This window comes from Microtus oregoni, unplaced genomic scaffold, assembly GCF_018167655.1.
Source record: "Microtus oregoni isolate MIOR12 unplaced genomic scaffold, Mior012 000038F_ref0000394, whole genome shotgun sequence".
In the NCBI taxonomy this organism is placed as follows: Eukaryota; Metazoa; Chordata; class Mammalia; order Rodentia; family Cricetidae; genus Microtus; species Microtus oregoni.
The window spans coordinates 12,243,502-12,531,859 of record NW_024543097.1 but is presented as its reverse complement, the minus strand read 5'-3'; the positions used below and the strand labels follow the sequence as shown (position 1 = coordinate 12,531,859).

The 288,358-nt window shown below is 42.3% G+C and overlaps 2 protein-coding genes across 3 annotated transcripts; both read left to right on the top strand.

The window, feature by feature from the left end:
- Positions 1–55,303: 55,303 nt before the first annotated feature.
- Man2a1 (mannosidase alpha class 2A member 1) lies at positions 55,304–225,436 on the top strand. 2 transcript variants are annotated; one of them, XM_041631797.1, is made up of 22 exons: positions 55,304–56,395; positions 81,074–81,319; positions 83,448–83,592; positions 95,034–95,205; positions 110,643–110,770; positions 118,473–118,646; positions 124,916–125,102; positions 129,240–129,417; positions 134,880–135,073; positions 138,864–139,046; positions 145,414–145,528; positions 146,808–146,878; positions 177,654–177,819; positions 180,375–180,593; positions 181,667–181,789; positions 184,454–184,568; positions 201,220–201,353; positions 204,357–204,498; positions 205,519–205,652; positions 210,460–210,663; positions 221,054–221,164; positions 222,692–225,436. In XM_041631797.1, exons 1-22 carry the CDS (start codon positions 56,261–56,263, stop codon positions 222,842–222,844), a joined length of 3,429 nt encoding a protein of 1,142 aa, XP_041487731.1. In that variant the 5' UTR covers positions 55,304–56,260; the 3' UTR covers positions 222,845–225,436. The 2 variants fall into 2 exon arrangements, with proteins under 2 accessions (XP_041487731.1, XP_041487730.1); XM_041631796.1 differs by having other exon boundaries at positions 81,068–81,319.
- Positions 114,737–115,115, top strand: LOC121433418 (60S ribosomal protein L36a-like). The gene has a single exon (XM_041631798.1). It carries the CDS (start codon positions 114,795–114,797, stop codon positions 115,113–115,115), a length of 321 nt encoding a protein of 106 aa, XP_041487732.1. The 5' UTR covers positions 114,737–114,794.
- Positions 225,437–288,358: the final 62,922 nt, after the last annotated feature.

Below are 288,358 nucleotides of genomic sequence, written 5' to 3'. Positions count from 1 at the left end.
TCCACTCCAGTGAGCTCAGTCTCTTCCCCTTCACACTCCTCTCTCCGTCCAGCCATATCGTCCCTGTCTCCACCTCCCTAGTGCTGGGATTATAGGTATGTGACTCCCAAACACTGGGGTTGAAGGTGTGAACAACTACCTCCTGGCTCTGTTTCTGCATCAATCGTGTGTTGCCCAGGGTAGCCTTGAACTCACAAGAGATCCACCTCTGTCTTCTGAGTCCTGGGATTAAAGGCGTGTGCCACCACTCCCTGGCTGCTAGTGGCTTAACTTTACATTCTGATCTTCAGGCAACCTTTATTTATTAAAATACAAAAAAATATCACTACACTTAAGTCCAGACTCTTTCCATTTAATAGTCAAGAAAGATTACACTGATTTGGTTAGACCAATAAGATAGTATTTGATGAACTATTGTCCTTCTTGGTTCTATATAAAGCAATCAGAATATTTCTCTAATTATACACAACTGTAGGATCAGGCAAGGGGAGAACATACCCAAGGCTGTACTTGTACCCAGGGTTCTAGTACATTCAGACATTTTGTGCCTCAGTAGAATAGGACTTACGCATCCTCCAGAGGAGACCAACCAAGAAGAGACTTACTTTGGCACAGAGACGATGTGGCCCTGTCAGGTTGCGTTAAGTTCTCATCACCACAATGAAACACCTGTCTGTGGTTTTCCACTGGAAAGGAGTGTGGTGGTTTCAAAGAAAATGGCCCCTATAGGGAGCAACACTATTAGGAGGTGTGGCTTCGTTGGAGTAGGTGTGACCTTGTTAGAGGAAGTACGTCACTGTCGTGGTGGGCCTTGAGGTATTGTATACTCGAGCTATGCTCAGTGTGACACAGTTGCATCTGCTGCCTATGGCTCGAGATGTGGAACTCTCCACTCCTTCTCCAGCACCGTGTCTGCCTGTACGCTGCGGTGTTTCCCTCCCAGAGGACAATGGACTAAACCTCTGAAACTGTAAGTCAGCCCCAATTCAATGCTTTCCTTCACAAGAGCTGCCATGGTCATGGTAGATGGTCATTTCTCTTCACAAAATAGAAACTCTGACTAAGAGAAGGTGCAACGGTGCTATCTTGCTCACACTTTTGAGTCTTAAATATAAAATGAGTCATGGGGAGGATGGTAGGCGACAAAGGTCAAAGCACACATCAGAGGGAGTGGTTACATCATGAGCCAGGAAGGCTAGACGGAAGAAAAGGGCTCTCCAAACCCCTTCAAGGTCACCCCCTTAATTACCTATGAACAGTCTTTAACTCTATAGTACCCCTAAATACTGCAACCCTGGACACCAAGACCCTACATGCAGACATTTGGGTACATCTACCAGACTACAGTGTTAGGAAAGCCCGGCTTCTCTTTCCCATGCTCTGCCATATCAAAGCGGGATGCCTTTATCTCGGTCCTCACTACTACCTACAATCTGCCTCAGTGGTTCCTGCCTATTCTTACTCCTTCAACTGTCAAGAATGGAGCACTTGGTCCTATCATTGAAGGAAAGCAAACACTAGTTACAAATGAAGAATGTATCCTTCTTGTCATTTTGGAGCCATAGCAATCAACAGCAGGCAACGCCTTCCATAACAGGTTCAACACAATCCTGGCAGCACCAGAAGCTCCTCTCAGACATGAGGCATCTTGCCAAAAAGAGGCCAGAAACAGCTCAGAGAAAGTGGAAAGGATGAAGTGAACACAGAGTCTCTCAGGAACAACTGTGGTTCTCTTTCTGGAGCCAAAGAAGCATCAGGTTAGCATAAAACAGAACCTGTCTAAAATACATTCATAAGATGGAACAATGCCAATTCTAGTATCGCTACAATAGCATCTATGCAAAATATAGTATACATCTCCAAAGGCTATAAAGCAGACAAACTGAAGAAGATCATATGATTATTTAGAACACTTGATTTTTTTTTCATTTTTTTTCGAAGTGTCCTTAATGTATGGAAAAAGAAAAGTAGTCAAATTAGGTTCTAGAGGTAATGTATTTTTTTTTGTGGGTTTCCAATTCTTTTATGTCGGAGGTTTCCACTCTAATTTTAATTAGGAATTTATGTTCCTGGATATTGAAATTTGATGTCATTTGGAATCAAAGTTTTGTGTCAACAAGCCTATATCTATGGCTTCTGAAAGTAGATTCCCTAAACCCCAGTGTGCACTGCTATTTTGTCAAATTCTAGTGATAGAATAAGGAAAAAAAAAATGAAGTAGGCCCTGAGAGCATGATTTAGAAGTAGAACTAAGCATTGAAAGATGTTTACATAAAATAGACCTATTGATCAGAAATTTGTTTCAGAAACCATCATGGGTTGCTGGAAATTTGCTAAAAATTGTTTCATGGAGAATGTAGATTGTAGAATTCAACACAAACTAGAAGATGCTTGACAGCTAGAGCTTGTGTGGACCTGACCACGGTGGGATGCTGAGGCCTTGGGTCTCACAACAACATCAAAGATCCACCAGCATCATTTTAGCTTGTGATTGAACACACCGTCATCGATCATGTGGCTTCAATGGCGGCAAAGAAGCCACACACTCAGCAACTAGTGTTTGCTTCTAGAATTTTTTTCTTTGTTATATATTTATCAAATCGCTGAGACTTCACCGAGTTTTGTTTACACAGCTTGTATTAACAAATTCACGAACTATGTTGTCATCACCAAGTCATCTGGCCAATTTCTCATGAATTTGGAGCGTTTTCTGTTTATTAAACTGCCTTGAAAAACTCTCACTCTAGGGGACCTTCAGAAACTTTCATGGAGGACCAAAAACTTAAACCGCTTGCAACACTTTTTTTTTTTCTTCCTTAGGTAGGCAGAAATGTTTGTACTATCACTGAAAAATCAATCTGGTGCTTCATTTTACCGAAACTACAAAGGACTGTCTCATGCCGTGGTTAAAAAAAAAAAATTAAAATGAATAAAATGCTCAAAACGAGAAGCCTGAGTAATTTCCCACGTGCTGCTAAGAACTGCGGAGGATGCCAGGACCAGCCTTTAATCTCGGTGGGAAGCCGTAGCAGCTCTAAACTCCTGTTTGCTGTCAGATGCCTTTTGCATGGTTATTAGAAAAGACAGTCAAAAAATCCTTCCAATTTATCTTACCTTACTCTTCTGACCTGCTCCTTTTCTCATTAACACTTTCTAGTTGTTGATAGCTCAGAATGTGCAGATTTCCCCAGCCCCAGGTGGGATGAGGAACTGGGACACAAGAGGTTTGGTGTTTCCCTACTCTGCCTTCCGCACACTTGTCCGCCTTCTGTCTCAGCAAGCTTTTCACTTCCTGAACTTAGCTCCTGCTGCCTGTTCATTCAGACCAGGGCGGTCAACTCATCTAGAGTCATGCATCTTGGGAGTTTACCTTGAGTGATGAAATGGGCCTGAAGCTGGGAGGGAAGTCAGACTTACCGAAGTTGTCTGTCTCCTGAGTCGGGAAGCAAGGGCCGAGGGTCTTAGCAGGCTCTGAGTGATGCTATAGCCTTCCTCCTGTTCAATAAGAACCCGGAAGGCCCTGGACCAATCAATACAGGAGAATCTCAGCAACAGCTTTGAGTGGTGGTAGGAAGCCCTATGGACAGATATCTTAGCTGTACGCAATTAACCAGTTGAGCTGTAACACTAAGTGACTGATTGGGTAAACTGTGTTTGGTTGATGAACTCTCTGGCTTGCCTCCATTTTTCTAGAAACGAGCTCTGATATTCGTGGGGATGGGAGTGTTTATGTGTTCTCTCTGGTGGTGGGAGATGCCTGGTTGTTGGATTATTTTTGTTTCTTTGTTCAGACGCTCTTGAGTATAAGTAACTTGGGGTGTTTTTCTTTTAGCACTGCCTCTAGGTCTTTTTCTGGAGGGCTTGGATTCTGACCTCCCACTTTGGTTGTTCTGGACTAAAACTGAAATCACTACGGTTTCCCAACTTTGACGCCACTCCTTTTGAAACAGTTCCCAAGGCCCTCGAGAATTTCGAAAGATCATTTCTTGCTGTGAACTATGTATGAGTAGGGTCGGTAAGTAGCGGATGGCTTCAAAGGCATCCAAGGCGTAGTGTTTGGCAACTAGTCAGGAATTTTATGAGATCATTGGCATGGCCTGGGTGACTTGCAATTAGCCCCAAGACTATAGCCAAAAAAAAAAAAAAAAAAAAAATGACAAAGGCCACACAAACCAGCTTTCCCTGTTCTCTGGAGTGCAGAGCCAGGACCAATTCAGGTGGCTCTCCACCACACTTCCATCTCAGTATGTGCAGTTGTGTGTCTGTGTTACTCCTTCTTGTGTCCCCCTTGCTTGGCACATGTTTGGGATTTGTTTGTTGAACAATTGAATGACTGAATGAATTTGAGACAGGATTCGCTGTTTATTCTGATCTTTGCTGAAATGTCTGAGGCAGATTTGGTACTTTACTATGCTTGTTGATGAGTTCCTGAGAGAGTGCCTCCTCGTTCACTCACCCCATCATGGGTTTACTCCTGGCAGCGTCGCTGGCCTTAGCCCTGCTCTCGGCTCCTCTCCTTCCATCTACCGTTATGGATCTCCTCTGTGTTGCAGTAGGTGGGAAGAAAGCAATGTGAAGTTTCTAGAACCCCGGCTTCTAGTTCAGTCACGTGGTTTCTGTGATATCTCAGAAACACACAGCTTCTAGTAGCCTCGTCGTCTTCATGAATGAGAGTTCTCGCTGCTGTAGCCATCTCGGTGGGATCCAAGGATCTGATGCACGCGCCGGAGCCTTGAGACCTGAAAAGTGCCTCAATTCTCCTTCAAGACAGAAGTCAGCACGAAATCCAGCTCGATGGCCCGAAGCAGGATGTTGACTTTTCCCAGGCTTCAATTTCTTCATTCATTGACAGGAAATAACAATACCTACCACTCAGGGCTTTTGGGAGCTCAGAGGAATTGTGTGAATACAGTTCGCAACACCTCTTCCCTTTCTCAGTTTCCTGACTCAGATGTTTGAGATGTGTCCTTGTCATTCTCGGTCCACCTTTAAGGTGCCGATAGTCCCAGGAGAAAAGCATTCTGATCCTATTGTGTCACAGAAAAGGCTCTGGGGGTCAGAGGTCAGATCATCTGTCCTCACACGCTGGCTTGTCACTTGCTAACCTTGATCTTAAGCAGGTCCCCGTCTCTAGGCCGCAGTTAACTTTTCTCTGTAACTGCGCCTATCTGAAAAAGGCTAGGAATTAGGTTGTGAGGAGCCTTGTGCGGATTGTTTGCCAGAGTTGCTGCGCTTGGCTGGTTTTCTTGGGGTCTTAATTACCTCTGTTCCTCCAGAACCTTTCTGTAGCATTAGATTGGAGAGTGGGATTCAAGAGCATGGGCAAAAACTACCACAGAGAGGTGAAGGCAGAGGCCTTTCCCGCGTGCACAGCCAGGCTTAGGCCCACCCCTCTATAGAACACCTGTTGCTGACAGAATGTTGCAACCTCTTGGGCTTCCCAGGAACATCAACAGAGAGGAGCTGCCTCTGCCTTTGGCCCTGTCTGTAATCATGGCCTTCTTCCTCATCCCTTTGAAGCTGATGCCTGAAGGTAAGAGAGAGGCTGAGGAAGCAAATAAAGCAACCAACAGGCTGTTTGATATGTCTCGTCAGGACTGAGCAAGCCCGGTTGGATGCCAGCCACTTGCTTTCCCTGTTCTCCATCTGGACAGGCCCAGAAGAATTGCAGAGTGCAGGTCTCCCCCTGCTCTGCTCGCTAAATGGGTTCTGAGGCCTTGAAGTAGCAACTCTGCTTCTCTTTGCCTCTGACCTCACACTGCCTCGGGGCTGGTCTTGCATTTACCCCTACTAGGTGGTGGCCTCGTTCTCCAGTGAACTTCTCCGGGCTTTTATCTATGAAATGGGTACGAAAGGGGCAGAGCAAGCTCAGGAGAGGCTTGTAGGATCTGAGATGACCCTTGGAATGAACTTTTTTAGGTCTTGGCGTGGAGGAAGATCAACTTTCATGAGCGAGTATCCGCACATAGACGCACCGAGAGGGAGACAGTGCCTGTGTGAAAATTTCCTGGGTATGTCTACGTTTCCAAACGCTGAATCTTCTTCTCAGGCAAGTAAATTTACATGCAGAATTTATTCCTTCGTTTTTAACACTCCTCTGAAATTAAGATGTTAAAATTACGTCAGCGTTTTTCTAGGCCTGATGTTGGTTAAGCTGAGATCATGTGTGGTTTTCCTGTGTGGTTGAGTTTGTTTGCTCATTATCATTAACCATTAAGAGTTGAAACTCTGAGCTTCCAAACCCCTGGTTCCAGAAATTAAGTTTTAGTGTGTCATCAGTTCTCCCAGGAAGAATACTAGAAATGAGCATCAACAATAAAGTTATATCTTGCATGTGTAATTGCTTACACAATGACCTGTCACTTCCCACACGGATACAATTTCCCATCTCTCTTGTCAGTGTGTCTGAAGCAGCTTGCACTGTGACCAGAAATAGACTGGGTCTTGGGTCCTTGGTTCGAGTTCCCTGTCATTCATGACCTTCTAGGTTTTTCCTGGTATTTTCTGGAGTTTTTGATCACAGGGGATCTTTGGTTTGGAAACATGCCCCAAGGCTAGGCTTTTGTCTTTGGACCTGTTGGTGCCAGCCGAGTTCGGTGTACACCCTCCCTCTTCCACGAGTAACCATGGGGACAGGAGCATCCATAAGAGCACAGGCTCCTCGGCACTAACCCTGCACCACATATAGGCAGGATGCTTCTTCAAGGGTGCAACTCGCGATGCGTCGTTCTTTCCTGAGTTTATGTGTGCTTCTGTAAATTTTGTGAATAGGTGTTTCAACCCACATAGCCTGGAAGACAAAAGTACCCTTGCCAAATCTCCTTTCCGAGAGCACACTGTCCAGAGTTCACTACTGTAAATGCAATTTAGGGACCGTTCCTGTTCTTTCGGGTCTCTCCGATCTCCCTCTCATGCCACAGGTGCTCAACTTACTGCATGAAGACCCAAGAATGAGTACCTCTGAATTTGTGGGCATCTTAGCTTTTAAAATATAAATAAATAAATTTCTACACACACTCAAAACTTGAAAATCTTAGGTCTATTAGCCTCTGTAGACAAGATTCTATTTTAAAAAGAGGGACTATGCCCTCAGGCAAATGATTTGGAATTTCTTTGCCTGTGAAGAAGCAGGGAAACTATGCTTCACCCTCCCTCCCTCCTTCTGTCTGTCCTTCCTTCCCTCCCTCCCTCCCTCCCTCCCTCACATTCTCCCTTCTTCACACCCTTCCTTCCTCTCTCCCCTCTCCTTCCCTCTCCCAGTGATCACTGATTCTAATAAGCCAGCCCAGATATCCAGGAAAATGGAAGGTCATGGAGATGCAAGGTCTGGGGACTTCTGCAGTATCTGAGAGTGGTGTGTCTGCCAGCTCTGGACCCCACCTCACCCTCTACCAGCTGTTCACTGGCAAACAGCTGCACCCATGCGATCCTCTGCACACAAGTGGCAAAGAGTCCATTCTCTTCTACCCAGACCTTCTAGATTCTAGAATTTAGAACTAAAAAAATCAAGAGTTTGAAATACGAGTGTACAGAAGGCATTTATGTGATGTGTCGGGGCTGCAGAATCTCTTCCCCCGTCACCCTTCTTTCCACGTCCAAACACACATTTGCTTTATCCTAAGACTTTTCGGGAAATAAATCACTGAGCTCTCTTGCTATTATTTCAATTGCAGTATAAGGAGCTCAAATCTCCTTCATTTTTGCCTTGTTTTTTCTGTTGTTCCTGGTTGGTCATAGAAACACTTTTCCGTGATTTAATTACAATTAAGAAGGAGATGCGAGTTTCTCACAGGCAGGAATGAACACGTCTACCACAGACCACAAAAAGCAGAACTGGCAGCTTCTCAGGCCAAGGCAGAAAGCAAGAGCATGGGTGCTAGGGAAGGTGAGGTCTATATCCCTACCCCCATCATGCCTCGTTTTCTGCCTGCATTCTATGACACTGAAAACTTGATTGCCCCCATCCCCAATCAGAAGTTCCCGTTTGTTCTGTTGGTTGCCGAATAAAGCACAGCCTCCGTGTCCCACCCAAGGTCCTCTTCCTTGGGGCCACAGTGGCCAGCTCTAGCCTCACTGTCAAAACCCATAATTCTCCTTGCTGTTCACCATGTGAGCTCTGCCTTTTCTATGTCTGGGCCTTGCCTGAGAACTCCTCAAATCTCTTCTGCCTTTCTAGTCTTGCCACGCCTCACCATTTCAGTGAGAGGTTGTATGTTTCCCCCTCGAAGTTTAATTATGAGTGAGCGTGGGCTTCAGACTCAAACAGAGCCACTTAAAATCCCGTGACCTTCAGCGTGTGCCTTCATTTGTTATCTAAGTATGAAAATGGACGAGAACAATGCTGCTGGGGGCTGCTGGCTGTAAGAGCCACACAAGCTCACACGTGGATGATGCACTTAGATGATCAATATGTATTTCCCTTCCCTCACCACTCAAACAGCACTGCTTTCTTTGTGGGCTTCTAGACCACATCTTCCCAACTCTATGAAAGCCTAGGGTCCTTGAGAGCAAGGGCTTTGCTTAAGCTTATTTGAATATTCCCCACTGCTAAGAGGGGTGACTGGCAAAAGCAGTATTTTGGATGGATGAATAAGTAATCTTCCCATCTTCTCCTGTCAGAGCAGACAATGGCATGGAGGGGAGACAGGGAGAGCAGAGTCACGCTGCACAGTAGAATGTCTTAGCGAGGCGCTGGCACTTCTAACACCATTCTGCTGAAAGACCCCTTCAGCAATGGACGCACTCATCCCCTAGCCTGTGTGTGCTTCCTGAGTACGAACGTGAGGATTTGCGCTTTGAGAAGGATCACTGGACTTACGTTTCCTACAGCAGCAAAGAGGGACTCAGGATCACATGGAAATGAATTCGTTGACATCAGAGGTCCTTGCACTCATAGCGTAAAGCACACAATAGGCTCTTGCGGTTCCCTTTTGTAAATCTTCCCTTTAATAAACTGCCCACCACCGTGTAATCCAGACGGTTGTTGGCACATCAGTGTAAAAGGATGCCTTAAATCCCATGGAAATGGGGGTGGGGGAAGCACACAAAAGCAGTGATTTGTGGACATCCAGGCAGAGATGGTGCCTCTTTCACAACAGGGGATGGAAAAATGCATAGAAGGGTTATTGCCTCATTATGAGGAGGACGGTTTGACAAAGAGATCCAGGCAGAGAATGTCTGTTTCTCAGGAGGAGCTATCGGTTGCTTCTCTTGGGGAGAAGGAAGAAAGAACTAGATGTCATGCTTTTGAATATTTACTGCCAAAGCTGTTTTTAAGAGGATTGTTTTCCTTATATGACCCAGGAGCAGCCCCGGCGCCACATCAAAAGGGAGGAATGAGCCAAGGCGGTGTTTAGGATTTCGTAACATCAGCAGGTAAATTGAGACTGTCCATGGATGACCTTGAAGGCACACCGTGAAGTATGATGGTCCTCATCCCCTAGAAGAACGTTTGTGGCATTTATGAAATAGTGACCAGATCTTGAAGTCATGTGTCTTTCCTCTTAGGGGAATTTGCAATATAAATTTTAGCACAGAGGTCCTTATTTAGGTCTTCAAGGGCTTAATGTGATACCACGATTTCATAGATAAACAATTGCCGATCATTTAATTTGGAAGGAAGATGGCCAAGCCTGGTGAGTTTGATCCCTATAACCCACGTAAAGGTGGAAGCAGACGCTGATTACACAGAGTTGTGTGACCACCTCACTGACTGTGCCATACACACCTCTCCTCCTCCCCTGTGTGCACACACACAATGAAAATAAGAATTTATAAAAATCTTAAAAATAAAAAAATGCATGACATAGAACTAAATTTAAAGTCTGATTTAATAAAAGCCTCACGGTTTCATAGAATAATGGGCATTTTCAGATAAACTTTCATTGTCATATATAATATGATAGAAACTATAAATCAACACCAAAACAGTTAGTGTGAATTCATAGTAGTATCATAATTATTTCTCCTGCTAATATGCTGTCAAGTGACAAGAACAACCTAAACTGAACATTCCTGCATTTTATTAGCACCCTTAGGATTTCTTAAATCCATATTATTTTTTGAGGTTTCATAAAGCAATTTCAGAAGAAAGACAATCATTTTCTGTAATAATATTCTATTATAAGCAATGGATAATCGATACCCATATGATTTCTTTCTAATGGATTAGATTCATAGCAATAAAGAAATTTGAAGGCAAAAATGTAATTAATTAATTCCAGTCCCTATTCTTATCAAGATGCAAACCATTTAGCAAGAACCAAGTGATAAGTGGTAATGTTCTTGTAATCCTTCTCATCAAATATGAATATTAATGTGGACCTATTTTTCCAGTTCCCTTCTTACCTAAGTCTGACTACGAAACATAAACGAAGACAAATATCTCATAATTATCTTCCATCTCCTGGGCAGAAAGTTCGTGCTGACACTACTTCTGAAGTGTGCACATTCTGTAGTGTGAGCTGCTTCTGAACCTTCGCATCATAGTGTGCGAGAGTAACCAGGGTAGCCGAAAGGTCGGTCGGCCACGTGAGCGGGAGTTCATGCTGTGATGTATGCTCTTCTGCAAATTTTCTTTCAATCACTTATCTGTCATTTTGTTCCCCTAATCAATAAAAGTGTAAAAAGCATTTTTTTTTCAAAAACGTGTTATCAGACGGATAGTCTCTACATTTTTCTCTGCTCTCCTCCCTGCCTCTCCCCTCCCCCCCTTCAACTCTCCCTCAAGGTCCCCATGATTCCAATTTACTCAGAAGATCTTGTCTTTTTCTACTTCCCATGTAGACTGGATCTACGTAAGTCTCTCTTAGTGTCCTCATTGTTGTCTAAGTTCTCTGGGATTGTGGTTTGTAGGCTGGTTTCTGTTTTTGTTTTTTGTTTTTTTGCTTTATGTTTAAGAACCACCTATGAGTGAGTACATGTGATAATTGTCTTTCTGTGTCTGGGTTACCTCACTCAAAATAATGTTTTCTAGCTCTATCCATTTGCCTGAAAAATTCAAGATGCCATTATTTTTTTCTGCTGTGTAGTACTCCATTGTGTAAATGTACCACGTTTTTCTTATCCATTCTTCAGCCGAGGGGCATTTAGGTTGTTTCCAGGTTCTGGCTATGACAAACAAAGCTGCTATGAACATAGTTGGGCTCATGTCCTTGTGGCACGATTGAGCATCCTTTGGATATATACCCAAAAGTGGTATTACTGGGTCTTGAGGAAGGTTGTTTCCTAATTTTCTGAGAAATCGCCACACTGACCTCCAAAGGGGCTGTACCAGCTTGCATTCCCACCAGCAATACAGGAGTGTTCCTCTTTCCCCACAACCTCTCCAGTGTAGTAATATGGGCGGCGGGGCTGCATCCCCAGCACCCCGGCAGCCTGGCTAGCTTATGCTCCGAAATAACAACACACAAACTGTATTCATTTAAACACTGCTTGGCCCTTTAGCTCTAGCCCTTACAGGCTAATTCTCACATCCCGATCAACCCATCTCTAATAATCTGTGAGCACCAGTCTTACCGGGAAAGGTTCAGCATATCTAACCTGGCGGCTTGCTTGCTTCATCGCGTGCGTTTGCCCGGGAGAGCGGAGCATGGCATCTCTCTGAGGCGTCTGCTCCCGAAAGGAGAGCTGTGGAGTCTCTGAGCTCACTTCCTCTTCCTCCCAGTATTCTGTTCTGTTTACTCCACCCACCTATGTTCTAAGCTATGAGCCCAAGCAGTTTGTTTATTACTTAGCCAATGAAATCAACAGATTGATATATGACACTCCCACATCACTCCAGCATAAGCTGTCATTAGTGTTTTTGATCTTGGCCATTCTTACAGGTGTAAGATGGAATCTCAGAGTTGTTTTAATTTGCATTTCAATAAAAATTTACAAAAAAGAAATAGGATCAGGTAAAAAAAGAAAGAAAGAGGCTGAAATGCGGAAGTCTGCTCTGGGTTTCTAAATTAGCTACCTATTTGTTGCTGTGATAAAATAACATAAGCAATTTTTTTTAACTTTTTTTTTAATTTATTTATTTATTAAGGATTTCTGCCTCGTCCCCACAACCGCTTCCCATTTCTCCCCCCCTCCCCCGATCAAGTCCCCCTTCCTCATCTGCTCGAAGAGCAATCAGGGTTCCCTGACCTGTGGGAAGCCCAAGGCCTGCCCACCTCTATCCAGGTCTAGTAAGGTGAGCATCCAAACTGCCTAGGCTCCCACAAAGCCAGTACGTGCAGTAGGATCAAAAACCCACTGCAATTGTTCTTGAATTCTCAGTATTCCTCATTGTCCGCTATGTTCAGCTAGTCCGGATTTATCCCATGCTTTTTCAGACCTAGGCCAGCTGGCCTTGGTGAGATCCCAATAAAACATCCCCATTGTCCTAGTGTGTGGGTGCACCCCTCGTGGTCTTGAGAACATAAGCAATTTTTACAAAAGCTTATGAGATTTAAAAAAGGAATGTAAGGGAAAGAGAGCCTATTTTGGGCCTATGTTTTAGAGGCATTGAGTTCATCATGGTACGGCAGGAGGAGCAGGAAGCTGAATGGTCACATCTTCAAACACATGCAAGAACCAGAAAGAATGAAAGAAAACAGGACAAGGCTATAAAGCCCCCAGTAAGAAGGAACCTCTGAAAGCTTCCAATAACCATCCCAAAAAGCACCACCAGTGGGAGATTAAGTGTATAAATTCATGAGTCTATGAGGGACATTTCTCATTCAAATCACCACAACCACATTACAAAAACCGCATAACATAAATACACACACACACACACACACACACACACACACATATATATATATCCTCCTAAGCAGTTCAAATGTTCTAGAAACACAGCCAGTCTGGAGAGTATTTGGCTACAGGAGTAGTAGAAGGCAAAGTGTTCTTTGAAATAGTTGACACTGGGCTCGACCTTGGCCCAGGTTTCTGTGGAGGCAAATTTCAGCATGGTTTCACGACACGAGTGAGTCAGTATGGATTTAGTTGTGGTGTTGGAAACTATGAGAATGGAAAACTTTTATGTAGCCCACAATAAAAATCAAGCAGAGGCAAAGTACAAAAAAAAAAAAAAAAACCAAACAACAACAAAAAAGACGAATAGTCTCTTCCGCACTAATCATCCTATAGCAACACCTTTGTCTAATACCTTTCCGCCCCCCAGGTACTCTCTAATTGCCCATACATGGTGAAGGAAGAGAGTATTGTCATGACAACTGAAGAGGAAGCCTTCCCACCACCGCCATGGAAGTTAATCAAGATAGAGACAGTGTAATGCTTACTGTGGGCGTTTCAGGGTTGGCCGAGATTATGAAAATGGGCCCTGGGCCTCCCACCTCATTCTACATCAAAGCATTTTTGGACACATCTGTCTGCTTACATTGGAGGATAGGTGTTTGCTTTTCATCTTTGTGTGGGTTGGGGTGCCTGCATTCTGCTATCCTGATGATGCATTGAAGGAAAGACTGCTGCTTGCAGCCATCAAACCCAGTTACTGTTCAGGGATGCCAGAGGTGGTGAGCATCCAGTGCAGGGAGCATGGTCGCCATCTTAAAAGATACCCACCCTGCTTCAAAAACATAAGGAATAAAGCTCCCAGAGCTGGATAGCAGGACCCAGGATTGCACTGTGGAAGAACATAACTCTAAAGCAAGGCAACCACAGAGATCCCATCAGTGACATTCTGGGTGGAGGGAATCTGGGTCGATTAACACGGGGAGAACTGAGTTGACCTTAGGGGTAGCTAAAAGAGTATTCATCTTGTAAAAATTGATTAGAATATATACACTTAACTTCCTGCATCTGTGTTTTGGTTTTTGTGGAGTATTCTTTAAGCTATTAAAGCTATCTAACTTTTATTTATGAGCATAATAAATGTGGACTCACAAGCTGGAGGTTTCTGGACCTTAAGCTATGCGGTTGTCTTTGTGCATCTCACGGCTGTTTAGAGAGGGTTCGATATCAAAGAGAAAGACGAAAATGGGGACGGGCAGGGACAAAGGCAGCGGAATAAGAACAAAGTAAAATGATGTGTGTGCGAAAGTGTCCCACTGAGCACAGTTTACATACCAAAGTATCATGAAGAAATATCGTAAACAAAAGGGGAACCCCACAATTATTTGAAGCTGAGATTTTAATAGCCTTTAATTAAAATTACCATTAAATTACTTTGTGTAACACTGTGGTATTTTTCCTGAGGAGGTAACACTCTGTGTTTATGAATGAGGTGAAAGAGAAGAGTGGCTGAGCTTCTTCAAGAGGAATCCCCTGGGGATGGGGTGGGCAAGCTTGGAGTTCTGGAACAAGACAGAACCCGCTTTGTTGATGGGTTCTCAGAACGTGATCTTTACACAGTACTCAGTCCTTTCACAGACATTTGAACATTTTCCTGACTCCCCCCCCCAAAAAAAAGCTGGAAAGTGAAGTAATTCTACCGTATTCAGTGGTAGCAAGCATTAAACTATCTGAGGAGACTACAGTCTATGTGGGGTTTGTGGCATTTCAGCTAATTTTATATCCCTGATATTTATCCTTTTTAAAAATATCTAAGAGGATTATCTTAGAAATTAGCATTGCCTTGGGGACTGGTTAAATTACAAATAAGTAACTAGAATAGCTGTAGCCGCAGGGCAGTGGTGGTGCACGTCTTTAATCCCAGCACTCGGGAGGCAGAGGCAGGCAGATCTCTGTGAGTTTGAGACCAGTCTGGTCTACAAGAGCTAGTTCCAGGACAGGCACCAAAGCTACAGAGAAATCCTGTCTCGGGGGGGAAAAAAAAGAATAGCTGTAGCCAAATATTCCTACAACTAAAACCAAAATATAATCAGTGTGGTAGCACACCTGCAATCCTAACAACTGGGAAACAAGACAGGGACAGGAAGATGTCCGTAAGTTTGAGACTAGAAAGGATAATATGGTGAGATCCGAAACCAGGAGCCTATGGAGATGGCTAGGCCAATAAGGCAGTTGCTGCATGGCGTGAGGACCAAATTCAGATAACTAGCCCATGTCAAAACGCTAGGCACAGCAGAGCTGACCTGTGATACCAGTGCTTGGGGGAGGCCAGGCAGATCCCAGGGGCTCAGTGACTACAGTCCAGCAAAATTGGTGAGCCCCAGGTTCAGTGAAAGACTCTGTGTTAAAAACAAACAAACAATCATAAGTAAATGTGGAGAGCAATCAATTGAGGATCGCTCCACAGGCAGCAGCTACGGCTACATAACATACACCTGCGCGCGCGCGCGCGCGCACACACACACACACACACACACACACACACACACACACACCCAGAGCTACACATAGACAGCCACATAGAAACACACACACACACCAAACCAAACATTTTCAAACAAGCTAAACCTAGCTGCTTAGTGGGCAGGGATGTTTGTGCTCCTTCAGTTTGAGTCTACTCTCTGACCCGAATGGAGGGAAGAGAGAAGATGAGCGAGGCAGGCTGTCTGCACACCAAACGGAATAGTAAACAGAAGTAAGCGCCTCGGTAACCCAGAGTGAAATGAGCACAAGAGGACACTGACTGTTGCTAAGGGCACCCGAGTCACGGGAGATGAAGTCGCTTGCTGACTCACACGGGCTGACGCTTGTTTAATACTAGTCACACATAAATGTGCTGTGACTTACCTTTGCGTAGTCTCCTCGCGGGCGCACGCGCGCGCGCGCGCGCGCGCACACACACACACACACACACACACACACATGTTGTTCATTCTTGAGCTAACAACTCCTTCCAGCGGACATCTTTTTCCAGACCAGCTTCTTGAGTTGCTCCCCTAATGATGGCCCTTCCTTCCCACCGAGAAGCGTCCTCTGAAGGAAAGGACTCTGTGCATGTAGAGCCCCTTCCCAAGTAGAAACCTTGTCAGAGGAGAACGCTTTTCTGAGAGAATCTTTGCAGGCATCTGAGACACATCCAAAGGTTCAAGAAAAGCCTCCCAAAGCTTACGTGTTTGTGAAAATTCCAAAGTTACAAAATGCAAGATTATGATTATTACAGAGAATATTCATTTTAGCCAGACTCACTGATTATTAATTTACCCTATCTGTTTTATTTCTTGTGATACGATTTACATCTGTTATTTGTGGGCACCTTTTCCAGAACAATTTATAAGTCAGATGTACATATCATGTTCTTTAACCCTTTAATGGCAGCAATTTTCAACCTGTGGGTCATGACCCCCAAAGACCATTGGAAAGCACAGATATTTACATTATAACTCATAACAGTAGTGAGATTGCAGATATGATGTAGCAATAAAAATAATTTTACAGTTGAGGGTCACTATAACATGAGGAACTATAGTGAAGCGTCGCAGCATTAGGAAGGTTGAGAACTGCTGCTTTAATGCATACTTCCAACTAGATATATTTTTACATAAATGCCTACACCATTTACCTAGTCTAGTCCCTTTATGATGTCACAATTATCTGTTAACAATATTTTATTTTGGATAAATTATGTTATGATAATTATGTATTCATATTTAATACTATTGAAAAGCCAAAAGCTAATAAGCCTCACTTCCTAGGAAGTCCCCTTATCAGATACACAGGAAGCCTAGCTAATACGGAAATGTTTCTCCACTCCACCCATGGAATGGATATGCCCTTGAGGGTTGCTCAAACTTCTCTCCTAACTTCTATTAAGATTACCTCCATTTAGAGAAGTTAGGGTAAACTTTCTTCCAGAAATTACAGTGACAAAGAGGACCTTACGAGTTGAGCCCTTCCCAGCAGTAACAGATAGAAGAGTCTGCTGTGCATCAAGTGGGCTCTGCCTTTCCTGCTCTGTAGGCATCTGAGCTAGCTGCTCCCTGACAGGTAGAGAGAGGTCCCAACAAGAGCACACAGGCACAGCTAGCCCTCACATACAACTGCAGTCACTGACCAGAGCAAGGATGTGCGATGTGACAAGAGGGTCCAAAATCTATGTGCCCGTGCTCAGTCACAAGACCTGTTCCTGTGGTTTATTCTGACAGCTCCCAGCCCTGTCTATTAATGTTAGTAAAGTGTGCTGACCTTCAACTTCTTGAGCTATTACTGGAGAGCTTCCAATAGACGGCTTTCCTTAACTGTTCTGGAAGTGTGGGTTGTGCCTTCCGGATACTGTATCTTGTCAGAAAAGACAAGGGTGTGGGTGGGTGTGGCCCTAGGATTCCGACAACCTCTCTACATGGCAAGGTACAGTTTTAAAACACAGATTGATACTTAAACTGAGAAGCTTCTGTAAAGCAAAGGACATAGTCAATAAGACACAAAGGCAACCTACTGATTGGGAGAAGATCTTCACCAACCCCACAACAGACAAAGGTCTGATCTCCAAAATATATAGAGAACTCAAGAAACTAGACTTTAAAATGCTAATTAACCCAATTAAAAAATGGGGCACTGAACTGAACAGAGAATTCTCAGCAGAGGAAGTTCAAATGGCCAAAAGACACTTAAAGTCGTGCTCAACTTCCTTAGCAATCAGGGAAATGCAAATCAAAACAACTTTGAGATATCATCTTACACCTGTCAGAATGGCTAAAGTAAAAAACACCAAGGATAACCTTTGCTGGAGAGGCTGTGGAGGAACGGGTACCCTCATCCATTGCTGGTGGGAATGCCATCTTGTGCAACCACTGTGGAAGTCAGTGTTTCGGTTTCTCAGGAAATTCGGGATCAACTTACCCCTGGACCCAGCAATACCACTCCTGGGAATATACCCAAGAGATGCTCTATCATATGACAAAAGCATTTGTTCAACTATGTTCATAGCAGTATTATTTGTAATAGCCAGAACCTGGAAACAACCTAGATGCCCTTCAATGGAAGAATGGATGAAGAAAGTATGGAATATATACACGCTAGAGTACTACGCTGCGGTAAAAAACAATGACTTCTCGAATTTTGCAGGCAAATGGATGGAAATAGAAAACACTATCCTGAGTGAGGTGTCCCAGACCCAAAAAGATGAACATGGGATGTACTCGCTCATAATTGGTTTCTAGCCATAAATTAGGGCCACGGAGTCTACAATAGGTGAACCTAAAGAAGCTAAGTAAGAAGGTGAACCCAAGGAAAAACATATAGTTATCCTCTTGGCTAAGGGAAGTAGACCCAATTGCCGGGGAGAAAATTAGGATTTTGGGGGTGGGGTGGGATGGGGGTAAGGGGAGATGGGGAGAGAAAAGGTAGAAGGGAAGGAGGGGGGACTTGGGGAATCAGGAGAATTGGGATAAAGGAAAGGTGGATAGGGGAGCACGGAACCACAATTCTTAGTTAAGGGAACCACTTTAGGGTGAGCAAGAGATTTGACCCTAGAGGGGCTCCCAAGTGCCCAACATGAGGTTCCCAGTTAGTTCCTTGGGTAGCTGAGGACTGGGAACCTGAAATGACCCTATCCGAGAGCAATACTGACGAATATCTTGCATATCATCATAGAACCTTCATCTGGTGATGGATGGAGACAGAGACAGAGACCCACACTGGAGCACTGGACTGAGCTCCCAAGGTCCCAATGAGGAGCAGAAGGAGGGAGAACATGAGCAAAGAAGTCGGGACCACGAGGCGTGCACCCACCCACTGAGACAGTGGAGCTGATCTACTGGGAGCTCACCAAGGCCAGCTGGACTGTGACTGAAAAAGCATGGGATAAAGCCAGACTCTCTGAACATGGCGAACAATGAGGGCTGATGAGACGCCAAGGACAATGGCACGGGGTTTTGATCCTACTTAATGTGCTGGCTTTGTGGAAGCCTAGCCAGTTTGGATGTTCACCTTCCTAGATATGGACGGAGGGGGGAGGACCTAGGACTTGCCACAGGGCAGGGAACCTGGACTGCTCTGTGGACGGGAGAGGGAGGGGGAGAGGAGTGGGGGGAGGGGTAGAAGGTGGGAGGAGGGGGAGAAGGGTGGGAGGAGGGGGAGGGAGATGGGAGGCTGGGAGGAGGTGGAAACTTGTTTTTTGTTTATGTTTTTTTTCTTCTTTTCTTAATAAAAAAATTATTAAAAAAAAAAAAAAACTGGACTCTCTGAACATGGCGAACTATGAGGGCTGATGAGACGCAAAGGACAATGGCACGGGGGTTTGATCCTACGTAATGTGATGGCTTTGTGGGAGCCCAGCCAGTTTGGATGTTCACCTTCCTAGATATGGACGGAGGTGGGAGGTCCTAGGTCTTACCACAGGGCAGAAAACCCTGACTGCTCTTTGGACTGGAGAGGGAGGGGGAAAGGAGTGGGGGGAGGGGGAGAAGGGTGGGAGGAGGGGGCGTAGGGGGGGAGGAGGGGGAGGGAAATGGGAGGCTGGGAGGAGGTGGAAACTTGTTTTTTTTTTTTCTCCTTTTCTCAATAAAAAAAAAAGAAAAAAAAAACACAGATTGACACACGGGAACCAGTGTCACGAGGAAATATGTTATAGGAAAACAATGCTCGCTTTCATCTGTTGCAAAGTGATAGAAGATAAAAGGACTAGCGGCCATCAGAGCCGTGGAAACCTCATTAATCCCTCCTAATGGCCTCTTTTCGTGCTTCTGAACAAGGATGTATGCAGGCTCCCAGCAGGTGGGTCCCCATGTCCCAACCATCTAAAACACTACAACAGTTTAAAAAGGAGAACCAAAAAGCTGTGGCCCATCCATTTCTCTTCGCTAGCTCCCCTCCCCAATCATAGATAGAAGCATTTGAACAATTCCAAATTAGAAACACTCCCACTAGAATATATGTGTTGAGATATGTTGAGGGCTGGGGATGTGGCTCCATAGGTAAACGGATTATTATAGAAACCTAAATGCTTGAGTTCAGCTCCCCAGAACCTATACAAAAGTCAGGTGCCGCGGTGCATATACCTGCAAACCTGGTGATGGGAAGTGGAGATGGGAGACTTCTGGAAACTTTTGGGCCAAGTAGCCTGGCTTTACAAAGCAGTGAACAAGAGAAACTCTGACTCAAAGAATCTAGAAGTCAAGGACTGACACTGAGATTGAACATCATCTGACCTTGTGCACATGCACACACACAGGTGCACATGCACACACACGCACGCACACACGCACACGTGCACACAGACACACACAAATACATACAAATAGGGTTATACATGCAGGCATTTAAGACAGACCTAGTTATTCTAAGCATTGGAGAAGGTGAAAGAAAACATCACTAATCAAAATTTCCAGCAATGTATTATGTGAATCTCAGAATGCTCTCACCCCAATAGGGCTCTTGAAATGTTTCCTGGGACAGGGTGGGGTGCCAATGACCCACCAACAGCACAATGGTATTTCCTTGTGCTGTTGCTGCCCAGCAAATGGTCTCAGCCTGGGAGAATGGCCTAAAAGGTGACACTAGACAAGGAACAAACAGGAACCAGAACATGGGGGTGTGTGAAAAGCTAGAGGCTCCCAGGAGGCAGCTAAGGACTAGATCTGCCAGACCACGAACAAGCAAGATTTCTGCTGGAGATGGCTTTGTCAAGAGCACACTGAGAAACAGGGTTCTCACCAAGGGACCCATGCCCTCTCTGAGAAGTGATCGCCTGTTTATGCCAGGGCTTATGTACAGGTATGTTGTATAAGTAAGGTGTCAAAGTCAAAACTTTTCCATTTAACATTGAATGGAAGATCTTGACTGTGAGGCAGATGGCCCGGGCTACACTCACTGACCAACAGTGGAGTGCATAAGACCTGGTTCATCTTGTCTCTTTCATCAACATCCCAATCTGTAAGAGTCCTACAGAGTCTTATGCCACCAGACATGTCACACACACACACACACACACACACACACACACACAGGTACACACATATACATGCACACACACACCCATACAAACACACACTCACATACACACACACACACTAATATAAACGTATCTCAAGAAAAATGATTTGGGGTGCAGGATTACCCTATGGGATGGGCACTAGTGAGATGGGCTCTCGTAGGCTGAGATGCATAAAGCTGACCACCACAGACCCGGTGTCCAGACTGCAATGATGAACAGTGTTCTACCAGACCTCCTGACTGTCTCAGGACAGTGAGGACACAGAAAGGCCGAGTGTGGGACATTCTTAAGCTAAAAGTATGCACTCAGGAGCGTACTTCATGACTTCCATGATGCAATTCTGGGAAGTAAAACAGGTAGCAACAAGGGCCAATATCCTTGTTTTGTTGTTGTTGTTGTTTGGATTTTTTTTTATTTTTTATTTTTTTGGTTTGGTTTGGTTTTCAAGACAGAGTTTCTCTGTAAAGCCCTGGCTGTCCTGGAACTAGCACTGTAGATCAGGCTGACCTCAAACTCATAAAGATCCACCTGCCTCCACCTCCTGAGTGCTGGGTTTAGAGGCTTTTGTCTGGCGAGGGCCAGTAGCTTAACTAGGAATAGATTTTTACCACAGCCATGGCAAGAAGTCTGTGCTGCTCATCTGAACCAGAGTTCTTCAGTTCTGTCAGACATCTTAGAGAGTCATTCAGCCCTGCGGGTGGTGGAACAGAGGACTCTTAGTATACATGAACCTCTGGGCTGGCCAACTGTAGGCACTGCCACTGTGTGGCCAAATCTGAGGAGTAGAGGGGAAGGGTTAATTTTTAGTGTGAGGGACAGGCCCTCTTCTTCCACCCCAGCCCGGGTAAGGCAAAGTGAGGTCAGGGTTGGATGTATTATGTCTATATATATTTAAATCATAGCTTGTTGTCTAGCCTAGAATCAAATACTGGATTTGGCTAACAACCTTAAACTATTTCCATTGGCTCTCTTCATCCTTTAGAATATTGATTTCCTCTTTATTTATTTGTGTGTGTGTGTGCGCGCCTACGCAAACTCAAGTGGAAGCCCAAGGTCACCTAAATGCATCTTTCTCAATTGTTCTCCATTTAACTTTTGATGCAGGCTCTCTCACTGATCTTGAGGCCCATTGAATCTGTTAGACAGGCTGTCCGGTAAGCGTCAGAGGTTCTCTTTCTCTTACACACCAGAGCTAGGGTTACAGGAACAGGCTGCTGGCAACTTTATTTAGTTTTCATATTGTAATTTAGCTACAAAGTTTCTCCCTCCAAAACCTCCTGTATTCTCCTCTCCTCTCTCCTACAAATCCATGACCTCCTTTTCATGAGTTGTTATTGCATGCACATATGCATTTGTATATACTTATGTATTCCCAAATATCACCTCTGAGTCTATATAATGTTACTTGCATGTATGTTTTCAGGGTCAACTGCTTGGTACTGGACAGATGCATACAATGTACCCTTCTCAATGTATGTGTCTGTAAGCAAATGACACTTATTTGCCTTTCACAGGTGATGTGCAATACAATATCTCTTTGCTCTGTGCCCCTTTTCTATCATTCACAGCCATACTCAGTTATTTTGGCCCTGAAGTTGCTCTAGATTTGGTCAATGTTAGCTCCTCCAAGTCCTTCTGAATTTTTTTTTTTAGCACATGTTGTTTCTGGCACATTGACACATGATATGCTCATCTTGCGTTTATTCTCTGCTAGTCTTATGATCAACTGTTTCTCTAGGAAGCCTTTGTTCCTATAGTCAAAAAGAATAAACACTAAAAAATGTAGGATAAGTGTGCTCATGGCTATTGTGGTGTCTTTGTTATCTTTTGATTGCTGTGATAACACACTATGAGTAAGGCAACTTATAAAACAGCATTTAATTTGGAGTGAATGGTTCCTGAAGGTAGTCCATGACCATGAGGGTTGGGAGCATGGCAACAGACAGACAGACATGGTGCCAGAGTAGTAGTTGAGAGCTTACATCTTGAGACAACCAGAAGAGAGAGAGAGAGAGAGAGAGAGAGAGAGAGAGAGAGAGAGAATGCTCTACTAGGAAGAATATATGGACTTTTGAAACCTCAAAGTTCACCCTTAGTGACATACCTCCTCCAACAAGACTAAGCCTCCATTCTGAACAGTTCCACCATCTAGGGACCACGTATTCAAACACATGAGCCCATGGGGTCATTCGCATTCAGCTCACCACATACCTTGCCTTCAGATGCTTTCAGTGGCCAATACTAGAAAACATGAGTATTCATGAATACATAAGCATGCACATTTACATGTATATATGTTTATTTATATATACTTAGATATACAAACATGGATTCACAATGGTGCCTCCTATTCTAAATCATCCCCATGGATTCTTGTCTTAGTTCTGTATTTGTGGGTTCCTTTATTGGTTCTGCATCTGTAGGTCCCTTCTTCCATGGTGACGTTCTTTGCTCTCAACAATACCAACACATATGTTCATTTGCTTAATTCTACAATGCTTCATATAGCCTCCACATTGCTTTACCCGTATCACTATAGCACAAGTAAAACTAATAAAGCTTAGGATAATTTTTTTTTCTTCAGTGATTGCCTGTTCTGCCCTGCAACTAAGATTCAGGACATATGGACAAATGAATCCTGTTTGTAAGTTCCTGGGATCAGTGTTCCCTCTGTCACTGCTGTCATGATCTATGTTTGGAACAGAACATGACTTATTTGCTGTAGTTTGTTTTCTGATCGTTCCCCCCTCCCTTTTCTCACCCAGGTTGACTTAGCTTTATTTTAAATTTGTAGAACATTAGCATGCCTCTGAACCTCCAAACTGTAAATCGGTACAAAGAGAGAAATGAAGTCCCTCCCTACACCCTTTCGTGCCTTGCTTCCTAATTCCATTGAGGTAACTGAGCTCAGTGTTTTCTATTTTATTCTCTAAATCTAGTCCACCAGAATAGCCAGGATAACACTACAGACTGTGTGGATGACGTGACAGATATTTATTTTCTCCCAGTTCTTGGGCCTGGGATTTCAGATCAATACACAGTAATCTGTTTCCCTTGGAGGCATCTTGACTTGCAGGTGGTCTTCCTATCACTGTCTCGTCACAGAGGTAATGTTTGTGCCTTGGTGACTCTTCTGTGCCCTAACCTCTCAAGGCGACTCCAGTCCAGTTAGACTGTCATAAAGGTCCAACGATCCTGTTTGTTATGTTTGAGCCCCATCTCCAAATATGGTCGCATTTTAGAACACTAGAAGTTGGTGCTTCGATATGTGGATTTTGTAGAGGATTTAATTTCTCTCTCTCTCTCTCTCTCTCTCTCTCTCTCGTGTGTGTGTTTGAGTGTATGAAGATAAGCACAGGTATGTGTCATTCTTATTCCCTTATTTCTTTCACAAATGAGACCATGGGATTTACACCTATTTGCACTTTTCTAGCTCTGATTTTTTCAGAGGTATTTAGTTAAACATGGTTTGGGGTTTTCACATATATTTTGTAACATCTGTTGCATATTTCTACGATCTGAGAATCTAACATTTACATTTACAATGAGTACATCAGTCTTAATCTCATCGAAAGTCTGTTTGCACTAGACAGTGAGGTGTCAGTGGAGTCTGGGCCAAGAGTCCTGAAAACACAATCTCTCAGTACAGCCTAGCGTAAACCTCAAGTCCTAACTGAGCAGCAAGCTGAAGTTGCGTCATTATTATTTCAGGAGTGACTTTAAGCAAGAGCTGTGTGGCCACTTTTTCTCACCAAACGATCTTGTTTAAAATGTAAATTGATATTTTTTTCTCCAAAGTTCTGAGTAATCTTTCTCTTCCTGGACAGAAAAAAGAGAAGCAAAGAAATATGGAAAACATGATTTAGCACTAATCCCCTAGACCTGCTTTCAAAAGCCACTTGAGATTGCATCCACACAATTACAAAGTGGCCAAAGAAGTAGTCAATACAGTAGAAGCCTGTGCACTAAAGACCTCGGACTTGAATCCTAAACTCACATCATTGAAACAGAGGCCGAGTCCTCTGCCCAGAAGGAGGAAACTAAGCAGGGAGTGTCTGTATGCTATTCAGAGTCTCCACAACCCACCTGTGTCCATCTGCCAGGCTTTATTTGTCTGCTAATAGCTTGTGTATTCATTCTCCATGGTGGACTCTACACCTTCCCATTGTTAGTACAAAAACTCCCCTTGAATATTAACTCAGGAGGAGAGGAAAGGCACACCTGGGATAGTAGACATCCGCTGGCCCTGTCCTGTAGCTGGCCCTGTGCTGTAACGGTAGAAAAGTGCCTCTTACCCTTGGCATGTGGGCTACACACACCTCTTCATCTGATTTATCACAAAATGTGCTTTGAGTTTTTCCTTTACCTTGTAAGGGCATGGCTGCCGCAGCTAGTCCACCAAACAGAAAGTCTACATTTAGATGCTGATATTTTAGGTGGGTCATGAAATGAAATTCGCCTCGGGAGTGAGCATATGTTAAAAGTGCGTGGCAGAGCAGCGTGTGTGTGAGTGTGGAGAGGAAACGGGGAGAGAGGCCCTTCTGTCTTTTTTGATGCATATTCATGTGGAACTCCCAAAGTTTCTTGGAGGAGAGTTTCATTTAGATATTTGATTCTTGATAGTCGCTGCAAATCGAGCGAAAAGGAACCATTGACTTCCCGGTTTAAACTGTCAGCGCGTGGCCGCTAATGGGCTTAATGTGTTGTTTGGCATTCTGTTTTCTGGTTGTATTATTTTGGAGTCGTGAGATATAATTTATTTTGATTGAAAACTATTTATCTCACTGTTTTTGGACTGAGGAATGATTTCCCACTATTAAACTTTCAATTTTTTTCCTTGATACATTTGATTTTTGCCATTAGCTGCAATTGCAACAGCTTTTATTAAGCATCTTTCCGTTTTAAACTGGTTTATATTACAGTGATGCATATTCACTTTTAAAAACTCAAAAGATATGAAAGTGTGTAAACAAGAATGCTCAAATATGCCTAACCACAGGGACACCCCTATGGCCTCCGCTGCTCAGAGCCTCTTGCAGAGGTAATATGTGCATTTTTCTACCTTGAAATGTATCAAACAATGTATATGGTGAAACTACATAAGTATATTTCTGCATATAGTGGCTATCTGAAATAGCCCTGCATAGCTGTGGTCTTATATTCATATGTATACATACATGAGTGTATGTATGCAATCCATATCCTATTTATGTACACGATTCTTGTAAACACTTGCTTATGCATATTATTTTAGCAGCTGATTTGTATTCCATTGCCCTGATCACAATTTTTAGTGTTCAGTTTAAGGACGTTTTAAGATATTTTGAGGATTTCTTTTTAATAAAAGTGACCGATACCAACTAAAATATCTCTCCTGTTAGTCAGTATATACACCCAACTAGAGGGAAGACACGGAGCTCACCATTGGTGGTCTGCTAAGTTCATACATTCCAAAAGGTTTCCATCAAATGCTCATAGGATATTGGTTCCAACACAGAGTTGGGCAAGAAATGGCTGTTCTGAGAACTAGAACTAGCCCCCAGTATCTAGCCTTTTGATCTGCAACATTCCAGCCTCCCCATTGTACTGGATTCTTAATCAACCAATCAGTCTCTGTAGACACATTATGGTGGCTTGAACAGGTATGGGCCTAGAGACTCATGTGTTTGAATGTTTGGCCCATAAGGAGTGACACTATTAGGGGATGTGGCCTTGTTGGAGGAAGTGTGTCACTGTGGAGGTGGGCTTTGAGGTCTTACATGCTCAAGCTAGGCCCAGTTTGACAGTCTCCTTCTCCTGCCTGCAGATCAAGATGTAGAACTATCTCCTTCTCCAGACCATGTCTTTCTGCATGCTGCCATGCTTCCCACCATGATGACAATGGACTAAACCTTTGAAACTGTAAGCCAGCCCCAATTAAATGTTTTCCTTTACAAAAGTTACTGTGGTCATGATGTCTTCCCAGCAATAGAACCCTGACTAAGGCATACATCTTCTTGTCAGGAACTTTGGTTTACACCACTACACATCCTTATTCTTGTAATTCTTATTTTCACCGTTTCTGTAAGATAAATAAACATATACACACTGATAGTTATTTTTGAATCCCCAGTTAAAATTAATAAAACCAGGTTTAATCTGAGCAAAGTAACCCCCTGGTGATTCTCAGGAGAAGAAAGTAGGAAATAGATTCATGTGACAAGTCTAGGGACCGTGTCTTAAATACCCTGTAGGCAAGTCTAGGGGACCATGTCTTACATACCCTGTAGGCAAGTCTAGGGACCATGTCTTAAATACCCTGTAGGTAAGTCTAGGGACCATGTCTTAAATACCCTGTAGGCAAGTCTAGGGACCATGTCTTAAATACCCTGTAGGTAAGTCTAGGGACCATGTCTTAAATACCCTGTAGGTAAGTCTAGGGACCATGTCTTAAATACCCTGTAGGTAAGTCTAGGGACCATATCTTAAATACCCTGTAGGCAAGTCCAGGGACCATGTCTTAAATACTCTGTAGGCAAGTCTAGGGACCATGTCTTAAATACCCTGTAGGCAAGTCTAGGGGACCATGTCTTAAATACCCTGTAGGCAAGTCTAGGGACCATGTCTTAAATACCCTGGAGGCAAGTCTAGGGACCATGTCTTAAATACCCTGTAGGTAAGTCTAGGGACCATGTCTTAAATACCCTGTAGGTAAGTCTAGGGACCATGTCTTAAATAAATACCCTGTAGGCAAGTCTAAGGGACCATGTCTTAAATACCCTGTAGGTAAGTCTAGGGACCATGTCTTAAATACCCTGTAGGTAAGTCTAGGGACCATGTCTTAAATACCCTGTAGGCAAGTCTAGGGACCATGTCTTAAATATCCTGTAGGCAAATCTAGGGGACCATGTCTTAAATACTCTGTAGGTAAGTCTAGGGACCATGTCTTAAATACCCTGTAGGCAAGTCTAAGGGACCATGTCTTAAATACCCTGTAGGTAAGTCTAGGGACCATGTCTTAAATACCCTGTAGGTAAGTCTAGGGACCATGTCTTAAATACCCTGTAGGCAAGTCTAGGGACCATGTCTTAAATACCCTGTAGGTAAGTCTAGGGACCATGTCTTAAATACTCTGTAGGCAAGTCTAGGGACCATGTCTTAAATATCCTGTAGGTAAGTCTAGGGACCATGTCTTAAATATCCTGTAGGTAAGTCTAGGGACCATATCTTAAATACCCTGTAGGCAAGTCCAGGGACCATGTCTTAAATACTCTGTAGGCAAGTCTAGGGACCATGTCTTAAATACCCTGTAGGCAAGTCTAGGGGACCATGTCTTAAATACCCTGTAGGCAAGTCTAGGGACCATGTCTTAAATACCCTGTAGGCAAGTCTAGGGACCATGTCTTAAATACTCTGTAGGTAAGTCTAGGGACCATGTCTTAAATACCCTGTAGGTAAGTCTAGGGACCATGTCTTAAATACCCTGTAGGCAAGTCTAAGGGACCATGTCTTAAATACCCTGTAGGTAAGTCTAGGGACCATGTCTTAAATACCCTGTAGGTAAGTCTAGGGACCATGTCTTAAATACCCTGTAGGCAAGTCTAGGGACCATGTCTTAAATACCCTGTAGGCAAGTCTAGGGCCATGTCTTAAATACCCTGTAGGTAAGATCTTGAGCATCTAAGGGGGAGTAGTTGCTGCTTGGTGTGCCTTCTGAGAGGGAGCAGGGTTTTGAGAGAGAGAAGGGGAAGGGGGCTGAGATGGATCTCCCACCTGAACACACACCTCTTGAGAAGGCAGTGTCTCTCCTCTATTTTGCTGTCAGCGCTAAAGTCAACATTACTTTCCTGTTTCCTAATTATTTCTCTAATTCAATATCAGCATGTAAAAATGTGCTCTGAAACCATATATGTATATGTTCATTCATATATGTGTGTGTATTTGTTTAAGAAAACAAGAACTCCTTGAAATTACCTGGCATGAGTGAGAAGGAAATACGGAACATGCAACAAACCCGCTTAGGAGTTTATTTGAGGGGGCATATACAGACCTGGGGAAGTCAGTGTGCAGAGAGAGAGAGAGAGAGAGAGAGAGAGAGAGAGAGAGAGAGAGAGAAAGGGCATGTCCTGCTTTTAAAAGCTGCCTAGCACATGCACAGAGCAGGTTGACATGACTACATCATATGCAGATGACAGGGCTCAAGCATGCATGCAAGAGCTTAGCTGAGTCAAACGTGAATGATATAATCCACGCTGCACTTGGGTCATGCGGGGCCCTTTAACATCCCTGGGGCCTTTAGGCACTTCTGCCCGAGGGCTTGTTTGCACATGCATGGCCCTGGAACCTGGAAGTGTCAGCCTTATTGTGGCTTAAATCATAACATTTCACCCTTTTGTTCATTATAAAAGTTTGGGGCTATTGTGAAAGGTGAGGTTTCTCTGATTTCTCTCTCAGCTGCTTTATCATTGTATTTAGGACAGCTACTGATTTTTTGAGTTGACCTTGTATCCTGCCGCATCACTGAAGGTATTTATCAGCTGTAGGAGTTCTCTGGTAGAGTTTTGGGGGTCACTTATATATACTATCATATCATCTGCAAATAACGAAGGTTTGACTTCTTCCTTTTCAATTTAAATCCCCTTGTTTTTCCTTTTGTTGTCTTATTGCCATTGCTAAAACTTCAAGAACTATGTTGAAGAGATATGGAGAGAGTGGACAGCCTTGTCTTGTTCCGGATTTTAGAGGGAGTGGGAACTTGGACTGGTATTTTTTTTAAAAAAAATCTAATAAAATATTTGGGGAGTTTGGGATCTTTAATGGGTGGAACTGGGGCGTTGTCAGGTTTCTCGTGACTGCTTCCCACTGATTTTGTGGGCGTCGGAGAGTTAAGATGCTTGACCACATTCTGAGGTAGCTGATTACTTTTGTGTTTTTTTCTGGGCTCAGTGGAACTGGCTGGCAGGCAGCTTGTACCTCTCAAGATGCTGGAAAGACAGAGAATTATGTCTGGAAAAAATTTTAGATCCTGGTGATTAAGGGAGGAGAGTCCCCAGATGGAGGTGGGTGGAGGAGGGAATTTCCCAGGGGTTCCTGAGACCAGGAATGGTAAAGGAGGAATTAAATGATACTTATTCCATGCGAGTCTGGTCCATTTAGATAGGTCCAATTGGCTCCCTAGAGCTCATGAAAAAAAAATGTTTGAAAAGAAATAAATTTTAGACATACTAAAAGCTTATGATTATGATGATATAGTGTTGGAATGGAAGACAGTGGGGAGGAATGAGGAAAAGAAGGGGGAATTATTAGAAAGGGGAATTATTAGACCCCTTAATGTTTTACCTGAAGCAATTCTTACGGCACCTGGTCTCAGTGATAAACCTGTTATGTTAAAGTCTGGATTGCGAGTTTTTAGAGTCTGGGGCTATGAATGTCACCAACCTCATTATTGTTTTTTACCACCTAGGCTCTTGGCAATCCTTGTACCTCCAGCTCTATGTTTAATGATGGTCCCTGTAATAACAACCTGTGGCTCCCTGTTACAGATGACAATTGTGGTCAGGTCAAAGGAGCCTGGGAATCCTCACTCGTCCATGGCCAGACCTAGAAGGTCAACTTGGGAATTTTCTGGGTCTGATGTCACCATGCTACAATGTACTCAAGAACAATCGACTGTCCTTCCCTATGGCATCTTAGACAAGACCTTGTGAGACCAAGATGAGGATTAGGGCATGCTCGGGCCCAGTGACCAGCTCTACCACATTTGAAACACGGGGGGGGGGGGGGTGGGGGGTGGGGGTTGGGGGGCGGGGAGGCAAGGAAGCAGCATGGACAGCACCGATGGGGCGGTCGGTCACCTCGGCCAATCGGAAGGCCGTGGCTAGCACATGACAATAATGATTCTAGGCTTTGTCATTCCTTGCATGGTACACCTTAAAAGCCAACTCTAAGACTTCCGCCTGTGGGTTCAAGGGGCCTTTCTCCAAACGTCTAAGTTTAGCCTTAATGTCAGGGTAGCGCTGAGAAAAAAGATGAGTCATGAGTGTTTTCTGGATTTCAGTTAGTATATTATAACAGGGCTTTAGTGAGCCATCCCAAAAATGCAGAAGGATTTTCCTTTGCATCTTGTATGACCTCTGAGAGCTTATTATAGTTTACTGGCTTGAAGGCAGCCTTATGGAGACCTGCTAGAAGGCAAGTCAAAAATCAGTTCCTAGCTAAAATTCCACTTGGGGTGTTGTGGTTCCGCTTGGGGACTGCCTCTGCCCCTGGGGGGGTGTGTTGCATGTGTTTGGTGACCCTCATCTGCATGTAGTCTGGCCTGCTCCCAAACTCGCCTGTGCTCTTCAGGAAGTAGATTATTAGATAGGATCATATAGATATCATGAAAGGTGAGACTACAAATTGGGACCTAGAATTTAGATAGTAAACGGCTTGGATTTAAGGAAACTCCTTCCATTTGCCTGTGTGCTGACAGTAGTTAGAAAGCTCCCATAGAAATTCAGGATCAAAAGTGCCATTAAGTGGCCACTTTAAATTGTTATCTAAATTGTAACGAGGCCACTTTTTGAACAAAGATGGACAAGTGTGGGAATCTGTACGTAGGCCAGGCATTAAGGCCTGGGATTTTAGGGCCTCTAAAAGGCATGGGGGGGGGGGTGTGTGCTGGATTGATTGTCTTGGATGGCTTGCTGCCCTAGCTGAAACCATGAAAACCAGCGAAAACAGCAACATCACAAGGCTTATAGGGGGACATCTTCCCTCTATAGGTGGGGTGTGAATTGGCAGTGGACACTGCAGGGCTTATAGAAGGCCGTCCTCTACCTATAGGCAGGGTGTTAAAACCTAAATGGCTCTGGTCGGGGTGACTTGGAAGCCAGAGAGGCCACAGCGGTGACCACTGACAAGTGGTCTAAAAGAAAAGAAAAGAAGGAGAAAGAAAAATCTGAGGGACCTGGGGCCCCCAGTTGTCCCCGGCTCATCCAAACATAATTTTAGCTAAGGGAAGGAATCCAGAGATGAATTTCAGCAAAGGGCTCAACCGAAGTTGTGGAGGCCATGGTTGGGGGCTGTCCCCGCATTTCTAGGAACATCAGAAGATTGCTGGGAGCTCAACAGTCAATTCCTTGGGTTTGGAGAAACAGTTCAGCTGACCAGAATGGGGGAAACTCACAGTCGAAACCAGTCGTGTGCGTAAAAGTTGCGCTCAGGCAGATGGAACACATGGTTGTTGTGGAAAAAATACCTGGTTATGGATTCCGACCCTGGAAGAGGGGCTTAGAGCGGGGGGAGCCTCCCGCTCTTACGGCACCAATGAAATTACCTGGCGTGACTGAGAAGGAAACACAGAACATGCAACAAACATGCTTAGAAGTTTATTAGAGGGGGTTTGTACAGGCCTGGGGAAGTCAGTGTGCAGAGAGGGGGAGGGGGCGTCCAGCTTTTAAAAGCTACCTAGCGCATGCGTACAGCGGGTTGACGTGACTATGTCATACGCAGATGACAGGGCTCACACATGTGCACAAGGGCTTAGCTGAGTCATACATAGACGATGTAATCTACACCGCATGTGGGTCATGCAGGGCCCTTTAATGTCCCCAGGGCCATTAGGCATTTCTGCCTGAGGGCTCATCTGCACAGGCATAGCCCTAGAACCTGGAAGTGTCAGCCTCATTGTGGCTGAAATCATAACACTCCTGATACTTAATTTAGATTGTAACTTCTTGAAAGGCTTTTCTTTTCTTTGTGTCTCTACTTCCTCTTAGTGAGCAGTCAGTAGTCAGTAATAGTTCAAGGGACTATTTGTTTTGCAAATGGATCTAAACTATCATGAAAGACAACTGTGGAGTTGTCCAGGCAGTATCAGCCAAGAACATGGGCACTCATAGCTGAGAGGTTGGGCGAGGGCATATCAGGCATGTTGCTAACGTTTTTGCCTTTTGGTGGGTGTGCTACTAACCGAGCAACTGGAAGTTCTGACATCTGTGTATGCTGACAGCCAAGTCCAGTGTTGTCCTTTTACTATTGGCTGATCAAGTGTACACTTCGTCTGAGCTTCAACATTATCCATTCAGTCAAACTGAACTAGAATGAGAACCCAAATGAACGTTAGGGATAATGACAAAAATAAACGCCAACATCACACACACACACACACACACACACACACCCATCCACGGCAAGTACTCCTTCCTCCTGTCCGACACAACACAATATTTATCACCTTGCCTGTGTGACTCCATTTTATCCTCCTGACAGGTGAGGAGAGCCAGACCCTGAAAGGTTAAAAATCTTCTTTAGAAATGCATAGGATGTTGGACCTGCCTGGAAGGCGCTTGCCTGTAACTGTAACAAAGCCAGAACGGAGCTGGCAGACACGGCTACTGCCCCATCAGGGATTAATGGGCTGACTGACTAGTATGCTTTGTTTAAGGGTGGTAGCCACAGCCTCCTTTGTTTACTCGAGACTCAGGCAAATCAGAATATAACTGAAGAACAGATAAAGTGGCTCAACAGGGGAACTATTTGTATAAAAGACCAAGGTACACAGGCTGGGGAAATAGAAAACGGAGGAAAACAGCCACAGAACCACAGCCAGGGAGTGGCGACCTGGGGCTTGATCTCAACCTAATCACTCAAGGTCAGGATCAAATGAAACTTTGATCAGGGTCCCCGTGTTCCCTGGGTCTGAGGCCACCGAAGTGGCAAGCCAGGACTGAAGGACAGGACCCCTTCACCCATCTCTAGGACTGTGGGCATCTTGCTTTTCCAATACAAGAGACAAAGGAGGTGGAATGTGAGGATGTAGGGCAAATGTCGCTGGAAGAGTTTTGGTCCCTGGAAGTGAGAGCCAGCAAGGAAACAAACCAAAATCTTTTAAGTCCCAGGGGGTTTTTACAAGAGACTCTCTTCATCTGGGGCTGGCTTGTTATTCACATCTACACTCCTTTCATTCCCAGCCTATAGGGCAAGGGTGAATCCTACCCAGATTCAAAGTATCTATGGGGCATTTTCTTGTTTTTGTTATTGAATACCCTCTTCTAGGAGGTCTGTGAACCCTTCTAGGGCAAGGATGGTATTATTTTCTGAACATCTGGTAGGGGTTTAGAAGGTTACTTGGAAGAGAGCAAGCAGTGGGTAATTCCTCTGTAATCTGATTTGACATTTGTTTGTTCCGTGTTAGTGATACCAAACCACCAGGTTGCGAGGTAGTCCAAGTGAAAACAAGATAAAACAACAGTAACCAGCGTGCCCCCCCCCCCCCCCCCCCCCCCCCCCCCCCCCGCTGGCTAGGAAACGACTGAAACATTTTCTCCCTCTCTCAGCCATTTCCCTGGGAAGCCAAGCCAAGCCTCCAGCCGATTAACAACGTTAATGCTCTCCCGTAGGCGGACAGGCAACTCTCAGGGTGGCTTCTCACCTCCCCGCTCTGCCTTAGATAGAGTGACTTTGCTCCCCTAATTTTTCAGAGGCGGGGGTGGGGATGGGGGTGGAGAGGTGGGGGCGGGGAAAGAGTGGAGGTGGGGGTGGGGAGCTGAGGCGGTCTTCAGGAATCTCCACGCTGTTCACACAGGTCCTATGGGAAAGTGGGAAGAGGGGAGCAAGGGCACCTAAGCTGCAGCGCGGGGAGATGGAGAACGCGGTGTTTAACCCCACAATTCTACAGCAGAGTTATTAAGGGCCTCCACCAGAAATGGAACTTGATACTTTGGGCTATTTAAGAACGTTCTTGCTGAAGCCAGGCAAGTTTTACTTTCAGAAATAGCTGCAGCCTCTATATCTAGTGGGAATGGGGGAGAAGCAAGGCACCAAAAACAGCCGTGGGAGGTTCTAGTTTTCGGCTCAGCTGTTTATATTTGACCGTGCACTTTCTTGACTAAGAGACCCCGAGGTCCTCTCAAAACTTACTGACTTAACCAGGCACATCGCCAGGGTTTTCCTGCAAAGGATGGGGTATTTGTAAGGTGGGAAAAATTAAATGGTGGGATACTTTGTGCCAGTTGATGCAGATGCTTATCTGTGACAAGAAGGTCTTAGGGATCGATACGTTTAGCTTTTCTTTCCCTCCTTTGGCAAGAACCTCATTTTCTGAGCCTCATTTCCTACCTGTAAATGAACAAGTTGAGGCGAGATGACGTCAAGAACCTTCTCCTCTAGACCACTAATGTTCTGTGTTATTGCTTGTGAGATAGGGTAGTGAAGAGAGGCGTCCGGCGGAAATCAAGGACACATGACGTGAGGTCCCAGCCTTGCCATTTACCAGATCGTTAATCCTCTCCGAGCCTTGGTTTCCTTAGTCTGCAAGAGCCATTTCAGTTCTAAATTGTACAGTTTTATGGCACTGCTTATTGAGTCTGAAAATATCACAAACATAAGGTCTTAGGAATTACCTTTAAGATGTTTTTTTTTTTTTGCACCACGCAGATTGTACGACAAAAACAACCCAATTTGATCACCAACCAACAGCACTTATTGAGCAAGCAAATGGTTTATCTGCCCCAACGTGCAGAGGTGACAAGATGTATATGTTTTGCAGACACCATTCATTAATGGTGGTTTTACTTGCCCTATAGTAATTGAATTTTAAATCACAATTAATATTTAGCACTAATTACCACCGGGCTCTCTTGTTTTCATGAGGTTAAACACTGTCAAGTTGATAAATTTTGTATTTTTAACACTCTAGCTTGCCTGCTTCCTAGGATGGTACCACTGGCTAACAGCCAAATAAGCACAGATTGGCGCTTCATACCCTTAGAAAACCACATGCCTGTCAAGCGCTTATGTAACCTACTTCCTGCCGTGGGTTCCACTTCAGGGTTTAACTAATGCTTTTCCTTCCCCTTCCAGGAAGCAACGTGTCATTCTTTAAAAATACCCCCTTGATTATGGTGGGACGGCTGTGTGAGCGCGAGAGTGGAGTGGGAAAAGGTATTTCTGGCCACAAGGGCATCTCTGAGCCTCCCAGGAGCTCTGCTTCGAAGTAGGGGGGCAGGTCCACCTGTGTCCTCTGCATCTCACCGGCTTTCCTAAGAGACAACCAGGCATGCTGCTGAGGATGGCTTCAACGCTGCTCTGGAGGTTGCTGACATGGAAGAAGGAGGAAAAGCAGTTGGTTGGTAACATGTCTTGAGCCCTCCCGTGTTGTCAGATACCGTTTAATTCATTCTCATGAGGTCCCTTGAGATAATGAACAGCACTAGGGGCATCGACAGTGCCCTTGGGGCTGTTTTGTTTTCCCCCCTGTTTCTCTTTTCATGAGTGATTTTGATTCCACTGATTCTCCCCATTGAGGGCAAGGAGGCCACCAGCATCTCCCTGGCCTCCGTCCTCCTAGCTTAATCAACCCAATGGTCCGAAGACTCTTCCTCTCATGTCCGGGTACCAATCTCAAGGAAGATTCAGATTGGGTGTCACATGCCCATGACTGACCTGCATCTTCTGCTCAGGGGTTCAGGTGTGAGGCACAGGGGTAGGCTGGTCGGGTGTGAAGTAGGGGAGGAGTTTGTTGAAGGAGCCAAAAGAAGATGGTGGCAATACTTCCTAGACAAGGACTACCGCAGATGTCACAGTGAGCTGCTCAGGAATAACGTGGGTTTGAGCTGCCAGTTTGGATGCTTTTCTCTGACAGAACAGAATAATCAACCCCAAAGAGATGGTGAAGGGTGGTTAGCTGAGTCTCGGTGGACTCAACCATTTATCATCATGCATTTATCGACCAGCTACCCTGATCCGCCTGTTCCTCCTCTGAAGATTCTTGCCATAGAGAAGTAGCACTTGGATACTACTTGGATACGTAGGCAGCCATCTAGATTTAAAGGCATATGGTCTGGCTTGGATGGCGTACAATTTGCAAGATGGCTTTGAAGCCAAACTTGCTGCTTATTTCATGCCCTGCATATTTAATCACTACTTGATATGAATGAAGCGTTTTTATCCAAAGATAGAAGCCACAGAAATCTTACCTATGTTTAGTCATGAAATCTCTTTCAACATATTAATAAGGCGATCTTCAAGGGGAATGTCACCTTTGTGAAGGAAGTCTGCTTGGAGTATTAGATGTTGCTGGGAGTCTAGGATGTTTTTGATCAACTTGACCACCATTGTAGAAGACAGCAAGCACAAATGATCCCACTTGAATAGTTTTCTGGAAAATTCTGGAGCCCCAAAGAAAATTCTCTCATGGTTAGTGAATACTGATAAATTCTTGACTTATTTCAGCTTCCCAAAGAGAGGGACGGAATTGCCCATGTCACTCTCTCTATATGAGGGTGACACTTGACTGGTGTACCACATTTCTCTGAAGCATTGGTTTCTTTTTATTTCTTTTGTTTGGCTTCTGTATCCAAGACTTCATTCATCTGAATTCTCCTTCTGGCTGGCCACATTAGGTAATGCTAGCCAGGGGCAAGGGGAGCAGTCACTGGAGAACTTTTATTTTCTCTCTAAAAAGAGCTTTTATACTTTGTTGTGTCGCATTAACACTATTGGGGCTTTTTAGAACCTGGCATTCAAGCAGACAGGCAGATCTAGCAAATTCCAGTTGTGTAACTCAACAGAGAGGGAAGGTTGAGGCTTGTACTGGGTTGAGTAACGTGAAGCTGGTATACCACCCAGCCCAGGCCTCCACCTGCCTTTCACATAGGGCAGCTGCTTGGTTGCTGTCAGATCAAGGATACTGTCCGCATATAGTATAGTCTCTGTATGGGAGTGTGTGGGACATGGGGAGTGAAAGTTACTAGCTACTTCTGGCTTCTGGTTCTCTGCTCAAATGACTCCTTGCCTTTTTCTTCTGAGTGCTTAGCATCTCAGATAAAATGCTAAAAACAGAAGAAGAAAGGAAAAGAAATTTTACCTCAAATCTTAAGAGACAGAAAGGGCCGAGGAAGCAATTTTAGTGTCCCTTTTTTATTTTCCTCAAGCTTAATGCACTCCCTGCTCCTCCAGAGTCTTTACGGAGTCTATTTCTTTGTCAAGAACATTTTCCCTTTTATATTTGTTTATATCTTCTTTATGTTTGTTTAGGTTTCTTCCTCCTCAGAAAGCTTTGCTTGGATCTGGCCCCAAAGTCAACTTGGATGTCCACCTTGTAGGCCTACAGAGTCCCTTTCTCCCTAAGACTGTCTTTGGCAGCCGCTGGGAGGTACAGGGTGACTGGAGATTATTGCTCCTTGTTGATTATTGCTGACCACACCAAGGTCAGAGCACATTCTCAGTAAAAGCCCTTCCTTGGAAGTACCCATCAGTTCTTATTCTGATGAGGCTTATTCTGCTTGTGGTATATAATGAGCAACTGGAATATGACTAGCCCAACTTGGGGGGGGGGTCATATTTTTGATGCCCAAAACACAGCTCTCATCTCTAAAGAAATAAAAGGTTGTTTATTCTGGAACCAAAACAGAGTGACCAGGTTTGGGTTTATCCAAATACGGTGTTGCAATGTGGTAGCAGTTTCGTGAAGTCTTCTGTGGTAACAAAACAAAGAAAGTTACAAGTGATGACATTTAAAAAAATGTGTTGTTGGAAATATCAGGTAGACAGTTACTGCTGAGGAGGGAGGTTCTGTTTTGGGCCTCAGATGCTGTCTGATAACATTCTTAACTTTTGGGTGGGTGGGAATTAGGGCTTTGTTTGTATATTCCAAAAGGATCCAGCAAATCATGTGAAGTATGTTAGGTCAAACACAGAGGTGGGCAAGAAATGTCGATTTTAGGGGCTAATGTAAGTCAAGGTTATCGGATCTGTACCTATATCTTTTTAACTCTAAAACCAATTACTTGAGTTTAAATCAGTTAATCGGCCTTGTGGGATCTTTAATGTTACGTGTGACCCTTTCCCATGGAAACTTCAGTGACGGTATTAATTTAATTTAGTTGTAATATTGACTCAGGGTTAGTAGCCATTATATGGCCCAGCACAGTCTGAGATTCATGGGAGGATGGAATCACCCACATAACGCAGACGTTTTGCAGTAACTCTCAGGGTTAGCTGAAGCTTGCACTGAGTACCCAAACAGCATCCTCAAGTGGTACTTGTTGTGTTCTGGAGAGTGGCGTGCGGTGCTGAGGAGCCACGTCTGCGCAGACCCATCCTACATTTGACCTCCACGAGTCACTCGATGCCTTTGTGCCTCGGTTTTCTCATTTACAAAACTGAGCATCGATTGGTTTGTACGCCAAACAGTCCTGTTAAATGAGAGTAGGCGTGCGGGCAATAAAGTGCTTACTATGTCCTCAAAAGTGTTAATCATCCCGATTCATCATCCCATTCTTTCCTGTCTCAGCACGGTGTCTGCGCACACACACAAGTGTTTATCTAAATAGTGACAAAGCCACTGGACTTGCTCTGTAAGTTTCAGTGAAGCGGGATGAGAGGCGCATGTGTGGTGCTATGGGAAGGCTGGAAGGCGCCAGCTAAAGTGTTAATCTGGACCATTACTAGGAAATGGCAGCTCACTTCAAAAATGAATCACCTTGGAACTTTATGTTTAAAGAGCAGCGGTACTTGCAGTAGGAGCAGAATTCCTGCTTGTGGGAAGCCTTTGCTACTATAGTTCTGTTTGTTCCCGATTCTGTTTTGTCCCTGTATTTCCGTTCTCCATTCCCAAGGGTGCTGTCTATGTAAGCTGGCGGTCTACCACCCTCTCTATAGGGGAACTATCTCAGGGTGCAGCTTCTCTGGTCCACGCGCTGAGGAGGCCTAAATGGCTGGAACAGCAGTCAAAAACTTCAACCCGAGTTCATTCATATTCATGCTCTGTGCAGTGTTTCTGCATTCTTTCCTGCCCCAAGCTGCACCAGGAAAGTGTGTGAGCGAGGGCAGGGGACTGGGAGACCGTTCCCAGAATCTGTGTCTGATTTGCAAGCCTGAGGAGCCGTCACGATAGGCAGCAATAAAAGTCAGTCATCAGCTCTGATATTTATAGCAAGACTGAGGAAAGAAAGAAGAGAAAGCCGTGAAATGTTATTAGGGAGTCAGAGCAGTGGAGAGAGCGCCTCACTATAACTCACACTGGACTACTTGACTTTGCACGTGCATGATGCATCAGTGGGGCTCACTTTGAGAAAGGGAGTTTAGAGCCTGTCCTCTCTCTGACCAATGCCATGTGGTGAGTTGATTTTTGGTATAAGACATTGAAATGTACTAAGTAGAGATGTACACGGATGATATCTAAAAAGCCCTTCCAAGTTTTCCTCTCTCTCTCTCTCTCTCTCTCTTTCTCTCTCTCTCTCTCTCTCTCTCTCCCTCTCTCTGTTAGAAATTGGAGAATTATACTGCATTTCACATAATCAGCCTGATCGCAGTACCGAACTGTTGTATATTTCACAAATCTGGTTGAACTTTAGAAAGCATTTTTACAAAACACCTTCCAGTCGGTGAGAAGACAGAAAGGAAAAGGACAGTTCTCTCACGATGTTGAAAAGACTGTCTGTTGGCTTGCAAATAAGAAAACAATGCAGTGTTGTGCAAACAGAAGGCATTCATTTACTAATACAAACAAATCAACAGTAACAACAGTGAGATGCAGATGCTTGGAAAACCCTTCAAAATACCGAAATGCCACAGAATGGAGGAGTTGTGTCTATTAACTGTCACAGGGTAGGTCCAGTGTTATCTGGACTTACTGGTTACTTTTGCAACCTGGTGCATTATTGTCCTGTTGAGATTAGATCACAGTGCTTGGAATTCTCAATGACTCACCACGACTACCCCCTATATTATATGGCATCCTAGGAGAAGGATAAACCTGGGGCAGAGGAATATATTTAAATCTACACTAGAGTAACTGTTCTACATATGTGCCCCCTTAAAATATATTTCGGGTCTTTTATAACTCTTAACATCAGAACAGTCCTGTGCATTAGAGTTAGGAATTCTTGGGAGCCTTGAGAGAGCATTTGCCTTTGTGAGGCCGCTGGGTATCCACTGCGGTGTGTTCATCAAACTAGTAGCAGCCTGAACAAGTGAGTGACTTAAGAAAAGCAACCCTCTGCCCCAAGTTCTCCCCATCCTACCCCTCTCACTTTTCTCTCCCCATCTCCCCTTACCCCCCTCCCACCCCACCCTTAAGATCCCGATTTTTTGCCTGGCAATCTTGTCTACTTCCCCTACCCAAGAGGATAGCTATATGTTTTTCTTTGGGTTCACCTTCTTATTTAGCTTCTTTAGGATATCAAATTATAGACTCACTGACCTTTATTTATGGCTAGAAACCAATTATGAGTGAGTATATCCCATGTTCATCTTTTTGGGTCTGGGTTACCTCACTCAGGATAGTATTTTCTATTTCCATCCATTTGCATGCAAAATTTGAGAAGTCATTGTTTTTTACCGCTGAGTAGTACTCTAATGTGTATATATTCCACACTTTCTTCATCCATTCTTCCATTGAAGGACATCTAGGTTGTTTCCAGGTTCTGGCTATTACAAATAATGCTGCTATGAACATAGTTGAACAAATACCCTTGTCATATGATAGGGCCTCTCTTAGGTATATTCCCAAGAGTGGTATTGCTGGGTCCAGGGGTAGGTTGATCCCGAATTTCCTGAGAAACCGAAACACTGCTATCCAAAGTGGTTGCACAAGTTTGCATTCCCACCAGCAATGGATGAGGGTACCCCTTCCTCCACAACCTCTCCAGCAGAGGCTATCATTGGTGTTTTTGATTTTAGCCAATCTGACAGGTGTAAGATGATTGGGATAAAGGAAGGTTGGATAGGGGAGCAGGGAAGCACATATCTTAATTAAGGGAGCCATCTTAGGGTTGGGAAGAGACTTGGACCTAGAGGGGCGTCCAGGTGCCCAAGGCGAGGTCCCCAGTTAGTTCCTGGGACAGCTGAAGATAGGCAACCTGAAATGATCCTATCCTATAGCCATACTGATGAATATTTTGCATATCACCATAGAACCTTCATCTGGCGATGGATGGAGATAGAGACAGAGACCCACACTGGAGCACTGGACTGAACTCCCAAAGTCCCAATGAGGAACAGAAGGAGGGAGAAGATGAGCAAGGAAGTCAGGACCAAGAGGGGTGCACCCACCCACGGAGACAGTGGGGCTGATCTATTGGGAGCTCACCAAGGCCAGCTGGACTGTGACTGAAAAAGCAAGAGATAAAACTGGACTCTCTGAATATGGCAGACAATGAGGGCTGCTGAGAAGCCAAGGACAATGGCACTGAGTTTTGGTCCTACTTCATGTTCTGGCTTTGTGGGAGCCTAGCCAGTTTGGATGTTCACCTTCCTAGACCAGGATGGAGGGGGGAGGACTTTGGACTTTCCACAGGGCAGGGAACCCTGACTGCTCTTCAGACTTGAGAGGGAGGGGGAGAGGAGTGGGGGGAGGGGGAGAGGAGTGGGGAGACGGGGAGAGGAGTGGGGGGAGGGTGGGAGGAGTGGGAGGCTGGGAGGAGGCGGAAATTTTTTTTTCTCAATAAAAAAAAAGAAAAGAAAAGAAAAGAAAAGCAACCCTCCCTGCAGTGAAAGAACTGGAGTCTCCGAGACTGGCGCTTGGCTCAGGTCACAGACTAGTCAGAGAGAAGACATCCTAGAATGGTCCTGACCGGCCTCAGCCGGTGCTGCTCTCCACAGCAAACCTCTGAAGAGTCTCTGGCACCCAGCACTTACCCGATGTCAACTAAACAGTATACTGTAGGAAATACCTGCTGGAAATTCACTGACTCAGTGAAATGAGAGCCATTGTACTTTTAAGATGATTTAAAATGAGCTAAAACCCAAAAGATATCTGGTTTTTAGAGAGGCCAGCCGACTACTAATAGATCCGTTACATATAACAAGAGGCAAGTCAGAGTTGGTTTGATTAGATTAAGGAACCCCTATGGCATTAGTGAGGCTATTTTGTAAGGGTATTTTCACAGAGGTTTAACTGACGTCTTGATCTCTTTCCGTCTCTTTCTCTCTCTGCACGTGTGTGTGTGTGTGTGTGTGTGTGTGTGTGTGTTAGCCACTGTCTTCTTGGGCTAGAGTCCAGGACTGAATAAACAGGGAAAATAGAATGCAAACTGAACACCACGTTCATTTTCTTCTGCTTCCTGCCTGTATATATTATGTGACCAGCTACTTCGAGTGGCTGCTGTGTGTGTTCTGCCTTCTCTGCCATGATGTACTATAACCCCTGCAAATGATGATCCCAGATGAGCCCTGCCTTCCTTAGCAAAGGTAGTTTGTCACAGTAATAGGAAGAGTCCTAAACACAAGGTACCGACTATTATGAACTAAGGCAAAAAATTCTACATTAGCTTATAATCACTCCAGCTTCTTAAACTGTGGGTTGCATAACCGGATGTGGGGGCTGTGGACGTTTCGACAATGGTAAAAGGTTTCTGAGCATGCCTCAGTGGAAAACTAGTTCAATATGACATGTGTAATCACATGGACCTGAGGTCTCATGGCAGCGTTCAACTGCGTTGCATGGCACCATTCCACTGCAGCCTTGGATCTGAACATACCACATGTACTTTCTGCAGGCGTGCCGCCACGCCTCATAGTGTTGCTCAGATTCAAGATTACTGTATGTCATGAATTTATAGTGCTTTTGCTGTATGCAAAACTATTTTGCTCCTATAGAAACATAATGAAAACCAAAGGATTGTAATATTTTTCTGCCACCATTTCCCAGCGTGTAGAAGACAAGTAGATTTTTGGATTGTGCTGTATGAGTGTTTGGTTGTAAGAACTGCTTTCAAATTTCACACTCCCATACAGAGACTATACTATATGCGGACAGTATCCTTGATCTGACAGCAACCAAGCAGCTGCCCTATGTGAAAGGCAAGTGGAGGCCTGGGCTGGGTGGTATACCAGCTTCACGTTACTCAACCCAGTACAAGCCTCAACCTTCCCTCTGAGTCCCTCACAAAAAATCATTAACAAACTTTGTCTTGGGATTAAGACAGAATTTCTATTACTTTCTAAAACGGCCCTAAATATACTTCTGTGATTTTGTGCTGTGTATCTATGAGAAGTAGCATTCTCAGAATTGAGGACTGTAAGATCAAAATCATGTTCAAATAATGTTGAAACATATTGAAAGTGCTCTATGTCCTGCAGCATTAAATATTCAGTCTAGATTACATTATTAAAAAATAAGCAATTTATCTATAAGTATAGAAATTTGCTTTTGTCTAGTAAGTGTAACAAAGAATTGGGATGAAATACATTTATTTATGATTCATATAGATGCTTGATTTATAGATCTACTATTTACACCTAGATATCTGGAGTTTTATAAAAATTTCTCCGATGAGTCACTGTGCAAAAAGCATACTTTACAATCAAAAGCTCGGTTTCTCTGCAGAAGGAGAGGGGTTGACAAAGTGAGCAAGAGCGAGCCTGTGCGGAGGCCTAAAGCATCCTTGACTGCAATGGAGAGAAGCCTGGCATGAGATGCAGTACTTTCCACTGATGTTCAAGCAGCAGCTAACCGCTCAGAATGAATCTTCGGGAGAAAACAGGGCAGGATTTTGATATTCAAATATATAGAGAACCACCACAAAGAGCATGGCTGTTGGGGGAAACAAGATCTTTTCTTTTGTACTGAGTTAAGATGCAGTTATTTTGGGCACTTTTATTTAAAAGATGGAAATTGGGCCTAATTTCCATTTATCTTGTTCTCAGTCTACCAAGCCGGCAAAGCAGAGGATGACTGATCTTAAAATGTCAATCTCTTACCTAAAGAGAGGAAGAAAAGATTTATTTAAAGAATAAAATGTCACAGGGGTTCTTAGGAGAAAAGCTCCTGGGTTTGAATTTTTCTCTTGACATCCAGATTTCCAGGTGAGTAGTTCTCCCTCTGTATCCATCTCACGTGCTCCCCAGATGACTGCTGAAGGCTTCCATGTTCCATGGTCCATTTTGTCAGTTTGTCTGTCAAGGCACAGCGTTTCAGTAGACCTCTCTGTGACAAAGGTAACAGACTCTGAAGACTTCTATAAAGACGATAAATTCAAGTCCTGGAGGTTCTCATCTTAGGGAGAATGGGTCCAGCATGCTGGGGTGTCAGAGGTTTAATGCTAGAAGATGTTAGGGGAAACTGAAACTCATGGTTTGGAGAATGTAAAGAATTAGCAGCTATAGGAATGATGGGCGATGTTTCAGAAGGACCCAGGAATTCTTGCCTTCTAGTTACAACTTTTGTACTGAAGGCTTAGTATGTATTTCATAATGTAATACATTTCAAGAGCCTGCAACAGGGTCTCCCCGGCACATGGTCAGCATTTGACAGTTATTTTGTTCAAATAATTCAATGTGAAAATTAGAAAACCTTTCCTGGTGGTTTAGCTATAAGCACAAATGTCCATTGTTTATGAAATGAATGTTTAGTTATTGTTTTAAAATCCTGTGAGTTAAACAAAGCAACACACAAATGAACTTAAAACACCTTGAGTTGTCATCTAAACTGACCTTCTGTTACGGCAAGACTGCTACTCAAACTTCCCCAGATAAATTAATTCTTTTTCTAAATACCTTTTCAGTGTAGAGTGGTCGCATACTAAAACCTAGAGCCTGGTACTCTGCTTCCCAAGGTGCCGTGGAGAATGATTCTCTGTCTTCAGGTTTCCATGTCTCCCTAATGACTAGCTGGACTGGGGATGCTACTGCCGTGGAGTGGGGAAGTGGGCCAGAAGTCATCAAGACAGTCTGGAAACTGCAACCCTAGTCTGGATCCTTATTCCTCCCAGGCTGCAAAAGGCCAAGAGATTTCCTGTCATTGTGGAAAAGCAGACTAGGCAAGAACTAGGCTACAGATCAAAATCCAGAAGCTGTTGGTCTTCTGAGGACGAGCAGGCTACTAGAAACAAGGGAGACTTCTCATTTGAACTCTGAAGATGGAAGGGACAGTGGTCATGGACAAGAACACAGCTGGAGTTGCCTCGTCTGAAACATCTGAGGATCGTGAGCCAAGACAAAGAAAACAAAGGAGAATCTCCTAGATAATTATCTAAAGAGTGAGTCCCAAGAAAACTGCCCATCTGAGTTTGCAAACTGGGCTAGGTTCCTTGACTTACTCTCCCGTTCTGCGAGTGGCTCAGACCAATACCATGGATGGCCTTGGCAACTAGGAGAATCACTGGAGACACATGTGATTTTGGACTATGGGAAATGGCTTCTATGGGTTACATAGTTACATGCTGAGGACTCAAACCAAGGAGGACAAAGGACACACTCTCAAAATAGGGAATGATTTAGAAGGCCTAAAGGTTCTCACACAGCACACATGCCTTAGCTTCAGCCACCATATGAATGGACCCCAACCAGAATCGCTTGATCTTAACAAACTCTTCAACGTGCAGAAATAATATTCAAGAAACTGAAAATGCATAGGCTTTTGGTTTTTCAACAACTGTGGGGGAAATATTTTCATTTAGTCAAAATTTTCTAAGAAAATAATTTTAGCTGTCTCACTTTATGAGTTTTCAATAAATTTCTTTTCTTGTTGACTTTTTTTTTTCCTAGACACACCGAGGAAAGCAAATTGTTCCAGAATGTTCTCTCTAAACACTATAAAAGTTAATTATTTTGCTTTGTGTATGTCTCTTGAATGCTACCTTTCCTCCCTGGTGTCCAGGACTCACTTTTTCTGCCTATCTCTTCCGTGGTGTCTGTATGGCTTGTGAGGAAAGACATTAGCTTTTATCTGCAGACTGCAGCCATCAGATTGCCGTGGAAATATGAATTAATTACTGTAGAACCTCCTCAATGCTGAGCATTGGGCACAGGAGAATTGAAACCAGGATCCAAGGCAATACACACAGGCAAAGAGGCTGGGGTGTGTACTTGAGCTATTGTGGTTTAGCAGGGCTGGAGAGTGGGGATGAGCTACTGGGACAGAGTGGCCTCCAGCCTGGGGAAGCTTCTCTTTAGGAAAGCCTGTGCCTGTCAGGTAAGCTAATGTGCCTGTAAATCTCTTCTGACAGAAAACACATCACATCACAGGAGTGGCAGCAAACCACACAGGCACACACTTCGTAGAAGACGGAAAGCTGGGCCTTTCTGCGTGAACAACATATACTAGAGTGAGAAGCTACAGGGCACTGGAAAGAAACAAAAGCCAGGAAGCACCGTGATGATGTTCTAAGAAAAAGGCATTTATCATTTACAGTCTGAAGAAATGCTTCTCCAGAAGCCGTGGCTTCTGTATGATCTGGCAGTTGCAGTTCAAGGTCACAGTATCAGAGGGCCAAAGGGATCTGATTCAAGAGTTAATATTTGTCGTGACTGGCTCTGCAATTGCATGAATATTAAATATGTAGAAATAATCGTAAGCACGCTATCTTGATGTCGCTACGCATCGCTTTAATTTTTAATGTAATCTTTTTATCCGCCTTCTCCTCAGCTGGCTGTAGCCTTCTGATTTGCATAGCTAGAATGATCTGGTGCCATCAATTTGGTAATGAAGTCACTCACTGAGCAGGAGAGGTTTCCAAAGCTGTAGGAAAGGAGAGAGCAGAAATGAACTTTTATATTCCAGCTAGGTGGAAAGTAAATTTTAGGCCATTTATTTTTCCTTTGTAATTTGATATGATTGCTTTATGAGAAATCTTAGAAACAGAGAAAAGGGGAAAGCACAAATATTTCCATCACCTTACCTCATCAGTATCCTATGTTCTGTCTCTTATTTTACACATGTATATTAGTAACAGATACAATCTTAGTTTGTATAATGTGTCTGTGTGTATAATTTTTCATCCTGTTTTTCTTAACCTTTCTGATTATAAAATAGTAATAAAAAATAGTGTTCCATAATTTATTCATAATTCTTTTCTGGCTAGTGAAGCAGAACAATGTTGTCATTAGACATAACACGCCACTTCTGCCATGAAGCAGCATGGATACAGAAAGACTAGAGGAAGGTGTGCCTCAGTTTCCCGTCTACTAAGAGAGCTAACAACACTTCCCCTCTCTGAATGTTCTTGGTAGAGTCAAGGAAAGAATCCATGGGAAGAACTTGGCCTGGCCCCAAAATTATCAAAGGCAAAAAGCCAGTTGTATTTGATTTCAAAAATTATGTGAAAACATTTTATAAAATGGGGTTTCCTGGGAACTTGTCCTCACTTTGAAACCCCCACATCCCCTTTCTCTCTGCCATTATTTTCTTGCTGAGTGCTATTGCTTTGTTTCATAATTTGCATACTAGAATACTTCCTTAAAGAGATAGCTGAGTTTTTGCCTGTTATTGAACTTGATATAAATTGGAACACACACACACACACACACACACACACACACACACACGTATGCACGCACGCTAGCACGCATGCATGCATGCTCACACACACACTTACCATCACCATTTGGTATCTAGACAGATCGCAATCTCAAGCTTGCTTCTGTTGTGATGAAAAAAGGCTTTGACAGGAAACCTGAGCTTGGCTTCCTATCCACTCTTTCTGAAACCTAGGGCAAAGTTTTCTCCCCTCGAGGTTGGATGTGCTGTCTTTGAAGCTTTAGGATACTCAGTTACTAAGCCTTTCCTTGTTGAGTGTGGCAGAGGAGAAATCAGAGCCAGAGAGAATCCAGAGAAAACAGCTTAGGGCGGCTGGAAGTAAGCCTGATCTTCACATCATGCCAACCACAGTGACAGCAAGCAGAGGGCTCTTGGAAATGACAGTGACCAGCCTGCGCCACAAATCGCTTTGTCTCTGATGTGTACATATTTAGATACACTGTTGGCCTTAATTATCATGTGAATAGAAGACATCTTCCTCCGAGTAAATCATAGTCATAAAGATTTGGATGCCAGGAGTTTGGAGTTTGAGTAACTTATCACACATTGTGTATTACAGGTCTTCCTGGGCAGAGATGGTGTTGGAATACTTACTCCATCCACTCTGTAGAAGCAGCTTTTCCTACTAATGCTGGCTATGACAAGTGCTGCAGGCTGGCTCCTTCCATGTGCCTCCCCTCCCTGCCCTATTGCTTGCACACTGCAGAGACTACTAGACTTCTTTGTACCTCGAGCTGTAGATCTGGATTGTGTTTGTCCATTGGCTATACCCACGATAGATTTAGAAAGAAGAGGGATGAGCATCATTCTGACCTGTCAGTGACTCCCCTTTTGCACTGGCTTTCCTAATTCATTACTCAGACCCCAAGGAACAGTAAGTAGAGGTGGAGGACAGCAGTCGTGTTTCGACACACCTACCCACAGAGCTCTGACCTTGTGCTAGAGCTATTAGCTGTGCTGACGGGCCAGCTCCGCATTGTTCTGGCCATCATTCTTTAGGCTTGTCTGAATCCTTCCTCGGCGGTGTGGACCCAGATTTTGTAAGTGTCCCCTTTTAAATAGCTTAAAGCACCTAGACATGTTTATAGCACTTCACACTGAATCAGGATAGCACAGTCCCAAGAGTAGCCATGCAAAATCTACCCAATCTACCCAAGATGATTGCATGCAATTTTATTTTATTTTATTTTATTGAGACAGGTTTTTCCTGTGTAGCATTGGCTAGCCTGGTCTACCCTGGAACTCACTCTTTAGACCAGGCTAACCTTGAACTCAGAGAGCCACCTGCCTCTGCCTCCCAAATGTTGGGGTAGTATCTTTGATTCTATAGCATGCTGGAGGAAACAGAAAAGTTTTGAAATCAGAAGAACCAAGTGTGCATTTAGTAGTTATGTACTTTAAACCATGTTAATCTTTCTGCATCTAAGTTTCATTATAGATGAAATAGGTACCAGCACACTAAAGTGGCAGTATTATAAAAGCTAATCAAGGAAACGTTAAACACCCAGCATAGACTTATTTGCTTTATTTCTTTATATCAAAATATTGGCTCCCTGTAATGATTAAGATTAGCAAATTTTCTTTTCAGGAATCCTCTTTAATGGGCTTTGAAGAAAGTACTTTGGGGGAAAATGTGCTAATTCATAAAGCTAAGAATATCTTTTTAAATTTTATTTTTATATTATGTGTGTGGGGGAGTTTTTCCTGCACGTATGTCTGTGTACCACGTGCATGCATGCCAAGTGCCCACATTGGTCAGAAGAGGATTCTGGATCCCCTAGAACTGAAGTTATAGACTGTTGCTAGCTGCCATGTGGGGGACCCCTGGAAGAGCAGCCAGTGACCTTAACCAACAAGCCATCTCTCTCCAATTCAAAGAACAATTTTGAATGTAGACTAGCAAACAGACCTTTATATAAGCCAAGGCAACTACCTCTTTCCTAGCACTAGTAAGTTCACTCTCATTGGTGCCTCAGGACCAGTCAATTAATTCAGAAGGTGCTTATTAAGTCTCACTATTGATAGACACTATTCTGCCCATTGAGGCAAACCATATCCCAGGAGCTTGTAACCAACTGGGAAAGAGAGATGCAAACCAACTCAGTCAGTAATGGGAAGAATTCTGAAGACAGGGTGGTCATCCTCCAGCTTCTTTATCCTTCTGCTGCCCCTTCAGTGGCTTGTTATACTTCCTAACTCACGCCTTCCCCACGTTTCTGCGATGGGGAGGAAGCACAGGCAGATAGAGAACATGGCATAGCATCAGCACCATCTTAGGTAGGTGGGTGGTTTTGAGACTCAGGAAGGAGCTGTGGTCAGTTACTGCTTTATAGATCCTGGAAGAAACTATGAGATAGAGACTTGTCCGAGTTGTATGTCTTAGCTGGTGCTGGTTCCCCATGTCCTTGGAGCCCTGCTGTGTCTAAGGTGAGGGGTTCAGGAGGAAGCCACATGTATAGCAGGTTTGTGTCAAAGTTGAGGAATAATGAATTAGGGCATTTCCTATTTCTGTGGTATGTGGTAAGCAAATTGGCTTTTTGGGAGGAGATACAATTTGGTTATCTGGTTGTTTTTGACAAAGGCAGCCCTGAGCAGTGGCCCTACTTGAAAAGTGGCCAGGGTTTGCATTCTCCGCATATCCAGGAAGAATAGCTAAGAATGCTTAGACCATTTGAAAGACAGACTGTCCCAACATCCAGGAGAGCCACCCCTTCTATGCCTTTTAGTGTTCTACAATCATAACTATAAAGTTTTTAAAAGTTCAGTGAGCATAAGAGAGAATGTCTCTATGAAGTATTACTTCCCTCAGTAGAATAGTTATTACCAATGCTAGGAGACAGCAACTCACATATTAAAATATTATTGTCCTCATTACTAAGACACAACTTGAACAGATGTGAAGCAGTATCTAAAAAACTTAACCTTTTGAGGTGGCGGACAACCTTGAGTACGGGTTGACACTCGAACCTTGTTTGAGACAGCGTCTCTTGTTCACCACTGTGCTCTACATACTGGACTAGCTGGCTAATGAGACCAGGGAGTCTCCTGTTTCCACCTCCCATCTTGCTAAAAGAGGTCTGGAATTACAGATGCAATCTACATTGTCCAGCTTTATTTGGGTCCTGGGGATTTAAATCTCTGGTCTTCATGTTTGCGCAGTAAGCGATTTACTGATGATCACGTCTCCAGCCTGAGTAGACATGTATTGTAGCAGGTATCATTTGCTGTCCTATGTTGCTGAAGCATTATTCCCAATGGCCAAGACACTACAGTGAAAGGTCTTAGTGGAGTAAATCACAATCGATATGATAAAAATTAATTTTCTAGAAAAAACAAGCTGCTTGTAGACTGTAAGTTATACACATACACACACACACACACACACACACACACACACACACCTAGTAGTGGTATTGCTGGGCTGTAGTGAAGTTCTGTTTTCAGATTGCAGGAAACTTTCATACTGTTTTCCATAACCTGTACCAATTTGTACAGTGCTATTTGAAATTATACCTCAAATTGTTTTTATTGTGATAACTGTTTCCCATCCCTCTGACAATTTACAAGGGCCCCCCCCATTATAGAATACCCTCAATAGCATTATTTTACTTGTTTCCAAAACCATTATAACAGGTGTAAAGTGATATGTGTTGTGATTTTAGTACGTAAGTATCTGATGATCAATGCTGAAAACTTTTTATATAGCTGTGAGCCATTGATATGTCTTCTATGCAAAAAATGTTCCACAATTGTTTTATTTTCCTATTGTATGATTTTTTTAAAAAAAATATAACCTGTGCCAGGTGGATGGCTGTTTTCTGTACAGTGTATGCACACTTAGTCTGTCACCATGAGATAGGGTGCCACAAATAACAGAAGTTCATTTTCTCACAGTCTCCAGGCCAGCAGCCCCAAACCAAAGTTTCAGCAGGACTGGGTTGTCTTTCATGGCTTAGAACCAGCCACCTTTTCACTGTGTTATCAGACGGTCATGGTGTGCATCATGTATGTCATAGTATGTTTCTTTCTTACAAGGAAGGACCTCAGTTGGATTGGATTAGGGCTCCAACCTTATGATTACATTTGAAATTTGGCAATAAGCAATCCCAAATGTAAATAAACAGCTTCTCCTCCTCCTGCAAAGCAGTGTGCCTTTTTTGTTTGTACATTGTAGATACAGCATAAGGTCTTTCCTATAAAGGCAATCAAATGACCCAGGCCTGTGAGTTGATTTAGGTCTGAAATGTGAAAGGTTGTGCCTCTCTACAGTTGCAACTCAAGTCAGAGTTTGGCTAACTGGTCTAGAGCTTCATGTTTTAAAAACAGAAAGAATTTTCTACTTAGGCTGCCTATGCGCTATGCTCTGCAGACATCTCTGGGCCCAGGTAGTCTGCCACTTATAAAGATGAAGGGGTCTACTCTGACTTTGTTGGCTGAGTGCTGCCCGGCTTCTGCTGTTCTGGGAATCCTGCCATCTTCATGTAAACCAGAGAGGCCAGCTAAACAGTGCCATTGCCTGTAGTCATACCTGGCCCAGAGGGGCAGAATCTTCAGAGATTTTTTTTAGTGTCTTTCTCAACACTTCAGTGAAGGGTGTACCTTCTGTGTCCCAGCATGAGGCACAGCTGGGAGATGGGTTTGTACGTTGCATATGATAAATCCAATGCAATATCTGTTTTTTTCTAAAGCATTGGCTTTCCTTTTCCACACCACGCCAGGAAGTTCTAGTATCGCAATCTCCTAAACTGCCCATTAGTCAAATCAATTTTAACTGCATGAGCTAAATGCCTTAAAAAATATTTATTTGTTTTTATTTTCTGCATTTTGGTGTTTCACTTGCATGTGATCCTGTGTGCCACATGTATGTAGTGCCCAAGGAGGACAAAAGAGAGCATCAGATCATCTGAACTGGAGTTAGATTGGGTTCTGAGTTGTCATACTAGTGCTGGGAACACAACCTGAGTCCTCTGTAAGAGCATCAAGTGCTATCTTTCTAGCCCAGAGCAGCAATAAACTCAGACTGCATCTAGTGTTACATTCTATCTTTTATGGCCCCCAAACCCTTAGAAACCATTTCTATATATGGTTTCCAGATTTTTGCCAACATATGTTAGATACAATTATAGTTATTTTGATGTGTGAACTATTGCTCTATTCTACTTCACAAGATTACATGCAAAAATGTGATTATTGTCTCAATTATAGTGGTGTAGAAGTTGACTAGTAGTTTTTTGAGAAAGATATAAATTCCAAGTCAAAGAATATGCTTCAGATGAGGACAACCACTTCTGGTGGATTTCATAGGAAAGTTGAGTATTTTAGAAAAATAGTGTACAATCCCCCGAACCTTAAATATGACAAGATTTTTTTTATCTTTTTTAACTGTTTTATTATATGGATATTTTGCCTATATGTATGTCTGTGTACTACATGTATGCCTGGTGTCCAAATAGAACAGAAGGTGCCAAATTCCCATATGGAACTGGTTAGAGAGTTAGAGATGGTTGTGAGCTGCCATGTGAGTGCAGAACCCAGGTCTTCTAGAAGAATGGCCAATGGTCCAACCACTAAGCCATCTCTCCAGTCCAAACTGACAAGGTTTTCAAGCAAAAAAATAACCTCAGTGTGCTAACCACTTAGTGGCAACTGCTTCCACCGGTGAGAGAAGTGTAGCATGTTCAGGTATGTGTTGGGGGAGGGGTGGGACATACAGCGCTGGACTGCTAGATTTATGTGTCTGACTTACTCCAAACTTTAGGATTTTATCGTTCACCAATTAATCCATCCACTTTTTAGAAGAGGAAAAACTTGTCACGTCTGTGAATTCAGAAGTTAACAATAAGTCAGCCGCTCCAAAACCAAAATAAAACATTTGATCATCAGTCATGTAATTCTCGTTGCTACAAGAGAGGGGTCCTCTTAGGATTGTTAATGGAATCTCTTTGATTCTAATACCATAGGAGAACTGATGGACCCGTGTTTGTCCTTTCTCTTTATAAGCATTCAGAAGTCCTCCAAAGCCTCCCCCTGTTGTAGCCACTAGGTCAAATGTAGCTATCACCGTGTCCCCCACGTATTTGCTCCATTGGCATTTCATCAGAATCAACCACAGGTGATTGCTTAATTAACTGAGACGCACTTCACGACCCAAATTACCATTCTATTTCCCTTTGGTCAGGCAATTTGACCTTTAAATCCTGTCTTCGCAGGTCAATCTCTTGGGACTACTTCCTGGACACTGAAGGCTTAAGAGAACGAATTCTTAACTCTAATAGAGAATTAAACAACGAGGGATTCACTATATTCACAGAAAGAATATAGGCAGCAGCTGCAGGGAGCAAACCTTATAGTTACCTCTTGAGCTGATAAAGCGCCCCCCCCCCAAGATGGCCCTGCCCATCCAACCAGAGGCTAAGATAGAGATCTCATGGCAACTGTAGTATGGGTGATAGAACAGAGGTCATTGTGATACTGCTTCCCCGCCCCGAACTCGCTTTGTGTTGTTGCTAGACCGTCAGGAAAGCTGTTCAGGCCTTCCGCCATTACAAAACCTGCCGGCCACCGAGGAGTTTGGGAATTGAAAAAGTCAGGTAGGCTAGGAGAAACTGCTTATCAGATATACCAGAACCAGGAAGCAAGTTCCTTGATTTCCTGCAATGTCTCTTCAGCACCCTCTACTGACAAAATGTCCCAGAAGGAGAAGCTAAACCCACTCCAAAGGCCCAGATTCATTTTCCCAGTGCAGGGAAAAGGGTGTATTTGGATCCCAGAGGCTATAATTCAACCGTCGGCACAAGCTCTTCTCTGCTCCCTCTCATTAGATTTTTGTCGACTGATGTCTACATCTGCCTGGATGAAGCTTCGTCAGCCTCTTTGGCTCCCAGGTTTCACCAGGGTGTCGCCAAAAGCCAAGGAGGAAGAGATGAGTCCAAAGAGGATTCTCAGATTTCTTGTCTACCTTTCCTGACAGCAGCCCTTCACCGACCTTTCCAAGGCTGGTCTGGGTGTTCCAGCAGAGAAGACCCGACCAGAGGATGGAATTTGGGCAAGGACCCACAGGCGCTTTGGAGCGCCGGCTACTGCTGGCCCCGGTTCCGGCCAAGCCGCCTCCCTAGTCACCGAAGCCTCTCGAGGTCTTCCTACTGTCAGGGCCCAGTGAGGCAGGCGCTGGGCGGGCCTGGCGGGCGGCGCGCTGTGATTGGGCGCCAGGGGGCCCGCCCCCTCATCCCGGCGCGTCGAGAGGGGGCGGGGCCAGCCGGCTGCCCAGCTCCAGGGCTACGGGCGCCTATTGACCCAGCGGCCGCCGCGCCGCCGCTACCGTCTCCTCAGGCTCGTGGCGGGCGGTCCCGGAGCGCCGAGTGGCGTTGGGGAAGCAGCTCTTCCTTTCGTGACCGCCGCCGCCATCTCCGCGTTTTCGGGGCGGGAAGGAGGGGGTGCTAAGGGCTGCAGCTGGAGCGGGCTCCTCTCCGGGGACGGTCCTCTCCTTGCTCTGCTTTGCCTCCTCCCGGCGCCGCCCGCCCCCTGCGCCCTCCGCGTGTAGCTCGGGCCCGGGAGGGGAGAAGGTAGGGGCGGCGGGGGGAGAGGCCGGGGAACGGACACACACCCCGAGGAAAGTCCTAGATCGCAGCGCCCAGGAACCCAGGGTGCACCCCGGCCGGGCCCCCGCAGTAGCCGAGGCAGGAAGGGGCTCCGGCGGGGACGCGGGGGCGGTGTGGTGGGGGCGGGCCTGGGTGTCCCGGCGCTAAGTTGTGGGGCACGGCGCCTCCTGGTCCAGTTCCTCCTTCGGCGCGCGCGCTCCTCACTGCCAGCGCTGCACGCTCGGCCCTGGAGCCGCGGAACCCGCGCGTTCTCTGGGCGCCGAGGACACGCCTGTCCTTGTCGAGAAAACTTTTCCTGCCGACTCAGTCGTGGCGGTGGTGGCAGGAAGTCGGGGCAGCGACCTCTCCTCTGCCGGCTCCGCGCGCCCTACCGGGTCTCTGTCCCCAGCAGGAGAGCAACTTTGTGGGGACCCTTTCCTGACTGCTCAGGAGTCCGCCTCGCAGGGACGACCAGCCCCGGGGAAGGCAGCGGAGGGCTTAGGCCGAGGGCGCGTGGTGGCTCCGGGAACGAGGTGCGGAGCGCGGCCGGGACTCGCGCTGTAGAGCGCGAAGGGTGTGCAGCCCGGAGCAGAGAGCCTTCGGCGATCGCCGGCTGGAGTCGCCAGTCCTCTGCCTCTTTCGTGTGAGGACCGTGTCCTGGCCCCGAGTCTATCGAGGAAAAAAATGAAGTTAAGTCGCCAGTTCACCGTGTTCGGCAGCGCGATCTTCTGCGTCGTAATTTTCTCACTCTACCTGATGCTGGACAGGGGTCACTTGGACTACCCTCGGGGCCCGCGCCAGGAGGGCTCCTTCCCGCAGGTAAGCACCTGGTGTAGGGCGCAGGGCCAGAGGGCTAGCTTGGGGGCTCTCACTTCTCGCCGACGCTCGGCTCCAGGGCAGGGTGAGGCCACACCCGACGGCTCGGCAAAGCCTGCTCCAGCTCAGGCTGTGCCGCGCTCGGACCCCCGAGTTCGCAAAGTGCTGGGTGTCGTTCAGTGGCAGCCTGGCGCTCGCCAGAAGTGGCCTTGTTCCGGCATTCGCACCCGGGCGTGTGGAAGTGGCCTCGGGCACCTGCTGGCGGAAAACCGGCGCCGCACGAGTGTGTCTGTGGGTCGCCCCCTCGGCTAGCTCAGGATTAAAGCTGCCAGAGGTTGCTCAGATGCCCCAGTGCACACCGGAAGCGTAGCGCACCTAGCCCACCTAAAAAAAACCAGATTTCTGATTTTTTGCCCCCGTCCCCCTTCACTGCCTCTTAAGACATAGAAAGTTTATTTCCTGTTGCAACCCTTTTGGAGGTGGATAGTAGCGTTGATTTTAGTCATTCTTCAGCTGTTAACATCGGATTGATTTGGAGCAGAGCCGGGAAGCGCGTGTTATACTCCTGCTGGAAGCTGTGCGGCGCTCAGTTCTGTGCGGGGTGATCAAACTGGCAAAGGGGGGAAAAAAAGACCCACCCAGTTCTTTCAGGAAAAGTTACTAAAAATAAGCAAATCGATGCAATGGGTTTTGTCTGGAAGGTTCCCACGCTGCGATTGCGAGTGGCTTTTATAGCTGCTCTTTGCAGGTGAAACACACACATTTCAGTGAAAGCAGATGAGGTGTGGAGGACTCTGAGAGAATTCAAATATTGACAAGCTAACAACCAGTCGACTAGAAAAATCTATGACCTATTCCAATGAGGCTGATGTTTAATTTTTTTTTTTCCTTTCACGGTTGAAATGATTGAAAACTATCCTTGCCGTTCCTTCTGCTGTGCTAGGGTTAATGGCCTGGTGGGAACTGGAATTAAAGTAATGCTCTATTTGAAGTATTATGAAATTGACAACGAGGACTTAGGGATTCTGTCATTAGTACAGAACACGAGAAATAATTTTTAGAAGAGTGGAATTGAAAACCTGGCTGCAGACAGATGTTTCCAAATGTTTACAGCTTCTGCTCTCCCTAGGTGGTAGTATGATAGAGAAAATATATTACAAGCCCTATTGGCTGCCTTTAAATCTTGAACGTGGAGTTTGCGCCAGGCTTGTTGACGAGGCTGAAGTAAATAGTTTGACAAGAGGAAAATCCATGTGGCCAGAGCCCAGGAGTTCTGAGCTGTGCTCCAAGTTCTCTGTAATTTCGGAGTTAAAGTTACTGTGATCCTCTTAACCCCATTTTCAGAATTGTCTCCTTTACAGGAAATATAAAACAGGTACCCTTTTACTTAGTGATGTCTTAATAACATCCTCTGGCTTTGGCTGGGTGATCACTTGAGCATGATTTATGCTAACATCTGCACGGGGGTTCTCTGACAACCTTGACATTTCCCTCTGTTTCTAAAGCAGTGAGTGACTCATTCAGTCACTGAGAAATCTTAAGCACTCCGTTCTCCCGTTTTCATATGAGCCCCTGCTCACTGAGAAGTGGAAGTTCTGCTTAGAGCCATGGAGGTGGGTTTCCAGAGAGGCGTCTGTAGTGGGTGTTTTCTGGACAGGGAGAGGGGGCTTGGGAGTGGTAGCCTGGTTCTCATCTGGACCTCACTCGAAAGGTTTAGTAGTGGTGGGCCTCGGAATCTCCCAGTGGACAGACTTTGTAAACCCTCCCTGGAAGCCTGAGAATCATGTGTTTGGCATTAACGGGAGTGTGTCACATGATGAACTTGATTTTCCCCAACTACCATTCAGTCAGTGGAGGGAACAGGGAGTGGAGGCAGGCGCTGAGACTTTACCTTGCCGAGGTCACACAGACAAAATCTGGGACTGGAACAGGCAGCTCTTAAGAGTGTCAGCTCAGAGCCCTAGAGCCATCTTCCTCCTGGGAGCCTCCTGGTGGGAGCCTCTAGCCTGCTTGTTGCCAGATTTGTGTCCTGCAGAAACAAACTTGGTGGTGTCAGTCTAGCTTATGACCTCCCGGCCCCTGAAAAGTAGCTTTTATTATGAAGGCATAATGAATGTGGTCTTTTTGCTGGCACGTTTGCCGCTTTGGGTTTATGCTTTCCCAGAATGTCTTCTAACTTCCTTCAGAGCCAAACATTATTACAACGAGAACCATTACGAAGCAGAGCACCCAACATGTGCGTTCTTTAATTTTTTTTTTTCTGTATCTAAACTATACATTAACTTTAATTGCACAACACTACCAGGCATAGCAAAAACTGCGTTGCAGTCTGATTCTTGAACAGGTTTTGGTGGTGAATTCTTGAGTTTAAGTAGCCCCCATTTTGCCAGTGTGTGTGTGTGCGTGTGTGTGTTTTGTGTCTTGTAACAACGCCACCAGAGGTTATATCGTCAATTCTAGTTTCTTTCACTTGATGTGGTAACTTCATTAAGGTGTGCCTCTCATCTGGTATGCAGACAGCATTTTAAGACCATCCCAGGTTGAGAGCAATCTGTGTTTGTAGTCCTTTGGACTTTTGTTCTTTCCCCTCTTGCAGTTTTGTTTCCTGCCACCTGATCAGTCCTGGGTATAGAGTACTCCACAGCACCTCAGCTCTGCCCCACTTCCGCTCCCAGCGCCCCCACCCTAGCACCCCCCACTCCTACACACCCCAACCCAGCTCCGCCCCCGCCCCTGCCTCTGGGGCAACTACCCAGAGGTCTTTCCCTGAGTGTTAAGAGTTTCTTTAAGTCTGTGGCTGCAGGTGGCTATATTCTTGGGGTTCTTTTTGTCTCAGCTAAACAATAAAAATAACTGAATAAAACAAAAACAAAAGAAACAAAAAGCAAAACCAAAGGCTAGTTACCCTTCCCCCCCCCCCAAAAAAAAACCCCTCCAATCTGAATGAGAGGTTGGTGGGACCTAAGGCTAGCTATGAGAGATTGAGAAATGTTACCTCTCCTTGAAAGGGCTGGCCTCCCCACCAGGCAGTTTCCCTAGTTGCTCCTGCGATCACCAGGAAAAAGCACCAGTCTCATGATTGCATCTAGAGAATTCAAACAAGGAGAATCAGGATCTGTAACAGCGACTGTCTTTAACTAGTTTATTATCAGACATGGGGACCAATGTTAGCTTCTGAAATCCCTGTGGAAGTTAGACAATGATGAAAAATGTGCAGGTGAAGTCCAGACTTGATCATTGGGCTCAGGTAACATTTGTCAAGGGAGAAAATGAAAACGTAAAAAGTATGTGATCTGGAAGCCCCTATGGGAGGGATTTGATGCCTTAAGCAAATCCTGGAAACTAGATGTATATATAGAAGCCCATTTAAATGTGTTCCACCACTAGCATCTTTTAGCATTTGGGAAACTGAGGCAGGAGTATGGATGCATGTCCTGGGCCAGCCTAAGCAGTAGACCTTACCAGCATCGAAGCGAACACCCTCGCACAACCAAAACCGCACTAGTAGTGTTTGAGTGCAGCAGAGAACATGTTAATAAAAATGGATCTGCAGCAGTAGGCATGAGGACCTTCGTGTCGTAGCTGCTGTTTCCTGGTTTCTATAAGTCGTGTAGTCTGAAGCGTGATGTATCTATGACAGTCCTCTCCCACCACCACCTGGGCACTGTATTTGCGACGATAGCTGTTGCTGCTGGGGTTTGTGTAGGGGGCACAGCGGGGGTTCTCTGGTTTCCTGAGCTGTTATAGTCGAGATCTAGGACTTTTGGGAAAGGGTGGAGATTTGATGGCAACCATGATTAGAAATTCAAGAACTTTAAGAATCTTAAGGTTCCCCTTCATCCTCTCCAGAGGTCAGTAGTCTTCTGGATCTTCTCTGAGGTGGGTCCCTTCCATCCCGTCCCGAGGTCAGTAGTCTTCTAGGAGTCCTCTGCCAAGCACAGAACTTAGGCATGGGCTTCTGAGGGAAAGCTGAACCAGATGCCCTGGCTGTATCTGATCTGAAGGCTTTATTTTAAAAACTGATTTGCATGTATATTGTTCCTGAATCAAGACCCGAGGAAGTACTTTGATAACAGGTGTCAAGATTCTGTTTATTGGAAAGGGATTGTTCTGTTAGTCGTTCATTAGCCTTAAGGGATTTCTGCAGTATGGAGGGAACATTGATGAAATTGACCCCTTTTGTGTGTTTTTTTTTTTTTTTTTTACCCTGAGCTTGCTATTGGCTTTTGTGATGTTAAAGTGTTTACCTAGAAGACCAAGGGGCCATTCTTGCTGGTCCCCTCTGGTCTCCAGCTTTCTCCATTCAGAGGTTTCGTTTCCCCTTGTTGTTTCCCTATTTCCATAGACAACCCCATAAGAAAATCAAAGGCTTATAGTCATCTGTTAGGTGAGCTGTGGTTTCTGACTTCTGAAGAGTGTGCTCTATTCTGGCTCCTGTTCCCGATGTGGCAGCAGCTGTTCATAGTGTTTCTCTAGACCTGTGGAGAGGGATGCTATGAGTTGGACAACAGAAGAAATAAACTACTTGATTTGAATACATTCTGTCTGTTGAGTAAGTCTAGAACGGGGTATTAGAGAGAGAGTGTGTGTTTAAGGTAATATCGTTCATCCTGTTATACAGATAGTAGACACCATCAGTCTTTCGGTGTTCAGTTTCTGGATCTAACAGTGTTTCCTAAGGAAAAGGCCAGTACTGAGGCACTTGAGTTTATAACTGCACACACTATCTTTCTGCACCTTTAGTCTGGGGGTTTTTAACCCTTTTGCTGTTGATACGTTTTGGGGTCTGGCAATTGCTGTTGGGGCTTGTCTCTGCGGTACTGCAAGCAGCCACTTGTCTCCTTTCTTGTCCCCCATTTGTACCAATCAACAAATGTCCCCAGACATCTGCTAGATATAAATAGCCACTGGTGGGGGAAAAACTGTCCCCTCTGAAAACCAGTTTGCCTGAGGTCTGGACAAAGGCCACTTTTTTTTTGTTTTTTATACACAGTATACTTTCTGGGCGTTTTGCATTTTAGGGAGGAGTGATTGAAAGGTCTAGTTCTAAGGCTCCGAAAGATAAATAGCATATTTAGATGCTCCTACTCTGTTCTTTCTTTCTGGGTGCTTAAAATTCAGTTACATATCTAAGATTATAAATTGCAATATATTACAGAAAACATAAGGATACGTTATGTTCATATACAAATTAAAGGGAAAAGGAGAAGGTTAACAGACAGAACTTTCCTTCTTCGTGTTTACCAGTTGGATGTATACATTCAAATAAAAACATTCTGTGCACGTCATAGCGATTAGGTGGTGTTCCAAGCTCATTGGAGGCTGGCAGCAGTCCAGGTTTATTCTCCTTGCCTTTTGGAATGGGAAAGCAAGCTCTATCGATCCGCGATAAGGTGGTATAAAATCATTCGCAAGCATTATTTGAGAGTCTGAAACTTTCTCAGCTCGGTTTTCTTGTTCAGTCCGATGATTCTGGTGCTTGCATTTTGTGTGCCCTCTTGGGATGGGGAAAAGCAGAGGAGGAAACTGGGAAATACAGTCTTTCCCACTGTGCATTTCAGTTTGTCTTCCAAATGGTATTTTTGAAGAAGGATTGGAGAGATGAGCAGGAAAACAAGGAAGGTCTTAGTGAATCCCTGTCTTCTTTTTCTGTTGTCCTCACACCCAAGGCAGCTGATGGTGAAACAGATTGACCTAGTGCCTCTTTTTGTAGGGCGGCAGCTAAGAATGGCTTTTCCATTTCTGAGTAGTTCTTTTCATTTCATGGCCTCTCCGTCGCTAGTTGTGTGTGAACCCTCTTAGCCGAGTGAAGTGGCTGGGCAGAAAACGTAAAACCTAAAATATTTACTGGACATTTCTCAGAAAGGACTTGGCAATCCTGGGTTTAAGCTGTTCTTCTCTGTTGTTGGAGGCAAACAGTATGCTGAAGCAGTAAAGTCACTGAAAGCAACATTCTTATAAACTGGCTATTAAATAAACACTGGTCAAAATTTGTGTCTTGAACCTTATGTCTGTCTACTTGCTACATAGATTTCCAGGTATCCTTGGGGACCATCCATGTTAATGCATAGACATGCATAATGCACTTAACTACTTCCTGTATATCACCTGAGATTTAAAATTAATTAATTGACTATTTACTTACTGATATACTAGTGTACTGGGACTTGAACCTGGGACCTTATACACGCGAGGCAAGTATTCTCCCACTGAACCATGTTCCCATCTCCCTTCTTTTTGTCTTTATACTTTTTTTATTTTGAGACAAGGTCTTAATGCATTGTGTAACTGTAGTAAGAGCTGCGGGCCTGCTTTTCGTCTTGCCCGGCTTCCACATGGCTAGTTTTATACCCGAAATAATAACACACAAATTGTATTCTTTTAAACACCACCTGGCCCATTATATCTAGCCTCTTCTTGGCTAATTCTCACATCTTGATCAACCCATTTCTAATAATCTGTGTAGCACCATGAGGTGGTGGCTTACCGGGGAAGATTCAGCATGTCTGACCTGGTGGTTGGATCCATGCCGTCTTGATCCATGCCGTCTGCCCAGAGAGGAGAGACATGGCTATTACCTCACTTCCCTCTTCCTCCCAGCATACTGTTCTGTCTACTCCACCCACCTAAGGGCTGGCCTATCAAATGGCCAAGGCAGTTTCTTTATTAACCAATGAAATCAACACAAAACAGAAGACCCTCCCACATCATGTAACCTGGCTTAGAATTCTCTATGTAGAGTTCAGGCTCTACAGGTAGGCCTTGAACGTGTGTTCTTCCTGTCTTGATCTTTAGAGTAGCTAGGATTACATGTACTACCAGACCCTAAAACTTGAACTTTTCTCACTTGACTGCTTGTTTTGGACCATGAACCAAACAAAATGAGTTTATACCTTCATGATGGGAACGCATGACTTTGTTGCGTCTTGCTGCTGTAAGTCCTGGATGGCCAGAGTACAGAGCCCAATCTGAACATTTAGGTTAGTCGGTAATGCTGAAGCAGACCCCAAGTGTGGATATCTGTCATAAACTATTTCATATACAGGACGGTACATGGCTCTCCGTGGTCCGGAGGATTGCCTAGGCTCTACACTGCTGGTCTGCTCACGAAAGAATAACTCGCCCTTCTGTGACATCACTCTTAAAGCTTTCATCTACCTTTGTTCTTAGTTGGATCTTTGGAGATCAGATCACCAGCTTTAAGTCAGAGCACACCTGATCTGAACCAAATGGGTGTGATGCTCTCATTAAGTCGTTTCTATGGTTGACATTTTAAAGTCTGTTTTCTTTTTCTTTATTCTCTTCCCTTTTCAATGTATGTATTGTGAATTTTCAGATGGCTTTGTTTTCGGGTCTAGGATTATCATCATCATTATTTGTTGTAAGGAGGTCACTTGCTTGTTTCCTGGCTGCCAAGACTCCTGAAATAACCACACAGAAACTGTATTAATTAAATCACTGCTTGGCCAATTACGTAAGCATGTTGCTAACTAGCTCTTACATCTAGAATTAACCCATCTCCATTATTTTATATTTTACCTTGAGGTTCATGGCCTACAGGCAAGGTTTGAGTGTGTCTGTCTCTGGCAGTGGCTCCATGACTTTTCCCTAACTCCGCCTTCTTTCTCCCAGCATTCAGTTTAGTTTTCCCCACCTAGTTCGGTTATGCCCTGCTCTGTTAGAGGCTCAAAGCAGATTCTTTATTCATTAACCAATAAAAGCAACACATAGACAAAGGACCTCCCACACCAATTATTTATTTATTTTTTGTTCTAAAAAGCAAACAGTTCCTGAACCAGATCTCATTCTGTGGTCTTTTTAGTGAACCACTTCATCTTGGATCAGAATTGGCAGCCTTGACAGTGATCTGTTTTAAATACTTTTGTGAAGGCATAGATACACATAGGAATAATAAGAGAAAAACCCTCAAAGTAGGGAGGTGTGCATCGCCACAGAGAGGTGTGCATTGACACAGGTGTGCATCGCCGCAGAGGTGTGCATCAACACAGAGAGGTGTGCATCGACACAGGTGTGCATCGCCACAGAGAGGTGTGCATTGACACAGGTGTGCTTTGCCACAGAGAGGTGTGCATTGACACAGGTGTGCATCGACAGAGAGGTGTTCATTGCCACAGAGAGGTGTGCATTGCCGTAGAGTGTACATTGACACAGAGAAGTGTGCATTGCCACAGAGAGGTGTGCATCGCCACAGAGAGGTGTGCATTGCCATAGAGAGGTATGCATCGACACAGAGGTGTGCATCAACACAGAGAAGTGTGCATTGACAACTGCAATCTTCCTTCTCTGTGGGCAGCTCAGTGGTTCCCAGTCCTCCTTTTGTGGGGGCCTCACTCCACTAGGTTTCTCTTTATAAATCTAACATACACTCGTGTACTATAACAAACAGCATTGTTTCATCTTCAGCTACTGTTTCATAAAAGATTAGGGATTCTTCTCTCCCTTTTATAAGAGTTAGTTTGCTACTTAATTCTTCTGTTTGATATCCATAATAACTTAGAAGGATAGAATTCTGCATGCTTTCCTAATCTATCACCATTAGGTATGAGCTCTCAACTCTCCACCTACTGGATAGTGTTTTTCAACCACCGTCTACTTGTTTCTTTTTCTTCTCACTCTTCATGTTCCTTGAGTCTTCTTATTACCCACAAGCTTTAACTCATTTGCATTTCATTTCAGGACTTTATGTCTTACATGCTCTTTATTGGCTACAAAGGTTGCTAGTTCCAGGACAGGCTCCAAAACCACAGAGAAACCCTGTCTCGAAAAACCAAAAAAAAAAAAAAAAAAAAAAAAAGAAAACCAGAAACAAAGGATGCAGAATTTCCAATAGAGAAATAAACCTAAGAGATTTATTGTATAATATGGTATTCATGGAAAATAACAATGTATTGTTGTCTTCAAAACTGCTAAGAGTGGATTCCAAGGGTTCTTATTACAGAAGTGTTAATTTTGAGAACTAACACACATATGTTAACTTGACTGAATGTTTCAAATGCACGGGCATTTTGAAACAACATGTTCTACCTGATAAGTGTGTATGATTTTTATTTATCAAAGTATGTAAAAATGTTTCACCATAATGAACATTGCAGATATTGGTAGCATAGTGTGTTTCACTCTGTCAGGTGATTTGGCCTCATAGGGAAAGTAGGGTGACACTGCATTCTTCAATATGTTCCATTTGGCATCTGGGCAAGCAGATTCTCATATCTTATATCCCAGCTGTTAAAAACCATGCTGTTTTCATCTCTTCACATCTGGGCTGTGGCTTTCTTGTAGCTTTTGTTTTCCATGTCTATTTCTAATTTATTTTCCTTTTATATTACTGACAGTGGAAATGGAAATAATTAAATTCTGTCTCTTGCATCTTTTTTTTTTTTTTTTTTTTTGATTTTCGAGACAGGGTTTCTCTGTAGCTTTTGGTTCCTGTCCTGGAACTAGCTCTTCTAGACCAGGCTGGCCTCGAACTCACAGAGATCCGCCTGCCTCTGCCTCCCAAGTGCTGGGATTAAAGGCGTGCGCCACCACTGCCCGGCTCTTGCATCTTGTTTTATTAAAAGTAGTTGGACTCTTAAGGTTTTATGGGATCAAAAGAAAGAAGTTTTGTCCTTTCAAGTTGTTGTTCACTGTTAATGTTGGCTCAGATTGCCACATTTCCTCCAGGGTAAGCACTGTTTTGTCTCCATTCCCATGACGATCCCACCCTTTAGGGTGGGTACTTGGGCTTCTGCATCCTTTGCAGCATTCTCTCTGAGGTCTTCTGTTATTATCTTTTGCTTGATTTAAATACACTTTGTTTATGTTAAATGCTTAAATAAAAGTTAAAATGGAGGTTTACATTCTTTTTTAAAACAATTTTTAAATTAAAATATAGCATTTTTCCCCCTTCAATCCTCCCCTGCCCCCAACTTGCTCTCAAATCCATGGCCCCTTTTTCTTTAATTATTATTGGTGTGTGTGTGTGTATTTGTAAATATATAAGTCACATCTGCTGGGTCTGTTTGGTGTAGTTTGTATGTATGTCTTACATCCACAGATACCTGTAGCCCTCACCATCCATCAAGGAAGCTTCTTTTTGCAGCAGATGGTGACCATTACAGAAAGCCACAGCTGGTCAGAACGCAGAGGACAACTGAGCATAGGGATGATACATTCACAGCACAGTAATGCCTAGACCTAAGGCTCAGGGGACATTCTAGAAGAAAGTGTGAGAGAGAAGAGGACCCGGATATATGTTAGAGAATGTGTCTTTTAGATATGACAAGGAAACTACACCCACGGAATCTCAACAGTATGACTGCTTTAGCAAGACTTCAACTAATGACACCACCAGTTGACAGTCTAATACGGATGGGGTAGACCTCTGGGTTCTTTTGTGCTAGAGGCATGGAATTCATGGACCTTGTGGTGACTTTCTCTGGAGGATAGGAACTGGTGACTGGAACACTCAAGGATGGAGGCCCAATACTGAATCATCCTTATAATCATTGTCTGTCTTAGGGGGAAAAATTGTACAATTTGCTGTTTCAGAGCAAAACGTTCTTTTTAGCAATCATCAGCATCCCAGATAAGTCACGCATAAAAAAATAGGTATAAAATCTGAGTGTAGATAGAGTCCTTAGGCTAGTTCATTTAGTGTCATCACCAATACATACCTGGACATGGCTGTGTCCTACACTGTGGTTCAGTGGCTTTTCTTATGCACCGCTACAAGCATAGGTTTATGATACAAGCATAGGTTTATGAGCTTAGTGGAATGATAGATATTACAGAAATTTTGATAGGTATACTAGATATGCTTCTCACCTAGAAAGTGCTTCTTCTTCTTCTTCTTTTTTTTTTTTTTTTGGTTTTTCGAGACAGGGTTTCTCTGTGGCTTTGGAGCCTGTCCTGGAACTAGCTTTGTAGACCAGACTGGTCTTGAACTCACAGAGATCCACCTGCCTCTGCCTCTGCCTCTGCCTCCCGAGTGCTGGGATTAAAGGCCTGCGCCACCATCACCTGGCTAGAAGTGCTTCTTAAGTTACTTTGGGAAATATAATTATTGTATGGGAAGCAGATAGCTAAGTGCCATTCACTTTTTCATTAGGCGATAATGTGATCAGGATGATATTGGGCAGATGTCAAATATCTAAGACATGCTAAACTTCGCCAGGGTGTGGAGATACACGGTGCACATTCTGGGGTCCAGGAGTGAAGACCAAAGCTGAGCTCTAGGTGTTTCGAGCCTTTCAACATCGTGACATGACGTAGACATGTGGACGTAGACATCTACAAATGTTGGTGTGCTTTACTTATCGTCTAGTTGTCCTGGGATTGGGAAGGTTGCTGGCAGTAGATTGGGCATGCCTGCAGATGCCCATGTCTTATCTCTCAAGGAGTAGACTTCAAAGGGAACTCGGAGACACAGCTATGTTCGGATGATGGCCTAGTTTGCTGGACTCAAGAAGAGGAAGAAGTTGAACATTTGCAATTGGACTTGGCAGGCAGTAGGGTCCTTGCTCGTGTGAAATACAACTCTTTGCTAGCCCCGCAGTCCTGAACTTGCGCGTTTGAGAAGAACTGAGGAGAATGCCTTGTCTAGATACCTCCTTCAGTGCTTTAAAAGGTAGTTTGGAGCATCATGGTGCACACCTTTGATTCCAGAGTCAAAGGCAGGCAGATTCTCTGAGGTCAAGGTCAGCCTGGCCTACACTGTGAGTTCCTGGACATCAGGGCTGCGTAGAGAGGCCCTGTCTCAAAAACAGAAACGTGGAACAAAACAAAACAAAAGAGTAGTTTGTAATACAATAGTGTATTGCCTGGAGTCAGGCTAGAGTTGGGAGTCAGGCGGTGGCAATCTTCTCAGAGTTAACTGTGTGTGCTAGGCAGCTGCTTGAGAGCATTATTAGAGAATTCATTTTGTAGAAAATTTTAGACCTGGAAGGGAGTGAAAAGAATATTCAATCTAGATTATTCTGGTAGCAGTGTGTAGGAAGACTCAGAAACAGGAAGGCAGCTGAGAATCTGCGTGAGGTAATGTAACAGACATAAGGCTATAAATCTTTGTTCCAGTATCGAATCAGCTACAGTCAAAAAGGAGAAAAGACGTGCAGACATTTTGTCAGGGGAACACCAAGACTTTGTAGCGGACGGGTGAACGGCAGTGGTGGGTGGTTTGAGTCACATGCTCTTCCTTGACTTTGCCCTTTGGGGGTATTGGAGACAAGTTACACTGTTTGCAAAGACAAGCTAGTTTGGGAAGCCAAGTTCAGTTTTATTTATGATGGAGTGCACATTAATGGAAATAGCCAAGTGGGCTGAGAGATCAAGGAAGGAGACGTCGACTGGGGAGTCATTAGAGTTGAGGAAGAATGACCTCACCCTGGGCCTGGGCCTGGTTAAGAGAGCCCCTAGCCAAGCACATTGCTTACAGCCAAGATCTGAACTTCTCACGTGAAGATTATCCTGCAGCAGATGTTAATAAAACAAAGAGGCTTGCGTTCGGTTCGTCAGAAACCAGCACATGGATGAACATACCTATGGAAAGATGACGCCAGGAGGAAGCGTTTCAGAGATGCTTCTCAACAGGAGACCCGCAAAGACTTGTCTCATCTTTATCACCCTTGATGGGACCAAGTTATTTTCCCTAGGTCGTAAGGCAGAACACGGACTGTTTTGTGTGTATGGTTGGGAGAGATGAGGATGAAGAGAGAGATTCATAAAGACTCAAAAGGCAGTGACTCCAGCTAGATAGCTCAGGGTTGGTCCGGAGGCCGGTCATCTTGCTAAAAACACCCTCCAAACAGACTGTGCCTGACAGAGCTGCTCTGGTTTGGCTGACCCACATGTGGGAGAATTACGAATTGCTTTTGGCCCAGGACCATCTCTTGAAAACTTGCAGGGACAAAGAGTTACAAGACTTGAAATGCAAAACATTTCTGGGAACTTTTAGGGTAAGAAAATCTAACTAGTAACTATTGAAAATAAAGTATGAGACTCAAGAAGTTCATATCCTTAACGTGTCTTTTACAGCTCATGGCGCTCTTAGAAATTTGTTACTATTGTATTCTTTTCAAAAAAGATTTATCTTATTTTTAATTAAATATATGTTTGTGCCCGTGTGTGTGTGTGTGTGTGTGTGTGTGTGTGTGTGTATGCATGTTTGAGTTCAGGTGCTTGCAGGATGGGGAAGAGAGCATCAGATGCCCTGGAGCTGGAGTGTTGTGGTTGAGAGTTAGTCATGGTGCTGGAAACTGAACTTGGCCCCTCTGTGTGAGCAGTACATGGTCTTAACTATGGAGCGACGCTCCTCCATGCTATTCGGGACTGTGTTCTGCCTGCTTTTGCTTTGCATGTGGCTGGTTCAGCTTGTTGTTTATACAATAAGAGAGATGCTGTGACACTTTAGAGTCTTTGATGCTCAGGAAGTTCGAAGTTTCTGTGACTGGAGATGGAGCTTGTCTACATGTCTGTTCTCTGTTAGTAACAGCTAGAAGGGACCTATTGGGGAAGGATTCCTATAAATAAGATTGTGGGGGAGACTGATAATCCACTTAATAACAGCCTCATTTTGTTTTTTTAATTGATTTTTACTGAGCTCTACATTTTTCTCTGCTCCCCTCCCTACGTCTCCCCTGCCCCCTTCAATCCTCCCACAAGGTTCCCATTCTCCCAATTTACTCAGGAGATCTTGTCTTTTTCTACTTCTCATGTAGTTTAGATCTATGTTAGTCTCTCTTGGTGTCCGTGTTGTTATCTTAGTTCTCTGGGATTGTGGTTTGTAGGCTGGTTTTCTTTGCTTTATGTTTTAAAACCACCTATGAGTGAGTACACGTGATAATTGTCTGTGTCTGGGTTACCTCACTCAAAATAATGTTTTCAAGCTCCATCCATTTTCCTGCAAAATTCAAGACGTCATTTTTTTCTACTGTGTAGTACTCCATTGTGTAAATGTACTACATTTTCCTTATTTATTCTTTGGTCGAGGGGCATTTAGATTGTTTCCAGGTTCTGGCTATGACAAACAATGCTGCTATACACATAGTTGAGCACATGTCCTTGTGGCATGATTGAGCATCCTTTGAATATATACCCAAAAGTGGTATTACTTGAACAACCCCATTTTCAAAGGCTTTCCCAAACCATTTCTGAATGAGAAGTGATCTCACGCATGTCAGTTGTATTTATTTTAATAGAACAACACTGTTTGGGTTGATTGGCTTTTACCATTACAGACATTTATTCTCTTTTTACATTGAAATTGTGCTTTCTCAAAATTGCTATGTTGACAGAACTCTTGCCAGCAGATTCTAAGATTCAGTATAGACCCTTCATCTTTGGAGAGTGAGTTGAGTATAAATACACATCATAATTACCTTGTGGATAAAGAAATAGGCAGATGGCATAGATAGAAGTCAGAGACTAGATTAGACCAGAATACTTAATGGGGTGTTATCCACCAACAGAACTGTGCTGTTTGGGCACTGTTGCCACCTAAAGCGTACCCTGTTGACCCTGTGAGAGAGCATGCTTCTTGGGTGAGGAGTAGATCCACTTTTCACAAATTATCTCAGTTAATAATCAGATGCTAAGTATAAGAATAAAAATGTATCTTGGCTGTCTCAGTGGCTAAAGATGCTTGCTCCCAAGCCCGAAAAGCTGTGTTTCTTTGCTGAGTCCTATATGATAGGAGCAGAGACCCAGCTCCTGCAGGCTGTCCTGTGCCTTTTACACTTGTGCTGTGACACGTGTGTGTCCTCCCAATAAATGACTACAATAAACAGTTTTTTAAAGAAAAGCTTTAAAAAAGAATGTAAAATATTAAAAGGAAGTTGAAGGACAATTAATAAAAGCTTAGGGTCAGAAATTGGGGTTCAACCTTAAGATCCAAAAAGCAACACAGCCAGCCACAGTTTTGACTTCAGTCTGAAATGTCAATTCTGCCTCCTGGAATCTCAGAAGGAGACTGTGCCTGAGAGCTGTCTTTCCCCATTTTATATTCCTCTCTAGGGCTGGGATTAAAGGCATGCACCACCCAGTTTCTATGGCAACTAGTGTGGCTACTGGGATTAAAGGTGTGTGTTACCATAACCTGGGCTGTAAGGCTGACCAATGGGGCTGTTTTGCTCTCAGATCTTCAGGCTGTCTTTATTTATTAAAATACAGTTGGAATGCTACTACAGTAAGTCGTGAGAGAAATGTCAGTAATTTTGTTCGTAAACGTTTTGGGGAGCAGAGAGGGGAGAGGGAGGGTGGGGAAGAGATTTGGAAGTGGCGACTTAAAGAACTCCATTAGACAATAGTTAATTTGCATGGTGCCACTTAATTGTAGTTATTCAGTGGATTTCTAAATGGTAAAGCTGCATTTTATTAAAATATTTTATAGTCCAGATATTTGTTCAACTTCCTTCAGTAATTGTTTGAAAAAGATGATCTGTCTTACAAAACTGTTATTTTATATAACTTGGTGCCTAAAATGTTGCCTCAGTGCAGGGGAGGTGGTTCCATGCAGCGTTCCTGGGCGTGTGCAGGTGAAGCCACTTGGTTTTCATCTGAACATCCTTCTGGTGACTGGCAGGGAGGAGGTGGGATGGAGATGGGGAACAGCGCTCTGGTCTGTGCCTGCAGGAAGTGCCAGCATCAGGAGCCCCAGCCTCTGTTTACTAGTAGAGTGGTCATAAGGTGGTGTCATTCCTGGTCAGGGTTCTGATCCTGCCTGGGGACTAGCAGCTGCCAGGTGTAGTCACAAGGTCCCAGAGTACCCAGCCAGGACATGCCAGGAACCTCTGTAGTCACGTGACACTTTTGTCTTCTACCTATATCTGAGTGGCTTCTGTCAGTCTTACTTGAGCACGTGGGAGATTTATGAGTCATGACTGAGTTTTGGGAAGACAGTATATAATTGAATATTCTTTCTGGTCATATGGTGATGTCACTTCTCAGCACGAACTAATGACCGCACGCAGCTCCTGGAAGAAATCCAGGTGTATTAAGCTCCAGATCTGGAATGAAACCCATTCCATTAGGAAACCCATATAGCAGTGGTCTGTGACTTGTTGACTGTGACCAGACAGGCCAGGTCTCTCTTTGGCCTCAGCACTCCGCGTCAGCAGGGGTCAAGCGGGCTTTTGAAGGGCTACTTGTCCTGTTAGTAAACCCTGTGAAGTGCCTGGGGTTGATTGACTTGCAGTGTTTTTTCGGGATAGGTGGGATAGGGCTGCATACTGACTAGATACTGCTCAGTAGCCTTGACACCGGTGCCTATATTTAGCTCGAATGCAGGGGTTCTTAATTGAGGATGTGTGAGAACTTCCCTGTAAGCCATTTCCCATGATAAAAAGCGGGCATGCGCGTGCTCTCCAGGCGATCTCACTTGTTCTTGGTGCTTGAAATCCTCGATTATATTGGCTGCTTAGGTATCCATCCTTGACTTCTCTTTTCAGCTCCAGACTTGCATGCACCCTGATACCACTGTACACCCGGTAGCTGCAGGACTACCCCTCTGTTTTCTCCTACTTCAGCACCCCGTTTTCCTTCAGTGACACTGTCATGGACCCAGTTGCCCCTGTCAAACACCAGGAGACCAATCTGCTTTTATTGTTCTTATTATTTGATTTCCTTCCTGCTACATTTGCTGTTCCGCTTGTCCTGGCCTAAGCCACGTGGCTTTTCTTGGGCAAGCTGAGAGCCCTTCTGAAATGTACTTGCCCCTTCAGAGGTTCAGAGTAACTTGAATATATTTTAAATTTTTCAACTTTAAAACAGTGTTCAAGATGACTACATTGATGTTTCTCTTCTTGGAAATTAATTAAAATATTTGTTTATTGATTGATTGATTTCTGGGACAGGGTTTCTCTGTAATTTTGGAGCTTGTTCTGGGGCTAGCTGTTGTAGAGCAGGCTGGCCTCGAACTCACAGAGATCTGCCTGCCTCTGCTTCCTGAGTGTGGGGATTAAGGGCATGTACCATCACCACCTGGCATAAATATTTATTATTTTTATGTGTATGTTGTATGTGCCTGTGTAAGTTTATATGCACCGTGTGTGCAGGAACCTGCAGAGGCCAGAGGAGCGCGATGGATTCCTGAAACTGGAGTTCTAGGCAGTTCTGAGGCAGCTTGTGGGAACTGGGAACTGGATCCAGGTCCTGTGTATGAAGAGTAAGCACTCTTTTTAACTGCTGATCTATCTCTCCAGTCCCCCTGGAAATTAGCTTTACTAATAAAGGCTGACTCGAGCAGAGGCAAATGTGGGCAGTCTGACCAAGCTGTGCTCTGGGGATGGATGCTGCAGTTCCCTCTTACCCTCCTTTCCCGCAAGGGGTCTGAGTCTCTCCAGTCCTGCTGGGACCGTAAGCAGAGCGGCTCCCACTGACCGCCAGTGTGGAACGCTTTCTCAGTGTTTACTCACGTAGCGCTGTTGTTACCTGGTGTAGTCGCGCGCTGCTCTAACTGTAACCAAACAAACATGGAGACTCTGGAGGTTAGAAGTGTGTGTGTGTGGGGGGGGGGGCTGGGTGGAAGCTCAGGCATTGCAGAATGGCATTGTATTCTCCATCTCTGGAGAAGACTGTTTCTTGTCTTCTCCAGCTTCTAGAAGTTGAACAGTCTGTTCCCAGACTGGGATCTTGCAGGAACATCATTCTACACTCTTCTGTTCTCTGTTTCTCTTTTGGGCCTTGTTCTTTTTCTTTCGAGGACCCTGTGCTCTTAGGAGCCGTCTCTGGATAATCTAGGATAATCTCACCGTCTTAAATTTTATCATCATCATTTCGCCACATACCTACCATATTCTAGCATCTGGAACTGGGGCATGGACATTTTCGAGCAAGCATTTTTCCTATTTACCTCAGTAAACACTATTTAAATTTGTTTGCATGTATCAACTAATCTTCAACAACTCTCTCGGTTTAGTTGTTATTCACTGCCCCTACTTTATAGCTGGGGAAAGTGAGGCACAGGGAGGTTATATAACTTGTTCCGGGTTTCATGACGCTGGAGTTCACATGTCACTTTTAGTCATCAGGATGCATACTGTTTTTGCAGGTGCCTAATGTACCCTTCAGTGTGATGTTTGAAAACCATACAGTGGTGATAGTCATGCCTTCTGGAGTGCTTGGTGGCTCCTCCTGTTTGAAATCTTGACAGAATCATTTCCAGCAGTGGGAATTAGTGCCTGTGTGTTCACGGCTTCCTGCCTCAAGGTCACACAGAAAGCAAATGCCAGAACTGGAACTCGTGAACTGTGACAAGCCTACTTCACTGTTTTTGCTTTACCTGATGAGGACATGTTTAGAAAAAGATTAACCATTATTTGGTGTTGCATAATGGTCACGGTCAAAGACAGACTCATGGAGACTGCAATACATCTCCTGGAGTGTCAGGATGTGGGTGTTGGGAGCTGAACTCTGGTCTCCTGGCCTAGTGGTAGGTGTTCTTTAGTGCTGAGCTATCTCTTCAACCCTTATCAGAAGGTCTTGTTGTAGTAAAGTGATATGCAGATTTCAACATCATTAGAAAAGAAAGAGGTAAAAAGGATGGGAGTTGATCAGGAGGTTCAGAGCATTATGTTTGGTGGTTATATATAACATGTGTAACATGCAGTCATCTCTCCTGAAATTAGCCTAGTTAGAAACTTAAGTGCAAAATCTTATCACCAAAACGGGACAAAGCATTCATTGTTTTGAGTTTCCCCTTAACCTTCTTTTGCGTTCTCCACAGTGTGTAGAAACCAGCTGCTAGAACTTGTAGTTGAACTGCGGAGACTCGGAATCTTTGCCCTTAGAAGGGTGCCACAATTACTACCTTGCTCATGAGGCCATGACTGTCAACCCGGTGCCAAGCCAAGTCAGGCTCACTTCCAACTGGACCTTAGAGAGCACTCCATTAATGTAGACCTTTCCATTCCTTTGAAAAATGTTTTATTATTTTCTAGTGTGTGTATGTACGTGTGTAGGTGTATAGGTTTGCATATACCCATAGAGGCCAGAGGTGCTTGGAGCTGGGATTACAGACAATTGTTAACTACTTGGTGTGGGTGTTGGGAATTGAACCCCAGGTCCTCTGGAAGAGCAGCACATATTCGTAATTGTTGATCCATCTCTCCTACTAACATTTCCACTTTTTCTTATTTTTTAATTTGTTTTTTGATACAATGAATATTAAATTTTTTTATAAAGGATTATAAATGTTTTTTATTTTTTGACGGGGGGAAGATTGATGGATTATTTGTTAAATCCTTTTTGTTCTAGACCATGATGGGCCACAGCCTTTGGTACTTTCCTTGGTTTTCTCTTGTAATGCATAATTGAGATGGTCCTGCGAGTCAGGTGTTGTGCCAGGCATCAAGCATGGGGAGCAGAACAGCTGCCCACTTAGTGGGGAAAGAGGGGTGCCATGCACGAGTACACTAAAATGCTGTAGAGAAAATGAAAGCGAAGTTGAGAAAGAATAATGTACAGAGGGCTATTTCAGATAGAACAGCCAGGAAGGCTGTGTAGCGGTGTATTTTAGGGAGAGTTGAAGCATTGTACAGAGGAAAAGTATGCCTGAAGGCACTGAAAATTGGTGAGAAGGAGCTGGCTTGGAGCTCAGTTACAGTTAGGGAAAAGCTTGGTTGGGGAAAAAAACACTGCATCCCTGTGTGTTTTGATGGTGATAAAGAATACAGGTATCTTAGTTTTGTTTTCCAGTGCAACAAGGAAGTACAGTGGATATTCCATCGGGCGCACTATCTGAGCAAGGCCTGGAAGAGTAAACACGCACATAGGGAGATGGAAGCTATGCAGAAAATTCTTGGTGTCTTGTGGGCAGAGTGTGAGGAGGTTAAAGGGGAAGGGGTTTGTTGTTTCAGCGACTGTTTGGAGATGGGAAGGAAAAGCATTTAAAGATAAGTTGGGTGTGTCAGCATTGTGAGGACAGAGAGAGAATCAGGACACCAGCATTTTGAAGGAACTTACTGAGGAGACCAGAGCTGCTTCCTGGCAGTGTGAGAAGGGCAGTGGCTTTGGGAGAAGGGTGTGTTCAGCACATAGGGTTGATGTTAAATAGAGCCATCAGGATGTGAATTTCAGAGTTATCATCAGAATATGTAAATTCTGGAGGCAGGAGTACAACGTGGCATTTAAGTCACAGAGTGGATGAGATCACAAGTGTAGAGAGGTAACAGGCTCCGGGAGCTAACCTGGAGGCTGACATTTGGAGGTCAGAGAGAGGAGCCAGCAAAGGACACCGATTAGTAAGCCACAGGAAAAAAGCCAAGGGCACACTGTACCGCAAATCGAATTAGTGGTGGCCGTTTCCAGGATGAAGGGTGCTCTGCTGTGTGTGTGCTCCTGGAGATGATGAGGTCCCAGCATGCTTTGCATCAGGCGAGAAGTATGTGCATCTGGGGAATTTATGTGGGCAGTTTAGTGAGGTGGACAGGAACTGAATACAGTGGGCCTGCAGTGAGCGAGCTGAGGATCATAAGGCAAAAGGAGTGTTGAGTACAGGCCTTGGTAATCCCCAGGTGTCCATGAAACATGGACTGTCTGCAGGTGACAGGGCCACAGAAACTCGTTTTCTGCCTCCCTCCAAGTTCACAGTCCCTGACCCTGGCTCCAGGAAGCCCTTGGTGCCAAACTCAGGCTTGGATTGAGAGCCTGGATTCTGTGACAGAGAGTCTGGAGATAAAAGACTTGAAGACTTTGGAGCTGTCTATAAGGCAAAGCAAGAATTTGCTCCTTCTGCATTTTTGCCCCAAGCAAGTCCTTGGTGACAGGTGTTGCTGGTCCACTTAGAGCAGATGTTTTCCCTGCAGTCCTCTGGCCCAGGCTTCTCTAGACATGCCTTCTAGGCACACAGGGCCAGCCCTGTGATGCTATTCAGGGCTACATTGCCTGGATTTCTCCCGTTAACAGAAGCAGCAAGGGGCCCAGTACTAATGATGATTGTGTTTTATCCCTTTTCAAGATCCTGCAGTCCAGTTAGGTAGCATCCTAGTCAGCCATCTCATGTAGTTAAGGGGCACATAGGGGTGGGGATGACTTTTAAAAATGGAGATAGTGGGACTGGGCGGATGGCTCATCAGTTACTAGCACTGGCTGCTTTTCCAGAAAACCCAGGTTCTTGTCCCAGCACCAACATGCTGACTCAACTGTCTGCACCTCCAATCCCTGGGAACCTGATACCCTCTTCCACCCTCCTTGGGCATTGCACACATGAGTTGCTGAGACATACATTCAGTCAAAAGATCCATACACATAAAAATAAATTAATATTCAAAAATTAAACTATATTATACCATAGTCATATGGGAGTGGCTGCCTCTTGTGGTTTGGTGTCAGAGGACAGCTGCACCACGGGGAATGGATTGCTTTCGAAGGGGAGTCTCATGCAACAGCACCAAGAGGAAGCCTCCGGGCAGCTGACACAGATGTACTTGGAAGTTAGGAGAGCCGTGGCCTCTGAATGTGAGGCCTTTGGTGTGGGAGAGGGAAAGACAGCCATCTTTCCAGGTGTAACTTAAGGAAGAAGGTGTCCGATCAGCTGTGCTTGAGTGACCACAGTAACTAGTCCCCAGCAGCTAGTGTCCTCCTGGGGGCAGATCATTAAGCAATGTGTTCAGATCCAGCTGCGGATGCAGCCGTTGATTTTGTTCATAGGATCGAGTGGGCACTGATCTCTGTCTACTGGTCTACCTTGTTGTAGGCTCTAAATTAGCTCTGCCCTACGTCTTTGATATGTGGGGTTTTGTTCCCCTTCAGCTTTTGTCTCTCCCCACTAGCAGAGAAAATCAGATCCGACCTTCTTCCCTGCCTGTGTCTGCAGTACAGCACCGAGGACGCCTCCCTATAGAACTGATTAGCAAATCAAAGGCAAACGTGCCTTTCTCACAAGTGATTTTCTTGCCCTACAGAAAACTGTCATTTTCAATATTCCTGTCAGTATTCTTCGACCTGCCAGCATAATTGAAACGTTATCTATCATTTCTGTTTCTTTAATGCACACTCTGTGTATATCCGTTTTAGGTCACGACATCCCCCCCCCCCCCTCCCGTCCCCAGCTATGTGTATGGAATTTGCTCATGAGGTATATATTAAGGACTTCGGCTGTTTGGAGGGAGACTTTATTCTAGTATGAAATATACTTTAAAAATGGTTTTCATTAGACCATTAATACTGCTATAGCCCCAGGCCATACTTCTCTATGTGTATTTAACTCGATATCAAATCCCGGGCACTGGCCATTAATTGTATCTTTAGAGTTACAGTGAAAGCGAAAGTCCTCTTTAATGCCTGTCTGCTCCCTCTTCCTGAAATGTCTCCCGTCATAATTTGTATTGGGTAATATGCAGGTTTGGGACCAAGGCCTCATAGCAAAAACTTTCCCTAGACTGCTTCTTTTATTTTCTCCCCTCCCATTGAGCAGGTTGAACTACAGGCAGCTTGGCTGTGTACGTGGGTCCAAAGCAAATCCCCCTCCCCACCAGATTGCTCTAGAAGAATGCATTCAAATATGGCACCCACACATAGTACCTCTAAAAGCTCTGCGAGTCCACTAAAGCCTCATTTTAGGAAGATGTTTGAGACAAAGCTGAAGTTCTGAGTCCGCTTGGGTTGGGAACTTGTTTGACTGTGGCCTCTGTGGTGAGCAGGCCCCATTGGAAGGCTGTTTGTTTCCAGTACTCAGCAGGATGAGTCATAGCGATTTCAGGAAGCGGTTCCAGTCTGCTGTGCTGTGATAATGCATGAAGGAATGTCTTCATTTGCTCCACACCATGTTTAGGAAGGTAGGGACAGAGATGCCGTGCGTTTGACTCTTAAACATTTTTATGTTGGGGGTTTGGACTTGGGGCTACAGCTGGAGGTAGCTTTTGAACGTTCGTGTATTTGGAACATCACATAGCTTTCCCACTTGGAGAACGAAAGTTTCAGCTGGTTGGATGTGATTCTGTCAGCTTCCAAGCTGTGTTCAAAGCCACAGTTTCGGATAACTGTGATTCTGCACCCTTCCTCCTCCCCATTCCCAGAGCTGGAGGGAGGGGCATACCACACCACACCCAGTGCGGCAGGTCTTCACCTCAGGAGTGCTGCGTGTTAGGACCAAATACCACGCCTTTGCAAGCCTCAGCTGTTTACAGGACCTCACTTCGTAGCTCTTGCAGGCCTAGAACGTTTGCTGGCCTAGAACTTGTGAGGCAGACCAAACTGGCCTTGAAGTTGCAGATATCCTCCTGCCTCTGCCTCCTCTCTCTACTGTTTTTTCCTACTGTATTTATTTATGTGCTTGTGTAAGTCAGAGAACAACTTCCAGGAGTTGAGTTTTCTCCTCCTGCTATTTGGGTCCTGGGGATCAAGGTCATTGTACCAAGCTTGGTGGCATACTCTGGGTATTCCTGCCTTTTTTGTAGCACTATTTTCACTGTTTTGATACTTTCCTGGAAATAACCATCCTTATATTTTTATTTTATTTTATTTTTTTGTTGTTGTTAGGGTAACGAGATGGCCCAGTGTTTGAGAACACTGGCTGCTCTTTCAGAGGACCTGTGTTCAATTCCTAGCACCCACAGGACAGGTCCCAAGTGTCTGTAACTTCAATTCTGGGAGAGCTGATGCTGTCTTCTGGCCTTCGAGGGCACGTGGCACACACAGGCAAAACACTCAGGCACATAATAAAAATGAAAATTAAGAAGGATTTTCTTTTTCAATTTTTAACAGCTAAAGTCTATTCCATGATTGTTTCTACCCCGTGATGATCTACTTTAGAACATTTCGGTATTTTTTTCCTTTTTCCCTTCTTTCCTTTTTGCCTTTCTGATAATGGAAGTTAATTGTTCACCATGGAGATAAATATTATTTTAAACCCTAAGGTGAGCTTCTGGGACCTGGTGCACAGGCTTTTATATATGTGTGCTGCTGTGCGTGTGAGTGTTTATGTCTGTGTGTGTGCGTGCATGTGTGTGTTGCTTACAGTGTCATCTTATATATTCAGAGACATCAGTATATACCTTAGGTGTTTTTGTCTTCCCACGGTGTGGCATTATGCCCAACCCTGGGCTTTCAGTTCAGAACCGTTGTGCGGAAACATGACAAATGCGTTTCTTTCCTATATTTGGAACTGAGTACACGGGGTGGAAACAAAGTCAGAGATGGTTCTCCCTGCCATTAGCTGCTCTGTTCTGTAAAACAAGGTTGAATGTGGGGATCAATTAACACCACCACCACCACACCCTGAATGTCACAGAAGCGAAACAAAAGCATCTCCAATGACTTGGTAGGGCACGCTTGTGTCTATGGCAGTTAAAAGTGGATGGACTGATTTTTCTTTGGATTGGCCAGTATTTGTTGAGGGCTAAAGTGGAATATTCTTGTTCAGTTTTTTTGTTTTTTTGACCCGGCAAATTAACTCCAATCTATTTTGATTAAATTTAAAATCTCAAGCGTGAATATAGCATGCGTCAGCGTTCATGATTCTGGAGACCTGAACAGGAAGCAGTCCCCAAATAGCTTGGTCATTCTCTTGTACTTTATAAATATGTTTGGATAAAGATGGTGGCTGCAGAGTGGCGGTTCAGTCCCAGCGGCCCTTCCATTGTGCGTCTTTGCTCACAGAAGTGGGAAGGACAAGTGAGTGCGTAGTTTGGTTAGAACCACAATCACGGTTCATATAGCTACCTCTTTCTTTTCTTTCAGGGCCAGCTTTCAATATTGCAAGAGAAGATAGACCATCTGGAGCGCTTGCTAGCTGAAAATAATGAAATCATCTCAAATATCAGAGACTCAGTCATCAACCTGAGCGAGTCTGTGGAGGACGGTCCGAAAGGTTCACCGGGCAATGGCAGCCAGGGCTTGGCACGCCTGCTTTCCTCACAGTCAGCCCTCCAGGTTGACCCCAAGGACTGTCTGTTTGCCTCACAGAGTGGAAGCCAGCATCCAGATGTGCAGGTAACGGAGAGTCGCTGGGTAGCCAGCGGCCCTTTTGCTTGTTTTCAGAGTCACTCCTGTGTCTGTTCTTACTCGGCAACTTTTTAAGCTCTGGGCTTCATAAGTTTCTCCTTTTGCCAAAATCTGTTTGTTCTCACCATCTTTTTGCTTTGTTAGTGGTATAATCCACTCCTCCTGCGCTTCTGTCGATTTTCTGCTGAACCCCGCCATTTCGCTTGCTTTACTGTCTTTTTACCTTCTGTAGAGGTTGAAAAATCCTTAAAGATTTAATTTGCCTACGTGATAATTTTGCCTGCTTTTGAAGGAAACAGTCACATTCCAGTGTCATTCTTCACCGTCTCTATACAGCAAGCATCAGAGTAGATATTTGGAGGAGGCTCCTCTGGTGGCGCAGGGAGTAATCTAGAGCTATACTTTCCACTATGGAGAGTGACCTCCACACATGGCTGCAAGCATTTACAATGTTGCCCTTTGATTTGACATGTACTCTGAAAGTTTGTAATGGAAACACAGAGTGTTCTGGCCTTCGTGTATAAAGTATCTTTATTTTTGTATTAATTATAGGTTGGCTTGATAATACCATGGGTAACTTAGATAAAATCTATAATTAAAATTTTATTGGTTTCATTTTATTAGACTATTTAAGATTGCCATGTTGGATTTGAACTCTTTCACTTGGACAACCCTGTTCTGGGGGGTAATGGAACTGAAAATCCAGAAGGGGTAGATCTTGATATAATCTTGAGGCCGTGGCTCACAGACCAAGCTGCCAGTGGGAGGCAGTGCGGCTGGCCAGGCCCTGTACCCGTACCCTCATGGTTAGCTAGTGCATGGGCAGATCCTGGTGGGGCCAGAGTCCTGGGCTTTCCAGGGTACCTGTTTCCTTGGGGCTTGGTTTCATTTTGATTTTTACTGAGTTCTTCTTCGTACCACCTTCGTCCACTGTGGTAGGGGGATGGCAAAATAGCAGGCTCTTTTGTTGTTGTTTGTTTGGTCTAAACGTGGGCTGCTTTTACTGGGGTTGCAGAGCCTCTGCACCTGTGTTGGAGGAGAGAGGACGTTTATGATAGGGCTGAAGAAGGGATTGCCAGTTCCTCCTGATGCTTCCCTCTGCCCAGCTGTGCTCCACAGATTTTTTGCCTTATCCTTGGAGTCTTAGTTTTATTTATTCAAGGCATGAGTCCCAAAATAAGAGATAGTTATTGTCTTAAACTACTTCGTGACATGTTACTTAATTTTCTGATATTCTTATTTTTTGTGATATTTTGTATTAATATGTAGTTTTTGTAGCCTGTTCAGTTTTATCAATTTCAGTGTTCTTGCTTGAGTTGTCACATTCAGTATCACAGAGAATATGAGGGATAAAGGTCAAGTTTTACGTTTTGGGTGGGACACTGTTTTTTTTTCCTTTATGTCCAAAATGAATTATGATCTACAAGGAAGTCTGCATTCAGAAGCTAGACAACATTTACTTGGATTTGAGATGAGGTCTCACTTTGTGGTGACCTTCCTGCCTCAGCGTTGTGATGGGACTGTAGGTATACACCGCTACACCTGGCTGTGGAAACACATTGGATTACTTAAAAGTTAAATCTCAGTTTAAAAAATTTCATTCCGTATGTATTTGAGAATAAAAAGGTAAATACAGCATTTGACATAGAAAAATACACTTTGAGTTCTCAGTCAGATGCAGACTTAGAAGGTAGCTGAGGCTGATTTGAAGCCGACGCCCCAAATGAGGTAAGAAGTTGTGTTGAGGATGTATTTGCAAATGTTGAAATATTTGGTCATAACCAAACTTCACGAGAAATCCTTTGTTGTGTTTTTGTTTTCCTGTTAAATCACACTGGCACTAAAAGCCAAAGGAGGAATTCTAATAAATGAATGAAATCATATTTATCGAAAGCAGATGGGGCGGGCTTTCTTATCAGGGTAGTTATGAATCACAATAGCCTTTCAAGCCTTTGAATGATTTTGCCTTAAACATTTCAATTGATTTTTATACAGTTTTATTTGATTATATGTTGATAAAAGAAACAGCAAAGAATATCTTTGAGCAAATATTGACCAGCCTTAAGTATAGCTTAACAATGGTTAAAGTTTAACTATTTTTCTTTCATATTTTTAGATGTTGGATGTTTATGATCTGATTCCTTTTGATAACCCAGATGGTGGCGTTTGGAAGCAAGGATTTGACATTCAATATGAAGCTGATGAGTGGGACAGTGAGCCCCTTCAAGTTTTTGTGGTGCCTCATTCCCATAATGACGCAGGTAAAGGCCGCATTCCCTAATAGCTCTGACAAGCTTGCCCAGCACCCGTGTCCCGTAATGAGGGTCCGGTCGAGCTCCTGTCTCTCTGACTCCACAGTGGTCTTCTTAGATCCCATCCTCATTATACCAATTGATGTGCCGTTACCAGGTACAACTTGTAGAGCAGGAAGCAGGAAACAATGATAGACACGACAAGGATTTGGGGGACATACATTTCAGGGTATTGTGGTTTATTTTATTTGCTTCTGGTGAAACATTGCATGGGAGGGCTGGAGGCCTAGTGATGAGTTGAGAGCACTTCGCCTTCTTGTACAGGACCCAGATTCAATTCCAGACCCCACATGGCGGTTCACAACCATCGTAATTCCAGTTCCAGGAGATGCCTCACGCTCTTCTGACGACGTCAGCTGGTCTGGGGTATGCACGTGGACGGGCAGGCAAAGCGTTCATACATATAAAGTAAAATAAACCTAACACGTTAAAAGATACTTCATGAGAGAATCACTTTCTCCGGTAAATTCCACTTCCAAAAGGCAGAGGTGCTCATTGGAAGATTTGAGTCTTTAGCCCAGAGAAGTAGAAGCAGTGGTTTGGGAGCTTTGGTGGAGGGGTCTAATTCCTAACCTGGGCCCGTAGACCAAGATGACTTTAGGCAGGTCACTTAATCCCTCGGTGGATAAGGTTTTTATCCAGAAGAATTAGAACGCTAGTATCTTTCCAGGATGAGATGTAAAGGAACCCTGCGTGACACCAAGATAGCTGGGATTGCTGTAATTACTGTTATTTCCCACGAAGGCTTTTATTTGTCGAGGCCGGTGATCCCCCTCTCCCAATGTAAGGGGAAATTGCTATAATTTCGGCAGCGCACGTGATTAGGTGTGCGTGCTTACTGGTGTGAACACACAGCACAGAGTGGGAGCCCAGTGAATTTAGTATAGTACTTCTTGAGGCTGGGTTTCTAAACACTGTTTTGAAAGACTTCACCGAGCTTGTGTTTCTTACCTTCCTCAAGAACCTCATCCTCTCTAGCTTGCCTCTTACTTTCAAGGATTTTTTTTTTTATCTGCATGCGTGACTCACCTCCTTCTATCCTTTCCTAGTTTACTGAACGCTCTCTTTCCGACGTGCTCTTCCCGTGACGTAAGTGCAACTCGCAGCTTCGGGCCTGAACGCGATTCATCGCTTTCCTCTTTTGGTTTCTCCGAAGTCTTTTTCCGCCATTTCCCCTTCCCTCCGTGCTCAGTTCCCACCAGCTCCCTTCCTTGTTGCTCTGTGACTTAAGCACACAACCATAATATTAAAAGTCGTGGTTTACCAGGCAGGCTGCTGAGTGTTTTGCAAATAGCTGTTGCCGAGGAGAAGAGGCTGGTGACACCGATCACGGGAAAGGTGCTATCATCTTGTCACGGTGACACAGCAGTGACAGTACTGGGATCCCTCATGTCGTGCTCACCTGCGTCTCTCACACGTGTCTCCTCTTGCCTGTTGCCGATTCTCGGTCTAATACGAGGCACGTCGTCACTTGCGAATAAGGAAGCTCTTCTCTGGGCTGTCTGTATCCCTTGACTGTAGGCTCACATCGTACACATACCCACACTTGCACGAGTTTAGAAATATACAAGGTTTGTACGGAGCCTACTCACTGCGTTTGAGCTCACCCAGGGCTAGGGCTTTGTCTCCCCTACTGCCTTTTGTGGACCAGCTAGACCAGCACCCGACACCTTGCACCTCTTCTCGGTTCTGCTCCCAAGGCATTGCAATAATAATCGACTCTCTAGGTTAGGGTCAAACACTTGGCCTGTTGTTTGTCTCATGTTTTGCATTAACTCCCATTTTTTTCTGTGTCTCCTTATTTCTATTTTTTTTTTTTTTAACACCCTTTGCACTCTTTAGAGTAACAGCAGTATTAAGCTCTTTGAGGGCAGGGATTTCTTAGATTCCCTGTTTGTTTGCATTATAGTTCCAGCTGTAGTATGCTGTTTTGTGTGAGGACATCCGTAATAACTGTTTCTGACTGCAATAAATGGATCTGTCTGTTGGTATCCTAGCAACCATAGTGGACTCTTTTGTCTTAGTAGAAGATGTTAATGACCCTTACCCTAAGGCCCTTTGCCACTTGAGTTAAAAATAGTGGTCAGAAACAGACCCATTAAACCTAATGCCTCATGAAGCAAAATGATAGAGAGATGAACCCACTGACTTTCTTTGTTATTTTCATGATTCCCTAACAAAATAAAGCATTGATCACCTAAATTATCCTGTGACAAATGAAAACATTCAGATCATGAAAAATCACTGTGTTAATAGGGAGAAAACAGGAAAATATGTGCATGTGTATTCTAAGTCAAACTACGACCGTAATGGGAAATCTTTGTAGAATACTCCCAAATGAATGTGCAATTAGGCAATTTACTTTCTAAATGAGATTTATAGAAAGTTGTTTGCATTTTCTGCAGCAACAATTTAAAACAAGCTTTGACTCAGTAGCTTGTTTCATCAGTGGGTTTATGTCTGTTGGGAATAGAAATATTTGAAATAGATTTTTAAACGAGTCCTGTCTTTGTCCTTTCACAAGGGATTTACGGTGTGTATATGTACATGCATACATAGATACACACATGTGTGCGATTGTTTCCTTTTGGAGATGAGTTCATACTAGTAGGTAAGACAAGATACATTTTAAAAAATAGTAACTTGATAAATTTTCTAATTAAGTTTTCCAGGCCACAAGGTATATGTCACCCAGCTTTCAAATGGCCTACACGAATTAAAACAGAACAGAAAAGGAGTTGTTAGGTAAATGCTGATAGCTCTGCACCGCTATGGATTTGAAAAGTTTTGACGCATAGACCATGAAATTAAATATGAGTTGATGGATACATGTTCATGTTATATTTAATAAACTGATTAGAACACAATTACAGCACCTTTGTATCTACAATCTTAATTCTTCACTTCCCACTAGTTAAACTGCCAAAATATTTAGTTAATTTTCCTTCAAAGAAATCCCAGTGTGTAGAGAAAAGATAAGGTAGACTGGATGGAAGCGTGCACAGCATCTTGTCAGGGAGGCAATTTGTAAAGTGCACAGCAGATTGTAATGCCCTTGTCGTGTGACTCTAAACAGTAGGGAGAGCTAGTTACTAAGTTATACCAGAAAGCAATTTTCTTTTGTGCATTTATAGCTCTTTAGAAAAAAAAATATTGATTTAATGCATGATGGGATTTTGCCCATTTTTAAAACTAGGAAAATGCATTTTTTGCTGTGTTTCGTATTACATAATAATTAGAAATAGATTTGTTTATACATCTGTGGCTAAAGTTCAAAAAGACTAAAAACATGAAATCACAGTCTGAATTTCAAAGATTTTTGGTTAAATATTACACTGTTGGAATTTGAAAGTGATTGGCCAGCTGTTGTTCGTGAATGTCTACGTATATCAAAGTGGAGAAGGAAGCCAGTGATGTGGGTAGTGGCCGGGCCTGTGGTGTCAGCATGGGGAGAAAGTCCAACTCTGTTTAGCCATGCAGGGTAAACTGTGTTCTTTGGTTTTTTGTTTTTGATTTTCGAGACAGGGTTTCTCTGTAGCTTTTTGGTTCCTGTCCTTGAACTAGCTCTTGTAGACCAGGCTGGCCTCGAATGCTGGGATTAAAGGCGTGCGCCACCACCGCCCGGCTTGTTCTTTGGTTTTGACAACCATTATTGAAAAGGTTAATTCCCTCAGCCCACATAGCATGAGGAAGAACTGAGGGACAGGTTTTTTTTTGTCCATCCTGTACCAGGGAAGGGGAGAGTCATATGCTAAGCCATGTTAAATGGTATAGTAAATTGTTGGAAGTCAGTCAGTAATAAATTCTCAGAGGCTTATGAATCGAAGCTCAGGATTGTCTCATTCTAAAATTCATGTTCTTCCCATTCACCACCCTGTTTTTTAGGACGTTTGTTTAATTTAAACAGCTTCTGCATCTTCTTTTTTAAATGGGGAGTAGCCAGTCTAACACATTTGCCTGAATGTCTGAGTTGTTAATGAAGTTAGCAAATAAAAATTCAGGACATTTATCCAAACTTGAATTTCTAGTAAACAATGGATAGGTTTTTTTTTTCTACAAGTGTGTGTATTCCAAATTTTAAATCAGTCACATTTATATTAAATGTTTACTTGCTATTTATTTAAAATTCAGATTTAACTTGGCATCTTGCTCCTTATCTGAATGATAGCATTTGAGAATTAAATAACAGCTTTGTGGAATTCTGTATATAAGAGGGATTCAAAATGTGAGTAATGAGATTCGTTTTTAGAGGAAGAAAGATCTGGTGATTTGGGCCATCGGTGGACTTCTTTCTTGAGGCATACACATGTCAATTGCTCTTGAGGGATGTGGGTGACACTGTACATCTGACTCTGATTTCAGCCTCCATCTATTTTCTCAGCTGGAATGTGTGAGAACTCACCAATGTCCTGGTAACAAAAGCTAGTACTAACCCTTAGGTCCATGTTCCAGAGGTTTCCCGTCATTCTGGGCATTTTACGAGTGTTAAAACTATTACTCCACTCAGAAGCACTAAGATAATTCTATAACATTACCCTCACTTCGCAGAAAAAAAAGTCAGGAGAGATAATAAGAGATCTGCCCGTCGCAGAGTGGTCTTAGCACATGTGACATTGGCTTCTGAACCATGACTTGAGAATGGGTCTTCAATATAAAACTGCCTTTCCTTGATACATTACTGAAGCCACAGGCAGAGCATCTATGAGGGAATTAAGTACTGTCATAGCTAGCTAGCATCATCTATGCTAGTAATAGCAAACACAAAAATGATCTTACTAACTTCATGCAAAAGTGGACACATCATTATGCTATTTCCTAGTCTTTTTTCCTTTTGATTTATTCCTGTTGGAATGGATGTCCGTGCTTTGAAATACAGGGCCTTTTTTATTGCTATGTTTTCCTCTATGATTAGGCGTGAGTTAGAAGCAGTGTTTTCCAGCTTTTAAAGTGATTTCCAGAAACTGTGGTACTTTGCATAACTTGTGTGACCCTAAGTCTGAATAACCCACGTGTGTACTGTAAGAATTGCCCATCAATGTCTTTAATATAACCCCCTCCCCCAAATTTTAAGCAGCTACTCTCTGTGTGGGGAGTTGCCAGTAGATGTTCACAGAGTCCCCTTAGCAGAGAAGAGGGATACGCTTAGCATAGATGGATAACTTCTTTGGAAGCCTGACCTCATAGTTTTTAGTATCAGATATCAAGGTATTCAGGTCTCTTAATGGGCACTTAGGCAAGTAGTATGGGTGAGGATCTCAGGAATTACACAGCTGCAAGAGGAGCCCACCCTCAGCATTCTAAGGGTAATGCAGATCGCTTCTGTGGTGTGGGGTGAAGTTTCCAACATAGGCCACTCAGATGCATTAAAAAACGCCATATCTCAAACAGTGTTACGGGAGTGAAGCTGATAGGCCTGGAAAACTATTAGATGATGCTGAGCCATGGGAACGAAAGGTCATCTTTTTTCGGAAACCTGAGTTCAAAGCGTCTAGAGTTTTAGAGGAATCAGCAGGTTTATAGGTTTGCAGAGTCTTTGGAGGAGCCTCAATCTCATTTTTGACACTCCGCACATCCTGGAAACTTTTCTTCAGCCACGAAGTTCTCTTAACCTTCACCTGGATGCCCTCTTGAGTCCTTTGCCCCATTTCTACTCCACTCTGTAACCATTTTAAGCAAAACTACAAGTACCTTGCTTCCCGTTCTTCTGTTTCTGTAGTGATATGAGCGGCGGGCTGCTTCCCACCACCCGGCTAGCTTTATACCCGAAATAATTACACGGAAACTGTTTTCTTTTAAACACTGCCTGGCCCATTAGTTCCAGCCTCTTATTGGCTAGCTCTTACATATTGATCTAACCCATTTCTAATAACCTGTGTAGCCCACGAGGTGGCTTACCAGGAAAGATCTTAACCTGCGTCTGTCTGGAGTGGGAGAATCATGGCAACTCACTGACTCAGCTTCTTTCTCCCAGCATTCTGTTCTGCCTACTCCACCCACCTAAGGGATCGCCTATCAAAATGGGCCAAGGCAGTTTCTTTATTAGTCAATGACCTTCCTCCATCATGTTTCAACTTTACATTTTAGTTTGTGCCTAACTAATGTTCTTAATGTAGACATGTGTGAGCAATGATAGAAAGCCTTAACTCAATGTTTAGAACATGTTTAGTACCTCACTACTGTTGTTACTAAATTGCTTTCCATGGTCTAGTCACGTGTCGGCAATGTACTGATGCCTATCTGGCTGCTCCCCAGCTCTCTTAGTGGCTTATTGTTTGTCCATATGCTCTTTCCTCTGTCTAACACTGCATATTCTAAGACTTCTATTGTCCTGCTAGGGCTCCACTCTCTCTCTATTCCCTCAGCGTGTTGTTCTGGTATTCTCTGTGGAATCTGTTTTCATTTAGCTTTGCCTTATGACTTACTTAGCCCCTATTAGTTCCCCAATACGTGTTTGGATGAGCAAACTGGAATGTTAATTAAAGCTCTTCCAGTTTATTAGGGTGACAGAGGAACCTAATTTATAATAGAAACATTGGAATTAAAATTAATCAGTGGCGTAATCAAATAATGGTAATAACAATTAAGATTATATGCTGTCCCTCAGGTATAAGGTTGTATGTTGCAGTTTGATATTGAAGGATTAGCAAGTGATGGGAGAAACTTGTTGATCTTTTGTTGATAGAGAATAACTTTATTACTGAGATAAAGAAGGTTTCTTTTAAGCCGTAAACTCCCTTTGTATTACTTTTAAATTTGATGATACTGTTAACAGTGCAGTGGAAGTAATTCAAAGTTTGAGTTGCTGGGTTTTTACACGATTACCAGTATGCCACTTATCTCACTATAATTATTCAACTCAAAATCAACAAATTCCCAAAAGTTAGTGCTTACTTAAGTTTTGAGTGGAATTAATGTTATTTTAAAAAGTGATTACAGCAGCTGTAAACCTCACAAATGCAGCAATGGTATTGAGAGAGGCTCCCTTTTTGGCGGAGTGTATGTTCCTTATAGAGGCTTCCCCCTACCCCCTTAAAGACAAGATTTGTAGCCCTGGCTGTTCTGGAACTTACTATGTAGACCAGGATGACCTGGAAGTTACAGTGATCATCCTGCCTCTACCTTCAAAGTGCTGGGATTAAAGGTGTGCACCACTACGCCTGGTCTACTAGCAACTCTTAGACTCTAACTAACGGAGCAGCTTGGAGCTACTGGGCAGTGATCGTGAGGGTAGCAGAACATATTAACGTTGACTCTAGTAAGTTGTTTGGTTTCATTCTAGTTGAATAGATGTTCATATGAAGTCCATGTGCTTTTGTCTCTGTGTTCCTGTGTCAAGCAACATACTCCCTGAACGCTTAGATTCATGAGAATCGCTTGGTTTGAATTTCTGGTTGTGGTATATATGCCCAACCCTGTTTTTAAATTTTTCAGGAACTAGGGCCAGAATACAGAAAGGCCGCATTCTTTGTTTCTAAATATTTAAAAGTTATAAATAAAAGAAATTGATTGTAGAGAGATGAAGAGATGAGGTGGGAATTGAGGAGGTGAGGTGGGCCTTCTGCTTACCTAAAGAAGCAGAAGTAACTCAGGGCTCAGAGAGATTGAATAGGCTTCCCAGGCCGCAGTTTCACACAGAAATGGCGTGGCTTATTTGGCCATGGCATATTCGGGAAGGGACAACCTGTGGGGTAGCCAAACTCTCTTTCCTCCCAGATGTGGGTGTGTCCCCATCCAATAGGAGCTGTGCTTGCAGATAGTATATTGTTATCTACACACTGCAGATTGTAGGCCTCTTGGGTGCTCTCAGGCTGGAGGTCCTACTGTAGGGCTGAGGGGAAGGTAGGGGCTTAGAAGGCTGTGAAAGTCACCCTGGGGTTGTTGGACTCTCACTTAGTGGGCAGGGCACACTATGAGTGGGCAAATTCTTTGCTCTGGGGTACTGTGGTAGAAAGAGGTATGGCCAGTGGGATAACGAGAAAATATTTCTGGAGCCCCGTTCCCTGGCCAGGTGCCTTTTACCCGGGTTTGGGGTGGGGGTTGGGTGTAGGATGGGGCGGGGTGGGAGGGTAGGACTGTGTGTGAAAGGAAGTGTCCTTTGAGAGGATTCTTCTCCAGGCTTCCAAACCATGATCCAGAGTTCAAAACACGAAACACGGCTTGCCAGTGACTAAGAGACGCTAGGCTGCTTCACTGCACATAAAATAGACAGCGGGGCTTTTAACGTTGCTAGTTTTTTTTTTTTTTAATTGTAAACTTAAAACAGTGGCATTGAATTGGGATTTATACCTTCTTTGTTTAACTAATTTTTCACTCATTTTAGTTTCTTTCTAGCTAGTAACTGTTAGTTCTTATATGGGCGACAACACTGTTGGAGTGAAAATGGATAAAAGGAAACGTATTCTTAACGTGGCTCTAGTCCTGGTTCAGTTTCTTGTGTATTAAACGCTAAGAGGAAGGCTGTGAATTGGGCGCTTACGTAAATGAACCTGAAACTCTGTGTCCTCAGATTATTAAATCTAGAGGTAGGAATATAATTCCACATCACAAAATATTCATCCCATGCAGCTTTGCATAAAATATTATCTTTCTGATTGGTCTCCAGTTAATATGCAATTGTAGTTTTTGCAGTAATTTAGAGGAAGAAAGACCCAATTCAGAGTAAAAGGGAATACTTGATTAGTCTATTGTATAAGAGCAATAAAAGCTAATTTACTGTTATATTGCTCAATATTGAAAGCTGCAAGAAACTCTCTCCGTTCTTTATTCATTAATTATGCTATATTGTAGCAGTATTAGTATCAATTATAGACAAGTTTTATGGAAGGCTTTTACGTTGACATCTCTGAGTTGTGTTTTGCCTCACGTAAGTATCTTTGACATATTTTCTACCTGATTGTTGAAGGGCGAATGAAGTGTTGAAGGCAGAGTGGTTGAATCAGTCACCGTAGTTTCTCTATGAAAATTCTTGTGATAAACTGTCTTTGGAATTCAGGTATCTCTGTTAGTAGCAAGTTCCAGCTGTTGGAAATGCGTAGTTGTACTATTGATGAGAAAATAGTAGGCCATCTTAGTTTGCCTTTTATGCTAGTTTATGGGGTTTGTTTTTGTTTTTAATTAATGTTGGAGGTTTTACGCTGTCCAGAGTGCCTCAGTTTTGTTCATACGCAAGTAATTGACCTTTGCTAAAATTCAGGCAAGAGGGACATGTGACATTTGAAAGGCGATAATTCTAAGTGAGCCCTTCAGGGAGTTTTAGTGCTCCTTGTTCTTTCTCCACATATATGATCATGACACAGAAGTCCATTTGCTTTGACATCTGTGAATTCAGGTTAATCTTGTGCTTTGTAGGTAGATAGAGAATGTTAAATCAAGCATTGTGATACGAGTTGATAAATCAGCATTGTGATCTTTAGTTTTTGCAAAGCAGTAGCTTTAGCTCTCAGGCTGTGTGTGCCTCCCAATCTCTATGACAGAGCACCACAGTTTCTATGACTGAGTGGCTTCCAAGAACCAGGCTAGAGACTGGAAGGTTTTTGACCTCTCCCCTTGGCTTTTGGCTTTAATGACCTTCTTCCTCATCTTCCTGGCCAGGTTTCTCTGTATCTGCCTGGGTCCTAATATTATTTCAGATTAAGAACCCTCTTCCTTACTTTATTTTCCATGAATTAACCATTTAAAGACCTTATCTCCAATACAGTCACATTCTGAGGCAGGAGGAGTTATGACTTCGTCTGTCAGAGAAATAAAACCTTTTTAAATTTTGCCTTTCCCTCATTTGTACAAATGGTCAAGGCCAGGCTGTTGATAGAAAAACAAAAAACTACCAAGTACTCTATTATTCTTCAGGTTCTGTGTTACATCTTCCAAGCTCAGTCTTGAGTACTCACATCTTCAAACTCAAGAGTGTTGGGATGGATACCCTCATTTAGGAGTAGACTGCTATTTCTTTGCTCCTCTCTGGGAATCCAGGTATAGGTCCTGGCCCTGTGCCAGGCTTGGTTAGTACCCTGGTAAAATATGGTGGGATTCCTTGCACACCACTCTTGAACAAGAGATGTTGGGGTTTTGCTGAAGGCAAAGGCATTTTAGGCTAACATGGGAAAGTTATTTCATCCAGAAAGCATTCTTTGATGACAAACCAGCTCAAATGTACCCTAGGTTGAGAAAGTCTTAGGAAGAAAACTTGACATTGTATTCCTGTTCGGCTCCTCGTGACACACCTGAATATCGCAGGTGCCCAACAACTGGGAGAGATTCTCACAGCTGCAGTACCCTTTTCAGACGGATCTGTTTCAGAAAACCCTGTTAAAACAAGCGGATCATATGCTCTTCCCCATCAAGGGCTTTCTCTTTTCTTTTTTCCCTAGCAAGCACAATATCGGCTGAGTGTTAAGTTAATCATAGACAAACAGAAGTACTGTTTGGACTCACTCCCCTTCATGTCTCTTGAATGTATGGATTTTGGTAGCAGCTAGACAGTAGTCCAGCTTAGAAGTAGCAGCTCTCCTCCCTTTAAGATTGTAGACATGGGAACATATCATCCTCCACAGGGTCCACTCTGTCTGTCACCAGTCTGTGTAATTGGTGGCCACGTGGATCGTAGCCTTGGGCATTTTAGTCATCCATCTGGTAGACCTGTGCTTGAACTGCGAGTCTTGTTAATGTTTCCTGTTATGTCAAGTCTAATGATTTGGGGGAATAGTTTCCAAGTTATTTGGGGAGTAGTAGGATAAATTAGGGAACCAAGTTCTCTTCTGGGGGGAAAACATTAACATGTTCACATTTGCCGTTTATTTAGTGACTTTGCGCTCCTAGACAATTGCATGATGGGAGCAAACGCCTGTGTTTGGGCAGAATGCTGTGTTCAGTATTCTTATCAGCTCTAATCACTGTATGCTTTGCTGGGAATGTCAGGGCCTCGTTTGAATTTGCCTTGCTTTGTTTTAGTTTTCACTTATTGGGTGGGTGGGGCTTTCTGAAGTATGATGAAAGGGTGCAATTCTAATCCCAAATTATGAGAATACTTGTTAGTACTATTTAGATTTTTAAATCTAGGATAAAAAAGTCCAAGCCTAGCACTAAGTAATTGAATTTATTCCTAAATAAAGTAGACTTTTTTTTAAAAAAGGCTTAGTTCATTATTTTCCTTTATGTCTGAATTTTTGTGAATGTCTGAATATTTCATCATTTCAATGGCAGTAGGTTTTTATTTCCCTGTCAACTAAAAGAGAATTTCATTAATTAAGCACACTTTTAAGTCCGCTTTTAAGGTGTGGGTTTTACTTGAACAAAAGAGCTAAGGGTATCCAATAGTAATTCGGTGGAACGGGACTAAGTTGCAATCAGCCATATCAACTGTACCTTTGTGGTGTATTTGTGTTTTGATTTAGGTTGGTTGAAGACTTTCAATGACTACTTTAGAGACAAGACTCAGTATATTTTTAATAACATGGTCCTAAAGCTGAAAGAAGACTCAAGCAGGAAGTTTATATGGGCTGAGACCTCTTACCTTTCAAAATGGTGGGATATTATAGATATTCCGAAGAAGGAAGCTGTTAAAAGGTTTGTCTCAATTTTTTTTAATTTAGTAATATTAAAGATCCATAACAAATGTAGAATATTTAGAAGGTGAACATTTAGCTTTTTTTTTTTTTTAGGTTCACTTTTAGCTTTGTAGCTGAACTTGAGTATGATCCCCATCTTGTTTGCATTGATTTTAGTCTATCCCTGAGAAAGGAATGCTCGGTCTTTCCACTGAAATCTGTATGTTCATCGCTGTCCTAGAAATGGGCTTGATAGGTCAAAGGAATTGTTATTGTAAGGACCTTTCAGAACGGCCATTGCCCAGTTTTCTAAATACAGATGTGCCAGTGTCTGCCTCTTTTCACTATTTAATTTTTGAAAACTATGGCTAACCTATCTGAATAATAATTTGCTTTTATGTTTTTGCCAATAATTTTCTCATATGAACAAAGGTAGTTGGTTCTGGGTTTTGTTTTGGGAGCTTGGCGTGTACTCTTTTTTACTAATTTGTAGGGATATATCTGTTTGAAGATTTTATTTCTAATTAGTTCATGATAGACAGATCAATTTTTTATGAAGTCAAATTGTTAATCTTTTTTCTTTTGCTGTTTTGTCTGCTGCCAGAGTTAGGTCTTCCTCAACCCACAGTTAAGGTAAATAGTTCATTTTTTATCCCCCATGTTAATCTATTTTTTTTAATCCTCAGTTCCAAAACCCTTACTTAATGATTTAAAAGTTGGTCTTTGGGGAGGCTCTCTGATCCAAGTGCATTTGTTCTGAAGAGTTAGGCATTGTCCGGGATTACTGCTCACTGTCCCTGTAGAGCTCTTGATAAAGTAGTCACTGCTCTGAGTATTGCCAGTCGTGACAGATACTCCTCTCTGCGGCTCTATGAAGTAGGCTCTTGCTGTACAGTCCAGGGCACTGGCTCACTGAGGGGTCACTGAGCTGTAGGTGACAGGACTGGTGGTCCTGCCCAGGCTGTCCACCTGCTGAGTCCTTTGTATACATGGCACTTCTTTGAGGGTGTTTTCTTTTAAAACTCTTTTTATTTATTTATTTATTATTATTATTGTTATTGTTGTTGTTATTATTATTATTATTTTATGTGCACTGGTGTTTTGCCTGCATGTATATCCGTTTTGCGACGGTGTTGGAGTTACAGACAGTTCTGTGAGCTGCCATGTAGGTGCTCGACATTGAATCTGGGTCCTCGGAAGAGCAGTCGGTGCTCTGAACCACTGAGCACATCTCTCCAGCTCACTTCTCTGAGTTGTAATGTGTCCATCTTTTTCTACTGATAGAAAGTGTCATCGTTAGTGTACTAAAATATTCACAGGCTTGGGCTTTCTGATCTGTTTGATGGATTCTGATGACTTTTGTCTAAAATTATTGGAATTTTATAGTGTTTTAAAAACTGGCAGTTTAAATCTTGTCTTTCTGTATTCAAAAGCCTTTTAATGAGTAACAGTTTAATTTTCCCAAAGGGGTTTAGAATTAATTTAAGTTTCTTCCTACCTCATCAGAAAGTATCTTTAGATTTTAATAGATTGACACGAACATTTGAGGATGATTTGAGGAAAATTGATGACTATCATATTCATTGGAGGGTATTTTTTTTTCTCACTGGTAACAGGCTCACATGGTTGGTTAGGAGAGGGACACAGGTTTCGAGGACAGGGGAATAAATAGACCGGAGAGCTACCGTGGTCATAGGAGAAGCCACTCTTCCTCCATAGGCGAGTGCTGCCATAGCAACCAGGGTCGACAGGATCCAGTTAACACAAGAGAATCTGCAATCTGCAATTCCAAAGTGTTATGTAATGTATCTTGACTTTCTAAGTGGAAATATTAGCAATGCTTTAGATTAACATCGTGTTCTAGCTCCTTCACATGTGGGACAGAGGGGAGAACAGACAGAGACATGCAAACATGGAGAGGAAAGGCGGGAGGAGAGAGAGAGCACCAAACAGCATACTGAATCCATAGATTAGATCTAGCTACCCTTTGGTACCTCTTAAAAATCTGGACTCTCAGAAAGTTACATAGAACTGGTGAAGGCTCTATGAATTCTTAACTCTTAAGAACTAAGATTTAAGAAGGTGTTTGTTTGTTTACATCTTGCTCACTGATACATATTTTCTAAAATATAAGAGAAATTTTATGGAAATTGCTTAAATTTGATGAGTTTATCCCATTTATAGTTATTTTTTTGTTTTCAGAATTGATTATCTGATTTTTAAAATTCATTTTAAAATTAGACTGGTGAAAACTTTTCATTCTTTTTCTTTTGCCAGTTTTGCCGGTTCCCATAACGCCCAGAATGAATTTGTAGTTTGCTGGGTATTACCCTCTTTCTTTTCTTCTTTTTCTCTTTCATGATTCTTTCTCCCTGCTTACACTAGTGCTAAGCGGACAGGCCATTTATCCCAATAGACAGTACACTTCTGCCTGCTTTCCCTTTAGCACTACTTTAACTAACTAATGTTGTCTCCCCCCGCCCCCATTTTCTCATTCTATTATTCCTAACTACTCAGCAGCTGTAGTTGTGGCTTTTTTTTTTTTCTGACTTGAATGCTAGAGAATACTTCACAACTTGAAGTGCTATTTTTCCAAGTTACATTTGTTTCTAGTCAGCTTGAATCTCTAGTGGTCTGAGAATGTGGACTCTATTAGCTTCATTCTTTTGTGCCACCTCAGTATATGACCAGCGTTGAGCCTTATATTGGTACCTGAAGAGGGGAGTGTGTTAAGCTGCATTTTGATGAGTATGTGTTTTATAATTATTGTTCTCACCTGGGTACAATCAGGTCTTCTGCTGGGCCACATAACCATTCCTAAATTATGCAAAATTGCACAATGCAAGGACAGGGGTTGTGGAAAAAATACGTAAGGGCGAGATGGCTGAATATTCAATAATTTCCTTAATGACCCACACGAAAGAACCCAGAAAGGGACGCCCAATAAAGGTACCAGTCCAGTTTGCCTATGTAGAGTCAATTGGGTAAGAGTTGCATACCTGTTATGAAAAAACATGTCAACTCATTTTGTATCAGATCTGGAGTGTGCTCGTGGATGTGGGTGTCCCGCCTGAGGAGGACAGAGCGATGTTATTGTGAAATTGTGGCAAGTGTGTTCTCTGAGATCCATTGTAATGTTGCACAGAGAGTGTGTGCATGACTTGCATCATGATGAGCCGAGGGAGCTGGTTGATACCCACGTGTGTAACCCTGCAGGCCTGGGTTCAGCTAGGCACAGTCATCGCCTTCATCTACTGCTTCACAGGGAATACATCGTACAAAGGCATTGCAAGTTTTTTCACTGATTGGATCAATCATCACTTTAGAACAAATTTCATTTTTTCCTCCATTGATTTGCTTGTTTTTTGGTTTTATGTGTTGTGTGCGCCCGTGGGCATGCAGAGGTCAGAGGACAAACCATGGGAATTACTTCTCTCCATCATGGTTCCTAGAGATGTAACTTAGACCACCAGTCTTGACAGTAAGCATTCTACACACTGAACTATCTCTCCAGCCTAGATTGTCATTTCGAAAGCAAGTATTCATAGCAGAACTGACAGGATTTATTTGGTACTGTTTTCTTGCTAGCTTCCCTTGTCTCCTTTTTTTCCTTTCTTCCTTTTGCTCACTCCATCCATCCATCCATCCATCCACCCACCTACCAGGCAGTCCTGAAAGTCAGGTATAGGGCAGCAATTGAAAAGCTCTGGGCGCTCCCTGGCTATATTGATTCTTCAAGAATCAATCGTCTGGTTCAGCATTGAAGAGCTGGTTTTTCCTTTGAATGACTAGTATGGCTGTCACTACCCCTTTGTTGTTACTTTTGACTGGAAGGGCAGCCAGTTTGGAATGGTAAGTGTGGAAAGACTGCCTGGGTTCAAATCCTGACAATCTTCGTTACTTTTGGGCACGTCACTTAATTTTTCTGTGTTGTGGTGTGTTTGTCAAATGCATTTAACATTGGGGTCAAGCCTGTTGGGTTTTTATGAGGATTGAATTACTATAAATATGATGATTAACATTTCTTTTATTATTTTTGAAGTGCTGAGAATTGAACCCAGGGCTTCTTACATACTGGACAAGTCCTTTGCTACAGACCTATATATATCCCTAGCCTGACAGAGACTTAAAAAATTCACAATAAATATTCATGGTTCTTATTTTTGAAACTTTTATTTTCTATTTGGGCTATTTTTCTTGGACACTTTATAGAATTTTTAGTTCTGAAGTCTTTGAATGTATTCATGTTTTAATAGGAAGTTAATTATAAATTTATTTTTCTGTTCTGTTTTTAAAAAGCTGGCTTATATAATGCTTCATTGAGGATTTTCTGTGCCCAGATGCTCTTTAGTATTTAAAACATGAAACTCTAAGTTCTCATCAAGTTACCTATCCAAGTGCATAGACCTTTTCATTGTTTTCCATTGGTAGCTCGATTTCTTCAACATGTGTGTGCTGCAGTCCTCAGTGTGTGTGTGCTGCAGTCCACAGCATGTGTGTGCTGCAGTCCACAGCATGTCCTGCAATCCTCAGCATGTGTGCTGCAGTTCTCAGCGTGTGTGTGCTGCAGTTCTCAGTGTGTGTGTGCTGCAGTCCTCAGCATGTGTGCTGCAGTCCTCAGTGTGTGTGTGCTGCAGTCCTCAGCGTGTGTGCTGCAGTCCTCAGCATGTGTGCTGCAGTCCTCAGTGTGTGTGTGCTGCAGTTCTCAGCATGTGTGCTGCAGTCCTCAGTGTGTGTGCTGCAGTCCTCAGCATGTGTGCTGCAGTCCTCAGCATGTGTGCTGCAGTCCTCAGCGTGTGTGCTGCAGTCCTCAGTGTGTGTGTGCTGCAGTCCTCAGCATGTGTGCTGCAGTCCTCAGTGTGTGTGTGCTGCAGTCCTCAGCGTGTGTGCTGCAGTCCTCAGTGTGTGTGTGCTGCAGTCCTCAGTGTGTGTGTGCTGCAGTCCTCAGCGTGTGTGCAGCAGTCCTCAGCATGTGTGCTGCAGTCCTCAGTGTGTGTGTGCTGCAGTCCTCAGCATGTGTGCTGCAATCTTCAGCATGTATTGCTGCAACCCTCAGTATGGGTGTGCTTCAGTCCTAAGCATGTATATTCTGCAGTCCTCAGCATGCATGTGTGCTGCAGTCCTCAGCATATGCTGCAGTCCTCAGCATGTGTGTGCTGCAGTCTTCAGCATGGGTGTGCTGCAGTCCTCAGCATGTGTGCTGCAGTCCTCAGCATGGATGTGCTGCAGTCCTCAGCATGTATGTGCTGCAGTCCTCAGCATGTGTGTGCTGCAGTCCTCAGCATGGGTGTGCTGCAGTCCTCAGCATGTGTGTGCTGCAGTCCTCAGCATGTGTGTGCTGCAGTCCTCAGCATGTGTGTGCTGCAGTCCACAGCATGTGTGCTGCAGTCCTCAGCATGGGTGTGCTGCAGTCCTCAGCATGGGTGTGCTGCAGTCCTCAGCATGGGTGTGCTGCAGTCCTTAGGTGAATACTGCTGTTGCCCCATTTGTCTCAGAACCTCACTGCTTGACTCCCTGAGTTTAGCTTATTTTCTATATTCGTCTCAGTGTTCATTTCCTGCATTTGTGTGCTCTTTCTCAAGGGTCTCCTCCCCACCCCCAGTTCTTTACTGAGTCTTTCTCTTCCTTACTTCGAATGCTTTGCCTTAACTTTAATTATGCATTTATGTTCATTCTTGAGTGTGAACAGGTTTATCCATAGCTTGAATTTGTTGGCAAAATTCAGTCTAAAGTGCTTAACAGCTCTTGCTTCTCTGTTCAAATGGTGCCAGTTTTTTGTTTTTGTTTTTTTCTGTATTTATCACATGACTTCAGCTGTTTGTTTTGGGAAATGGTCAGGTAAGATCTGGACTGTTACTATATTAGTTTTCAGGACTTTGACTCCTGAGGCAGATGAAGGTTGAGAAATGGAAGGGAGCAGACAAGCCAAGTCTGTACTGCCCTGTTTGGGTGTGGTCCTGTGGACCGTCCTGACCTCATCCTCCCCCAGCCCAGCCGTCATTGAACCTGGAAGTTTAGCTTTGCCCTTGATGGTTTGTGCCCAGGAATGTTCTCCCAAGACATTTTCTTCTGAGAAAGCTGGATGGCATCCGTCCATTGCAGTTTTTGAGTCAGGATTCTGGCAGTGGGTCAGAGGCCATGGCAGTTGGGGAGCTGGACAGGTGAGATGACCTGGGGAGGAAATGCTTCTCTGTGCCACTTTTGTCTTTTCCACTTTTGTCTTTTCTTCGGTGAAGCCGCTGAGTCCTGAGCCTGGCCTGACTTTCTGTATCTGTCATTTCTGTGTTTGGGTGTCACCTGGAGGCTCGGTGGGAGATGTAGGTAGGCTGTGTGCCCTCAGTGAGTCAGGCGGAATCTAGGTTCTTTAGGACTGTGCTTGCTGTCTGCTGTGTTTGGCAATGTGCACATGGGGTTCAGGTGCTGCACGCTGTGAAGCTGGGACCTCTAGGAATGTCGATTTCCTCAGCTGGTGGAGGGAAGGCTGAGGCCCTTGGGCTGAGGAGGAACTAGTCTCAGGGAGAGACTTTGTCCTGTACAGATCTGACAGCTTCCCACAAGGAAATCAGCAAACACTGTTCAGGGGGCCTTTGTTTTATTTTGGCTCTAACAGCAGGAAGGCTTTCTCTCTCTAGTTCTGGACATCCTCTAGAGAAATCCATTTTCCTTCACTAATTACCCTTTTTCTAATTGTTTTTGAAATACAGAGAAACCAAGGTGGTAGGTTTTTGGGTTGTACCTGGTAACAGCATGCAAGGGGAGAAAGGTCCTGACTGTTAGCTTTCTTGCAGTCTACAAAATAGGAGCTACAGTCCACAAAATAGGGGCTACACCAGAGCCTCCAAGAGTCCTCATTGACGCAGAGGACTCTGTCCAGTTTTCCGTACAGTCAGCAGTGGGCTCAGAGTCAAATCTGTGTTACTTCCGTACGCTATGAGAAATGCCGCCAACTTCGTGGCATTTGCACGGTCCCTTCTCGATTCTTCCCTGTGTGTTTTTGTCTGCTTGTTGTTCACTTAATTTAGACTGAACTATTGAAAAGTGTTACTATTTTTGATTTGTGCAAAACTGCCAGTTTCATATGATTCAACTCAGTGTTTAAGACAGTGTTTAAGATGGTAGTTGGGGGTAGGATTCAGATTAGAACCCAGCTCTCAGTCTCTTCATCTTGTGCAAGCTTCGGTGTATCTTGTAGAAGCTGCTTCTTTGGCCGTGGGAAGTAAAGGATTTGATGAGTGGTGATGCCATTTTGCTAGGCAGTGTGGTGTGTGTGTGTGTGTGTGTGTGTGTGTGTGTGTGTATTAATTACAGCTGTTTCAGAAAACTGAGTTTCGGTTTTCCTTAAGTTTGTTGAAATTCTCTTCTGGCTATGACTACTCACTTGTGTTCCATTATGCCATCTGACTATGGATCTAGAGCCCTGGTTCCCATCCTTCCTGATACAGTTCCTTGTGTTGTCGTGACCCCAACCGCGAGATTACTTTTATTGCTACCTCATAACTGTCATTTTGCTACTATTATGAATTATAATGTAAATACCTGTGTTATCTGATGGTCTTAGGACCCACAGATTGAGAAATGCTAACCTAGAGCAGTTGCATTTAATTTTCTTACTTGAACAGAGTGCCCATAGTGCTTGTTGTGTAAACATAGGCCACATCTGTGCCTTTTGTAGCAAACTTAACACATCTTTAGATTTTTGTTTTCATTATTTAAAATTCTTAACTAGTGCTAAGTAGGTGACTGATAAGATTTTTTTGATGCCTGCTAAAATGTTTAAACAGTGCCCCCCCCCCCCCATGAAGATAAATGTATAAAGCTGCTGCCCCACAGGCCTCTGGATGCTAACAGAGTCCCTTGAAGCCTTCCTTGTCCCCAGAAGAAAAGCAGCTGATGCGGGGGGGGGGGGGGGGGGGGGATTTAGCAGAAGCAGCAGAAGTGGTCCTGGGAACAACTCTTACCAATGATTTGTTGCCTTCTTTCCCCATAGCTTCATAAACCTTTAAAGATGAGAATCAAGTTAACTAAGGAGAGATCCATGCAAATAACATTGAGCTTTTTATTGCTTTTTATAATTCAGAATAATCTAATCCATTACGGTCACAGTGCCCCCTTGGAACATGTGTCTGGAGGACTTAGAAGAAACTTCCGTCCATTAAGTCATCAGCGTGTTTTCTGTCTGTGCTTGTTTTGTTTACTTTTCTGGCTTCACATTGGGATATTCTGGGCCATATGTGGTTATGTACTACATGCTGTCTGCACCCATTGAAAAGCAGGCCAGCTGGATGATGTTTGGTTCTCTTGAACTTCCTGCCTGGGCCCGGAGACAGTGGAATGGCCTTTGGGCTGCATCTGCTCCTGCTGTCACGGGCAGTGTTTAGTGCAGAAACTCACTGGGTGCCTGGAACCGGGAACATTGTGTGTTTACTCATGACCAGCCTCACCGTGGGTTTGTTTTGGTTGGTGTGAAATTGTATTTCATGTCTGCTGCCCACTGTTCAGTGTAGACGTTGTAATTTGCCATATTTGTAGGTTTATTGTTATTTTTTTCAAGGAGGCATATCTATCCATCTAATATTTTAGGCCTCCTGTTACATTTATCCAGCCTTGTACTTAAGCGAACATTTCATTGAGCGCAGAAATATTTGCCGCTACTTGCTTAAATACTAAGATTTTAGTGGATACACACTTTGGGTTTTCCCAGAAGAATGGGCCATTAATGCTCTTACACCGACTCATTTATTACACGTTTATAGAGGTCGGGTTTTATGGTGTCTAACCAAAGGCTGCTGTAAAATCTCCAGAGCAGTGTGAAGTCCGTGTGTCTTGTGAAGTCTAGAGTCAGCTGCAGATTTGAATTGTTCTTAGAGCATGTGGCCTTTCATCAGAGACCAGAGCACTGCTGACAGGAAGCAGCTGGTTTCCTGGGTTCTTCCTCTGCTCAGGTCCTCACCTGTTGAGGGGACACTGTACCTCACCTTTATCACTTCTCTTTATTCATGATGGCTGTGTTTGTTGTTGTTGTTGTTGTTTTTGTGTGCGTGTTTGTTTTTGTTTGTTTTGTTTTGAGACAGGTTCTCCCAGTGTAACCCCGGTCGTGTCGTCCACTGAGGTCAGGCTGGCCTTGAGCTCTTAGAGATCTGTCCACCTCTGCCTCCAGGGTCCTGTTGCCTAGCATCTTAAGTACTTCTGGGTCCAAAGCCCAGTAATGATCTGGTAGGAGAATCCCAGACCCGTTGAGTGTGCTGTGTGCCAGGCATGTTAAATACTCAGAGCTCTCTGACTTTCCTTGGTGGGGCTCTCTGTTACCCTCCCACTAGGAATGGAGAAAGGATCAGGGTGGCGCAGATGCCCTTGAACTCAGTGCTCTTGACCTCTGTGGCTCCTTGTTTTTCAACCTGCCTTCAGACTGTGACCAATTAGGTCCAAATCCTTGTCAGTTCTGCCTAGTCAGCAATCCTGCCACTTCCTGTGCCTTCTGTGTCACCAACAGTTTTCTTGCCATGTTCCCTCTGTGCTCTAAGGTGTTCAGTGACACACAAGTTCAAAAGTGCAACCATTGTGTTCTTGCTCAGCTTTCTGCCTTTGTCCCTGATTGCCTCCCATCTTAAATTCTGCCCCTAGGCATGCCTCAGTAATTTCCAGGCCAGCATGGCATCCCTAGCCACTGATGGCCTCATACACACATTGTTGTTTTATACATTGGGTAATTTCATATCTAATCTTTCCCATGACTCAGGTAAAATATTACCTCATCCCAGAAGCCTTCCCCTGTTTACTGTGCTATTCATCCAACAAATATTTACTGTGCTAAGATCCAAGGTAAGCCCTCAGGGAAGAGGCAAAGCGCAGTTAAACACACCCCTGTAAGAAACCGTTGTTTTCAGTGGAATTTGGAGGCTTGTAGTATTCAGGATGAAACCGGAGAGTGACTAAAACTGGCTAGCGAGAAGAGAGTGTCAGAGGACAGGGATGGAATTCCAGGTTCTGAGGAGAAGGCCAAAGATTAGCGAGAACATGGCATCTCAGACGCCTGCAAGTTGGTCAGCAGGGAGGATATTGCAGAGGCTGGCGGTTACGGTGTAAAAAGTGAATGGCAGCAAAGGTCAGGGACAGTGTGCAGCACCTGGGACACTCGGGTGGCTTGCTGGGAGGAGCTTAAAGAGGGTGACTTCTCAAGAGTTTTCCAAATGAACACGCATGATACGTGTGAGGTGCTGGTCTAGAAACTGACCTGAGAGGAATGAAATCATGCTCACAAAACGATTTGTGCTTACATTTCCACAGTAGACTGGAGATAGTTCAAATGTCCGTCAACAAGATAATGGATTAAAAAGATAGAACACTACTTGGCAATAAAAGATGAATTAATGAAATCTACATCTTTTTTGGATTTTTTGAGACAGGGTTTCCCTGTGTAGTCCTGACTGTCCTGGAACTCACTGTAGACCAGGCTGGCCTTGAACTCACAGAGATCCTCCTGCCTCTCAAGTGCTGGAATTAAATAAAGGTGTGTGCCACCATGCCCAGCCTTGAAATGCATATCTTGAAGAACTTTTAGAAAGTTTCTTATGAGAGAAACTTGCTGAATTAATCACGGCCAACTGTGACCCAGTTGTTAACTTCCAGCTCCTTGCTAAGACAGAGCCTATCTTTTGTCTTAGTGTTAATTCTTGCTGACTTTTCCGAGTGCCTCTGGATCCATCTGCAGTCTGCAGCTGGACGAATCCTGGCGTTAGGATGTGTGAATACCTGTGTCCACATGTCTGCGGCATCATAGAATGTTGCGCAACCTTCTGATCTGTGTAACCTGATAGGGGAGACGTGGCAGGCCACTTTCATTCGGCTTGTGTTTCCTTCTGGACGAGGTGACATTTCTTTTTCTTTTGTAGAGCTCAGTTATTTCTGTCATCTCTGACACTTGTGCTTTGTTTGCCTCGAGTGTTATTGGTACCCCTTTCTTACGTTTTTGTACTGGTAGGAACCCCCTAAGTGTTAAATGTTTAACAGATAGAATTCCCGTTTGCCTGGAGCTTGTGCTCTATTGGAGGAAAAAGGCAGTAAACATGCAGATGTATAATTCGTTTAGGTTGTAAATGTTATGGAAGACGGTTGCTGAGCTTATGAAAGGTGATAGCTTCGTTGAAGTTTGGGTAGGATGTGATGGCTAATAGTGAACTCATTCCTCAGAGCTAGATAGACCAGTGTTAGCAGGGAAGATGTTCTAGGCTGCTAAGACATGACAAGCTGGGGGAGGAACGAGTCGATATGAAATAATGAAGGAATAATGGAGATGACTCATGTCTTCTTATTCTCTTATACTCAGTCTCTGATGTCTGGCATTCGGGGCATTAGAAAGTCCAGGGATCGAGGGTTATCATATGGAGTTTAAAAGAGTCCTGCTTGTGCTCCCCAACTAGATAGTACACACCTAGGGAGTGTGCATCGGTTGATCTGATTGGCAAAAGTCTTCAGGCATCAGTTGATTCTTTAGGAGACACCATCTTTTTTTTTTTTTTAACTTTTCCATTTAACTAATTTTGTATTTAAGAATGAAACCCAGGATGTCATCTTACATTATTTCATATTTCCCCCAATGCATAATTACAAATTCATCTCATTTTCTCATGTGAAATTAATTTGTGATTCTTTGAAGCTTGCTAAGTGATGCATTGTTTGCTACTAAGTTGTCTGTAACCATTTCCCCATTAGGGAGAAAAGCTCTTTGAGTGTCTCCTTCTGTGTGTGACCAAATTGCAAATGTCTGTCTGATGAGTCTACATGGAGGAAGACATGACACTCACTAAAAATGATTTACCACTTCTCGAGCATTGCAGTGAATTCTCAAGTCTAAGAGCTGTGTCTTGGGCCAAATGAGCAGTGACAGACACAGTCGGCTTATTTTTGATCAGTAATTTCTCTCACCGTTTTCTATGAAATTCCCCAGCACTGAAGGAGAGACTTGGATCTGTGGTTAGTGTCTTTTACCAGGCAGCTAGCGGCCATTGTAAAAAGTGAAGCGTGAGCTTTAGGTGATTTTGGAAGTTAGGGGCTGGCTTCTGGGCTGTCGGATTTGCTAGGTGTGTCTTCTCTGCTTATGTTTGCATGTAGGTCTCATGTTTACACGTTAGGATTATGGCATGTGCATTGGAAAGTCTGACAGACAGCAGAGAGCCTTTTAGCAGAGACTAAGTATAGACTTTATGTGGCCTTGTCTTGATTGTTTTCCTCTGCTTATCCAGATAATGCTTTATTTGGTCCCGTTGAACACTGAGTACATTGTATTTAAGTAAATATTTCTGTAGCTATAGGTGTTTCCCATAGTTCTTTTGAATATTGAAGTCTAGAAAGTACAGTCACAGTCTGTCTTATGAACTTTCACGTGACTGCAAACAGTAGGGACTGTAAGTGTGAGGCTGCTGTAGACCCACCGTTTGGCTGTACTTCTCTTGTTCTTGTTGACATGGTGAATGTATGAGTGATTGCGTGGCAGGTTCTTTTGTCTGCTTCGGTAAGGATTTATGTCAAACCAAACCTTCCTGACTGTGAGAAGCTTGGTTTGATAATCTGGTTTTTCCTATTCTTGTGGATGGCTCCCAGGCTCCCAGAGTAGGAAGACAGATGCTGCCACAGACTAGGTGGGTTTGCTAACCTGATTGAGCCTGTCCCCTGTCATAGCACTTAGGTTGGGACTGCATATTTAAGATTCACACTGTTTTCTTCTACTTAGTGTTTTGTCTTGTCTGGATAAAAGATGCTAAGATAAACTGAAACTGCTCTTCCTCTGGCCCGCTCTTGTTCTGGTCTGCTTATCGTTTTTCTTAAAGGCCTGCATGGACACAGTGTTGAGAAGTCCCTGGGTTTCCATACCATGATCTTAGTTTTCTCATGTGATCTTTTTTCTAATCACTCTGATGCCCGTATTAATGCCTGTATTTGAACAACTCGCTTCTCGGTTTTACCGTCTGACCCACTTTGTGTCTGTTCTGTCATAGTTACAGTGATGTTAGCACTTTTTACAAACTATAAGGGCAGGTTTTGCTGCTTGACTCTTTTCTAGATGTTTTTCATAGATTTATTTATCTTTAACATTTCTTATCAATTCCATTTCTGCTCATTTTCCTACCTGACCTTCGACTCTCTGTTCGATTTTCTTTTTAAAGACTTCTTGTCCATTCTGATTTCCTTTCCTTTCTGTCTGGGAAACTGATTTTTATTTATCCAGGAGACTTTCCCTGATCTAACTGGCCATTGCCGTCAACCCCCTTTGGAAACACTGCTGTTGTGGCCTGGCCCAGACTGAATTACGTTCATACTGCAAAGCGACTTCTCTCCCCTTGGTCTGATGTTTATTAGCATCACTCTGTTAAACACCTGGACCAGGGAACTCTGAGTCACCTTTGCGGTGTTACCAGTACTCATTTCTTCTTGTCCCAATCAGAGCCTGAGTTCTCGCAGATACGTTCTTAGGAACCTTATTTCCTCCTCTTCCATATTTTCTACCACTGTCTGCATTATTGAAACGCCATTCTAACCGACTTTATCCTTATTGATTTATTTTCTATGCAAGTCTGACCTAATTTGAACTACTTGTTAATTACTGGTGTTAAACGGAAAGTCTCATGAGCTGTTGCTCCAAAGCAGGCTTCTCAGAGTTGGGCGTGTAACTGCCTGTCTGATCCCTGTTCTCTTGTTGCCTGTATTATGTGGGTGGGAGGGAGAGAGGGCAAACGGCAGATAGGAATAAACAGGTACTTTTGGTTTGTGATAAAAGCCGTGTTGTCATACAGTGAGGAGGCAGGGGGGAGTGCTGACTTGCTCAGGGCCCCCTGGACACTTCTGGGTAAGTTATATTTGGGTTGAGACACCTAGGTAGTTAGAACCGTCTAGGTTGGATGAAGAGGAGCAGTATCAAATTGCTTGCTAACGTTTTAGTTAGAAAGAGGCCATCCTTATAGTACCCATTGTGTATTGGAAAATTTCTACAGTACGTGTTTGTTAGGATAGTGAAACAATGAAATCGAATGCATGTCCATATTTGATGGGCAGGGACTAAACTCCACTCTTTGCTTACAAGTCTGGTTATCAACTCAGAGTACCTTCAGAGTAGCAGCCAAGGCTTCCCAAGGAAGGGATGTGTTACTAACAAGTGCAGCTGGAGAAATCACCCTACTGAATATATTGCATAATGCTTTCCTTGGTTGGCTGTTCTTGGAGACCATTCAAGCCTATAGCATAGGATAGGACTATTTTTTTTTCCCAAACAAAATAAAGCTGATATAAATTGAAAAGAAAAGGTTCCATCTTTGGAATAATTTTTCTCTTTCATTTCATTTTAGTTCTTATTAACTTGAAGTTTCTGTCTAGTTAAGCCCAGCAAATGATTTGTTATTAAGCAATTATATTGGAAAATTTCTACAGTTGTGTTTGTTAGGATAGTGAAACAATGAAATTGAATGCATGTCCATATTTGATGGGCAGGGACTAAACTCCACTCTTTGCTTACAAGTCTGGTTATCAACCTCGGGTTTTTAGTCCAGTGGTCAGATCCACACAGCCTCTGGAGTGTGGCAGACTTAGATACAAGGGTCAGTACAAAAGAACTAACTGAGTAAAAGCCCATTGTCCAGAAGATGGGAGGGAACAGCAAGCGCTCTTGGACTTAATTGTGTTCTTAAATGAAGTTTTTAGAAATTCTAGCTTTTTTTTGTTTTGTTTTTTCTTCACGTCTTGATGAATAATCATAAAAGCTTCCTGGCTCTGTGAACTTCCACACCTCTCAAATGGACAGGTGGTTGTATTGGAAATACAAAAGAAAAAGAAAGAGATGTTACTAACTAACAATTAGTAGCCATTCTCTTGTCTGGCATTATTGCAAAGGAATACTCAGCAAACAAATAACAGTAATGGTATAGCTTTCAACGGTCCCAAGGTATAGCTTTCAACGGTCCCAAAAAAGCCATATCGCCCACATTTTACTAAAACTGAAACACAGTACTTAATTATTGCATTTACTGAGTGGTGTGCTTATTAACTTGACAGAGCAGAGGTAAATAACACTTTCTGATACCGGCATATTGAAGTAGACACCGTCTTTGAAATGACAGTCCAGGAAATGCCAGGTTCATCACCTGAGTAGACCATGTTGCTCAATGACTGTGAGGTTCAAAAATAAACCCTGGAGCTCCCGACCCCAGAAGTCTTCTTCCTACTATACCTCCTTGGAAATCGTGTCCTGGGAAAATAAGGGTCACCCGAAATCCTTTACCATGGGTACTTCATCCCTGAGGGCTGGAGTTGAAACTCAGTGACTTGTTTCAAAAGAAATGCCCACTCCCCACCCACCCCCACTTAAGTGCAGGCCACTTGTAAAGGTTCATCTTAAATCTTGGTGTATTTCAGTTTCTTCTTGGAACTTTGTCACTGTTGTTACCTTAACCTCTATCTATTTTCTCCTAGCTTGCTACAGAACGGTCAGCTCGAGATTGTGACGGGTGGCTGGGTTATGCCTGATGAAGCCACGGCACATTATTTTGCCTTAATTGACCAACTAATTGAAGGGCATCAATGGCTGGAAAAAAATCTAGGTATGTATTCATGTGTCTCCCCTCCCCCCTTTCATTTCGGGCTGTTTGGGGAAGTTGCACTTAGGGAATCTGAACTAATAGTCCTCGTAATTGTTGAATAATTTATTCTTCGCTAATCATATTTATTAGGTTATTATCTCAATTTCATAGCCACGATAATTCCATTTAAGGTCATTAATCTTGTTTTATATCTTATTTTTCCATGTTTTATTTTGTTTAGAAGTTTATTATTTTAATTATATATTAGTTAAGACTTGATCATAGGAGGCAAAACCCTATTAGCTTAATCCCAAATGAGTATGGGGGAGAAGAAAAAGGTAAAGGCCTTTATAGTATTGTGAACAATTCTGGAGACAGGGGCATGATGTACACTGTTGAGAGTGTTTCCTTGAGCTCATCTTGCTTGTGCTTTGGTCTTTACCCTAGTTTCTCTAAGCAGTGTGTAAGAAAGAGGGCACTTGGTAGCAGAAACACTCCCCTACCACCCGGTTTAGCAAACAGTACCTTGAGGATAAGGCATTTTTCTGAATATTTTATCTCATTGAGTTGATGAGTCGGGTGCTTATCACTGAGGTACAGACAGGACTTGTTTCGATGGTGATGGTCTCCAGGGAGATGGAATTGTAGGTGGCAGTCAGTCCTTCTTGTGCCTGGACCTGTGGAGATGGTCCATCTGAGAAAAAGACTTCTCCCAAGAGAAATGAGGAGGAGGCTGTGGGGTTGACAGCATCTTCTACAGTTCACTAAAACCTGAAATGGATTGACATCTTCTCCTGCCTGTAACATGGCATGAAGCTCTTTTCAAATATTTCATATCTCACCATAACTTTTATAGCATTTATACGATAAGCACTTATGATTTTTATTGAATTTATCTCTAGGTAATTTATTATTTATTTTTTTCTCTGTTAGGGTTAAAAATTCCTCACTATTATAACTATTTCTTTCCTTTTTATTCTAACACAGTTAAATCTACTGCAAAGAGATCCTACAAAACTTCCACACATACCAGTTACTAACGGATTTTGTTTTCTCTTCCCCTACCATTGTTGTGGTGCCTTTTATCTTTGACGCTTTTACTCTGTCCTTTCTCTGTCCTAAGTCACAGCTGTGTGACAGTATTCGGACACTCAAGTTCTAACAAGTCAGTGAGCCTAGGTGATCGTGTGGGCACAGGGGAAGCTTTCAGACCTGTACACAATGGCCACTTTCCTTAAACACTGACATACGTCATAAGCCAAGAGAGCCACTGTTTATAAACCTCACATCTTAGTCAGGGTTTCTGTTGCTGTGAAGGGACACCATGACCACAGCAACTCCTGTAAAGGAAAACATTTACCTGGGCTGGCTTACATTTTCAGAGCTTGAGTCCATTATCATTATGGAAGAGAGCATGGTGGCATGCAGGCAGACATGGTGCTGGAGAAGGAGTGGAGTGTCTTGACTTGCAGGCAACAGGAAGTGAACTGAGACACTGGGTATGGCTTGAGCATATCTGAGACCTCAAAGCCCCACCTTTACAGTGACACACTTCCTTCAACAAGGCCACACCCACCCCAACAAAGCCACACCTCCTAATAGTAACATTCCCTTTGGGGGACATTTTCTTTTAAACCACCTCACCTCACTTGTAGGTTTTTCTTAATGTTCAACTTTTGTTGAAATATAACTTGAATGCTGTACAGTGTATATATCTTCAGCATAGAGGTTGGTGAGTTTTGACAGATACACATATATACTCATTTTATATATCACCTGAGAGTGCTCTCTGCTCCCCTCCCCTCTCTCCTTCCAGTCAAATGCTCCTGGGTTTCTGCTTTTGTAGATGCATTTTGCTTTTTGAAGAGTTCACATATAGATTCATAGAATACTCCTTTGCATCTAGTTTCTTTGTACAGTATAATTTTGTCTTATAACTTGATTGTGACAGATTTACATATAACAAAGTGTACTTGTTTAAAGTCTACAGTTTGGTGGTGTGTTATGCTCACATCTACACAACAAACCTCATATCCATCAGTGCCCACCTCTCTTGCTCTCTGTCCCAGGCTCCCATTCACATTTTTGAATATAAGTTTTGGAGATTGGTTCTAGAATTCCCCACAGATAATCAGAATGCGGGGTTTCTTTAGTGAAATGATGCAATATGTACATAAAACCATTATGCTTACTTCTTCCTTTATATTTTAAATTACTCTCTTTTATAATATTAAGAAAAATGTGCATGCTGTATAAATAGTGTTTTGGCCAAGAAAAATCTGCATATTCCGCCCAGGTTGAGTTTTCTCTTCAAGTATGTCTGATTTCCTTGTTCTTTGTCACTTGTGGTTTTGATGGCATAGTAAGAAGCCATTTTCTCAGCCAAGGCCATGTGTTAGTTTTTTTTTTTTTTCCTGATAATTTTTGGGGTTAGGTTTTATATCTGTGATTCAGTTAGCCTGTGCGTGTGAGATATGGGTAGAATTTCACACTTGTTCTTTTGTATGACAGTGTCCCTTTGTCCTAACACTCCTGTTGAAAAGATGCTTCTTCTCTTCTTGAATTGTCCTGTCATTCTTTCTGAGAATGTCTACCCTCATGTCAGTATCACACTATCTTGATTATATAGCTTTGTATTAAAATGTGATATTCAGGAGCATTATCATACCAACGTAAAAGAAAAAAAATTGTTTACTCATGTGTGTGTGCTCGCACACATGGACACACATGTGTCCATGAATGCTAGGTCACCTAATTAATATTTCCCGTACTACTAGCTGTGCTTGGGGATGTGGCTCATAGGTAGAATACTTAGCATGCACAGGGCACTGGGGTCAGTTCCTAGTATCACATAAACTGGACATGGTGGTGTGTCTGTAGTCCCAGCACTCAGGAGGTTGAGGTCTTTCTGGTCTACCTACTAGAGTCCGAGCCAGCCTGGGATTCGTGAACCCCTATAACTTGTAAACCCTAAAACCTGCTTGTAACTCCAGTTCCAGGGGATCTGTTGCTCTCCTCTGGCCTTCTTGGGCACTTCATGCAAATTTGTGTACATAACTGTACAGGGAGGCAAAAACACTTTTATACATAAGATAAAAATAAATAAATACAAGTTGTGATTTTGGTACGAATGTGTAGAATATGTTGGTCTAACAGGAAACACTTCCATGTTAGCCACACAAAATCCTGTTATGTGAACATGAGCTGTGTTTCCCATTCATGTAGATCCTGTTTTCCTCAGTAATGTTTTCATGGCTTTTATTTTCGTTTCTTTGTTGTATTTGCTTCTAGATATTTATTTTATTAGTTGCCACTGTAAGTGGGATTTATTTTTTTGATTCAGTTAGGAGTAGTTATTGTTGGTGTATATAACTCTGTGTGTTGATTTTTGTATAGCTTTCTTATATCTTGTCACTACCATAAAGCAGTGATTGGTTTTTATGTTTGGGACTTGCATATATTCTTAATTCACTCCTTTTCATCGCTGGGTAGCTTTTGGTTTTTAAAGTATATTTCTGTGAAATGTCTGTAGTGTGCTTCTAGATGCTCGCTGTATGACACAGGCTTTCACGAGCTCTTTTTAAAGCATATTTCCTTGTCATTGATAAATACTGGGAATAGAATTGCTGGGTATATTGTGCTTAACTTTATAGGTATGGCAAAGCTTTGCAGAGTGCTTTTACTATTGTACATTCAGCCAGCAATGAGTTTGTTCCATATTTTGCCAACATTTCTAATGCCAGTCTTTTCAAGTAATGATTTCAGTAGAGATAAAATGATTTTATTGTTTCAGCTTGCGTTTATTTCACAGCTAAGAATGTTGAGTACATTTTTGTGTTTATTGCCCATTGTTTTGCTTATTTTGAAGTTTTTAAGTCTCACCCCTTTCAATTGGGTTGTTACCTTTGTGTGTGTGTTCTTTGTTTAGAATCGGAGCCATTTCATATATATGCTGTATGAAGATTTTCTACTATTTTTATGATTTTTCATTTGTTGTTTAAGATTTTATTAATCCGCTTTCTGTGCCTATATCGCACCCGCCAACATGGTGAACGTTCCTAAGACCCGCCGTACATTCTGCAAGAAATGTGGCAAACACCAACCCCACAAAGTGACCCAGTACAAGAAGGGCAAAGATTCTTTGTATGCCCAGGGAAAGCGGCGTTATGACAGGAAACAGAGTGGCTATGGTGGGCAGACTAAGCCTATTTTCCACAAAAAGGCAAAAACTACAAAGAAGATTGTGCTGAGACTGGAATGTGTGGAGCCCAACTGCAGATCTAAGAGGATGCTGGCTATTAAGAGATGCAAGCATTTTGAACTGGGTGGTGATAAGAAGAGAAAGGGACAAGTGATCCAATTCTAAGCTGACCTTGTTATGAAGACAATAAAATCATGAGCTTTCACTCAAAAAAAAAAAAAGATTTTATTAATCCTTCTGTCTCTGAGTGTACCCCCCCATGTGTGTGTTGTGTGTAGGTGGATGCAGATATATGTGTACTACAGTACATGCATGGTAGTCTGAAGACAGCTTTTAGGAGTTTGCTCTCTCCTTCCACCATGAATTCTGGGTGTTGAACTCAGGTCATGAGGCTGGTACAGCAAGTGCTTTTACCCACTGAGCCATCTTGCCAGCCTCTGTTCTTTGATTTTCTTAGTTTCTCCTACCATTGCTGTGATAAAATACTTTCACAAGACAACTTATTGGAGAAAGAATTTATTTTAGCTCACAGCTCCGTGTCACAGTCCTTCACGAGGGGAAAGTTAAGGTGTCAGGAGATGAAGCAGTTGCTCCCTTGAATCCACCTTAAGAAGAGAGCAGCGAATGCCAACCAGTGCTCAACCCACTGTGTCCACACACATAGCCCGGACCCTAACTGCAACTGAGAGGTGTCTTTGCCCATCAGTTGACATGGTCAAGACAGTTCCTCACAGATATGCCCAAGGCCTATCACCTAGATGGTTTTAGAATCTGCCAAGTCTACAGTTAACTCAGCCATAACAGTAACAATCTTCTTTCTTTTAACTGTTTAATGCTATACTGCTAATATTTTAGATAAATTATCGTATAGTATCTGTCCTACCTTAAAAAAATGAAAATTATCTGTTTAGTACAGTTAGTATTTAGACCATATATCTGTTTGCTTTGTTCAAACATTCTGACATAGTCACATGTTAAAAGTGTCAATTGCCTTATTTCAGATTCTTATGAAATTGGTTAAAGATAGTAGATGTTGCCTATTATTTTATGTAGATATCTTTTAATAGTGTTGAGAAAATTCTTTTCAGTACTTTCTAATTTGCAGTATATACTGCATTTCTTTTAAATGACTATTAACGTTATGTGGTTTTTCTAATTTGTTGTGTGAGTGTGATCGCAGTTTGCTCAATTAAAAAGTCATTGACTTCCAGAACAAGTCCCTTCTGGCTTGGGTGCTGTGGAGTTCAATTTGTGTAGTGTTTTTTTTGTTTTGTTTTGTTTTATGATTTTTATATTTGTTTTCATAAGTGAGATGAGATTTCTTTCTTAATGTGCTACATTCATATGAATTATTTATTGGTTTATGATATTTAATGTCATAACTAATCAGCATTGCACCCTTTACATTCCAAAAATGTTATGGGCATTTGAAAAACTTACTGCAACAGTTTATTTTTACAGAACCTTCTGTTGGGGGCAGATTTTTAAAATAATGCTAAAAGTATTTCTGTAATTTTAGATATAATCTGCTTTCTATCTAAAATGTCATTTAAAATTGTTTTATGACAAGCCCAACATTTTCTTTATAACATAAAATAATAATTATATGTAGTAATTTCTGTATTAAACAATACTTTATGTAAGTAGTTGGTATTTTGAGTAGAAAAATAGGATGGTAGCATTTCAGCAAAAGGAAGAAGAAACATAATTTGTAACTGCTTGTGACATATACTATTATAGTAGTCTGAATTTCCTATTTATTCTTAATTATAAAAGTTTGTTTTTTTTTATATTATTCCTGAATGTTTCTCTTACCCTTAAAAAATTATTCGTTTAATGCCAAGGAAAACCCTGCTACACTTCTTTATTAAAGTTTTTCTTTCTAATTAATAGTTTGGAGGAGGGAACTAGAGAGAAGGCTCTGCAGTTAAGAGCAGTGACTGCTCTTCCAGAGGACGCTTTTGGTTCACAGAACTACGCTGGGTAGTTTATAACCACCTGTAATTCCAGCTTCAGGGGATTTAGTACCCACCTCTGGTCTCCACTCTGCCCACACATATGTCCACATTCTCTCCCCAGATATTTGAATTATTAATGTCTTAGTTAGGTTTACTGTTGCCGTGATGGAACACCGTGACCAAAAGCAACTTGGGGAGCAAAATGGTTTATTTGGCTTACACTTCAAACTCACAATTTGTCATGAAGGACGACGTCAGGACAGGAACTCAGATGAGGCAGGAGCTGACGCAGAGGCCATGGAGGATCGCTGCTCATTGGTTTGTTGTTTAGCCTGCTTTCTTATAGTAGTTCGGACCCCCAGCCCAGGGTCCCACTCACAATGGACTGGGACCTCCACCATTGATCACTAATTAAGGAAATGACATACAGGCTTGCCTGCAGCCCAACCTTGTGGAGGGATTTTCTCAGATGAGGTTCCCTCCTCACGTGACTATAACTTGTCTTGAGTCAACGTGAAACTGTCCAGCACAACTGATGAAATTAAATATAATAAATTTATAGGCCATACATCAAGAATACTATCCTACTCCTCCTCACCAACTTGTGTGTGTGTGTGTGTGTGTGTGTGTGTGTGTGTGTGTGTGTGTAATTTTGACTAAATTGAGTCTTGCATGTGTCTTTGCCTTTTCTCTCAGTCTCCTTTGTGGCTTCCTGCATTATTCTTTAGAATTATTCAACAAGGTTCCCTTTTCTCCTGTCTTAGGAGTTTCTTTGGGTTATAGCTATTTGACCGATAACTCTGCTACCCAAGCCAGGTTCAGCCGTAACTCATTGTTGAAACCCTCAGGCCTCTCATCACTGTAGATGTGTGGGAATGCTAAACAGGTGCTTGAATGAAAACAAAAAACAAAAACAAAAAAACTCATGCACAGCTCTATTAGTTTTGCCAACTTTTATACAGTGCATAGAAGACGCCTTTTTGAGGCTTGACTAACCGAGTGATCAGATTTTATAGTGCTAGATGAATGTTCTTGTCTCATTAACTCTAACCTGTGCCTTTATTTTTGTCACCCTTTTTGTCCTCTGTGAAGCAGAGGCACATTTTAGCTGATGGCTCTTGTAACTGCTCTGAGCCATGTTTGAAGCCTTCCGTTGACCTCATTCTAGGTAGAGAGAAAGGAAGGAAGAACATCAGGACGCATTGAGACTCAGCAGAGCGTGCAGGGCAGTTATTTCAATCAGGTCTGCCTTGTGTGTGGCATGATGATGTTGGACTGTTTAAAGGAGTTAATGGCAGGCTGTTGAGATTTGAAGGGTAACTTGAAGTGACAAATCATCTGGTCTCTGGGTTGTCTAATCCTCCATGACAGACTGAGTGTTGGTCTACCTCCAATGGTTGGCAGTCACTTAATCATAGCTGTGAGGTGGTGTGGTGAGTGTTTCCTTTCTCTTCAAGCCCAGGAGTCTGTGAAACTCTGATGAGTCTCAACATATTGTAACTTCTTTTTATTTCACTTACCTTCAAAACAAAACAAAACTAACGCTTCTTTTCTTTATCAACAGGAGTGAAACCTCGGTCAGGTTGGGCTATAGATCCTTTTGGACATTCACCTACAATGGCTTATCTTCTAAAACGTTCTGGATTTTCACACATGCTCGTCCAGAGAATCCATTATGCCGTGAAAAAACACTTCTCTTTGCAAAAAACTCTGGAATTCTTTTGGAGACAGAATTGGGGTATGTAGTGTTTTGGAGGCAGAATTGGGGCATATAGTTTTTGATGAAAGCCAATGATTCCATTTGACTGAGCTGTATGGTTCTGAACTTACACCAGTGTGGGTGTCTTAGTCATTTTTCTACTGCTATCAAGAGACACCAAGACCAAGCCTACTTGGAAAAGAAAATGCTTGTTGAGGCTCATAGTTCCAGGGGGTTAAAATCTATGATTATCATGACTCTGTGTGTCAGGGAACATGCCATCAGGCAGGCTGACATGGTCCTGGAACAGTAGCTGAGAATTTACATCTTGAGACATAACCACGAAACAGGGAGCCAATTGGAATAGCACTGGCTTTTAAAACCTCAAATTCACCACTTTGTCAACCTCTTACAACGCCACCATCACCACAACCCTTCCAACAAGGCCGCACCTCCTAATCCTTCCCAAGAAGTTCTACCAACTGGGACCAAGTGTTCAAACATAGGAGCCTATGTGGCAATTCTCATCCAAAGCACCACACCACAGTGGGTATTATTTATAGTGCAGGCCTTGTACATTGGACTGCTAAAAAGTAGTTTTTGCTATAGGACAATTATTTTCCATTGTAGTTGTGTCAAGATTCTTATAAACATCCATGTGAGTTCATGTTTGGAAAACTGTGGAGTTACTTCTATGACCAGCAGAAGTAAATAGATACAGCGTTTAGTATTCCGGCAGCTCATGCTTTTCCTTAGGTCCCATGGAGAAAGCACTGTTTTCTCAGGGTGTTGAGCATGCCTTAGAACTTGTGCAGTTGTGTGTCTCACACAGCTAGTGCTCCTTCCTTCTCTCTTGTCTCTGTGTCTTATAAGAAACTGCCTCGAACTGGCCTTGATCCTGTCCCACCAGGGAGACCTTAGTCTTCCTGTAAGCAGACAAATGGAGCAAATTTTATCCAACTTTATCTGGAGGAGACTGGGTTTAGGCTTCATGGAAGGTCTCTACCTTCACAGCACCCATTGAATAGGAACATCTTAATTTATGTTATTTATTACTTCTTTGTTTCTTATATATAATGTAATTGAAACATTTCTCCCTTTCCCTTCCTCCTTCCAGACTCTTCCATATATCCTTCTTGCTCTTTTTCAAGTTAATGTCCTCTTTTTGTTGTTATTGTATGCATATATTATACATATATTTTCTAAATGTAACCTGCACAGTCTGTTTAGTGTTACTCTTATGTATGTTTTCAGAGCTGACATTTAGTATTGAGTAACCAATTCGTATGCTCTTCCTTGGGAAGACTATTTGTCTCGCTCTCAGCATTCCTTAGTGGTGTGTAGCTCTTTGCTTAGGGTTTTGAGGCCCCTTGGCTTTTTCCCCATTCAGTTTTGCATGTCCACTGGTGTCCTCCTTGTTCATAACTCGTTTGGGCAGTTAGGGTGCTTAGAGTTTGTGGATGTAACTTATGAGTTGAAAGCACAATCTCATAGCAAACTTTCTGGTCTTCTGGCTCTTGCAATCTTTTTACCCCTTCTTCCACAATATTCCCTGAGGCTTAGGTGCAGGAGTGTTTTTAGCTGTATCCAAAGGGACTGTGCCCCACAATTCTGCGTTTTGATTGGTTGTGGTTTTCTGTACTAATCACTGTCTGTTGCAACTGAAGTTTCCTTAATGAAGAGTGAAGACTGAACTCACCTGGGAGTGTAAGGACAAGTGTTTAGATTGTTGTTAGAAGTTACGCTGGTTTAGTATAAAGTAGTGAGTATAGCTTCTCCAATTACTGTGGTTTCACAAGTACTGAGTAGTTAGCTAGTTTTCCAGTACCAGACATGGTCTTCCTCTTGCTGAATGTGACCTAAGTCCAGTTAGAGAGATGTTGGATGCCGCTAAGGGATGCATGCTGCTACTGAACCCTAAGGGTTGTTGTACCATGCTGGTCACTGATGTAATTCGTAGACATTATAGCTGGGTGGGACTGTTGTTTGCCTCCTTCCTTTGGAAGCTTGCATGCATTTCTGATACTATTGAAAGCTAGTCCTCAGGGAAGTGTCTTTCAGGTTAGTTCCAGTATAGGGAGCTCTGGCCTTCTTTTAGAAGGACATGGTCTTCTGTATCAGGGACTGATCTTCTGCCTTAGGGACAGCCAAGGGCAGTAGTATAGGCCTGTATGTTTTGGGGAGTCTCATGGACAGCCCTCGTCAACAAGGGCTTTTTCTGTCTCATATTGGGGTTTTAATTAGGTGGTTTTTGGCTCTTGGAAGGTTAGCACTATTAACCTCAATGAGATAAGTTCATTAAAATTATTTATGTATATTTATATACAAGGTTACATGTATTATAGGTTTTTTTTAAAAGGTAGCTAATAGTATGATGTAAATCCATCTGGCCTTGGACTTTTTTTTTTTTTAAGCTGGAAGGCTGTTTCAATTTGCTCATTTATTGGGGATTTGTTTATGTTGTTAACTTCTTGGTTTAAATTTGGTGGTTTCACTAGCCATAGAAAAAAATCATCCATTTCTTTTAGGTTTTCCAACTTAATAGAGTTCAGGTCTTTAAACTATTCCCATATACTATTCTGAATTTCTTTGTTGTCTATTGTAATGTCTATTGTAATTCCTTGTTCATTTCTGACTGTTAATTTGGGTCCTTTCTTTCTTTTGGTTAGTTGGGTCAAGGATTTGTCAACTTTGTTTATCTTCTCAGGGAACCAGCTCTTAGATTGATTCTTTTTTTTTTTTTTTTTAAATTTCTTTCTGTGTTGCAGGTTTCTCCTCTGATTTATTTTATTAATTCTTGCTATTGACTGGATTTGGATTTGATTTGTTCATATTTTTCACCTTTTTGAGTCCCATCATTATCATCAAGCTGTTTATTTGTGCTCCTCCTGATTTGTTTGCTTGTTTGTTTTAAGACAGGGTTTATCAGTGTAGTTTTGGAGCCTGTCCTGGAACTCACTCTGTAGACTAGGCTGGCCTCGAACTCACAGAAATCTGCCTGTGTCTGCCTCTGAGTATCAGGATTAAAGAAAGGTGTGCACTATTTTCCCACCGAGTTATTTTTAATATTTGCCTGAGGGCATGTGTGGTCAAGAAAGGGAAGTTGAGTTTCATGCAGACACTTGGAAAGGTCTGACTGGTTGTTTGTCCTGGCTGTTGTTGGAGCTTCCGCCCCAGTGACCATGGGTGACTCTGACTTCCACCTCTTAAGTGTTGTTGCTGAAAGGCTGTGAGAAGGTCACTGACGACCTTACTATTGGTTCCTGAGGAATCCGTGCCCCAGGTGATTTAGAAAAGAAGTTATTCCATATCTAAAAAATAACTGTTCCATATGTGTTTCTGTGTTTCAAAGGAACATAGTTAGGTATATTAGCTATGTATTGTCTGTCTGTCTGTCTACCTATCTTATCTACTTACCTATCTACCTAACTATCTCCCTTCTCTCTCTCTCTCTCTCTCTCTCTCTCTCTCGCTGTCTCTCTCTCCCTCCCTGTCTGTCTGTCTATCTATCTATCTTATCTATCACATATCTATCTACCTATCCACCTACCTATCAGTCAGTCTGTCTGTCTATCTATCATTCTGGCAAAACTTACTGTTCAGGGAAGCTTAGAACTTGCAGGGCTTTACATCATGCGTGGGGTGATGTCATACATCTTAACCTGAAAAACAAAAAAAAAAGTAATTTGAAGATGCTTTGCTTAAAAATTGGCATGTTTCAGGTTGTTTAGAATTACCAGTTGGCAAGAAATTATTGAATAGTTTTATGTATTTACAGAAGCTAGCAAAGAATATAGAAAATATCCTGTGTATAAGGAAATTATATTTTGATTTAGTACAGTTGGCAAGAAATTATTGAGTAGTTTTATATGTTTGCAACAGCTAGGACAGAATATAGAAAATATCCTGTGTATAAGGAAATTGTATTTTGATTTAATACAATATAGACACAACCAAACACAGGATTCTGAACTATGTAAAATAAGCTGCCTAATAGCTGGTGTTAGGAAAGGCACTATGTCCTTTTCTTGGTCAGAAGAAGAAAGTTGGAGGCTGTTACTACCACTTTTGGGACTCATGACGGGCCATATGCCTGCGTCAATATCAGTGACCATTGTCCTGTGTCACACTTGGGGGTATAGTGTATTGACTCTTGCAGGGTATATAGCACAGGAACATGGGTTTTTGAATAGTGTAAAGTTTTGCCAAAGAAGTAGTTAAAACTGGTTAGGTCTTCTCTAATAGGCTTGAGTATGTGGCTGCTTGAAAGATATTTTCAAATTAGGTGGAGTTTGTATGTGTGTTTTATTCTTTTTTTTTTTTATTGAGAAAAGGAAAAAAAAGTATCCGCCTCCTCCCAGCTTCCCATTTCCCTCCCCCTCTTCCCACCCTTCTCCCCCTCCCCCAAACTCCTCTCCCTCTCCCTCTCCAGTCCAAAGAGCAGTCAGGGTTCCCTGCCCTGTGGAAAGTCCAAGGTCCCCCCCCCTCTGTCCATGTCTAGGAAGGTGAACATCCAAACTGGCTAGGCTCCCACAAAGCCAGAACATGAAGTAGGGTCAAAACCCCGTGCCATTGTCCTTGGCTTCTCATCAGCCCTCATTGTTCGCCATGTTCAGAGAGTCCAGTTTTATCCCATGCCTTTTCAGTCACAGTCCAGCTGGCCTTGGTGAGCTCCCAATAGATCAGCCCCATTGTCTTGGTGGGTGGGTGCACCCCTCGTGGTCCTGACTTCCTTGCTCATGTTCTCCCTCCTTCTGCTCCTCATTGGGACCTTGGGAGCTCAGTCCAGTGCTCCAGTGTGGGTCTCTGTCTCTATCTCCATCCATCACCAGATGAAGGTTCTATGGTGATATGCAAGATATTCGTCAGTATTGCTATAGGATAGGGTCATTTCAGGTTCCCTATCCTCCGCTGCCCAAGGGACTAACTGGGGACATCACCATGGGCTCCTGGGAGCCACTCTAGGGTCAAGTCTCTTGCCAACTCTAAGGTGGATCCCTTAACTAAGAATTGTGGTTCCGTGCTCCCCTGTCCAACCTTCCTTTATCCCAATCCTCCTGTTTCCCCAAGTTCCCCCTCTCCTTCCCTTCTCACTTTTCTCTCCCCATCTCCCCTTACCCCCATCCCACCCCACCCCCAAGATCCCAATTTTTTCCCCGGCAATTTTGTCTACTTCCCATAGGCAAGAGGATAACTATATGTTTTTCCTTGGGTTCACCTTCTTATTTAGCTTCTTTAGGTTCACCAATTGTAGTCTCCGTGACCCTTATTTATGGCTAGAAGCCAATTATGAGTGAGTACATCCCATGTTCCTCTTTTTGGGTCTGGGATACCTCACTCAGGATAGTGTTTTCTATTTCCATCCATTTGCATGCAAAATTTGAGAAGTCATTGTTTTTTACCGCAGCGCAGTACTCTAGTGTGTATATATTCCATACTTTCTTCATAATGAAGCAATTGTTTTCATTGTTAAAAATATGTGTTGATTGCTTTGTCTTTATTAAAGAAGCAATACCCATTGTTGAAACTGGAAATGCATACATGCATAAAAGGAGGGGCTGTTAACGAGTAGAGTCATTCTCTCTAACCTCTAACCCACCTGGAGGTCTGCTTCTGACTGTTCAGGGCAGCACTAACATGGAGGGCTTAACCAAAACACAATCCTCTCTCAGTAGCTCCTACTTAGTTTCTATACTGTTTTGGCTTGCTTTGATTTTTGAATTGGAAATTCCCCTTTCCTGTCTACCCTTTGTGATGGAAAATGCCACTGACTCATTGCTGGGGACCAGCAGGAGACATTTCATGAACTTTCCAGTGTTCTACTTTCTCTCCTGCTGCAGGGAACTGGCCTCTGGCCAGGGCTTCCTTCTCCTCTGCCCACTCTTTCTTCTTTTTTCCTTTAGCTCTCACTATTCCTTGTCTCACCTAGCCTCTCTGGCTGATGGAGCTGTCACAGTGTGTCCCTAGGAACAGATGTAGCAGAAGCTGGCAGCCTGGGGTGGACAAGGTCGTGGTTTTGCATGAGCCAGCTGTAACTTTTACTTTTGCTCAGGTTGTAGCCTCCATGTCAGCAATCGCTGGTTCATCGGGGACTTTTCTATTTCAGTTCCAGCAGATAGAAGAGTTGACTGAGGGTGAGCCTCAGATCTTCCTTCAGCTGTGGCTGGGAAATGCTTCTGGGATAGAAAAGTGACTGCTGATCTAGGGCACAGCTTGCATTACCTAGATTTTGTATAAAGTAATGGCATTTGAATAGTTCTAGGGAGAAACAGTTTTGTGAACAGAAATATGTTGGCTTTTTATTTTAGATCTTGGATCCGTCACAGATATTTTGTGCCACATGATGCCCTTCTACAGCTATGACATCCCTCACACCTGTGGACCTGACCCTAAAATATGCTGCCAGTTTGATTTTAAACGGCTTCCTGGAGGCAGATATGGTTGTCCCTGGGGAGTCCCACCAGAAGCAATATCTCCTGGAAATGTGCAAAGCAGGTATAAAAATACATGGTTTGTGAGACACCAAGAACACTGTGGCTACTCTGAATTGTTGAAGGATTGAATAAATGGGTGTTGGCAGCCAGCATTATCCTCATTCAAACCAGATCTAAAGCAACTTCAAAATGCTAGCACCTCGACTATACCTTTAGGGGTTATAATTTAATGGCAAGTGAACAATGGTGGATCAATATACAATGGCTAGCCTATAATATGCTGTTATTACCATCTCCTTTATACTCATTATAAAAGCTTTCTACTGGGTTTGATTGATTTCATATACTTCTGTTGATAATAAGACTTTTGGTCCCCATTGTACAAATTGGTAAGAAAAGTAACTCACCTGCAAAAACACATTTATTGGAATGGAGCACATGAAGAGTATAATTATCTCTTACCTTAATAATGATTTCAATAATGGTGAGTATGCACAGCTCAGTTGAATACACGGCTTTGCATCTTTCTGATGTTTTTGACTTATAGAAGTCGTAAATTAGAATTATTTATGTTTAAATACATGTGAACAAAAGTCGCAAGGATGGTCTGATTCTTCAGCGAAAGTGTAGTGGTGAAGGGAATGTCTCAAGTTACTTAGAGTTTCTCACTTTGGCTCTTACAAAACTCAGTTCTTACACTTAAAGTGAGAGGGGTGTGATATATTATATACACCTACATATATATATATACACACACATATATATGTATATATATATATATATCAGAAATAGAGGTTTGAATTTGAGAGAGAGCAAGGGGGAGGTTATATGGGGATGGTTGAGTAACTTTAAATAAATTTATATCGTAGTGCATAAACACGCAGATCACTCAAACGCACACACATGCACACGCAGATCACTCACACGCAAACACGCACACGCAGATCACTCACGACGCACACACATGCACATGCAGATCACTCACACGCACACACACACAGATCACTCACACGCACACACATGCACATGCAGATCACTCACACGCACACACACGCAGATCACTCAAACGTACACACATGCACACACTGATCACTCACACACACATGCACACACTGATCACTCACACGCACACACACGCACATGCAGATCACTCACACATGCACACACAGATCACTCAAATGCACACACATGCACACACAGATCACTCACACGCACACACACACACAGATCACTCACACGCACACACACGCACACACTGATCACTCACACGCACACACACACACAGATCACTCACACGCACACACATGCACACACTGATCACTCACATGCACACACACAGATCACTCACACGCGCACACACACACAGATCACTCACACGCACACACATGCACACACTGATCACTCACATGCACACACACACAGATCACTCAAACGTACACACATGCACACGCAGATCAATGATTAAATAAACAGAAGTCAGGACTTTTAAGAGAGAGCAAGGGGGAGGTTACATGGGAAAGAGTGGAGGGAGGAAAAGAAAGGGGGAAATTACATGTTTATGTTTTGATTTCAAAAATTGAAACAATCTTTTTAAAATGTTTGTGAGGAGGAAAGTGATACTGGGCCATTTGACCTTGATGGTTTTTCATCAGGGACACACACCAGCGTGAGCCCCTCATTGTATCATCAGGGACACACGCCAGTGTGAGCCCCTCATTGTATCAGACCTCTGCCGGCCTTCTCGAGTGTGTGAGGCTGTGTTTCATCAGCTTCTCACTTTGCACTGGTTGTGACACTGACCGTGCCTAGGGTACCTCTAGGAGAGGTTGTCCAGGCATTTGAGAGCAAGCTTGGCTCTATTTATCAGCGGCTATAGTGAAGAGGAGAGTGGCCATGAGTGATGTTGCCTGTCTACTTAGCAAGCAGTTGTATGTACAGGTGTTCACAGCCTCTCAGGTTAGCCAGGTGTTTCAGTTGGTGAAGACCCCTTTAGTCTTTTGGTGCTACTGAAGGTGCCTGTTGGAGGAAGTGTGTTATTAGAGACAAAACACATTTTGTGTAATTGTATTGCTATGCAACCTTTCAGAGATTGTTCCTCAGAAATATATCGCCTACCGAGTGCAGTGATTCTCAAGTTGCTTCAGGCTCCTCAGGGATGTGAGAGAATGATCTGCACTATACTTGTGTAGAGTTTTAAAAACTTTTGAAATGTGAGCTGCTGGTTGTTTAATATCTGTATACCATCTTATTTTTTTTTAAAAATTGTCATAAGAATAAGTCAAATATAGGTATTCCAGGTAACTTAGTGACATTTTTCTCCCTGTTCAGTAGCTAAAGAGAATTAGATTTAATTGTGGTAGACAGGTGCCATCTTTTGATAATTTTGGTTCATTGGCTTCCTCTAATTTTCAAAAGAGGAAATAAACTCCATCATTTTAATTTTTGCCCTTTCATTGTATTTTGAATTGCTTCTTTTCATTGAATATCAGATAACCTTAGAATTAGGGATTTAGTTGACATTTGTTAGCATAGACTAAGTCAGGAACAAATAGTAGCTACATGCCTTCAGATGTGGGTGCTGGCCAGTTAGCTGTTCATCCATCCATCTCTTGATGGATGGTAAGGTAGTAGCTGGTTTTTCTTAGCTGGGCTCACAGGTTATGAAGGATGTCAAAGGTAAAGGCATGGCAATGTTTGCACTGCCTTTTGTCTCTGTTATAAGCCATGTATATTTAAGCTATGTCTCATCTATTAGTCTACTATTTTTTTTTTCTAAATTTTGGCTACGTCGGGAGTGTAATTGGGTGCTCATTCTTGGTACATGTTTTTTATCTGTTGTTATATTTTCTTTTTATTCCTTTTTCTGGGGAGGAAGTTCTGCTTATATGTGGTTAATCTCATTGCTCATATGCATTTGAATTTATAAATAATAATCTAAAAGTATTTTTAGGAAATGTGAAATGTTATGTACTTGGTAAAAAGGATTAAAACCTGACCAAACGCTAATCTCAGAAAATTAAGAATCATGTGCTCACTATGGTTACAAACTTAAGCTTAGAAAACTAAGAATCATGTGATAACTGTGCGTTATATTCTACTTATCAAGCTGCTATGTGATTGCTGAAATTTTATTTGCAAAGCAGTCTCAGAGACTATAAATTTCAGACAGTCCGTATGGGACTCTAAGTTTAATTAAATGTTATTTTTCATAAAATGCTCCTTATTGATGTTCTTTGAGGTACTCTCATAAGTTTTCTATTGGGAATTGGAATTTACTTTTGGATAATCTTTGAAGTGAAAATTGGAATACCAGACAAGAAAAAATCCTTGTCATTTAAACACTAGTTTCCTCAGCTTTGGCTTTCTGTACACGGCATGATTCTGGGCTCATCTGCTTATTTAATTTCATCTCATGAGCCTCTCTTCCTGTTTTCTCAATGCTGCCCCAACTCAGCATCCTCAAAAGGCATGACTCCAGAATGCTGGATCTGAAGTGTAAAGGCTGTTGAAGTCAGCACATTGTGTTTGGTTGGCTTAGAGGGTCATGGTTCAAAGTCCAAGAGGGCGGGAACAAGAAGAGCAAGTTCAGCTCCCAAGCAGAACCTGTTACTGATAGAAAGGGCCTGGTGACAGTGATGGGACTGTTGGTGGCAGGGGTGCAGGGATGGGTATCCCTTTGGAAAAGAAAATATAAAGTTCTATAAAATATTATGGGTTATGATTTATACCTTTTAATCTTTTTCAAAGTTTGCGTACTTCTGTGTTTTGCCAGACTATTAGAATTTTTTTTAATTAAGTTAGAAAGTGGAATATTTAAGTAGAGCCAAGTTCAGTATTGATATGTAGTTAAGAAACCTTGTATCTTCCTACATGAGATTGTTTTAATGTGTGGGCTGTCGGCTCTCTAATGCTGTGGTAAGGAAGGGGGTTGATTCTAGGATATTACCTTCTCTGTTCGCTGTAATTTTTCAAAGGGATATCTATTGGAAAACTATATGGTTTCCCTACAATCAGAATTTGTGGCCATTTAAAATAGACACTAAGTGATGGGGAAAGTCTGTCTTAGACCTATTTTTTTTAAATTAATGATACTTTTCCATTATAATATGTCCTTGAATCCCTAAGTTATCTTCTTACAGAGCTATGGTGTCAGCTTTTCCTGATACACTTTTTCATGGTTTCCCCTTTTCTTTCACAGGGCTCAAATGCTACTAGATCAGTACCGGAAAAAGTCTAAACTTTTCCGTACTAAAGTTCTCCTGGCTCCTCTGGGAGACGATTTCCGGTTCAGTGAATACACAGAGTGGGATCTGCAGTACAGGAATTACGAGCAACTATTTAATTACATGAACTCTCAACCCAATCTTAATGTGAAGGTAACAAGGGGTTCTTGATGATGTCTTTGAAGTTGAGCCTCCATCTTTTATTTAAATGAGGCCCCAGCACAGCATCCAGCATCTCTGTTCTACTTATGTCCCTGGCACTTGCTTTCACACATAATAGAAATTTACCATACCCTGTGGTTCCATTCCCAAAAGTCTTCCTTTCTCCCTACGTGAGGACATTCAGTGCTTGGGGGTTAGAGAGAGAATGTGTACCTACTAAGTCACGGTTTCTCTTTTGGGGTGTCTGCCTTGCTTACAGCCCGGGAAGCTTATTGTTTTCTTCTGGCGGTCTCATCCTTGTGATTTGGTGATGTGACTGGCTGTTACGAATGTCATGAGTTTTATCAATATCTTGTGTTCAGAGAACAGTACACTTGGATTTTTCCTAAGTGAGAGATCTTGAAAAATAATTATTTGCTTGTGATTTTTTTTTTACTGTTTTTTGTTTGTTTGCTTGTTTGTTTTTTTTACTTGTGGGCAATTTAAAATGTTCTGGAAAGAGCAGAGGTTACCTACCTTCTCTTCAACGCCATAGCTCAGTTGGCAGCGCTTGTCAGGTCAGGGCTGCCCTTGTTTCGGATGCGTCCTCCTGCATCCTTTGGGAACAAAACTCATCCACAACATCTTTAGAATGCATCTCTGAGTGGTAAGAATTCTGCATAAAGCTGTAATAATAGTATCACTATCATACCAGAAATTAGCTATGATCTAGCGACGTGACTATGGATAGACTGGAATTTCCTCAGTCCTTACTGAGACCAGTTTCAGTCTGACACATATATTGCATGTGGTCAGCAAAGTCTTGTTTCAGATGCATCTTAGAAACCATGTGTGGGGAAGTTCACCCCTGGATATGTTTGCATAGTCATACGTGCACCTACAGCACAGTAGGCCTGTGGGAGGAAGTGCAGGCTCCTTGTGGAAAGTTTGAAAAGTTAGTAGTGGATCATAGTTTGTGTGGTAACAATTTAAGTTCATGACGTAAACCTCTATAATGCCAAGTAAGTTCATTTCTTTTTATGTGGCTTGGTGCTTGACCTGCATGCATGTCTGTGTGAGGGTGTCAGGTCCCCTGGAGCTAGAGTTACAAGGAGTCGTCAGCTGCCATGTATATGCAGGGTCTTGAACCTGGGTCCTCTAGAAGAGCAGCCAGTGCTCTCCAAACACAGAGCTACCTCCCCAGTCCTCAATTTAAAAAAAATAAAATAAAAATAAAAAAAATTATCCCAAATATTTATAATTAAATTTTTGCAAGGGTATGAAGTTGAGAAAAGAAAATGTATTTAAGGAAGTCTGTATCCTCACAAGTGAAGCACATCCATGATCAGGGAAGGGTATGTGAAGATCTAGATTAAATGCATCATTTTTATTTTAATATTTTGGTTTATTTTGTATGCATGAATGTGGAGGCCACAGGTTCACATTGAGTGCCTTCTTTGATCAGTCCTCACCTTATTATTTGAGGCAGAATCTCTCACTAAACCTGGAGTTTACATATGTGAGAGCAGTCTGACCAGTGAGTTCCAGTGGCTCACCTGTCTCCATCTCCCTGCTGTGGCTTTGTAGGTGCATATCACCGCTCATGGCTTTCTTATGCGGGTGCTGGGGATCCAGACTCTGGTCCTCATGCTTTCTGGCCAGTGCTTTATCCGCTGAGCCCCGTGAATGCATCTTATGTGAGAATGATTTCTAGTCTAATTTCCTATTTGACCTTAAGTAATTAGGTCATAATTTTGTTATTTTCCCTTTTCTTCTCTTGTATGCTCATTAAAGCAAGTTTGAAAATAATTTAGTGACATATACAAAAAATTGTATAGAGTGTAATTATGCAGAGAAGTTTTTTTTATTATTATTATTTTTGTGCAGCAGACTCCTTTGTATGCATCATCCAGCCTCAGGCTTAGGACATCACACCCAAAAGCAGCTCTCAGGGCCCCTCCTACTTATCGCCAGCTGCTGCAGAAACACCCTCGAGTTCTCACTCCATCCCTCGTTCTTGAGTTTCAGGAAGGGAATCGCAGGTGTCTGCCTGCTTTCTTTTAGATGGTGTTTTGAGTCTCAACCACCCTCTTCATTCCTTTTTAAAAACTGATTTTTTTTTATATTTTTGAGATTATAATTGCATCATCTTCCTTTTCCTCCCTTCACCCCTCCTATATACTCATCCTTGCTCTCTTTTGAATTTATGAACTTTTTCTATCAATTGTTGGTGTGTGTGTGTGTGTGTGTGTGTGTGTGTATACATATATACATCCTTAAATGTAACCTGCTCGGTCTGTATATTGTTACTTGCTTGTATGTTTTCAGGGCTGACCGTTGGTATAGGTATTGAAAGACTGGTCCCGCTCAGCATTCCTTCCCTGCCTGTAGCTCTTTGTGTAGGTTGAGGCCTCATGCTCTTTTCCCTGTCTTCTTTGCATGTCTGCTGCTGGTCCTTGTTCAGCTCGCGTTCAGGCAGTCGTGTTGATGAGACTTCATTGGTCCTAACAGACACATGCTACCACCACCAGCTTGCTAAACCACAGAATACCTAACTACTTTCTAAGTATTTGTCCCTATGTCCACAGAGAAGTGCGGCCCTTGCCCCTCAAGGAGAATTCTCTTCATTCTGCTGGTATGCTGTGCTGTGTCCAGCATCTCTGGTATCCATTTAGTGTTTATCACTACTTTAAACATTTCTACTAATTTTTGATATTTAGGTTGTTTTCAGTTTCTCTTTAATACAAATAAAACTGCTCGAGCATGTCCAGTGAGCTTTGGCTACCATGTGAATTCATATGGGTGTGAAATGGGTCCCTTGTCATTTGGTAGGCACACCAGGGCACTTCAGTGCTTCAGCTGCTGTTTCTTATGGAGTGGCTTGCTCCACAGCCTCAAGCAGACTTTGAATTTCCAGAATTGGTTTTTCTTGCAGTTTTGTCCTTTTTTTTTAAACATTGTTTAGTTTTATATTATGCTTATAGATGCATGCATATTATATGGATGTTGCATGTATGTCTGTGTACTACATGAATGAAGTGCTCAAGGAGGCCAGTAGAGAGTGTTGAGGCCCCTGGACCCAGAGTTACAGAAGGTGCTGGGAACCGAACCCAAGTCCTGTAGAAGGGCGGCCAGTGTTCTGATCACCGAGCTGTCTCTCCACAGCCCACCTCCCAGTTGTATCCTTCTAAATGATGCGTTAGGCTTTCTGTCAGTGTGGCAGATGCCAAAGAGAAACACCTTAAACACAGGGAGGATTTCTCATGGCTCACAGTTCCAGACACCTTAAGGTTCCTTGTCTCTTTGTTTCTGCCCTTGTGAGGCAGCTGCACATCATGGAGGGAGGGCACAGAAGAGGAATGCTGAGGGTCCCAGTTCTGCTTTGAAGAGCACATCCAGTGAGCTGCTTCCTCTCCATAGGTCCCACCTCCTAAAGAGTCCCTTACTCCTACTGTGCCAGCAATAAGAACCCTATTGGGGAACTCAGAACCAAGCTAGAGTGATAGACTTGGTCGCTTATTTTCCCTTTCCCTGGGCGTAAGTCAGATGCTATTGTGTCTTCTTTTCTTTTAGTGTGTGGTATTGCACTATATAATGGATTTCCCTGTGGTGTTTTCATACACATATGTCAGGTGTTGAGTTCATGCTATCCATGTTAATCCCTTCTCCTTTCTCATGAGAGTCTCTTTCTACTCTTGATAACCCTCTTTCTAGTTCCATTTTTCCCCTTTAAAGTCCACATATGAGAGAAAACCTTATGCTTGTTTTTATTACTTTCTGAGTTAGAATGATTTCATTTTTCGGGATGATCTCCAGGTCCACCCATTTTACTGTATCCAGTATAGTCCTTGTTGGTGATATTCTTTCCTCTTCCTTTCTCTCGGTTGAGTAATAATTCATTGTGTGCATGTGCCACATCCTCTTTTCCATTCATCCACTGAGAGCCATCTAGGCGGAATCCCTAGCATGGCTATGGCAGATGGTACCGCAACAAACATACGCTTACAGGTTTCTGCATTGGACAGTGCCTTATTCCTCCAGGTTAAGCTCAGTGTGTTTCCTATTTAGATCCACAGTCACATCTGGAATAGGGTGCAGTGACTGCTGTGGAGCTGGGATCAAGGTAGACTTATGCCTGTGACAGCGGCGGTCAACATTCCCAGTGCTGTGACCCTTTAATACAGTTCCTCATGTTGTGGAGACCCCAGCCATAATATGATTTGTTGCTACTTCATAACTGTAATTTTGCTGCTGTTATGAACAATAACATAAATATCTGTGTTTTCCGATGGTCTCAGAGACCCCTAAAAGAGTTGTTCGACCCCCCCAAAAGGGGTCATGACCCACAGGTTAAGAACCACTGGCCTGTGAGGATACACAGGACATAGTCTTTTATATATATAAAATCTAGGTAAACTCTCTAATTTCTGAATAAAACAAAAACAAAACAAAACCAAAAAGCCCAAAACGTTGGTCTCTTGTGTGGATTGCATTGTATATGTGGTTCTGGATGAGCGCAGCTCACTTTTTGGTATTATGAATTTCATATATTCTGTGTATGAAATACCATTGGCCATTGTAGTTATTTAACCTTACATCTAGTAGCCTCGTAGTAAGTGTATTTATTGACTCTAGCTGTGTGTGGATTTTAGCTGCTTGCCGAGGGGTTGTCAGAGCCCCTTCATCAGGGTGAGCCCCTCCTCCAGTGTTCCTCGTTTTCACTGTTTCTTACGTTTTCTGTGAGCAGATGCTGAGTTGTGTGTCCTCTGCTAGGTCTTGGTGTCTCCTCAGTGACTGGACAAGAGCCTCTTTGGAGTGTGGTGGGTGCACAGCCCTCCCCACGTGCTCCACTCTCCCAGTGTTTGTCCCTCCCATCTTACTCTGTCTCTTCAGGCCTTTTCTGGTCCTCGGCACCAACCGTGCCATTCTTGTCACTCTCGCTGCTTACTTACGCTCAGTTCAGAGGATGTCACTTTGTAAATGGCCTCTCCATTCCCTCGCAAGAACTGAGGTCAGAAGTATGATCTGTGAGATGCCTTGTGGCCGAACATGTTTCCAGATTTCTGGAGCATTCTGCACCCTTCAGATATTTACTGCTGTTCTGTCCACCTCTAGCTGAACTACTCTTTGAATCCTTTAGCACTTTGAACCTTCAATGGTTTGGGGGTCTATAGACTTGTAGATCTAAGTAGTTCTTTAAACTGTTTAGGTAGGCATATTTTCTCTTAGTTAAATTTGGGCTGTGGTGCAAGTCAAAGAAGGAATCAGTGGCACCCTCCACCTCCACGTTGTACTCGTGAGTGTACCCGAGTCAGTGGCATCCTTCACTCCCCATTCATGAGTGCAACCTCACTTGTGCCAACTTGGAAACTCTTCCTAAATACTTATTAATATTTCCTTTCTGCATAAGAAGTAATCACTTTCAGATACACGTGAATAATTAAAACACACCTCTTTTACACTTCCTTTCCTAGATTCAGTTTGGAACTTTATCTGACTATTTTGATGCACTGGAAAAAGCAGCTGAGAAGAGTGCCCAGTCCCTGTTCCCTGCCCTGAGTGGAGACTTCTTCACTTACGCTGACCGAGACGATCATTACTGGAGTGGCTACTTCACATCCAGACCTTTCTACAAACGCATGGATAGGACCATGGAATCGCGTCTCCGGTACTAGGCCTTGAGATAACGCCATTTGTTCATCATTTTAGCCATCATAGCATTGTAGCAGTTGTGCATGCGTCCTGTATGGGCTGCTACATTTTAATATAATTCCAAAGTTTTAATATAGTCAGATCAAATCACCACACTTTTCTTCTTCTGAGGGAAAAGCAAGCTATGGAGTTGTGTTTGTTTCAATTTGCAGCACATATTTTTCTAAATATTTTTCCTGCGTCGTTTCTGTTCTGTGTTCACATTGGGTTGTTATCACCATGTGATCTGCTGGCAGGTACCTGTTAGAGACAGAAAGGCACATAGGGCTTCTCAGCAGCTGCAAGTGGGCCTCAAAGTGCACACTCTAAAATAGAGTGTATTTTCTACGTGGGGGATCTTCAGAGGCACCGTCTCAGCTCTGGTTTATTTTAAGTATCTTTCTATAGATGTGATTTTTCTGCTAGAAGAGCAAAATTTGAAAGAGATGAAAATTGATGGGGCAAGCAAATGATTGGTTGAATAAGTGAACTGATTGATTCTGTGGAAATGCAAGTAGAAAGCACAAGAGCATCAAGCAGCATGTCAAGTAGAACCATCATTACCGGCAGAGTTTTGCATTTCTGTGATGTCCCCTGTGAGAGCTATTACAATTGAGCCCTAGAACTGTGGCCAGTGTGGAGTCTGCATTTTATCCACATGCCTGTAGCCATGTATGATCACATTAGGAAACTGGTTTTTTTTGTTGTTGTTGTTTTTGTTTGTTTGTTTGTTTGGTTTTTCGAGACAGGGTTTCTCTGTGTAACAGTCCTGGCTGTCCTGGAACTTGTTCTATAGACCAGGCTGGCCTCTAGCTCACAGAGATCCACCGCTTCTGCCTCCAATATCCTGGGATTAAAGGCATGCGCCACTACCATTCGGCAAGAAACAGGTTTCTAAGACTCCATGTCAGACAGACATTCTGTGAAATTAACTAACCTGAGATGCCTAAATCTTTCTTTCCCTTCACTTATGATGCAGTTGAGAAATTTATTCTCAACATGGTATTTCCTTTTTAAAAAGAGGTTTTTTTTTGTTTTTAATTTTATGTATACATCTGTTTTTGCTTACATGTATGTATTTATGTGTATCATATGTGTGCCTGATGCCTGCGGAAGCCAGAAAAAGATATTAGATCCTCTGGAACTGGAGTTACAGGTAGTTATGAGCTGCCACGTGGATGCTGGGAACTGGAAACCAAACCCAAGTCCTCTTGGAAGAGCTAGTGCTCTGACCACCCATCAAGCCATTTCTCCAGGCCCTCCAAACTGAGTCTTGCGATTAAAATCAAGTTAAATCTTACCCATCCTCTTTCATGTGTTAGTGTCTTGTCAGTACATTTTAGAAAGACATTTTTTTTAAAAATCATGAATTTCTTTAAGAAAATATCTTAGGTATGAAAGAAGAGTTTTTATATTATCATATATTTATTACATGTATTATGTTTATACTATTATAAAATAGTTTTCGTGCACTGAACAAATATCCATAAAGTAATGTCTGCTATTATAGATTTTTGATGATAAGATGTAATAAATGATGAATAGTATAAAGATTTATACCAATGAATTAGTGGCATTTAAGTGTTACTTATTTCCTAATGGCAGAGAGTTGTGAATATCTTAATTTATGAAATATATTCCAGCACAGTGGTTTTGACTAAGACTGTATTTTTGAATAATGTTTCATGGCAAAGCAAAAAGCACACGGTAGTTTTGAATTTCTGAGTCTATTAATTTATGTAAAAACAAGTTTGTTATCTGCAGTAATATTCCATTCTCATCTGTAAAGTGTAGATAAAAATATAAAGGTATAAGTCAGGCAGTAGTGGTGCATGCCTTTAATCCCAGCACTCGGTAGGCAGAGGCAGGGGAATCTCTGTGAATTCAAGGCCAGCCTGGTCTGTAGAGGAAGTGCCAGGACAGGCTCCAAAGCTACACAGAGAAATCCTGCCTCAAAAAAATTAAAAAAAAAAAAGAATAGAGGTATAAAGAAGAAAACAGATCTGACAGTCTGATATAGTGCTATAGTGTTACTTAAGTGTTTGAAGCTCTCTGTTTAGCTCCTAGCACACATTACACACAAGAGAGAAGAATCATTTCAAAATCTTGAGTGGAATATTTTGAGATAACTCTATAGTGGCATGGTTCTCAACCTGTGGGGTGTGACCCCCCAAGGGGGGGTGCATATCAGTATCAGATAGTGACATTATGATTCATAACAATAGCAAAATTACAGTTATAAAGTAGTAACAAAATAATTTTATGGTTGGTGGTCCCCACAACACAGGTAACTATTAAAGGGTCGCATCATTAGGAAGGTTGAGAACTACTCTATTGTGTTCACTGTTTTCCAAATCAGAAATGTTTACCAAAATGTAAGTGACCATACTTATGATTTGTCTAACTCTGACCTGCTTATTCCCATGGCATGAGTCTGGAAAAGAAATTAGAAATGGTGGTTATTTATCTTTTCCATATTTTTACAATTTAGATAGCTTCATAACCTTTTACAAAAAAAGGACTTCTAATATGTACTTTATTTCTGAATATTGATACATTTTAAGATGCCTTTATCCATTCTCTTTAGAATGTTTGTTATGTAAAACTTCTTAGGCCTTTTGGTCCATGTTGCCTTTAATAACATTTTAAAATTAACCTGTTTTGGAGACTATCTTCAAAACCATAAGCTTGCATTCTTGTCCCAAAGTCTTTAAAACATATGAAAAAGACAGATACAGTACTTTGTGCCAGCACCTAACAGGCTAAGGTAGGAGGATTTACAGGAGTTAGAGGCCACTCTGGGCTACAAAGTAGAAACTGACCTTGAAAAACAAAGCAAAACTTAAAAAGAAAGTTCACTTACTGTTGGCAGAGGCCACTCATTCACTCCCGGCTGTCCAGACCAGAAATAATCACTCAGAAACTATATTATTTGCAATACTGTTTGACCAATAGCTTAAGCATATTTCTGGCCTACTCTTACATCTTAAATTAACCCATTTCTCTTTATTTGTATATTGCCATGTGGCTGTGGCTTACGCCAAAGTTCCATTGCATCTGTCTCATGCAGGTGGCTACATGGCTTCTCTCTGACTCTGCCTACTCTCTGTATATATCTCTTTCAGCCTGGCTTTGCTCTGTTATGCCTCCTACATCAACTTACAGCAATTGTGTTACTTGCTTTATGTGGTAGTTTGTCCTAGTAGGCTCATAGATGTTGAATGTTTAGTTCCTAGTTGGTGGAACTGTTTGGGAAGAATTGGGGTGTGGCCTTGTTGGAGAAATTATGTCGCTAGGGGATGAGCTCACACCAGGCCCAGTCTCTCACTCTGCCTGCTTTCATTTTTCTCACTGTGTTATGTACAATTGGCCCTACCTTCCACCAATAGGCTCTGGCTTCTTTCCAGGGTCATTGTAAACACAGTATTCATTGGTGATCGAGAACTTAAATACATTAACTAGATATACAGAATTTTTATCATTAGTATCATCTGTTTAATGAATTAACATTGTAGATTTCTTTTTAACAGTATATTTGAAAGTCATCAGTGAGCTAGGCATGGTAGTGTATTTGTTAAACCCAGTATCAGTGGGGCTAGTGGTGGGTGTGGGCAGAGACAGGTGGCTCTCTATGAGTTCAAGGCTAGCCTGGCCTACATAGTAAGACCCTGTCTCATCTATAAAAGCAACAGCAACAAAGGCATTAATGATTATAAGCTCAAATGTTTGCTTCAGAAAATACATTAATGGCTCTTTTATGCACTTAGGACTGCTGAAATTCTTTACCATTTGGCCTTGAAGCAAGCTCAGAAATACAAGATAAATAAGTTCCTCTCATTACCACACTACACAACACTGACAGAAGCCAGAAGGAACTTAGGACTGTTTCAGCATCACGATGCCATCACAGGAACTGCGAAAGACTGGGTGGTCGTGGATTATGGTACCAGGTAATGTAATTATCGAAACACAGATTCAAGTAAAATCTTTTTACTTGAGTCATACAGTTGTATACATGTGTGTGTGTGTGTGTGTGTGCACGCGCCCACGCGCATGTGTTTGTGTATCTGGAGACAAAGCTGCTTGTGTATAAAAGATCACATACATAGTGTTATTTGTTCTATATATTCCTATAGCCGACCATCACCAATTTTCCAGAACTCTGAAAGCATCATGGTAGCTGTAGCTCCCACCTTCGGTCTCCAGATGTTAGGCGTTGTCTTAAAGGCAGTCCTGCTTTCTCCTGAGTACAGCTTGACCGTTGAGGTTATCTTCTTTATCAGGCAGCTCAGTCGTGTCTTCTTTCACGCCAACTTGTTCATGGATGCTTGACGTAAAGGCACGAGGATAGCAAGGAAGGGTGGAAGAAGTCAGTTGTGTATGGGTGGTGATAGCAGTTGGAAGTGAGAATGGTGGAGATAAAGGATCTTCATGGAGGGTCTCAATCGAGAACACAGGTACTCGGTTACTTAAAGAATTTTTAGACTAAAGACTATTGAAGAATTTGAAGCTGTGTGTACACTGTGGCTTGGAACGGCCGTCTTTCTAACCTGTGCTTCCCAGCAGTGGAAAGGCTGACCTTCAGTGGTGGGGACCTCTATCATTGTGTCAGTGTGGATAACTAGGTATGGAGATCGACCTACACGGGGAGGGTTTCACACTGGACAGGACAGCTTACCCATTGTCGACTGTGGTTTCTTCTGGTTTTCTTACCATTTCTTTGCTGTGCACGGATGCTGTATCCAGTGGTGGGGAGTGTGTCTACCATGCATGGGATCTATTAGTGTAATCCCTTGTGCTACAAAATGCACATAAAAGATGCTATACTTTGTAATATCTTAAAATCATCAGACATATGCTGTGATGTTCTTATACATTTGGAACTTGATTTGTTTCATAACTATTCCTGTAGGTGAGAAGTCTGTGGATCATGTCAAATCAGAACTAAACAATTGGTTTGTTGTTGACATTGCTAAGGGCTAAAGTTCTTAGTTACAATATTTTAATTGGTTTTCTAGAAACAAAGAGGAAATAGATTTTTCTTAAAGGCTCACTATTGTCTCGAGCCCTTCAAAAAGTATGTCTAAAGTAGCACCTTGCATGTCTTCTCAGTTTTCACGAAAATCCCGTTTTCCTGTGTGTATTCTGTACGGAGGTTGAGCTGGCATTCGTGGCAGCGTTGTCTGTTTCTCTCATAAAAAGCAGGTGGAAAGCAAGGTCAGTACCTGCTTATCCTTGTTCTTGCCTATGTCTTATGGAGGACTTCTGAGTAAGTCTTGGACTCACAGGACAACGGATAGGCATGCTCCTGCTCTCCCCACTTGTTCTTTGTGGCTGCCATCAGACACTGAAGTTTTGTCTACTCTCTGTCTCTTTCTTGTCTTTTATAGGAGGCCAGCACTAGGTACCCAGTGTGGGTTCTGGTACTGGAGCTTGATAAACTAGGCCTATGCAGCACGGCCTACTAGAGGAGGTGGAAAGACACAGTCATTTTCAAATTCTTGACATTTGTGAATTTACTCTGCCAGTGCTTCACACTTCAACCGAGAAGTCGTAAACAATTATCAAGTCATTAGCACAGACACTTTGAAGAAAGAGATTTCAAAACACATGTAAGAGAATTAGAGACAAAGAGGCAGCTAGCACTGGCACTTTCTTACGCTCACACTGTTGACTGCTGTTCATTCAGATGTTGGCAGGCATGTCCCTGCGAACAGTCGTGCGAGCGACTGACTGATGGCTACTAAGAGCGATTCCAAGCAGGATTAATCCTGCTCTGTTTATCTTCCTGTCATATTTTAGAAGGCTGTAGATACCCCAGTCAGTATGCCAGCTCCACGGTGCCCAAGGGATTCAGGCCCTTCCAACCTCTTTCTCTTACCCCAGGGTGAGCCTGAGAGCTGTGCACTCAGCAGTAGCTAAATATTTGCCTATTTGTTATTTTTTGGGTTTTTTTCTTTCTTTTTTTTTTTTTTTAAATAGGGTTTCTCTGTGTAGCACTGGTTTTCCTAGAATTCTTTCTGGAGGCCAGGTTGTTTAAGATGGAGAAAGAGAATGCCCCGTCACTGATTTGAGGGTTAATTTTAATCATAACATGAAAAAAAAAGTTGCCTGGGACAGTGGGATGGACATGTAGGGTCACATGTCGATAACGCTGCTTATAGAAGGGAAAAAGTCAGTTATGTAAAGATTTAAAAGTCTTTCGGCTTTTCCTATGTTGTAATTACAGTATCAGGAGAAAGGTAGCAAGGTGAGTGTGAGTGTCCAAACGCACAGATGAAACTGTTGACCGACAGGCACGATACCAGCTGTTCAAACACAGCTGTGACCGTAAATGGAAAAGCTGTGATCCCCGAATGCGTGTTCTCTGGGCCATGTTCTGTGTTAATAGGCCGAGCTCGTGTTAAGATATTTGAGGCACTGAAAAATCTCACACTGATGAGAGGTTTAAATGTTTACAATTCGTTCTGCCCCATGTTTCTTGAACTCATTTGCTGGGCTCCGTTTGGCTCTGTTTTAATCAGGGCAGCTTTGCATCTCTGAGGAGTGTTTGGGGGAATGCTCCATCCTATGTTAGTGCCCATCTCATTAGGACGCCAGGAGTATGTGGAATAGAGGCAAGCATCAATGGTGCCTTCAGCTCACTCTAATCAGGACTGTTTAATATGCTTGATCCATGGTCTGCTTAAGCTGTTGTCAAACATAACTCTACAGGTTTAGCTGTCTGCTTAAAATAGGCATACAGCTACTAGAAACAAGCGTGGGTTGAAGGAATTATTTCCTTAACTAAACTACCTTCAGTCATCTGGTCTTTAGTCTGTTGAGAACACCTAATACGAAGGGCAAACATGGCATGCCGAAAAATTTGTATGGATAATGATATAAACTAGAGCCTGTTGAAGAATGGTGGGCTGTGTCCCCGGCACCCAGCTGCCTGCATGGCTAGCTTATGCCTTGAAATAATTACATGGAAACTGTATTCTTTTAAACACTGCCTGGCCCATTAGTTCCAGCCTCTTATTGGCTAGCTCTTATATATTGATCTAACCCATTTTTAATAATCTGTGTAGCCCACGAGGTGGCTTACCAGGAAAGATCTTAACCTGCATCTGTCTGGAGTGGGAGAATCATGGCGACTCACTGATTCAGCTTCTTTCTCCCAGCATTCTGTTCAGTTTACTCCACCTACCTAAGGATTGGCCTATCAAATGGGCCTAGGCAGTTTCTTTATTAATAAGAAATCACTCCCACATCATTTCCCCTTTTTCTGTTTAAACAAAAAAGAAAGGCTTTAACTTTAACATAGTAAAATTACATATAACAAAATAGTTATCAAGTAAGAATTACAGTTACAATATTTATATCTACTTTATTTTTTATCATAACTAAGGAAAACTATAACTATCTATCCATTTTTTAACTCCATCAAAGACTCCAGAAGAATATAATATTACCTAAGCAAACAAGAAATCCAAAGCTCTAGAAATTACAGAGACATCTTGCTGCCTGGACAGTCACCCAAAGTTCCTCTGTACCATGAGGGCATCCATCTTCGGCCTTCAGGCCCATAGTATCCAACAGACATTTCCAGGAAGCAGGAAATTTCAAAGACAGTTCAGTCACTTTTTGCTGTGTCCTGCAGAATGTCTCGCAGACTCTCATGAATCAGGAACCCCGAAAGACCATCTCACCTTTAGGCAAGTTTTGCAGTCCTCTCTCTGCGGGTTCTCTGTGTCCAGTTTATGCATCAGTCCAGGCAAGAGCAGTTTCTTGCCCAAATGGCTATCAAACTCCATACCGAGCCTCTTTGATGCCCATCTTCCTCTTGCAGTAGATTGGTGCTGCCAGGAGCAGACATGTCTCATTGTCCTGAAAAGCCCTAAGTTATTAAAACATTAAATGCCATATTCTGCAGTCTTTGAAAGATATGAAGAATGCCTATCTAACTGAAATATATCGCTATATATCTAGAAAATCTAACTAACATGACTACAAGCTTGACTATTATTGATGATTATCCATTATTATTGATGATGATTATCCATTAACAACCTATATACATTATATTTTTATATGAACTACACAATCACAATATCTTAATCAAGATTAGAAATATGCATATACATATAACAAAATTGACCTTAAAATTCATACCAATGCAAATTATTCATATCTTTATCATATCCCCCTTTAAAAGTAAAAGAACGTTTATAAATCATATTTGGGAACATGGGCGCAGCTTTTTCTCTCTAGACTGCTTCCTGCTGAATGGGGGCGCTGGTAATCAGATCATTTAGGGTGTAACCTGTGTGCCAGGTTTATCTCAGTTGGCAGTTGAGTGAAGTAATTTTTTGAGGGTGTTCACAGCAACCATTTAGGAGGGCGTGGTCTATCATACCATATTGTTATAGATGCAATCCACATGGTCACATCCTCTGTGAAAACAAAAGAAGACCCTTTCCAAAGCATCATATCCTTAGACTCAAATTCTGAAGTCATACCCTCATGATATCCATTCTGGTTCCATTTGGCAGCCCATATAATGAAATGTCTCTCTGTACTTAGCTCCTTCACAGTCAAAAATTTTAAAGAAAACACAATAATACAAAGAATCCAGACTCTCTGTGAATTTTCCATTTTTATGTGGCTTATTTTCCTTTATTTCTTTTAATCTATAACTATCTGTACTCTGTCTCTTTACGTTGGGCGCCACTCTGTTGAAGAATGGTAGACTGCGTCCCCGGCACCCAGCTGCCTGCATGGCTAGCTTATGCCTTGAAATAATTACATGGAAACTGTATTCTTTTAAACACTGCCTGGCCCATTAGTTCCAGCCTCTTATTGGCTAGCTCTTATATATTGATCTAACCCATTTCTAATATTCTGTGTAGCACCATGAGCTGGCTTACCAGGAAAGATCTTAACCTGCGTCTGTCTGGAGTGGGAGAATCATGGTGACTCACTGATTCAGCTTCTTTCTCCCAGCATTCTGTTCTGTTTACTCCACCTACCTAAGGGTTGGCCTATCAAATGGGCCTAGGCAGTTTCTTTATTAATAAAAAATCACTCCCACATCAAGAGCCCATAAGATTTTATTATTAATGCTAAAGATTTACTATGTAAGTCTATTTAATTAATAATATTGACCATGTACACTTAAGGTTTTATGTTCTGCCATAGGAAGTTGGTATTTTTGTTTGGTTTTGTTTTTTTTCTAATTGACATAGAGATTTTTGTTTTGAGACAAAGCCTTTGTACTTCAGGCATGAACTCTCACGCTGTATTCCTGACTGGTATCAACTTTGTGGTGATCTTACTGGTCCAGCTGCATGCCGAGACCATGTCCAGCGTCTTTTATAAATGCTTGTTGCTGTCGTAGAATGCTAGCAAACATGTTTTAGCACGCAGATACCAGGTTGCTCCCTGTAGTAGAGAAAGTGATGGTTGATTCTATGAGCACAGTAGGACTTTTCAATCATTTAACATGGTTGGCAAAGCTTATTTTCAAGTTCTGATCAAGTGTTTGTTTAAGGATGGTTGGTCCATAAAACCTTATACAAGCCTGGGTTTGGAAAATTACAGAGAATTCACACCAAGTCCTTTCCCCTGGTGGTTGCCTCAGCAGTTACAGGTGATTTGCTGAGAAGATACTACAGAGCCCGGAATCAGTGGAGTCTTGTCTCTGCTTTTGTTTGTCAGACATAACATAAAACTTGACTGTAGTTATTAATGTCAGTGCCCAAGCAAAGCAACAAGGATGAAGGCCATTCCGTCATTCAGATCTGTGAGAACTCTTCTTCGTAATTGTCTTGAACAAGAACATGACATAACTCCAACCAGATAACACTGTTAGTTCTCAGGAACAGCTTACATACAGATTGGATACTCTTGCTAACCTAGAGTTAATAGTGTATTTCCTTTTGCAGTTCTGTTAACACTCAACTTTTTTCCCTCCTGGGATGAAGAAGTAAATAATTGCTGTGTAATATATTCTTTTGTCACTCTTGGAGTGATCATGATAAATATACTTATTTGGCATGTTTGGTAAACATTTTGAATAAGTGAGTATGATCTGGATATGTCCAGGAGAGCTTTATTTTAGCTGAGCCAGTTTTATTTACTGGTCGAATCTTCTGACTTAGCATTTCCCCCTTAGTATTTAATTCTAGAGGAAAACAGAGAGCTAGCTCATTGTAGAATCCCTATGTATTTAGCCTTGTGACGATAAGACAAAAATGGTGGTGGCTTGGCCATTGTTTTCAAAATGAAAATACGCAGAATTTTGAGTTCTCAGACTAATACAATTTTGCTTTACAGACTCTTTCAGTCACTAAATTTTTTGGAGAAGATAATTGGAGATTCTGCATTTCTCCTCATCTTAAAGGACAAAAAGATGTACCAGTCTCAGCCTTCTGACACCTTCTTGGAGATGGTTAGTTGATTTCTTCTATGATTGCAAAAAAACATTTGATTCTTTTATTCTTGGATTAGAAAAGTGATGAGAAGCTCCATTAAAATAATATTAAAGCATTAAAATTGTTTTGTCCATTGTTTAAAGAATTTTTATCACTTTGTATAAATGTCTGCATATTCAACCATCTCTTTTCTATAGGTGCGATTGCATTAATTTCTGTCTGTAATTCATTCTGCCTAAATCTTAACATGAACTTCTTTCAAAGTAGACAAAATAGACTTTTTGAACACTGTTTCATTGTAAAATAACCAGGCATTATAATTAATTATTTCTCTTGCCTATAATTAGAAACCACTTGATACTTGAATTTTTCAGCCCCTAATCTGCTTCTGATAAAACTGATTTTGAGTGTCTTTTTGGTGTCAGAATAGGTTCGTCCAACACTGCGGACAGTGCAGAGGTGTGCATATTGACCACACAGAGCTTCAGGAACTAGGACACTAGCTATCTGTCTCCGCCAGGACCTCTGAGGGCCTTGGACGTTTTCTAGTTCGTTTTCAGTGTTTAGGGTGGTGGTATCTGCCTTGGCCTGGGCCGGTATTAGGGGAGCAGGAGAGTCAATACAAAGAAGCACTGAGAGGGATATGCTGCCCCTCATCTAAGAAGAGTCATGAAGAAGATGGCTGAGTACCACCCTCTACACATCCTCTTGACAACGTGGATGTTTAAAATTGTAACTTAGGTATCAGTAGTATCTTTTATGAATGTTGGGATTTGGAATGTTACGTGCAATTTGAATTTACACATCTGGAATTAGACATGCAGCTTCAATATTTTCTTAGATGGCTGCTTGTTATCAAGTCATGATTACAAATTTTCATTTTAAAGTGAGAAAACACGAGAAGTGGATGTGTATTTCCCAAGGATGCGAGATATAGAATGCAAAGATTGGGGGGAGAATTTTTTCTAGTGCTTGGATTTACTTAGTTAGAAAATGGAGCAATCCATTGTGCCATTGTAGAATGTGTAATACATGTTGTGTTTAGGTTTGATACTCTTATCTCTGTCTCTCGTTGCCTGTGTATCATCTCTCTCTGTGTCTCTCTCTCTTGCTCTCTCACACACATAAACAAATTAGGGTTTTGCTTTGAATTTGGCATGTTTCCTATACCTTGAAAAAGAATCATTGTCCCCATATTGTGATTCCTTCCAAAAATTTGTAAGGTAGTATTGGATAGCTAATTTCAATGCTTAGTTTTTAAAAGTTAAATTTAAAAACACCATGCCTTTCTTACAGGACACGAAGCAAATTTCACAAGATTCTCTGCCAAAAAAAACTGTGATACAACTGAGTGCACAGGAGCCCAGGTAAATCTGCAATTCCTCATAGAGTTTGCCACTTTCCTAGCAATCCTTGTTTCTTTGGCTCGGACCTTCATTCAGCACATACTTTAAAGAAGTTTTCTTTAAATCAATTACTTTTTTTTTTGTTGAAGAAATAGGTTTTCTTCCATGACAGTCATATTCAGTGCTCAGAACTAACTTGGTACAGTGATTACTGTGTTTTGATTGTAATATTTATATAAATGGAAGTCAGGGGATGGGAAATATGTAGCTTGTGATCCAGGTATTTCCTTATCTTTGTAATGCTGTTTTTAGATTATTGCGTTTTTGCATTGATCTTCCATGAAGTTTCTTCGTTTTCATTAATCCCAGATCCTAAGTATTTGAAAGGAAGAAATAATCTAATAACTGGCAGATCACAGTTTCATCTCTTCCATTTTCATTGGAAAACTACCCTGTTTCTCCTTAGACTACAACATTGTTGACGTATACTGAAGTAAACGGTCAGGTTGTTTATTAAATAAAAGCCAGGATAACTCGTGGCTGCCTTCGAGTTATAAAGAAGGACAGCTGTTTGCGTTGGTCCTCTCTCACCCTCCGTGTTTCCTGACCAAGTATTCATCAATTACTACCCATGAACGTAGGCTTGTGGTATTTTGTCATAACATAATTTTAAAATCTTAATTGAGAAACTTAGTGTCACCTCTTTCAAGTTGAAGACTAAAATTTTTTAAAGCTGATTTGTGATTTTCAGCTAAGTATGATTTATTAAAATTGTGGAACATAAATGCAATAACATTAGAAACAGTCTGCAGTACTAGTGAAGTTGAGGTTTTGATGAGGCACTCGGCAAATCCGTGGTTGTCTGATTTCTTCCTTAAGTAGAGACCTTTGCAGCTTGTTCCGCACAAGAAATAGGGGTTCTTTACTTTCTGGGGGTACTCAGAAACTCTGCTGAGCTCATTAAATCTTTTACTGCCAGCTCATAGTGTGGAAAGATAACGGCATGGGAAGAAGCATCAATTATAAAACGTTTCCTTTGTTTTAAAAGAAATGATGTTTGAATGTATTTGTGGGTAGGTGTCTACTTCTTAAATATTGTATAATAATAAGCGATTTGGCTTGAATAATCATAGTAACTTTTTTTCTATCTCCTGTTTTGACATGGGAAGATCTTTTGTTTGCTAAAATACTAAGGATGCTAAGTACTTCAACAAGTGATGTTGACAGATGTCATTGCTGCCCTCCCTGGTTGCATGTTGTTGTGGGTTAAGGCAGGCTGGGGTCTCAGCAGATCAGAGGGAGAGCCTGTGCCTTGGGCAGGACATAGGTCATTTAGCCTTCCCTAAGCTGGAGGAAGAAAGGTAGAACACAGCTGTTATAGTGATGGCGATGGGTTTGCTTACAGATTAGCACAGATGAAATTTTTAAGGCTTCTGGTCAAATATGCCCCTGAGCAGCTCATATTTAAGCAATGTTTTCATCTTCTGCCATTTTTTTTAAGTACGCTCCTGCCAAAGGGCAGTGCGGCCTCTTCTGTTGATTGTTGGGTTCTGTTTCTGTCTCTATATGTTTTGTATCTTATGTTTTAAAATCTAGTTTTTACTTGGTAGCTACAAATTGCCTTAGTTATTGATATGCTAGTAAAATCGCCTATGAACTAAAAGAATGACAGCAGCCTTTAAAAAGAACTCAACAGTGTTACTTAGCTGGTTGGGCAAGTTCAATAGCTCTTCTGGGTCTTTAAACAGAAAGTTTAGAATTGTGGTGCTGAGTGTTTCTCATGAATGTTCTAGAATTTTTTTGGACGTAATTTTAAGTTCAGTTCTCATTTGAGTAGCCAATTATTAATGTAAGTAAACCAAACATTCACAGTGTGGAAGATGACACACAGAAAGTGAAAAGTATTATTGTTATTTGTAGCTATAATACAGATGTGTTTGGTAGAGGTGAGCAGTTACACGCAGGATTAATATTATGGGGGTGATTAGGAAAGGAATTCTAAAAAGAGACTTAGGGAGCTGATAATGTAAAAAATGTAAGAAGGGTTCTGATACAAACCTATAAATTTTAAGTAATGCATACAAGTGGATTTGCTCATGTTGTTGGTGTTGTTAATTATGACTATGACCTAATACAGTTTGCCTCATATTCAGAAAGTAGTGCAAGTGACATCACACAGCTGATGCGCGTGGTTAATTCCCAGGGCTTCCAAGAATTACATTGTAGGAACCCAAGGAGTGCTTGAGTTCAGAAAGAATTTTTTTTCTTTCTCTTTCCTCTAGTCTCTGTTTTCTAAAGAAACTGACTATAAAGACCCCTACCAGAAAGTTTAGTGCAGGGTGTGCGTGTAAGTCAGGTGACATGAAGACTGAGTTTCTTCTATTCAGGAAAGACAAGAATTAATTTCACTGTCACTCAGGCCCGAGGCCACTTTAACTGTAAAGGCAGCTTCTCTCTGCCAGGTGGATTTTCTGAAACATCACTAAGAATAAAAACAAATTCATAAACCTGAGAATGGGAAATCTTCAAGTTAAATACTTGGTTTTCCTTCATTTTTGATGTTGTACCAGAAAACTAGGTTAGCTGAACTTTAATGACCATGAGTTTAAGTGGTTCATGCTCTGGAGGTTGGGAAGTCCAAGGTGGAGCCGCTGCATCTGGAGAGGGCCTCCGTGCTGACTGGTCCATGCTGCTGAATCAGCCTATGGTGGCAGTGGGATCCCAGAAGTAGTTGAGTATCGGTAAATGCATCATTTTATCAGGAACTACTTTCAATTAATGAGCCCATTTCTCTGATGTAGCAGATCCCAGATTACCTAACCACATCCTCAGGGTCTCAGCATTCAACACTGTTACTTACTAAGTACAGGAGCATTCAAACCATGACAGGTGATTTTAGTTTGAGATAAATTTATTTAAACTATTACAAATTTACCTGTAAGAGGTTTCAATTTTTAGTAAGGTATTTCTTGGCAAATAATCTTTTTATTTCCTTTTTCAATTTCTTCTATTTCTCCTCCTTTTCCATCTTACTTCCTCTCTTTTTTTTAAAAGGAAAGGGAAGGAAGGAGGGAGGGAGGGAAGGATAGAGGAGGGTAGAATTAACTTGACACAGAAGTCAATGGTTTGGATGCTTCCGAATGTCGGAATAAAAACTACCTAATGCAGACAAGGCCCTCCTATTTGCCTTACCTTTGCTGGTTGAAGGACCCTTCCTTGGTACCTCCCACACCCTCAGTTAACATCCTTTGATTATCTACACATGTGCTTCCTTTATGAGTTCCAATCTGCTAGATAGCTTTGTTCTCTTTTTTCTCTGTTCTGACCACAGAATTCATTTTGACCTCATCTTTGTTCATTTCTTATATTTTGTGAACGTAAAGTCTCCTGACTTTTACCTCTGCTCTCCCCCTACATCAGTCTCTTTCCACCACTCTGGGTCTTAGCTGCTTCATCTCCTTCCATTGCCCTGGTTCTCAGCTGCTCCATCTCCTTCCGTTGCCCTGGTTCTCACCTGCTCCATCTCCTTCCACAGCCCTGGGTCTTAGCTGTTTCATCTCCTTCTACCGCTCTGGTTCTAGTTGCCCATTATGATCTGCTTGAATGACTGTAGTCCTCTTGCTCTTTTCTCTCCAGTCTCCTATAGTCGTTCTTTATTTCCTGTAGGTATTGGTAGCAGGAATTCAAATATAGTGCTCCCAGGAAATTCCTCATAGCATTCTCCAGGAAATTTATGACCTATGTAGGAAGTATGACAAATATTTGTTTTAATAGTCTGCTTAAAAAAAAAAACAAGCAAAAATCATCTCTATTGTAGCATTTTGAAAACACTTGATTACACCTCTCAGGAGAACTGCTGTCCAGTTCCTGCTTAGGGCAGAGTTTGGGACTGTGCTCCCCCAAGCTTGGCAGGCCCGAGTGTCTTGGCAAAGTTTCTCATATTGCTGGAAATCACTGCTGTCTATGGCTGATGGTTTAGTTGGGCAGTCAATTGCCAGTGTTTACACATGTCCCCTCCAGAGCAGCTAGTTCCAAGAGGGAGTCTCAAAGCTACCCAAACAAAGCAAAATGAGATTAAAAGTGTACAAAACACCATTGAGTTCATTCTGAGTTGGCCATACTCCTGGGCATGGGCCTGCCCTGAGGCATGGTAATGTACCCAGTGAGACTCCATTGGAGAAAACCGATTTGTCCTTTGTAAGGGGTGTCAGCTGCCGACAGCTTCATGGTTAGGGGTGGAGCTCATGTCAAAACCAAACGTTGGGCACCAGATGATGATGGAAGTCACAAAATAATCCCACACCAGTTCCGAATTATGAATAATAAAAGGGTTATTTATTTAAGGGAAAACTTACAGATCACTGTCCTAGATAACAGTCCTTTGTGTTAACAGGAACAGAGTCTAGCAGGAAGCAAGAGGGTGGGTGCACTCTTTACAGCTGCTTTTACAGTATAAGAAACCACACCCAAGTGGGCTGGTATCTTAAAGGCTTTTGACTGAAGGAGCGGAACGTGCTCCCACAGCAGTCTCTGAGTTTATACATGTGTCAGACCTGTTGTGTCTAGAAGACATCATATCCTTGGAGTCATCCCTCCCCTCTGGCTCTTACCATCTTCCTGCCTCCCCTTCCCACATGGATCCCTGAGCCCCAAGGGGAGGGATTTGATGAAGACATTCCATTCAGGACTGAAAAAGATCTCTAAAGCCTCTCACTGTCCCCACTCTGTTCGCTCGTGGGTATCTGTGCCAACACATCTACTGCAAAAGGAAGGTTCTCTAATGATGGTTGAGTGAGACACAGAGACCCACTCATTCGCACACCCAGACATCCCATAAAAACACTAAATGGGAAACCATACATATGGCAAGGACATGGAGGATAAAAAGAGAAGAATATATATATATATACATATATATATATATATATAACAAAAATAAAAGCAATAAGATAAAATCTAAAATATATTTGAAGAGAGCTGTGACATGACATTCTGAAGATGACACCGAGTTCATTTTCCATTGCCATCCATTGCTGGACATGCCGCCTGTCCTTAATAGTAGTTGGTTTCCCTAGAGAAAACTCTCTGGGAGGAAACTAAATTTTCATTTGCAAGCAGTTATCAATTGGAGATTATTTCTGGGTTAGGGACAGGGGCATGTGTGCACGTCTCCATTTTGCTCTAGGACCCCATCGGGGGCACACCCTTTACAGGCTGTGTGTATGCTGCCACGGTCTCAGTGAGTTCAATATGTGTCTAAATCTTGTTGGTTTCAAAGGCCATGTTTTTTTGGTGCCCTCTGTCCTCTCTGGGTCTACATTGTTTCCACCTAGTCTTCCACAGGGTTCCCTGAACCCTGATGGGAGGGTTTTCATGGAGATACCCCAGGGATTGAATATTTCAAGAACTCTTATACTCTGCACAAAGTCTGGCTGTGTGTCTCTGTGTTTGTTGCCCTCTACTGTAGGAGGGAGCTTCTCCCATATGTCTGAGCAAGGTACTAATCTATGAGTATAGCAAAATGTCAGTAGGAGTCATTTTATTGCTGTTTTTTGTTGTTGCCTTCCTTCCTTCCTTCCTTCCTTCCTTTCTTTTTTTGTTCTTGGTGCCTGTTCTAATGGTGTTCTGTTCAGAAAGTCTTCCTGTACCAACAAGTTCAAGGCTATTGCCCAATTTCTCTATTACTAGATTCAGTGTATCTGGCTTTCTGTTGACGTCTTTGATGTGTTTTAATTTGAGTTTTGTGCAGGGTAGTAAATATGAATCTATTTGCATTCTTCTACATTCAGCCATCCAGGTTGAGCAGTGGCATTTGTTTAAGACACTGTAGGAACATATATTTTTACAAAATAAAGGGTGATAGTTCTCATTTTTTGAGGCAGTGGCGTGTGACCTACTGTCCAGTACTGCTCACAGACCTGCCATATAAGAAAACAAACTCACTGTCCAAGATGTCTGAAGTCTCATTCCATTATAATAGTGCCTCAAATTTTCCATCTTTAACACGTCTAGCAAAGCTCATTTATATCGCTTGGCAGCTAATGGTGGCTTGTTTCTGCCAGTATAATTATGTTACAATAATTTCACTCAATTATAATGTCATTGGTAGTGGAAACTATGTACACTGTTAACAGTTATTGTATTCCAAATAAAAATTAATAATATAAAGTAATGGAACTAGGGTTCTTTCATTTTCATACGTGTTGTAGGAAGGCCACTTGTTCGTTTTTCTGGCCGCCCAAACTGCTGAAATAACCACACAGAAACTGTATTAATTAAATCACTGCTTGCCCTATTAGCTCTAACTTCTTATTGGTTAGCTTTAATCCATTTCCATTAATCTGTGTATCACCACGTGGTTGTGGCTTACCAGCAAGGTTCGGTGTCTGTCTCTGGCGGCGGCTCCATGGCTTCTCTATGACTTTGCCTCCTCTCTCCCAGCATTCAGTTTAGTTTTTCCCCTCCTACCTCTATTCCCTGCACAGGTCCAAGACCCTTTCTTTATTAACCAATAGTATTCACAGAATACAGAGGGGAATCCCACATCACATATATATGCGTCTTTAATGGAGTGAGTATTCATTATCAAGATTCATTAGGATATATCTAATTATTGGTGGAAGAGAATATTCAACTTCAGACACTAATGTGCATAAAACATGTGCTGTGCTCCATGTCCTGGTGCCGCTTCTACTTTTCTGTACCAATTGCTATTGGGAGGTAGGGCCCCTGAGTGCTTCCTAATGAACTTAGTACACATAAAATAACAATCTGATAGAGACTTGAACGTGTGCAACTTATCATTTAAGATGTTAGAGTTTCTATATTATGAGACATGAAAGACTTTAGGCTTCATCTAATTGTTGCATTTTCATGAAGCTACCACCTTTGAGGTTCCATTTTGGAAGGGTCTTCAAGACAAGGGTGTGTAAAGGGTCTACGGATGTCTGAGTGAGTTCACCTCATCACGTTGGTTTTCACACTCAGTACTTGGCTGTGATTGACAATGGAGTGTTTCTTCATTTCGGAGAGCAGTTCTTCTGCCCTCGATGCCAACTGGGTGATGGAGCTCATGGCTCCAGGTGACTTTTTGCTCCCTTGTTACATCTCTGATAGTTTGTGTACTGAATGAGAGTTGCACGCAAACATCTGACAGAGCTAACCAGGTGTGTAAGTGTAGATTTTAAATGACCAAACCAAGTTTGCATCCTTATTTTTGCCAGAGAATAGAATTCATCGTCTACTTATACCTGGCACTGTTATCTATTATAACATTTATTATTATTTATTATTGTAGAATAGAATTGGCAGAAGCAGGTGTAGTTTCAAATGTAACTGAGATGCATGAACTGAGATTGCTGTAATTCGAGATGTGTGTCCCAGGAGAAGAGATATGTGCAGAGGGGACTTGCCTAATGCTCGGTTGTGGGAAGATGGAAGATTGCAACGATAACAAAGACTACAGGCTACAAATCAATTAATTTAAAATGTAAAAGTTAGTTAGTAAAAAGCCCAAGCTAATAGGCCAAACAGTGTTACAATTAGTATAGTTTCTGTATGTTTATTTGGACTGGGCGGCCAGGAAACAAACAAGCAGTCTTTGCCTACACTTGTGGACCGTAATTATTTAAACTCAAATTCTGTGTGCTAGAAAGTTTGTATAGAAATGCCTTCACATTGCTTAGCAGACAGTTGTGCTTTTAACACCAGGAAGTCTGATGGGTTGCTTCCCCACACATGGCACCTCACAGCATAGAAGTTTATCCTAGGAGAAGTCAAGACTGTTATAGGCAACATGAATGGATCAGAACTCTGTGCCTGAGACCTCCCACAGTTTCCAAAAACAACTCAAATACTCTAACCTTTCAAGACTATCTCATGTGGGTTTTTGTTTGTTTGTTTGTTTGTTTTTTTCTCCTGTGGGAGAACTGCTGACTGGTAGGATTGGAGAGTCTGAAACCCATAAAAGCTGAGTTAATCTAGTACAGGTCTCTAAGTACAATAGCACAATGCTCTACGACTCTATCTGAGATTTAAGGCCTGAGTTCATAGGCTCTCCTGAGATACTTTTCTGTTTAAATATAATTTGCATGTAAAAAGTATTTGCATATTTGTACCTTCTCTCCTGTATTGTTTTGTTAATTTGACTTTTTCAAAATAATGTTTGACCAGTTTTCTGATTTCATCCTGCTGATTCAATTTCTTTTTTTAAAAATTTTTTTTCCATTTATTTATTTATTAAAGATTTCTGTCTCTTCCCCGCCACCTCCTCCCATTTCCCTCCCCCTCCCCCAATCAAGTTCCCCTCCCTTGTCAGCCCATAGAGCTATCAGGGTTCCCTGCCCAGTGGGAAGTCCAAGGACCACCCACCTCCATCCAGGTCTAGTAAGGTGAGCATCCAAACTGCCTAGGCTCCCACAAAGCCAGTACGTGCAGTAGGATCAAAAACCCACTGCCTTAATAAATAAATAAATTTATAAAAAAAAAATCCACTGCCATTGTTCTTAAGTTCTCAGTAGTCCTCATTGTCCGCTATGTTCAGCAAGTCCGGTTTTATCCCAGGTTTTTTTCAGACCCAGGCCAGCTGGCCTTGGTGAGTTCCCAATAGAACATCCCCTCTGTCTCAGTGTGTGGGTGCACCCCTCGCGGTCCTGAGTTCCATGCTCGTACTCTCTCTCCTTCAGCTCCTGATTTGGACCTTGAGATTTCTGTCCGGTGCTCCAATGTGGGTCTCTGTCTCTGTCTCCTTTCATCACCTGATGAAGGTTAATATTCAGGAGGATGTGTATATGTTTTTCTTTGGGTTCTCTTTATTTAGCTTCTCTAGGATCACTAATTATAGGCTCAATGTCCTTTGTTTATGGCTAGAAACCAAATATGAGTGAGAACATCTCATGTTCCTCTTTTTGGGTCTGGCTTACCTCACTCAGGATAGTGTTTTCTATTTCCATCCATTTGTATGCAAAATTCAAGAAGTCCTTGTTTTTTACTGCTGAGTAGTACTCTAATATGTATATATTCCATACTTTCTTCATCCATTCTTCCATTGAAGGGCATATAGGTTGTTTCCAGGTTCTGGCTATTACAAACAATGCTGCTATGAACATAGTAGAGCATATACTTTTGTTCTATGATAAGGCCTCTCTTGGGTATATTCCCAAGAGTGGTATTGCTGGGTCCAGGAAATTCGGGTTCAACATACCCCTGGACTCAATTTCTGATTTCAGTCTGTTGAAATATTTTTAGGATATGCCTGAAGGACCAAACGGAATATAAAACTTAAACAAAATAGTTGAAGGGACTAAGGGAACCCGAAGCATATACCCGCAGCATGCATTTTGCCTAATTTTTTAGGGAAACAAAGTTTTGACTCTGCCATCCCCAGAATTTCTCTTCATCCTTACTATTCTACTTATTTCATGACATCAAGAATCATGAATAATAATCTCTAAACCATTGTTTCAACCTCTCATTGACTTACATGAAGTAATATCTATTATATTAGTGGGAAAAAAAATGATCCTTCCAGTTTACATGATGGCTGACCAGGGACACTGAGACTCTCGGTTTCCTATCAGTGTTCATGAAAACAAAAAGGTCTCCGAGCATGGACAGTGAGCCCATCACTATAGTGTGTGATATCCACAGACTACGGAGATGCTGGAACGGAAGACTTGCTGACCCAGCTGGAAGTGAGTACAAGGTGTAAGTCTCTAGAAACAAGTATGAGATTAAACCCTTTCTGTTTCAGAACATTTACCCCCGTGCCTTTGAAACTTATTTCTTGATGGGAGATGCTCTTTCAAGGCTGCTAGGAAGTAGACACCCCCCACCGTCCCTCCCTCACGTCTCAGTTGACCGGTCCCCTTCACAACGCTTTCCAGTCCTTGTCTGGGCCCATGGTGCTTGGAAGCCCAGTGCATTTCTTTCCTTCTAGTTCTTACATTGTATGCGTATCATGAATCAGCCACTTATTTCCTCACCACGTTTTACTGTTATTTTTCTTTTATGACTTTGTTAATTTTTATGAAACTAATAAATTATAGAAAAGAGTCTCTTTTATATTAAGTTGTTTGTTTTGGAAAGAGTCCAAGAAACAGCATCACTGAAGAATATTGGTCATATGGCTGTGTAAGATATGGAAAGAAATCATAAACGGTAGACACAATCTGATGACAGATTGCTTAATATCTAAGTTCTTAGTGTTTTATAGGAAACCCAAGCTCAACGCCATGGGTGATCTATGTGTGTAAATAAATACATACGGCTATGCGGAAAGTAATGCATAAAACGGCAATTAGTAGTCTTATTCTAAAAGCAGAGGTTCTGCTGTAACATCAGTAGGTAAGAATATGATGCACATTTGTAGGTTTTATGGTAAAGTAAAATGTGGAGAATAAGCATGTTTGCCTGAGCAGTCCTCTCCTTACACCTCCAGGTCAACTTGAACTCTGATTTGACAGATCCGTTGCCAGCCTCTCTCACATTGGCTCGAGTGCTTTCCCTGCCTATATTTTGTATTGAATTGGAGAACTGAATCTGCCAGAAATAGACTAGTTAGAAACAAGTTGAGACTGATGGTAGATCAATGATGGAGGAAAGTGTTTGCTCAAGGAAACTGCTGATGCTGGCAGCATGGGCCAGAAGATTACTGTGATGGTTGGTGCTGAAGAGAGAAGCTCTCTATCTGTTCAGACTGCCTGTCCAGAGCTGCAGTGGAAGACTGAATGCCAATTAGGCACAGTCGTCTTGGATGCTAGCCTTCTGGGAACTTGATGTCAGTCTGGATCTGCCTGTGGGCTTGCTGTCCTCCGGTCTCTGTCTTCTTTATATTCTTCATGAGCCTAACTAGGTGATTTAGTCTTTTCTTTTCTTGCTGCTCCATGAGGGTAGGGAGTGATTTGCCTTCGAATTTTCTGGCAGGTATCTGAGGCACTGTAGGCTGCTCACAAATACTTATCAGATTCACTCTATCTAAAAGAAGACCTCCAGCCAGTGCTAAACAGGAGACACCCGGTAGAGAGTCTCGGCAGAGATCTACTGCCTGGAGAATGAACAAATAGGAAGAAGCTGGAAGAAACTCAAAAGCAAACTGCGCAGTGGCCAGAACTAGGAAACAAGAAGGCGTGAGAAAGCAACTCACCTCCTAAATGATTTGGTGCTGAGGCCACTCAAGAGAAAAAGGAGCTACTTGGAATTCTTGAAGCTTGAGCTTTGATCTCGAAGAAATACATATCTGTCTTAAATGTACATTAGATCTTTTAGTTCTGCTTTCTAAAAGGATCTCAGTTTTGTCATTACATTGGTCAGCTTAATGACAGAATTACCTTAAATATCACTGCTCTGCTGCTGCTCTCTGGATGACTGAAACATATTGCTCATTGGGCAAAATCAAATTACGTGTGTGAACTTAGCCATGTAATCAGTGGTCGTAATTGTATGCTAATTCCTTAGCTCAAAATCCATGTTTTTTCACTGCCCTAAATATAAATTGTAGGGCATTCAACATGGCTTGTATCTGCACTTTAGACTCTAGAATTGCGTCCTGCACCTCTCTAGCCTGTCCTGTGTGCTGCAGTCTCTTAGTAACTGTTAATTCTCGGAGATGCTGTATTCTGTTACCTCTGGGTTCTTTCTGCTTGGAAAGAGCTAGACTACCACCAGCAGAAAACCTTCCCACCTAGCTCAGCCACATTGCAGGCTTTTTAAGACTCAGCTTGTTTGGAACCTTTCTTTGAGATCCAGGAGAAAGATGTCACCCTACCTCAATGGGTCCTACTGACCACATGTATGATGTCCCTCTGAAGGGACTTGGTATAAGCCCTGTTACAAGTCAGTGGTTTCTGGTTCATTATTGTCGCCTGACATCCAGAAGTCTCTGAGGAAAGCAGCCCTGCAGTGTCTATAAATTGCACTGGAAGGAATCAGTCCTGCCAAAAATCAGGGGTAGGGATGAGCTGGAGTATTGTAGACAGAGCTTGCTTCCCAGCACTATGTGTCAAGGGAACAAACATCTCGAAAGAGCTAAGATGCTCATTAGTAAGAAAGGATTGATCAAAATCCAGCATTTGCAGAGTGCCACATAAAGTTTAAAAAACTTAAAATTACCTTAATATTTTTGTAATAAAGAGAACAATGTGGAAATAGTAAATTCTGAGTTTACTATTTATTAAATCTTAGCTTAATATTTTTTCAATTTTTTCTTTTTAAATTCCTTAGAGAAAATAAAGATGTGTTTGAATTAAAGAAATTATGAATAGTAAATAAATTATGTAATAGTAAAGAAATTATGTAAGATGGACTTAGCAAATAGGAGATGTTTACTAAGTCTACTAAATGTTTGCTAGCTACAGCTTGGACAAGAGCATGGTGAAATACTAGAAAAAAAGTTACGTGTGTTATTTGACTAAGCAGAACTTGTCTGTTAACAAAACCCACTTCCCCTGGAGTCATTTAACCAGGAGCAAATCCAGGTTGGAATTCTCTGCTTCATTCCCTGTGTCATCTGCCCTCTTACTCTTGCATGAGTTTGGATATGTGCCTTCCCGAAGGCTGCCCTGTGCTGTCTCCTCCTGTGTCTCTGTCTGTCCTTATGTATGTCTGTGCTGTCTGAGCATCCGCGGGATGTTTCTCTGTCTGTGAGAGGTGTCTGTGTGTCCGTCTGATTCTGTGTGTCTATGAAGGGCTTGGTTCTGTCTGTATTGAAAACCATAGAAAGCATCACAGGGGGATGGAATGGGATACTTTACAGAAATCTTCAATAGTTTTACAAGGGATTAAGTCACTGTCACTCAAATAATCCTGTCTGATTAGTATTGTTTGTAACTCATATCTGCTAAATTGCTGCTTTCGACCTTTATGGGAGATTTTAGGACGTTACTTTCAACTTCTGTATTTGCTGCTCTCAGCAAATGAGAGGCATGGGTTATCTGAGTCAGCGCATGGACAATGAGATTGCAGCTGTGGTTGTCAAGTTGACCGCATACGAAACGGAAAGCAAGTTCAACTGACTTTCTTTGTTTTCTTCTCTTGTGACCTTTGTGTTCCATTTTATTTGTGTCGAGGTCTCATGGTATGTTCCCTGTCGAGGTCTCATGGTATGTTCCCTGGTGTCATCAACACCCTAGGCTCCTCTGACCTTTTAGTACTGCCACTTCCAGAGTATGGCTTTTACTCTGTAGGTCCCTGATAGTTCAGGCTTCTCTATTCATTGCATGCGCCATTCAGCTAGAACGTGATGAAGACTTTTCATTCACTGGGAACATAATAAATTGCTCAGGATCTCCTGGTACTAGAATAATGATGATTTACTGGCTAGAATAATGCCTTGTAGCCACCACTGGATAGGGAAATCGGTGGATACCCATTTTGGGGTCTGTGTGTGTGTGTGTGTGTGTGTGTGTGTGTGTGTGTTGCTAGGCATTGAAGGATTTGCATTCTGGATATTGCAGGCTAGGCTAGTATTCTACCACTGAACTGCATCCTTACCAACATTTGAATGTTTCTCCCCCCTCAAACTAGAACTGTTGCCAACTTGAAGCAAATTGGGTTTCTAATTGTCAGTAATTGCTGTTGGATCGGCAGCTGCAGCTTCGGCTCAGGCTGGTTAACCAGATCAAACAGTGGCTGCCATCTCTATTGGCTGTTTCCCCCACACTGTTAACTGGAGTCCTGCATTGTATACCATCAGATAGGCCAGGGAAATGAGCTTTTTGTGAAGCTAGAAAAGTCTTAACAGTGTGACCCCAGGACATCAGGTAGAAAAATTGTATTAAACACTTGTTAATGGAAATGAGAAATTTCATTTTATTCCAAAACTAAGACATAATAGGATCCTAAAAACTTATGAATCAGAAAAGATAATAAAGTAAAAATCTATGAAATAAGAATATCTCCTATTGGGTGGGACTTAGGATATTAGCGGTGGAGAGGTGTGTTTTCTTGACATTTTGATTCCTAGAGTGTTACACAGTGTCTTTTTTTGTAGTGGAATCTTTAGTTTGGAATGCCAGCAGGAGCCAGCCATTCTTGCCTTACCTGAAGCCTTCAGAGAGAAAGATGTTTGTGAAGGTTGTTTTCTGGGGTTGTTTTTGCTTTTAATTTTAGGAAAGTAATATTTATTCATGGCATGAAAGTGTAGATTCCGCTGCAACATTTCTGCATGTTCAAGTCAAATATGATAAAACAAAAATCCTATACTGCGTAGTGTGAGTTCATTGTAGGTTTTCCCACCAAATGAGTTATAAAAAGTCTTTTTATTTTTTTCCCCCAGAACTATTTGGATTTTATAGATTAGAGAGAAAAAAAAGAATCGAGTAATGGCTTTGGAAAATGAAGAACTTGATTAGGATAGTTAGCAACTTCGTAGCGGAGAGACTGTCGCCGGATGCACCTTACTGTTCTGAGTTGGGCTGAGTGTGTGTACGCACTGCTCCTTCCACGCTTGGGCTCTTTTTCCTGACTGAGTTTCTGTCCCTTGGAGACCTGTTGAAGACCTGTGACTCCAGGAGTCTGTGCCAGCAAAGCCCTGCTCATTTCACTGCCCTGAGCTTCAGCGCTGAGTTCACTGCACTGCACCTCCTGAGCCTGAAATACCAGCACTGACCTCCAAGCTTTGCAAGGCTCTGTTCCCTGAGTTCTCAAGCTTGCTCAGTATCAGGACTCATTGTCTCCTTTTTATTTTCTTGCTCCATTGGTGCAATCCCTGAAATAACATTCCTTAGATAGTTCTTCCTTCAGGCAGTTTAATGTTTGCAATAGCTCACCTTAAGCAAAGCAGTTGTGAATTATATACTTTTTAGCTGTCATTTAGAAGTTTGAGGAAATTGTTTCTATACTCTTCCTTTTTAATGCTTCTGAGGGATGTCCTCTGTACTCTTCTTCCTTACTGCTTCTAAATGGATGTCCTCTGAAACCCTGCCTTCCACGTTGTCACTTGCCTTTTAAAAGACTCACCCCTGAGGTTTTATAATTAGTCAGCTGTGATTTAGTTCCTTGGAATAAATTATCTGATTTTTTACTTGTGGAAGGAATTAGATAGACTGTGTTTAAAATGATGATTTTAAGTTTCATTCCTTGAAATGTGATGTCAATGATTTAAGTGTTCACAGAACACCTGTTAAGTAGCCTTGTTAGTCTGGATTGTAATTGTCCTTTATTATATTTTAAATCAAGCTTTCTTAACTATCCATATGGTTCTAGTTTATTATCAGATTATTGTATAATTAATTAAGTTTTGTACACCGTATATTTTAGTTATGTGGTTGGTCTGATGAGATTAAAGTGACTGGTTGCGGCTCAGAGCATTGTGTGACTTCCCATTAGTAACCGTGATCAGTGGAGCAAAGAGATGGAGGGAAAATATGTGCCTGTATGTGCAGAAGTATGATGAAGTATTCTGATCCTTCCTGATATGAGGCCAGAGTGAGCATGAATAAATACCACAGGTGCAGTCCAGCAAAGATTGCAGTCATTTCTACTTTTGAGGTGCTTGGAAATTTGTAACTGCCCAGGACCTAAGAAAGACTTTAAAGGATCAGGTGCTGTCAGGAGTTGCTGGTGTTGATGGTCTGTCTGTCAGTGCTCTAGTTTATTAGCGCTTACATGTCTGCTATGCTGAAATTTTTTAAATTTTAATTTATTTTTATTTTATGTGCATTGGTGCTTTGCCTACATGTATGTCTGTGTGAAGGGTGTAAGATCCCCCTGGAACTGGATTTACAGGCAGTTGTGAACTGCCATGTGGGTACTGGGAATTGAACTTGGGTCCTCTGGAAGAACAGTCAGTTCTCTCAAACACTGAGCCATCTCTCCAGTACCCTAATTTTTTTTTCTTGCTAGTTGTAGAGAGAAACTTCAAGTGTTTTATATTTACGTATGTGGACTACGAGTGATTTTAAGTGCTCTTCGGGGGAGAGTAAGGGATGATTCTGTCACAGATACCATTGTCATGTATTTTTTTTCTGACTTCTCACACACTTAGTCCTTAACTAATTTCTAGCTCATTGGAGAGTCCTTCAGGAGTTTCTCAGTCCGCTCAGAGTCCCTCAGGCCTGCCAGGTGTCCCTCAGTCCCCTCAGAGTCCCTCAGGCCTGCTGGGTGTCTCTCAGTCCCCTCAGAGTCCCTCAGGCATGCTGGGTGTCCCTAAGTCCCCTCAGAGTCCCTCAGGCCTGCCGGATGTCCCTCAGAGTCCCTCAGGTTTGCCGAGTGTCCCTTAGGCCTGCCTGGTGTCCCTTAGGCCTGCTGGGTGTCCCTCAGTCCCCTCGGAGTCCCTCAGGCTGCCAGGTGTCCCTCAGTCCCCTAGGAGTCCCTCAGGCCTGCCAGTGTTGTGAACATGAAGCAGTTAAGAGAAAGTAGTTCAGAGTGTGAATTGGTGTGGTGTATTTTAAGGTCTGCCATTCTTCTGGGCCAAATTGTTTTTTTCCTTCTAAATGCAGATTAATAAAGCATGCAGTACAAGAGGAGCAGGGAAAAGGAGTTTAGCAAAGGTACCCTAACCCTGAAAAACTCGGGGGACTTCAGAGCACTTTACAACTTTGTGGTTAAAAATTCAAATACATAGAACCTGTGGACTCATACTTCCATCCGTATTGGAGAGTATTTTGTTTTATTTTTAGGCAAGAATCTTATATATGAAATTGGGCCACTCAGGAAAACATCCATGGATTTCATATTTGTTGTCGATTCCTAATACATGCTCAAAACCAACCGAGTAATTGGACTGTGTGTGTCTGTCTTCAGAACATGCCCCTCATTGGCGGTGACACCATGTGTGTGGTCACTGAGAGAGATGTCTCTGTAGTGTTTTGTGTCTCTCTCGGACAGTTCTCTGGAGCACACGGGGAGGAGTCGTCTCCCGGACCAATGCTGTTTCTAACAGTGTTTCTGAGACTCAGAAGTGGCTGGTGTTTAGTAGTCTTCCCGTCTCTAACACGGTGGGATGGCTCATTCACAGGAAGACAGACAGGGCCCATAAACACTGTTGTCCCCTCTCATCACCTGGGAGCTCGGTAGATGCCAGATTTCACTCATCAACAAAGATACACAAAGCGAGTCTGAACTCTGTTCAACAGCAGAGTGGCTTTGTCTTACCTTGTTAACTGTTACGATTTTTATTTGTGAAAATCATTCTGTTTATGTACTGTATGTTCTTCAGAAAAATGAGATTTCCTTCCGGTAGATGAGAATTACGTTTTGACTGAAAATCATTTCTTATGCAGTCACCCATAAATATAATGTCTTTTGCTGTCATTTCTGGAAATGACTGCAGATGTGATTCTGAATTGACGAGAAAACAGAACATCTCCTGTTTTAGGTGGAACAGATGGTATTTTTGTTTTCGACAGAACTCTGTAGAGTAAAAGCAACGTGATTGGTGACAAGACTCCTGGGATCAGCGAAATTAAATACAAATTTTCTGTCTGTTCTCTTTTTAATTAGATTACTATCAGAAGATTTACAATACTTAAAAGGAATATTTACTCTTTTAATTGCTTTTTTTTTCTGCTGTGTCCTGGATAAAGTGTAAGAATCTTCAGTCTGTTTTTATTCATGAAATTTTCAAGATCCCTTTGAAATTGGGTTCTTCTTTGCCCAATTTATCATTTTGGAAATGATTTTTATGATGTGCAGAAACCCTGAAGTTTGAGCTGCACTGCCAAGGGTTAACACAGTGCTGTTCCAAGTGGCATTTGTTGCTACAAATTGTGATGACATTTCTCATATTCTTTGTTTTTTGTGTCATTGCACTTTGGCAGATCTTACTGTCAGCACCTGCAAAGAGCGAGACATGGAGGTGGGGGCCCCTGCTGAGAGTGGGGGCTGATTCCCATCCCGCATGGTCACTCATGAGCAAGACATGGAGGTGGGGGCCCCTGCTGAGAGCGGGGACTGATTCCCATCCCGCGTGGTCACTCATGAGCGAGATATGGAGGTGGGGGCCCTGTGCTGAGAGCGGGGGGCTGGTTTCTGTCCCATGTGGTCACTCATGAGTGAGACATGGAGGTGGGGGGCCCCTGCTGAGAGCGGGGGCTGATTCCTGTCCCATGTGGTCACTCATGAGCAAGACATGGAGGTGGGGGCCCCTGCTGAGAGCGGGGGCTGATTTTTGTCTTACCTGGTCACTCACAAGCTAGATGTGGAGGTGGGGGCCCCTGCTGAGAGCGGGGTGGGAGGGGTTGATTCCTGTCCCACGTGGTCGCTCACGACCTTCATATTTCTGGAACTTCCCTCTCAATTGCTGCGTGTGTTGGGATAGGTAGGGTTGAAAGAGGATTCCCCAGGTCACATTTGGTTCTCTTTGTCTGGGGAAGCACAGCAGGAAAAGCTATTCTGGGGCCAAGCACTCAAGCTCAGCTTTGGAAAACATTGCGGTCTGTCCAACACCACACACACTGGATGAACTCTTCCAGGGCATCCCAGCATCGCAGCAGGACATGGAGCAGCAGCCGGTCTTCATGCCTCTTATAAGAAGTAGGAATTACTCAAAGAATTGCAGGTGATCTTTGTCACTGCAGTGACATCCTCACCGGACACACTGGAAAGGTGGGGTGGTTACTCGGAAGAATCTTTGCTGGGGATTCTGAGGCTGTAGTTGGTGACTGTGTGGTGGGGATACAGCCCCTGAGCACTTTGACATTGCACAGACACAGGGCGGCAAGGCTTCCTCCAAGCTGCCTCATAGAGTTTGAATCTTAAATCTGCTCTTTCGGTGATGACATGTCCTTGAGCAGGATTCGAACTCGCTCTGTGTAGATCCAAATCAGGCGTTTATTTCAGGTGGCATGGGGTGATGTGAAGCAGAAGCAGCTTAGTTCAGGTGAAACGTCTACCTCCCAGCGGCCTGTTCTAAAGACTCAGCTGCTGCCGTTGGTGCTGATGCTGGCATTGCCGTGAGACAGAAAGGTGGTACCCTGGCTGTGTCAAAGATGCTTAGAGTTAGACTAAAATACACCTAACGCTTGTATTTACTGACTGCTAGTCAATAAATATGGTCTAGTAGAAATATAAAACACGTGATTCCTGATGTCTGAGTATTTGCTTTAAACAAAGAATTTGTGTTTGGGAACACTTCTGAAGCTGTTGAAGGCGAGGAGATGCAGCATGTGCAGAAAGTGCTCACAGACCATGGCTGCTCTGAGCGCTGGTATTTCTTTTAGGAAGGGCCGTGTTGCACCTGCTTTGATCTCCATCCGCCATGATCCTTCATCTTCCCTTTGAGTCTTGTCTTCGGACTTGACTCTCTACTGAATAATAAGTTTTTCATCTTTTTGTCCACCAACTCAAAGTTACTTTTCGTAAATCCTTGGGGAATCTAATAATAACTTAATGCATTACAGACAATGGAATACAGTTTTCATTTCTGGTAATTTTCTATACCTAAATGTTAAACTTTTTCTTTAATAGTTTGGGACATACTTATTACTTAACTAGAATCTTCTAGAAACCATCGTTTTTAGCTTTTTCCCTTGGCAAGCATAAGCTTCAATATCAATTGAAAATAATAAGTGTGATTGTTAATGTTTAGCTTTTAGAGGGATTTTTTTAATGAGAGCTCTGTTAAATGTTGACATCTGCCTTATCGGAATAAAAAGATTTTGAAAGCTAGAGTCCTTAGAGCTATGAAATATCTTGCACATCTGTGCATGTCTCCAGTGACTGGGGGTCCAGTATGGGGTATTCAAGGACTAAAGCATAACTAGAGTTTTAGTCTCTGCCTTGGTCTGTGTAAGGAACTGTGGGTCATTTGCATTTGAGAAGATGTGGGTTTCTTTCTCCTCATACTAAAGAGTACTGGTTCTGGGACAGTGGCAGCCTAGGCTCATTGGGCCTAGTGGATCCAGATATCGATGGAAGTGCTCTTTTGCCTCCGGGATGGAACAGCTCAGCATAGTTCTGAGGACCCTGAGCTGTCTTTCTTGCTCTTTGCCCACCCTGTCTCCTCTCCCAGGTCTCCAGGTTGTCTTTTACATATTTTTAATAGTAAATACCATCAGTCTTTGTGGTAAAGAACTGGGACTTAGGCTCCATGATCAATTGGAATAGGGTAGTCTAGTGACTACACTATAGCATATTACCAACAAACTTAGTCTCTCCTGCCCCTATTTTCCTCTCTCCCATGACCTCCGAAGAATCTAATTATCTGTTTTTTCATCTACTAGAGGCTACCTTTAATCTTTGGCCTCTGGATCCTTCCTCAAGTATTCAACCCATGCTTCGGTTGTCATTTGGCCTTTTTCTCTTTTGCATATTCCCTTCCTAAGAACCTATGTTTGTTTATTTATTTATTTATTTATTTTTATTTTTTTATTTTTTGATTTTTCGAGACAGGGTTTAATGTACTGTTTCCGTCGTAAATAGACAGCCATGTCACCCTAAGATCCTGAATTTAATTGGCATCTATGGAGTCACTTGTACTATATGTGAGTCTCTGGCGATTAGAGTGTGGACCTTGCGGGGACCATTAGGGTTTGTACTGTTGTGATAAAACAATATGACCAAAAGCAACCTGGGGAGAAAAGGGCTGATTGCGTCTTATTGCTTTGAGTCCATCAACCAGGGAAGACAGGGCAGGAGCTCAAGGCGGCAGGAACTGATGCAGAGGCCATGAAGGAGTGCTACTTACTGGCTTGTTCCTTAAGGCTTTCTGTAGGGGCATTTCATTTTAATAAATAAAGCTTGCCTGAGGATCAGCAAAGTAAAACAGTCACACTCGCCAGCCTTACAGACCAGGCAGCAATGACACACACCTTTAATCCCAGTAGCCATGCGAGTTTTCCATAGAGACCAGGCCGTAGTGGTACACATCCTTAATCCCAGAACTAGAGAGGATTATAAAACGGGAGGAGACAGCCCTCGGTCTTAGTCTCATTCTGAGATTGCTGGAGACAGGATCACCATTTTTGGACTGAAGTCATGGTAAGAGCCTGTGGTTGGCTGTTTTGCTTTTCTGGTCTTCAGGTTGAACCCCGATTTCTGTCTCTGCGTTTTTATTAATTGTGCTTCAGCGTTCTCAGCCTGCTCACTTATAGCATTCAAGACCAACCAGCTCAAGGGTGGCACTACCCGCAGTGAGCTGTGTCTTTCATTGTCAGTTATCAATCAACAAAGTGCACCAAAGACTCGCTTACAAGCCAATCTGGTTAGGGCATTTTCTCAATGTTGAGGTTCCCTTCCTCCAAATGACTCTGGCTTCAGTCAGCAGGTGCAAAACTAACTTCACTGGACCATTCTGTCAGCCGTCTGTCCTGAAATCCCGAGTTCTGGTTTTCCACAAGGAGGCTATATCCTAAGTCTGTATGGACAGCCCTCAGGCACATCCTGATTGACACTGGAGCTGAAGTTTATGACGTCTAAACCTGGACTGGTTACCTGAATCTTGAAGCCCCTTCCAGAACCCCTTTAGTGTTCAGCTTTGGCTAGTGGCGGCATGGGGCGTAAGGTCTACTCAGCACAAACTAGGTATTGTAGCAGATCCTTGGCTTTTACCACTGTTGCCAAGGAACCCAAAAGTACCCTACTATCGATCTCTGTTTCTGTTAGCTCTTTCTGATAGATCTCCAGAAGTAGGAACGGCTAGATTAAAAGACAGATGATACTATTTTAAAATATTTTTCTGAATTTTATAATCTACCTAATTACAGTTTATAAAATATTTTAAGAATGGATTGGAATGCCACCTTTTGGGAATAACTATCACGAACACACACTTGCCAAGGGTCCCAGAGTCTATACCTGTGTTTGTATTTCTCTTATTTCAGTTTTCCCTTGCCTTTCTGACCTATTGGAATTATCTGCTTGCTCTTCTTGCTTTCAGTCAGGGGTTTGACCCCTTAAAACCTCCCATCACCTTCTCACATTGAGAAGTAAATATTAAAAATGAAAAATTGACCTTGTTGAGGTACGGGGCATATCTCATGTGGTAGAGTGCTTGCCTAGCACGCACCAAACTGTGGATTTAATCCTCAGGATCATGCTGTTTCAGGCTTGATAGTGTGTATCTTTAATTACCAGCACCATGGAGACTCGAAGATCAGGTTTTGTAACATGTTTGAGGCCAGCCTGGGATACATGAAAATGTCTCAGAATAGAAAAAGAAAAGTTGACGATGGTAAGCCTTCCACTTAGTCACCATTGGGCATAAGTTCTGAGTTCCCTGTAGGCTTCAAGACAAGTCTCCTTGTGAAGTGGCCTACACTGCTAGGTAGATTCTAGTGTTACTGATGCCTTCTGCCCTGAAAAAAAAAAATAACACACACACACACACACACGTATATGTCCAGCAACACTAAAAGGAGACACTGTTCACTAGAAGCTTGGCACCTAGAAGGCCCAATTACCAATTTACATTTTTTTTTACTTCATTCCTTGTTTATAGTACAGAATATTTTTTGTAGTTAATAGTGTAACATTTTCTAGTATTTGAAATTTTTTCTCAAGAACTTTAAAGTGGTTAATACTGTAAACCATAAGTATGATTTTATTTGTTAATTGTGTCTCTCAATCTCAACCATTATGCTACTTAAATAAGAAATGTAATACTTTGGGTACCACTTAAAATAGATTGTTCATATATAATATGACTTTGAATATTTTTACGTATTAATCTGTTTCTTTTTCTGCTGCTCATAATGCATTTCTAAAAGTAGGGATTAGTAGACTAGAAGGGAAAGACTATTCTCAAAGTACATTTTTTTTCTGATTTTTCTTATTCTCAACTTATAAATACTTGATATAAGAAAGACGAAATTATTTTTAAAAAATAATGGATATAATACTGCCTCTTGAATATAGCTCTTGCTAGTATTTTGGGAAATTTCCTCCATGGCCTTTTTCTTTTAGACTTCATTTTTATCTTATTGCTCCTGGCAGCCCCAAGGGAAGAGCCTGAGCCTGTCTTTTCTTCTCCTACTTTTCCCCTGCAGCGTCTCCCTCCTCATGGCTTCCCTGCTGCCTTTTCCTCTGTCCACACTCCTGTGAGGGGCCTTGTGGGGTGTACTGGCCCAGTTTAAGTCTGAGGTAATCTCCCCTGCTCCAACAGCTTGAATTTAATTGCATTTACTTTAATTGCATTTTCCATCCCAACTCATGGCTGTCGATAATTTCACTGTGATTTTAGTGCTTATCATGCAGAAGCATGGAGGATTTAGTGTGGTCTAATTCGAGTGACAGCTTTTGTAGAGCAGATTTCCACCTGTGTTTCCCTGTAGACTCGCCTCCCTTTATGCTCCCCTTTCCTTTTTAATTTTTTACGATTTCATGTTTCCCTGAGATTATTTTTTCCTCTGCTTGAGGGATTTGGTATTTCATTTAGTACAAGTTTGGTGGGAAAGGAAGGAAGCAAGGAAGGAAGGAAGGAAGGAAGGAAGGAAGGAAAAGAAAGAGAGAGAGAAAGCAAACAAGCAAGCAATCTCAGTTTCTGAAACTATTCTTTAATTTTCTAAAGACTTAATCACTTTAAATATTGTTCCTCATCTCTAATGTGTCACTGACGGGCTTAATTTTGCTTGTTTTATTTGACCCTATCATCTTGATGTCCCTGGCTGCTTTGAAGAATGTCAAGGATTTGAGAGGACAGCATGACCGTCATGAATATTGTCTGTTTGGTGTGCAGAGAGAGTTTTGTTTTGTGGATTTCCTTCTTGGATCTGACTCGTTCTTTTCAATGATTTCTTCTGTCCCTCATGCTTGTTTCCATTTACCTTTCTGTTTTGTCTGCACTGCACACGGATGTTGCATGTCAACCTCTCTCCTGCTGGCTGCACCCCACTGCCCATTTTATCTCTTGTGTACATTTTGCACATTTACTCCTTTGGAATCTATTTGTTGATTTCTTTGTTGTAATTTTCTACCTTCTCAAGTACTTTTTATGTTTTTCTCTTTTCCTGGATGTACTTTTAGGTATGTTAAAGTTATCCGCTCACACAAGAATTTGGGCCATGTGCCATTTTCTTTTAGTGCTTAGTCACATGACTTTGTCTCTTGAGAGGATTCCCGATTTGTATTGAGTGTTAGATATTGTGTTGTAATTATACTTTGTTAGATGCCATCGCTGTAACCTGGAATATGCTGAATTGAGGCTGAAGAATTTAATCTCTTTTTTAAATCTAGCTTTTTAGCTGTTACTTTATAGGCCCCTTCTAATTTTTAAATTCACCAGGAATCAGTATGTTATTTTAATGTTCACATTGAATAAGATTCATGAATTAATTTGGAGGGTTTTACGTTATTTAGGATTTTTTCTCCTTTTATTTTTCTCAGTAAAATTTTTTCAACTTCTGTACTGACTGCTCAATTTGGTATGAAATGAATTTATAAAACAGTTAATTCATTGCTTCTGATTAATTTTTTAATTATCTTAACTACCCTCATTCTGTATATTTTCCATATGACAGGAACATAGTATTTTTGCTTGATCTGACATTGAAATAAGTTATCAGTTTGTTTGTGATTCTTCCTTCTCTTTTATACATGTTTCCATGTCAGGAGGGACTGTGTGTTTACATACATACATTCATAGCCACACATGCAGGAAGATTTCCTTCTCTTCTTTCTTCCTACTTTGATTCTAAGCCTTGGGGTTACCTTGCATGTGTGCATCTTCTGAGCTAGAGCATAGATCCCCCAACTTGTGTCCCACTATCATGTCACCAGAACCTTTGGGTCAACATGTCACTGATAACCCATTTGTCATTCTTTTGTCTAGGTTTGCATATGTGACACACACACACACACACACACACACACACACACACACAGCGGTATAGTATGTTGGGCTGGTTGACTCGTTCATTGCTCCATCTGGTGTGATGCTATCCCAGGATTTTTGAATGGGCTGCCATGGCCATGAAGTAGGTGATGGTGGAAATGAGTGGTTACCAGGCTCTGCTTTTGACAGCTGATAGTAAGATAGTTTGCTCAGCATTGTGCTTTACCTTTCATTTTACTATGTCTTGGAAATCATCTAATGCCATGGTGAGAATTCGGCCTTCAGTGTTTCTGCTCCTAGGTCCCAGGAGTCACAGGAATTTGGCTTTTTAAATCTAAGATCTTCAAAAAAAAAAACCCACCTTTGTTTTTGATATCTTTATTTTCCTGGTAATTGTTATCATAAGCATTTTATTCTCATAGAAATGAGATAGAAAGTAAAAGGACTTCAAATCTAGAATTGCCGTGTTTCTTAACATTTTAATCTGCGTATTTCCATAGTCTGAGTGCTGACCTCCGTTCTTTAGATTATGTTTCAGTGTGAATGGTGAGGATATTCTCATTTGAAATGAAATTTTCCATGTGCTGTCACTGTTAGGAGTCACACAAAATAAGCTCTGGTCTTTGCTTTGTCCCTTTCTGTGTGACCTTGGATGGGTCTGTCAGTTCCCTCCTTTTTACAGAGGATTTGATGACCTACCTTTGTATATTTTCAGAAGTAAAAATAATCAAAATGAAATGCCCTGATAAAATTATAAAGTCCCACAATAGTAGATATCATTTATAAATGATAAATTCTACAAGTTAAAATTTTCTATGCTCTTCATTCATCAGCTATATCTACTGAACATTTTTTTTTTTTTTTTGATTTTCGAGACAGGGTTTCTCTGTAGCTTTTTTGGTTCCTGTCCTGGAGCTAGCTCTTGTAGACCAGGTTGGCCTCGAACTCACAGAGATCCCCCTGCCTCTGCCTCCCGAGTGCTGGGATTAAAGGCGTGCACCACCATCGCCCGGCCTCTACTGAACATTTTTTCCATAAATTTTGATTTTTCTTACACAGTGATAAAAACATGTCGTGTTTCTAGAATGTTCCCTCAGTATTGACTTACTGCATACAGTGAAGTCATAAGATTAACCCCTTAGTATACATTTTAAGGGATGGTTTTTGTTATTGTTCTACCATTTTTGTTTATAAGTTTTCTTTTACAGGCATATTTTAAATGTAGCACTTTCTGTTCATCCCATGTTTCCTGAGGAGAGTCTCTGTGAGCATGGTCAGGGCAGCTGTGTAGAAAGCACTTCACATGGATTCGGCAGTGGGGGAATCTCCACAGAGAAGCCCATCTGCCGGAATGGCTGACATGTCCTCAGCTCTGAGCAGTGTGGTTACCAAAATGGCTTGGCGTTATGCTTTTAGCTGAATAGGTCTTGGTGACATGCCTGACCCGGTAGCACCTCCTTTGTGACAAGGATGAAATGCTGAGCCTTCCAGAGCTCCACACAATCCCAAGGACTGTCCCAGATGTAAGAAGCACTCCACACAGCCCTTACTAGGCCTTGAATCGGTCTGTGCCGTAGAGACAGTTCAGTGATTGCTGTTGTTGTCCTTCTTAACGTGATGTCAATTATTGCTGCCCAAAGGGTGAAGGAAGTCTGAATGTCCTCCTCGTCAGTGGGTTTCAAAGGACAGACGCTTTCAGCAATGAGATCCTGGCTCCTCTATTAGTCTCCAGATTGCCGTGAGCCTTCGCCTGGCCTTTCATTATTTTTCTCCTTGCTGAAGTCCATTATTCTCCTGTTTTGTAATTTGATTGACAGATAACAAATGAGGGTTTTTTTCTTCACAAGATGAGCTGTTCTTCTAAAGAATTGAAATAATTGCCCATAACACCAAGTTGTGAAACCCTGGTGTCACAGTGAGAACTGGGGGGCCAGACATGACTTGGTGACAGATAGTGTCTCAGGAGCTAATGGGAATTTGAACGAAATTGGAGGAAAGAGGCTATTAACAAAACAAGGTCCCTGTTCAGTCGGGAATTACATAAAGGAGAAACAAACCCTCCCCATTCCCGGAATATCAGTAATATTCTTGTTACTATGGAGATAAGTAGGTAAGTGATAATAATCTATTGAAACTTGTCCTTCACACCCAAAGGGCTTGAAAGGATTCCTGCGTTCTCTACTCCTAAAGACGTTCATGCCATTGTTACAACAGCGGGCACGCCTTGCCCGGTCATTCGTTATTGTGACTGGCAGGGTTCCTACCAGGGTGAGGTTGGTGGTTACCTTTCTCCTCTGGTAGCCTGTACAGTGCCTTCTCGTATATGTGAAGTACCCGGGCGGGGGGGGGGGGGGGGTTGGGGGGGGAAGAAACTTCACGTCAGTCCTGGTTTAATTTGGCCATGTTCTCAGGCATATAGTGTCTTCAGCAGTAGGGTCTTACCCAAAAACAGACTGTACAAAATTCCCAGAGAATTAGTATTTTTTTTTTTTGAAAAAGAACTCCTGTTGAGAGTTTGGCATGTTGCTCAGGTGATTACATGACCACCAAACATGGCCGTAGCCAGGAAATTTAGGTAATTTGGAGGGTCTACGTATTCGTAAGAAAATGTAACTCATGATAATTCTTTCTCTGCATTCCACTTAAAATGTAAACTAGGAGTTCGTGTGTACGCCAGACAAATTTGTATTGTCAGGTCCTTGAGCAGCATGCTGTGAATCTCTAATTATGTTAGAATTTATTTTCTTACCCCTGCGTTTTACTCATTAATATTCTACATATTTAGTTTTTTTAATAGATTCTTGGCACAATAATTACATAATCATTCAATACAGTAGAAACATCATTATGGTCAAATACTAATTATCTACTTAAATGAAACAAAACAAAACCTAGCTCACAGCTTACTGTAGGGTGTGCTTTCGTATGGCACAGAACCAAACGTATGTTTAAAACTCTGAGTAAGTGTGAGTCAGTTTTCAAATTGTCTTTCAATTGGGAAGGAATCAGTGCTTTGGGCACTTGTTAATCTGTTGTTTCAGCTTCTGTATCACGGCCTTCATGACTGCTCTGTCCAGAGTCCTCACCGGCAGGCTTCCCAATTCAGTGCACTTCCGCTGCTGGGGATGCACCAGGGGTGTGCGCTCCTTCACGTCCTCGCTTCAGAGGCTCTGAAACTGTAGATTTTAGTCTTAAATCGCTCATTTACAGTGCTCTGGGATGTGTGACCTCAGCCATTCTCTCCAGTGCACTTTTGGAGACTCACATAGTCCTTCTGGCGACACAAAATCTTAGCACTGTGATACTCTGGGTGTGTTTGTGATCAGAGGGTTGCCAGGCAAAAGGCAATCTGTTGCTGTGAGGAATGAGAAGGTTTGAATAGATTGTCAGATTTGTCTGATAGATCTGCTGGGTGCCTCTCCCCAGGCTCCATACTGACCCCTCCTCAGGCTCCACATTGACCCCTCCCCAGGCTCCACAGTGATCCCTCCCCAGGCTCCACAGTGATCCCTCCCCAGGCTCCATAGTAATCCCTCCCCAGGCTCCACAGTGATCCCTCCCCAGGCTCCATAGTGATCCCTCCCCAGGCTCCACATTGACCCCTCCCCAGGCTCCACAGTGATCCCTCCCCAGGCTCCACAGTGATCCCTCCCCAGGCTCCACACTGACCCTTCCCCAGGCTCCACAGTGATCCCTCCCCAGGCTCCACAGTGATCCCTCCCCAGGCTCCACATTGACCCCTCCCCAGGCTCCACAGTGATCCCTCCCCAGGCTCCACAGTGATCCCTCCCCAGGCTCCACACTGACTTTCCTTTAAAATTGCTCCTGAGGCTTAGGTGGGGCTCATGAGTGGTAGCATGTTCAGTGCTCTCTGTAAATATGCTTGTGTCTGGTGGCTTCTTTTATCTGTTCTTGTCCACGTGTATGGAATATCAATGAGTCAGTGGAGACAGGGCTGCAAGTTAGGTCCTCTTGTCCTGTTGTGTAGACTTACCAGCCTACAGGACCAGGGGCATTCTTACAGTTATATCACCTGCAATATTCCAGAGTAATATTTAAGACATAAATGTGCCTTCTGCTAAGCAATGTATAAATGAAATGGTTTATGTATTTTGTGCCTTATCATCCTTCATTTTTTTATTCTGTGTTCTTTGCTTTGTTAGATACTTTATTTCTTAATGAGTTGTAATATGTATGGAAATGAAGATGTATAAGAACATGCGTATGAGGACTTTCTGATGTTGTTGAGCAAATAGAAGCTATGTCATAACTACCGTGGAGGTTCTGTGTTAGTGTGGGACCTGGGGACTACTCTAGGTGTTCTGTGTTAGTGTGGGACCTGGGGACTACTCTAGATGTTCTGTGTTAGTGGGGGAGATGGGGACTACTCTAGATGTTCTCTGTTAATGGGAGGTGGGGACTACTCTAGATGTTTTAATGGGGGAGGTGGGGACTGCTCTAGATGTTCTGTGTTAGTGGGGGAGGTGGGGACTACTCTAGATGTTCTGTGTTAATAGAGGTGGGACTACTCTAGATGTTCTGTGTTAACGGGAAGTGGGGACTGCTCTAGATGTTCTGTGTTAATGGGAAGTGGGGACTACTCTAGATGTTCTGTGTTAATAGAGGTGGGACTACTCTAGATGTTCTGTGTTAACGGGAAGTGGGGACTGCTCTAGATGTTCTGTGTTAATGGGAAGTGGGGACTACTCTAGATGTTCTGTGTTAATAGAGGTGGGACTACTCTAGATGTTCTGTGTTAGTGGGGGAGGTGGGGACTACTCTAGATGTTCTGTGTTAACGGGAAGTGGGGACTACTCTAGATGTTCTGTGTTAACGGGAAGTGGGGACTACTCTAGATGTTTTAATGGGGCGACTGTTCTAGATATGTAACAGGGAGGTCATTACTGTCTGGACTGTTCGATGTTCCTGCTGTTAACACATTTTCTAGGAAAATTAAAGATTTTAGATCATAAAAATATTCACTAGTGAATCAGTGAACAGCATCAACCCCTGTTCTTTTTGAAATGCTGGTTTATTTATTTATGTAAATGAGCTGTGATGTAAAACCATAAGTCCCTATACTTCCCGAGCTCTGTCACCTGGTGGTGTGCATCATGCCTGCTGCACTGTGGAGCAGGGTCAGGAGAAGTCAGGACAGTGAGGAAATAAGATGTGCGTGCTTCAATGGAGAATGTTTGCTCAATGGAGCACAGGAAAAAGGAGGAGGGGCTTAGAAACCGTTTGTGAAGAGTTCTGTCTGAAAGCACCCTGTAAAATTAAACATGGTGTACCACAGTGAGCTTTTGCCAGCACAGCAGAGATCCCACGGAAGAAGCAGTTTGTGGTTTGTTCCTGCTAAGCATGGTGTTGTTGCAGACACCGATGGAAGTTACTCTCATGATCCTCATTTTCTTTTGCTTGACTGAGTCCCCTTCCCCCCCCCCAGTCTTTTTTTCTTAATTATATTTGTCATAATATTTTGGGCCTTCTTATAAGTAGATTTACTTTAAGTAAACTTTTTTTTAAATCCCAGAACCAAATTTCTTGAGCACAGCAATAAGGGACCGCTCTATAAAATATACACGTGTATTATGAGATTTGCATGTATAATCATACAAGTTCTAAAATGAGTGTCAGATTTTTATTTGAGTTAATTATGTGTAAATTGCAGACAATTTATGATTTTTAAGATTTTTATTTTTAGTCAACACAGTGAAGAAAATATTAGACGAAAATATGAGAGCACTGATTCTTTTAGATAGCTAAAATGATACTCCTATGTCTGAGTGATATAGAAGGTGTTTAATGTGCATATTAATATGAAGACTTGCTAGACTGTTCTCCTCTTTCAAGGTCTGTGGTATTTGCTGTGAGGAAAGTCACTCTGGGCATTCTCTCGGGATGGTTTCTCTCTGTAGCCCTGGCTGTCTTGGAACTCACTCTGTAGACCAGGCTGGCCCCAAACTCAGATCTGCCTGCCTCCTAAATGCTGGGATTAAAGGCATATGCCTGGGAACTGGAGCCTTTGGAAGAGCGTTGGAGAAATGAAAGTGGTTAGCAATTGCAGCATTGACACTGCTATCTTTGCAGGTATCTCGTGGTCTACAATCCTTTTGAACAAGAACGGGCCTCGGTGGTGTCCGTCTGTGTGAACTCTGCTGCAGTGCAAGTGCTGTCTGATACAGGAAAGCCTGTGGAGGTTCAAGTCAGCGCAGTCTGGAATGACGCGAGAACCATTTCACAAACAGCCTATGAGGTATGCGGTGGGCATAGAACAGAAAAGACACTGAAAAAGATAAAGGACTAAAAGAAAAAAGCGTGGTCAGGGTCCATAGCTTGTACCTGCATAATGGGGTCCATAGCTTATACCTGCATAATAAGGTCCATAGCTTGTACCTGCATAATGGGGTCCATAGCTTATACTTGTATAATGGGGTCCATAGCTTATACTTGTATAATGGGGTCCATAGCTTATACCTGCATAATAGGGTCCATAGCTTGTACCTGCATAATGGAGTCCATAGCTTGTACCTGCATAATAGGGTCCATAGCTTGTACCTGCATAATAGGGTCCATAGCTTGTACCTGCATAATGGGGTCCATAGCTTATACTTGTATAATGGGGTCCATAGCTTGTACCTGCATAATGGGGTCCATAGCTTATACTTGTATAATGGGGTCCATAGCTTATACTTGTATAATGGGGTCCATAGCTTATACCTGCATAATAGGGTCCATAGCTTGTACCTGCATAATGGAGTCCATAGCTTGTACCTGCATAATAGGGTCCATAGCTTGTACCTGCATAATGGGGTCCATAGCTTATACTTGTATAATGGGGTCCATAGCTTGTACCTGCATAATAGGGTCCATAGCTTGTACCTGCATAATGGAGTCCATAGCTTGTACCTGCATAATGGGGTCCATAGCTTATACCTGCATAATAGGGTCCATAGCTTGTACCTGCATAATGGAGTCCATAGCTTGTACCTGCATAATGGAGTCCATAGCTTGTACCTGCATAATAGGGTCCATAGCTTGTACCTGCATAATGGGGTCCATAGCTTATACCTGCATAATAGGGTCCGTAGCTTGTACCTGCATAATGGGGTCCATAGCTTGTACCTGCATAATAGGGTCCATAGCTTGTACCTGCATAATAGGGTCCATAGCTTGTACCTGCATAATAGGGTCCATAGCTTGTACCTGCATAATAGGGTCCATAGCTTGTACCTGCATAATAGGGTCCATAGCTTGTACCTGCATAATAGGGTCCATAGCTTGTACCTGCATAATAGGGTCCATAGCTTGTACCTGCATAATAGGGTCCATAGCTTGTACCTGCATAATAGGGTCCATAGCTTGTACCTGCATAATAGGGTCCATAGCTTGTACCTGCATAATAGGGTCCATAGCTTGTACCTGCATAATAGGGTCCATAGCTTGTACCTGCATAATAGGGTCCTTAGCTTGTACCTGCAGAATGACCCACGCATACCCATCGAGCTGTTGTGTGGGAGTGAAAGTCTAACCCCAGAGGATATAATTGGGTGGTAAGGTACTAAAGGAAAAATATTAGTGTTTTTTAGCAGGTACCATTTTACAGTGGGGTGTGTATATCTTTCTAAGTATTAATACTTTAACTGGATTACAAAACAATAAACTAATAAATTTTAGAACTTTTGTATGTAACTCAATACACATAGAACTGAGGTAAATGGTACCATATTTTAGTAGTAATGTTGGTTAGTTGCCATTTTTCATAGTAATGGTTACTTAATATTGCCTGGAGAGAAGATTTTAACTAAGATTATAAAATATATTTTTGAGATTTAATTATGGAATTCAACCAATAGACACTGTGTATGTATGTGTGGTGTGTGTGTTTCCGTGTGTTGTCTGTGTGTATATGGTGTCTCTGTGTTGTCTGTGTGTGTATATATGTGTCTGTGTGTGTATGTATGTGGGTATCTGTGTTGTCTGCATGTGTATATGTATGTATGTCTGTATGTGGTGTGCATGTGTGTGTGTCTGTGTTGTCTGCACATGTGTGTATGTACGTATCTGTATGTCTCTCTGTGTGTGATTGTGTCTTAGATAAGCAGTTTTTAAATGAACCCTTTAGTATTTGGAGTACGGAGGTGATCTAAAGCCTTATAGAAATATGATGATAAACTAGCAACTAAAGAGGGAGTTACTTCTGCTTTTCAAACACTATTGCTGGTACAGCTCACATAATCATTGTCCTGTAAATTAAATGGGAAGTAGAGTCCATGCTCAGGCAAGATCGGACAGCCTACCTCGAAAGTGAAACAGCTCTCCAAAAGCAGGGGCCCAGCTCACAGGGTGCCTCCTCCAGGCCTTGCTCAGTGTTCACTAGCTCCAGGACAGCTTGCGATGGCTACTGCTAGCCTGCTAGCTGAACTGATTATACCATATTTGTATAACTATTGCTACCTTCTTAACACACTGAATATAACATTATAAAAGGTGTTGTGATAATTAAGAAGAAAGCATTGTTTACATTAAGTCCTCACCTTTCTGGAGAGTGTCTGCCTCTGGGAGTCTGTTGAGAACACTGTGGAACGTTGGAAGGATGGTCATATAATTTCTTAGAGGGATGAAAACGTTAATGCCTTCAGTAAGCCTTCCAATCTGAGCTGATTAGTTTTCTGGATGAACTGAGGTATGGGCAATCTGACCTACTTACTAAAGCATTTATACAATAATGATATGTCATGTTTTTACTACAAATATAAATGTTTGTATATATAACTTTTCTCTGTAGTAACCTCTCTCCTGTCTTTAAAGGTGTCTTTTCTAGCTCATATACCACCTCTGGGAATGAAAGTGTACAAGATCGTAGAATTACAGAGTTCGAGTTCACACATGGCTGACTATTTCCTGTATAATGGTGGCGTAGCAGAAAATGGAAGATTCCTCGTGAAGAACATGATAGGTGCGGGGGATGCTATAACTATAGAGAACTCCTTCCTTGCGCTCTGGTTTGACCGATCTGGGCTTATGGAGGTATGTTCTCAATAGTTGTGGTAACCATAGAGATCTTATTGTATTTACTGTTTGTGTCCATGACTGTGCGGATGGCCAAGTCCTCTCAACCCAGGTCTGTGGCAGACACACTGGGAGATAGGATTGGTTAGCTGCTGCCTACCTTCTGTGGGCATGCTGCTCACGGTGTGTGTGCAATGGTGTTGCTTACAGTGTGTGTGCAGTGGTGTTGCTCATTCATTAGGTAAGTATAGTAGTTTAAAGTGTTTATCTAAACTTTGGAAAGCTGTTTAATAGAAATACAATATCTATTGAATAAAATAGTTATTTTCTTATTTTTGGTTTGCTTTTAATAATAAAAAAACAGGCTCATGCATATTGACAGTTAAACAGGTCTGCTTCTATAGAAAGTTTGCTAAGTGTTAAGTCTAAGCTGCTTGTTCCTTGCTAAAGTATATTGCAACTTTTTGTTCCTATTTGAAGGGTTTAAAATCTGAAGCTACCTATAAAATTTTGATGCCCAACCAAGTGTTTTTAATGTTCGAGGCTTACCTTAGCAACTTTTAGTCCAACCACACTTCCTCTTTTTCTTTTCTGAGACAGGGTGAGACTTTGTAGCCCAGAGTTGCCTGGAACTCATTATCAAGCCCAGGCTAACCTTAAGCTTATATAATCCTTCTGCTTTAGTCTTATAAATGCATGAGCATGTAAACATTTTATGTGTATTTGTGTTTTCCTTTCATGCTTGTGCATACTCGGGTGCCTGGATGCCTGGTGCCTGAGATGGTCATGTGGGCATCTGATTCCCAATAACTGGAGTTACAGACGGTAGTGAGCTGCCATAGGGGTGCTGGGAATCAAACCTAGGTCCTCTGCAAGTGTTCTTAACCACTGAGCCATCTCTCTAGCCCTTCTTGAGCATTTTAACTGTCTCGGTTGATTTTGTCTTTTATTTTGAGCATATTCACAGTCCCCATTTTCAGTTTTGTCTTACTGCCTTTATGTATTTTGGTTTTCATTCTTCGTTCAATCTGATGACATTTTGGTAATGAATTGTTGTTTCTGGTGGTTTGGTTTTGTTTTATAATCCCTAGAAAGTGAGAATGAAAGAAGACGGCAAACACCATGAAATGAAGGTGCAGTTTCTCTGGTATGGAACCACAGGTAGAAGAGACAAAAGTGGTGCCTATCTCTTCTTGCCCGACGGGCAGGGCCAGGTGAGTGTTGCTACAGAATTGGTTGGCATGCATGCTTATTGGAACAGTGCTTGCTGCTGGACGGTGGCACCCACCTCTAATCCCAGTACTCAGGATGCAGAGGTAGGCCAATCTCCATGAGCTCAAGACCAGCCTCGTCTACCTGGTCTACAGAGCGAGTTCCAGGACAGCCAGGTTTACACCAAGGAACCCTGACTGAAAAAGGATGGCAGGAGAATGCTAAGGGCAAAGACCAGCATATCTCACTAGTTAACATTGGGATTGATCAACTCTCGGCTGTGGAATTATATTTATTCTTATTAAAGGTTGGCAGTTTGTACTGGAACATTAGATATGTCCAAGCTGCAATTCAGTTAGGAAGACACAAGAATGAGTGCTCTCCATGAAGGAAGCTAACCTAGACCTGGCTCCCGCTCTCCATGAAGGAAGCTAACCTAGGCCTGGCTCCTGGCTCTCACTTTCCATGAAGGAAGCTAACCTAGGCCTGAATCGTAGGGAGGTGATGTGAAGTTCTGCACAGCATGGCTACACTGTGCATATAGAGGCACTCAGTAAGTGCCTGGTCCTGTGGGGACAATCTCGTTCACTGGATCACTTCTCTCTGTCCTTTTGGGATTTAATAAACAGATTTTTTTCCTACTCTTGCAATAAAAGCAATACGTCAAGAGTCTGGCACATTTTGAAAATGTAGCTAACGTGAGGAAGACAATGAAGTTTATGGTAATCTGCAGCATGAAGATCCCCGCCAGCATGCAGGCATGTTTTTGACCTTTTATTTTGAGCATATTCACACATCCCCTTTCCAGCATTGTCTTACTGCCTTTACATACTTGGGTTTTCATTCCTAACTCAATCGGATGGCATGCTTGTTGGAAGCCTAATTCTGACACTGGCACTTGTGTTTCAGATTCTCCTAATGTCGCTTATTCACATTTTCCCACTTCCTCATGAGAGTGACCTTGTAGCTCTCGTTGTAGCTTCTATGCATGCAGTTCTGATTATTCCCTGAGAAGCTGAGCAGAGACATTTTGGGTCAGTGTCTGAAGCAAGGCTCTTAGAATTTTTTTAAAAATCATATTGATTGTCTTGCCTCTGGAAATACTGTACAAGAGTTCGTTTCCACCCATGGTTTTTTGTCTCTTAGTTCTAAGTTCTGAGAATTATCTCTATCAAAAATGTTGGCAGTAACAATGCCAGTAACAATTGCCTCCACCCCTCCATGTTTCCCCCACCTCAAGATGAGTGACTCTTCTCAATGATTTGTTGCCCCATGACTAATCTTCTGAGAAAGTTATTTCTTTCTTCTACAGTTTAGAGAAGCTGCCCACTAAAATGTTTAGATTTAGGGATTATATAGGCCACCCCAAGGTGGTTTGTTTGTTTGTTTAGGTTCAAGCCAGTGATAAGTGTAGGTAAGTTACAGCTTCTAGGACCTATTCCAGAGGAGGCAGAGAATCTTACTTCTGAGCTATTGGTATGTGTCTCACTTTGTGGCTTTTTCATTGGATAGTTATTGGTTCAGAGTCTTTGTTTGTTTGATTTGATTTAGTTTCTTCATTATTATTATTAGTAGTAGTATTACTTAGATTAAGAATGGGTCTTAATATGTACGTAACCTAGGCTGGCCTCAAACTCATGTCCAACCTGCCTCAGCCTCTCATCATGATTATGGAAAATGATGTGTGGATAATAGTAATTAAATTATTTTATCCTAAAATAGGCTGTGATATTAGATGAAAAGGTGAAGAAAATATTATAAAGGACAATGTACAAATGTTAGATAGAATAGCAGGGAAGGAGGTAGCTGACTACCTCAGAAGAAAGGAGATGACCAGACTCCACTCCAGTTCCCATCCCTCCACCCATTTCCTAGTTGTTTGGTAATTAGGTAAAATTATTGCAGATGGTACCTATTTTATTGGCGTTAGTGTGTTGTCCTGTGGACAAAGAGGTAGGCTTGCAATAAAGTCACACAGTTCTGAGAGTCTCTTGCCGCTCAAGAGTGCTTCATCGAAAGCCTCGTTTCATGCTCCCATTGAGCCAAGGAAAATAATACTTAACTAGATGCTTTAAATTTATTCTCAAGTCACATAAATTCTGTACTTTATTCCCTAATCTTCTTGATTCTAAATAATGAAAACTAAACCAGGGACTTTCACATGCTTTCTATTGAGCCAGCTCTCTCCTGCCAGAGGGCAGAGTGTTTCCTAGCTCAGTAAGCCTCACTGCGATTAAACTGCCTGTGAATTTTGTGTCCTGTTTGCTTACCCCACCACCCGCCCATTTTATTGCTGGCAGGGGGACCTGGTCATAAATGCCGGCTTGAGAAATGTTACTACTTAGGATGATTTCCTTTCCAATAAACAACTGTATGGATGATAGAAGAATGTTAATTAGTTTTTTTAGACGAGGAGAATGTGTGTAGATTTTCTAAGCCCAATCAAATTGTAAGCATTTACAAATCCTGACTTTATAATGTTTTTAAGAAAAAAATCTTACCTTATATCCATTGCTTATATCATCTGCATTCTGATAAGTTATAAGATTTTCAATCATGTTATGAATATTGAATGATATGGATTTGTCATTTCACAAGCTATTCTAAACACTTGGGGAAAGTTTAGAAACCAAGTGCTTTTGCTAAAGATGTCCTTTCCTCTTCAGCCATATGTTTCCCTACGGCCGCCCCTTGTCAGAGTGACACACGGAAGGATCTATTCGGAAGTGACCTCCTTCTTTGAACACGTGACTCATACAGTCCGACTGTACAACGTACAGGGTAAGGAAACAGCGCTGCGGTTAATCACGTAGACGTGGTGGTGGAAACTTACTTTCCTTCCATCTTGTCACAGGGTTAGAAGTTGTTTTAGAGGCAATTTAATTCTTTTTTAAACTGCCTTTGTGTCTGCACTCTGACTTCCAATGTAATGTTTACCTCCAGATGATGGGAATGATGAAGCATTCATCCTTCTGTATCAACCTCTTCCTCATGAGCAATTCGGTAGTTAGGCGTGGTTTTATAAAATAGAACAGTAGCATAATCACTGGCTAGACCACTGACTATGATATACTCATGTGCACACGCGCGCACACATACACACTGCACAACTGCCTCTTTAATGTAGAAGGCGGTTAGTGCTTTTGGTTCATGTTTCTCTCTGGTACATTTCTTTAGCTAATTTCATGCAGCATCTTTTCTAATGAAAGTGATGAGGAACAAGCTTTCATCCTTTTATTTAATCATTTGTAGAAGCTACTCAGCTCCAGTCCTAGGCCACTGACTCGTCCTTTCTTGGAATATGGTTTGTTTTAGTCTCCCAGAGCCCTAACCTTGGCGACTTATTTTGGAAACTCAGAGCTTTTAGGACAGAGTGCTTTTCCAATCTCAAATTTAATTCCTCTTTCCAGGTTACTTACCAGATCAACAGCTCTCTTACAAAAGGTCCTTAGAGATGTGACACTTGAAGACTTGCCTAAGCTGGAAGGAGTTAGGGAAGGAGAAATGTTTCTCCCTTGACTGTGCATACAGATAGAAAATAAGGAGTGCCACCCGCTAGCCGTGAACTGCTGACAAGCGTGGATTATTTTCGCTTTAAGGGGAGGGACGTCAGAGTCACAGAATTTCTATGAGGCCCTTGCTCAATTTCTTGATTTCATAATCTAAACTCAGTTTTGCTTTTATTTAATTTTGTAACTTGATATTTCACTACTTTTGCCTTTTCTTCTCCTAGAACCTTTGGGACTAACACAGTGTGTTTCCTAACTAGCCCATGGTACCTGGGTTGAACCAGGACATCCTCTAGCGCTGTGAAAGCTAACAGTAGACATGAACTCTGTGCCTAGGTGCGGCTTCCGTGGTGCGTAGAGTGGCTTCTCTACTGGCAGGAAAGCCGACAGTTATAGAGTAACCCTCTGTCGAGTTTCCCAAAACCTCCAGTAAGTCAGAACCGTGGAGGTGGGCCTTCTCTTTGACCATTTCTAGTAATTCACCCCTGAACACGCTAACATCACATTTTCAACTATTGCCAGCTGTTTCATATTATAAGTAGAAAAATAGCATCACACATAGAAACACTCACCTGGCTTCAGTTTTCCTTGCAGGCCTATAACCCAAGTTACTTGGGAGACCGAGTCGGGTGGGTGGAGGGATCGCCAATTTGAACAGAGGCCTGCGCAAATTTGTGAGACGTTGTCTGAAAGTAAGAAAAGCAGACTGGGGATGTGGTCCGGAAGTGGAATGGTTCCCTAGGTTCCCTGCGTGTGTAAGATCCTGGCTTCAGTCCTCAGCATTGCCTCCTCCAAGGACTTCTATTTTATTAGTATATATTAATCGTATAAAGTAAAGGGTTTCATTATCGCATTTCCGTACTTCATATATTGTACTTTAGTTATATTCACCCCTTCTGTTTCTCTTTGTCCCTTCTTTTCTTCCCACAGAAGACATCCCCTGGGTGCAGCCTGGCCCAGACCCATGTCTGATTTACCTTTGTTCTTCCATAGAAGATGTTTCAGAATAATTACAGAGACATTGCCTCTGAAATCCTAACCTCATTCAAATCCATTTCCTTAGTTATTTCTGCTTTTATTGAGTCTGCCGTCTAAGTCACGCATCTCCCGAGTGTTCCTCGGATTCTCCAGGGCCCCTGAAGTCCTGTGTCAGGATGGCCTGTGTAAGGTAGATCCTTCTCTGCTGCTGCTGGTGGCGGCAGCTTCGCCCACTGTCATAGACGAGCAGCCTACTTGGAAATTAATCGACTCTGACCTGCCTGCTTCCTTCTGCCAGGAAAACCTGCTCATCAGAACTAAGTGGCTGTCATCTTTCCTCTGTCTTTCCCCTCTTCCCACTCCTGGACACAGCCCTGTCCAGCCTGACTGGCAGCTCAGCAGCTGAAGCCAGGGCCTGAGGTCCCAGTGGCTTGTGGCTTCCAGAGTGGCAGCTCTTGCTGGCTCTCTGCCAGGGCTCCATGTCTGTTTATGGCTTGCTTCAATCACTTCCCTGCTTCATTTTGTCCTTTTATTTCCTTCCTAGTGTTTCCTTCCTGGATTGTTCTTACTCGCGCTGTTGCCCTGGTTTAGGGGCCTAGAATTTAGAGGTACTACCAATAGGCAGGTGTCTCTCATCACCAAGCTGAGCAGCCTTGCTTGTCAGCAGCTGTTGAAGTCTGGGTTTTGACCGAGGCTCCCCTTTCATAATCTCTTCACTCTAGCTACTAGATAAATATTTCTAAATGTAGGAGTATACCTTCTTACCAGTTCTTGAAATCTCCAGAAGTCTGGCTTCTAGGGAATAGAGGTACTTCAGTCAGTTAAGAAACAGAGAGCACTCGGAATAGGGCACAAACAATATTGACATAGTTTTTTAAAAATGTAGGTTCTCTGTTGCCTCTGGATTTCTCAATGGGTAGAAAAAAAAAAACAGAGATTGATGCAGTTTTGTGCCAATATTGCGTTTTTGTAGCTTAAAAGCAGGAGGGTTCAGAAGTGTGACGGAAATGACCGGCGAGGAAGTACAATGTGAAGCTAACTGAGAGTGCTTTTCTGGATGGGTTTTATTCTAGTTGTCTGGATTAAGTCTGAAGTCAGCGCCTACAAACGTGAAGTGACGTATAAATCTTGTGTTCCCTCTAGCCATGAGCGTTCCTACTTATTTATTCTAACACAGAAGCAGTCGGGTAGGAGATGAGACTCCTCAGTCTTCTGAAAGCTTTTGCTCCAGACTGCGTTCCCTCTCACATCTGGATTTGATCTCCTTTCAATAAGTTCCCCCGCTGTAAGAGATGAGCCACACCCAGGAGAGACTTCAGACCGACCCTGGTTTCAGTGACCCAAGTGTGATGCCTCTTCCGTCACTGCCTGAGGCCTCATCCCCTGGGTGCTGGTCCTTGGAGGTTGTAATGAAGTCACTTCCTCACAAGGCTTGTGCTGGAAAAGGGGGGGTCGTTGGACATTTAAACTGTAGTAGTTCTAGGTGTTTGGGATCACCCAAACAGCATGCTGCAGTTTGGCTTCCTGGGTAGACAGTTTTAGATGACTAGTCAAAGTGCAGAGTCGCAAGGTCAGTTTCTTACATAGAAAGACACCTCCAGGCAATGTCTACATTTTTGTAGATTCACTCTTAGTTTAATAGCTCTTAAAATAACAAAAATATTCCTCCTCAGACTTAAGTTCCTGAGCTATTTCTATGTATATGCCGATTCTGCCCTCCCCAGTGGCGCATTGTTTGCTGGATGAGTATTCATGAATGGAACCTGTTTGGTTTTGCTATCAAATTTCTTCTTAATTTTAATTTTTAGGAATATTTTTAAGATTTATTTTGTATGTGTGCACTCTTGTGTATGCACACACACACATGCATGTGCATGCTGATGCTTCGAGAGGCCAGAGAGGGTGTCAGATTCCCTGGACCTGCTGTTACAAGCTGGGAACCAGACTTGGGTCTTATGTAAGAGCCAAACATTCTTTTAGCCTCTGAACCATCTCTCCAGCCCCTTTATTAAGATATTAAGTAAGCATATAAAGTCATGATTTTCCTTATGGCATCTTCATACAAGCACAAATATGTGAGACAGGAAGTAGTGGGATTATTAGTATTGTGTGCTCATGTACATTCCATTGTATTAGGTTGTTACCTGCTCATTTTACAACACACTTTATTATTTTTTTTTTTAGTAACATCGATAAATAGAAAGTGAGTTACTATTGCAGCTCATCTCCTAATTGATAGTCTATGTGAAGTATTCAATTTAATGAAATAGTCTTTCGGAAATGTGTGGATCTGATCACACACATCTTCCCAATCCTCAGTGTCTGCTCTACTTGCTTTCTGCTCTTTTTTCCTCTAAAGCAACTTTTGTTAAGAACATAAATCAAACAACACTTCCCAAATTTCACAGGCCAGTTGGTCGTTATTGATTATAAAACCAACTGTGTTGAGAGGCCTTCGTATAGTTAGTCACGGCTTTGGGTACTGGACTGCGGTTTCTCTGTTTGCATTCTGCCCAAGATCTGGAAAATAATTAGTTCAGTTGAAAGGCTCTCTCTTTCTTAATATCACTTAGCTAGTCACAAAGACCTTGTGTGAGGGCTGGAGAAATGGCTCAGTGATTAAGAACACTGGCTGTTCTTGCAGAAGACCCAAGCTCAGTAACCAACACCCACATGGTGACTCGGAACCATTCTTAACTCCAGTTGCAGTGATGTCACATCCTCGGGCACTGCATGCATGTTGTGTACACACACACACACACACACACACACACAACTGAATAAGTTTTAAGAAAAACGAATGTCTGTCTTTTTTATTATCTCTCTCATGTCCCGTTCAGAAAGGTTCCAGAAGGAAGTATCAAAGGCAATCTCATATTCTAAATCTAAAACTAAGATCTGAAAAAATCTAAAAATCTAAAAAATCAAGATCAGAGCAACTGCAGCGATATCTGGGGAAATTCTTTGCTTTTTTGTCAGATTAAGTAGGAAAACCATTTTATAGCCCACATAATTCAGTGTGATGCCCGTTTGGAGCCATTTGGAAGCATCTTCTAAAAGATTATCCAGTTTGTAGGAAAATGACATCTTTCTGGCAGTAAAACTTGGTGGGGTTTGGAATTAATTTTTCTTTTCATTAAGTTGACATTTGAAGCTTCCTCCTGTGGTCCTGTAGTAGAGGAGTGTGTATGATATGAGCATATGTCATATTTGATATCGAATATTTACAAAAGGAATAACATAACAAATAAGAAGCGGCATGACCAACTAAAGCTTCATTTTTACTTCACGCTTGTAATTATTAGACCTTTTTTTGCGCCCCAGTTTCCTGACATCAAGCACTGCTTGGAAGAATTAGGTTGCTATGGGTTACCAGCGTGTCATGTATGTATTCACTGGCTTGGGTCCCAAATCTGTTAACTATCTTCCCTCCACCTCCCCACTGCCTCAAGGCTGTGTTTCTCTGGGCAGGTGGTTGTGAATGAGTGAGTGAGTCTGCATGAGCCATGTTTCAGCCTTAGGAGCAATATCTGAACTGCAATATTTTTATCCTGTTTTCGCCAACATATTATAACAGTACTGTATACGTGTAATGGATCTTGCTAAAAGGAACCAAGTAGCCGGAGGCCAGAATGTAATGAACTGCTGTCAGAAGTGCGGGAGGGCAGACCAGCGTGGCTCAGAGAGGGAGCAATAGCCTAGGCTGATAGAGGCAGCAGCCAGAGTGCTTGCTTCTCTCGGAGCAATTCTGAATGTGTTACATAAAGTCTCGGTGACTTTAGTACACAATGCTTGACTTTTAGAGCTTCAAGATGACCTTCACCTATTTAAACGTGGGTGGTGTTCACATGGAGAGGGAGGGACCCCAGTCTTCAGTGCAAATCCTTCCTGTCACCTCTGAAATCGACATAACCTTTTGGATTTGTCCTTTAAGTTCTTAGGGACTCTGTTTCTTAATCTATAGAAAGAACATGGGGACAGTTACCAATAACATCAGAGTCCTCAGAAACCTCAGAAGCACATGAAGTCCCCTATGCTTGGTTGCTTAGTTCCAAAGCCATCTGCAAAGGATGCCTGAGTCTGGGGGCCTCGGTGTCCACCCCTGAGAACCAAGGTCCCAGGGCTTCACTGGAGTTGTTTTCCTTTCTATAAAAAGATTTGTGAGAATGTTAAAATGGCTTTGCAATCAATCTCCTGTTTTCCCCCAGAGCTATATTCCATATTTAGTATAAGGGTGAGAACCATTAAGTTACAGCTAGGCAAACCTAGGTAATTAAAACATTTTTGGAATATCATAACGTGCAGTTGCCTGTTAAGGACTTTTTTTTCCTGTTAATTGGAACTTTTAAAAAATTGAAGTTAGTCACTGTGTGTGGAACCTGATTATTCCCTACAGGCAAGCAAGGGAAGTTATTTAAGGGCCCATAAGTACATTCTGGTTGCACCAGTTCAGTTTCGGGGTATCTTGGGACTGTTGGACGTCAGCTGCTGCACCAGAAGCACACAGCTCCTTCGCAGGGAAGTGACGTCCCTAGCGAGTGTGTGTTGACGCGGGGTCCCAGAGTGCAAAGCACAGAGAAGCATACTCCTCCAAACTCTTTGACTCTGTACATATCCTAGCTGGAACCTTGCAAGGGAACAGTTAGAGATTCCACCTCATAAGTCCTTTGCGGAACATAATAACTAAGTCACAATACTTGCCAATTGGTGAATTGGCAAGTGTTATATCCCCTTAAGTGATAGAGCAGGCCCAGCAAGTTAGACAATTTATGAGACAAAGAGTGATCAATGGGAGTTAAGGGAGGTGGAAGGTTTGGTGTAGGGGGTGAGTTTTGAGGTGCTAGGTCTTGGCAAGACATCACTTGAATGGGTAGAAAGGAACAGCATGAAGGGAGGCTGGTTAGAGAAAACTCTCTGGTCCCTATAAGAATTTGAAGGACTCTGTGTCCCCTATATATTTTTTTTCTAATTGACATTATACTTTTTGTAATACATTTAAGTAATTGCAAAGGACTTTATTTTGGTATTGTAAACAGTGACATTTAAAGCAAACATATTCATTGCCCAGTCATCCATTTTTAAAAAGCTGTTCTAACCGTCTCTGGCGGTCAGAGTGACACATCTTCATTTTCTCCTTGCCCTCATATTTGCATTCCGAGTCCCCACCAGGTATATCATAATATTGTATTTTCGTGTGGAGGGTCTTGTTTGTTGGTCAACTTTTCATGACTTCCCCGGGACTGCAATCATATCTGTTGAGCACACGTGTGTGCGTGTATGTTTCAAATTTAAACACTCATCCTAAGGCTCTCTAAGTGTTGTGCTTTTCTAGACTGAGTTATCAAAGCGATGTAAATAATACTTTCCTATTTTGAGAATTTATAAATTGTAATGGAAATGTTTCTTTCAGTGAAGTGTACCTTTTGGTTTTGTAAGCACCAAATACAGAAGAATGTCGTTTATACAAATTAGAAGCTGGTAATTGAAACAGGGTTATAGCAATATCATTAACACTATAAACTCCTTCTGATCAGGCACTGTCAGTCGCAGAATTTGTCAAACAGGATTTGTAGTTAATTATTTTAATGTTCTACTGCCTGTCAGTCTGATTGGCTATCCCTTCTATCTTGTTAAAGGCAAACGATTGGAAGCTGTGTTCAACAAAAGTATTTGTTAATCATCCAAGTCCAGTCAGGCACCAATATTTCAATATACGTTTGCACAGCACCCACGTGAGTGGGAATGATTGAGATGCTTCTGTTCCACACTACCTCCTCCCTCTCTCCTCCTCTCCTCCCTTCCTTCCCCCCTCCTCCCGTATAACATGGGGAAAATACTGTGGAAGTGGTGGGAAGGGCAGATTACAGACATGTGCCTCCAAGGCAGGAGTGTTTCAGACAGATCAGTGTAGGGTGATTGGTGAACTACACCCTTCCTTTAAAGGCACCTGAGACAGGAGCATGTCAGAGAGCTGAAGTGGCTTGAGGGTGTTCTTCAGTGCCTGGTGGCTTTGGTTATCTGCTTTTCTCTCCTTGGCCGGGACAAGTCTGGGGTTTGGGGCAAGCACCAAGGAGCCTGGGTCTTTGAGCAGTGCCGAATCTTGTTGATTGTCTTCTGGTCCTGGTTTATTTCAAGATGAGAGCTGTTTGCTGTGTTACGTTCCTTCCCAGACATGATGGTTCACGAAATCATTGTTTCCTTTGCTGAAAAGCAGCCTTTTCTGGTTTTGCTGGGCATCTTTTACACCTTTTTCAGATGAGTCATTCCTAATTGATCTCATCTTAACCAAACTTACAAATTTTTAATGCTCTGATTTTCCTGTTTTAGATTTGTTTCTTGTTGTTACAAGGATTGTGAAAAGATAGGCACAAACTGTGGAGACTACTACCATCCTTGTAAGTAGTCAATGCATGATAATAGTTATCTATCTCTCATTTTACTAATAGAACAAAATGATGTATCTTCATTTTTGTGGATTTGAGAGCTGGAGTGAAATTTCCTAAAAGTTGTATCATGAAAGCAGGTGATATTTATTTATATTTACTTGTAGAGAAGGAATCAGTATAAACATTTCCAGACCTGGAAGTAAGCAGAGCCTCAGAGAACAAACTACACACTGGGCTAGATAACTCAGGAGAGGCAATGTGGAGAAAATCATCGCCCACCTGGCAGCTATGGCCGGGTTGGTTCTGTTGCCCTCTGATATAAGGCCAGTTTTTAAAAAAATATATAGTCACAGAAATATTTGCTTTTTGCAAGCAGTATTTCCATGTTAATTCATCATTGTAAGAACTGTCATCTAGGTGTACTGTTGAATTAAATAATGTGTGTTACAAATGTGTATACATAATAGGAAAAAACATTGTTATTGATTCTCTATTTTAAAGTTAACATGCAGAGTAACAGATTTCATTATGTCACTTTCGTAAGTACTTTGCTCCTGTTGGTACCACTTCCCACGCCTCTGCTGCTGCTGCTCAGCGTAGCTGTGGACATCACGGGGCCCTGGGAACGAGGGCATGGTGGACACAGAACAAGACTCTGGCCTCACTTCAAGAATGAACAATCTTTTGTTTATCCCGCTCTGCTTATATATTGCTTAGCTGGCTAGTAGAGATAGTATTGCCAGCAGAACCAGAGCAGTCTTTCTTCCCCTCTCATCTGATGCTTCCTTCTGCGCTGTGTAAACAGTATCTTTTAGCCCCTCCCTTCTGTACTCTGCTTCCCCTCACCCCCACCCCTCCACCCACCCCCATGGCCTTGTTTTGCCCTGGAGGATATTCCTCCTAGGCTGTATCTTGTGCCTGCAGTTGCTACATCTGGCTCAGGGTTTGTGCCAGACAAGGAACTGCAGACCATCTGGACCAGAACACTCTCCCATCTCCTGTTCTCCATTGCTGGTCCCTCCCCTTCTTCCTGATGGCCCCTTCTGTTCCCCCAGGAGCAGGCATTCCAGTGCCTTCTCCCTCTTTGTTTTCCTCCCCCTGAAGTTCTTTTTTCCCCTTTCATAGTCCCTTCTAGACCTCTGAGCTGTCAGTCACTCACACCTAGTACCCACATGAGAGAGAAAATGTGTGATTTCTCTTTCTGGTGTATTTTACTTAACCCAGTGACTTACAGATCCACAGATTTTCCTGTAATTGTCATGCTTCATTTTTAAAAACTCTTTCTTATTTTTTTATAACTGAATAAAATTCCACTCTGTGAATGTACCACATTTTCTTTATTCATTCATCCATTGATGAATATCTAGCCTGGTTTCTGTTCTGCTGGAAGCTTCTCCCCAGCCCCTGGCATCCCTATACCCAAAGAATCTGGAATGTTCTGGTGAAAGTTTCACCCACGTCCCCATCTCTCTCCAAGCCTTGCCACATCTCAGAAAATTCTGCCAAATAATGACCCCTCCCCCAGAGATGCTCAAGCCACTCCCACACCATGCACCTCCTCTTCCAGAACACCATTGTGTTCCTCCTCTCTGGGGGGGGGGGGGGCTGCAAAATCATCTGGAAGCATTTTTATCCATTAAACTTTTTAACCCTTTTCTAATTCAGTTTGATTCGGTCTGATTTGGATTGCTGCATCGGCAGAGAGACTTATCAGAGTGCAGAAAGTTTTCAGGTCCATTTCCTAGCTATTATGACTAGTGCAACAATACATATGGAAGTACGTCTATCTCTGTCGTAGTAGTTTTTATTGCTTTCATAATTTAAATTAGGAATATTCTGAAGATTTCGGAGGGAACTATTCAAAGTCAAAAGCACTTACTTTTGGCATCCGCTCTTGTTGCCCTGACTCTGCTGTGCAGTAATGGCTTAGTCGCTCTCAGCTCAGACATGGGTGAAAGGCAATGAAGACAGTTCCAGCAGAATGCCGCGAGATTCCTGAGCTTTGGGGAGGTGCAGGGAGGTACAGGTTGATGTGGATGTCCCATCTATAGATGAACACCCCTAGTCACTTATGATTAGTACTTTGAATGGTTATGGTTATGCATTGACCACAACCCACTGCAATAAAAATCTGCTCTGATCAAGGTTGAGAACAGCACGAATCTGGGGAAATAAACACAAATATTTAGAAGGCATTTTAGCATGACTGTTTACCAATCAACCTAGGGGTAGAACATATCACCCTCTTACTGTGATTTCTGACTATGTTTATAGTATTAGGCATGAGTATCCTTCTGTAGAACAGGTCTCAAATCTAACCAAGAGAGTGGTTAGCGTTCTGGCTACCATAAGTGTTAACATGGCACAGCCTAGGTTATTTTAAAGGAGGAGCCTCAATTAAGGAGTTGCCTAGGTCATGTTGGTAATTCATACCAACATGACTTACCAGCATGTCTGAATTAGTGAGCAGAAGCCCACTGTGGGTGCTAGTATTCCTCAGGCAGGTGTGTGTGTGTGTGTGTGTGTGTGTGTGTGTACAACTAGCTAAGCATGAACCAGGGATAAAGCAGAGAGAGCAAGCCAACAGTGGTGTTCCCTCCTGGTCCCGACCTTGGGGTCCTGCCTTGATTTCCCTCAGTGGTGGACCGTGACTTGCAAATATTATATGGGAGAAGCACTTTCCTTAAAGCTGCTTCTGCTCAGAGTGATTCGTCACAGCCGCGGAAAGGTAATTGGAACACCCCACAGACAATCTTGACGCCAGTGCACCAGGGGGTCAGCATTGTAACGCTCAGGAGTCAGCACTGGCTAGGACCACTGATGTCTTTTGTCCCCCAGAATCCTATACAGCACCTCCAGTACTATAAAAGTTAGGCATCAGGGAGAGTTTCCTGGTCAGTTCAAGACTGATTTCTCTTTCTCCTATAATGGAAGACTGTAGTGTCTTCATCTATACGATCTTCCCACTTATGTGGGAGGCAACCAGGAGCAATGGCAATGTCTCCGTTAATAAACTATCACTCAGTGCCCCAATTCTAGTTTCCTGCCTTCCACATGTACTCCAGATTAAATACATACATACACCCCCCCCCAGATGAATGAATGAATAATAAAACAAAAAACAGATTTAAAGCTAGGATCCATAGGAAAGGATATGTGACTATGTTTTTCTAAATGGGTATGGGCCAGATGCCCTCATTCTTTCTTGACCTAATCACAGACTGATGGCCTCTTAATAAGATTCTGACTTCTTGCTGGAAAGTGAGCAGGGCTCTCTTGCTCTTTTTTTCTACGTCCTTTTCTCTCATTGCTGTATCTGATTGGATATGACACCGTACTCTCTGACTTAGCAGAACCTGTCTCATGGAAATAAATCCGTTCTGTTTCAGAGCTAATGAGGTGGTGTGGAGATGTGGAGGGGGCCAACACTGATCTCTTAGGACTGAGTTCGGCTGTTCAAGTAGTAGGTCTGGCAAAGACGTGGCAAGAGGGATAGGTAGCAGGCAGTAGATAGTGGCAATGAGGATGTGGGTGGGGGAGGTGTCACTATGGGCCATGATCATTTTTGCTGCTCAGAACTCAGGCCCTCCTGCCATGCACAGTCTTTATAGCTCTGGATGTTTCCTCGCCTTCAGACCCACTGCATGGTAAGCATGGCCTCTGGCTTTGCTCTCTCAAGGAATATGCTTTGTAGGTCACTAACCTAAAGCTTTAAAGTATTTTTGTAAATACACATAGCAATACTTACTCTTTTACCACACTTTTTAACACACTGCACATGTAATATAAAGCCCTTTGGAATCTCTGCCCTCTGTGTTCTTAGGAGAAGAAATGCAGGTGTGTCCACATGTGCACATAGACACCTCCATGCCTCTAGTCATACACAGCATTATATTTGTGTCTAATTTCAGCCTAAGGTTTTTGACGCTATACAAGTGCGCATTCTCTCCAGGGTTCTTCCTGCCTGGATAGACAACTCCCTCATTCTCTTTCTCAGCGGGCACTGTCTGCCATAGCACGGTAGTTTTCTAGTCATTTCCTTCTGGACAGACATCTAGAATGTTCTCCCGTGTTCTACTCTTAGAAGGGGTAGGCAGAGAGCATGCAAATGTATGCTTCCTGTGCTAACAGCTGCGTTCATCTCACCTCTGAAGTGAGGGGAATTACTCTGGGCCTTCTGGAGAAGATCAAGTATAGTCCAGTCAGTAGGAACTGTAGTGTCTGCCGTCATTTAAAAATAAACTTCATTACAAAAAGCTTGCAAATGAAAATCACCAAAACCAACCAGACCCAAAGACTATACCTCTCTACGAACCTGTACACAGTTGAAATAGCAAAGGTTTTAAGTACATCCAATTTTCTTGGCTTCTAAAGAAAGTAGCCTTTTAAAAATAGGACTTGGGATTTTTTTGTAAAGAGGCTTGGGTGCTGGCAAGCTTTGTCGTTTAACTGGATTTCACTAGATTGCCCTCTTGCTGTATATCAGCTCAACATCTACCTCCCTTTCCCACCCTGCTTTTTCTTCCTTACCCCCATCTCCTTTGCTTTACTCCATTCCTGCTCACCCCACCTGGTGGCTCAAGATCTTTCTAGTCAGAGTTGCTACAAGCATGGCTTCTCCTCTCCCAGACCTCTCTTCCAAAGTAACTTCAACTTTCCAGTCATTGATCTGCTAGAGGCATGATGATAGTGGTTTAGCCCTGATGGTGTTAGCCTTTGCATTAGCAAGTGGCTTGCTCCCAAGCTTAGGTTCAGGAGTAAATAAATGGCCCACTGTAGTGTTATTTTATTTGTATTTTAATAAATAAAGCTTGCCTGAAGTTCAGAGAATAAAACAGCCACACTGATCAGCCTTACAACCAGGCAGTGGTGACACACACCTTTAGTCCCAGTAGCCACACTAGTTTGCCATAGAAACTGGGCGGTAGTGGTGCACACCTTTAATTCCAGCTCTATAAAGGAATATAAGATGGGAGGAGACAGCTCTTACATACAGTCTCGTTCTGAGATTCCTGGAGGCAGGATGGCCATTTTGGACAGAGGTAGAGGTAAGAGCCAGTGGCTGGCTGTTTTGCTTTTCTGACCTTCAGGTTGAATGTCAGTGTCTGTCTCTGGTTTTCTTATTAATCGTGCTAGAGCCTGTGAAGCACACAGTGAGACTGTGTTAACGGAGTGTGAGTGCCTGCTGGCTGTCCTCATGCTCTTAGCTTCTGCCTTCAGTGAGCAGACATAAGCATGCCTGTACGCTGTGAGGGACCCGCATTCCCGCATTGCCTGTGCTGCAAGCCACTGTTGCTCTATTTCCCCAGATACTTTCACTTCACCTCAGTCCAGTTGTATTTCCTCCCGTCTGGTCATTTCTGCTTGATGAGGGATGAATTTCTCTTTCTTGACTACTTCTGCTGTGCCCAGAGGTTAGAACTGGAATGTAAGGATGGTGTGTGAAATACGATGTCTATGCAAAAAAGCTAATGGACTTGGGGAGAAGACACACCCCTGAGGCTAGACTCTGTCTTATCTGGACAGCAGCTCTACTTTTACCGTCTCTGATCTTGCTTTGTGTTGATCACGGCGAACATCCTCCATTCCGTTTGCCTCAGAGGGAAGGTCTTAGCATTTATTTTGTTGCTGTATCTCAATTGTGTCTTTGCCTGTCCCCTCTTTACAGGGACCTTAAACCTTTGGAACCATTTTTCTTTCCCAAGATTACAGAAAACCTATGAGAGCCTAGCAAGCTCTGGCTGCCCAAGACAGAGAGAACCACTTTGGTAAAATCAACTATCTCACGCCCCTTATGTCTAGAACTCAGACCCACAAGCTTCTCTGGAGAAGCTCAGGGAACTCTTGACACAGGAAATGGAAGACTGGGTGTCTTCCATCTATTCACACCTACTCTTTGAGGACTCAGGTGTACTCAAATGCTTTTATTACAATTACAGGTTTCATTTTTTTCATAATGGATATTTTAAGTTTGATTTTATTTTAGAGCACCATCCTGGTTCAGAATTTAACACCGTGCTGATTTGTGAATGAATATAGGGCTCCTTTTAAGGGGCTTAAAGTATGTGTTACCACAGCAGGATCTGAACATAGTACTGGGCTTGGGAAAGATGGCTTTCTCAATGGAATAATTTATCATTGCCACAGGTAACCTGAAATTATTAATTTTTCCCTTAAAGCATGTTCTTTGTAAATGTTTTCTGCAGAGACATGAATTGAAATTAATGATATTCTCTCGTGTTAAGACTTTATTTCATGTGTTCTCTTGACCCCTGAGAGAATATCTGTTCTAGAGAAGCATAGATAAAACACCACTGAAAATCCTGCAGGCACTCCCAGTGAAGGGAGCTTACTTCCTGTCACTGCCTGTGCGCCTTCAAGCTGCAGGAGCGCTTTCATTCTTGTTGTTTGGGGTGCTGCGAATTGAACTCAAGGTCACACCTATGCTAAGCACATGCTCTACCACTGAGCTACATCCCAAGCCCGATGGTGCTTATTTGGGTGTCTTAGGCTTATTAGAAGTCCACATGCATTTCATTTTAGTTTAAAAACATTCTGGTTTCTGTAAATATAATAAATGTAATGTTTGCACCTGTAGTGATGCATAGCCTGGCTCAGATACATGCATGTGCACAGGCGCCCACAAGTGCACACACCCAGACGTACACATTAATTTAACGTGTCAGTGGTGGTGGAGGCATTCTTTCTCTCAAACTGTCTGGTCCATAGTTCTGATTATGGCCATTGAAAAAAAGGTGACCTTTCTTCCAAATTCCTGACATTTTTGTGTTCTGTGAGCTGAAAACAGGAGAGACTGAGGTTGGTGCCAGGTAGGGTGCATGAGGAGACGAACCACGTGTGTCAGGAAGAAGCTCTGTGAGTTCCTTCAGTGTCTGTGGTGGAGACTCCAGCCTATCCCGCATCCTCAGCACCGTACTGTTACTTACAGTCTGTGCTGGCTAGTTTCATGTCAGATCAAACACATTGGGGTCACTAGGGAAGAGGGGACCTCAACTGAGGAAATGCCCCCCCCCACCAGATTGGCCTATGGGTAAGCTTAGGGTGCATTTCCTTGATTGATGTAGGAGAACGAGGATCACTGCGGACATTGCTGCTCCTCTGCTGTGGCCCTGGGTTCTAGAAGACAGCAGGCTGAGCAAGCTATGAGGAGTGAGCCAGGAAGCAGCTCTCCTCCATGGTGCCTGCTTCAGCTTCTCCCTCCAGGTTCTTGCTTCAAATCCTTGTTCTTCTCTTCGTGATATTCTGTGATAGGGACATGCCAGCTGACATAAACCCTGTCTTTCCTTACTTGCTTCTGGTCATAGTGCCTCAGCACAGCAATTGGAACCCCAACTGAAACATGGCTCGTAACTTCCAGTGTATTTACAGACACCTATAGTGCCTGAGCTAGCTTCATCATATCATTTTCCACAAACACCACACACCCCAGACTCCGTCCTGTGACTTGTGGTCACTTCTTGTAAGCAATGGGTCCTTTTTGACTCCTGTGGGAAAATGGGGGAGCACCTTCTATACTTAATTTTTTGTCACTGTGGAAGGTGGTGTTGAAGGGTTTGCTAGCAGTCAGCACAGAGGGGGCGCTGTGTATCTGTATGTGGATATAGATGTGTGTGCATGTGTATGTGAGTGTGTGTGTGTCCAGGGTAATCAGAGCCCCACAGGCATCAGCTGTGGAAAAGGGCTAGGACGGGGTCTCCCCCTCTGCCTTCTCTCCTTGCCGTTTTCTAGAAGACGCTGTGCTAGCTCTCGTCCGTATCCCCATCTCTGCTAAATGTGTTAAAGTTCTTCACAACCCCTCTCTTCATCTGTGAAACTGACCCAAGGCTTTCCTGAGAATCTAACAATGCAGTTAAGGCAGAGGGACAGCAGATAGATTCTAATAATTACTTCAGGTTTCCCCAGAAGAATTAGAAAAGCCAGAGTTCGACACATCTGTCTTTTGTATTATGTGGTACGGGGCAGAATGGATCCTGCCATAGCAAGGAACCCTAAGGGACAAGGAAGCTCAGTTAAAATTGACTTAATTTCTAAGGTTCTCTTCAAATTATAATCCATAAATATTACTATGTTAATAGAGGTTCCAGCCATAAATTATCTCATGGGATCTCCTGTTTCCCAGTGAGATAGCGACAGGGCAGTAATACTCTGTCAATCCAGTATAAACTCGGTGGTTCCTTATAAGGGTGAGGTCATGACGTCATCATTGGAGAGAGTGGTACAGGTGCGAGAGGGCTAGCCTGCAGAGAACCAGTCTCTCTCATTTCATGTCTTCCTTCCCCTCGGAGCTCATTGAGAAGTATGTGGTATGTTATATCTCATCCTGTTATGGACTTGTATAGACTCTTAAATATTGTTTACAGTCTGGTATCAAGAAAGAAGAAATACTAAATTTGTAACACTGTTTCCTATACAAGAAATGGTTAGGGATCAGAAACATAAGGAAATACACGCATGTTTGAGAGAAGCTGTCTATACTGTATTTAGTAAATGTGGAGACAGAGATCGTTTTTGTTAATGTATGCATTCTTTTAAATTTAGGAATAGAAAGGCAGTCGGTGGAAGTTTCAAATATTGTGGACATTCGAACTGTGCATAACCGTGAGATTGTAATGAGAATTTCATCAAAAATAAACAGCCAAAATAGATTTTTTACCGACCTGAATGGATACCAGGTAATTCTCTCTTAAAATCACTGTGATGGTTGTATTTGTGTGCAATTTTTGTTCATGTATTTATGTGGTATATACAGGGATGTATATGTTCATGTGTATAATTTTATAGAAGATAAGTGTCCAGTTGATTAATTTTGAGTCATTTGAAAAATATTCTTAAAGTAAAAACTATTTCTAAATTAAACCAAATTTTAACAGACATTTTTAGATTCTACAGTCAGATTTCCAAAGTTAGAACAAATCTTTGAGAGATATCATGGTTTTAGAGTATCTATTTGTAAAAGGTTTTTTTTTTGTGTGTGTGTGTGTGTGAGTTTGTTTGTTTGTTTTCAAATTGAAAGCTAAGGGTGAGAGAGAGAGCTTACTAGAAGAAAACCTGGTTCAGTTCCCAGCACCCATGTCAGGTACTCACAACCACTTGTAATTCCAGTCTCAAAGGATTTGGCCTGCCTGCACGTGACACACACACACACACACACACACACACACACACACACACACCATCTCTTTCTCTCACACCTACACATACTTTTTAAAAACTAAATCTTTAAAAATGGGTATTTGATGACTATAAACACTTTGCTAAGACTATATATATATGAATCTATTGGAAAGGAAACATAATTAGTGTTTGAAAGATATCCTTTTTCTTCATAAAGACCTTATATAAATATGTCATTTATTCCTCGTGATATAAGATGACATCTTGTAATATTTAGTGGGAATGCACATTTATGCATTCAGGTATATAGAGAAGTATATGCCACTTTAGAAATGTGGGCTGCTATATATTTAATCAAAACCATCATTCAGCAACTATAAATACAGTAAGAAAATTAATCCTTGCATTTCATTTGTATATTGTTAATTCTTTTAAAAGTACTTGAGAGAGCTCTTTGGATTGTTACTTTAATTTTTATTATTTTGAATGTGTGACAGTGTGTCTTTGAATAATACCACTAAAAACAGGACCATATTTTTTAAACATTAGCATTTCAAAAATTCCTGCCTATGAATAGAAATAATTTCACAACATATGTTTTTTACTTGGTCTGATTTTCAACTGGCTATAAGTGGAAAGGGCTGGATAAATTTCCTCTTCTATGATTTCCTGCAAAAAAAAAAATGTTAAATTTAAACCTTCTCCAGAGAACAGAAATTGCAGCGTGCATTCTGATTAGCATGCTAATTCTCCCCAGCCTTAGGTTTTCAAAGGAAACGCTAACTTTTTGGTGATTTATTTTTCTTATGTACAAAAGAAAGTATTTTCCTAAGATCCCACAGAAATAAGCGTTTATGTGTATTGGTGTACACATGCGCAAGAAACCCTAATAAAGATAGATGGCTAAAAATGTGCACTTTCTTTCCAATGATCAAGCAAGATATTATTTCAAGTCCACAGCGTAAGTATCTTGTCAGATGACCCATGGGAATGGAAGTTCTTGGGCAGGACCAGAGAGACCCTGGGCAGTGGGTGAGGAAACAAGAACACACCCGCGGCGTCTTGACAGTCCAGGCAGTGTGCAGAGAGTGGTCTTAAGAGAAACAGAGAAGTCTTTGACAGTAGCCATCTTCCTTCCCCAACTTCCTCTCTTGCTGCCCCTCCTGCCCCTCTGTCCCTCTCTTGCTGTCCTCCTCTCTCCTCCCCTCTATCCCTGTCCTGTCTTAATTGCTGTATTTCGTCCCTACGATTGCCACGCATTTGTCTTACCACAAACTGGACATCTTAAAAGATCAGAGCTTCATTCTATCGTTTGGAAACCAAATATCTGAAGTCAGACTGTGTGCAAAGACTCAAGGGAAACACCCTCCCTTGCTGCTTCCTAGCTTCTCGTTTACATCTAGGTGATGCCTGGCACTGTTGGCTTTGTGGAAGTGCCACCCGAGCCTCCTCTTCTGCTGTCACATGTTCTCTAACATTGTCCGTGTGTGTGTGTGTGTGTGTGTGTGTGTGTGTGTGTGTGTGTGTGTATGTGTGTATGTGTGTGTGTGTATGTGCGTGTGTGTGTCTTTCTGTGTCCACATTTCTTTCTTATAAGGATTCCATGTTTTGGCCATGTTGATTTTTTGAAAAGACACTCATCTCAAAGTAAGATCAGTTTCACAAATGATAGTTAAATATGAATTTGAAGAGACTCGGCATAACCAGTAGGTGATGGGGGCTTGTTGGGGATACTGAGGGTCAAATCTGGGGACATTCTTAGTCAAGACCGCCCTTCCATTGCTGGGTACTTAGCTCATGTGAACCACTGTATAAACATTCTGCCTTTATTATTTTTGAGTTTCATTTTAAACTTTCACAATTTTAAACAAGGAAATGGCATTTTTTAAGTGGTATGAGTAAAATCCAGTGATAACAGGGTCCTGAGGATATCAGATGCTTTCAGGTACTGGCAGCCCCTCAGAAGGTAAAATTCTATTTCCTGCATTCAGACACGAGGCTGCAGTGTGCTGGAATTTATAACGATCTCGATATAAAATAAACAAAAGTAAACACTGGGTTTTTAAACTGTGATATGTACGTTATTATAATGTAATATGTTGGAGGATTTGGTGGCAAGCTCTGGTATTTATTAAAACTGATTCAAGAATAATAGATAGTTCTTGAATGGGAATAGAGAGTTATTGTGCTTAGCATTCATTACAAAAGCAGCATGTTAGATCTAGATGAGAAATGAATACTTAATACCTTCATAATTTGTTTTATGCAAATATGGGAAACTGCACGACTTCTGCTGGGCATTTTTTTATTGTGACTTTAAATAATGCCTGTTTTAAAATCCAGACAAGTTCTACCATCCACATTTAAAAATTGTCCGCTAGGAGCCTTGTGGTTTCTCTGCAAGTGATTTTAAAGAGTGTTTTAATTTTTAAATATTTCATTGCTTGGACAAGAACAGAAGTTATGCCTTTTTCTCTTGGGGAAAGAGATAACTAATCTAATTTATGAAAGTATATCCGTTAATAATACATTTATGAAATGAGAATTGCTTGGTTTCATAGATTCAGCCTAGAAGGACAATGAGCAAATTGCCTCTTCAAGCCAACGTTTACCCAATGAGCACGATGGCGTACATCCAGGATGCCGAGCACCGGCTCACGCTGCTCTCCGCTCAGTCCTTAGGCACTGCCAGCATGGCTTCTGGTATGTTTCATAGTCTGCTCTGAAAGCTCTTCATTCGGAATCTATATTTCTGGGGTCACATATACCAGTTATCCTCCACGTTTGCTGCTTTCCTTTAAGAATTAGATAAGTAGCTAAGCCAGGGCTTTCTGAGGACTGTATCAGGTGACTGCCCTCAATCCTCAGATAAACAGGAGACTAAGACCACACAGTTGTGTTTAAAGATAAAGTGTATTTGTTAGTTTTTCATTGTGACAGAATACCCAAAACAACTGTAGGCAGGAAAACTACATTTTGGCTCATGATCTGAGGCTTCCAGCCATAATCAGTTGGCTCCCAACTTTAGCTGTGGTGAGTTGACAACATGGTAGTTATGAAGACGAATGAAAGAGACAGGAAGAGGAAGGGGAAGAGAGCAGTCCTGAGGTCGGGGTTACCTCTCAGACTTTTGACCAATGACCCCCCTTCACCTCGGTCCTGCTTTATAACAGCTTGTTCAGCTGTGCACATACATAGCAGTGAGCTGTCCTTATTGAAGTTAGTTGTGATCTCGTCACTGCCGAGTGGCCCTGATAACTAGGAACCAGGCCTCCCACACAAAGGCTCCGGGAAACGTTTCATGTACAAGTTGTAGCTGTAATTTTTGCTAGTCTGTCATCTTTAGAAATCTGCGTTGAACTCTGGAACTTTAGACAGTTTGCCTAAGCTTGCAAAAGTGATGCTGTAGTTCAAGCATACCATGTTCTTTCCCTGGATTGTGGTGCCGTCACCTGTCCCCTCAAAAGACTCTCTGTTGAAGGCCTGTTCCCACAGCCACAGTGCTATTGGAAAGTGGTGGCTAAACAGTAACGGAGAAAAGCAGAATTGTGAATGTGTTTTGTGTATTTTTAGTAGCCACTTGGACCTCTGATCAAAAGACACTTTTAGAGTGTCTGGGTCCCCTCCTTCACAACAGGGGAACTGGGTTTCTATCTAAGTGGTCCTCTGTGAATATCTGCATACAATCATCCTGGTCATATTTCTTTGTCTCTTTGTTTCTAGGTCAAATTGAAGTCTTCATGGATCGAAGACTCATGCAAGATGATAACCGTGGCCTTGGGCAAGGCGTCCATGATAATAAGATTACAGCTAATTTGTTTCGAATCCTGCTGGAGAAGAGAAATGGTGTGAACATGGTAGGAAACACTAACTAGCCTTTCTTGTGTTGCTTCTTTCTCCCCAAAGTTCAAAGTTATAAAGTTTAATCCAATTTCTAATATTGAGATACCTTTGTAATAGATTTAGCTTATATTTAGTTAGAATATTTTTCAGTTAGAAATATTGAATTGGAGCTATATTTGGGCCATATTAATATTTCCTTTTCTTTACTATATGACCAAAAATAATTCCAAAGAAGCAATTTGGGTGAGGTTATTTTCAAAGAAAAGACTAATCTGTTGACCTAAGAATTACAAAATAGATGGTTTAGCTATACAGTGTATTCTAAACCTTAGTGACCATACTATAGTCTAATGCTGATGGTTTGAAAACAGACTGACTTTATGGCTTCCATATCAGTATTACTCTACATAAAGCCCAATCCTTTGTCAATCAGTGGGACAGAAGCTGAACTACAAGTGAGCAACCCGGGTCTTCTCCTTGATATCAGTATTGATGCCAAAAATGTGCCCCTGGCTTGTGGACCCCTCCTGTTGAGTCTTTTGTTACCTAAGCCTCTTGCATGCTTCTCACCTCTCTTGCTTTAGACTCACCAGTTTCCATTCAGTGCCAAGTTCTTCCCAAGCCCTCTTGCTCTATGGCATCTCCACACATTCCTTTCCCCCTTCCTGTGAAGGGAATCCTTAGCGGTACTTCAGCCCAGAGCTGGCTTCTTCCTTGCCCACATCATCTCCTCTTATGCCCCCTCTGAGCTGTGGTGTATGAGGTTCTTCTCTTCATGTGTTGCTTCCATTGGCTAATGAATAAAGAAACTGCCTTGGCCTAGTTGATAGGGTGGAACTTAGGTAGGTGGAGAAAACAGAACTGAATGCTGGGAGGAAGAAGGGCAGAATCAGAGAAGCCATGGATCCTCCACCAGAGATGGACACTAATTAGAATCTCCAGGAAACCACTGCCACATGGTGATACACAGATTAATAGAGATGGGTTAAACTAATATGTAAGAGTTAGCCAATAAGAAATTAGAGCTAGCCGGGCGGTGGTGGCGCACGCCTTTAATCCCAGCACTCGGGAGGCAGAGGCAGGCGGATCTCTGTGAGTTCGAGGCCAGCCTGGTCTACAAGAGCTAGTTCCAGGACAGGAACCAAAAGCTACGGAGAAACCCTGTCTCGAAAAATCAAAAAAAAAAAAAAAAAAAAAAAAAAAAAAAAAAAAAAAAAAAAAAAAAAAAAGAAATTAGAGCTAATGGGCCGAGCACTGTTTTAATTAATACAGTTTTCTGTGTGGTTATTTCAGGTGTAAGCTAGCCGGGCAGCCGGGACAAACAAGTAGCTGTCTCTCTACAAGAGAGCTGTCCGTCTCCTAGACATGTTTGCGGATGATTAGTTAACCATTGTCTTTTTTCCTGCTTTGGATCATAAATTTCATGAGCGTAGGAACTGTGTCCTCTGTCTCTAGGATCATTTCTGTTTAGAGGAAGGACCAGTGTGCCATATGTATAGGTGAATGAAGCTGCAAGGCCAGGTGTGCTGTACTGGAATTCCTGTGTGGCGTCCCATAGCTGTCTTCCTCCTGGACTCCTGGATTGTGTCCGCCTCATCTTCGGGTATCTCAGGGCTTCTTTGCCTTCTTTGCCCGTGTTGTCAGCTTGTGTCTACAAATAGACAAATAGATGATGGGATGAAAACAGACGATTTAAAACAAACAATTTTATAATATTTAGAATTAGTTAGGAAAAATATTAATATTTCATTTTAGATGTCAAAATTTGTGTCAGCTCTGGAGCCTTCTGGTCTTAATCACTGACAAGATAGCCTAGTTTTAAGAGCTAAAACTGCGTCGGTTTCTTCTCTCCATATTGACACTAATATACAAAACAACTGTGTTTACAACAGCAATAAAACATTTCATTTTAGACCTATAAAGCCTTCACTTAGAAGTTAAACAATTTGTTGATTCCATTCAAAACTCCCTGGATAGCAATTGATTTAAATTTAATCCAATATTTCTATAATCCTATGTTAGTTAAATTTCTTTTTTTATTTAACTATAGATTCTAGGGCTTGAATCCATAGCTGCTTATAAATAAAAAATGAACTAGAGAAGAAACTATACATTTTAATTTGTAGTGAAATTGATCTAAAGGACACTTGTACCCCCCAGCTTAACTTCTGTAGAGTGGTTTTAGCTACAACTATTCTCATGCTCAGAGCAGTGATGATGGAGTAGTGGCTGGTGGAGGTCCGCAGGCTCCTAGAAGCCCTGGCTAGGCTGAGAGCAGCGGGTCCTGCTTTCAGGCTGATCCAAGACCACCACGACCAAGAAGGTTTCAACTCCATGTGGTTGAATCAGCAAAAGCTGGAAACTCTTTAATGTTAAACTGTACAAAGAAGGCTAGACTCCTGCAATCCAAATCCTTCCGAAAAACAAGAAACCAAACAGCGCTTTTAGTAGCAGTGTTGGTAACTGCAGGACTGGCAGACTCACCTGTAGCTTAATTAAACCGGTGACACTTGTGTAGCAAATATGTTTTAGAAACTTGGGCTTCTCCCAAGACTTGGAATTTAGAAGATTGCCTTTATTGGGGGTTAAGAAGTATGGTGGTTCACTTGTAAGCATCCTGTTGAGCCCTTGTTACTTTTGCTGGCCAACACTGTTATTTGTCCATTGTGCTTTTATGAAGAAAACTAACTACACCCTTCCTTTAACTCACTTGTCTTGCTGAGAACAATAGAACGGCCAGTTCTTTAATTTCTCACTAGTTGCATTTCAAACAGTTTCCTTTTATGAGATTTTGTCCAACATCTTCAACTCTGAGCCTTGTAGATTTCATGGGAGAGCCTGTGGTGCAGCTCCTAGCTCAGACCCACAGAGCACCCTGTGGCTCAACCCTTGGATTTTACCTGCAGCTTTATCTTTCGCCTTTTCAGCTGTCTATTGCCGAGGTCTCATATGTGGAGCTCTTGATTCTGTAGATGTGGGCCAGGACCCACGAGTGGGTTTTGTAAAGCCTCCCTTCCCCGCCCCCCAGCCCCAAGAAGGGAAGCACCAGGGTCAGGGAACTGATCTGGCTTGGAGGATTGGTATACACGCTTAGCATTCTCAAGGTGGTTCATGAGTGATGTATCTCCTCTGTCATGGAGTCTAAGACTCCCCCAGTGCAGCACACAGCGAGAGGGTGTTGCTTCCTGCCCGAAAGTGGACTGAATGCCTCTTGGAGCTGACAAGGCTGTGCTTTCCTTTCTGTTGGAATCTTTCATCTTCCATTACTCAGAAATGATTTTGTCAGCAGTGCTGACCTAGATTATGAAGCCGTTTGATCCAGGAGTCCATTTAAGTGCCTTGTTGAGACTGTTCCCTTCCTAAGCATGCTATTCTACAAGCTGCATTAAATGGCTGTATTTTTGGAGAATGGTATTTTGTGTGCTTTATTTAATCTTTATTTTAAAAAAGAATGGGGAATTGATACACTTTAATACAATTCTTTCAGAACTATTTTTTTTGCCAACATTTTAATATTGCAATGTTCCTCTGATGCCATTAAGTATTTTCCTCTCCACCATCTGAATTGTAATGACATCTCCTGTTACCTGAGCTTCTGGTATAATGGGAGTCACCTTTTGCTAACACCTTTCTGTCCAGTGCTGTTCTCACACTGTGAAATCTAAGCTCCAGATCTTTATTAATCTAGTCTTTTCACACGGATAGGTAGCCAAGCCTTTGAGTCCTGCATCACACAAAAAGAGGCAAAATCTGAAGTCATTAAAAAAGTTAAACTTGCATAAAATGTAGCTGGTGATCAAAGGACCCTTCATAAATCATTTTCTCCTCTCCATCCTTCCCATGTCTGTTTTGGCTCCTTGGGCATTATTAGCTAAGGGTCTACCTAGGCATTGAGCTTTCAATTTTTTATGTTATCTTGCTTATGTATGTCCCTAACCCCGGTAGACTTATTTGATGTTGGACATATAGAAATGCTGCCTACTAAGGATAGATACATCCTAGCAAAGAATGAATATTTTTAAACTGTTTGGAGTAAAGGATACTATGTAAATATATAGTACAGAATCGTTCTTGTTTTAAAATAAAATGGGATGATGTTGGTGGTCACTTGACAAATTCAAAGGTCACAGATGATCTAAGTATGTCACCAGTGTTTTTAATGTCCTGAAAACATCAGTTTCTTTGGGGAATTTTATGTTATTCATATATTTTTTTAAGGCAGGGTCTCCTGTAGCTCAGACTACTTCTAACTGCTATTTTCTATTTCCTAGTGCTGGGATTATAGGCATGTGCCAACACAACCAGCTGGTTTGGTTTGGTTTCGTTTTAGTTGTGTCAGTTGGGAACATTTAGGTCTCAAAGTGTTTTTTAACTATTTATGAAATTTAGTTTTAGATCCATATATGCCTTGTTATATGTGTAAAATGAACTCTTGGGAATGTGATGGGTAAAACCTGGAGAAAAAGGGTGGTGACATTCAGTGTTTAAGTGAGATATGGAGGACATTGTGTTTCTTGTACTTTGAAGGTTTTGTGATAGGTTGGGAGTTTTCATAAAACGCTCTTCATTATCAAACACGTGGAAACTGCAGTGTCTTCAGTGTTAACTGGACAGAGGGATGGTTAAAGCATGAGTTAGTGAACACTATTAGATCCCCTTCTGTGAGCTTGATACTCTACTTGGATTTTCTGTGACTGTCCACCTTGAAATACTCCTCAGGGTATTCCTGTGTTTTTGTATTTCAGCTTTGTCAGGCGATGAATTAATTTGGTGAGGGCGGCAAATACAAAACTTGTAAGCGCTTTCGGTTTTCCTTGATAGGAAGAAGAGAAGAAGAGTCCAGTCAGTTATCCCTCACTCCTCAGCCACTTGACTTCGTCCTTCCTCAATCATCCCTTCCTCCCCATGGTACTAAGTGCCAAGCTCTCCTCGCCCGCTGTCGAGCTGCTGAGTGAGTTGCATCTGCTCCAGTCATCTCTACCGTGTGACATCCATCTGGTTAACCTGCGCACAATACAGTCAAAGGTAAACTCCAACATGTGTGTGCACACAGTAGCTTCTTTCTCTCTCTACTTGGTTCAGAGGGTAGGGAAGGAGAAGGAAGTGCAGGAAGCTTTGGATCAATTGCTCAGCGCTTGTCCTGCAGAGGACTTGAGTTCAGTTTCCAGCACCCAAGTGGAGTAGCTTTCAATTGCTTGTAACTCAGCTCCAGCAGGCCAATTTGTTCTGCTGGGCTTTGGGCACACACACACACACACACACACACACACACACACACACACACGGGGGGGGGGGGGGGGAAGGGGGTCTTAAATTGCACGTAGTGAGCTTCCCTGAGCCTCATGGGATAATTACAAGGATTTCTCCTTTCACTTACTATGCTGTTCATTTGACAGTTGCTCTGGTATCGAGAACATTCCAGTTTTGATTTATTTACCTCCCAGGACAGTCCTGTGTGGTGAGCAGGCTCGAGTTTGTGCCTTTTCCATACGTAGAGGCTAATGCTGGCCTCAGCTCTCATCGTTAGGGCCCAGGCCAGATGCATCGGTTCTTGTCACTGTTTCATTTACTCCTGTTTGTTAGCCAGTGTTTCTCAAAGTTTGTGAAATACTAAATGTAGTGCTTAATCATTTCTACAATGGAGGCTTTGTTTTTCACAGCTTTTGTTTGAAAACCTTGCAACTTGTGTTGAGAACCAGCTTCTAGGATGTTTGAAAAAGAGCGTGGGGAGGATTTATTAGGCATCTGATTCACCTGCTGGCGTGTTTTGGTTTAGGTTTATGTCCATATGGAAGGAGTACTGATTAGACATTTGCTGTCCTGCTTATGTAGGATGCAGCTGATTTGGCGCTGTGAGTAGGTACACAGCTGGATGTAATAAGTGACGGGGATTCTGTGGGAAATACCTCACAGGAAACGACTTCAGTGTCAAGAAAGGAAGGAGCTCAACCTAAGATGAGAGAAGGATTTAAGAATAAAGAAAGCAAACCGAGTAAAGCAAGCAAGGATGGATGTCTGCGTTGTGGATGTTGAGGGATTTACAGACGTCATGCCCAGGATGAGGAACCTGTGTCGGGCTCTGCAGGAAGCTGTGTGACTTGTAAGAATGCAGACGTGTGCTGCTGACGTAACTGTATGCTGTTTGTGTGGAAACTCTTGTTTTGTCCTGTGAGGTGGGCGTGCAGAATTTGTGTTATGCTTGCTAGGTGTTAGCTAGGCACTGTGCTGATAGCTGTCAACAAAGCAGACTGACAGCCTCAGCTCCTCAGTCCCTTCTAGTGGGAGGAGAAGAGAACGACAGAAGACCAAGAGTCAACACCGATGCTAAGTGGGGGAGGAAAGAAGCTAGAGCAGTTCAGAGACAGCGACGCAAGGGATGTGTAGAGACATCCCCATAGAGAAGATGAGAATTGGGATAGAAGCCTCTAGGGGGTCAAGAAATAAAGGTCCAATCCGTATTTCTGGGGGGGGGGGGTCTTATAAGGGACAGTGAGAGAATGATCTTGGCATAATTAAGAGCAAGTATGAAAGCTATGAGAGGCACCCGTGTTCTTCCGTCTGATGCTATGTCTGCCTGTCTAGGACAGAGCCTGGGCACAGGGTGAGACCTTCTGTTGAATGAGTGAATTGTGAGGCTGTTTATCACAGCAGTTCTCAACCTGTGGGTCGCTAGACCTTCGGCAAACCTCTATCTCCAAAAATATTTAAATTACGCTTCCTAACAGTAGAAAACTTACAGGCATGAAATAGCAATGGAATGGTCTTGTTGCTGGGGTCAGCACAGCACGAGGCGCTGCAGTGAAGGCTCACAGCACTGGGAAGGCTGAGACCACTGCGCCAGCGTTCTGTGCGTTTCTCTCCCACCCATGAAGGCCAGCGCGGCCCATGGAAAGAGCAGCCGAGGTAGCTGCTTTGAGGTAACATGTCACCAGTTCACAGGCTGAAAGGAAAAAGAATAGAAGGCATCGGAGACTCTAGGGCGCAGGCTCCCCCTGCTTGCGTGGGTGCCGAGCTTGTTAGCAACCTGACAGTCCCAAGGCCACTGTCCCTCAGCCTCGTTTATAAGTGACCTCTCTCCTGTAACTGTGTTAATAGTATGGTTTTCTCGGAGCAGCCCCATGTGCCCTGGTCACGTGGTGGAGGGTAGGGCCATAGCCTCTGTAGTCTAAGGCTGGCACTGCTTTTCAGTGGTAACTTCTTTAGAGTCTTTCTGTTGGCTGCCTTCCAGTTAGAGGAGTCTGATTACTTCCTCTTCCAGTTTGCGTTTCTGGTGCTGTCTGTGATCGAACACTCTGACCAGAGCAGTTTAGGGAAGGGAAAGGTTGATTTCAGCTTACACTTTGCGATGAATCCATCACTGAGGAAGTCAGGGCGGGAACCTGGAGGCGGGAACCGTGGAAGAAGGCTGCTTGCTGGCTTATTACTAGTCTGATGTTAAGCTAATTTTCTATAACCTTGGACTACCTGCCTGGGAAATGGTGGGTACTACCACAAACCGACCTGAGAAAAACAGTTACTCGCTCTGGGGTTTCCTCTCCGCTGATTCTAGGCTGTGGCTGTATGAAGTTGACAAGTAAGGCCAACCAAGCGCTACCCACGTGAGAAATCCTACTTCCTCCCAGATTAGCTGATAGCCTTGAGCACCCAGGCTTTGTACAGACTCCACCCTGCTTACTGTCGCCACCACCTTCTTTTTTTTTTTAAATATTTATTTATTATGTGTACAATATTCTGTCTGCGTGTATGTCTGCAGGCCAGAAGAGGGCACCAGACTTCATTACAGATGGTTGTGAGCCACCATGTGGTTGCCAGGAATTGAACTCAGGACCTTTGGAAAAGCAGGCAATGCTCTTAACTTCTGAGCCATTAAGGACCTTGCATTCTCTGCCTGCAGCGCAAGAGACTGCTGACTTAACTTAGTTTATGAAATGCGGCCATTTCAGATATATCTGTCTCAGGGTCAATGTGAGGAAGAAAATGGTGTTTGGGAAGGCTCTGGAAGACAGAGACTTAAAGAGGCAGTGCTGGTGACGCTCACAGCATGTGTCTGTGAGGAACAGGTGGAGATTTTGAGCAGAGGGAATAGGATTTGAAAGGGAAGGACTGAAATGCCAGCGGCATTGTACCAGGCCAGCGTGTAACCAGGACTAAACACATGTGGCTGTTTTTATATTTTCGGATCTATCTGCTTGTGACAGTTCCTATGTTCGCTTTGGACTCTGAGCATGCGTTTTGAATAGTCATGGAGCGCAGAGGAGGTTCATTGGTCCATTTAAGCCTAGAAAGAGTTATTTTTTTGTCACTTAACCTTTGCAAAGAGAAAAGTTAGCATTCAGTGAAGCCATTGCGACGATTGTCTTAATAATGCTGCCTAAAAATGTATCCATTGCAAGTCCACAAGAGGCCGAAGAAGTGACAGCGTAATGCCAGAGAAGGCCAGAAAGGATTGGGTGGGTGAGTCCAGAAGCTGGATTTCAGTATTCTGAATTGGGTTCCTGGCTTTGTGTGCTGGCAGCGTTCAGTATACAACATTGGATTCACTTCGAGATTGCAACCATCCCCACCCCGCAAGGTACTATTGATATAAATTCTTGGTTTCTAAGCAAGACCTGTGGTTTGCATTGGCCGAATGTCGTCGTCGGTTAACATTTCCTAGTAGTTCCAAGGACTGCTTGGCCTGATAAAAGATACTGGGCTCTTCCTCTCGATACCTACAAGTAATAGAATCATGGGGACACCTTTTCTGCCCATTTTCCATCCTTGGCCACTCAGTTTTAAATTTCAGTCTGGCCATCCTAGCTGCTGATGGGTAAAAGAGTTATGGGTTCAGAGAGCAGTGAGAGCAGCCCGGGGTGTGCTGGGAATCCAGTGAGAGCAGCCCGGGGTGTGCTGGGAATCCAGTGAGAGCGGCCAGGGGTGTGCTGGAAGTGTCCACTGAGAGCTGCCCAGGGTGTCCTGGAAGTGTCCAGTGAGAGCGGCCCGGGGTGTGCTGGAAGTGTGAGCAAAGCGGGAAAGGCAGGTGGGGCAGGAAGGTGAGTCTGTGGTTCTGCGGCACCAGGCATCCGGTTCTCTGAATCGAGCTCACGTATGGGAAGTTTTTTTTTTTTTTTGGTTTTTCGAGGCAGGGTTTTTATGTGGTTTTGGAGCCTGTCCTGGCACTAGCTCTTGTAGACCAGGCTGGTCTCAAACTCACAGAGATCCGCCTGCCTCTGCCTCCCAAGTGCTGGGATTAAAGGCGTGCGCCACCACCACCGAAGCTTTAAAAATAGAGAGTTTCATCAATGTGCCCATTTCAGAGATATGGTTCTGTAGGTTTCGGGAGTAGAGCCTAGAGATTTAATAATAATTTATTTAAAATAATGACTTAGAAAAGCCTTTCTTTTTAAGACTAGAAATTAGTGAGTTTCTGCCATTTGCAATTAGGGCTAGAGATCAGATCAACATAAAACCACCTGATAGGTCTGATTCTGAGTCCTGTTTGTGGCCGCAGAAGGCGTTTGTTATTTGATTTTTTTTTTTTTATTTTTTAGAGTTACTGTTTCTTTTTCCCAAAGTCCCAAACTTGCAAGAATTATCCTGTTATTAGTAGATGAGCTTCTGTTTTTATATAGGCATGTTTACACTTACACTCTCTGTATTTGGAAGATAATTCTGTGCTGTGTTTGTAAGGAGATGGAGAGCCCTGCCACAAGGGTGTACCGTAGGCTGGCTCATCCTAGCGGCTGCCTGCGAGTTTAACTGTTATCCTCACTGCGTGCCTTGCCATCCTCGCTTCTTTGAACTGTCTTCTCTTGATCATCTCGCACGCCTTTGCTATCAAACCCTTCAGGTGAAGCTTCTCTAAAGGTTTGAAGTCTGGGTAACACAGACATCACCAAAGTATGCCCAGCAGGGAAGCCAGGTTATTGGGAAAGGGCAACTCTGTAAGGGAAAGGGAATCTTGCTGAGGCGGTGCTGAAAGATGCCTGTGTTAGTTACTTCTCATCACTGTCTTGAGACACTGTGACCAAGACAGCTTATGAAAACAAAGCCTTTAACCCGGAGCTTGCTTGCAGGTTCAGAAGCTCGGTCATGATCATCATGGCAAGAAGCATAGCAGGCAGGAATGGCCCTGAGAGCTGCTTACATGTTACGACAACCACAAGATGTAGAAAAGGAGGCTAACTGGGAAAGGGTGTGGGCATTTAAAATCTCAGAGCTTACCCCCAGGGAGACACCTCCCCCAACAAGGCCACGCCTCCTAATCCTTCCCAAACAGTTCCTCTAAATGAGGAACAAGCAATTAAATATAGGAGCCAGTGGGGTCCATTCTCATTCAGATCACTACAGCTCTCACGGGTAAACAGACCTTGAGTCAAGAGTTCTGAAGACTGGACCTGCAGATTAACCTGGGAACAGAGAGAGAGCCAGAAGGATAGTTAGCCCAGCATTCCTTTGAAATGGTGCCATTCAGCTTCGACGCTTTGAAAAATAATGTGAAGCCCAGATTTTGTCAACTTACTCCGTTGTTATTTATGTTTTGACATTTTCATTCAATTTGCACATATTACTCTATGTTCTCTGTGTGATTTTTTTTTATTTGTGGTTAACTATGTTCTTGCAAGAAGTTAACCAATCATTTCAAAACCAGTGCTACTTTTAATGTGAAACTTTCTGTCTTCACTTGTTTATACTACCCGCCGCCCCATAAATGGCACTTTGAGGTTTTTGTTTTTCCTTTTTTATAAGAATTGATTGGTGCTTTATTGATCTCCCTAGCCTCTGAAAAGGTGAGAATTGAGGGGGCGGAATGTCCTTTGTTGTACACGTCTAAGAACAACTGCTCACCTTCCCTTAATATCTGTTATCTTGTTGATCAAAACCAAGGACTGTTATTGGGCATTTTAATGCATGTCCTGAAAAAATGAATTTTTACCAGTTACTTTCTGCCTCGGGACTTGCAGTGAGGTATGGGATTTTTCTAAGGTTTCTCATAACCAGAATTCAATGAAGATGAATGTGGTATGAGTTACTAAATATGTTTCTAAAAGTCTAAATTTTTGAAGATTCTGCACAGTTTACAAGAATTTCCCTACATGGTATTTAGGGTACTTAGCTGTGCCTTAGTATGTAAATGCCTTTGATGCTCTGTGAGGAAGCAGTGTGCCCCTTGCTGTTTTTGGAGACTCTGGTCAGTCAGGACTCATAACGTGCTTCCTCTTAGCATAGAAATAAGAAGAGAGAGACAGTGCCGAAAATGCTGTAGACTGCCCTTTCTTATCTTCCCTTATGGAGCTGTAGTAGCCATTGAATGGTAAGGTCCTAGGGGTGCTGAAGCAGGGTCATGAGTCATCCTTGCTCTAGACTGTGACAGAGGATGCTTTGTGGCGGGCCTTTTCCTGCGTGTATGAACTTGTTGATATTATATTATTTCATTACGTTTGTCATGGTTATTGTGCATACAGTGAGCTCATCAGTGAAGAGCGTTGTACGTGTTGTCTGACATACTGCCTGTATTCAACATGATAGCAATCACTGTCATGGTCACAGCGGTTGGCCCTTGGCCATCAGAGGGGCTCTTCGGGAATCTAACCCAGCTCCCCACATTTACTGAAGCTTAATGATTATTCCAAACCTCATGACTAGTTTGTAGACTCAGACCTTGCTTGGATCCAGCGTTCTCTAATCCCGGCCTTGTCTGAGGAGCTCATTCTTCAGACCAGTTCATCTTTCCCCACACTGCATCCGGTCACAGGAATAGCCTCACAGCCTAGCTCCCTGGATGTTGGTGTTTATCTCTGGAAGTGACTTTTGTAATGGATTTTTGACTGATTCACCCTCAGATATGACATGGCCTATTTCACAGAGACAGTGGCCAAACAGCACTTGGTACAGTTTTTATAGGGTTTACATTTTCCCCCACACTCCTCTTCTTCTCTGATATTAATAGCATGCTAGTGAATTTTTTTCATTTCGGCATCTCTAGAACATGTATCTGCTTGAATATATAAAAGTTTTCTTGAGTGCATATTCAGGTTAAATTCAGTTTTTTTGAAGTCCCTTCTCAGCACAGGGACAGGGTTGATTTATCACAATGCTGGAAGTCACTGATGTCTGCTGCTGAGGGTTTAGTTGGGGCAGGCAATCACCAGTGTTTACACATGTCCCCTTTTGAGTGGCTGGTTCCAAGAGGGAGCTCAGATCTACCCAAACAAAGCAAACTAAAATTAAAATTTTACAAAAACACCATTGAGTTGGCCATACTCCTGGGCATGGGCCTGCCCTGAGGCATGGTAATGTACCCAGTGAGACTCCATTGGAGAAAACCGATTTCTCCTTTGTAAGGGGTGTCAGCTGCAGACAGCTTCGGGGGTTAGGGGTGGAGCTCATGTCAGGTTCCCACCTCAGCACTGGAACCCCATCTGCCTTGAACCTGTGCAGGCCCTGTGCATGCTGCCATGGTCTCTGAGGTCAGAGGGGTGTCAGTCCTGTTGTGTCTGGAAGATGCTGTTTCCTTGGAGTCCTCCATCCCCTCTGGCTCTTACAGGCTTCCTTCCTCCCGTCTGCAGAGATTTGATGGAGGCATCCCACTTAGGACTGAGGTTTCTAAGTCTCTCACTCTGAACATTGTCTAGTTGTGCGTGTCTGAGTTTGTCCCATCTACTGAAGAGGAAGCTTCTCGATGATGGCTGAGTGAGACACTGATCTAGGAATATAGTAGGATGTCATTAGAAGTCATTTTAATGCTACACTCCTTTAGCAGAACAATAGTTTTATGAATTTATGAATAGGAATTTAAATAAAGTTTGTTTCTTCGTGCTCCATGGGATATATAAGTATTGTCTTCAGCAATAGGACTTTACCTTTAGTTTGTGGGTACAATCAATAACCTTGTCAATAGCCCATGATGTTTGTTGTTTTCCATGGGGCCATTTTGACCAAAGAGTCAACTAGATGTAACCCATTCCTGGCACTGGAAGTTTCACTTGATGGAGAAAGATGTCTAGTAGGGGCATTCTCCTTGTTATTTGGTTATTCCATTTCTTTCGTGTGTGTGTGTGTGTGTGTGTGTGTGTGTGTGTGTGTGTGTGATCTTCTACAGTACTTGGTTAAGTGGCTTTTTATGAATGCTCCAGAGAGTTAAAAATGCCACATATTTTAAGTTAATCATGACAAGTGCTTGTAGAAGAGTTTAATTAAGAAGGCATATAATCTGTAAATCAACGTATAGACTGTTTGGGGCTTTGATATATAGCCGTAGATATATAATTGGACAGTTCTCTTATTCTTTAACTACAAAGTTTTAATGTCAGTGGGGAAATTTATGAATATAAATTTAATTTGTATTGATTTGTAATGTTTATAAAGTAATCACCTATTTTAACTAGATGAATTTCTTTAAAAACCCAAATAGCTAACATGCCAAGGGCTTCCTATATCAAACATTGGAGCACATCTTTTCTAGGTCATTTCATTTTATTTCTGTTTTATAGAAAAGGGAAAACCTGGTTGTACTAAATGCCACAGCACAGAGTGGCTGACCAAGTCCTGACTAGGTTCTGAGCCACTGATCTTTGGGTTCCTCTGCTAGCACATCCTGTCCCTTTGAGGCTCTGCGAGACCACAATAGAATTCCTGCTGGAGTCATCCATAGGACCAATTCGTGCAGCAAGTAGGCAAACATTGGTTCTATTTTATAGACGAGTTGATGCTTAAAATAAATTGCTGTTCCCAGGTGTCACAGTTAGTACAGGATCGCGTTCTCTTTGTTATTCTTATGATGCTCTGTGTATAATTAGTGAAGGGTTTTCTATGTGCTATTTTTATGCTCTGAAATATGTATCAGGACATGACATTTTGTTGAAGTTTTATTAGACATCTTCATCGTCTATAGATTTAAAGTTGTTGTGTATATTATGGTCCCCTGATGATTCAGAATTCTTTAAACCTTTTTCTCTCCCTTCAGACAAAATCTTACAATACCACTGAAATAATGCCAGTGCAGAGTGTCATAGCATGCTATTCCAGGGCAGACCCCGAGGGAAGGGCAGTTTAAACTGCTCCGGCCCCTTAGCATCAAATTACTTGGAGTGTTTCTGGCGATTATTCAGAATAGATATCCCTGTATCGCCGGAAGCAAGCTTGGCCTCTCGTGATGATGACCATGAGCTTGACCATGTCATATCTCTGGCTAGAGAAGAGAGAAGTAATTTGTGTCTGTCTCAGAACTGACAACAACAGATAGCTCTCCTTTGACTAGCTTACATGACATAAAAGTTCCAAAGATTTTTAATTCATTTCACTTACCCTCACAAACCCCTGTACACAGTTTTTTTTTCGTTTGCATGTGTTTGAATGTATATGTGAGCACGTGGGGGGCTGCAGTACACATGTGGACGTTAGAAGAAGCTTCCCGATGTTGGTTCTTGCCTTTTCTGCCTTGTTTGAGGCAGGGTACCTTTGCTTGCTGGGTAAGCTAGGGTAACTGGCCTTTGAACACTGAGAGATGCCGTCTCCATCTCTTATATTCAGGTAGGGACTGCCAACGGTGGAGATGCTCGCATTTTGCTTTTGCCTTTTATGTAGGTTCTGGGGATTTGAACTCAGATCATCCAGCTTGCTCACCAGATGCTTTATCCCACTGAGTCATCTCAGGCCCCATCCTTACACTTTAGAAAAAATATCTATTAAGATGATTCAACGTCAAATATCTCAAAATCTAGTCATACATAGTATCACTATTTAGGTGGATGTAAAAGAATTTATTTCAATTAACAAGCAAATACGAAAACAAATAATAAATATTTGTAAATATTTATTTATAAATAAGTAAATGTATGTTTCTCATCATCATTGACTGGTCATGTTTGATGTTGTTCTCTTTGCTCCAGTATGATTCCTGTGGTGTGAACTTAAAATGATATATCAAGTTAATAATATATGTAGGCTGGCATAGCATAACTAATTCAATTTAAATGTCTCTTCTATAAAAATAATGAACCAACACATTAAAGATTGGAAATGTTAGTGCACCTCGCAGAGAGTAGTATTTAATAGAAAAGAGCCTTCCCACGTTCGGGCTGATGTTACATCATCACTTGACCAAACTGAGACTAAGTTTATGTATGTTTTATTCAGTAGATGTGTATGTAAAAAACTAAATTATTTTATTTGAGGATACTTTTAGTAAATCAGTACTAACATGAGGGCAAAAAGAAATCTGTCCCTTTAGGGATCATGGGGGAAACGAAGGCAGGAAGCTACTTATCCAAGACCTTAGAGGTAAACTTTAGTGGGGATAGAAATCGATGGACCCAGCCAGTGTGGAACCTTAGAAGAGAGGAACGTATGTGCAGACATCCAACAGTGTCACGTGACATGCTATAAAGACTCACGTTAATGCTTGTGTGACGGATATCGGTGTTCTCATTTTCAGACGGGCAAAGACTATTCAGATGAGGCAGCCTTGATCCTCCACAGAAAAGGGTTCGATTGCCAATTCTCCAGTAGAGGCACGGGGCTCTCCTGTTCTACTACTCAGGGAAAGGTAAGTTAAGATTGTCGCTTGCTAGTCAGACAGTGTGCTGTGAAATCCTCTGTGTGCAGACAGTGTGATATGACCCTTCGTTGCCCAAAAATCACTTGTTCCTTCTTGACTGCAAGCCGCCTGCAGTTTCTTCGGAAACACTCATTCCACCTAAAATTCTGTTCTTCTCAGCGTCCAAATACATGGCTGGAATCTACATTTTGGAAGCTAATGTTCTTATCATCCCTTTGGTCTTCCATTTTGAGACTACAACGCACCTTACATCTCCTTTCCCCCATGTTCAACTTATCCAGGCTCCCCGCGCTCACGTACAATGTAGTTTAGCCATGGCAGGTAGACTCCACCTTCCACAAAGGCAGGGACAGATTTTAACATAACCGATGATTGGCATAGTGATAGGCTATAACATAAACAGCAGGACCATGGTCAATGAATAATTGAGCACAACCCAGAGGCAGCTGTGCTGCGCTCAAGTCAGTTGATTAATCTGGAGAAGTAGATGTATGTCTGGGTCTCCTGATTGATCCAGATTTGTGTCTGAGTCATCACTGTAGATCAGATGGCTCATGAGGCTGCGTCCCGCTGGCTGCTTGCCTGTTCTTGATTTTTCTCCTTAAGTTGGTCTTCTGGCGGTTCATCAGCTTCTCCTTGGAAGGATGAACATCCAGTCGCTTGCCTCTGAGTGAGCTGTGACTCACAGAGCAGCTGCCTGGGCCCTGCATATAGCCTGGCCTGCCCACCCAGCAGCCTGGCAGAGCCAGCTCTCTGTCAGAACTCCATGGGCACACCGCAGACAGACTCAAGCAGTTTTGCCCCAATGTCGAGAGTTAGCACTCATTCTAAGGTCTGAGAAGAATGTTTGCTTGGATGACTGTCTTCGTCCCACTCTTCGTGTGTGTGTGTGTGTGTGTGTGTGTGTGTGTGTGTGTGTGTGTTTTCCAGTGTGTTTCCACTCTATTAGGAATCATCTAAATATGTGTAATGAACCTTCTAGTGATAGGGTATTTAATCTTAAGAGGGATAATAGAGATATATTATTCCGAGACACTTTAGGATGACCTGGCAAGGTGAAGAATATGTATTTTCCCAATGTCCCTGTAGATTAAGGTCAGTAATATACTGAGCCATTGCTAATGTCTCATTTTTCAATTCTTTTGGAAATGGGGGGGGAGGGATTGGTTTAGAATTACCATTATTAGGGATAAATATTGAACAAAAGAGTTTGATTTTAAAGTCCTCAGGGACCATAGGGACTTGTTGGCTCTTAGATGTCCTCTCTTATATTGAAAATGTTCACATATAATACTAAAAGAAATGCAAGGGAACAGCCCATAGCCACATGTCTCTCCAGGGAATAGATAGTTCATGTGTTCAGGAATGTCCTTCCTCCTTCATTACATATTCCTTCCTGTGCTTTCCTTAAATTGATTTTATAGATGTGCTACTAGTCTTTGCTCAGCGCTGATCTGAATATGTAAATCTTAGGGTTGATCTGAATATGCAAATCTTGTCACTTGCTTTTTTTAGATGTCAGTCCCAAAACTTTTCAACAAGTTTGCTGTGGAAAGTCTCACCCCTTCGTCACTGTCCTTGATGCACTCGCCCCCAGATGCTCAGAATATAAGTGACATCACCCTGAGTCCCATGGAAATCAGCACATTCCGAATCCGCCTGAGGTGAAACTGACTGCTGTATTTGAGTGGAGAAACTCTGGCTTTGTAACCTTCCTTGGTTTCTACGTGCAATAACTAAGCACATTACTTTAGCTTCTGGCTACTGTGAGAACATGAATTCTGTGATTTATTTTTTTTTTTTTAAAGAACCAGTCTAGTAAGAAAAGAAGAAAAAGCCATGATTTCAAAAAGGTTTCTTTTTCTAAGTTTGTCCACAAACTGCCGCTGTCAGTGTGAACTGGTGTTACAAAAATGAAGACTTACAGGAAGACAACCCCTCAACAGACTGTATCTCAGGTTAAATGCTAGCTAAGTATGTTTGCGTTGAGGGTTGTATAGAGATTCTTAAAAATATCCACGTTTCAAATCATTAGTTTTATAAAAAAAAATAAAATAAATAACCATTTGAAAATGGAAAGAAAAAAAAACAAAAGTTGGTGGGTAATAGTTTAATGGCCAAAATAGTTGTAATCATTGATCATTGCTACAAATTTAAATTTTTTTGTGTGCTTAAAAACGTGTGGAAAAGTGCAATCCCTCAACCCTTCCGCTAAATGTAGTTCATTTCCATACTCTCTCCCAGCGAACCTCTTGACTGCCCTTTCCTACCCCTACAGTTAAAACAATAGCTGATTTTTTAGGCATCCACCAGTAGAAACAGAGGCATATTTTCATTACTTGACAATGTGGGATCGGTGCAATTTATTCCATTGTCACAGAAACAGAAGAAGCAATTCCATTTTAGGTACCACAAGGTGTCTTTTTACACAGCTCATTTGAATACAGGTGTTCCAAGGCGGGGTTTTCTATTTTTAAATTACCATATCAAAAATAAATGTGCCTTATTTTTTTATAAGTCTTGTTAAATCTTTTGGTGTCCATATTACTGTTTGGGAAGGGGAGGGGTGTTGGGACGCCAGGGCAGGGGGTGGGTACTTTCTATGACACATAAATTATGTAATTTTTCGCTTGATAATGCTGGCCACGTTCTGATCTATTTCATTAAATTTGTGGTGGTATTACTCGAAACATTTTGACTATTTGAATGTACTGAGATGTCAGAAAACAAAACAAGGAAGAAAAATATTGTTAATTAAAATATGCTGCTGCCAAGGAAACTGCAACTTGAAGCGAGGATTTCATAACACACGAGATCCAAATCCTGTTTGCATTTCACAGTAGTTAACCATCTTAAAAAGAGAACGCTTTAAAATAGACTGTTTTCAAGTCCACTGCGCGTAGCTCATCTTGATGTATCTTACTAAAGAGTACGCTCCAGACTTTTGTGTGTGGGGAACTCAGTGTCATTCTCGCCCATGTGCCATCACAGAACATTTAAGTTAATTTGAGGTCATTGTTTCTTTAATGTAACAATTATATTTAATGTCAGCAAAGAAAGAATTCTCTGGCTGTGTACACTTCTGAAAAGTTCTCTTCAGTGTCTTAACCTGGTTTAGTATTATCTGATGTAAACTTCCGTTCACCTCCTGTCATTCCAATCCCCTTACGGAGACAGTCATTTCTGCCTCGCCATTTATTCTGATAGTATCTCGATTTTGACTCGAAGATGCAGCTCCTACGTTCACCGTTCTGTTCTGCTCATAAACTCCTCTGCCTATAATCATTAAGGGAACAATGCCAGAGTTGACAACCATACTGTAAGGGTATAATTCCATGCAATAAGCATGCGCTGCGCATTCCCTTCCTCACTTGTTGGGGAGTAAGCAACTAAAATACAAGAAAATGGCTTTCTTCTGTAGACCTCTACAGACACGGGCTAGGATAGCAGGGAGCAGATCCCAGGAATAGCACGAGCATTCTTGGCGTGTCTTAAGGGTGTCCCTTCCTGTGGCTGTTCACTGTGTTCTGTGGTTAAGTGGTTAATCACCGTGGAAATCCTGATGAGACGAAATGAAAGCTGATGCAATAAAAATGGATCTGCCCTGTGTTGGTCGGGGTCTCACTCAGTACGCACTGTTCCCACCAGCTGTTGACTCACAGGTGAAGCAGAAATCCTCTTGAGCCAGCAAATATCTGCTTTTTAGAGTTATATTCAGACTACAACATCAGGGAAATGAAGAAGAGGGTTTTTTTTTTTGTTTTTTTTTTTTTGTTTTTTTTTTGCTTTGGGTTATGGTCAAGATCTAACTAAATAATTGAGTTTCTCTGGCAACCATGAACAGCCGGCCACTTTTCATTCATGACCTCAGTGGTCTGTCTGGTTAGATATTATTACATGTATTGTCACAGATGTTCAGTGGACCAAGTCATTACTTCACTGCTCTCTCCCCACTTCTTGAAATTTTAATTTTGTTTATTGGGTGCATTGTTCAAATATCAGCATTCTTGTTTTCTGGAAGTATTGGTTTAAGTAAAAACGCTGTAAGATGTTATAAAACGTTGTAATTATCTCCCGGTGTCTGTACTTGTGATGAAAATGTTTTCCCAGTCCTTTGTCTAGCAGGAAATGTTTACTTTCATTTTGATTATTTTGCTCATTGAAATCAACAGGTTTTGATATTTTTCTCTTGGAAGATTTTTATAACTTTTTGGGAATATGTAATATAAGATCTCTAATAAAATATAATCTTATCCTGTGCACTGTCTTCTAGAGGAGTTTTTAATCCTGTTTGTAAATAGATCTATTAACAAAAAAAAATAGAAGACTGGGAAGCTTTTCTTTGTTCCTTCATGAAGGAACCATCATTCTTCAGCCCAGCTCTAGTTAGAAGAGGGATTCTGTGAGCAGGTGGCAGATGAATACTAGTACGTACCACGTCATATTTGGAGTATCTTTGGATTGGAGTCTGAAGACCTTTCCAGCTGTTGGATCCATCGGTCCATCTTTAGCAAGCTACATGATAGGAAAGCTTTGGTTAGGTTCTATATTTGGATCTATATATAGGACAGAACAGGAAATGGAGGAAAGTCAGCACATGAAGCTAAGACGTTCCTTGTAAGTTGATTCAGAAAATAAGTCTGGTGGGAAGAGAGAATGTCTGATGATGCCACTGCTCTGTCCAGGCTAACAAACAACTCCAGGGTGTATATAGAAGTTTCTGTCCCGTCCCATCCCACAGCTGTTCAGTCCCAAAGAAACGCACAGAGTCTTACATTAATTATAAACTATTTGGTCTGTTAGCTCAGGCTTATTATTAACTAGCTCTTACAACTTAAATTAACCTATAATTCTTATCTATGTTTAGCCACATGGCTTGGTACTTTTCTCAATAAGGCATTCTCATCTTATTTCCTCTGCATCTGGCTGGTAACTCACTCTCAGCCTGGAATTCTTAGTCTGGTTGCCCTGCCTATACTTCCTGCCTGGCTACTGACCAATCAGTGTTTTATTAAATGAATAGGAGTGACAAATCTTTACAGTATATAAGAACATTGTCCCACAGCAGCAGGGCCTGAGGAGTTCTTTCAAAAATCTCGGTGGGTGAAGACAAAGAGCCATTGAAGGTCCACAGGTGCATGCTAACTGGGAAACAGACTTATTTTGGGTGACATGCAGTAAAGATAAAGTATAATATGTATACATAAATATATAAGAATCTAGAGAAATGTAAAAGTATATCTACTTGGGGAGTGATAAAAAGTAAGTCATTGGCTTCATAAATTTTGATTATCAGCATGTTACAGAAATGTTAGTATTAAAACTGGTAAAGAAAATTTTGATTTAGCTTGAGTATGAGTTCATAGCACGTCTTATAAATGATGATTTGAAAGCAACCGAAGTGATTCTGGTTTTGAGTGGTTGGCTCAAAACCCACAGTAGAGAAGGAATTAGCAAGCATGGCTGCCCAATAACAAGCTGAACACAAATACCTTGTGGCTAAAATGGACACGAATCCTTCCTTACAAACTGCCTTTATCTAAACTAGGAAAATGCCTTCATGTGATCAAGACACAGACCATTCAGTTCAGCAGAAGCCAAGTGGGAGGTTCTCCAGGTTTGACCTTTATCTCTTGGCTTTCCTGCTCCTGTCCTCATTCTCAGGCTGTTTTTTGGCAACATGTCCACCACAGGACCCAGACCCGTGTGTAGACATTGCAAACCCTGTGTATAGGTGTTGCACAGTGCCTTTATCTCATTGTGTGTAGCACATCTTGTAGTTAGTGTCAAGCTAGTGACATTGGCTCTCTTCTATTTTACATGCCAACAACTGCACTAAGGATATAGACTTAAGAAACTTGTGAAACCACATGGGAGAACGGATGGGCACATGTAAAATGGGAATCTATAGCCACGGAAGTGGCATGGGGATGATCACAGTGTTTTGGATGGGAGTTGGTGGTTTATATACCAGATAGGCAAAGTATAGTAGGAATGCATTGCTAAGGGAAATTGAGCACAGATGGGAAACTCAGAAGAGGTAGAGAGTGTACCTAACTTGACTTTCAGGAAAGGTTTTCTAGAAGATACCATCTTGAGGTAATTTGTAAAAGGTTACTCTGATCTTAGCAGAAAAGACCTTAGGTGTGGCTTGTTAAAGACCAGAATGGGGAAACATAATAATACCAGGTACAACGTGGCAACTGGGACACGTTTCCACCCTGCAGAGAGCTGCTAAACAAAGCACCACAAGGAGAACTCCTCTACCTGTGTGTTGTCCAGCATGGTAGCCAGTGGCCATTGGGACCCCAGGATATTAGAAACAATGAGTACAGCTCATTTGCTGAGTGGTGTAATCCAACCTGAACTGTGTCATGTGATTCCTCTTCTGGAGCATGCTGTAAGGGTAAGTGAATACAACAGGCAAACCTAAGCCAACTCTGATGCTACATTTTGTTCCAGTCCTCCTCAGTGGTCAGATCGAAAGCATTGGCCTGTCCTGGGAACTTGCTGGAAGCACAATCCCCCAGCCTCTACCCCGGACCAGGGGAATTGGAATCTGAATTTTACCAATCTTCCTTGAGAATCTGTGTCCTCGCTGTGCAATGGCCTAGCACATTTCCTGAGGACTATTCTCTCTGTATGTTTCCTAAATAGACGTTGACTGTTTAGAAATAGTCCTATGTCCTACAGAGGCCAGAAAACATGCCCAGTTCTAAGTTCCCAAAACACCCAGACTGCTACTCCTGGCTCCTACAGCTGCCTGCTTGTAGGCCTGTTGATTTTAGGTTTTGCTATGTTTGTCCCCACACAGATGTCAAAGAGAGCTTCTGAAAAGTGATATATGTAGGCTTTTTCCTTGTTGTTTGTTCTTGTTTGCTGATACAGTTGAAAAAGCATAAAGTTGTGCCAGGGCCAAAGTACACTACCTGACTTGAACTTGATTGTGCAAGTTCAGTAAATCCTGTCAGACCAGCTGCCATGTCCTCCACCCGGCCTCTCCCGCCACTGTCTGTTCTCATGGATCTCTGTGTGCAAACAGGGGCTTAGCATGGGGCAGCCTTCTCATCCTGTTCATCATGAGAATCTCCTTTTGACCAACAAGTGTTTGGTGGTCCCTGCTCTTTTCCAAGTTCATTTTCTTGCCTTGCTTCTCTTCCCAGTCCTGACATCCAGCAGCTAGGACTTGCCTAGAATGCAAGCTCTTCATCTTGTCTGCTCTGTATCTTTTACAGCACAAGAGTACCCTAAATACTCATTTGTTATTTCTTTCCCCCTCTTTGGAGGCCCACCACCCTGCTCCCAAATAAGTACATGAAGACTTATTCTTACTTATGAATTATCCCATGTTAGCTTGGCTTATTTCTAGCCAGCTTTTCTAACTTAAATTATTTCATTTCTCTTTAACTACATTTTGCCTCTGGGCTTTTTACTTTCTTTATTCTATATATCTTTTGTTCCTTCTTACTCCATGGCAGGCTGTGTGGCTGTGTGACTGGTCCCTGGCATCCTCTTTTTTTTTTTCCCCCACTCCTAGCTCTTTTCTCTAGATTTCTCCTCTTATTTATTTTCCCTGTCTGACAACATGGCCTCTCCTTTTTCTTGCCTAGCTATTGGCTGTTAAGCTCTTTATTTGACCAATCAGGTGTTTTAGGCGGGTACAGTAACACAACTTTACAGAGTTTAAAAAATACAACATAAAAGAATGCAACACATCTTTTCAGCATTAAACAAATAGTCCACAGAATAAATGAATGTAACACATCTTAAACTAATATTTCACAACACTCAATAAGTAAACAACAGCTTCAGTTCATGCAAATGTTGAGAAGCAAAACTTTTGATTTCAGAATGAAAGGCTAAAAATCTCTTAATGTTTTGTTTGTTTATACTACTCTTCTGCCAAAACCTCCAGGGTATTTCCAGGCTGAACACAAACTTTTTGAAGCTGGGTTTCTAGTACTTTGAAAGGATTTGACCTCATGGCATGTTCTGTGCTTACTAACCAACCAATCATTGCCCCTTAGCCATCCGACCCAATGAAACCTTCATTTTATTTAAGTATCATGGACTTCGGGAATGGGATTATGCTGTCTTAAAATGATCTAGCTCCCCTTTCCAGGCTATCTTTTTACCTTGAAAACTGACATATTTTACGCGTTAGCCAATGAGCTATTGGTGGAAGTCAATTGAGGACTTGTGAAAGAGGCCTTTTCCCTGACTTGGTTGTCCTTGAAGTCAACAAGTCCAAAGTCAATACTGTGGGATAATTGACAGTAGGGCTGTTGTAGCCATTTGCAACCCTGCAAGCACAAGCTTAAGGACAGAGATAAAACCAAGTGAAGATGGGACAGAGCCAAGGACTCTGACGTTTCTGAGTGGCTAAAGGAACCAGCTCCCAACTTCTTCCATATGAGATGATAAGCCACTTGACTCTCAAGTCTTTTCAGTTTAATGTCCTGTTTCATGCTCATTTCCGCTTTCATTCTTGGGTGTCATGACTTCACCGGAAGCCATCTTCCATGCAGTTGCTTTGCTGAATATTGTATGTTCCTTAAGTGGTTTTTCTGTGATCATGTATTTGAATGTGAGAATATAGGTTTTCATACTATCTTCGCTGCTGCCAACTACCTTGCACATTTTTCTCAAAATGTTTAGTAAGACTGATTAAATTACTATATTCCAGAGAGGATTTTTTTTTCTTGAATATAAGGTGGAAAAGAGGAATTTAAAAGTTGCCAAATAATCACTGATGTAACTAATTAACAAAATGCTTGATGAGTGAAAGGTTATTTTACATTCACATCCAGAAAGCCTTTTGCCTCGAATGTGAAATTTTGACTCCTGTGATATAAGATAAACCTTCCCAGTGTCAACCAAAAAAACCAGAGGCAATGTGGGGAAGGGAGAGGGACTAGGTGTGGAAACTGAGTCCATGGTGGCTAGCTTCTCTGAGTTATCTCACCCCTAAATATTCTCAGACATCTTCTGTTGTATGAGGAGGGAGCCCTTTGTTTGTCCCATCCACCCGACTAGCTTACAGCCGAAATAACCACACAGAAACTGTATTAATTAAATCACTGCTTGGGCTATTAGCTCTGACTTCTTATTGGCTAATTCTTACATCTTAATTTAACCCATTTTTATCAATCTGTGTGTCACCACGAGGTCGTGGCCTACCAGAAAAGTTTCAGCACGTCTACCTCCGGCAGCAGATCCATGGCATCTCTCACTCTGTTCTTCTTCCTCCCAGCATTCAGTTATGTTTTCTCCACCTGCCTAAGTTCCGCCCTATCAACTAGGCCAAGGCAGTTTCTTTATTCATTAACCAATGTAAGCAACACACAAACAGAAGGAATTCCTACACCATCTTCCGAATAGAATCGTATCATTGAAAGATTAGGTGTGGATTTCTGAATCTACAAGTAAAGGAAGCAATGGAACCATGTTGAATAAATCATTGATCTTAAAGGTCTAGAGTTCTTGATTTCCAGGCTCTGCATTGTTTCATGATTATGTTTATTTGTTCACGTGTTTGATTTAATTCACAGCAGAGGCACAAGGTTTACTTCCTAGTCCAAGATCAATAACGGAGTGTTAGTGAGGACAGTGTGTCACTGCTGTCTAAGTGTGTCTTGCTTCACCAATCCAAAGGCTTCTGTCCTTGGTTGGCTTCCATGATTGTTTGGCTTTCATCATTGGTTGGCGTCCGTCATTGGTTGGCTTCCATCCTTGCTTGTTTTCGGTCATTGGTTGGCTTCTGTCCTTGGTTGGCTCTAGCTGAAGGCTCAGTACTTGCCCTTGTTGGAGTGGGTTTCTTTGTCATGCACAAAGCCAAAATAAATCCACACTTACTCTATGAAGTGGGTTTATCAGGAAAAAAGTTATTTCCTGCCTTGTGTTTTTTGTCTTCCTAAATGTATTTTCTAAATGCGGTGAATACTGTTTTGAAATGTAAAATTTAAGTAAATTTTACATCTTTATCTTCTGAGAATTTATGGTATCTTTAATCAAATCTGAATATACCTGGCTTTTTCTTTGGGGATACCAACCAGCTCCCTAATCATGCCACGGAGGCTTATTATTAGTTTTGAATGTTAAGCCTAGCTTAGGGTCATTTCTGGCTATCTCTTTTAACTTAAATTAACCTGCTTCTCTTTATCTACCTTTTGCCTTGGGCTTTTTCCTTTTCTTCCCTTATTACTTTCACTTTTGCTTGTCTTTGCTGGCTGGCAGCTGCCTGACTTTTTGTCCCACGCCTGTCTCTCATTCTCTCCTCTTCTCTTGTTCTTCCTCCTCTGAGCCTAGATTTTCCTCCTGTTTATTCTCTCTGCCTATCTTTTCTCCACTTAGCTACCAGCTGTTCAGCTCTCTATAAGATCAATCAGGTGCCTTAGGCAGGCAAGGTGAATCAAATGCCACGCATCTTTACATAATTAAACAAATACAGCATAAAAATGTAACACATCATTACACAAAGTAATATTCTGCACCATAAACAAACATAGCATATTTTTGGCCAGTTAAAATAATATTCCACAATGCCTGAAGGCAACTGTGTTCAGTGTTTTCATCATCCTGTCGATTAATAAACATTAACTCAGGTTTTTCATTGGGTAAGGGACCCCTGCTGAGCTCTATGGAACTCTTCTCTAAGAAGTTTGCTAGAATTCAGGGACCCTGAGATGAGAAAGCAAGAGGATAGATTAGCACAAAGGACAGATGCTCTGGGATTTCAGAGGAGGTGGGGACATCAGCTGAGCCTACAGGGTAAGTTCATCCACAGTTAGGATGAGAACAAGCAGAGGGTTGACAACTGTGGTGCAAAGCCTAGATCTCCCTGGTCTGGTGGGGATCTGGGGAAGAACAATGAATAAGAGGTTAGACCGGAAGTGGTTTTGACTAAAAAAGTCCTGTACCCTGGATCTAGACACTGTGCTCCACAGAAGGAAAATGAATGGTACTCTAGATGTTAACCCAGGTTTTAAAATATTGAGACTGTGAAAGGAAATATGGGTTCGTGTAGTTCCCAGAAAAGCCTTCAGCTGCTTGCATTGCTTAATGTGTAGTGAAGGAAAGGACATGCATGCCTCAGAATTTGTGATTCTTTTTATTGTCGCCATGCCATGCTTCATTAAGGCAATTGTGAAAGTTAAATGCCTTATGCATGAATCTGTTGACTCCCAGACTCTGTGATAAAATAATACAATGAAACCCTGAAACTGGAATAGTAAAATATAACCTAGGTTTGACAGAATAGTATTATTATAAGGTTATTAAAGTAGCTCCATTCATTAGTCTACGTAAATCTGTTTTAGGGCTATCTACAGGGCTTAATTTGTCAGTTATAAACTTAGAAATATTTGTTACATGGACAAGACATTAAAAAATTAATACGATAATATGAAAATAGTTTTAGCTTTAAAGGTGATCGACATATTTTAATGTTCTCGAGACCTTTGTCCTAATACAATATTTTGGCCCTGTGCCATTAAACTGTTGTTATAAAGATGAATTTTTTTTTTCATTCAGTAAAAAACTGCGCTGAGTAAAGAGATTAGGCCACCGTCTCCCAAACCCCATCCTATTTACATGATGGGAAATGAAAGAGCTTTCTAGAGAGTTCTAGCAGAGATGCAGATCCCTATTCTTGATGCGTTAACACATACAGGAAACGGGAATCTCTTTCATGCACTCGATTCATACTAAAAGGCAGTGCGGGGAACAGAGTGGCAATGGCAAGAATGATTGGTCTTTGAAGTGCCGCACCTGGCTTCATTAAAATCTCCAGAAATAATTGGTAAAAATGAGTCTGATAAATATTTAGAGAAAAAACATCTATACAGAGACCTGGTATTAAGGTTGCCTGGAGCAGATAACTAAATGGGAGGCCCATTGCTTGTCTCCACCCTACAAAGCTGAGGGTGATGCTGCCTCTGGCTGTATGATACTGAAGTTTAGAAAGTGTGGGAGCCCGCAGATGTGGATCCCTTCCACCTTGACTAGAAGTCAGAGAGATTCTTGCTCCTTCAAGATTGTACAACAGGAGGTTTACCCGGGAGGTGGTTGCTACCTGATGTTTTGACCTAGAGTGTGGTTACTTGGTGTTGGGTACTAAGAAGCTAATTACTTTGTTCTTTGTATCTTGGTAAAGAAGTCTCCTGCCCTTGCCCTCCTCTTTGGGTTGGGGTATATAAAGCCTATGAGGATTAAACACAAGGCAAATCTCAGTATTTCCTGGATACCTCCCAATGCTCTCACTGGTCTCTTGTCTATTGCTTTCTTAATCCACATGCTTCCCTCCAAGTGGGACCCAGTAGTTGTTGCCCAGATGCAGGATACGACAAAAAAGCAGGGTGCTGGTTAGTTCTGTCCACGTAACACAAACTGAATCACGCGCGAAGGAGGAACTTCACTTGATGACTTGCCTCCATTAGACTGGGGTGCTGTGGGTATGGTGTAGTTTGTTTTCTTGACTAATGATTGAAGGCCCACCCCCATTCATCTGCCTCCATTCTCAGATTGGCTAAGAAAGCAAGATGAGCAAGACACAGGAAGCAAGCAAGTAAGCAACCCTCCTTCATGGGCTCAGCTTCAATTCCTGAGAAGCTGTAATAAGGCAGTGGTTCTCAATCTGGGGTTCAAACGACCCTTTCACAGGGTCCCGTAGCAGATATCCTACATAACGGATATTTACATTCTGATTCACAACAGTAGCAAAGTTATAGTTAAAAAGTAGCAATGAAAATAATTTTATGGTTGGGAGTCCCCACAATATAAGGAACTGTGTTAAAGGGTCACAGCATTCGGCAGGCTGAGAACGGCTGTGGTAAGGTGAACCAAACCCTTTTTGCTCCAAGTTCCTTTTTGGTTATGGTGTTGATCACAGCAACAGGAAGCAAACTATGTTAAGGAGGGCACAAGAGATGTGGGGCGACAGGGGAAAGAAGCTATCTCTAATGTTAATCTCCTTGGTTCTGTTTGCCTTTCAGAAGACATCAGAAGTAAAGTCATAGTCCTGTTAAATAGTAGCTAAAACAAGTTCCGTCATAGCCAGCATTGTCCAGCAGGCAGACACAATATAATGATGCGGATATCATTGTTACACTCATGTTACACTCCAGAAAGGTGGAGACTCGTGAACCTGGGTTCCAACCGTTGTCTTTGCAGGGGTCTGAAAACCCTAGGGGGAGCTATCCCGTGATTGTTTGCATAAGCAACCTGAGTCAAAGGTAGTGTTTGTTTTTATACTTCGAGTGGCTACTTTGTAGCTAACTGATAGAGACAAGCTGGCAAGACTGAAAACATTCCCTAATGGTTCTTTCCAGAAAAGGGGAGGGGCTCACCTCTTAGAGGGTTGCGGAATAGGGCTATTTACAGGAACTTCCACTTCAGAGGGAATCGCCAGGGTTGTCACTTCAAGGAGATGTTAATTAGAGAAGAGACTAGGAAGTGTGTGGTGGCAATAACAGAAGGAAGGCTGGATTGGTATCTGCCAATCTGGATTCCAGTCTTAATTATACCAAATGCTGCTGTGGGACCTTGAATAAATCAGTCCATCTCCGAAGAAATCGTTTTTTTCCCCTGGTCTAATTAAAGTCACACTGCAGAGTTTCCAAATAAGGTTTTCTGAACACTCTTTCTGGTTTGGGAAGAGTTCTTTCAACAGATGAAATAAAATGTATTTTAACCGGTTCCCCATGGCAACACTTACAGCTATTTCCAAATAACCTTTTGAAGTCTCCCTGTTTTGGTTGGGCACCTTTGGATGTTTAGGGTAGGGAATAGAATGATCTTAATGCAAAAACTTATTTTTGTTTTCTTTATATTTGTAAATGCCAGCAATCTCTTCCCCTGAAACATCCGAAATCTGAAAAACTATGTTCTTGAAGCTTTTTCTCTGGAGAAGTTGATGAAAGAATTTGAAGGGTGATCTGAAAAATTCTGAAAGGATTGTCTGAAAACAGCTGTTCCCAACTGTGAGTCTGCACTGGGAACTCTTGAATGTCATGGGTGGAGACCAGCTCAGGAAGGAAGGAGAACCAAGAATTCTCTTTAGTAGAATGACTGAGAGGCTGGGTACTCACCAGATCTCCAGAAACTTGGTCATTGAACTGGAGAGATGACTCAACAGGAAAGCACACTAATGCACTCGATGTCCCTGAGTTCTAGAACTCCTTGTAGGACAGGGACAACAGCCTGCAACTGCAGCCCAAAGAAATCTGACTTCCTCTTCTGGTCTCCTCAGGTCCTTACTCAACATACAAACACACACACAGACTCACACACACGCACATGATTGAAAGAAATTAAAGAAAGAAATAGGTGCGATGCTGAATGCGTCCAGTGGGGGAAAACACGAGTCAAATAATCCCATACTGACTCCAAAAAGAATATTCTAAGGTTATTTTTTATTGAAAGGGAAAACTCATGGAACAGGAATGGGAATCCAACCTCAAGGTATTGAGCATGGGAAGAAGAGAGTGAGCTGGGTGGGAGAGCGGCTTTTTGTGTCCCAAAAGTCACACCCCAACCTGGTCCAGCCTTTTAAAGGCCATTGGCTGAAGGAGGTTCCCCATTACCTCCCCCTTTGTCTAAATAAGAGAGGTCCAAAAGCAATACAAAACTATATACACTAAGAACAGATATCAAGTATAAAATTAGAATTACAACCAGCATAAACAATATTAAGCAAGGAGCATATGCTAAATGTTTTAATAAACATTTTATCCTAAGGAGTCTAAGTCTTGTAGTAGAAATGGCTCTGTTAGATCATAAGAGGAAGGTAACTTTGACTATCTGATCTTCAACCCCATCAAAGATTTGAGAAGGGAGATAATATTACTTGAGTAGGCAGGAACTGCAATCAAGCAGGTTCCAAAATGAGCAGTAGATGACAGAGACAACTGGCTACCTGGGCAAACAACCAAAGTCTCATTTGCAATGTTAAAACAACCAACTTTGGCTAAGGCCTAGAGTAACTGACAGACCATATTTAGAGGCAGGAAACAATTTTCATAACCATCTTAACCTGTCTTGGCAAGGTTTGGCAGTCTTTTTTTCTTATATCCTGTTTGTCCAGTCCGGGCATTGTGTACTTTGTCAGTGGTCAAGGTATGGGCAGTTCCTTGCCCAAAGGCCAGTTATGCCAAGAAGAAAACAAGCTCCAAGTGGAGTATCTTCGGGGCTTAACATTCTCTCAGAAATAGATCAGTGTTGCTGGGAGCAATTGTGTCTCACATTAACAGAACCCTAAGTTATTTAAATGGCATGCTCTACAGATCTTTGAAGTGGTTGGAGATTACCTATTTAAGTAAAATATAATCTCTATGTATCTAAGAACCTAATTAGTTTGACTATAAGTATGATAACATCAATGATTATTGACCTATAATATTTAATACCTATATAACTTTAAGACTTCATATCAGACTATTAATCTTTAAACAACTGCAGTAAATGAGAACAATGACCTCAAAATGTAAACAATGTATAAATATCTTGATCAAAGGTAGAAATATGTAATATAATATGAAAAATATATCCTAAAATTTGTATCAATAAATAAATTGTCTTAAACGGAGATAGAAACATGCATGCATACAATCTGACAAAATAAATTTGCTTAGGTATAAAATATTGTGAACAAAAATAGGAGCATATTCAATATAAAAAATACAATTTGAACTGGTATCAATATACAAGAATCTATATCAATGTATATTGTCAATAAATCATAACTCACATTACTCTATTACTCACTATTATTATTATTACCTGTTATTCCATTCAGTTGTACTTTTTATTTTATTTTTTAAGAAGATCTCTGGGCCTACATAATTTTCACTCCAACCCCAAACTCTATACAAGTAATAATCAATCCCTAAATGATGTCCCTAACTCTGAGGACAAACTTTGTTGGGAGAGGGGAAGTTGTCTTCTAGAATTGCATCCAATTGTCATGGGAGTGATGTTCTTTCTTTGGGATCCTATAAAAGTAAAATGATGGTAAAGTTTCAAGATTACTGTCTTGTATAATTGCAAATGGTCTCTGAGTAGTTGATAGGGCTTTTCTGAAGTTCTTATTTGGAGTTCTGGCCAGAACATAGTAAGAAGGTACACCATTTCAGCCAATCAAGTTGGAACCATCATGAGCAGGTACCCAAAACCAGTCTTATAGTAGTGCTATAAGCATAATGACATCATATCAACCAGGTGGAATCATTGTTTTGGGGCCCCATCTTCTTTCTGGAAACTTCAAAGATTACCGCAGGAAAACCTACTGTTTGTTGTGAAAAACTTAAACATTATTCATATAGACACATATCCAATGAAAGATGCGATATAGACAAATTAGGCATGTGGAAAAGTAAAATATTTTTTTAAATGTATCTTTTTTTGTACCATACCACCCCAACCTGGTCCAGTCTCCTAAAGGCCATTGGCTGAAGGAGGTTCCCCATCATAGGTGAATCTCAAGAAGAAAGAAAGAAATTTTAGTCATGGGCTACCTGTAGTTGAAAATTAGTCTTAGAATAGCTTTGCCCTAAAAGACTAAAGGAAAGGACTGGTTAGGAAGGGCAGTGCTGCCTTGTGGGATGGGCTTGAGCAACACTCTCTATGGCAGCGGGTGCTGATGGAAACCTTATCACGGGCCATGATGACAGAAGCATGTGTCAGTCGGCTGCTTCTGTCTTGACTCTTTTCTGTTTAGAATGCAAAGAGGAAGAAGGTATTCAATTTATATTTTTAAAATCCAATCTCAGTCAAAGTAAAGTCTAAGTCTATTTATATGTGTATTTTAGGAACAGAGAAATATCAGAAGTTCAAACTCATTATCTGAAAATGAGCATTCATTTAGCTAACACCAGCTGTGGCCAGGTGGCTATCATGTTGACTCAGCACTATATATACTGAGCCCTCTTTACATTCATTTCCTCTTGTGAGATGCTCATAGTGGTCTCAATAGGAGCTTCCAAAATGATGCGTTCAGGTCCAACCCCTGCAAGCTATAAATAGGACCTTATTTGGAGGTAAGGCCTTGGCAGGTGTTATTAAGTTAAAGGTTTAGAAAAGACATCTCAGGGTTCCTGAACAGGCCCTGAGTTCATGGCCAGATGTACTAATGAGACAGACTAGAAGACACACAAACCAGGTAGCAATGACTGTGGTGGGACCAAGCCAATGAGGCAACCACTGTTACGATGTGGCTGCAAGTTAGGGAATGTCCAGCAGAGGCTAGGGAAACAGTGTCCCTAAATTCTCCAGAGGAAGACTGATCCTGCTGACACTGTTGGAATCAGAACAAGATAGAATAAGTTTATGGTGTGTTAAGCTACCCAGTTTGTGGCCCTTCACGACAACAGCATTTTAGTCATTCATTCTGACTGCCTCTTAGGGCCGACTGCCAGGGAATGAAGAGCTAAGTGAGGGATTATGGGTACTCACAATAGATACAGGTGTGCCAAGATCACAGTGGTGCTCAGAACTCTATCAGCTTTGACTGGCATGTGTACTGTGTGGAAATTTAGAATATACCTGGGAGGAAAACAGGAGACACTTTTAATGATTCACCTCCATTTGAACAGAATGCCACTCATTCAGCCTTCAGGTATCTTGAGTAATGTCTCCTAGAGAGGAAATCACTGGATGCTTGTCCTTTATAGGGTATACAAGTAGTTTCCAAGTCTCAGGAACTTTTAATCTTTAGAGCACTTTATACATGCAGATGAATTTCTGCTCCCATGTCTCACAGTAACTCTGGAGCAGGTCAGACACATTTGATGATAGGTCCTTGAAAGTTTTGTGGCACAAAGCCAGGGAGCCAATAAAGAAAGCCAGGCTGAAAAAGCTTTCCCGACCCAGTGCCCTGCTTATTGGCTTACCCTGTGGGGAATGACTGACAGCTTCAACAGTGAGTTGAAAAACCAAAACTGCCTTACCGGGAAAGTGTTCTTATATGAATATAGCAAAGAGTAAAAAGCAGAGAGGAAGAAAAGCAGACAGACGTAGTGGGATATATGATAACACTGTGAACCCTGAGTTTGCTTTCTCGTGAACTAAATGAGATCCACCTTGGGCCAAGAGGCAGAGTCAGCAACTAGTAAATAGTGCTAGAAAGTAATCATAGATGGTTAGAGAGATGTACAGGAGGGACTTGGAGTGTGGCAGTCCTCTTAGTTCAGTGGAGCAGAAGAAGCTTTTTTGGAGACACCAGTGAAAAAGGAAGGTAAGTTAGTTGCTCCTCAACCTCTTTGAGCTAGCATGTTTTCACCCCAGCCTCTGACTCTCGAGTCTTATTGAAAAATAGAAGGATAGAGAGTTAGTTAAGACTGCATTTGGTGGCAGGCACAGGAGGCAGACCCACTACCAGAGAATTGGGCCAGCAACGATAAAGCCACAATTCCTGGCAGAAGCAGCAGTAGATTCAGGTGTAGCTGCTGTGCTGGAGATAAAACAGTAGACAGATATCTATATATCTATCACATACCAAACTGTGCCAGTATTACATGTAATCGGATATAGGATATGATGATGGTAGAGAGCTGATCATTCAATAATATACAGCATCAATTTGGAGAAAAATAAATTATTTGTACCAAACAGATGAAAATTGATTAGTATACGAAAGGTCAAATTGCAAAAACTGAAGCTCTATGTACAAGGAGATAAAAAGGGAGTATTTTAATTGTTTGAAAGTAAAGGCCTTTCTTACCATGGTATAAACTTGAGCATTACAAAGAAAAATCAACTAATTTGATTAGAAAAATTAAAAATGATGGTGTTGGTGGTGGTGTATATGTTTAATTCCAGCATTCAGAAGGCAAAGGCAGGTGGAACTCTGTGAGTTCAAAAAAAAAAAAAAAAAAAAACCAACCGCTTTTAAAATGAAGTTGTTAAAGATGCTATGTTACAGTTACAATAAAATGAAAAAAAAATATTTGCAATACATTTTGTAACCACATGTGGTTCAACAGCTATGGGACAGAAACTGTACACTAGGCCATCACTAACTGGAGATAAGTAGTTTAGACCTCAAGGAACTTGATGTAACGAGTAAGGAACAACATGGGACTAGTGCTCCAGAATATGATGGGTGTTATAAAGGTTACATCCAGTTGTCATGGGAACATACAATGTGGACAAGTAAACAAGACTTGACATCTCTCATGTATAAAGAATTTATTAAAGTCAATGAGAAAAATGTTATCATAGGCAAACTGATATACATTGGAGATTCCTAGGTGAAAAAATAACAGTTCTCCAATAAAAATGAAATTATCTTTATGAATGATCAAAGTTTATGCAAATCAAACCAAAAATATTGTTTATCTGCCAGATTACCAAATAATGATATAACCCATATAAAGGTACTAATGACGACATGTAGGAAATTAGATGCTCTCACAGACTTTGATAGAACTATAAATTGTAGAAAATCTGATAATATACATTAATATTTATAATTTTAAAATCCATAGCATTGAATAGAGAATGGATTTTTAAATTGTTCCTCTAAAAATTATATGCAGGGAACTAACTTACAATGTGATATTTGGAAAGAGACAGTCATGAAGGAGGGACCCCTGTGATGGTTTTTAGTGTCCTTAAAAGTAGTGGTACCAGCAGTCATTAATTGCCTGTAACTCCTTTTGTAGGGGTGGGGCCTTGTGATATCTCCCACATCTTTGTTGGCTTGTCAACTGGTGGTGTTATTGCTCAGGTCTTGTTTAGGATACCCCATTGTTGACAGTCCAGGTCTGGCCTTGACAAAAAACACCTCTTATCAGGGTTGGGGTATGGGGATTTAGAAATATTAATAAAGAATACAAAGATGCATATGAAAATAATAAAACAGAAGCCATAGCACAGTATCAGGAGGGCAATCCAGTGAATACTGAAACTGTCCATATTTAATTTTCCATACACTTTTATACCCCAATACAAAAGGAGGACGAAGGCAACAAAACACTTGTTTAACATGATACAAAGGACAACTCGAACAGTTTTTTCTCCAATACTTTGAGGCATCAAGTCATTAGCATTCAGTTGTTTTGGCAGTGAAACTACGCTAGACCAAGTATTCTAAAGACAGCCACTCCCCAAGTAATCTCCTATTACAAAAGAAGGAGCAGAAGTACATTTGCCTATCCTGACCATCTGTCAGGGTGGAGTAGATCTACCTGTATGAGCTATCTTAATGTCAGTAGAACCAGGTAATCAAGTCCTGATTTGGGACATGTAGCCACACTTGTCAACCATTTTGAACAACCTCCAAACTCTGACTATCAGACAAGGTTGCCACTCACATTTTGGGGCCTCCACAGTTGACATTCAATGGATGCAGTTTCTCTGTCCTATATAGAAGACACAGTCTCACAGCAGATATCCTGGTCATACAATAGTGAGTGGTCAGCCCTAAAGCCATAGGCACACGAAATGGTCTCAGCAGATTATATTTAACATGTACATGTTTGTCACACATCTATTTGATTATAAAAGTAATCAAATAAAAGAAGTGGTGGAAAAGTGTGCCGTAAAGGGTAAAGTACACATTGAATTTTGAAGACATGGGCCCCAAGAGAGATTGAAAAATAGAAATAGATTATACTGTCTGGATTAAATGCTGTACATTTTACAAAGATAAATAATATACCAAGTTAAGTATACTAAAATTTATTTTAAAAAGAGCTCTCTCTCTTTTTTTTCTTTCCACACCTCTAATAACCCTGAAGATGTGAATAACCATGAAGCAACTGGCTTCTGTAAGGAGAGCTCTCACTGATAACTATCCAGAACACATTTTCATCTTGCATCCTGGTCTCTAGAACCATAAAAAAACCCCACATTTCTATTGCTTAAAGCTACCAGACTATGGCATTTTATTATGATGACTTTATCTGATATTGTATATGTGTATGCATGTGTATGTGCATTAAAAAACTAATAGAAGACAGCAACAGCTATCCAAACCTAATATTAGAGGTTCCTGTGCTACAGACCATGACAAGGTCCAGCCCACTGCCTGGTTTTAAAAATGAAGCATTATTGGAATATAGCCACATTAATTTTTAAATTTATCATCACTGGCTGTTTTATTGTCACAACAAAGAACTGAATAATTGCTGTGGTGGCTTTATGTTTGCATAAGCCAAAAATATTTATTATCTGATCCTTCATAGGAAGTTTGCAACCCTTCCTTCCTCTGTATAGTAGATTAAAATTACAGACAATTGGAGCATTCATTAATTATATTTGTCTAAAATTATTACATATCCATAATGCAGAACATTATACGGCGATCAATAAAGTAGATTTTATATAAAGACATGTAAATATTTGTTAAGGGATTCTGATAAATGAGAATTGTGGCTCAATCTGGAGAGCATAATTCATTTATATGAACACTGTATGCAGATACATATTAATGTATATTGATGTACACTTCCTTTTACTAATTACAGGCAGTGAATTGTGATATTGTCACAGTAATGGACAAACATTGAAGCCTGTCATTTATGATAATTTCCTGACCATTTAATTAGGCAGTGATCAGAAAACTAAGTTAGAAACAGGACAGCCACTATTTCTCTAGTAAACTTGCAAGACGTTGATGGGGGAGTCTTCTGTTTTATGTTAATTTCATTGGTTAAATAAAGAGACTGCCTTGGCCCTTTAGTAGCACAGAAAATTAGATAGGCAGAGTAGACAGAACAGAATGCTAGGAGAAATAATCCGAGTCAGGCAGTCGCCATGATTCTCCCACTCCAGACAGATGCAGGTTACGATCTTTCCTGGTAAGCCACCTCGTGGTGCTACACAGATTATTAGAAATGGGTTAGATCAATATGTAAGAGTTAGCCAATAAGAGGCTGGAACTAATGGGCCAAGCAGTGTTTAAAATAATACAGTTTCCATGTAATTATTTTGGGTAAAGCTAGCCAGGTGGCTGGAAGCAGCCCGCCGCTCCTATTACAACAAGATGTGGGAAGTCATAATGAGCTGCTGGGCCTTTGGGGATGATCACCCACCATGGATTTCTGAAGTGTGCTGTGGGTGAGGTTAGAATTTTCTTGTCATGACATGTGACCTAATGGAACTAGGTCTCCACTGAAAATGCATTAGGCTGAATTAATGCGAGACGTGGGTATAACCCTATGTCTGTCCTTCTACAAACTAGGTCACTAGATGCCAGACAAATTGTTTTCACCCTTGGAACTATACTTCATGCTTAAAATGGGAGTTCAGTCTTTTGCTTTCTGAGTCTATGTACTTTAAATCATCTGAAATGACTCGTAGATGGCCCCTGTATATAACTACATTAGATTGCCACCATGGATTACCATCCATAGATTGTCACCTGTAGATTGCCACCTGTACATTGTCACCCGTAGATTGTCACCTATAGATTGTCACCTGTAGATTGTCACCCGTAGATTGTCACCTGTAGATTGCCACCTGTAGATTGTCATCTGTAGATTGTCACCTATAGATTGTCACCTGTACATTGTCACCTGTAGATTGTCACCTGTAGATTGTCACCCGTAGATTGCCACCTGTACATTGTCACCCGTAGATTGTCACCTGTAGATTGCCACCTGTAGATTGTCACCTATAGATTGTCACCTGTAGATTGTCACCCGTAGATTGCCACCTGTGCATTGTCACCCGTAGATTGTCATCTGTAGATTGTCACCCATAGATTGTCATCTGTAGATTGTCACCTATAGATTGTCACCCATAGATTGTCACCTGTGGATTGTAACCTGTAGATTTATTTCCACCTGTACATTGTTACCCATAGATTGTCACCTGTGGATTGTCACCCATAGATTGTCATCCACAACTTGTCACCCATAGATTGCTGTCTGTAGACTGCCACAGTACTCTAAACAGCCAGCGTCTTCATGGAGACATGGTACAGGCTGTCAAGCTGAGAGCTAATTTGGTTCTCCATGATCTTCCTGTCCTCCGCTACACAGTTCACAAGGGAAGTGATTTTCTCCACTCTCTAGCACAAGTCAGCTTGTCACCCTCCGGCCTGGATGGCTGTCCATCACTATGGTAACAAGCACCACCATCTCCCTGCTTCTGACAGAGTGCTTATAATCCATTTTCTCCTTTACCCCAGAGCCAGACTCAGTCTTGTGGCTCCTACTCTCAAGTTTGTATGTTTATTTTGTTTTGTTTTTTGTTTTTTAGAATAGACAGCTTATAGCAAACAGTAATTACACACGATCTGTTTTTCCCTCAAAGAAAGATATCACTATAACCCACTTTTTAAAAAGTGCCTAACTAAACATGGCATTTCCTTCCCATGACAATACAAGTATTGTCTGATGAAGATACATAAGAGAGAATGGGATATTTAATAATATTCATGAATTTTCTCACAATTTTTTTTTAAATTATTCACTTTTTCACTAATCTGTTTAACTCTGTATATTTTGGTATACTTTGTTCCAACTCAGCCTGTTACGCCCCTGATCTCCCCTCTTGTGGGCCTCTTGCTCTCCCGTTAATGCTCCTCTCTGTCTTCACAACACAGGTATCACACTACCCTCTCTTGCCTACCCCTCCTGTATTGTTTCCTCCCTCTCACCGGTCCCTTAAAAGCCCCATGCCCAGGAATGCCCACTGAGGCACTGTAGGAGCAGTCATGGCTCTCAGAATGCTTCTGGTGGGACTGCAGACCATGGGTTCCTGGTGTGCTGGAGAAGTATGCTAACACAGGTGGGGGTGGGGAACAATGCTGGAATGCCAGACTGCTATCAGACTGTGAGGAACTGATACTGCTGAGGTTGTCTGACCCCAGGACAGGCCATCTGTCCTCAGTGTATGGATTTCTGTTGTGCTTTCCTTTCACGTGCTGCGCTCAGATAGATTGCTAGGCCGTGGTGCTGCAGGATGTAAATGGAGACTGTGCAGTTGTTTCCCGGTTACCCAGACTTAACTATATTATATACAGCTTGGCCAATGGCTCAGGTGTATTCCTATCTAGCTCTTACATCCTAAAATAATCCATTTCTATTAATCTATGTATCTCCATGAAGCTGTGGCTTACCAGTAATGTTCTGGTATCTTTTTCTTTAGGCGGCTACATGGTGTCTCCTTGACTCTGTATTTCTCTCTCTCTCTCTCTCTCTCTCTCTCTCTCTCTCTCTCTCTCTCTTCAGATTCCCCACCTGGCATTACTCTGCTAAGTCATTGACCAAAACAGCTTTATTCATCAACCAATAAAAGCAACACATATACAGAAGGACATCCCACATCATCAGGAGATCCAGAAATATACCTCAATCATAGTTGGTCTTAAGCAGCTTACCATCTATGGCACTATATGCAACTGTTACTCTCCCATAAATCATTGTCTTGGTGACCAGTTTCCCAAAGGCAGGCCTAGCCAGGGTACTATTTTATAAGAATAGTACTTTTGCAAGCATTACATGGACATTTTCATTTCCAGAAATCATTTGCTATGTGCCTCTGCACTTATTAAACCAATGGTCTTCTTCATTTGGGGAGAAGTTAGAGAAGGAAGTCATTTTTCTGTCTGTCAGGGGGAAACTATATTTTTAAAAACTTCACAGTCCATGGTGTTGCTTTCAGACTTTGCCAGGAAAGGAAAAGGTGTTGCTTCGTTCTGCCAAAAGCTCTTTTACAAATCAAATGTGAGCCCAGGGAATCTAGCATGCCGGGTGGGGGCGGGGGTGTGACAGGCGCTGAAGGGAATACAAACACCTGAGAGGGACCGGAAAAGCCCTTTGCATTTCTCAGAGTAGCTGGCAAAGAGGAGCCCAGGGAGGAACCACAAGTCACGTGACACGACACGCACAGCCCAGCTCAGCAGCTTTGCTGGGATTGAAACTGTGAGGATGTGGTAGGAACCACAACAGCAGCTTCACCCTGGCACAGCTACAGACCATGGTTGGCATGACTGTGCGTCTAACACGGTGCCAGACTGGGCTTTAGAACTGTGTGGACCATCCAGGGCTGATCGCTGGCTCTCACGCAGTCTCTTCTTGTCCCGCACGATGTTGTTTCTCTGAGGGAGATGAAAGGTGAAGGAGCCAGCAGAGCAGAAAGGAACTACGGTAGAAAGAAAAAGACGCGAGTGTGTTCTTCCACCCATAGCCGGGGCTTCATCACAGGATGCCCCCCAGCGTGAAGCTCTGAAGAGGACCAACAACACTCCAGTGGACACCATCACTGCTTCCTGGGTCCTGGATCAAACCAACTAGAAAGTGTTGAAAACCGAGGGCAATGCACAACCCTAAAGACATTTCATTATGTGCCATATTAAAGTGTGACATAAACGTATTTTTTGATAATATAGGAAAGATGAGATGAAAGGAAGGGAGCGGAATAACACATAGGAAGAAATTAAACTTTGAACTGCCCCAAACTGAGTTTGCCTTTAGCTAGAAAATAGAGAATCAAGTTCTATTGACGCCCAGAGTGGTAGTTTTGGAAACCTCGAGACCAGCATTCTTAGCCACACAGAGAACGTTCTCCAGTGCCTCCTGAGAGAATAAATACTTGCTTTTACCAAATGGCAGAAAAGATGCGGCAACTCCTGGACTTAAGGGCATGAGAGGACGAGGACGGGAATTGTATCATCTCATGGCTGATGGGGACGTTTTGTTCAGTCATGTAGCTAACTTATGTCAGTGGGAAAACAGGTCAGTGTGCAGTCAGCGGAGCCCTGAGATCGGAGGTGATGACAGGAATCCTTGTTACCCTCGGGTTATGGATTTCAAGTATTTCCTTGAAGCCCACTAGATTTCACACGACGTCATTTGTTCTGAAAACACGCAATAAGCAGCTAGGGTTGACTAACACAGGTGGCAGAGTCAGCATCGCTAAAGACCTGAGAGATCGTATATTTGGATGTGTCTCAAATCGTCTTTTTCACTATCATCTTAAAGGTGCTAATATGTCAACAGACCTACCTGATATCTACTGAATCACACATTTCTAGTAAGGGGTTTCCGGTGTTTAATTAAAAAAAAAAAAAAACAGAAACAGTCCATCAAAATAGCCCTTTACCCCACTTGTTTTATTTTATTCTACTGATCTAGCCCAAACCTTCCTGTAATGAATGATAAAGCTTAGGTCTGGAAAAGCAGATAGCTTGGTCTTGATCGTGGCACTAGTGAATGGGAGAGCCAAGGTTGAAAATGAAAATGGTTCATGGCAATTCTTTAATAGAAGCAAGCGGTTTCTGAAGACCATATGAGGGAAGAGAGGAGCTTGAGAGGGGTGGGTGTATGGGAGACACTAGAGTGACTGATGCTGTCATCCAGTCACATGGTGCTCATTGTCCTTCTGTACACCATCACATCTGATGACATCACTCTCGATGTCATCATTCCACTGGAGAAGCTAGCTTGATAAACCCCTTTAACATCGACTTCTCCAGCCCAGGCACATAGGAACTCGGGCAGTCGGCATGTGCTAGTGATGGGTCTCTGGAAGAGGACACTTGCTACCCTGACTCACACGCGAGACTGCTTCACGCTGGGACATGAACATCCTCCACGACAGACAGGTGTAGTCCCAGAATCAGAACCAGTCACCCACCCACAAATGCCAGCTTTCTTTCAAAACTACGATGAGTTCACTAAGGAGAGCTTATTCTGTACAAATAGACCGCTCTTATTTTGTTTCCACAGCGCAGAGACACTAGACACTGAGTCAAGGGATCGTTTCTTCCGAAAGGCACAGCCAGGAGAAGGCGCTAAGCTCTTCCTTCCTAGACACATCGTGAATTCCCGCGCTGGTGTCTCCAGCAGGTTTGCCAATCTTGCCGCTCTTCTGCCGAACGTGTTCTCATTTCTTGAAGCATCCTACAGCCTGATTTAACCTGCCTGTCTGTTTACTCTTATTCATTTTCGTGACACCATGGCACTGAACGAACAAGACTGTTAAGGGACGATCACAGAACTACTTAATTTTGTTTTCGTACAATTGCTGCAAGCAAATCCACTCCTAGGGAAATTACCTGACTCAGATGAAATTGGCGGTGGGTGTGCTTGACTTCCCTTGGAAAATGGAACCTAATGTTCTCAGCTCTATCACCTGGATGTTCAGTCAAAACTCCAATCTCATGTAATGTCTCCTGTTACAGCCCTTCCTATCGGTACCTCTGTGGGGAAAGTGAGCAGAATCTGCCCACCCTTATTGCTAGTTCTCCTCAGCATTCTTCTTAAATACTTGAACAAGATGGGAGTAGCGGGTAAGGGTGTGGAGAGGGCTTAATGAATTGCCCTCAATTTAAGAAGGACAGTTGGAGTTGATTTCCTAAGTTCTTTGTGCTGTCCTTTTCTGGAAATCCTTGCTATATGAGCATATGCTTTGCTAACCCTTTTGTCTCCCTCCCACAGTCCCTGAATACGTGGTGGTATACCTTCCTCTCTGTAAACAATGTCTTCCAATAAGACAGCCCAGTTTTCCTTTAGCCTCTTGGCAGGCATCTACTCTGACCATAGAAATGACTTTTTGTTTCTCAGGCATGAGTCACATACCAGCCAGTGTGGGATCAGAGACCACATCACAGGGATGCCTCGAAACCTTCATAGAGCCATCGCAGACCCAGGATTCCCTCTGCATGGTGGGGGAAAGCATTGGAGGGGCTCCACCTGGCACAGCAGCACGTGACGTGCAAACAATTTTTTTCCTGATTCCTGTTTTCCAGAAATTTAATTTCAACTCTTATTTTCTTCTTTTGAGATAAAGCAAGGGTTGTAAAACTGGCTTCAGATCACCTCACTGCAAGTCCTAAGCAGGCAGCACTGCACATCACTTGGGAATCAGTAGCAACTGCCACTGATGGAGATCCATGCTGCCATCCTAATGGATTCACATCTGCATGGGGTGTGTGCTCCACTTTAGTTCTGAGCTCTCTCTTGCTTCTACAGTTCCCTGTCCCTGGGACTTCGTTTCCTCTGTCCCTGGATAACCATCTCTTTTTTCCTGTGACATCATTGACACGGCAACTTCTATACCATTATCCATTCTTCGACTCTGTATCTTGTTACAATGCAACAGGGTTTTGTTGTATATTTGCCAATTTAAAAACACAAGGCATATTGGGCTTTGTTCTTGTCTACCTGGTCTAGGTATTAGACATAAAAATGGTGAGCTTTAGGTCTTAGCAAGGCCTTTGGGGACTGTTTACTAGTTCTCTGACTCTTGGTCTCTTTTGTACTTCATCCTCTAGCCTCCCACGGATTCTTGAGCTCATCAGATTCTCAATCCCTTCTGCTTGGTGAGACAGAAGAGACCCATGTTTGTTGCTTATGAGAAATGCGGCATTAATCATCCCAAGAATCATGTTGTGAATTCTACTTGCCAGTTGTAGTTTAGCTGGTGTGTACTTACTTCGTTCCACTTCCTTACTCTCAGTAAAATAACAAATAAAGGCAAATGTTTAAAATGCCTTTGGAGAACAGACAAGATACAGGCACAACTGTCTCTGACTAAACTTTTTTTTTTTTTGAAATATTTTATTTGCTGCTGAGAAGAAAATGAGAAAGTACATTAAAATGGCATAGATGCAGAGCTAGGAAGCTGTTCAAGTCAACACCCTGAATTATGCTGTTATCAATAATAACATAGCATCAATAATAACATGTATGAATGTTTTAAGTGCTTTCAACCTTTCTGTAAATCCACCAAAAGAATATTTCATCAGATTAATCTACATTGGAAAATGATTTGAATTTGGGAAGCTTCATATTTAGAACAACTTTGATTGGATTGCCTATTAAAGAGAGTTTATGTGTTTATCATTAGTAATTCACAATCTAATATTGCCAGTGAAAAAGTTCTGAGCAGCTGCCACGTAGGATTCCAAAATATCACTCGTTGATAAATGTGCAGCGTAAGCGCCCTGGCTCACCAAAACGAAGCACAATTTTCTCTCCAGTCAGAGAAAGAGAAAACTCAAGATTGTTATGCATTCAACAGTCCATTTGGGGAGGCTAATTAGAGAGAGAAGACCTTGAAATAGAAGTCACCAGAAAAAGCTAGCAGATGAGACATTTTCGAAGCTCAGTGTGTCTTTTGTCACAGACGGACCACCTGCGGAGCGAACGCTGCCCTCATCCAAAGAGTAGCCATGAGTTCAGGACATTTTCTGATGTCTAAGGATTAAAAACAAAACCAATAATAGTTTATGAAATTGACTTTAGGGGTTCTGGCACCTTTCAAGTATCAAGTTTCCAAATTAGTATAACAGGTGTACGAAGTGAGTGCCCAGAAAAGATTCGCACATGAGTGTGTGGCGGTTGCTTTGACCCAGATGTCACAAGAACCGAGACCGAACAGACACCATCCTAAGACAGGCGAATGCATAACAGGAAGCTGAGTACGTAAAACCCCAGGTCTGGATTCTAATTTCAGGGCTCTCGGGTTAGGACAGCTGTCCTTCCAGCCAAGCATCACAATTCCTGGAAACTGCGTCATTTCGCTCTCAATGCTCGGTTCTGTGTAGCCGGCCATCAAGGGCGAGATGGGAGTTATTCTGGCATGAGCTGTGTTTAGTTAAGTATCACTGATGAACACGTGTCTCAAAAACCTGGAATGATGCTTTTGCTTGACAAGTTGGCAGGAGTCTCAGTGTGAGAAGATTCTCAGGATTTTGTCCTACAGGGTCTTTCTCTCACTACACTCTTTGGAGGCTGAGAATGTTGACTGTCTGTGATGGGAACAGCTACCAGAATTAGTGATGGTTTCCATGGGGTTCCGAGAAGACTGGCATATCCCTGTCTGTACAGGACTGAACTAAGAAAACTTACACTCGGGATTTTCCCTGTCTGAGTTGCTGCTTTCTGAAGAGTTGGCGGTCTGTGCCTTAAGTGAGGTGGGATGGAAGTTCAGCTTTTCAACTCCATCAATGTCAGAAGATCTCAGATGATCTGTTAAAAATCTAAGACTTTTTTTTTTTTACTTTCTCTTCAAAAAACTATTTTTTATTGCATAAACCTGGCTCTTTCCTTTTACAATAACAAGGTAAAGGCAGCCAGTTGTGAACACTTCATAACGAGGCTTAATGAACGGTGGAGCGTGCCCCTCCTCTGAGCTTGGGCTGCCAGTGCTCAAAGGCCAAGGGGACGACTCAGGTCTCGCTGCGCTGTGCTCTCAAGACTCCACTTTGGTTTCTTCAGCTTTTGAGGGCAGATATCTCTGTCCCCTGGGGGAACGAGCCCTCCTGATTTGAGCAGATTCTGTGTACATATGCTTCTTGTATAAATTTCAAACTCTGTCGGTGATAATCCCAGCCGCATGACCCACCCTACTCATGTTTGATTCCCACAATCAGAGATGATGTTCCAAAAAATCAGAGATGGTGTTCAAAACACGGAACAACTTCTGGTTTCCTTCAAAGGACACCCTAACACAGTGTGTGAGCTGGAACCCGAGGGCTTCTTTGTGTCTCCTGCAGGGCTGGGGAGAGATGTGAACTGGCAGCTTTGGGGAACCTGAAGGGAAGGAAGCTCACCTGACCTTGCATTGAAGTGATTTCACATTTTAATGGTCAGCGCGCCACCTGGAAAGAAGCAGGATTACAACCTCTACTTTATAATCTAGGAAACCGAAGCCCAAGGAGGTTAAATAATCTTTCTTCCACACACTGTTCACAGGAAGGAAGGAAACCGGGAAGGCATGGTAGGTTTGCACGATGCCAAAGCACAGACTCTCCTCCCTGCTCTAGGCAGCCTCATGCCTGTTCTTGGGGCCTTGGTGATCCAGAACCTCTGAGCGCTCTCTGTTCCATCAACCCAAGAGGCCTGTGTAAACAAGAGGGCGCAAATGCGGGAAAGAGACCCACGGTGAAGAGAGCGGAGATGGGAGGGAGATGAGAGCAGGAGGGGACACGGCAATCGGAATGTACTTTACACAAGAGTGGCAAAGGTCTGCGAGGTTGGTCTGTCTCGACGTGCAAGACCAGGAAGGTGGGCCTGCGCTAAGGACAGGACGCCCTGATCCCGCCTCGTGCAGCTGTAGGAGACCCTAGCTATTTCCAGGCTTTGAAAGTTCCGCTTCCCTGAAAAAGAGATGGAAGTCCACGGGGCTGTCTTCTCTGAAGCTGCCTTGGGAACAGGAACCTAAAGTACACTCTTTTTCAAAGAATGTTTTTTTTTTCTTTCATTCTTCATTCTAAAGATCAATGAAATCTACAGAGGGAATGACATGATTTTCTTTTTTGAAAAGCCTCTACATTAAAAAAAAAAGTGTTGGCTTACCTCTAAACCAGATACACTCATGGTAGACACCTGAGAGAAAGCAAAGCTGCTGGGAAGTTACCGACTTCCCCACCATCTCTTATTTTATTACATTGTTTTACACACATAATCTTGGAATCCAGCTCTTTAGAGATTTATTTTTATTTTATTTTATATTAATTTTTTGGTTTTTTCAAGACAAGGTTTCCCTGTGTAACAGTTGTAGCTCTTCTGGAACTCATTCTTGTAGACCAAGCTGACCTCAAACTCACAGAGATTCACCTGCCTCTGCCTCCCAAGTGCTGGGATTAAAGGCGTGCGCTACCACCACCTCCAGGCCTAGAAATTTATTTTTAAGTGATTAGTTTTTTGAAGCTATTTTTTGAAACGTGAATACAACAAACTTAGCTTTGAGATAACACTTGCCTTTTTCTCAAGTTCGCTATTCTACTTTAAAATTTTTCCTAATTACAGCCCCATTCCTGGGTGTTGTGGGCATCCCCAACATTGTCATTTTTCAGCAGTGCACACTCTGTGCCAATCCTCACAGCACCCTCGGACTCATCAGGGCCGTTCCCTTAGACAGAAAGATGAGATCGCAGGGATTAGAATATTAACACACTGCACCATTCCATTCCAGAGAGCAGCACCAAGTTCAGCTTCTGTCTTGCTGTATTAAAGGACCCGTTTCATCTCAGTCTTGCTTGCATTAATGATTTAAGGATCTTTTCAACCTGAAGGATGAAAAAATCCTTTCTTTTCCTTTAAATAATAGCTTAGCTGTTTAAAGCTCTGTTGCCAGTCCCACAACTTAGCATTTTACATGGATCTTGTCCAGTAGTACAGACTGCCCCTATAGGATATCTTTGTTTTTATTATATAGAGGTCTGGGGGGTGGGAGAAAAGCCTCTGGCCTGAGAACCAGTTTTAGGTTGCCTGCCGCACACTTTGGGGGCTGTATGGCACTCCCTCTCTGCAAGGCCACTTTGCTTGGTTTGTGGATATAGTGAAGAGCGATATGGTTTTAATATTTACTTTTCTCTCTGAGGTCAAAAGGAGTCTGAGTGCATTGAAAAGCGAGCAGGCATCCAGAGAAACAGCAAAGTCCCCAGCTTTACAGCATATCACTCTTGACTCTCCTTGTCATCTACTCATGTCCCTCCTCCCCCTCCCTCTCATGTGTACATAATGCATAGCGCTGTTGCCATAGTGTTAGGGTCGGCTGTTAGGAGCCCACACAAGCCAGGCTCTGGCACTGGTCTCCTGGAGACCAGCTAAACAAGCACTGAGAAAAATCAGAAAAAGATGTATTCAGTGAGGCCACACTGGGAAAAGGAACCAAGAGGCCTCATAACCCAAATGTCCTCCCATGGTAAAAAGAGTATGTCGAGCCTCGCAGGCCAGATAAAGATGGGGTTCTGCGCATCACTGGCTCATCACGGTCTCTGCTGGGGTCTTCCCTGCAAGGTGGCCTAGCACGTTGTCAGTCCCATTCCCAGAGACAAGTTCCTCCTCCAGCTGGCCCAGGCTTCAGCTGTTGCCTTCTCCCAGCATGATATTCCTGGAGGAACTTCAATTTATCAGGAATCATTATTTTAATAGTATGATAGACGTGCCATTTCTGCTTAGAGTATCGTTTCCCACCAGGACTGTATCATATTGTTCAATCTGCTTAGTGTTCTAGAGTCGACGCCATCGACTGTCACAAAGAAAATGACTTCAAATGAGTGCATAGTTGTTGTGTAATATTTAACTATGTAAAGATGTGCTGTATTTATTCGTGCTCTGGAATGCTACTTTAACTATGTAAAGGTGCGTTCCATTTGTTTCTGCTACCTTTGTTTTATGATGGAAGGATGTGTTACATTTGTTTCTTCTACTTTTGCTTTATGATGGAAAGATGTGTTACATTTGTTTTTGGTGCATTTGTTTAACTACGAAAAGATGTGTTGCTGTGTTACCTTGTCTGCCTAAGGCACCTGATTGGTCTAATAAAGAGCTGAATGGCCAATAGCTAGGCAGGAGAGGGATAGGCGGGGCTGGTAGGCAGAGAGAATAAAAAGGAGAAGACACCTAGACTCACGAGAAGGAGAAGAGAATGAGGGAGAAGGAGAACGAGACACCCAGGCCAGCCAGACAGCCACCAGACAGCCAGACATAGAGTCAGCAGGAAAGAAAGACATACAAAAGGAGAAAAAAGGTAAAAAAAAAAAAAAGCCTCAAGGCGAAATGTAGATAAAGAGAAACAGATTAACTTATAAGAGCCAGCAAGAAATGAACATAAGCTAAGGCTGAGCAGTGTTAACTAACAAGAAGTCTCTGTGTCATGATTTGAGACCTGGATGGTGACCCCCCCCCCGCCCCCGTTGCCAAAAAAGAAAGCCTGGTACACATAGTGTTTTAATGTATAAATTACCAGATCTTAGTTAAAAAATTTCTCGCGTTCTGACATTTATGTTTTTATTTTCGGCTGTAAATAACGTAGGCAAATATTCATAAAACTATATAGAAAGGTGATGGCAACATGCATCAGGAAGACAGGAGAGTGTCTCTTAACAGTTATTTGTTTATTCAGTATGTACTTTTGTGTGAGTGTGGGCACAGGAGAGCTTGCAGAGGTCTAGCTTGGTGAGGCTGGGTCTGTCTTGGAGCCATCACAGTCTAAACTCCAGTGTTGCTGGCCCAAGGGCTTCTGGGCAATTCCCCTGGCCTATTTTTGCTACAGGAGTTACAGCAAAGCTTTAAGCAATTTAGATGTGCCTGAACCCTTTCGTGTGGCTATGCATACTATCTGCATCACGCTAGAGCAGCCTGCATATGTCACACTCTTCCGCCCCCGGAACCTTCGCAACGCCAGCCCGCAAACAGCCTTTCCAGCCAGCCATGTTTTAACTGCTTAGGAAAACGAGAGTCCACATGGTCCATGTCCCGCCACCTAACATCTAGGTAATTAGGGAATGCCTTAGCTAATTATTTATTTACATTTTATTTGTTTATTTTCACTATACAAAGTGAAGGGTTTCCGAAAGATATCTTAGTAAGTATGCAACATATTTTGGTCCTGTCTGCCTCCCGTCACCCTCTGCCGTCTCCTTATTCTCACTCGTCCTCTTTCTTATCACAAACTTTCTTCTGCTTTCATTTGTATGGGTGTATGTATATATGTATATATTTGAGAGTCTGTGCAAAAGAGGAAATAGATGGCACTTGCTTTTTTCAGCCTGTAAATGGTTTGTGTGTGTGTGTGCGCGCTTGCGCTTGTTTTTATAGTTCTGACACATGCTTGAAATAGGAGAGTGCTCAGAAACCTAGTATGTGGGTAGGTGGTCGGGGCAGACACCGAGAAGAGAGGGAAAGGAACTACCCAGGGAGCCACAGAACTGGTGTGAACTTGCTCTAACGTGTGGTCTGCCTCCATCTTCCTACCCGGTATGTCTAATCTGAACCATCTGGGGTTCAAATCATGTTGCTGTTCCTCATAGCAATAGGAGTGGAATTTTATCTGCCTGCTCACTCCCCAATCCAGGCCCACAATGTACTGTATATACCCATATCGAACAGCATGAGATGGTTCTCATTGTCAAAGTGATGGGATTTCAGGGCTGGGATCGTTTACAGTTAATGGTGTGACATTAGTAGGTTGATGGATTTAGCTTCAGCCTCAGGAGCTAAGTCCAGCTCAATCATCTGACTCCAGTGATGCTGTAACAGTTCAAAAGGACATCTCAGAGCTGCCAGCTGCCAGTGTGCTGCTTCTCAGATAAGTCAGGCCTGTTCCCTTGACTTCTGAGCAGACTCAGCTCACAGCAATTGCCAAAACCCATTAGTTGCAGAAGATGAGGACTTACCTTAAGCCCACTTAAGTATGAAATGGAATTTTTGTAGCTAACACATGTAATTCACACAACTGGAATTTGTAGGCAACGTGTAGTCAGTGGTCAAATGGAACATGTCCCTAGACACCACACCACCCTTCTCACTGTGTCTCTTTGTGCCACCCAGACCTGAATGATCATACAGAAACTATATTAACTACAACACTGTTTGGCCAGTGGCTCAGGTGAATTTCTAACTAGCTCTTATATCTTAAATTAACCCATTTCTATTAACCTATGTATCATCACGAGGCTGTGACTTACCAGTAATATTCTGGCATCTTTTTCCTTCAGTGGCTTTATGGCATCTCTTTGACTCCACCCACTTTCTCTCTGTATCTCTTTTTGGATTTCCTGCCTGGCTTTATTTTGCTAAGCCATTGGCTAAAAGAGTTTTATTCATCCACCAATAAAAGCAACACATATACAGACAGACATCTCACATCATCTCCCCTTCTCTGTCTAATTAAAAAGGAAAGTGTTAACTTTAACATAGTAAAATTACATATGCAAAACAGTTATCAAAATTATACTTTACAGTATTTAGTCCATTTACATTTGGCAAATTAAGGAAATACTCTATCATCTATCCTATATTTATGAGTCTAAAATTTTATACCTAATTTACCTTTTATTACAACTAAAGAAAACTATAATTATAAATATCTAGTCTTCAAGTCCATCAAAGACCCCAGAAGGATATAATATTTCCTAAGTAAACAGGAAGTGCATTGTAAACAATGTCCAAATTTCCAGAACTGACAAAAATAATATGCTGCCTGAATAGTCACCCAAAGTTCATTTGTAATGTTGGGGCATCCATCTTCAGCCTGTAGGTCCATAATATCTGACAGATTTTTCAGTAAAGCAGGAAATTTGAAGATCTGTTTTGCCTTCGACTGGCAAAGTTCATCAATTGCTTTTTTCTGTGTCCTATTGAATGTCTGACAGTTTTTTCTGTGAAGCAGGAGCACTGAAGGACAATTCTGTCTTTTGGAAAGTTCAGCAGTCACCTTTCTGTGGGTCCTGAATGTCCAGTTTATACAGCATACCATCAAGCAGTCTAGGAAAGAGCAGTTTCTTGCCCAAATAGCTAGCCTTGTCACATTGAAGGCAAATTCCATAACAACTTTCTTCAATACCCATCAATCTCTCTGAATTAATTGGTGCTACCAGAAGCAGACATGTCTCACTGCCAGGAAAAGTCTAACTTCTTAAAACATTTTTAAATGCCATACTGTTGGTCTTTGAAGTGTTGAAGATTATCTAATTGAAATATATCTTTCTATATCTAGAAAACCTAACTAGTATGACTAAAAGTTTGATTATTATAGATGACTATCTTTTAATCTGTATTTCTTAATTGTACATTACATTTTAAATGATTTGCATAAACATAATACCTTAAACAAGAGTAGAAATGTGTATATATAGTGTAACAAAATTGACCTTAAATTTGTATTAACAGACCAAAATCTATTCCAACGTAAAGTATTCATTTCTATATCGTATCTCTCCCCCCCTTTTTTTTTTTTAAAAAAAAGAGATTGACTGTGACAATTAACCCTTTATAGTCAATCCCTTTTAAATGAAAACAAACATTTGTAAACAATCATTTTGGAAATTTGGGAATAATTTTCTCCAAACTACTTTCTGCTGATTGTTGGTCAAAGTCTTTTTAAGGCTCATGGAGACCTTTCACAGGGTTTTGTTCTATCAAACCACTTTATCCTGGAAGGAATTCATAGGTTCCTATCCTCTGTGAAAACAAAAGCAGAACCTCTTTTCCCAAATAACATATCCTTAGATTCAAATTTTAAAGTCAAGGTACCTTTAAAATATACATATTGGTTTAGCTTAGCAGCCCCCAGAATCAAATGTCTCTCTGCAGTCAAAAAATTCAAGGAAAACACAATAATATACACAATCCAGATTCTTTGTTTATTTTTTCATCTTTTCATAGTCCATTTTATTCTATTTTTCCTTTAAGAACTTCAGTTTAATATCCTTAAATTATTTTTTATCTATGATTCTATCTTTTATCATCTCTGTCTTAAGTCTACGTATATTGGTCAAACATAGTATGGCCTTTTTTGTCATCTGAATCTGTCTTTTCTGTGTATCTGTAATCATTTTCTGACCAGGCTTAGCAACCCCACATGAGTTTCTTTTTCCATTTTAATCATATGTTCTTCTCTGTCTCTGAAATCTCACTCTGGAGCACTGGAGTGCTCTTGTCACTTATTCCTAAAGACCCAGAGTTTGTGTCAGCCTCAATCATCAACTCCATGGGCAGATGTAGCTCTCCCTTCCACCCCTACAACTCAATAAACAAATCTTGCCATAAAGGCAAACACAGATGACTGGACATTGTACAGGACTGGTGGTCAATGACATATATAACTCAGTGAAGTCAATTTAGGACCAGAGACTTGATGAATAGTAGCTTGATGGGTGATAGGACTAATATTTTACTGGTAAGTTGAGTGAACAAGATGACCCACTGCATGGTAGCAGTGGTTATCCAACCATCTGAAGGCCTGGGCAGAACAAAAGATATTCCTGTAAGGAAAGCCTAAAGAAGTCTTTCTGCCTGGCCACACTGGAACTGGAACATGCTTTCTTGCCTTCTTACCTTTGTACTCAAACCAAAGCTGTGACTCCCTCTGGCCCAAATCACTAGTGTCTGTTATTTATTATTTACTATTTTGCATGTGCCAGTACCCTTGGGTAAAGCTGGAAGACAGCCTGAGTTCTCGTCTTCTGCCTTTACTTGGGCTCCAGGGACAGAACTCTGGTTATCTCAGCAACAAGTATTTTATCTGCTCAGCCATCTTCTCTGAATCAGTTTATATTCCTAAAACCACACTTAGCTCCTAGAATGACTGTCAAAGCTGCAATTAAGTTCTGTGGTTGATAACTGTAATCCAAGACAGCGACTGCAAAGAATGTTGGAATCCCCCTTGAGTAGCAAGTTACTATTGTATGTAATAAGCCAAGACAAAATATGGCACTATTGCACTAGGCTGAGACCTGACGTCAGTGACATCAAGATCCATGGGAAAGGCCAGTGCAAATGCCTGCCTCACCTTCCAGCTAAGGTTCATTTCTGATGCCAAGCCTGACTGCACTCGCCACCATGAGGTGACCACTCCAGTTCTCTGGGTCTGTTTTCGATTCTGTTACATGAGTTCATCGGTCTACGTAGGGCCACCCTGTGGCTGCATGGTCTCTGAGTGATCCTATGGGACCCTGTACTCACAGACGCCTCATACCTGCGCTGCTGAAGTGCTCTCTCTGTCTTCAAATTCGCCATGGATTTCTTAGCAAGGAGCCCAGTGGTTTCAGTTTGTACAATGCCTACAAATGATGCAATGGGCATGTGGCCCAGGTCAGTGAGTCCAGGGATTGCTGTTGTCTGCCTATGCAACAAAGAGACTAAAGCCCTGCTTAATTAGAAGGGGAAAAATAAACAGAACTAAAACTATTTATTTATTAAAGGATATCTCAGAGTCTTCTCTATAAGAATGTGCTTTGTAACTCAGGTTCAAGTCACTTTCTAAACAACCTGGCCACAAAGTCCCTTCTAACCTTTATTCATTCTATGTTTAATTTTTAAAAGGACATAATCTATGCAGTAAATACTACACAGAACACATTCTGAATGTTTAATGTTTGCTTAGATGTCTAAACTCTACAATTTGTACTTCATAAAAATTCTGATTATTGTCAGGAGTCATGTGTCACATGAACGGAGGGTCAGGGGAACAAGGCTGTGATTAAGGAAGAGAATCAGTGTCAAGTTCCATGTGCAAAGGTGAATAAGGCTATTTGATGACCAAGGACTCTGCTCCAAGATTTACCTGCTGCTCCCTCGCTAATGCCTGTATCCACTCATGTCTTTCATTCTCTGGGTTTTCATTTATGTCATTTCATTTACATTATGTCTACCTCATTGTCTTACTCAATCTAGTATATTCTTTTTCCAGCATGTATCTTTCATTTACCTGCCTTTATCCCTCCAGATCTGTAAAACACAGCCACAGATGAATCGATGCTGTGCAGTGCTTTTCTGCCCAGTCAGTCTGTTCTCTACTTGGTACTCCGAACTCACAACGTCCTCGGGATACTGTCTGGTAAATACACTCTTCGTAGTGGCTGCTGCCTTGTTAGACAGGAAGCCATTTGCTTCTACAGCTGCCTCTCCAGCTGGCCTCCTCTGCGCTTCCACACGCAGACCACAGTGACATTTTGAGACTTTCTAGTTAACCTCAAGTTCTCTGTTTTTTGTTTGTCTCTAGTTTAGATTTATCACCTCTCTACTACTCAATGGTTCTTATTCGGGTCTCCACCCAAAATCGTATCCTCATGAAGACCTTCTATATCCTTGTTGAGACTTTTCTAACAGAGGTACCCTCCCTGCAGTGAGGGCTGAGGCAGGCTAGAAAAACGGGGAGAAATAAGAGGACAAAGGAAGGGACCCACCCAAATAATGCATAAAATGGAAAGTACCTACAGAGATGGTGCTGTTTGCCTAAAGAAACCTCAGGAAGGATATTAAAACCATTTCGTGCAGAATGCCTGTGGCCTTGGCTTTAGCGGTGTTCACAGATCTCACATATTCATAAATCTCAGCAATGCTCCTCCCCGTCTGCCTCCTAATTTCACTTACGAAAGGGAATTCTTTTGGGAAAGTAAGTAAATGAACTCATATAGTTTTACTTAATTTTTAGACTACTTCAATTTTAAGCTTCGCACAGTTTTTTGGACCTTGTTGTCCACCATTTGAGCAACATAACTTGGGATATTGAGGAAGGGGACTCCCTAGGCTCCTGGCAGCATTGTGAGACTATGTGTCCTGACTCTTGCTTTGGATGACACCTAGTGAATGGTGTAGGAGGTTCTTCTGTCTTTGTGTTGCTTTCATTGGTTGAATAAAGAAACTGCCTTGGCCTTTTGATAGGGCAGCACTTAGGTAGGCGGAGTAGACAGAACTGAATGCTGGGAAGAATGGCAGACAAAGAGCCACCATGGAGCTGCCAGGTCAGACATGCTAAATCTTTCCCTGTAAGCCACGACCTCGTGGTGACATACAGATTATTAAAAATGGGTTAAATCGAGATGTGAGAGTTAGCCAATAGGAGGCTAGAGCTAATGGCCAAGCAGTGTTTTCATTAATACAATTTCTGTGTGGTTATTTTGGGTGTAAGCTAGCTGGGCAGCCGGGATGAAATGCAGGCCCTCTCTCCCTCAACAAGTGAAGGCCATTACAGTCTACTCTCCACACAGGTGTCATTCATTCATTTATTTTCTTATTGTCTTATGGCAGAATACAGATGCCTTGAAGAGAGGGGTCAGGTCTCCCTTGTCTCTCTGATTCTTATCAAATGTCTGACATATAGGCTATGCTCACTAAAGCATTTGATCACCGGACGGACCTGTGAATGGATTTCTGGCTTCTCATGGAATCCTTGCTCTGAATTCCTGCAGCTGTCTGTGCTTCTTCTACAACCCTTGTATTCGGCTTCTGTGCATTCATTACTCGGGGGCTCGTTATAAACTCTTCAAGTTGTAACTCACAGAGTTTTGTGCTCTGTAGTTGAGGTTGGCACAGAACAGGCACTCAATAATTCTGATTGGTTTAATTTGAATAAGTGAAAACTTTCAATGATCTACTAAAAACTAGAAAAGTGGGTTTTTGCTTTGCTTTATTTATTTTTAAATGAAACTATCATCTGGAGATGGCTCAGTTGTTACGATTGCTAGGTGCTCTCCCAGAGGACCTGGGTTGGATTCCCTGCATCCACATAGCAGCTCACAACTGTTTCTAATTTCAGTTCTGGGGAGCCAACCCTGTCTTCTGATCTTCATTGGCACCAGGTAAGCAAGTGGTGCTCAGATATATATGCAGGCAAAATCCTCACACATATAAAATAAACATTAGAATAAAGGAAAATAAAGCCACAGGAAATATTGAGCTCCTTGCCCAAGGCAGGCACGTTTCCCAGCCATTCAGCAATCTTGGAGAACAGCCTAAGCACTGATCTCCACTGATCCAAATCAGCTTCATTAAACACTTCTGGTCCTGTGAGATGGATGGCTTGTGGGCACAGCCTTGACAGCCAGGAGGAGAAGATCTCCACCTCCAGATGCTCCCGATGGATGGCTTGTGAGCACAGCCTTGACAGCCAGGAGGAGGAGAAGATCTCCACCTCCAGGAGCTCCCGTCCTGCTCCTGGCCCTGCCAAGCTGGAGAAACTTTCAAGGAGAAACTGCTGTGGGCACAAGGATGAAAACAATGCCCCTGTTTCTAGATGTTTTTATAGGTTCCCTCCATGTGGGGAGGAAGCTTGAACACACCACACACATTTATGTAGGACTGTAGCAGTGATAGCTTTTGTAAAGAGAACGTTCAAATGAAGGGACCATGACCACTCTCCAGGTCATTGTGTCTCCACAAGTGCAACCCTGCATCCTCAAAGATCTATCCTGAGGGCTAACATTTTGGTCTAGTGAGTGAACCCCAATGAGATGATGCACGGTTAGCACCTGCCACTTTAGCGCCCAGCAGAAATGTGACCGGAATAGTTTCAGCATGGGCAGGAGCAGCTCTTTCAGCTCTCGAGAACCTGTAAGGAAGAAAAGTCCCATGGTCTTACAGACCCCACAAGGACAAAACTTTGTCACTCAGTCAGGAGGAGTTTAATCTGGGTCAACCGGAGAGTGACCCTAGAAAAGTCACAATTTCTTGCTTTACAAATATTGTTTTCCGTGCAGGGTGAGGGGTGGTCATCTGTCTCCCTGGAAGCCTGTTTGTTGTTCAGGACAGCCAAGAAATCGATGGTCAATTGGCACCTCATACTTGAAAATCTCTGTCAGATAATTTACTCCTACCAGCAGGAAAGGACTCAGATTGCACAGAGACAGTCATGTTTATTATGTCTTCCTTTCTCTATCTAGTTCCTGTGTGCAAGTACAGGAAGCAGGTTTCCTGGAAGAAGGGCACAGCTGCCAGGAAGTCACGGACGCTCAGAAAAGTCCTGAACTGTAAAGATCCATGAGACTTTGTGAATGCAGAAAACGATTAGCTCACTTGTGAATTCATTGAAGCAAGTGATTGGGGGACCGTGGAAGATCTCTGAGCTGAAGCGCCCTGATTTGGGCAGAGAGAATGACTCCTGGATCACAGGCTCTGCCCTTGTGTCCTAATCCATATGTAGTGTTTACCCAGTTCTACAGTCATGGGCAGGAGATGATTAAAGAAACAGGGACCCCCAGAAGCTGGTCTATGCACAAGGCTAATGAATGGGCTTTGAAGGAAATCTGTGACAATGACAGCCATTTAAAATCTAAATGGCTTCTAAAGTTTTTTCTTTCTAGCTTTAGAATGGCATCTACATTATCTGAATCCTGTAATGTTTTGGTTTCGGTGTAATGTTTTGGTTTCTTGAAGGACTGGGAATTGTGGAAATGAAATGCATTCATGAAGTAGAAGAGAGAAATGGTCACCGTCCTTGACATTCAATATTGTAAAAGCAGATGGAGCAAAATGGCAGGGAGCTACTGCCACAGGTTTCCAAATGGTACCACCTTAGAGGCCACTTGGACCACTTGGCAGTTCTTCCCTCCATCTTACTAGTTGGCGACAGTGGCTCAGCAGCATGAGGGACATTTATTAAGGGAGCCTGTTTAATGGCCAAGGCAATAGAGTGGGGACCCACACAGTTACGGAATGAAACCACATACAGGAATAGGCCACAAGGTTCATCAGAGAGGACGGGGTGTAGATGAAGCCCGGCACAGCCCTGGAGAGAGACACTCATTTCCTGTTTTCAGCCCTGAGCAGGCCCTTCTAGATATGGGAGGAAGTTCTCTGATATTTGAACATGCTCACAAAATGTCTGCATATTTCCCCTTGTCCATATCAGAGCATACTAATCAGAGAGGTTCTTTAAAAGCAGTATTTTTTATCTGAATTTAAAATTCATTCACACCCATTAGCTGCTCAATTAGGTGAAGCAAACTTTTAGTTGCATGCCAGGGGCTTCATTTAATTTGCCTGGAATAAGCAGTTGGCCCTAACTGGGGAAACACGTGTGTGTTTGTGTGTGTGTATGCGCGCACTTGTGTGCATGTATGTGTGTGTGCATTCGTGTGTGTGTGTGTGTTTTCCAAAGATACTAAATCAGAGCAGTATTTTAAAAAAATGCCTAAAATGCCAGGTATAAATTGACCATAGTTCACATTGTACAAGAAATTAAAGATTTAATAGCTGGTGTAGAGACACGTGAGTCCCCTCCCTGAGGCTGCTCTTTCTCCAGGTGTGTGTATTTTCCCCTCTTCAGAACAACTCATGAAGACATCAGTTCTTCAGACAAAGGAAGCTTTGTGTTTGGCTCTGTCTGGGTGGGTGTTTAATTTGAGCAAGTACTTAGCGAAAGAAAAGTTGTCTTTAGAAATCCCGTCTAATGGATTTTGATGCAAAGTTTAACTCCTTTTAAAATGTTTTCCAGTTGTCATACAATTTGCCGAGCGTTTCTGCTCAGCAAACATATTTGGCCTAAATGCAGCTCAGGAAAAGAAAATAATTTAACTTTGTAAGAAACCATTCCTTTATTTTTGAGTCATGTGAAAAAAAGCTCCAAGACATACTCTCATGTAAAGGAAAGCTAGGAGCAGGTTCAATTAGTATAGTCAGGAGTGCAGCCCTCTCCTGGTAGCGTCTGTCTCATTGCATGTTGCGGACATGTGTTGTGTAGAAGCACGCAGAGGTCGGCCATCAGAAGGTCCCAGCACAGATCCTTCTCTGATGCCGATAATCACTGTATGTTTTGGAAAAGTCGTCTGAAAATCCCTGGATCACATTGTCTTTGTATGTCAATACATGAGAAGGTGAAGGAACAGAAGAAGAGTTTAGTGTGGTACACAGGCTGCCTTTACCAGAAAGACGTAGACATGTAATCAGGTAGGAAAGTCGGGCGCAGTGCGGGTCCAGACAAGAACAGTGAGGTGGAGGAAGACAGAAAAGTAGGCTGAGGGAAAATTTGGAAATAAAGAGCAACGGCGTTGAAAGGAGTGGGTGATCAGGGGGGGGGGGGGGGGCTGAGGAAGTGTCAGTGGGCGGCACAGTGAGGAGATGCGGTGGAAAGACAGACGAGATGCCATGATGGCAGGGAAAAGAAGAGCCCCTTGGAGACGGGGAGTCTCCCACCTTGACCTTGACTGTAGTGTGCGCCTTCTGGTGACGGTGACTCCCCCATTCTGTAATCTGGACCAAGTAGAATTTGTTGACCGCTTTAAAGGTACAGTTAGGACCTGGGAAGGAATCAGTGTGGAGAACCGCGTTGTGTTGGTGACTGAGTCTTCTGCCAGGCCTCCTAGATGAAAGCAGTTCACACGGTGACAGAGACGGATGAGGTGAAAGTTGGAAAGTCAGAGCGGAAGGAACATAAAGCTACTGGGTGTTTGTTCAATGCCCAACGCTTCTTGGCATACTGGATTCGTTAAAAAAAAGAAAAAAAAACTCGTGAACTTTCATTTTACAATTACTTGTTTAATTGCTAATGAGGGGGAAAGGCTGCGTGCAGGTGAGTTGCCAAAATGAATAAACATGAGTTATGTTAAGAAATTAGCAGAAGCTGGATTTCGAGTGACTCTGGAAAACACAGTCAGACGACCGTCGAGATCCACTGAACCATGTAATAGCCTCTCCGTGGAAACTGGGGGAGGCTATCATTTAGATATTTTAAAAAGACCCGCTAACGTGTCTGTTAACTCCCAGCCGGGAGGGAAAGATTCGGACCTGGTAAGAGATGAGGTAGGTGGTGTCTGGGAGCCCTCACACCTCCGGTTTTTGATGTTCAAAGCTGTGGTCCAACGTATAAGTGCACTGAAGACTAGGAGCTGTGTGATTCATTAGCTGTTCCTGTCATCCCTGGGACTCTGCCAGCTGCAGAATTCTGAGCAGATGTGGCGAGGCAGCCAAAACCACCTTTTGGATTTGGATCCTCTTGTCTCTCACTTTGGTTTTATCCTTGGAGGATTCTGAGCATATTCTTAAAGGGCAAGTTAGGTAGTTAAGTGGAGTTGGAAAAGAAAGAGAGAGAGAAACTTCTGTTAAAGGGAGAAAACGCCACAGTTTCTAATTTATATTAAGAGGAGAATCGTAAATGCATATGTTTAAGTCCTGCAGGCTATGCCTTTATTTGACCATTATAAGATCTGCCCAACCAGAACCACCATCAACTAATTATGCATTTAAACATTAGGTCCAGCGGGCAGGTAATTCCAGATCATTTTCTCTGGCCATCTATGTGTTTCTAAGCCTGTCCCCGGGCTGCATGCTAGCAGAATGAACCTTCACCTTGACCAGGCTGCCATCTGAGGGGAAATGCATCTGGATGGACAGGCAGGATGTGCTGGAGAAAAACACTCCCTTGTTGAGTGGTAATGACCATCTGCTAGCTCTAAATCTCTGGTCTAGGATAATTGGGAAAAAGACAGGTGTGGATCTAAGTTGAAAACACGACTTTTGAGTGAATTTGTCAAAGTTTGGCTTATTTAATTTGCATGAGACACTAAACCAATTGCTTTGAACTGACTCCATGAGAGTGGTGTTTTAATTGCCTGTTGCCTATAGGGTGATGTTGGAAAAGGAAGAATTGTCGTCAGGATATGTACTTGGCCTCAGTCCTGGATCTAATGTGGTATCAGCTGGTGACTTTGGACAACTCACCGACTACGTGTAATTTGAATTATATCGGTCAATTGTCCTGTGCTGTTTGCTTTGTTGAGAGCTGACTCTGAGAACAAGAGATGGGCTCCTTCACTCAGATTCAAGCAAATTTATTTCAAGTGTCCTCTAAGACTCCTTGTCCTGGGACAGGCTGAACCCTGGCTCTGTAAAGGGGGGAAGGGTGACATCTAACAGCTAAGGGTATTAAAAGCAACACACCCAAGAGAATAGCTGTGCTGCAGGACAATGGTTTTACGCTGTAAACATTTGTTTCTTGTACTTGTTTAATAAAATGCTGATTGGCAGGAAGTATAGGTGGGGCAATGAGAACAGGAGAATTCTGGGAAGAGGATTCTGCAGTCGTGATCCAGCCACAGAAGAAGCAAGATGTGACTGCTTCGATAAATAAGGTACTGAGCCACGTGGCTAACATAGACAAGTACAATGGGTTAATACAAGTTAAGAATGAATAAGGCATTTGAGCTAATGGGCCAATCAGTTTATAATTAATGTAGACCTCTGTGTGATTTCTTTGGGACTTAACGACTGTGGGAACTGGGCAGGACAGAAAACCACAGACAACATAGCTGTAAGTCAATCCATTTCCCACAAACATTATTGCTGTTTATCCCATAGTATAAAGTATTAACCTCTGGAATGATGAGCTAGATGTCTCTCCATGGGAAGCCACTTCCCACTACCTGGAAATCTCTCAGGGCTTCACCAGTCATTTCTGCTGGATATTTTAAGTGGCCAGTTTGGAGATTGTGGTAATTTGAAACAATTGACCCCCACACTCTCATAGGGAGTGGTACTGTTAGGAGATGAGACTTCATTGGAGTGGGTATGACCTTGTTGGAGGAAGTGTGCCACTGTGGGGGTTTCTTATGCTCAGGATACCACCCAATGTCTCAGTTGACTTCCTGTTGCCTGCAAGATGTTGGACTCTCAGCTCCTTCTCCAGTCCATGTCTGTCTGCATGCCACCGTGCTCCTCACGATGAAGATTATGTAAACCAGCCACCCCAGTTAAATGTTTTCTTTGTAAGGGTTGCTGTGGGCATGGCGTCTCTTCACAGCAACAGAAACCCTGACTAAGAGAACTGTTTCGCTATCTGCTGCCCACCACTCAACCTCTTGCTTACGCTTCCTTCGTGCTTCATAAAAATCACTCACAGGAAACCCAACGCATGGCTACAGCAGATTGTTCTCTGCCTGGAACAATGTGCTGTCACTGTTTCCTGATGTGGGAAAATGGGAGATGCTCCTTGTCTTTTTTATATAACCCAGAGGAATGTCCTTATTAAGGAAGACAATGGGAAAAAGTAGTATATTTTATTTTGAAATGGAGACACATAGATTGAAAACTTTGTCCTATCAAAAGCCAACTCCAATATCCAGTTAAGAACAGAAGCTTAGCCCCCTTTCCTCATCTGTAGTAATTATTTTCTCTCTCATATCATTAATTTCCCCCTTCAGCTGGGTTATTCCTACAGGTAATTCCTCTTAATATTTTCTGTCTTAATCCAAGCAACACCAGGAGCACCAGAGTAGGGGAGCTTGAGCTCAGTCTGGATGATGTAATAAGATTATAGTAACAGAACAGAAACAAAGCTGGCAGATTCCTGGTACAATCTAAAGTCTCAAGTCTTCCCCTAACTTGTGTCCCTTCTCCTGCTCACCTTGGTCATAGAACTCTCCCAAAAGACTATCTGCATTCACTTTCTCAGCTCTGAATCTGTTAACTCTGCTCCTCAGAAACCATCTGGTAAAGCCACCAACTGCTACCTCTGGTGACCACCTCCCCAGCAGCAATTTCTTGTGAACTTAGAGCTTGATTCAGCGCAAACTTTCACTTCCCTTAAATGACAGACTTGGCGTGGCATCCAGTAAATCACAGTTTTCTGATGTCTGTTTTATACCCCTATTTCTCAGTTTCTTTGTTGGCTCCCTCTTCCTTCCCAGCTCTCTTTTAGGAATCAGTTTTTCTGTATCCTTAGGCTGTCCCATCCAGTCTCTTCTCTATCCTTATTGCTTCTAGCTTCCTGAACTCTAAATGCATCCCCAGGTGCCTTATGGCATTACCAATGCCCAACACGCTTTTCATAATTCATGAGTCCCGTGTGTCACTCAACCACTGAGGAAAGACTTCCAGGAGTGTCCTTTAAGTGTTCTGCCTCCTCCATGCCCTGCACATCATGTAGCCACAGACTCCACATCAAATCTTGCTGCTTTCCACCAACATCAGCACCATGATCCTTTCCTTCTACTGGGTTACTACCCTTTCTCCTGTAAACTAGTGCAAACAGCTCTGACATACCATTTCACTCCTAATCTGGACTCCACATAACGCTCGCAATGATTATTTTTTTGGATCCTGCTGCTTTTCATTTAAAGCCCTGCAATAAATATATTCCCATCAAGCCTGTGATGACGTTTCAAGTCTTCATCATGGCTTTGTTTCTGGTCCTCTGGCTTTGCTCAGTTTCTACCCTTCCCTCTGATGTACATCTCAGGTTTTTGAGGAAGTTTGCAGTGTTTCCCCGAGACTCTTGCCTGCAGCAGTTCTTGCTCCCTGATGTCTTACCTCAATCCCCCAACCTTTCTTCCCTAGAGCACTTATTAGTATATAACATCACACTCTTTAATTATTTATTCTTGATTTCTTTCTTCTATTTTCTCAAAATAAGCTCCCCGAAGGCAAACTTTTAAGGTTTACTATTGTATCTTCAACATGTAAAATAAATGTAGAAAATTGTAGTTCCATGGTGATTTATTTCTACCTTTTGTTTAATGGTGTAAACATTTTTAAAGTTTTTTTTAATGATTAAAGGTGTGTTTGTGTGTGTGTGTCTGTGTGTGTGTGTGTGTGTGTGTGTGTGTGTATGCGTGCATGCACTTATCAATGCACCATCACCCACCCAATGTCTTCCTCAGTTGCTCCTCACCATATGTTTTGAGACATGGTCTCTCACTGAACCTTCAGCTCATCTAGTTGGTTGGTCTGCAAGTCCCACAAATCCTCCAATTTCTACCTCCCCAGCTCTGGGGTGACAGGTGTGCACCAATGCCATTTCTGGGTGCTAGGAATTGAACTCGGGTCTCATGCTTGCACAGCATGAGATCTATCGCCCTGTTTCTGCATGTAACTTGTATGGACAAGGAGAGATCTTTCTTCTGGAGGCAGGAGATGCTCCTCTGTCAACTGACTTCAGAGTCCTGCTGTTTGTCCTTGTAGCGACTCCAGGCTGTTGAGTATGTTTAGAGGCTGATTGTTTACAGCCCCAGCCTTGGCGGTGTTATTTCTCCTCAAGAAGTTCTAGATATGTCAACATCACAAACGTCACAGAGGAAACTGACCAACTTTGATGGGCTTTAAAATGTGAAACTATTGTTGTTTTAAGCCTGAGTTCTTTGGAGATAGTTATGTTGGCATAGGAACTGAGGAAGAAATCAGATAGGCTAGACATGGGGCAGAGTGAGAGACAGACAAAGACTTAGCTAGGATGGGGTTGGGCCCCAGGACACTGAAACAGAATCACATACTGGCAAGATGCCTCAAGGCAGAGACAAGGGTCCCTGGGGCCAAAAGAGACAGGTGTCAATGGCCAATTAACAACAGATATGAGCCACTGACAGGGAAGATAATTGACAAAGGAGATGCAAACTTCACCATGGGAGCTTTCAGAGCAAACTTCTGAAGCACTGACCACAATCTTCCTTTGGCTTAATTGATGATTTAACAATTATTAAGTGAACAAAATGCCAGGCTCAATGCCAAGCACTACAGATGGGAAGATACAGTGTTCATAGTCCAGTACACATTTGGTCCTTCATAGCCCTGGGTGCACATGATGTTGGGGAAAATGAAGGTGGTGAAGGCTGGTTGAGTTATGGATCAAAGAGGGTGATGTAAAGAAAAGACATGAAGACATAGGTTTCTTGTTGAAAACAAAAAATTTCTATATTATTTCATCACTTACCAAAGATACTATAAACAGGATGCTCCCCTGCTATTTTTTCTCTCTGCCTTTCACAAGGCTAGTGAATTAGGAAAAAGTCTGTTAAATAGACATATTATCTCCTGTGGTGTTTGGATAGTATTATACAGTACATTTTTACTGTATGAAAATATATAGGAATGTTCTTATCTTTCTCCAAGAAGCTTTCACTTGTGATCTAAGAGTCCAAGAAGCTTGCATGACATTCTGATGTAAAATCAGCATGCATTCCAAGGAGATCAACAGCAGCTGGTTTTTTTTTTTTTTTTTTTTTTTTTTTATAGCAGATTGTATCCCAAAATAGCGTTATGAACTGATGTGGGATTCTTCTCTTTACATTGTGAATACCATTGGTTAATAAAGAAGCTGCTTTGGGCCTATTGCAGCACAGAATAGTGCAAGGCGGGAATCCCAAACAGACAAATGTAGAGAGAGAGAGTAGGCTGAGTCGTTGAGACACCATGTAACCACAGCAGGAGGCAGATGCTGGACTCCGGACAGAACCTTACAGGTAGGCCACAACCATGTGGTGATATACAGATTATTAGAAATGGGTTAATTTAAGCTATAAGAGCTAGCTAGAAATATGCACAAGCTAATAGGTCAAGCAATGTTTTAATTAGTACAGTATCTGTGTGGTTATTTTAGGTCTGAGCAGCCTTTGCCAACAAATTGGCACCAATGTGGGCAACTACTTCCATATTAAACCTGACAGCTTGAAAAGGAATTTTAGACACAGAAAAACAGAGTTTAGCACAGCTTCTTGGTAACCACTTTTTTTTTTTTTTTTTTTTTTTTTTTTTTTTTTTTTTTTTTTTTTTTTTTGTGGATTGGCTCAGTTTGCCTGTAGTGAGCAGGGATGCTGTGGCTCCTTTAAGAGAAAGCTTACTGACTTAGCATAAGAAAGGAAGGCTTCCTGATTCAGGAAGCACAAACTCTGGCTCTTTCAAGAGGCCAAGCATTTAAATGGGGTTTGTGGGCAGCGTGCTGCAGGTTACTTGGTGGCAGCATGGGCCATCTGGTTACCAGAGTTGAGGTGGTGAGAACATCTCCCACCCAGCAGCCTCAGAGGCAGTGAATGGACCTCCACCATGTTGTACTGGGCTGAGCAAAAGGCAAAGCAGCCTTAGTTCTAACCACACCTGCTTAGCATTTTATGAAGTAGTTCTGGTCAGAAAAGGATTACAGATACACAATAAAGACAGATTCAGATGAAAAAGACCTCTAAATGGGTCACAGTGTGGAATAAATGTACATAGGCTTGTGAGAGAGAAGGAAACAAATATAGACAGTTATAAAAAGAAGTAAATAGTTTTTTAAAAAAATAAAACAAAGTATTTAAAGAGATGGAGTACAGTCATAGATTAAAGGAGTAAGAAAACTAAGCCACATATAAAGATGGAATATACACAGAGAATAGATTATGCATATTATTGTGTATTATTTTTTGACTGTGAATGAGCTAAGTACAGAGATATTTCATTGCACAAACTGCTAAGCTAATACACACACATATATTTTAAAGGTATCTTGACTCAAAATTTGGGCCTAAGGATATGTTGCTTTGGAAAAGAGGTTCTGCTTTTGTTTCCACAAAGGATGAGAACCTGTGGAATCTTTCCAGACTAATCTGGTTTGATGGAACTAGACTCCTGGAAGGCCCCCTAAAATTACTTTGTCCAACAAAAAGCTTGAAGTAGTTTGGAGAGAACTGTGCCCAAATTCCCAAATATTGTTTATAAATGTTTATTTATATTTAAAGGGTGATAATGCTATAGAGATGGATACTTTGCATTGGTATGGATTGTGATCTAGTGATACAAATTTAAGATCAATTTTGCTATATGTGTATTTCTGTTCTTGATTAAGATACTATGTTTGTGCAGCTCACTTAAAAATGTAATGTATAATTAAGAAATATAGATTAATAGTCATTTATAATAGTCAAGCTTGTGGCCATGTTAGGTAGATTTTCTAGATATACAGAGATATATTTCAGATGTATGGATATTCTTTGAATTGTTCAAAGACTAACAGAATATGGCATGTAAAATATTTTAAGAACTTAGAGCTTTTCATGACAATGAGACACAGCTGCTCCTGGCAGCACCAATCTACTTCTACAAGAAACTGCTCTTGCCTGGACTGCTTGATGAACTAGGCAGGCAGGAGAAACAGAGAAATGACTGCTGGATTTACCTAAAGGAGAGATGGTTCTACGGGGTTCCTGCTTCATGAAAGAGTCTGCCAGATATTCTGCAGGACACAAAAGAAAGAGACTGACAAATGGCCAATATAGGTGGAACTGTCTTTGAAATTTCCTGTTTTGTGGAAAAGTCTTCCAGATATGATGGGCCTATAGGCTGAAGATGGATGCCCCAATGGTACAGAAGAACTTTGGGTGACTGTCCAGGCAGTGAGATGTCTCTGTCAATTCTGGAATTTTGGAAGTTGCTTACAATGTACTTCCTGTTTACTTAGGTAATATTATATCATTCTGGAGTCTTTGATGGAGTTGAAGAACAGATAGTTATAATTATAGTTTTCCTTAGTTATGATAAAAGATAAAGTAGATATAAGTATTGTAACTGTAATTCTTACTTGATACTTGGTCTGTTGTATGTAATCTTGCTATGTTAAAATTAAAACCTTCCTTTTTTATTTAGACAGAAAAGGGTAGGTGATAGAGGATTCCCCTCTGTGTTCTGTGAATATCGTTGCTAATAAAGAAGCTGCTTTGGGCTTATTGCAGCACGGAACAGAGCAAGGTGGGAGTTCCAAGCAGGTAGATTAGAGAGAGTAGGCAGTCAATGAGATACCATATAGCCGTCTCAGGAGACAGATGCTTGATGCCAGACAGAATCTTACAGGTTATACAGATTAATAGAAATTAATAGAATTTAATTAAATAATAGAAATTAATAGAAATGGGTTAATTTAAGATATAAGAGCTAGCTATAAATACGCATAAGCTAATAGGCCAAGCAGTGTTTTAATGAATATGGTTTCTGTGTGATTATTTAGGGTCTGGGCAGCTGGGAAATGATTGAGTAGCCTCTGCCTAACAACGAACCAGGGGCAAGAACTTCATGGACGCCTGTGTTTACAGAGTGCCCTGGTGGACCCTGGCTTCTACACAGTATGGCCATGGAGAGAGCATCAGTGGTAGCCAGAAGACGGTGGCCTGTTAAAATGAGTAAGCACACTTGGGAGTTTGTGGAAACTGGAGGTTACGGATGCTCTTGTGACGACTCAGCCGCACGCAGAGGAGTCGTGTTTCTTTCGGCTGGAACTTCTGCTCAAAATGCTTTTGGTTTTTAAAATGGATGTGCTGATTTCACTTTTGCACCCATGTTTTCATTACATGTCTGTGTGTAGGTTCGTATGCATCCCAAGCACGCAGGTGTCTCCAGGGGTCTGAGGACAATGACTCCCCTGGAAACTTAAACTGGCATTACAGGCTAAGTGATGTGGTTGGAACTGAACCCAGGCTTTCTGCTCTTAACTGATGAACCAGAGCTGTCTCTCTCACTCTCTGGATTGTTAGTATCACCATGGTCACCCCATGCCCACTCAGCCCTTTCTCCAATCGACAACCCATAGACATTCTTTCACAAGAATTCATGTGATGACATACATGCTATGAGGACCCCGTGTCACCTAGACAGCTGTGTTTTCTGACACACTGATGGTGCCAAGCTCAGGGTGGAGTAGGCTTCAGGCTTAATGGCTCGACACTGGCTAGCATTCCTTTGACCATGACGGTGTCACCACCTCAGTTCTTAGCTCTGATTTCAGAAGGCGATCTTGGCATTCCCCTTCGTCTTCCTTATAACGCTCTTTAGAGCAACACATTTTCTGTATCCAGTGCCAACAATCACGGCCCTTGCCTTTTGCAGCAGCTACGCTGATTGGCAAGACAGCATCTTCCGACGTTAGGTGGCAAGTGCGTATCATCAAGGAGTCTTGAGGCTGGCCCTGTGTGCCTGGCCTAGACATCTCACAGCAAATTTCTAGGGAGTCTGATTTTTGCAGGTTGACTTAGAGACCATCATTGTACGAGGGGGACTGCCACTGTGCCAACTCTTGAGCCAAGTGGCTCCCTGCCTGTTTTTGCAGGGTTGTCTGTTAGGAACAGAGCAGCAAAGTCTTTGTGGTCAGTCTTAGCACCTTAGGGAATTTCTGGACTTGACCTGTGACCCAGGTCTTCTGTGGCTTACCAGCTGCTGCCAGTTTCTCAGTACTCCAGTAGACTTGTTTGTTCTGCATCCAGACGCTGCTTCTGTCAGCTGTACGTTCAGCCTGCAGAGCCTTTCCAAGCCATGGGCATTTGGGACCTTGCTGCTTTCAAGCAAAATATTTGATTTGTCTCCACTGGCCCTATATTCACCAAAGGAATTGCTGAGAAATCTTAGTTTCTGTCTTTTCTTTCTGAGGAAGTCAGAATTTTTCTTGATGCCAATAAGAATGGGAATCTAGAAAGGGCGTTAATCAAGCATTGTCTTTTGTACCATCAGCTGCTTTCTTTTTTTTTTAACTTCTTCTTTTTTTTATTTATGTATTTATTAAATTTTTTAAATTTATTTATTTATTAAAGATTTCTGTCTCTTCCCCGCCACCGCCTCCCATTTCCCTCCCCCTCCCCCAATCAAGTCCCCCTCCCTCCTCAGCCCGAAGAGCAATCAGGGATCCCTGCCCTGTGGAAAGTCCAAGGAACCCTCACCTCCATCCAGTTCTAGTAAGATGAGCATCCAAACTGCCTAGGCTCCTACAAAGCCAGTACGTGCAATAGGATCAGAAACCCATTGCCATTGTTCTTGAGTTCTCAGTAGTCCTCATTGTCCGCTATGTTCAGCGAGTCCGGTTTTATCCCAGGCTTTTTCAGACCCAGGCCAGCTGGCCTTGGTGAGTTCCTAATAGAACATCCCCATTGTCTCAGTGTGTGAGTGCACCCCTTGCGGTCCTGAGTTCCTTGCTCGTGCTCTCTCTCCTTCTGCTCCTGATTTGGACCTTGAGATTTCTGTCCAGTGTTCCAATGTGGGTCTCTGTCTCCTTTCATCGCCTGATGAAGGTTAATATTCAGAAGGATGCGTATATGTTTTTCTTTGGGTTCTCCTTATTTAGCTTCTCTAGGATCATTAACTATAGGCTCAATGTTCTTTGTTTATGGCTAGAAACCAAATATGAGTGAGTACATCCCATGTTCCTCTTTTTGGGTCTGGCTTACCTCACTCAGGATAGTGTTTTCTATTTCCATCCATTTGCATGCAAAATTCAAGAAGTCCTTGTTTTTTACTGCTGAGTAGTACTCTAATATGTATATATTCCATACTTTCTTCATCCATTCTTCTATTGAAGGGCATCTAGGTTGTTTCCAGGTTCTGGCTATTACAAACAATGCTGCTATGAACATAGTAGAGCATATATTTTTGTTGTATGATAAGGTCTGTCTTGGGTATATTCCCAAGAGTGGTATTGCTGGGTCCAGGGGTAGGTTATTCGCGAATTTCCTGAGAAACCGCCACACTGCTTTCCAAAGTGGTTGCACAAGTTTGCATTCCCACCAGCAATGGATGAGTGTACCCCTTTCTCCACAACCTCTCCAGCAAAGGCTATCCTTGGTGTTTTTTATTTTAGCCATTGTGACAGGTGTAAGATGGTATCTTAAAGTTGTCTTGATTTGCATTTCCCTGATCGCTAAGGAAGTTGAGCATGACCTTAAGTGTCTTTTGGCCATTTGGACTTCTTCTATTGAGAATTCTCTGTTCAGCTCCGTGCCCCATTTTATAATTGGGTTGATTAGCTTTTTACTGTCTAGTTTCTTGAGATCTTTATATATTTTGGAGATCAGACCTTTTTCAGTTGCGGGGTTGGTGAAGATCTTCTCCCAGTCAGTGTGTTGCCTTTGTGTCTTATCGACAGTGTCCTTTGCTTTACAGAAGCTTCTCAGTCTCAGGAGGTCCCATTTATTCAATGAGGTCCTTAATGTCTGTGCTGCTGGGGTTATACGTAGGAAGTGGTTTCCTGTGCCCATGTGTTGTAGAGTACTTCCCACTTTCTCTTCTATCAGGTTCAGTGTGTTCAGCCTGATATTCAGGTCTTTAATCCATTTGTACTTGAGTTTTGTGCATGGTGAGAGATATGGGTCTATTTTCATTCTTCTACAGGTTGACATCCAGTTTTGCCAGCACAATTTGTTGAAGATGTTATCTTTTTTCCATTGTATACTTTTAGCTCCTTTATCGAAAATGAGGTGTTCATAGGTTTGTGGGTTAATGTCAGGGTCTTCTATACAATTCCATTGGTCGACTTCTCTGTTTTTATGCCAATACCAAGCTGTTTTCAATACTGTAGCTCTGTAGTAGAGTTTGAAGTCAGAGATGGTAATGCCTCCAGACGATCCTTTGTTGTATAAGATTGTTTTGGCTATCCTGGGTTTTGTGTTTTTCCATATAAAGTTGATTATTGTCTTCTCCAGATCTGAGAAGAATTTTGATGGGGATTGCATTGAATCTATAGATTGCTTTTGGTAAAATTGCCATTTTTACTATGTTGATCCTCCCAATCCAGGAGCAAGGGAGATTCTTCCATTTTCTGGTGTCTTCTTCAATTTCTTTCTTCAAAGACTTAAAGTTCTTGTCAAATAGATCTTTCACATCCTTGGTCAGAGTTACCCCAAGATATTTTATGCTATTTGTGGCTATCATGAAAGGTGATGCTTCTCTAACTTCCCTCTCTGTTTCCTTATCCTTAGTGTATAGGAAGGCCACTGATTTTTTGGAGTTGATCTTGTATCCTTCCACAATACTAAAGGTGTTTATCAGCTGTAGGAGTTCTTTGGTAGAGTTTATGGGGTCGCTTATATATACTATCATATCATCTGCAAATAACGAGAGCTTAACTTCTTCTTTTCTGATACGAATCCCCTTGATCCCCTTATGTTGTCTTATTGCTATTGCTAGAACTTCAAGCACTATATTGAAGAGGTATGGAGAGAGTGAACATCCTTGTCGTGTTCCTGATTTTAGTGGAATGGCTTTGAGTTTTTCTCCGTTTAACTTAATGTTATCTGTCGGCTTGCTGTATATAGCTTTTATTATGTTTAGGCATGACCTTTGTATCCCTAATCTCTCCAAGACTTATATCATAAAGGGGTGTTGAATTTTGTCAAATGCTTGCTTTTTCAGCATCTAATGAAATGATCATATGGTTTTTTTCTTTCAGTTTATTTATATGATGGATTACATTAATAGATTTTCGTATGTTGAACCAGCCCTGCATCTCTGGGATGAAGCCTACTTGATCATAATGGACAATTTTTCTAATGTGTTCTTTGATTCGGTTTGCCAGTATTTTATTGAGAATTTTTGCGTCGATATTCATGAGTGAGTTAGGCCTGTAATTCTCTTTCTTGGTTGGGTCTTTGTGTGGTTTTGATATCAGGGTAACTGTAGCTTCATAAAAGGAATTAGGCAATGCCTCTTCTGTTTCTATATTGTGAAATACATTAAGGAGTATAGGTATTAGCTCTTCTTGGAAGTTCTGGTAGAATTCTGCATTGAAACCATCTGGTCCTGGGCTCTTTTTGGAGGGGAGATTTTTGATAACAGTTTCTAGTTCTTCGCTACTAACATGTCTATTTAGATCGTTCACCTGGTCTTGGTTTAGCTTTGGTATATGGTACTTATCTAAAAAAATGTCCAATTCTTTTGCATTTTCTAGTTTTGTGGCATACAGGCTTTTGTAGTAAGATCTAATGAGTCTCTGAATTTCCTCTTTGTCTGTGGTTATGTCCTCCTTTTCATTTCTGATCTTATTTATTTGCGTGTTCTCTCTCTGTCGTTTAATTAGTTTGGATAGGGGTTTGTCAATCTTGTTGATTTTCTCCAGGAACCAACTTTTTGTTTCATTGATTCTTTGGACTGTTTTCTGTGTTTCTATTTTGTTGATTTCTGCCCTCAGTTTGATTATTTCCAGTCTTCTACTCCTCCTGGGCATGTCTGCTTCTTTTTTTTCTAAAGCTTTCAGGTGTGCTGTTAATTCTCCGATGTACGCTTTCTCCGTTTTCTTTAAGTGGGCACTTAGTGCTATGAACTTTTCTCTTAGCATTGCTTTCATAGTGTCCCATAGGTTTGAGTATGTTGTCCCTTTATTTTCATTAAATTCAAGGAAGACTTTAATTTCTTTCTTGATTTCTTCCTTGACCCAGGTGTGGTTCAGTAGTTGACTGTTCAGTTTCCATGAGTTTGTCGGTTTTCTGGGGGTAGCGTGGTTGTTGCCTTCTAACTTTAATCCGTGGTGATCTGATAAGACACAGGTGGACACTGATTTTTTTTTGTATCTGTGGAGGTTTCCTTTGTTTCCAAGTATGTGGTCAATTTTCGAGAAGGTTCCATGAGCTGCAGAGAAGAAGGTATATTCTTTCCTATTTGGGTGGAATGTTCTATAGATGTTTGTTAAGTCCATTTGCTTCATTACCTCCAGTAGTTCTCTTAATTCTCTATTAGGTTTCTGTCTGATTGACCTGTCCATTGGTGAGAGAGGTATATTGAAGTCTCCTACTACTAGTGTGTGTGGTTTGATGTCTGCCTTGAGTTTTAGTAATATTTCTTTTACATAAGTGGGTGCTTTTATATTAGGGGCTTAGATATTCAGGATTGAGATATCATCTTGACGAATTGTTCCTGTTATGAGTATAAAGTGTCCATCTTGATCTCTTCTGATTGATTTTAGTTTGAAGTCAGTTTTATTAGAAATTAATATGGCCACACCTGCTTTTTTCTTAGGACCATTTGCTTGAAAGACCTTTTCCCAACCCTTTACTCTGAGTAGATGCCTGTCTTTGTGGTTGAGATGTGTTTCTTGCAAACAGCAGAACGTTGGATCCTGTTTTCGTATCCAATCTCTTAGCCTGTGCCTTTTTATAGGTGAATTGAGACCATTAATATTAAGTGATATTAATGACCAGTGGTTGTTTACTCCGTATATTCTCATTGTTTTTGGAAGTAGAATTTGTGTGTCTCCCTTCTTTGAGTTGTGCTGGTGAAGGGTCGCTAGATGCCTCAGTTATTGTAGGCAATGTTGGCAATTTTGGATTCCTTGGGTTGCGATTTTCCTTCTATTACTTTCTGTAGGGCTGGATTTGTGGCTACGTATTGTTTAAATTTTTTTTTATAATTCTTTTTTTTTAATTTTACTTATTATGTATTCAGTGTTATGCCTGCGTGTACACCTGCAGGCCAGAAGAGGGCACCAGATCTCATAGATGGTTGTGAGCCATCATGTGGTTGCTGGGACTTGAACTCAGGACCTCTGGAAGAGCAGTCAGTGCTCTTAACCTCTGAGCCATCTCTCCAGCCCCGTATTGTTTAAATTTGTTCTTATCCTGGAATGTCTTGTTTTCTCCATTTATAGTGAACGAAAGTTTGGCTGGGTATAGTAGTCTGGGCTTGCATCCATGGTCTCTTAGCTTCTGCAGTACTTCTATCCAGGACCTTCTGGCTTTCATTGTTTCCATAGAGATGTCATGTGTAAGTCTGATTGGTTTACCTTTATAAGTTACTTGGCCTTTTTCCTTTGCAGCTCTTAATATTCTTTCTTTAACCTGTATATTTTGTGTTTTGATTATTATATGGCGAGGGGATGTTTTTTTTGATCCAGCCTATTTGGTGTTCTGTATGCTTCTTGAACCTTCATAGGTACCTCTTTCTTCAGGTTGGGAAAGTTTTCTTCTATAATTTTGTTAAAAATATTTTCTGGGCCTTTGAGCTGTGACTCTTCTCCTTCTTCTATTCCTATTATTCTTAGGTTTGGTCTTTTTATAGTGTCCCATAATTCCTGAATGTTTTGTGATGAGAATTTGTTGGCTTTGCAGTTTTCTTTGATCATTGCATTTATTTTCTCTATGGTGTCCTCAGAATCTGAGATTCTTTCTTCTATTTCTCGTATTCTATTGATTATGCTTGTTTCTGTAGGCTCTGCTCGTTGACCTAGATTTTCCATATCCAGTTGGTCCCCAGTTTGTGTTTTCTTCCTTGCTTCCATTTCAGTTTTCAATTCTTGAACTGTTTCCATTACCTGTTTGGTCATTCTTTCTTGGTTTCTCATCGTATTATGTACGTATTTACTCATTTCTTCAAACTTTTGGTTATACTTCTCATCCATTTCTATAAGGGCATTTTTCACATGTGGTTTAAGGGACTCTATTACTTTCATAAAGTCAATTTTTTCCACTTCTTCTGTGTTAGGGTGTTGAAGACCTTCTGTTGTAAGATCGTTGGGTTCTGGTGTTTTCATGCTGTTTTTCGGATTATTGGGTGAATTCTTGCCTTGGCGCCTGCCCATCTCCTCCTATGGATGCTATCTAGTTGGTCTTTTAAAACTGGTTCAGGTTTCCCTGCTGGCCAGGGAATCCTCTTACAAAATGCCCTTGCTCTGTTTCCTGGTTCCTGCCAGAAGGGGGCAAGGTCCCTCTCACACCTCAGAAGGGTCTTCAGGAATAGGACCCGGCTCCTCCTTTGCCAGGGACCTCCCCAACCAAAGGCCTACCTCTTTGATTTAATTGTAGTGGGGCGATCTGGTCTCAGTGTGCGGTCCTTGCAGCCTGTATCTGCTGCCATGATGGTTCCCGCAGCCTGCGTCCTGCGTCCTCTGCTGCACCGGCTGTGGGGGACGTCCTCCGTCCGCCCGTCCGCCTCCGCGACCGGGTTCGGTCCCCATCAGCTGCTTTCTTTAGAGGGCATATCTCATACCAGGAAGACTTGTGGCATGAGCCATCCATGCAAAAAATGATTATCAGGAGAAAAGGTATTGGTTCATATTAGAGCATAACTGTTAACAAGCAGAAAGCTTGCTACTGTCAGTGTCTGCAGGCTGTCATCCCGACATGTTCAAATTCCACCTACTGTTGATAGCGCTCTTCAGATGGTGTGCAACGCTTCAAATCTGAAGCAATCAGCAGCTCCTCGTGAATTCTTGTAACATCCTATCTTACAGCATTTTAGCTCCTTTTTATTCTCAATTATAGTTGATAATGTGTCCCTAGTTTTTTTTGGACTCTGTAGAGACCTGTATGCAGAGGATTATTTGTAAAGACAGGGTCTTATGCATCCCACTCTGGCCTCTATTCTCTCTCTAGCTCTGCCATCAGAACCTTAAAATTTGTTTGTCCTCCTTTCACCTTCCAAGTGCTAAGACATGTGCCAACACACTTCTTTAATCAAGCTAGACAAACATCACCAACTGGACTGCATCCCTGGGCCACGACGAGGATTTTAAACATGTTTGCTGAATGTCAAATACTTAGATAAAGTTGTCCCAATGCTGCAAAACAACGAACACCAAGCTGGAAATGTCACAAGTTCTGCTCCCTTTATGCTTGGTTAGTTTAAGGTGTCTGGTGAGGTGGGGACCTTCTCAGTCCACCCCGGAACATGCTCCACAGGCAGCTGTGGAGCCAGAGAAGCCTGACTCCATGTGAAGCACTGACTTCCGGTGTGAAGTTGTTAATGAGCCTTGTATGAGGTGATGTGGACTGCTCACCCAAAACAACAGGGAGGTCTAATTAATAAGCATAGTCTTAGCCAACTAGTGAGGGCAAGAGTTTTCATGCATGGTCACCTTGCCAGGGAGAGATTGCGGAGAAGGATTCTGACAAAATGTTAGAAATGGTCATTTCCTAGATAGAAGTAGCCTGGCTGTTTGGATGTGGCTGTGGCCGGGAGCTCTGCTCAGCCCGGAGATCCCAACTTGACTCTTCCAACTGAACCACAAATCCCTCCTGGACTTCTAAAGAAGGTGCCGTTTGTCTGCTGCTGTCTTTACAGAGGTCAAAAGGCAGAGAAAGGGTGGAGTCTAAGAAATCTTAAAAGTGGAACTTCAACCTTGCTACTTTCCTTCCAAGACTTCTGTTTAGCCTGTCTCACAGCAGACAAGATGTTAAATAGAATCAGTAGAGACAGCATCCAAGTTGCTCTCTCGAGGAAGACTCCAGGGAGCAAAACATTCTAGATTTTTCTTTCATAATCACCTGGGTTATGCTCATCATCAGTCAGTTGGATGATGTTTAGAATTGAACAGGTTTGGGCTAGGGAGGTGGCTCAGCAAGTGAACGTGCTTGCTACACTCCCCTGATGACCTGAGTTTGATCTCAGGAACCCAGAGCGGAAGGGCAGAACTGACTCCAGAAGTCGTTCTCTGATCTTCACATAGGTATATGCCTTCATGAACACATATATACACATACAGCTCACACATACAGGTATACACACACTAGTGTGTGTGCAGACACACACATACAGAATATATATACACCAGTAATAAGCCTTTATGTGTCTAATTTTACCATTATTCATTGTTTACTTTGAGTGCCAACAATAAGCATGATGCGCAAGAGTTTAGATGCTATGTCTGCTTGTAGGAATATGAGCCGTAACTGTAGTGAAATGGTTCAAAAGGACACAGCATGCTTCGATGCTGGGAAAGTCCCCGAGTCATTCTGACACCTTTTGCTGAGAGTGAGGGAGCAGAAGCCTTCTTTGCCCTCTGGGTCTCTTTCATTCCCATCCCACCTGCCTAGCCTTCCATTCCCACATCATTTTTGTGCTCTCTCAGATGAGGGGGTTGTCTTTTCCCTGAGTTCCTGAACCACATGCTTGAATCCTGGTTTGGAGTGTACTGAGGATACCTCTAGGTTACTGATTCAAATCTAAACTCTAGAGGGTGAGTTCTGCTTTTGAGGCGCTAATTTGCTATCCCTTGAGTGTTCACGGTCTTACTCTCAAGGAGCCAGGACTATTGTACAGGTCTTTATATGACCTTGTGCAGGACAATTATAATGGCCCAGCATTTTCCTTGAAGAAGCCGGGACCAGATTCTCCTCTTTTAATTCTTATTGCTCCAAAGTTTTCTGATTAGTAAAAGTGAGATGCAATGCTGGTGCTCTGATATGTGGGAGGTCCTTCTGTCTATGTGTTGCTTGATTGGTTAATGAATAAAGGAACTGCTTTGGGCCTATAGCAGAGCTAGGTAGGGGTGGAGGATAAATGGAATGCTGGGAGGAAGAAGGTGGAGTCAGGGGAAGCCATGGATCCAAGGCTAGAGGTAGATGTGCTGAAAATTTTTTGCTTGTAGGCCAAGACCTCGTGGTGATATACAGATTAATAGAAATGGGTTAAATTAAGATGTAGAAGTTAGCCAATAAGAAGCTAGAGCTAATGGGCTAATCAGTGATTTAAATAATATGGTTTCTGTGTGATTATTTCAGTTCTGGCGCCAGAATGTTTGGTTTTAGACCCACCCCCTTCCCGCGGCTACACTCTGACCGTGTATTAATATGTGTTTGTTGGAGTATCTATTTCTAGTAGGTCTCTGTGCTGGATACAAATGGGCACCAGCTGGGACTGTTAGCATGCAAAACAGAAACGTCTTTGATACCTTTCCAGAACTTACCGTGACCTCTACTACTTGCTTTATCCCAACCCCTGGCTAGTCACAAAGTTCACTTTGGAGGTACAGGAAGGCACTTGACTCTCCCAGCATCAAGGATACAATGCTTGACATTTATCTGGACTGAATCCACTTCCCTGCATCTGTGTCTGCAAAGGTATTCTTATTCAAATCTATGCTCCAGCTGCTATGTCTACATGTCCTGCTTTCTAGTCACGTGTGAATGCTTCTTCCAGTACAGACTCACAAGCTCACTGAGGATACACCTCATCTAAAACATCCTGGAAGGCAGGGAACACTTCTTTAAAAATCAAAACCAAAACCTTGCCTATCCATATTATCTTCCTCAATAGCCTGGTAGGCACTCAATGTATAGTTGACACAAATAATGAACAAGCCATTGAAAACAGAAGATGACTTCTACCCCGAGGGGCATTTATACAAGACAGCTGACAACTGCTTACTCCATATTCTGTGCCACACACGGGCCTATTTGAAAATCACTTCCTGTTCTGTAGATGAGGAAGCTGAGGTTGAAAAAGTTGTTTTTTCAGTTCCTTAAACTACTTGTTTTCCGTCGAAAACTTTGCAGAAAGATGAGACACTTCACTTTGTTTTTTTTAAAATTATTTTATATATATGTCTTGCCTGTAAATATGTCTATGCCTTGCCTAAATTCCTGTTGCCTATGGAAATCAAAAGAGGGCATTGGATCTGCTGGAAGTGAAGTTACAGATGGTTGGGAAATGCCATGTTTGTGCTGGGAACTGAACCCAGGTTGTCTGGAAAGGCAACCAGTGCTCTAACCTCTCTAGACTCTTTGTTTTTTTTTTCTTTAATATAAAGTGGTTTCAAGCTGGTAGGTGGTGGTGCATGCCTTTAATCCTAGCACTCGGGAGGCAGACGCAAGTGGATCTCTTTAAGTTCGAGGCCATCCTGATCTATAAGAGTTAGTTCCAAGACAGGCTCCAAATCTACAGAGTGGTGTGGGAGGTCCATCTCTCTGTGTATTGCTTTTCTTAGTTAATGAATAAAGAAACTGCCTTGGCCTGTTGATAGGGCAGAACTTAGGTAGGCAGGGAGATGGAACTGAATGCTGGGAGAAAGAAAGGTGGAGTGAGAGACACCATGGATCCACCGGAGAAAGATGCTGGGAATTTTTCCTGGTAAGCCACTGCCACATGGAAATACACAGATTAATAGAAATGGGTTAAATTAAGATGTAAGAATTAGCCAATAAGAAACTAGAGCTAATGGGTCAAGCAGTGATTTAATTAATACACAGTTTCTGTGTGGTTATTTCAGGGCTAAGATAGCCAGGTGGCCAGGACAAACAAGCAAGGCCCTCCTTCAACAACAGAGAAACCCTGTCTCAAAAAACCAAATAATAATAATAATAATAATAATAATAATAATAACAATAAATAAAATAGAATGGCTCCACATCTTTGTGGAGCATAGTGTAACATTAGATTCTTACATACAACATGTGATAAGGAAGCAGGGCCATTGACTTTTCCATCTCCTTTCATTGTTAATATTCAGGCATTTTGAGTTTTCTTTTCCAGCTCTTCCCAAGTATAAAATACATTTTTATAAACTTAGTTCACCCTGCTGTGTTGTAGAATGCTGGAACCTGTTATTCCAACCTTTGTGTTTGAATTCACGATTTGCCACCTCTTTTCCCCATCCTTCCTAACCCTACCAATCATGAGTCAATTCCTTTGTTCTGTGAGATCAACTTGTTTATTCTTCATGTATTTCACAAATTCCGAGGTCGTTGTCCTTCTACGCATGTCTTGTTTCAGTTAACAATGACATCCAATTCCAATAAGATTGTCTGTTTATGACTGAATAGCATTTTGTTGAGTACTATATCTAAAAATCAGTTCACCAATGAATACCTGCATTGGTCCCATATTTTGTTTATTATTAGTTGTACTCTAATGGATGTGAGAACACAGGTGTCTCTTTGAACATGCCTTTAGATCATACCTAGTCGATCCCCCAGCTGATCTGTAGTTAATTTTGAAGAGCCTCTACACATTTTGAAAGGTTAATTAAATTGGCTGACTTCGACATGGCTGAAGTGACGAGACACACTTGACCTCGGGTCTAGTGGCTCTAACACCTTCGTGTTCACTGTCACCTGGTGTTGTGCCCCGCAGAGCTGATCTAGGACCAGGTGCCTGTTACGTAGGGTATTATGGCTTTTGTCACAGAAGCATGACAGCTCCTGTGTACTTGTGTGTGAACGTATTGCTCATCATCTCTGAATCTGACCTGTCACCTCTCCCAGGGGCTGCAAGAGGAAATAATCTTTGTGTTGAACTGGCAGGGAGCTTTTCCTCAGAAATTAGGCCACTAACGCACAGAGTTTAACTGATGCCTCATCAAATTCAAATCTCATTTGAATGTGGAAATTAAAGTTCTCTACTGTGAACTTGGAGGGATTTTGTCAACATCAGATAATACTCCTCCATGATAATTACTGAATTTAATCTCACATAAGCCTGATAACGGGCATTTCTCCTGACAGCTGTGGGGATGACGGGCTTGTTTCTGAGCAGTGAGGAGCAGTGTCTACCATGGGCCTGAGTGTGGTATGAAGAAGAAATGGGGAGTGGCTGGCACAGGATGGGAAGGGCTGTGGTGCCGAGTGTTGTGCATGGGTGCTATTCCAAACTGGAGAGGCATTTCTGGATATCACACCACATACCACACTACACATAATACACACACACAATACACACAATACACACAATACAAACAACACCTTCTCTGCACACACATCATCTACATCACACACAACACACACAAAACACCCCCCACACAACATGCATACAAACACAACATACACATCATACATACCACACACACACTCAACACAATACACTGCACACACACACATATCACACACACCATACACATCGCTCTTACTTTTTAAAGGAAGCTCTTAGGGTGGTAGTTCAATAGTATTTGCCTTGCAAGTGTGAAGATCAGAGTTTGGTCCTCAGAACCCACATAAAATGCTAGGTGTGGTGGCACACATTTGTGATCTTGTTGTGACGGTGGAGGCAGATGGATTCCCAGGGTTCGTTGATTAGGCCACACAGCAGAATAGCCGAGTCTTAGGCCAATGAGCAGCCCTGACTTTAAGGACATGGATGGTCTTCCTGAGGATAACATTGAAGGCTGTCCTCTGGACTTCTCACATGTGCACACATCTGTGCACTCTACATACACACGCCCCTTTACAAATATACACACACCTAAATAAGACTACATTTGTTCCTACTTTTCAATGACATCTTTCTTCCTAAAGCCAAAATATTTTTCTCACGTCATATACCAATCTAGAAATGTTTTGGTCAAAATCGTCATTGCTCATGATGGATGGGGTAGAAATTAGTCAGTGGTTGAGTCTGCAGATCATCTCAGACTAAAGGGATAAAAGAAGTCATTGTCTTTGGTGGTGTAACCTAGCCTATGGCTGTCACCGATGGACCACACCGATGCCCACCTGAGTGGTCCTTGCTAAACTCAGCGCATCACTGTTCTTGTTTGCTTTTTGTTGCTGTGATAAACACCACGATAAAGAGCAATGTGAGAGAGGGGTGAATTTCATTGTACGTTTCTAGGTAGCTGTCCATCGCTGAGGGAAGTCAGGGCAGGAACCTGGAGGCAGGAACTGAAGCAAAAACCATGGGTAAAGCTGCTTACTGGCTTGCTCTTTACAGTTCATTTGACTTGCTATGGTGTCCAGCACAGGACCACCTGCCCCAGGGTGGCTCCACCCATAGCTGGCTTTGTCCTTGAACATAAATCATTAGTCAAGAAACTGCCCCTATAGATCATAACCTGTCAATTGAAGGGATGCATTTTCTCAATTAAGTT

Coding starts and splice junctions, on each gene's coding strand:
- LOC121433418 (XM_041631798.1), top strand. CDS start 114,795: ATGGTGAACGTTCCTAAGACCCGCCGTACATTCTGCAAGAAATGTGGC.
- Man2a1 (XM_041631796.1), top strand. CDS start 56,261: ATGAAGTTAAGTCGCCAGTTCACCGTGTTCGGCAGCGCGATCTTCTGC. Junction 118,647..124,915: donor CTTTTGGAGACAGAATTGGG/GTATGTAGTGTT, acceptor TTTTTATTTTAG/ATCTTGGATCCGTCACAGAT. Junction 184,569..201,219: donor CCGACTGTACAACGTACAGG/GTAAGGAAACAG, acceptor TTTTAAATTTAG/GAATAGAAAGGCAGTCGGTG.